The 205,000-nt window shown below is 43.7% G+C and overlaps 7 protein-coding genes across 14 annotated transcripts; 3 read left to right on the top strand and 4 right to left on the bottom strand.

Annotated features, from left to right (window-relative positions):
• Positions 1-9,795: 9,795 nt before the first annotated feature.
• LOC140346853 (coiled-coil domain-containing protein 112) lies at positions 9,796-20,325 on the top strand. Its single transcript, XM_072433068.1, has 14 exons — positions 9,796-9,840; positions 11,747-11,871; positions 13,177-13,298; positions 13,677-13,766; positions 14,620-14,695; positions 14,755-14,881; positions 14,992-15,096; positions 16,820-16,957; positions 17,155-17,276; positions 17,905-18,031; positions 18,690-18,854; positions 19,789-19,887; positions 19,979-20,097; positions 20,249-20,325. Exons 1-14 carry the CDS (start codon positions 9,796-9,798, stop codon positions 20,277-20,279), a joined length of 1,491 nt encoding a protein of 496 aa, XP_072289169.1. The 3' UTR covers positions 20,280-20,325.
• A 438-nt stretch (positions 20,326-20,763) lies between these two features.
• gkap1 (G kinase anchoring protein 1) lies at positions 20,764-29,637 on the top strand. 2 transcript variants are annotated; one of them, XM_072433572.1, is made up of 12 exons: positions 20,764-20,871; positions 21,794-22,042; positions 24,101-24,256; positions 24,457-24,534; positions 24,896-25,025; positions 25,099-25,121; positions 25,199-25,363; positions 26,375-26,461; positions 27,025-27,088; positions 27,233-27,303; positions 27,377-27,454; positions 29,422-29,637. In XM_072433572.1, the coding sequence occupies exons 2-12, from the start codon at positions 21,800-21,802 to the stop codon at positions 29,458-29,460; spliced, it is 1,134 nt and encodes a 377-aa protein (XP_072289673.1). In that variant the 5' UTR covers positions 20,764-20,871; positions 21,794-21,799; the 3' UTR covers positions 29,461-29,637. The 2 variants fall into 2 exon arrangements, with proteins under 2 accessions (XP_072289673.1, XP_072289674.1); XM_072433573.1 differs by having other exon boundaries at positions 20,765-20,871; positions 25,202-25,363.
• A 3,610-nt stretch (positions 29,638-33,247) lies between these two features.
• LOC140346852 (kinesin-like protein KIF27) lies at positions 33,248-58,386 on the bottom strand. Its single transcript, XM_072433067.1, has 15 exons — positions 58,080-58,386; positions 56,800-56,994; positions 52,759-53,675; positions 52,203-52,346; positions 51,928-52,089; positions 50,082-50,287; positions 49,825-49,904; positions 48,212-48,334; positions 47,173-47,366; positions 47,050-47,100; positions 46,805-46,975; positions 44,175-44,363; positions 43,324-43,530; positions 38,361-38,559; positions 33,248-33,870 (listed from the first exon to the last, which is right to left on the bottom strand). Exons 1-15 carry the CDS (start codon positions 58,384-58,386, stop codon positions 33,248-33,250), a joined length of 3,768 nt encoding a protein of 1,255 aa, XP_072289168.1.
• Positions 54,124-182,138, top strand: rmi1 (RMI1, RecQ mediated genome instability 1, homolog (S. cerevisiae)). 4 transcript variants are annotated; one of them, XM_072433489.1, is made up of 9 exons: positions 54,124-54,146; positions 166,452-166,662; positions 168,538-168,648; positions 170,227-170,376; positions 174,115-174,185; positions 174,612-174,735; positions 175,782-175,866; positions 178,224-178,494; positions 181,246-182,137. In XM_072433489.1, the coding sequence occupies exons 2-9, from the start codon at positions 166,501-166,503 to the stop codon at positions 182,093-182,095; spliced, it is 1,824 nt and encodes a 607-aa protein (XP_072289590.1). In that variant the 5' UTR covers positions 54,124-54,146; positions 166,452-166,500; the 3' UTR covers positions 182,096-182,137. The 4 variants fall into 4 exon arrangements, with proteins under 4 accessions (XP_072289590.1, XP_072289589.1, XP_072289592.1 ...); XM_072433488.1 differs by lacking the exon at positions 54,124-54,146 and adding an exon at positions 165,163-165,235; XM_072433490.1 differs by lacking the exon at positions 54,124-54,146 and adding an exon at positions 165,175-165,235 and having other exon boundaries at positions 166,461-166,662.
• Positions 64,639-79,518, bottom strand: LOC140346851 (IgGFc-binding protein-like). Its single transcript, XM_072433066.1, has 5 exons — positions 79,368-79,518; positions 70,540-70,587; positions 66,044-67,273; positions 64,993-65,453; positions 64,639-64,923 (listed from the first exon to the last, which is right to left on the bottom strand). The coding sequence occupies exons 1-5, from the start codon at positions 79,516-79,518 to the stop codon at positions 64,639-64,641; spliced, it is 2,175 nt and encodes a 724-aa protein (XP_072289167.1).
• On the bottom strand, positions 111,774-145,353 carry qng1 (Q-nucleotide N-glycosylase 1). The gene is made up of 7 exons (XM_072433600.1): positions 145,337-145,353; positions 135,801-136,008; positions 133,617-133,760; positions 121,647-121,759; positions 120,626-120,769; positions 112,243-112,438; positions 111,774-112,027 (listed from the first exon to the last, which is right to left on the bottom strand). Exons 2-7 carry the CDS (start codon positions 135,991-135,993, stop codon positions 111,798-111,800), a joined length of 1,020 nt encoding a protein of 339 aa, XP_072289701.1. The 5' UTR covers positions 135,994-136,008; positions 145,337-145,353; the 3' UTR covers positions 111,774-111,797.
• Positions 145,592-161,439, bottom strand: hnrnpk (heterogeneous nuclear ribonucleoprotein K). 4 transcript variants are annotated; one of them, XM_072432389.1, is made up of 15 exons: positions 161,357-161,439; positions 160,839-160,936; positions 160,652-160,708; positions 159,749-159,792; positions 157,086-157,158; positions 156,430-156,543; positions 156,115-156,243; positions 155,699-156,030; positions 154,865-154,912; positions 153,570-153,609; positions 152,866-152,881; positions 152,571-152,627; positions 152,409-152,476; positions 151,090-151,259; positions 145,592-146,356 (listed from the first exon to the last, which is right to left on the bottom strand). In XM_072432389.1, exons 1-15 carry the CDS (start codon positions 161,412-161,414, stop codon positions 146,326-146,328), a joined length of 1,335 nt encoding a protein of 444 aa, XP_072288490.1. In that variant the 5' UTR covers positions 161,415-161,439; the 3' UTR covers positions 145,592-146,325. The 4 variants fall into 4 exon arrangements, with proteins under 4 accessions (XP_072288490.1, XP_072288487.1, XP_072288488.1 ...); XM_072432386.1 differs by having other exon boundaries at positions 152,571-152,603; XM_072432387.1 differs by having other exon boundaries at positions 152,571-152,603; positions 156,430-156,537.
• Positions 182,139-205,000: the final 22,862 nt, after the last annotated feature.

Here is a 205,000-nt window from a genome sequence, read left to right as displayed (position 1 = left end):
TTAGACTTAATTTGAGATCGGACGGTGTTTGGATTAATTGGGACAAAACGTTACGGTTCTAATGTGGTTGTTCTTTCCCTGTTTAGTTTAGTTTAGATTATGTTATGTTTTACAAATTGAAGAAAATGTGTGATAAACCAGTAAGAATTGGAGCTGCAATGAATTATTAACAATATAAAATAAATCTTGGTCGTATTAGTAATCGTTATCTGGACTATACAGACTCTTAAGAAAACACTTTAACTAAGACTATGGTATTTATTAAATCAAAATGTCAAAGCATTAACAATTTCTGATTTGAATCAACAATACAAGCTTTCAATCACCATATTATTGGTATTTAACTATTTAGTACATTTTTATTTAATTTATTTCACTAGTCCCAAGTTAAACTTAAATCAAGATTAATCTGAATTAAATTAACTTGGATATAAATTTTGCATTGCAGTAATCATAATAATAATGGTAAAAAATAATAATACATATAATAATCATTAAAAAAATATAAAAATAAAAGTAAATAATGAAAGTGGTGTTATAATGACATTTTGGTTTCATCTCTTTCATGTTCAGACTGAATGTTCCTTTCATTATGGAGTCATTTAAAAGCCTGTAATATGTAATGTCTATTTTTAAATGCATTTGGTTCCACGCTCATGAGTGAAATGAAGCTTTGCACTTTGCAGAGCTGAAATAACTTTTCCACTCGTTAGCCCGTGTCACGTCTGCATGTGCTGAAGACTTAAAGTGCAGAAGACTTAAAGTGCAGAAGACTTAAAGTGCAGAAGACTTAAAGTGCAGAAGACTTAAAGTGCAGAAGACTTAAAGTGCAGAAGACTTAAAGTGCAGAAGACTTAAAGTGCAGAAGACTTAAAGTGCAGATAGTCTGTGTGCACTTTCAGTTTATCTGCATTTTTCTGCTGCGCTCGTCTCACGGGCCAAACAAACGTGCATTTCAAGATGGCACTTCACTTGTTGGTGTTGGAGCTGCAACTATTGATTTTGTTTTAGTTGTCGACTTGTCAAAGTTATTTCTATTGTCTTTTCAAATACTAAAAACAAATGTTGAAATAATGTGACTAGCGGCTTTTAGATGGAGGATATTTAAGAATAAAGTTTATTACGGATGAAAATTGGAAGTAGTTCTTTTTTTGACATTCTGTATGTTAAAGTCTGTAAAGATGATCAAAATATGACCAGGATTGTTTTTATAACCCTGTAGTTTAGTAATGACCTGCTCCTGATGTGGTGCGCATGGACTTCAAAAAAAAAATCTTAGAATATTGGCTCAAAGTGTGGCTGAGGTAAAAGGCCAGGGTTCAGGTTAGGAAAGGAAAGGAAAGGAATATGAAGCATGGAAACCTACTGTGTGTCTGAGTGTGATTGGCTGGAGAGGCCGTTGGTGCAGAGTGGCAGCCACATTTTCATCAGTCGACTCCAGGACAGCTGTGGCAGCAGTAACAGCACCACTGTGGGAAAGGCATGAATAATGTAAAGTGGACTGAGGGCGCTGCTCTTGTTTACTCTGAACGGTGGATGAGCCGTGCACCTGCTCAATGTAAAATGATAAGGTGGTGACGGGGAAAGTGGCGCTGCCCTTGCATAAGAGGCCTGCAGCCAAAATAGACCAGAGTATTAGCATGGGCCCGCTATGGTTTAGTCCAGAAGAGGCGCGGCCCAAGGCCTCTCCAGAGGTGGAAGTGTTCCAGTTACTCTTCCCTCTGTGGCAGAGCTTAATGTTGTTCCTTACATTTGTTTAGTTTTTTTAATGTCTGATTGCATTCATTCTAAATCATCATCAGCTCAGATGTTGAACATGTACATCAGAACTTCTTGTGTGAGTAATTCATCAAATCCCTATTGTAGCTGGCTGACATAATTATCATGTGCTTTTCGGTTTCTGCCTCTTTCCTCACAGACCGGTGCGTTCTGATTGGACAAGAGTCCAGTGTGTGAAACACATGAAGCGGTGCTCTTCAGACTCCACGGCCTCTTGACTTTCAGCTGAGAGTCAGCTGTGCAAACAGCAGGTAAATATAGAGCGGAATTAGAAGCAGCACAGCCATGATTAGGACTGAATCTACTGCGGCACAGTGGACACTTGCACTGCAAAAGCAGTTTGATTTAGTGGCTGAGAAGCTCCTGCAGCAATGATGTCCCAGCTTTGACCGACTGTGACCTTTGACCTTTGTGTGGAGAAAGAGCACTTCTCCAGGGTCTGCATGAAGTTCACATTTCAAAGGGTGCTTTTGGTAACTCCATCAAATCAAAACCTAAAATAGACTAATCCTCCTGCTCGGGTCGTCCCGCGCCGCTCTTCCTCCTTTTCCTCTCTAAATAAAGCTTTACGTTGGTCCTTTGCCTTGGCCCGTGGTTTGGTTCTATAAGGAATGTAATACGATCCTGCAATTCACTTAACACATGATTAACAGTTTTATTTCCATTAACAGCCGGGCTATGACTATGACACACAACTGCAAATGTACAAGGTCAGAGAGTCTGTGGTGACCCTATGGCCAGTTCTATTGTCCATCAATATGTATGTCCAGGAAATGGGAAAGGATTAAAACGGGTAAGATAATGACGCTCATCGCTTCTCAGAAATGCTGAAAGGAGAAAGCATCACATCCTGAACTCGTCTCGAAATGAATTTGTCTGTATTGAAAACGGGACATTTTGTCGTCTTTGAAATAGACGGAACACGAGCAACACTTTCGCTCTCTTTTCGCTCTGTGCAAAGTTACTGCCGGTGTTCGACCATCTGCCACAAAGAGACGCTGAGTCACGCTGTGCTCCGCGTTGCCCACACAACCCGCCAAATACAGCCACTTTATGTACTTTTCCCAACCGCACAGGAGCCAAATGATACATGCACTGCAGTAAAAGTACTTTGGAATAACGTGACTCGAGTAGAAGTGTTAAAGGAGATGGTAGGGTAGAGTCGACCGAGGGGAAACGCGCGTCGACCGAGGGGAAACGCGAGGGGAACGGCGCGTGGACTGAAGTCTGCTCTATAGTTTGTTACGCTACATTTTGGACATTTTAAATTGCAATATTGCTGCAGTTCACGATGGAGAGACGCTGATTATTATTATTTTTTTTCATTTATGTCAAAAATATTGACGTAACGCTGTAGAATTTTACATGTCAATAAAATGACAGAAGGGAGTAGATAAAAAGCCAGTGGGCGTGTCTCTGGGGAGCGGTGAAACTGGTACAGAATAACTTTAAACGCAAAAAAGTGGTTGAATGAGAAGATGGAAAAACATGGTTAAAAAACTTGCAAAATTGACTCTTATTTTGAAATTGCAGTTCTTAGATTATAACCCATTATAAACCGACCGCTTCACAAAATGGTGCCATTATTTACATTATTTAACCCCAAAGCCGCGACCGCTGTCAGTCAAAAGGACTTCCCAAACAAACCATGAGACGTTTCAACATTTGTGGATCATAAGTTTGGGGGGTCACATAGGCCCCTCCCCTCCGTCCGAAACTACGGCAACGTAACACATTCTACAACGTGACCTATGAGGACGAGTGCGGTCAGTCCGTCTGGTCCAGATCCAGTGTCCGTCTTCAGGAGGACGCGCGGGCGGGGCAGGTGTCCGGTCACTGGACATGTGCCTCCGTTTAGCCTCGTTCTCCTCCTCTTTTTCCATCCGCACAAACGCAACAATAACCCCGCCTCAGGGAACAGTTTGTGAATGGAGCTGTTTTTATTGCTCAAAAAGACCAACACATGATCTTACCAGGCTCGCCTCGCCACGGATCTGACCTGTAACTCGGCCCGGCGGTGTAACATAAATGTAATATTCCAGACAGTAGTATTTTGTCGTCTTTATTTTGATCCCCATAAGCTTCCATTAAGTGCTTAGTCTTCAGGATTTGATTAAATGAAATTGGCAGTTTAAATTAAATACATTACGTACAATTTAAAGTGTAATTGTGTCGATTTTACAGTTCTAATTAACAAAGATAATAGGCTTATGTGCGTACAGCAAAAATAATGTAATCAACATGACATATTCAGCACTATTTGTTCTGTGAAAACGGTTTAATTTCATTTTTAAAAGAGGATTATTTGATATTATGTTTGTTGTAAACCGTAATATAAAGTGAATTACAGCTGTTTCTGACTTTTTCAGTTGTAAGTTTGTACATTTTCTGTTTTCCACCAAAGAGCAGCACGTTGTAACAACTTCTGCATTTTAGAGCGCTCTGATTGGCTGTGCTTGAGCGGCCGCCACAGCTTCACTTTACAGTCTAAAAAGGCTGATTTTTGTTGCGCACGTGTCTGAAAATGTATTAATGTGAAGATTAGCGAGATGATAAAGGAACTAGTTACATTTAAAGACGTACTTCCAGTTTCACTTTGACTTCCGCAGACGCAGCCGATGTAAGAGGACGATACGTAATCCATCATTCACATTTCACTGTAACAAACGGCAAACTTTCATTTAAAAAAAACTTGTATGTTGAAATACTATTTCTTCTTTTGTATTTTTTGTTTTTTTATATTCTGAAGTAAGTGGAGAAGTGGGTGGGGATAGGGGGTAGGTGAAAACTCAAGCCTCAAATGTAGGACAATACAGGATTACTCCAACACAAATAAATATAAATACAACTGTGTAAGTAACTGATGATGAAACACCAGTACAAGGTTAACACCATAATCTGTCCTTTTAATCTTATTTTGTTTATACAAAGACTGTTTACACAGAGGTTTGCTGAGCCTTGATATTTCAGACTGACATGATGACTCTTCCCCATGACTCTGGGTGCTCGGTGTGCTCTCGGGTGCTCGGTGTGCTCTCGGGTGCTCTCGGGGTGCTCTGGGTGCTCTGGGGACACGCTCGTCTCACACTAGCTCATGTTCTTTCTGCTGACGAGACAAACAGTGAAGAATGTGAATCTGAAGTCTGGATTCCCGTGGAGAACACTCTGAAGTGTATTTGAAACTCTAAACCACGTTCCAGACTGAGTTTAATGTCACATGACACACGCTTATGTGACGGGGGAAGTGTTTATTTAGAGGGAGAAGAAAGTTACTTAAATTAACTGGTAAAAATAGGATATTTTCTTGAATCCCTGGAGCGGGCGACGCCCGGTGCATTCTGATGCTCCTCAGGTACTCTATGAGGAGGGAGCCAAAGTCAGGTTACAATAGGAGGCTGATGGTCCATTACAGAGCTGATGGGCCCAGTGGGCGGGGCTTACTCAGCGTAGGATAAATGTCTGAGTTCCCAGACTCGATTCACAGATTGAGAATGACTCTTGGACAAAGAGTTGCAACATGTTTCTCTAAAAACAGTCCAGATGATGCAACTGAATCTTTTCTACAGCGGACCCCTCCTGGACAAATGAGGAATTACACCGACCTTATTATTAATGCTTTTATTTATATCTTGTGTTTATTTTGTATTTGTATTTTAATGTTTTTACTGTTGTAAAGCACTTTGAGTTACTTTTCTTTGAATCGTGCTCTACAAATACATTTTGATTGATCTTTGTCCTGGTCAACGCTACAATGCAGCAAAGACGTTTTAAGAGTGAAGATGCTTCACGCTCGTCCGACAGAAATGGTGAGTTAGTTTGTGCCAGTGTCAGTGCAGTTAGCTCCTCCCTTCAGGCGTAAGACCTGCCCACTTTCTCTGTCAGATGAAATGAAGCTTCGTGGATGAGTCGAAACATCATCTCCCTAAAACCATGACATTTTCTTTTACTCTGGAGCCTTCACAGACGGACATCTTTAACACATCAGATGCAACAGTTTACCACATTTTCAATAATCCGACAACTCCAGAAATCAGATAATGATGATTTTTGGGAACGTGTGAGTGCAGGGGGACATGGGCCTGTCTCGTCCCGTGTGAGTGCAGGGGGACATGGGCCTGTCTCGTCCCGTGTGAGTGCAGGGGGATGCTGGCCTGTCACGTCCCGTGTGAGTGCAGGGGGACGCTGGCCTGTCTCGTCCCGTGTGAGTGCAGGGGGACATGGGCCTGTCTCGTCCCGTGTGAGTGCAGGGGGACGCGGGCCTGTCTCGTCCCGTGTGAGTGCAGGGGGGCGCGGGCCTGTCTCGTCCCGTGTGAGTGCAGGGGGACGTGGGCCTGTCTCGTCCCGTGTGAGTGCAGGGGGACATGGGCCTGTCTCGTCCCGTGTGAGTGCAGGGGGACATGGGCCTGTCTCGTCCCGTGTGAGTGCAGGGGGACATGGGCCTGTCTCGTCCCGTGTGAGTGCAGGGGGGCGCGGGCCTGTCTCGTCCCGTGTGAGTGCAGGGGGACATGGGCCTGTCTCGTCCCGTGTGAGTGCAGGGGGACATGGGCCTGTCTCGTCCCGTGTGAGTGCAGGGGGGCGCGGGCCTGTCTCGTCCCGTGTGAGTGCAGGGGGACATGGGCCTGTCTCGTCCCGTGTGAGTGCAGGGGGACATGGGCCTGTCTCGTCCCGTGTGAGTGCAGGGGGGCGCGGGCCTGTCTCGTCCCGTGTGAGTGCAGGGGGATGCTGGCCTGTCTCGTCCCGTGTGAGTGCAGGGGGACGTGGGCCTGTCTCGTCCTGTGTGAGTGCAGGGGGACGTGGGCCTGTCTCGTCCCGTGTGAGTGCAGGGGGATGCTGGCCTGTCACGTCCCGTGTGAGTGCAGGGGGACGCTGGCCTGTCTCGTCCCGTGTGAGTGCAGGGGGACGCGGGCCTGTCTCGTCCCGTGTGAGTGCAGGGGGACGCTGGCCTGTCTCGTCCCGTGTGAGTGCAGGGGGACGCGGGCCTGTCTCGTCCCGTGTGAGTGCAGGGGGACGCTGGCCTGTCTCGTCCCGTGTGAGTGCAGGGGGACATGGGCCTGTCTCGTCCCGTGTGAGTGCAGGGGGACGCGGGCCTGTCTCGTCCCGTGTGAGTGCAGGGGGGCGCGGGCCTGTCTCGTCCCGTGTGAGTGCAGGGGGACATGGGCCTGTCTCGTCCCGTGTGAGTGCAGGGGGACATGGGCCTGTCTCGTCCCGTGTGAGTGCAGGGGGGCGCGGGCCTGTCTCGTCCCGTGTGAGTGCAGGGGGATGCTGGCCTGTCTCGTCCCGTGTGAGTGCAGGGGGACGTGGGCCTGTCTCGTCCTGTGTGAGTGCAGGGGGACGTGGGCCTGTCTCGTCCCGTGTGAGTGCAGGGGGACATGGGCCTGTCTCGTCCTGTGTGAGTGCAGGGGGACATGGGCCTGTCTCGTCCTGTGTGAGTGCAGGGGGACGTGGGCCTGTCTCGTCCCGTGTGAGTGCAGGGGGACATGGGCCTGTCTCGTCCCGTGTGAGTGCAGGGGGATGCTGGCCTGTCACGTCCCGTGTGAGTGCAGGGGGACGCTGGCCTGTCTCGTCCCGTGTGAGTGCAGGGGGGCGCGGGCCTGTCTCGTCCCGTGTGAGTGCAGGGGGATGCTGGCCTGTCTCGTCCCGTGTGAGTGCAGGGGGACGTGGGCCTGTCTCGTCCTGTGTGAGTGCAGGGGGACGTGGGCCTGTCTCGTCCCGTGTGAGTGCAGGGGGATGCTGGCCTGTCACGTCCCGTGTGAGTGCAGGGGGACGCTGGCCTGTCTCGTCCCGTGTGAGTGCAGGGGGACGCGGGCCTGTCTCGTCCCGTGTGAGTGCAGGGGGACGCTGGCCTGTCACGTCCCGTGTGAGTGCAGGGGGACGCTGGCCTGTCACGTCCCGTGTGAGTGCAGGGGGGCGCGGGCCTGTCTCGTCCCGTGTGAGTGCAGGGGGATGCTGGCCTGTCTCGTCCCATGTGAGTGCAGGGGGACGTGGGCCTGTCTCGTCCCGTGTGAGTGCAGGGGGACGCTGGCCTGTCACGTCCCGTGTGAGTGCAGGGGGACGCTGGCCTGTCTCGTCCCGTGTGAGTGCAGGGGGACGCTGGCCTGTCACGTCCCGTGTGAGTGCAGGGGGACGCTGGCCTGTCACGTCCCGTGTGAGTGCAGGGGGACGCGGGCCTGTCTCGTCCCGTGTGAGTGCAGGGGGACGCGGGCCAGTCACGTCGCATTTCAGCCTCGTCTTCGGTTACCGCCGTGACCCGTCTGCGTTCGTTTACAAGAGTTCACCTGCAATGAAACGCCGCCTTCTGAGAAAATCTGTTTAGCGCTGAACCCCATAAACACTCTGACCCCAGCGAGAGGACCCACCCCCGACCACCAGCGAGACGCTTTCCGTTATTACACAAAACGGCTTCAACGCAGGCGGAAGTGCGCATGCCACTCCCCCGTGCACATGCCACTCCCCCGTGCGCATGCCACTCCCCCGTGCACATGCCACTCCCCCGTGCACATGCCACTCCCCCGTGCACATGCCACTCCCCCGTGCACATGCCACTCCCCCGTGTGGACTGATACAACACACACGCGCATCTCTCGTCTCCCGTAGATTTCAGTCTCCTATGAGTCAGCTCAAACTGTCTTTCTCCGTCTTCATTTTGTCCCGTACACTGAGGGAACTATATTATGATAGATCAATGCGCTTAGACTAGGGGAAACGTGCTGCTCATGGGGACGAGCCGCACGAGCAGGTGAGTGGTAGGTGCATTTTATGATTGATAAGTGGCAGGACTAATCGGCAGTCCACGCCACGAGGAAATAAGACTCAGATTTGTGCCCAAAAAATCGTCGACGATTTTTTTCAGCAAATTTTTTATCATATTTCCTTGTGGCGTGGATAAATCATTTGTCCTGCCACGTAGCTATCATAAAACGCACCTATCGCTCACCTGCAGCCGCGTGCGGTTCGTCCCCACGTTTCCGCGTGCCTAAGCGCATGGATCTATCATAATATAGTTCCCTCAGTGTACGGGGCAAAATGAAGAAACACAGTTCGAGCTGACTCAGAAGTGGACAGAAATCTACGGGAGACGAGAGATGTGATGCGCTCCGTTGCGCTAATAAACAAACGCACGTGTGTGTTGTATCAGTCCACACGGGGGAGTGCGCATACGCACTTCCGCCTGCGTTCTCAAATCGCCAAAAAATCGTCCATTGCGCCTTTAAGTTAAATAAAATACACATTTAACCCTTTAAATGCCAGTGGGATTTTCACACGTGCCGTAAAAATAAGCACGAAAAGTGGAATATTTTCTATAAAACAGAAGCCGGGGCAAAATGGGGAACATTTTTATCAAAATGTTCAAGTTTGTCTAAAGTTTGACAATTGTGATTTTTAGTGTTTGTTTATCATCATGTTTACAATAAAGACTCACACTAAAGACTCTATGGACATAAATGTCAGCTGTGACAACGGTATGGATTCATTTTTTATTCAATTTTATCCAAATCCATCATCCATGCCCTAACGGTGCCAAATAAAATAAGTCACGTTTAACTCTGGTGTTGTGTTGGATTGAAATACATTTTAAATTGTTACACGTTCTCTTATTTTAAAACATGAATCACAAATCATACACTTCTTGTTAATTAACTGCAAGTGAATTTCAATGGAACAAGTGGACTTTATTTCATTTATTTTCAGTAAGTGAGCATTTTTTGTCTTTATTTTAGAACAAACACAAATAACATCTTGGTACACATGAGTTCTGCCATTGCCCAGTACGGTAAATATACATATTCATCATCCAGAGAAACGTTTAAATCTGTTTATAAATGATGTTCTATTAGAATTTAGCCGCTCCTACAAATACAAGATGGCCGCCGCAATTGCCATGGCAACAGAATGCCTCGTCCTTCTAGCGTTATTTTGAGGGAACTTGTGTTTCCTTTATGTAACATCGCCCCCTGCTGGCCCGGTTTATCATCACATCTCACGTCACACTTTCGTTTGTTTGTAGTTACGGTAAAAATGGCCGCCATAGCAACCGCGCGAGCCGCAGAAGAAAAGAGCCCGGTACTTTTTTACTTTACTTTTCACATTTAAACCTGTTTCCATTGTGTGCGTGGCTGAAGTTGTGTGTTTTAGTGCGTGTGTTATTGATATAAACACATAAAACGAAACGTGTTATAATATTCAACACAAAGTTCTGCTGGAGCCACGAGCCTCGCGCGCCTGAAGCGTTCATCACTGTAACGAAACATAACTAATACAAGTAAAGTATTAGTTATGTATTAGTAAAGTATAAGCAAAGTATAACACAGTCAAATTAAGTCTTTTTGCTTGGATCTGGTTATGTTTATTTATTACAGCGCTGAAATAAAACCAATACAAGGTAGAAAAGGCTACAACATATTTCTGACAAAGGCAGGAATGAAACACAGATAAATAGTAAATAAATAAATAAATAAAATCACATTTGGCCTGAAAGAAACTGAACTAAATTTTTGACTTTTATTTGTACTTTTGTGCATTAAATGTATTTTTCTTTAGATTACTCACTTTCCTAAATTCTTATTTTCAATTTAGCTCAATTTGTTGCTTCTGTCTGGTCTTGTTTGTTTTTTAATTTTCATTAGTTATTAACAATATAACCAATAATAATCATAAATTGACACTGTGTAATGACGTTGTTGCTTTTAATGGGAAATTCTCCAGAGCTCGTCCTGGATGTTGTTTTAATGGCGGCGACTGTGAAGGTGCATTTACCGCCATCGACTTTATTCTTTAGACTTTATTTAGACTTTATTCTTTAGACTTGAATCCTTTAGACTTTATTTGAGCTTTATTCTTTAGACTTTAATCCTTTAGACTTTATTTAGACTTTATTCTTTAGACTTTAATCCTTTAGACTTTTCATCTCCTCAGAGTTTAGTTTTCACTTACAACTATTCTTCTTCTTTGGTGTTTTATGGCGGTTTGTATCCAAGTGTTGTTGTTGTTGTTGTTGTTGTTGTTGTTGTTGTTGTTGTGGCGTTGCTTTTAATGGCAGCCGACTGAAAAGGTGCATTTACCATCGACTTTATTCTTTAGACTTTATTCTTTAAGGACTTTATTTTTCAGACTTTATTCTTTAGACTTTATTCTTTAGACTTTATTCTTTAGACCTTCTTCACCTTCTTCATTTCTTCTTCTTGGCCTTTGACGATGATGTCACCAACATTCCGACGACAGATTAAAAAAATCGAGAATCAGACTTCGATCGTCTCCAAAACGACCTTTGAATGAGGAAAATCAGACAAAAGGTGCGACTTGTGAAACGTGCTGAGAAACAGGTCAGTGTGATACAAGATCAAATATAAAAATAAAGATCCACAGTAAGTCATCAATAATAAACAACAGCAGAACGTGCAAGTGTTGAGAATATGTTGATTAGGGTTGACAGAGATATCAAGAATCTAAGAATACTAATCAATAAAACACAAACTGGGATTGAAACTAATTTGATTCATAAATTATATTATTTTATATCATTGTGGCATCGAAATCTGTATTGGATTTAAGCTTATTTCTTCCTGGAGTTTCAGACTGTGATATTGTGACAACAGATGCAACAAGTTAATCATTTAATCGCAGGTAATCGATTATTGAAATAATAATCAACTTATTTAATAATTTAATAATGGTTAACTGGGCTTTTCACGGGTTCTAAACACATGAGAAAATACGTGTTGTGATTCAAATTGAGCCACAAATGCATGAAAAGGATGTGGAAAATGTGTAAATTTAGTGTATTTGATGAAAACGCTCTGTAACGACTTCAGCTTCATCTGCGTCAAATTGAGTGAAAATCTTTCCACCACTCGACGTTTGCGTTTTAAACTGAAGAGCTGCAGTGTAAAAGTTTTGGTATTATTACATTAGTACATTAGTACATTAGTACATGAATACATTTCCTCTGCGTCTCGTCTGTACTGAGCAGGCTGGTGAACGTGTGAAGTCGCACGCCTCTCGACGCCATGACGACGGAGACGACGGAGACGACGACAAACGGGCCAGAGTGAAAAGTGCGGCGTTTCTCCGAGAGGCCGAGATCAGCAGAAGGATGTGAGTGTGGAGGAAAAGAGCCTCACAAACACGTATCGTTCGGCTAGAAGGAGACCCCTGATGACCCCTGACGACCCCTAATGACCCCTGACGACCCCTAACGACCCCTAACGACCCCTGACGACCCCTGATGACCCCTGACGACCCCTGACGACCCCTAATGACCCCTAATGACCCTTGACGACCCCTGATGACCCCTGACGATCCCTGACGACCCCTAACAACCCCTGATGACCCCTAATGACCCCTGATGACCCTTAATGACCCCTGAGACCCTCATGGTGTCAGATTAACTCTGATTATAAGCGTCTGCCCGGAGCAACATCTAGATTTCCTTTAGTAAATAAGAGAAAGCTGCTGCTGTTGGAGATCTGGGCGTTTGTCCTTTTTCAGAGCTAAATCTAATGAACCAAACATTACTGGTCGTTAATGTAACAACTTGTAATAAAGTGTAAAAAAAAAGTCTAGGCAGAATCATTAGTATAAAAGTCTTATTAATTTGAATTTTAGCGTACCAGTTTGAGTGGATCGCAGCTTTCTTTTGTAGATATTTTTTTATCAGATGGAGCAAAATGTAATAAATTTTGAAAAAAAACCTCTGGAATTAGTAAAAAAAAGTCATGAGTAATTTTCTTTTAATCCGTTTTCCCTCCTAAAGCCATTGTATGTCCCACTTAAACATTTTAAACAAGAGAAAACGTGTCACTTGTTTTTTGACCATAAGCCACATGTGAAAAATGTACCATAAAAACAATAACATGCCGTATTTACATGTGACAGATGCAAAGTGATCAGTTTGTGCAGGTTTAACAGCCTCAAACCGCCCCAAAAATCACCTTTTATCGTAAAGAATGTGCACAAACTCACAACTCTAACGATAAAAGTGACAAAAGCGTCAACGCGATTCCACACGCGCCGAAAACATGTCTTTAAAGGAAGTCGATGGGACGTAGAATGGCTTTAAGAGGACGTTTTGTGCTCGGGCGGTCCACGTCTGACTGAAATGTTAATTAAGGAACAGAAATAACGACCCTCGCACCGGGAATCCCAAAACGTACAGGCGGGAAATGTCATCGTTAGCTTTGTCGCTAGCTTTGTCGTTAGCCGCTCCTGCGCGTTTGAACCGTCTTTCGCGCCCGTTCCGACAGCCATGCACTTAATCATGGCCGTCGTCATGGAAAATTCAGACTCGTCCATTTCGAGCGGCGTTATTAAGTCGCTTTAGATCAATATCGCGGTTTAACGATGGAAAAAGGGCGGACGAACGTGTCGAATAACGATGCGTTTTCTCTCGTACGTCGGCAGGATCGAGAAGCTTCAGAAAGAGCGTCCTCTCAGCGTCCAGTGCAGGAGAAACGGCTGGACGGACATCTGCGCCGAGCTCGAGGAGTGCGAGAACGTCCTGGAGGCAGAAAGACGGGCAGAGGGTCGGTCAATGCATCAATTTGAGCTTGTATTCTTGATTTAAGCCACTAGGGGTCAGTGTTTGGTAGGTGTAAATGTCTCTGGAGCAGCAGCTTGTTGCCATCTTCTCTTATAGAATCAGAATCAGAAGTTTTTTTATTGCCGTTGTAATACACAAACTAGGAATCGGCTTCGACGCCAACATAAAACATATAATAAGTATGAAAAGTGTAGAAAAAACAACAGGATCAGAAGTGCAAAACAGTAAATAAGAGGTATTCGTGAATAGTAAAGGTGTGATTAAGGTGTTCATGAGGAATATATTTACAGAGGGATATCACATTTACAGCAGGAACACCACAATAGTCTGTTACTTTTTGTGTGTTTGTGTGTTTCTCTAGATGCCAACTTTAAAAAGCAGTTGTCCAAGATCCAAAATGGCGTCCGTAAATTCCAGTGGCAGTTGACGGACGTGAAGCCGACAGCGGAGTGTGAGTAGATGATCAAACGGCGAGCGGAAAAGTCGTACTTGTAACTCGTGTCAGCTCGTGTTTTACGGTTCATGCGAGAATCTACCTTATTTTCTGGAGTATAAGTCGCATTTTTGGGGGAAATTTATTTGTTAAAATCCAAGACCAAGAACAGACATTTCATCTGTAAATGCAGTTTAAAATAAATAACAGATGAGAGAACATGGTGAATAGGTGTACGTATGCTAACGCTAACACCTTCAGCTACATGACGTATGCTAACGCTAACACCTTCAGCTACATGACGTATGCTAACGCTAACACCTTCAGCTACATGACGTATGCTAACGCTAACACCTTCAGCTACATGACGTATGCTAACGCTAACACCTTCAGCTACATGAGGCACAGACAGAACTGTGGTAAGTGTCTGGTATGTTAACGTAACATATGAACAGTTATTCAGATAACTATAGCATAAAGAACATGCTAACAAGTTTACCAAAGCATCAGTTTCACCCCAAATCACTAAATCCATTGAATTCTTCTTCCTCTGTGTCACTTCTAAACAACTCCACAAACTCCAGAGGAAGTGCAGATTCTTCTTCTGCGTCGCTCAGAGCCTAGAGCGCCCTCTTGTGGTCGTCAGTGTGAAAATAACGAATAATATCACATATAAGTTGCACCCCGGCCAAAACTATGAAAAAAGCGACTTATAGTCCGAAAAATACGGAAATCCAGTCTGTTTACACTTATCACACATCTAAACTGGGACTAAACTGGGACTAAACTGGGACTAAACCAAGACCGAGTGTGAACATGCCTTAGAATCGTGCACCGTGAGCTGAACCACGATGTCGTTTCTGGTTTTCAGTGGTGGAAAAGCTGAAAGAAATCATGTCGGAAGTGGAGACGTCCATCAACGGGCTGAAAGAGGAGCAGCGCTGCAGGTAAGGGACGCCCGACGAGACGAAACTAAAACACGTACTACAGTCGATCGCTCCTTTAGGTTTGAAGAACTCTTAAAGGAGGAGAAGGTCTACGGGCAAGAAATCGCTGCGTACGAGAAGAAGATCGAGAGCTGGAGGATTGGAGCGACTACGGAATGCAGGCTCCACACGGCGACCATTTCAAAAGTACGGATTTGTTCTGAAATAAGTGCCCGGCGTTCAGGGGTCGGCCGTCGGCTTCTCGTGGTTTTGTCATCCGCTGAAACACGTTTGTAAATGTCTCCGAACCTCTGCAGGAGCGAGATCTTCCGGCTGAAGTGCGAGCGCTTGAGGTGTATCTGAGCAAGACCGGAGGCTCCACTGGAGGCTGGGATCAGTTTGACCATCAGGCCTTTGTCAAGGTCAGATCCAGAGCAACTCATGTCACCCAAATGCAGTCGTCATAGTATCGTTCTACGTCAGATTCGGCTGATTATTTCGCCGAGTGTTTTGCCTCGTGTCAGAAAAACTCTTGCGTTTTGCATGGACTGTTTTGGCCGACGTAGACGGGGGTGCGCTTTAGTTTAGAGCACAACTTCCTGTCATTTTAAACTTTTTCCTCTCAACTTTCTTCATTCTATTTAAGATTTTGCTCATTATCTCGCCTAGTGTTTTGCCTCGTGACAGAAAAATCGTCTCCTCGTGCATGAACTGCCCTTGCGTTTTGCATGGACTATTTTGGGCGACGTAGACGGCCCATTATCTCGCTCAGTGTTTTGTTTTTCTGAGGTTTCCTGGGTGTGATGTATACTTCAATGTAATTCTATAATCTACTGTATATATAACTGTGTGTATAACTGTGACAAAGGCCTGAACTTGTCTAATGTTTATCCTAGTTATGACTGAACAAATATATGACAATGCATGTGTTGTCTTAACTGAATGTTTAAACTGTCAGAAAAACTGGCTCCTCGTGCATGAACTGTCCTTGCGTTTTGCATGGACCTTTTTTGGGCGACGTAGACGGGGGTGCACTTTTGTTTAGACCCCTACTTCCTGTCATTTAAATTTTTTTCCCTCACCTTTCTTCATTCTATTTCAGATTTGGCTCATTATCTTGCCTTGTGTTTTGTTTTTGGTGACTGTTTTGGGCGACGTAGACGAGGGTGCGCTTTAATTTAAAGCACTACTTCCTGTCATTTTAAACGTTTTCCTCTAAATTTTTTCCGTTCAAACAACCCCTTGACAGGAACTATGCCACCAAACTAAGTAATAATGAGTTAAACATGAACGATGGTCATAATACCCAATTTTTTCCTTCTTTTTTCTACTACAAAGTTCAAATCTAAACTAAAAACAGGTCTGTTCAGCTGTGCATTTGACTGATCGTCCTTGCCCCAAGTGGAGGAGTTCAAGTATCTCGGGGTCTTGTTCACGAGTGAGGGAAGGATGGAGCGTGAGATCGACAGGCGGATCGGTGCAGCGGCTGCAGTGATGCAGTCGCTGCATCGGACCGTTGCGGTAAAGGGGGAGCTGAGCCGAAAGGCAAAGCTCTCTATTTACCGGTCGGTCTACGTTCCTACCCTCACCTATGGTCATGAGCTTTGGGTAGTGACCGAAAGAACAAGATCGCGGATACAAGCGGTCGAAATGAGTTTCCTCCGCCGTGTGGCTGGGCGCTCCCTTAGAGATAAGGTGAGGAGCTCGGCCACACGGGGGGAGCTCGGAGTAGAGCCGCTGCTCCTCCACGTTGAGAGGAGCCAGCCTCCTGGGCGCCTCCCTTGGGAGGTGTTTCAGGCATGTCCCACCGGGAAGAGGCCCCGGGGAAGACCCAGGACACGCTGGAGAGACTATGTCTCTCGGCTGGCCTGGGAACGCCACGGGATCCCCCCGGAGGAGTTAGAGGAAGTGTCTGGGGAGAAGGAAGTCTGGGAGTCCCTGCTCAGACTGCTGCCCCCGCGACCCGGCCCCGGATAAAGCGGCAGAAGATGGATGGATGGATGGATGGATGGGTTTCATCTGCACTTTTCTTAGTTTGTATCGGGACTTCGATGCATCTTTTCCCGTTCTGTAAAGCGCTTTGACTAAACCGTGTGCCTATTGTGCTCTCCGTTTAAACTTGCCTCACCGTTCTTTCCCTCGCAGACGTGGATCAAGTTCCGCGGTCAGCCGGCGTACAGGAAGGAGGCCAGGTTGTACTTGCCCGGGAAAACGGAAGAAGAGCTCGAGCGACACGAAGGATGGTACCGAGAGCTGATCCGCCTGCAGGACAAGAAAAAAGAGGTTTCCGCCGCTTCATGTTGTCATGGGGCCACAAACGGGGTGTAACGGGGTTTAACGGGGTGGAACGGGGGTGTAACGGGTGTGTAACGGGTGTGTAACGGGGGTGTAACGGGCGTGGAACGGGGGTGTAACGGGCGTGGAACGGGGTGGAACGGGTTGGCGAGGCCGCTCAGTAACGTTGTACGCCGCGTCCCCAGGCAATCGGACGGTGGAAGGCCGGTCGGCAGAGGGAGCGCGAGGGCAGAAAGCAGAGCCAGGAGGAGGCGGAGGAGGCCAAACGACAGGAGAACGCCCCCGTCGTCCAGGCCCGGAGGCAAAAGTGAGAGCAGAACGCCTCTTTTCAGACAAATAAATAGGTTATAAATAGGTTTAACAGTAGATGAAGTAAGCAAGTCTCCATTATGCACGTCTGAACTTTTCCAAACAGTCAACGCGCGACTGTAGATGGCGCCAAAAACACTTTTTTTTAACGTGACGCGCTTCAACGTTAAAAGGCAAAAGTGCACGTTTTCTGGTGATGGAGCTTGTGACGTGTTTTTGTCTGGAATGTTCCCCGTTATGGCAATAAACCGACCTATTTACGATTCTCTATAAAGAAGTGCGCCGCCAGGTTACGGGTCACATCTGTGGAGAGGCGAACCTGAACTTACAATAAGATCTCATGGGGTTTTTTCCCGTTTTTTTTTTGTCCCATGTTTTTCAAGGTACTTTTGAGGAGTAAATGGACCTGTAGCTAAATACACATATAGATATGTTTAATGCCCTACTGTGCAACATTCCAGGCTAAGCAATAACATCTCCATAGCGACAAGCAGGCAGCGGACAGACCAGCAGAAAAATGACATTGTGCACTTTTAAATGATACATTTTCTCAACGGCGTTATTGTTCTGTCGTAATTGTGACGTAACTTTGATTGATCTATTCACCCTGTGTTCGTGTTATTAAGAGCTGAGGAGGAGAAAAGGGAGAAAGCGCTGCAGCTGGAGAAGTGGAAGAAAGAACAACAGATGAGAGAGGAAGAGGAGGAGCAGCAGAGACTGGTCCAGGAAATAAGAAAACAGAAACGAGAAAAGGTGAAGCGAACCGGGCGCGCTTTATTATCCACCCGGCGTTTGTTTTGTCAATCGTCCTCGAGTCGCTTCTTTAATGCCACGCTGCAGAACATTCCCAGCCAGAAAACGTTACATATTGCACCTTTAATACGACTCCAAATCAGTACGATAGTCTAGTTCTGTTGATCAGTTTGGATTGATTTTGTTGGGGGAAATTGTGTAAGGATTTTCAGCCGGTTTCAATTAGAATGATAATAATATATATCAGGTATCAGTGAATTCCGTAAAAACATTTAAATTACACTTCTATTATAACTTCAGAAACAATACATGGTGTTACAACGGATGAGATGGAACATTTATGAGCTCATTTCCTTGATAATATCGGCCCAATGTCTAAATACAAACTAATGATACAAAAAACTGGACCGCCTTTGATATTTAGAAAGACCAAACTATTTAAATGGCAACACGGTTCTCCATAAAGACAATAAAGTCAATGTTTTTAGACCTTTAGACGTTGAAAAATAATGATTTTCTCATCGTGTCTTGCAAAGCGCTATATAGATCAAATGTAATGTTATTATCATCGAGATTAATATTTGCAATTCTATATATTTCCACAGTAATTCCACTTTATTCTATGTTGTTTCTTTCTTCTTTTTCCCCCGTCCCACAGGAAGAGCGTCGCCGTCAGCTGGAGGTCAAACTGATCCTAGAGGAGCAGCAACGACTGAAGAGCGAGGAAGAGGAGGAGGTGCAGAGGAGGAAGAGACAAGTCATGAGAGAGATGGAGGAGCGAAGGAGGGAGGCCACCAGAGGGATCAAGAAGTTCAATGAAAGGGTACAAGGATTTATAAAGGATTTTAGTACAAGTATAAGTCGCACCAGCCAAAAAATGCATAATAGAGAAGAAAAAATCATATATAAGTCGCACTGGAGTATAAGTCGCATTTTTGAGAATTTTATTTGATAAAATCCAAGACCAAGAACAGACATTAAATCTTGAAACACAATTTAAAATAATAACAGGTTAGAGAACATGGTGAATAGGTGTACGTATGCTAACGCTAACACCTTCAGCTACATGACGTATGCTAACGCTAACACCTTCAGCTACATGACGTATGCTAACGCTAACACCTTCAGCTACATGACGTATGCTAACGCTAACACCTTCAGCTACATGACGTATGCTAACACTAACACCTTCAGCTACATGACGTATGCTAACGCTAACACCTTCAGCTACATGACGTATGCTAACGCTAACACCTTCAGCTACATGACGTATGCTAACGCTAACACCTTCAGCTACATGACGTATGCTAACGCTAACACCTTCAGCTACATGAGGCACAGACAGAACTGTGGTAAGTGTCTGGTATGTTAACGTAACATATGAACAGTTATTCAGAGAACTATAGCATAAAGAACATGCTAACAAGTTTAGCAAAGCATCAGTTTTACCCCAAATCACTAAATCCACTGAATTCTTCTTCCTCTGTGTCACTTCTGAACAACTCCACAAACTCCAGAGGAAGAGGAAGTGCAGATTCTTCTTCTGCGTCGCTTAGAGCCTAGAGCGCCCTCTTGTGGTTGCCTGTGTGAAAATAATAATAATATCACATATAAGTCGCACCCGGCCAAAACTATGAAAAAATTTGCAACTTATAGTCCGGAAAATACGGTAGTTGTAGGTTAGAATGTGTTATATTTCCTCTCCATTTCTCTTCCGGTTGGTCAAATATGTCATGTTAACGTTGTTTTTTCTGCAGGACCTACACAAGGTGGAGGCAAAGGTTCAAGAAAAGCAAATGCAGAAGCAACAAGAGGAAGCCAGACAGAGAAGAATCCTTTTAAGTCTCCGGGAAAAGGTCTGAGGTCATAAAAGAACACGAGCTCCATCAAAAAGTGTGTCATTGACAATATTTACAAGTTATGTGTATATTTCTGTACGTCAAACAGGTGGAGGGTCACGTGAGCAGAGACCCCTCTAGACTGACCCGTCCCACTAAAGGGTGGGAGGAACGGATGAAAAACATTGGCCCTTCAGGGGGAGGGCCGGTCCTACACTTGTATCACAGGTAACCACTTTATTCAGACTGTTTTTGTTCAAATGGAAGGAAACGAAAGGTGATGTCCTTAAATTTGACACGATAGTTTAATAATATTTACAACATTACAACTATTATTCCTTGTCTGATTCTCTATTTGTGTAAATCTACTTTGTTGCAGAGCTGTGCCCACGTGGAGACAAGGACTATGAAATCTACCCCAGATTCACTGCAACCAATTATCTTCAGAACTATTCAATTAAGCAGGAATTACACAGTATGGAAACATGTTTGATGAGTTATTGTTTGTAGATAATTAATTCAATAAATGCAAATGTATTTATAAATACATATGTTTGTGTGTGTAAGATAAGATGACCTTTATTTGTCCATAATGGGGAAATAATAATAAAAACACAGAAAAATCTTCTTAACCTCTTAATAACACTCTTATGAACAACTGTATGTGTATGATATATATTTATGTATTATTATTTTGCACATCTATCGTATCAAATCAAACAAACAAACATATACGTGTGACATAAATGTATTTATTATTATAATCGTATCAAATGAACTAAATATATACGTTTTGATTCATTCATTCGTTCGTTTTACGCTTCGCGCTCGTCGCCGCTCCTTTTTGCCTCCTTCGGGCTTCCGTGCTCAGACTCGCCTTAAACACTAGCATTAGCATTGGTGCTAACCTTAAACACTGAAGCTTTTGCTTGAACTCATCGCACTTTTTTCTCCAGAATTAAACTTCTTCTCATTCAAATCGCCTCCACTTCAACACGAAAGGTCAGCACGCGTCTTTACACACGATTTTACACTTTTCTGGCCATTAAAGCGCAAATCTAGCAGCATATTGTAGTTGGCTAACTTAATGCTATTTGTAGCAAACTAACCCTAGCCATTTAAATCAGTGCGAACAAAGCTAATGTGTCTCTTCAATATGAGCTTTGGATCGTTTTGCTTTGGGATTTTTAATTTAGTCTTTAGCGTTGTGCTTAACTTAGGTCAGTCCAGGTTTTGGTTAATCATATTGTTAGTCCCTTTAATTAAAATGCTTTGTCACAAGAGTCAGTCATAAGGTCAAAGGAGATAATAAAGTGAACACGGAACACATTTTCAATGATTAACTCGTATCTCATATAAAAGCTGATCCGTCTTTATAAATGTAAAATAAGCAACAATTTCCAGAGTTATTGTTAGTTAGCTTGCTGTTATATTGGGAAGGTTTGGCAATAAATACTAGTTTCTGACCACAATATTGTATTTCAGTTTCACAAAAAGCCTAATTTGTGCTAAAGAATGGGATGTATCGTAGATAAAATGATCATTTCTGTAAGTATTTCCACTGAAACCCATTAAAAAGAAAACAGGGTCTTGCTTTAGAGCTGCAACCAACCATTATTCAACAGATGGATAGATTAATTGAGTGATTATTATTTAATTATTTGCGAGATTAATTGATTAACTTGTTTTAACCCTATTTTATATAACCTTTTATTAATTTATTTGATCTTGAAGTAAGTCCTGGCCTAGACTTAAGCATAATCTCCAATGACATAAATAATGACATAATAATACAATAGTAAATGTGTTCAAACCGAGCTCTGATATCACATGTATCGGAATCGTTTTTTTATGTTTTCAAATTGTATTAAATGTAATTATTATTAAAAAACAGCAACAACATGTGTTTTGGTGTCTCCTCCAGTCCACTATGGCGTCTTCTGCGTTGATCACGGTGCCCACCACGGCCTCCCGCTTCGCCCTGCTCCAGGTCGACTCCGACTCCGACTCGGATTGCTCCGACGGGGGGAAGACGGCGACAAAACCGGGCCGGGACCCGAGCGGTAAAAGCCGGCAGGGGAAAGGAGCGGCGGCGGGTAAAGCGCAGGGCAACGACAAAAAGAAAGACAAGAAAAAGAAGAGGAAAGAACAGCAACAAAGTGAAGCCAACGAGGTTTGTTAGGTTTCTGTTTCCCATCGGCCTTCACCCGAAATGAAAGTGATGAATGGAAAGCACGAGTCTCACACTCGGCTCACGTAGTGCACATTTTAAACACGTCCGGGAGCTTTAACGCTAGAGAGAACATGCAAATGATCTTCCGACTACCGCCAGATCCAAACCAGGACTATGACAGGACTATGACAGGACTATGACAGGACTATGACAGGACTATAACAGGTCTACAGCAGGACTACAACACAACAGGTCTACAACAGGACTACAACACAACAGGACTACAACACAACAGGTCTACAACACAACAGGTCTACAACACAACAGGTCTACAACAGGTCTACAACACAACAGGTCTACAACAGGACTACAACACAACAGGACTACAACACAACAGGACTACAACACAACAGGACTACAACACAACAGGACTACAACACAACAGGACTACAACACAACAGGACTACAACACAACAGAACTACAACACAACAGAACTACAACACAACAGAACTACAACAGGACTACAACACAACAGGTCTACAACAGGGCTACAACACAACAGGGCTACAACACAACAGGGCTACAACACAACAGGGCTACAACACAACAGGTCTACAACACAACAGGTCTACAACAGGTCTATAACACAACAGGTCTACAACAGGACAACAACACAACAGGACTACAACACAACAGGACTACAACACAACAGGACTACAACACAACAGGACTACAACAGAACAGAACTACAACACAACAGAACTTCAACACAACAGGACTACAACACAACAGGACTACAACACAACAGGACTACAACACAACAGAACTACAACACAACAGAACTTCAACACAACAGAACTACAACAGGACTACAACACAACAGGGCTACAACACAACAGGTCTACAACAGGTCTACAACACAACAGGTCTACAACAGGACTACAACACAACAGGGCTACAACACAACAGGGCTACAACACAACAGGGCTACAACACAACAGGGCTACAACACAACAGGGCTACAACACAACAGGGCTACAACACAACAGGGCTACAACACAACAGGGCTACAACACAACAGGGCTACAACACAACAGGTCTACAACAGGACTACAAGACAACAGGACTACAAGACAACAGGACTACAAGACAACAGGACTACAAGACAACAGGACTACAAGACAACAGGACTACAAGACAACAGGACTACAAGACAACAGGACTACAAGACAACAGGACTACAAGACAACAGGACTACAAGACAACAGGACTACAAGACAACAGGACTACAACACAACAGGACTACAACACAACAGGACTACAACACAACAGAACTACAACACAACAGAACTACAACACAACAGGTCTACAACACAACAGGTCTACAACACAACAGGTCTACAACACAACAGGTCTACAACAGGACTACAACACAACAGGACTACAACACAACAGGACTACAACACAACAGGACTACAACACAACAGGACTACAACACAACAGGACTACAACACAACAGGACTACAACACAACAGGACTACAACACAACAGGACTACAATACAACAGGACTACAACACAACAGGACTACAACACAACAGGACTACAACACAACAGGACTACAACACAACAGGACTACAACACAACAGGACTACAACACAACAGGACTACAACACAACAGGACTACAACACAACAGAACTACAACAGGACTACAACACAACAGAACTACAACACAACAGAACTACAACAGGACTACAACACAACAGGGCTACAACAGGGCTACAACACAACAGGGCTACAACACAACAGGGCTACAACACAACAGGGCTACAACACAACAGGGCTACAACACAACAGGGCTACAACACAACAGGGCTACAACACAGCAGGGCTACAACACAACAGGACTACAACACAACAGACGACAGGTCTACGACAGGCCTACGACAGGCCTACCCACGGTAACACGGGGAGGACATACAGACAGAGGTCCGGGAATCGTACCCACCCATGATTAAATTAAAATAAAAGTTCTTTGAATTGTCTTGTGTTTTCCAGTTGAGGAACCTGGCCTTCAGGAAGCTCCCTCAGAAGTGCTGCGCTCCAAACCTGTCCCTGTCTGGAATCGCCAACGACCTCCTGAACCCTGCAGCGGGACAGAACGCTCCCGGGGGCACAGAGGGCTGGCAGCAGTGGAAACAGAAGGACGAGCAGGTTATTGCAGCGCTTTCATTCACGCAGATTAAAGACCGACGGTCCAAATGTCTAAAGTGTGAGAGAATGAGAGTTTGTCGTGTTTGCTATTGACCATTTTTAGTCGGGACGGGGGAGTCTGGCAGCTGTAGGTGACTATTCAGCTCCGTGTACAGGCTTTACGGTAGAAGCTTGTCGTTTATGGCTTTTCTCCTGCGCAGATGACCTCAGAGTTGTACCAGGCGGACTTGGAAAAGGCATTGCTCATGAGTAAATTGGAGTACGAACAACATAAAGAGGTAAGCGCATACATCGCACCAAGGACATGCGCGTGAGGTCAGTGCCAGTGTTCGGAAGCTCCCTTTGTTCACATCTGCTGGAACATTGCAGATTCTGGTTGTCTCCTAACTGGGAACGCTACAACCGTTTAGCGCTGCTACGACTCGAGTACAATAAATCCTTCTGGAAGTGTTGTGCTTTAGAAATCAAACGTTCTGAATGGAAAAGGGCACGTTAATGTCTCAAAACAGTCTCTTAAAGCACGTCGACTTTTAGATTATTCTGTTGTAGTCGAAATTATAGCGACGTGGACTTGTATTTGCTTCTAAAGTTCTTGTGTATTGAGTAATGGATGGATCTTGTCGTTGGCGCTTCCGACAGAACAACCCAAATGCACCGTCGCCCAAAGCAACGGCGGGAAAAGAGGGCGGAGGAAAGAAGGACAAGAAGAAGAACAACCAGCAGACGAAAGACAAAAAGACGGTTTCCCTGCAAGACTTTCAGGCAGAAGGTCAGACGCACTCACATCCGCACTGCCCCGTGTTTCACAACCGCTGACCCGTGTGTCTCTCTCTCTGTTTTAGAACTGTTAAAGAAAAAGCAAGAGGTAAACAAGCGCGTACGGTTCACTCTGCGCGTCTCTTATTGCGTGGAAACCAACTCTGGTTCTTTTATTTTGAAAAGCAGGAATCCAGAACGGCAAATAACGTGGCGGTGCCTCCACCGGAAGAGCGGTTTTTCAATAAACTGGAAGACGACGTCACGCGGATCGTTCAGCAGGAGAGGAGGCGGGAACAGTTCAGCTCCGGCCAGGAACAGGAAGTCAGCACGTCCACAGAGCACGAGCCGGTGAGCGCAGAGCGAGCGGGACGAGTAAATCCATTATTCACACCCGGTTTAACAATATTCATCTCGTTTTCTTAATTTGAATATTTGGTGCGTTTCATTTATGTCAGACAATAGATAAGATATGATATAATTAGGCATGGTCAACCTGACGGACATCATTTTGACCGCGCCCCCCTCGCTGGCCGCTGACAGTTGTTATTGTTTTAGTGTAATGTTTTAGTGTAAATGTATTAGAGAACATGGTGAATAGGTGTACGTATGCTAACGCTAACACCTTCAGCTACATGACGTATGCTAACGCTAACACCTTCAGCTACATGACGTATGCTAACGCTAACACCTTCAGCTACATGAGGCACAGACAGAACTGTGGTAAGTGTCTGGTATGTTAACGTAACATATGAACAGTTATTCAGATAACTATAGCATAAAGAACATGCTAACAAGTTTACCAAAGCATCAGTTTTACCCCAAATCACTAAATCCACTGAATTCTTCTTCCTCTGTGTCACTTCTAAACAACTCCACAAACTCCAGAGGAAGAGGAAGTGCAGATTCTTCTTCTGTGTCGCTTAGAGCCTAGCGCGCCCTCTTGTGGCTGTCAGTGTGAAAATAACAAACAAATTGATATAATAATGTGTTAATAATATCACATATAAGTCGCTCTGGAGTATAAGTCTCACCCCGGCCAAACTATGAAAAAAGTTGCAATTTATAATCCGGAAAATGCAGTACAAGTGAAGTTCCATTTTAAATATTGTTGATAGGAAAAATAGTCAGAAGCAGAGGATAGTAATCAAGGTCGTTTCCTGGTCTCTGTTGCTTCTTTGATCCAGCGTTTGGACTTCTTGTTCTGATCATCGTGTTCGCAGCGACCTGATTCCACCGATTTTTAAGGCGCCAACTTAAAATCGAGGGCGAGGGACAGCGGCTCTCATCTATCGTCTGAAATGGAAGAAACAAACTGTGTAGGCCTTTGCTCACTGTTGTGGTTTGGTGTGTCCCACTCAGGACCCCAGAGCGGAGCAGCTGAAGTACGAGCTGGAGAAGAAAGGGCAGGAAATCCAGAAGCTAAAGAAAACCATCTCGCAGTGGGAGGTGAGGACTCTGAGCTCTCCTTTTATGCTTTAGTACCTTTTTTTTAGTAAGATCTGGTGAGAATACAGTGGATAAGGGACGTTTAAGTCATTTAGCGCTGTAACTGGATAACATTTTTTATTAATATTTGACACATATCACCCAACAATTGAACATTAAACGGTTAAATTTGACTATTACAATGAAACTTCAAAGTAGATATTTGTACAAATGCCGTAGAACAGCAACAAAATAAAAATAAAGTTGTGATAATAAAAGAATATCATTGAATGTTAGTTTCAGCTCAGAGGTTTCACATTTGTTATAGAAATCATTAAATTGTTTCCATGTAGAATGAAAGATCTCTTTGAGAAGTTAGATTTTTAGCTATTAAATGTGACAGTTTAGCGACAAAAACGACCAAATTGCATCTGAAAATGCTCCTGACACTGAATATCCCGTCTCTGTAGCTTCGTTTCACGAACACGCTTCACGAACACGCCTCACGAACACGCCTCACGAACACGCCCCACGAGCACGCCCTACGAACACGCTTCAATGACCCTTTTCTTCCCGTGTCGCAGGTGAAGTACAAAGAAGTCAAAGCCAGAAATTCCCAGCTGCTCAAAATGCTTCAGCAGGGTGAAAGTGAGTGATACGTGCTGCGTGTACTATGACGCAAAGTACTATTTTGAGTAACTCATGGGGCGCGGGGCATCGGCAGCCGCGATCATTCTCGCGATTGCCGTGGCGACGGATAAACAAGATAAACATCGTCGTGTTGTTTTCCAGTGAAGGACAAAGCAGAGATCCTTCTACAAGTGGAAGAGCTGCTGCACATAAAGGAGGAGCTTTCGTCACAGGTACAAACGTCAGCGGGGAAATGTAAACGTGTGAAACGACGCTCTGTTTTCATGATTCAACGTGTTTTTCCAGGTCTCGTTACTTCACGCGGCGCTTGAACAAGAACGCTCCAAAGTGAAAGGTCTCCAGACGGACCAGCCCAAACACCAGGTGAAAGAACTGTCTCTCCTGACCACCGCGCTGACCTCCCCAGGGTCTCGACCACGTTCAGGACCGAACACCTGCTCCGCCTGTTCAAATCGCACGGTCATTTGGTTTAAACACGTGTGATGTAAATGTAAAGGTTATTCAGATTCTAAGGCCAATCGCGGGTGGTTTTGTGACATTTTAGTGCAATCGCGGGTGGTTTTGTGACATTATAGTGCAATCGCGGGTGGTTTTGTGACATTATAGTGCAATCGCGGGTGGTTTTGTGACATTATAGTGCAATCGCGGGCGGTTTTGTGACATTTTAGTGCAATCGCAGATCGTTTTGTGACATTTTAGTGCAATCGCAGATCGTTTTGTGACATTATAGTGCAATCGCAGATCGTTTTGTGACATTTTAGTGCAATCGCGGGTGGTTTTGTGACATTTTAGTGCAATCGCGGGTGGTTTTGTGACATTATAGTGCAATCGCGGGCGGTTTTGTGACATTTTAGTGCAATCGCGGGTCGTTTTGTGACATTTTAGTGCAATCGCAGATCGTTTTGTGACATTTTAGTGCAATCGCAGATCGTTTTGTGACATTATAGTGCAATCGCAGATCGTTTTGTGACATTTTAGTGCAATCGCGGGTGGTTTTGTGACATTATAGTGCAATCGCGGGTGGTTTTGTGACATTTTAGTGCAATCGCGGGCGGTTTTGTGACATTTTAGTGCAATCGCGGGTGGTTTTGTGACATTTTAGTGCAATCGCAGATCGTTTTGTGACATTATAGTGCAATCGCGGGTCGTTTTGTGACATTTTAGTGCAATCGCAGATCGTTTTGTGACATTTTAGTGCAATCGCGGGTGGTTTTGTGACATTTTAGTGCAATCACGGGTGGTTTTGTGACATTATAGTGCAATCGCGGGCGGTTTTGTGACATTTTAGTGCAATCGCGGGTGGTTTTGTGACATTTTAGTGCAATCGCGGGTGGTTTTGTGACATTTTAGTGCAATCGCGGGTGGTTTTGTGACATTATAGTGCAATCGCGGGCGGTTTTGTGACATTTTAGTGCAATCGCAGATCGTTTTGTGACATTGTAGTGCAATCGCGGGTGGTTTTGTGACATTTTAGTGCAATCGCAGATCGTTTTGTGACATTATAGTGCAATCGCGGGTCGTTTTGTGGCATTTTAGTGGCCCAATTTTGAGAAAAGTGGCCCAGGCATGTCAAGGCACGTAAGAAAAGAAAAGAAAGTAAACATGTTCATGAACATGTTTTAGTTACATTGAATACGTTCTTGACATATTCTGTTACGCCGCCCAATCAGAGTTCTCTGTTCTGAATAAAGACTGACATCACTATACACGACACATGACACACGGTACGATAATATTACAATACACGCGATTGATGTATCTATGTTCTACGATACATCAATATTTTTTTAAAGAACCCAATACTTTTTAATTTTTCTTTGTAAAACCACAAACTCAAAATGAAACACGCCTGTTTGAATCATCCAAACAGTTAAAATGTCATATGTTTTGTGTAAAAAAAAAAAGTTCCTTTCTTTAAAACGAGCGACACAATTGTAGCGCGGTCACAAAAAAATGACCCGTGGCGATATATCGATACAGCAGCTCAGATATCGATACTGTATCACCAAATATAGTATCACGATATTTCAATTTATCACTGATTTAGAGCTGGAAAATGTGTTTTCTGTTTCTCATTAATACTGCAGTTTGAAGCCTAAATATTGTGATACCCCAAAATATTCAGAATACCACCAAACGAACACACTAACATACACTACATACTAAATAAATACATTACTTTCGGTACATGTATTAAGTTACTTCTCAACACTGTGTACCAATGACACGTGTACTATGCATACGGCTCATTTTAATTATGATTTTATTTGAAAATATTTATGTATTGCTAATGTCTTGACCTTTTTTTCTGTCTTTTCCACATTTTCCAGGCGAACAAAAAGGGCAAGAAAGCCTCCGAGACGGACTAGTGACGGCCGCGCCCCTCACACAAGTCTTCTCTCTCTCCGCCTGCTTTGCTCTCCACGCCAGAAGCATGTTTCTGTCCAACAAATCAGACTCTCATCTCAAATCAGTCCAGGGCGTGTCCCAGAGAGACGCCGCCGCCGCCGCCTCGTTCAGCGTTTCCCGTCGGGACGTTGGCGCGTTCCCGAGTTCTTTCGTTTAGGGGGTTTTTCGGCGCTGTGAAGTGAATAAAGGACTTTAAACAGTGACACGACTCTGCCACACGTGATTACCACGACGACGCACGGCAGTAAGTCTCACGGGTTCAGTGTGTTCATATGTTCTCACGCGTCTTACACTTTCTCCAGAGTGGGACAAAGTAACGGCCCGTAATGGTAACGAGTGCAAGGCGCGAGTCGCTCCACTGAAGGGTAACTTGGAGGAAGTAATGGTACTCGACTCAAGTAAAAGTACAGAGTAGTTCAAGAAAGGACTCGAGCAAGTATTTTGAGGGATCTAGCCGGGTAAGACTTCCTGGACCAAACATCTGATTTAGAATGTGAAGGAGAAAACATGAAATAATGCTTAAAGTTTTGGTGTCTTGAGTCCTCTCACCTTCCATTCTCACCTCCTTCCTTGCCTCCTTCCTCTCCTCAGCCTCCAGATCTCCTCCCGTGCCTCTTTTCCTCCTCCCTTGCCTCCTTCCTCTCCTCCTTACCTCCTCAGCCTCCATATCTCCTCCTGTGCATCCTTTCCTCCTCACGTGCCTCCTTATCTCCTCCCGTGCCTCCTCCCGTGCCTCCTCCCGTGCATCCTTTCCTCCTCCCGTGCATCCTTTCCTCCTCCCGTGCATCCTTTCCTCCTCCCGTGCCTCCTTATCTCTTCCCGTGCCTCCTTATCTCTTCCCGTGCCTCCTTTCCTCCTCCCGTGCCTCCTTACCTCCTCTCCTCAGCCTCCATATCTCCTCCTGTGCATTCTTTCCTCCTCACGTGCCTCCTTATCTCCTCCCGTGCCTCCTCCCTTGCCTCCTTACCTCCTCCCGTGCCTCCTTACCTCCTCTCCTCAGCCTCCATATCTCCTCACCTCCTCTCCTCAGCCTCCATATCTCCTGTGCATCCTTTCCTCCTCCCGTGCCTCCTTATCTCCTCCCGTACATACTTTCCTCCTCCCGTGCCTCCTTATCTCCTCCCGTGCCTCCTCCCGTGCCTCCTTATCTCCTCCCGTGCCTCCTTACCTCCTCCTGTGCCTCCGTCCTCTCCCCTCCCTCTCTTTTTCTCCATGGTCTTTTCTTTCTCTCTTTCCTTTCCTCCTCTCTCCCTCATTCGTGGTTGTAGTAATCTGGACTCAAGGATTAAAGTTTGGTATTTTCAAAGGATCGACACAAAAATACAAAATAAAACGGATGAAAGAGTGTTCGAAAAATGTTCAACTCATTTAATATAGTCAACATAAAGCTTTTGTCACTTATAGACCGATCCATTACTGCTACTGTACGATCGTAGTAGTAAAAGTACGGGCTGAAAACTACTCGAGAAAAACTATTTTATTAAAAAGTGACGTCAGATCAGGTTTTGGGGAAGTCAGAACGTGATTACTGTAGTTTATGGCTGGTGAACAGATAAGTGACAATATAAAAAAGTAATTCTGTCCTTAATCTCAATGTGTTGCCGTCTTTCAGTATTTTAAAATGACCAAACGTAGCATTAAATTAGAGAAAGTTTATGTGCAGCTATGTTTGCTCTGTTAGCATTGTAATATATATAGTTAAAAATGGGCGTTTATATTGAAATTGATCAACACTTTTGGTCACAACAGTTATTTAGAGGATCCAGCAACATAAAGTAAAGGAAAACAAAAGAGATGAAGCGGGTTTCTTCTAATAAAATAATGGTACTTAGAGAAAGCAAAGTTGCATTCACATAATCAATGACTACGGTACACGTGTGTTCATGTTTCTTTAATAAAAAACAATATAAATACATGCAAAACATTACAAATAAAAGGTTTAAGCACTGATTATCCAGCGTGTGTAAGTGCAATTTACATAAGTTACAAAAACACTCAAACTAAAAAAACAACACAAAATACGACGAGAGTAGACCAAATATTCCAAGTTACAGTCTGGCACATTTGTCCCGTTTTGTCCTAAAAATGTGTCCATTTTCCAATTTAGTCCAAATGTAATCTCCATTTTTCAAACGTCCATGATATGTCGGTCCAGTCCTAAATCCTTGGTTGGGTTTGTGTCATCCATTTCTTGGTGATGGCTTTTTTCTTTGCAGCCAAAAGAATGTTCCAGAGGTATTCATTAATTTTGTCCATTGTGGGAGTTCTGAAGCCCATAGTTCTGAAAGTGAGATGATCATGTCAAAAATACTCTGCAATGCCTTGTTAATCTCAGTCCAGTATATTAGCAATTAGGAGCAATAAAACCTTTGTCTAAAGCTAACCAGTTTAAGATCTTAACATATTTGTTTAGTTTGTATGTTTTGATCAGCTCCTTCCATGTTGTAAGAACAGATTTCACCCAAGGATTCTTAACTTCCTCCAAGTGACTCAGCCGCCTGTCATCTGCAGTAAGGCCTGCACAGGAACCCCCGGCACAACATTAGTCTCAATATTTTACCATTGCTTTTAATACTCTGGATCACACCAGTACAGCAAAGGTCTGATCTTAGCGGAAATAAAGTCATTTTTCAGACATGGTAAGTCCCAGCCTCCTTGTTCTTTTGATAATTCAAAAGTTTTAAATCAGATAGTTTTTTTTCCTTGCCATAAAAAATCTTGAGATAGTTTTATTCCACTCATCAAACAGCCAGTTGGGAATGGAATTGGGGAAAGTCTGGAATAGATAGAGAAATCTGGGCAAAACATTTTTTTTTGTAGTTTCAATCCTTTGTTCAAATATAGTAAAACATCATCTGCATAGCAGGAAATGTCATGTTCTCTCCCACCTATTGAAACACCATAAATTGTTTCCAATTGTCTGATATTTTGGGGCAATCGTCCCAAGTACAAAGCAAACAAAAGGGGGGACCAAGCACACCCCTGCCTTACCCCTCTCTCCAAAGTCAGTCTGTCACCGTTCATTTTAATTCTTGCTGTTGGGTAAAGAAACTCAATATTTTTAATGATTAAATTCTCTTTTAAATTTGGTTAGAAATACATAAGGCCAGCAAACAAAATTGAAAGCTTTTTCAGCGTCCAGATTTATTATTACAGCTTTGTTTTGTTGTCTTTGTAAATGGTACTTTACGTGTAAAGGTCTTTTTTCCCCGTTTATTAATTAATCTTGTCTGATTATTGCAAATTAAATCTGGGAGTATTTGTTCCATTCTTTTGGACATAATCGACGTGTATACACAATAGTCCACATTCAGAATTGAGAATAGTTTGTATGAGGCACAGTCAAGTCGATCCTTCCCCTCTTTAGGTATTAGAGCTATAATTGCTTCCTTCCAACTCGGAGGGATCAGAGCTTTTTTCAGGGCCCAGTTAAAAGTTGATAAAAGCAATGGAATAAGTGTCTTTTAGAGCTTTTTACCATATGTAATTTATTATCTGGGACGTTTTACTTCTGTTTTTTCTTTGACATAGTTGCAACGTTGAAATATCCGCTCTCCCCGTGTAAAAATAAAAATGTATTGTTTCCTCGGACACGACCGCAGCCAGACAGACGCGTCCGAACTGAGCGGCCATCATCCCGGAAGTTCAGTTTAACAAAAATAATGACTAAAGAGCTTGCATATTTTAGCATCTGTGATCATAAAGCACACTCTACTTAGTTATTACACTTTTTGAAATCTTATTAAGTCAGTTTTTTCTTGCCACCTCAATCGAATCGTCGAGCATTGTCGTTTCTGAGCTGCAGTGCACCGTAGCCCGCCCCCTGCTGGCCGAGCGGCTGGCCGAGCGGCTGGCCGAGCGGCTGGCATGCAGGCGCGACAGGGAGATCTGCCTGAGATCCCGGCGATGGACTCGGACCGGGGTCAGCTCGTCCTCGGACCCGTGAGATGCGGCGCCGTCACCGACCTGTCCGGGAGACGCGGGACTGTCCCAACGTGAACTGTCGTCGTTTCCTTGGAGACGAAAAGACGCAGAAGCGGTGGAGTCCCGCAGCGAAAGGCAGCGGGTTTGGGAGCGCGTCGTCGTGGCGGAGCTGACGATGGCGTGCGTGGTCGGGACGTGCGTGGTCGGGGCGTGCGTGGTCAGGACGTGCGTGGTCGGGACGTGCGTTTTGGCCGGCGCATCTGGTCCGTCGGCGCGCGTCTCTTTGTTTTGTTGCAGGTTTGCCACGTGGTCACCGGAGGCGCCGAGCTCTCGAAGTTGCTTTTTCAGATTGCGACTGGAGCTTTTGTAGAAGAACAGCTCCTTCTCCAGCTGCCGAAGCCTGTCCTGCATCTCCCGCTGGTCACCGCCTCCGTTACCAGCCAGATCTGCGAATAAAGAGCTTTTCAGAATCGAGCAATGGGACAAACATGTATTGTATTTGTTTTCTATTGTATTTTGACTCATTAACATCTGATAAAACTGTCTTTCTGTATTAATTACCTGAACATAAAGAACACAGGCGAGTTTTTTTAAATTATTGCCATTTAATAACATGATTAGTTTGATTATTATTAGAAATGTCTTAAATGTGATTAATGGCAATGACAAAAAACAACTCAACAAAACACAAAAGACACTCGAAATACAAATGATGATCGTATAGTAGTAAATATTGTATTAGACCATGATATTTGAGGGTGCCAGAATTCATAGTATTTACATTATAGCACTTCTAAATAGTTAAATAGACAGTAGAAGTTAGTTTGAGGGTTATTTAGGAATCTAAGGTCACGTCATTACTTTGTAAACCTCGACACAAATCTAGATTATACGGAGAAATACATGATGTAAAATTCTAACGCTAATTAGGCCCGAGCCCCAGCAGGGCGGAGGGCCTATTGGGCAGCGTTGCAACTGCCTGACCAAACATGCGGGCGCAGCCCGCATGTTTGGTACCCCGTCGCCCCTGGCAAGTACAGTGAACTAGCCCATGCCGAAGGCATGGATCATGCATACTTACTCCTGCTATGACAGAAAAAGTCAACAATGAGTGAATGGGCGTAGTCCATTCACTCATTGTTGACAACAGCAGCGCGAAGCGCTGCATTCCTCCAAAAACCCTCCTGGCATCGTCCCGTACGCGAGAGTCCATGCCGCAGGCATGGGCCATGCTTGTATCTGCTCAAATCAATGGAAGTCTATGGGGAGTGGGCGGGGCATCCCGACGGAATAGGGAGTGACGAGCGCGTAAGCGCTCGTAATGATGATTCCACCCCATGAAGGCATCGGGAAGGCTTAGAGCTTTCAAACGATGTATAATTTGTTGTTATAGTGGAAACGGCTATATTGTTTTTGCTAAAAATATTATTATTATTTTTCTTGTTCTTCATCGCTTTGAACTCTAATTTGACCCCCTGAACATGCTCAAAAACTCACCAAACTTTGCCCAAAATTCAGAATCGGCGAAAAATTTGATTTTTTCTGGGCCATTTTTTTTTTCGTTAAAAAATGGCGCGACAGCGCCACCGACAAAAGTCAAAATACATTGCGCCTATGGGAGACGCCCCGAGGTCAACTTTGTCGTAGAGCTACGAAATTCGGGACACGCATTCCTCTCTTGAGGACAAAAAAAAAATATTACTGTGGCCACGCCTCCAGACTTACCCTATGCCCGCCATCTTCCTTTGAAAATGAAAACACGCTGTGTTAGCCATTTTGTTCACGTCAAACTTTGACGAACTCCTCCTAGGGCGTTTTGCCCACCGACTTCAAAATCGGCGTACGTCCTCTGGACAAGTGAGGCATCTAAAGTTATTCAATTTTTTGAGATACCTTTTACGGTCTGTGTGCGGCGCGGCCGCAAAGTTGGACAACTTATTTTGGAATATTGCAGATCTAAAAATTGCTCCCATTTGATCAAAACCAGTCCGATTAGGACCAAATTTGAATCAGTTGTTAAACTTTCTAGTTTGGACCAGTTTAGGCTGACAAAATTGAAATGGCCGCGATAGCGCCCCCTACAGAGTGACCTTTAAATTAACATTGAAGGTCAAAAATTAGTTTTACCAAAATTGTCTAAACTTTACCCAAAATTCTATTTTGGCGTCCCGATCAAAAAAGCCAATCAGACAAATGCCTTATTTTTTACGGCGTAGTCGTAGCGATGACAGAAACCTCCAATGTTATCCCTATGGGAAAACCGCTAAATCTCTCAAATATCCACATTTTTATGTTTCACACTTTAACGAAGTCCTCCTAGTGCGTTTTGCCCACCGACCTCAAAATCGGTGTACGTCCTTTAGACAAGTGGGGCATCTAAAGTTATCCAAATTTTAAGGATAACTTTTATGGTCTCTGTGCGACGGAGCCGCAAACGTTTCCCAGAATTCTGACTATTTGGCCTTCAGAGTGGCCTATAAACAATAGAGTTTTTCCAAATGACATGATATTTTGAACAAAATTCTAATTTGCCATCCAAATCATAAAAGTATGAGAGCCAAAGTCATATTTTGTACGGCGTAACCGTAGCGATGACAGAAACATCCCATGTTATCCTTATGGGAAAATCGTAGAATCGCTCAAATCACCACATTTTTACGCTTCACACTTTAACGAACTCCTCCTAGGGCGATTGTCCGATCAAGTTCATATTTGGAGAAAATCATCTACACAAGCGGGGCATCAAAAGTTATCCATATTTTTATTCCAAGTGCTACGGTCTCTGTGCGGCGGTGCAGCAAATTTGACTGACACTTGTGTTCATTTGCACTGGATTGGCCATATCCAATGTGTCGCCGTCTGTCAAGTTCTTTTTTTATTCAACACACAATAAGGGCGCCATCTTTATCAAGTCGAAAGCGCAGAGTCGGAAGGCCGGCGGCCCGCGAGGGCCGTTGGATGCCGCTTGCGGCTTTAATATTCTTTCTTCTTCTTCTTCTTCTTCTTCTTCTCGGGACCAACCCCCCTATTTTTCACCCAGTGAACATTGACGAAAAGTCACAAAAATTTGCACACCTCTAAAAATCGTGCCTCTCTACATTCTGGCTATTTCCCTTTTCTAAAATAAAAAAAATTGGCGCGTCAGCGCCCCCAAATGTACCAAAAATGCATTGAGAGATGGGAAATGACCCAAAAAAAATCTGATCGTAGAATCATGAAATTTGGCGCAGAGGTAGATGGTGACAAGAGAAGTAAAAAATATTACTACGGCAACGCCGTCCGCCCAACCAAATGTCGGCCATATTGCTTCAAAAATGGCTAAACATGACTTCGGAGTTTTTCCAAACGTCATACTTTTACGAACTCCTCCCAGGGCGTTGGCCCTAAAAAGCTGAAATTTGGTGAAAATGCTACTGAGGAGTGGGACATCAAAAGTTATTCAAATTACATTGACCCTGTCACGGTCTCTGTGCGGCAAAGCCGCAAACTGTAGCAAGAATTTCAGAAATCTCCCAAATTTTACATTTCTGCCGTTTGCGCAGATAAAGTCCGAATTGCGTCAAATTAGAATCAGTTGTTAAACTCTTTGCCCTAAACCTACTTGAAGTGAAATAAATTAATTTGGAGCCACAGCGCCCCCTATAGATTTTAAATGGAGGTTAAATGTTTAGTTTTGCGAAATTATATGAAATTTGACACACAACTCAATTTTAGCATCCCCATCAAAAAAGTCAATGAGACCCATGTCATAATTGTTATGGCGTTGCCGTAACGATGACCGAAACCTTCACGGTCACGGTGTCTGTGCGGCACATTTTGCCAAGAATTCAAAATAAAATTGCTTTTTGATGGTAAAACAAAGGGGAGAAGATGTGACAGCGTCACAGATTCAGCAGTAGGCGTACTAAAAGGACAATTGGAGCGCGTTAGCGCCCCCTCCTCTTGCGGCGTGGCGAGGGCCGATCATTGCCGCTTGCGGCTATATTTGTAAATTGTATTGGTTAAAATACTATGCTTCATTTTTGTATTTTAATTGAACCTTTATTGTACCAGGCAAAACATTAACAACAGATTCTTGTTTACAGTGTTGGCCTGGGCCTGTTTCCTGAGAGTGTTGTGCCCACTCACGATGTTCTTATGTCCCAAAGACCAAAGAGCAACAAAAAGTGTAACAAACAATTACTTAAGTCGTCAACTAGTTAAACCATGACTTCTATTGTACATCGAGACTTTTGAAATACATTATTAAAGGTGGAATGGACGATTTTTTTCAGCAAATCTTTTATCATATTTCCTCGTGGCGTGGATAAATCATTTGTCCTGCCACGTATCAATCATAAAACGCACCTATCGCTCACCTGCAGCCGCGTCAGGCTCGTCCCCACGTTTCCGCGTGCCTAAGCGCATGGATCTATCATAATATAGTTCCCTCAGTGTACGGGGCAAAATGAAGACGGAGAAAGACAGTTCGAGCTGACGCAGAAGTGGACTGAAATCTACGGGAGACGAGCGATGCGATGCGCTCCGTTGCGCTAATAAACAAACGCATGTGTGTGTTGTATCAGTCCACACGGGGGAGTGCACATGCGCACTTCCGCCTGAGTTCTCAAATCGACGAAAAATCGTCCATACCGCCTTTAAGTAAATAAACATTAAAAATTGCCACTGAAGGTTTCTAGACGAAGAATATTTACGAATACAGCGTTTAATAATGCCACGGTCTCTGTTATAAAAGCTATTCTCGTATGTGTTTAGAGTCTGTACTATATTTAAATGATCTTTTATAGTCGACTAGTCACACTTAGTCGATCGATCGTAGCGGGGCTTCGTGAGGAGGGGCATTCAGCACATTGTCATATTGTCTAATGCCTGGGCAGAACGTGGAGGTCAAACTCTTTCACCGCAGTGCAGGACAGAGAAACCCCGGCGGCCTCACCGCGGAGCTGGCTGAGCAGGAGCTGGACGTTGCTCTGGTTGTCACGGTGCTGCTGCATCATTCGTCGGTCCGTGTCCAGGGCCAAACGCTGCACGTTCCCCTCCATCGCCCTCAGAGCCGCGTCCTGCTCTGAAGTCTGGAGCTCCAGCTCTTCACAGCGCCATAGCAACGCCTGCTCCGCCTCACGAAGACGCACCACCTGCAGAGGGCCACGCCCAACAGGAGACATACTGTTTACGCCAAAGAGTCACTTTATGTTACCATTACCATGTGGTCTTTATCTTACTTTATGTTACCATTACCATGTGGTCTTTATCTTACTTTATGTTACCATTACCATGTGGTCTTTATCTTACTTTATGTTATCATTACCATGTGGTCTTTATACTTTATGTTATCATTACCATGTGGTCTTTATACTTTATGTTACCATTACCATGTGGTCTTTATACTTTATGGTACCATTACCATGTGGTCTTTATCTTACTTTATGTTACCATTACCATGTGGTCTTTATACTTTATGTCACCATTACCGTATGGTCTTTATACTTTATGTTACCATTACCATGTGGTCTTTATCTTACTTTAACATGTGGTCTTTAACTTACTTTATGTTACCATTACCATGTGGTCTTTATACTTTATGTTACCATTACCATGTGGTCTTTATACTTTATGTTACCATTACCATGTGGTCTTTATACTTTATGTTACCATTACCGTGTGGTCTTTATCTTACTTTATGTTACCATTACCATGTGGTCTTTATACTTTATGTTACCATTACCATGTGGTCTTTATCTTACTTTATGTTACCATTACCATGTGGTCTTTATCTTACTTTATGTTACCATTACCATGTGGTCTTTATACTTTGTTACCATTACCATGTGGTCTTTATCTTACTTTATGTTACCATTGCCATGTGGTCTTTATCTTACTTTATGTTACCATTACCATGTGGTCTTTATACTTTACGTTACGATTACCATGTGGTCTTTATCTTACTTTATTTCACCATTACCTTGTGGTCTTTATACTTTATGTTACCATTACCATGTGGTCTTTATCTTACTTTATGTTACCAATACCATGTGGTCTTTATCTTACTTTATGCCACCATTACCATGTGGTCTTGATCTCACTTTACGTTACCATTACCATGTGGTCTTTATCTTACTTTATGTTACCATTACCATGTGGTCTTTATCTTACTTTATCATGTGGTCTTTAACTTACTTTATGTTACATTACCATGTGGTCTTTATCTTACTTTATGTTACCATTACCATGTGGTCTTTATCTTACTTTAACATGTGGTCTTTAACTTACTTTATGTTACCATTACCATGTGGTCTTTATACTTTATGTTACCATTACCATGTGGTCTTTATACTTTATGTTACCATTACCATGTGGTCTTTATACTTTATGTTACCATTACCGTGTGGTCTTTATCTTACTTTATTTCACCATTACCATGTGGTCTTTATACTTTATGTTACCATTACCATGTGGTCTTTATCTTACTTTATGTTACCAATACCATGTGGTCTTTATCTTACTTTATGCCACCATTACCATGTGGTCTTGATCTTACTTTACGTTACCATTACCATGTGGTCTTTATCTTACTTTATGTTACCATTACCATGTGGTCTTTATCTTACTTTACCATATGGTCTTTAACTTACTTTATGTTACATTACCATGTGGTCTTTATCTTACTTTATGTTACCATTACCATGTGGTCTTTATCTTACTTTATGTTACCATTACCATCTGGTCTCTATCTTACTTTATGTTACATTACCATGTGGTCTTTATCTTACTTTATGTTACATTACCATGTGGTCTTTATCTTACTTTATGTTACCATTACCATCTGGTCTCTATCTTACTTTATGTTACATTACCATGTGGTCTTTATCTTACTTTATGTTACCATTGCCATGTGGTCTTTATACTTTTATGTTACCATTACTGTGTGGTCTTTATACTTTATGTTACCATTACCGTGTGGTCTTTATACTTTATGTTACCATTACCATGTGGTCTTTATCTTACTTTATGTTACCATTAGCATGTGGTCTTTATCTTACTTTATGTTACCATTACTGTGTGGTCTTTATACTTTATGTTAACATTACCGTGTGGTCTTTATACTTACGTTACAATCACCATGTGGTCTTTATCTTACTTTACGTTACCATTACCATGTGGTATTTATCTAACTTTATGTTACCATTACCATGTGGTCTTTATCTTACTTTATGTTACCATTACCGTGTGGTCTTTATCTTACTTTATGTTACCATTACCGTGTGGTCTTTATACTTTATGTTAACATTACCGTGTGGTCTTTATACTTACGTTACAATCACCATGTGGTCTTTATCTTACTTTACGTTACCATTACCATGTGGTCTTTATCTAACTTTATGTTACCATTACCATGTGGTCTTTATACTTTATGTTACCATTACCATGTGGTCTTTATACTTTATGTTACCATTACCATGTGGTCTTTATACTTTATGTTACCATTACCGTGTGGTCTTTATCTTACTTTATGTTACCATTACCATGTGGTCTTTATACTTTATGTTACCATTACCATGTGGTCTTTATCTTACTTTATGTTACCATTACCATGTGGTCTTTATCTTACTTTATGTTACCATTACCATGTGGTCTTTATACTTTGTTACCATTACCATGTGGTCTTTATCTTACTTTATGTTACCATTGCCATGTGGTCTTTATCTTACTTTATGTTACCATTACCATGTGGTCTTTATACTTTACGTTACCATTACCATGTGGTCTTTATCTTACTTTATTTCACCATTACCTTGTGGTCTTTATACTTTATGTTACCATTACCATGTGGTCTTTATCTTACTTTATGTTACCAATACCATGTGGTCTTTATCTTACTTTATGCCACCATTACCATGTGGTCTTGATCTTACTTTACGTTACCATTACCATGTGGTCTTTATCTTACTTTATGTTACCATTACCATGTGGTCTTTATCTTACTTTATCATGTGGTCTTTAACTTACTTTATGTTACATTACCATGTGGTCTTTATCTTACTTTATGTTACCATTACCATGTGGTCTTTATCTTACTTTAACATGTGGTCTTTAACTTACTTTATGTTACCATTACCATGTGGTCTTTATACTTTATGTTACCATTACCATGTGATCTTTATACTTTATGTTACCATTACCATGTGGTCTTTATACTTTATGTTACCATTACCGTGTGGTCTTTATCTTACTTTATTTCACCATTACCATGTGGTCTTTATACTTTATGTTACCATTACCATGTGGTCTTTATCTTACTTTATGTTACCAATACCATGTGGTCTTTATCTTACTTTATGCCACCATTACCATGTGGTCTTGATCTTACTTTACGTTACCATTACCATGTGGTCTTTATCTTACTTTATGTTACCATTACCATGTGGTCTTTATCTTACTTTACCATGTGGTCTTTAACTTACTTTATGTTACATTACCATGTGGTCTTTATCTTACTTTATGTTACCATTACCATGTGGTCTTTATCTTACTTTATGTTACCATTACCATCTGGTCTCTATCTTACTTTATGTTACATTACCATGTGGTCTTTATCTTACTTTATGTTACATTACCATGTGGTCTTTATCTTACTTTATGTTACCATTACCATCTGGTCTCTATCTTACTTTATGTTACATTACCATGTGGTCTTTATCTTACTTTATGTTACCATTGCCATGTGGTCTTTATACTTTTATGTTACCATTACTGTGTGGTCTTTATACTTTATGTTACCATTACCGTGTGGTCTTTATACTTTATGTTACCATTACCATGTGGTCTTTATCTTACTTTATGTTACCATTAGCATGTGGTCTTTATCTTACTTTATGTTACCATTACTGTGTGGTCTTTATACTTTATGTTAACATTACCGTGTGGTCTTTATACTTACGTTACAATCACCATGTGGTCTTTATCTTACTTTACGTTACCATTACCATGTGGTGTTTATCTAACTTTATGTTACCATTACCATGTGGTCTTTATCTTACTTTATGTTACCATTACCGTGTGGTCTTTATCTTACTTTATGTTACCATTACCGTATGGTCTTTATACTTTATGTTAACATTACCGTGTGGTCTTTATACTTACGTTACAATCACCATGTGGTCTTTATCTTACTTTACGTTACCATTACCATGTGGTCTTTATCTAACTTTATGTTACCATTACCATGTGGTCTTTATCTTACTTTATGTTACCATTACCATGTGGTCTTTATCTTACTTTATGTTACCATTACCATGTGGTCTTTATCTTCCTTTATGTTACCATTACTGTGTGGTCTTTATACTTTATGTTAACATTACCGTGTGGTCTTTATACTTACGTTACAATCACCATGTGGTCTTTATCTTACTTTACGTTACCATTACCGTGTGGTCTTTATACTTACGTTACAATCACCATGTGGTCTTTATCTAACTTTATGTTACCATTACCATGTGGTCTTTATACTTTGTTACCATTACCATGTGGTCTTTATCTAACTTTATGTTAACATTACCATGTGGTCTTTATACTTTGTTACCATTACTGTGTGGTCTTTATACTTTATGTTACCATTACCGTATGGTCTTTATCTTACTTTATCTTACTTTATGTTACTATGTTACTGTCTATTTACGTTACTTTTGACATCCACTACTTCTAATAATTAACCTCTACTTCCTTAAGTTCTAACTACTACAACTTCAAACAACTTCCTTAAGTACTAATCATTACTACTACAACAACTACAACTTCTCAATTAATAGATATTTGCCTAAAAATACGCTTAATCATTCTGAATTCAAGTGGTTTCAGTAGAAGAGACACAAACGTGTACTTTCAGGTGTACTTAGTCCGACCTTGTTGAAGTACTTGAGGAGGAGCTCAGTGATTTGGGGCGGGGTCAGCTCCTGCAGGCGTCTGTGGACAGTCCTCAGGTGGGTCTCCTCTCTGCGGCTCCAGCTGTGGGACGACCACTGTTTCCTCTGGACGCACTGGGTTTTGAACTCCAGAGCTGTGTCCAGTGTCTCCAGAGCCTCCTCCAGCTCCAGCAGCCGGCGCTCCTCCTGGACACATAAGACATAAGACAGAGGGAGTGGACGCGCGGGAGGAGTGGGACGCGCGAGGGGAGTGGACGCGCGGGAGGAGTGGACGCGCGGGAGGAGTGGACGCGCGGGAGGAGTGGGACGCGCGAGGGGAGTGGGAAGCGCGAGGGGAGTGGACGCGCGGGAGGAGTGGACGCGCGGGAGGAGTGGACGCACGGGAGGAGTGGACGCGCGGGAGGAGTGGGACGCGCGGGAGGAGTGGACGCGCGGGGGGAGTGGGACGCGCGAGGGGTGTGGGACGCGCGAGGGGAGTGGAAGCACTGGAGGAGTGGGACGCGCAAGGGGAGTGGGACGCGCGAGGGGAGTGGGACGCGCGAGGGGAGTGGAAGCACTGGAGGAGTGGGACGCGCAAGGGGAGTGGGACACGCGAGGGGAGTGGGACGCGCGAGGGGAGTGGAAGCACTGGAGGAGTGGGACGCGCAAGGGGAGTGGGACGCGCGAGGGGAGTGGGACGCGCGAGGGGACGCGTAGGAGGAGTGGGACACGCAGGAGGAGTGGGACGCGCGAGGGGAGTGGGACGCGCGAGGCGAGTGGGACGCGCGAGGCGAGTGGGACGCGCGAGGCGAGTGGGACGTGCGAGGGGAGCACTTGGTTGTGTCATGTACCTCCGGGGGGAGCACTTGGTTGTCCTGTAGCTGTTGCTCCAGAGCGTCCCGTCTCCGCTGGAGTCCGTCCCGCTCCTGTCTCAGTTCCTCCACAGAAACGCCCTCAGCTCGTCCCACGTCGGTCTCCTCAATCTTCTCCTCCAGATGTTCTAACTGCACCGACATGCGCAGCAGGTCCCGGCTCAGCACCTGCGATCACGACGCGGCTTTAGCTTTATCAACGTTCAAAGCCGGTGCCAAATACTGACCCACATCATTTACACATCAACTGTAACTAAGAAGGATTTTGTTGCCACAGGAGATTAAGTCATTGGGAACGTTTACAGAGCCGCGAAACTGACATGTTATTATGTGCCGCGGCTCCTGAAACTGCTGGGCTATTTGACCGCGCCGGGTTAGGGTCAGGGTCAGGGTCAGGGTTAAGGTCAGGGTTAGGGTCAGGGTCAGGGTTAGGGTTAGGGTTAAGGTTAGGGTTAGGGTCAGGGTCAGGGTTAGGGTTAGGGTTAAGGTTAGGGTTAGGGTCAGGGTCAGGGTTAGGGTTAGGGTTAAGGTTAGGGTCAGGGTCAGGGTTAAGGTCAGGGTTAGGGTCAGGGTCAGGGTTAGGGTTAGGGTTAAGGTTAGGGTCAGGGTCAGGGTTAAGGTCAGGGTTAGGGTCAGGGTTAGGGTCAGGGTTAAGGTCAGGGTCAGGGTTAAGGTCAGGGTCAGGGTTAGGGTCAGGGTTAGGGTTAAGGTCAGGGTTAAGGTCAGGGTTAGGGTTAAGGTTAAGGTCAGGGTTAAGGTCAGGGTCAGGGTTAGGGTTAGGGTTAGGGTTAAGGTTACAGTTAGGATTAAGGTTAGGGTCAGGGTTAGGGTTAAGGTCAGGGTCAGGGTTAAGGTCAGGGTCAGGGTTAAGGTCAGGGTTAGGGTCAGGGTTAGGGTCAGGGTTAAGGTCAGGGTCAGGGTTAAGGTCAGGGTCAGGGTTAGGGTTAGGGTCAGGGTTAGGGTTAAGGTCAGGGTTAAGGTCAGGGTCAGGGTTAGGGTTAGGGTTAGGGTTAAGGTTACAGTTAGGATTAAGGTTAGGGTCAGGGTTAGGGTTAAGGTCAGGGTTAGGGTCAGGGTCAGGGTTAGGGTTAGGGTTAAGGTTAGGGTCAGGGTCAGGGTTAAGGTCAGGGTTAGGGTCAGGGTCAGGGTTAGGGTTAGGGTTAAGGTTAGGGTCAGGGTCAGGGTTAAGGTCAGGGTTAGGGTCAGGGTTAGGGTCAGGGTTAAGGTCAGGGTCAGGGTTAAGGTCAGGGTCAGGGTTAGGGTCAGGGTTAGGGTTAAGGTCAGGGTTAAGGTCAGGGTTAGGGTTAAGGTTAAGGTCAGGGTTAAGGTCAGGGTCAGGGTTAGGGTTAGGGTTAGGGTTAAGGTTACAGTTAGGATTAAGGTTAGGGTCAGGGTTAGGGTTAAGGTCAGGGTCAGGGTTAAGGTCAGGGTCAGGGTTAAGGTCAGGGTTAGGGTCAGGGTTAGGGTCAGGGTTAAGGTCAGGGTCAGGGTCAGGGTTAAGGTCAGGGTCAGGGTTAGGGTTAGGGTCAGGGTTAGGGTTAAGGTCAGGGTTAAGGTCAGGGTCAGGGTTAGGGTTAGGGTTAGGGTTAAGGTTACAGTTAGGATTAAGGTTAGGGTCAGGGTTAGGGTTAAGGTCAGGGTCAGGGTTAAGGTCAGGGTCAGGGTTAGGGTTAAGGTCAGGGTCAGGGTTAAGGTCAGGGTTAGGGTTAAGGTTACGGTTAGGATTAAGGTTAGGGTCAGGGTTAAGGTCAGGGTCAGGGTTAATGTTAGGGTCAGGGTTAAGGTTAGGGTTAGGGTCAGGGTTAAGGTCAGGGTCAGGGTCAGGGTTAGGGTTAGGGTTAGCCATGAGGCTATATGGCCGTGCCGCGGCTCCCGAAACTGCTGGGCCATTTGATCTGCAGCCACGGCCTAAATCATGAGAAGAGGATTCACCGTGAGAACCGTTTTTACTCTGTTTATGACACAAAGAGAAACTATATTGTCTGATAGAAATTTGACGTGGCCTGAGACACTTCTATTAAGATTATTAAGGTCAGACAGAGACACATTTAAGTGTTTCTCCTCCTCAGTTTGTGTTCGGGCCATGGCTCATGTTCAGCTTTAGGCTCACACACAGGACTTAGGCCTAGCACCACGTTAAAACATACTGTGTAACGTTTGTGCGATTAAGAATAAGACAACATTACACGGTAAAAACAATATTTCAATTGAATGTGTCCACCTCATATCTGGGGACACAAAATTATATAAAAATACAAATTCTACACACTCCCCTTTAAAAACCTCTAACGATGTGGAGGCCTCTGAATTTGTCCTCTTTTATTCCCTTTTCTCAACAACTGATCAAAACAAACTCTTAAACGCTTGGGCACTTTAAATATATGAAAGGAAGCAAAAACATACTTAATTTTAAGGGTTAGACGTGCACTTCTGTAAATATTTAACTCTACAGGTGTCTAAAACTCATATATTCACTTTACAAAGAGCTCAGGCATTTTTTTTTTTTACCTCCAACATGTTCAAAAACAGCTTCAGTTTGAGGTGGAGCTCATTTTATTTTGAAAGTTTTATTTTAAATCAGTCTCTCTCCTGGTCTTATGCGAGCGGACCTGACTGGAGCGCAGCCTCTTGTCCTGCAGCCGGTCCCTCTGCTGCAGACACGCCTCTCGTCTCTCCTGGACCTCGGCTCTCCCCCTCTGCTCCTCCTCCAGCTCCTTCTGCTCGGCCCGCCACTGAAGAACCTGCTCCTCCGCCTCCTCCAGCCAGTCCCCGACCGCCCGCTGCGCCACATTCAACAAAAAACATAATCAACAAGAAAGAGAAAGAAAGGTCGGGTTACGCAGCTCTGACGTACCTGTCCTTTTGGGCCGTCCTCCTCGTTTCGTTTGCTCGCCGAGGCTCGGACCTGTGAAACGTAGACCGCCAAACCCGTATTTAGGCGTGTGACTGAGCGAAGGGAAGGAAACAGGGTCCTTACCGGGCGCGTTTCGGCCTCTGGACTCTCTTGCGCGGCGCGGGCCTGCAGCGCTGCCCTCTGCTGGCGCACGTGCTGCAGACTGTGGAAGGTCTGCGCTCGGATCTGCCGGTTCTGCAGCGAGATCTTGGCCAGCGCTCCCCCTCTGTCGTCCGAACTGCGACCGCCGTCTCCGTCCACCGTCTGGGACAATCTATCTGTCCGACCAAACACAACGGAGTTCATGTTTATCGGAGTTTACGCACGGTGAATGAATCCCGACTTGATCAACGTTCTAGATCGAACGAGAACGGTGGCTCGAGTTCTGGAGTGACCTCTATAAAGGTCAAAAGAGTCACAGGATCTTTTCTTCTGGAGAGTTCCATAGTAAAGCATTAAACAAATCTTCCTTGCTTTTATTGTTATTATTATCAAAAAATTGCTTGGCGGCATCACCGTGGATACGTTTAATGCCATGAAGTGGAACATTTCCACCAGAAGGTACTCCACAAATCATCTCTAAGTTCTGTCTCGATCACCATCAGAACGACTGTGAGCCGTGACCAGGACGTGAGAAGCTAAACTGTCATTCCCTCTGCAGCCAGTAGATGGAGCCTTACTGTGCCTTTAGAGAGTTAAAAAAACTGCTAACGAGGTATGCAACGATTAATTGTGACTGTAAATAGAAATCATGGTTGTATTTTGATGATTATACTCGTTATCTGGACTGTACGTAGTAAAATACATACAAGAAAGAGCTTTTAACGACAAAGACAGTGGCATTATTCAATCAAAACGAGGTAGAAAGCCTTCAGTCACCTAATTTCAACTTTTTAAACATTTCGATTTAATATTTCTTAACTGAACAACAGACAGTCCATGTAACTTTACAGTAGAAATAACAGTTTGACTTCTAAAACACGTGTTCGTCGCAGTAGTTCACACCTCTGCGTCTGGCATGCCTGTGATTCTTGTATTAGTGGTTCACGTTTCAGTCCGAGCGTGTTTAAAAAGCGCGCGAGGGATTGAACCGCGAACCGTATCACGATCTGATCCGACTCACCGGTTTTGTCCATCTCTCGAATCAGCTCCTCCTTCATTCTGATGATGACGGAGAGGGCGCGAATCCTCCCCTTCAAACTGGACCTGGCTTTGTGGAGCGGCTTTGGCTGTTCATCTTCAAATTCTACGGATAAATAAAGGCGTGTGAGTTAATTGTCATTACCGTGTATTATTCAGGCGTTCTAAGCCTCTTTGAACACCCCAGCGTTGGTGTTTAACGTTGAATAACACAGCTTTAATCTTGTAAATGTTCTTTCCCCCCACATATTGTAGATTACCGTATTTTCCGCACTATAAGGCGCACTTAAAAGCCTTTAATTTTCTCAAAAAAACGTCAGTGCGCCTTATAATCCAGTGCTGCTTATATATGGATGAATTCTGGTTGTGTTTACTGACCTCGAAGCCTTAATACCTCCTCAACCTTAATGCGCCTTATAGTCCGTGCGCCTTATATATGAAAAATGATTAAAATAGACCATTCACGGACAGTGGGCCTTATAATCCAGTGTGCCAGTGTAAAAGCAGCATTTCTGTGGAAGACCAAACCAGAGTGTTTCGACCGTTTAAATATATGGCCCCTTTAAAAATGTATGAGCAAAAGTATTGTAAATTAAAGGTTGAATGGACGATTTTTTGGGCACAAATCTGAGTCTTATTTCCTCGTGGCGTGGACTGCCCATTTGTCCTGCCACGTATCAATCATAAAACGCACCTACCGCTCACCTGCAGCCGCATGCGGTTCGTCCCCACGTTTCCGCGTGCCTAAGCGCATGGATCTATCATAATATAGTTCCCTCAGTGTACGGGGCAAAATGAAGACGGAGAAAGACAGTTCGAGCTGACGCAGAAGAAGACAGAAATCTACGGGAGACGAGAGATGCGATGCGCTCTGTTGCGCTAATAAACAAACGCATTGTTGTATCAGTCCGCACGGGCACTTCTCAAATCGCCGAAAAATCGTCCATTGCGCCTTTAATGAATGGCAGAAAGGAAGTGGAGCACAAGGTGATTTCAATCGAGAAACTGGGAAAAACTCAACTCTATGGACGTGTTATCAGAGCCCAGTTTAAGACGTTTACTATTGATTTAATATGCATTTTTTATGAAGGTAAAATCAAACTTTGGAGGTTTTAATGGACAAATACCCACAGGAATGTTGACCTCACAATCATTTTCCATTTTATACACCGATATAGAACATACTTTACCACAAATTACACTTTTTGTGAGACTTATTTACCCATTTTTAGGCTCGATAATGCAATTAGTTTTTCACTGGAAAATCTAAATTGTTAATTATTGAAAATCTGTTATTGTCTAGTTAATTTGGCCTTCAGTCCAGAATTTAGAACATTCTGATGACGTGATATTTTAAACCTGTTACAGTTTAAAATCCTGATCAGTGTTGAGTCCCGTGAAGGTGTATGGACTTTAAAAACACAGAGGAGCACCGGAGGGGACGACAAAAACACGACTCCAAGCACGTTTCGGACTCTTAAAAACTCAAAATCTGTTTAATAATAATAATAATAATAATAATAATAATAATACATGCCCACATACAACAAATAATGACTTCCTGAATCCTGAATAAAAGTTTAAAATAAAACTTACCATTTGCAGCTTCGTCCGAGTCTTTCTTTGGTCCCATCACTTTCTTCTGTCGACTTGTCCATGTGCGGTTTAGCGAGCGCCTTTTCAACACAAATTCACAGCAGTTTTGCTTATCAACTTTCTCTGTTGCAGCGCCTAGATTATGATTTCCTGATATCGCTTATTATAAACCCACTGAGCCGACACCAAAAGTATAATGCACATATCAGATCAATAACGGATGAAATAATTACAGAAAAAGGATGAAATTGCTTTACCTGAACCCCATTTTACTCTGAAACCCCTCCTCCTCCTCTTCCTCTTCTTCCTCTTCCTTATATGGACTCGATTCGTGGTTCCTCGGTTCTATAAAAGGGCTGTACACTTCCTGCTTCCTGTCCAGCGCGTCCAATAGGAGCAGTCCTCTCATTTTAAAGGCGGCCATGACCCGCTCCAGTGAGAAGTGCGGCGGGCTGGAGTGGATCTGGACACACCCGACAGGAAGGGGATTATTACATGTTGACATAAAAACAAAACAAAAAAACACTTGAATATGGCGTCTGTCTCCCTCTGCTGGCCACAGTGAGGATCTATGGGCAAGGCAAGTTTATTTGTAGAGCACATTTCATTCACAAGGCAATTCACACGCTTCACACGACAGGAAAAAATGCATTAAAATCACAAAGAAATGACAGACCAGATACATAGCATTCCAGACACTCTTTCCCATATTTATTTGACATTGCAGCGTGACAGGCGTCTCCGGGATGGACACATCACTTTTAGTTTGATTCTTTCCCATATCAGCGCACTATCTATGCATTTTGAACAGATTCATTTGCGCTGCCTCTCATCCCGATTCCACACGAAACTGTCCTGTCTATTAAAGCCTTCAGGACAGAAAATCCTTTAGATAAAAAGAAAAGAGAAATTGGCAGCTTCCTCTTGTGATAGCGTCTGCTTCACGCTGAAGACATATTAATACTGTCAAGCTGTTAAAAGAGGGTGTGGCTATTTCAATCTGTCACAACATTCCTGGCTCTCGCAAACCCTTTGGCACTCGGTGATGTTCACATGGATGAATGTTTGGACATGTGCACGGCGTTAGAACACTTTATTCAGATGGTGAAGCAGGGTGGGCCGCCAAGGCGCAGGGTGTGCCACCAACGCGCAGGGTCCAACGCACAGGGTGGGCCGCCAACGCGCAGGGTCCAACGCGCAGGGTGGGCCGCCAACGCGCAGGGTCCAACGCGCAGGGTGGGCCGCCAACGCGCATTCACTCTCAATCTCAGTATCAGGCTCTTTCCTCATGGTTTTCAAGAGATAGAATGTTTTACACTTAGATGCAGAAAGCGAGCCGTGTGTGTGCGAAACGTCTCATGACTTGTACTGTAGCGAGCCGTGTGTGTGCGAAACGTCTCATGGCTTGTCCTGTAGCGAGCAGTGTGTGTGTGAAACGTCTCATGGCTTGTACTGTAGCGAGTCGTGTGTGTGTGAAACGTCTCATGGCTTGTACTGTAGCGAGCAGTGTGTGTGAAACGTCTCATGGCTTGTACTGGTGCGAGCCATGTGTGTGTGAAACGTCTCATGACTTGTACTGTAGCGAGCCGTGTGTGTGAAACGTCTCATGGCTTGTACTGTAGCGAGCCGTGTGTGTGTGAAACGTCTCATGACTTGTACTGTAGCGAGCCGTGTGTGTGTGAAACGTCTCATGGCTTGTACTGTAGCGAGCCGTGTGTGTGTGAAACGTCTCATGGCTTGTACTGTCAAGTTGTGTGTCTGAATTTGTGTTTTCTTTTTACCTCGGCCTTAGCACAAGGAACGAAATGTAGCTATTGTGCTAACTGCCCATATTTACACTGACGCTGCTGCTGACACATTGTTTCATATGCACAGTCCTAATTATAAAAATAATAAAAATATCAAGGCCTTTGTCTGGAAGCAAAATGAAGGAAGCGTTTGATGATAAACTAAAAACTATGTTAAACTCTGGCAACCTGAGTACTCACATTATTAGAAGACGATGCATGAGCAGGTTTTTGATGACATATAAACCGAACTGTATAATCCATAATTATGACGCCGCCACACTGTGTGTGTGTCATAATTATGACAGGACAGTACCTTCCTGAGCGGCCGCGGAGCACTGCTCTGTCGGGGCAAAGAGACACTCTGAGCTCTCCTCTCTGAGCTCGCACTCGAGCTGCTTTCTCTGGTCCCCAAAGCAGTGGACTTGACTCCCCGAAGGCGGTCGATCGCGATCTGCTGGTTCACCAACTGCTCAGTCTGGAACGAATGAACAGACGAGGGAGGAGGAAGTCAAACGTGAAGTGGCCCACTTCCCACCTCTCCATGTAAATAATGACGGAAAGTCTTGTTATTTTTTTGGGGACGTTCACCTTGATGTGATTCTGCTCGCGCTGCTCCTCCAGTTCCTCCAGGTGAGCTTTGCATTCCTGGTTCATTTGTTCGATCTTCTGGTGTAACAGTCTGACCTCCGCCTCGTTCTTCTGCATCATCTCTTCCGCCGTCTCCAGAGCTCCCTGAAACATCAAACACGTTCAAAACAGCAGCAGAGGACTCGGTTTCCCTTCATTCAAAAGCTAAAACACGATGGGTGCTGGTGCTGAGTGTGTTGAGCAGGATCAGAACGAGTTGGGAAAAAATATAGGAACTTGACAATCCATCTGAATAATAGATCTGCTTTTGACACTAATGTAAATAAGTACAATTACATAGCTAGAACTATTCAAATTACAAGTACAAGTGCAAGAGCATGTTTAAAAATCCCCAAAATGACCGAAACAAATCCCCTCAATCACAGCAAGCTTTTTGGAATATCGTTTCCACCGCGGCTGTTCTTAAGTTGCTTTAGATCAATATTGTGTAAAGATCCTCACATGTGATTTATTGTTAAGTACCAGAAAAAACAACATGATAACGATCCGCTGTTACCTTCAACACGTCCTCGCTGCGTGTCTGCTTCTCATCTTCGCCCTCGTCTCTAGTTCGACACACGTCCCTCTTCGTCCTGAGCCTTTCCTGCCACTTCTCCAGCCTCCGCGTGAAACAAGTGTCGGCAATAGAGGGCGCCGCCTCCGCCAGCAGTGCCCCCGCCTCCTCAGCCAAGTCCAAGTACCTCGGCGTTATACTTTCACCTTCAGCAGCGGCTGGTTCGCAACCCTCTTCTCCATCGCCAGCTTTATTCTTGCCTCGCTCGTTTTGCAGTTCCCTCTGTTTCTCTTCCAGAAGTCCCCTCAGGGTTTGAACTTGGAACTCCAGCTCGCCCACTTTGGCCTCCATGGGGTCCCACCGTGTTCCTTTCCCATCTGCCTCGGCGGACGGCACCGGGTGATTTCTAATGTGCTGCACTCTCGAAGCGAACTGCAGCACGCTCAGGGTTTCTGTCACGCTCCGGTCGGACGGGCTCACACACGCCATCATCAGCGTGTGAGCCCGGCCCCCCAGAGAGTCCCGGAGCAAACGGGTGAGCTTGGCGTCTCTGTACGGGACGTGCTTGGCGTTGCGGATCTGCTTGGGGTCGGTGAGCGCCCGGATGACGTTGCCGAGCGCCAGTAAGCCCGTGTTGATGTGCACGGACTCTTTGAGGTGTGGCCCGGTGTTGCCAGTTTTGCCGGCGCGCTCGGACCCCGCCAGGTCGACCAGGTGGAGTTTGGAGCTGCGCACGGACCCGCCGGACGTTTCGGGGCGATGGACGAGCTGGTGCAGGTTGAGGGTGAGGATGGCGTGCGAGCGACTGGACTGGTTGTTCATGGCGGTGGGGCTAGTGTGGCGGAGGGCGTTTCCCGTCTCCAGAACGCTGAGGAGTTCTTCGGCCGACGCCACCGGGGTCTCTGTGGCTCCGACTACCACTGTGGGCACAAAGCAGGGGAAACGGGCGGCTTAATGACACGTTTTGCCATCGTGCTTTACCTGAACCTCAACCAAGACTTTTAAAGGCTTGTTCAGCCACAGTGTCGCCCAGTGGCTTTCTAAAAGAGACTATTTTTTACGATAGTCCATCATCAAGAACAAAATGAATGGCCATTTGACGGATCCACTAACTTTGGAGAGAGGGATGAGTCAGGGCTGTGTCTGGTCCCCCCTTCTGAAACAATCGATGGTGTTACAATTCACAGGACGGAACATAAAACTGCTTGCTACGACTTGGACAGCCAATCTACTAAATATATCAAATGGGAAAACGAAATAATATTCAATGGGAAAAGGAAGGTCATTCTGTTTTGACTGATGAGGAGTGACTTTTGGAAGAATCTGACCTGTCTTTTCATAACACATGGCTCATTATTCATAGGGAGGGGCTGAATGCTGAAGAAACTGTGGTTGCTGGGAGACAAATCATTGCCATGTGTTTTGGGACTGTCGGGCACAAATTAACAAGGCAATGCAAACTATTTTTGATACCGCCGTCCCACTCGATTTTGGAACAATGATCTGTGTTTAGGCCTCAAACTCCCGCCATAGATAGATATGTTTGGAGTGAACTTCTGGCGGGAAGAAGGCATTCACAAAAAAGGATGACACAAACTGCTCAGATGATTAAGGACTGGACAGACATCATACCTGACCCTATGGAAGAAATAACCGAAACAAAATAATTAACAATGGAATAAATCGTGGGGCTCGCCTTTCTTTGCATTGGCCAGTTTGTTTTATGTTATGATGTATTTTTGTTGTTTTATATATATTTTTTGAATAAATTGTAGCCTGTTGATGGCGCTGAATCCCATTTTTCCTCTGTGGTCAAATCCAAACTGTAGCGAGTCAGCAGTGACGCTTTAGAGACAAAGTCCTGATTCAAGCATTTAACTGTGGAAAGTCTGTGAAAAGTATGTTCTCCGTGGCAGGAGCAAAAAGTTGAGTGTGAAATGGTGATCGTCTTTCAGGCTTGCAGTGCGCTCAGGTGGTGTCTCCAGAGTGTCTCCAGAGTGTCTCCAGAGTGTCTCCAGAGTGTGTCTCCAGAGTGTCTCCAAAGTGTGTCTCCAGAGTGTCTCCAGAGTGTGTCTCCAGAGTGTGTCTCCAGAGTGTCTCCAGAGTGTCTCCAGAGTGTCTCCAGAGTGTCTCCAGAGTGTGTCTCCAGAGTGTCTCCAAAGTGTGTCTCCAGAGTGTCTCCAGAGTGTGTCTCCAGAGTGTGTCTCCAGAGTGTGTCTCCAGAGTGTCTCCAGAGTGTGCCTCCAGAGTGTTTCCAGAGTGTCTCCAGAGTGACTCCAGAGTGTCTCCAGAGTGTTTCCAGAGTGTGTCTCCAGAGTGTGTCTCCAGAGTGTGTCTCCAGAGTGTCTCCAGAGTGTGCCTCCAGAGTGTCTCCAGAGTGACTCCAGAGTGTCTCCAGAGTGTGTCTCCAGAGTGTGTCTCCAGAGTGTGTCTCCAGAGTGTCTCCAGAGTGTTTCCAGAGTGTCTCCAGAGTGTCTCCAGAGTGTGTCTCCAGAGTGTCTCCAGAGTGTGACTCCAGAGTGTGTCTCCAGAGTGTGTCTCCAGAGTGTCTCCAAAGTGTGTCTCCAGAGTGTGTCTCCAGAGTGTCTCCAGAGTGTGTCTCCAGAGTGTTTCCAGAGTGTCTCCAGAGTGTCTCCAGAGTGTGTCTCCAGAGTGTCTCCAGAGTGTGACTCCAGAGTGTGTCTCCAGAGTGTGCCTCCAGAGTGTTTCCAGAGTGTCTCCAGAGTGTGTTTCCAGAGTGTCTCCAGAGTGTCTCCAGAGTGTGTCTCCAGAGTGTCTCCAGAGTGACTCCAGAGTGTGTCTCCAGAGTGTCTCCAGAGTGTGTCTCCAGAGTGTCTCCAGAGTGTGCCTCCGGAGTGTCTCCAGAGTGTCTCCAGAGTGTCTCCAGAGTGTCTCCAGAGTGTTTCCAGAGTGCCTCCAGAGTGTCTCCAGAGTGTCTCCAGAGTGTCTCCAGAGTGACTCCAGAGTGACTCCAGATTGACTCCAGAGTGTCTCCAGAGTGTGTCTCCAGAGTGTGTCTCCAGAGTGTGTCTCCAGAGTGTGTCTCCAGAGTGTCTCCAGAGTGTGTCTCCAGAGTGTGTCTCCAGAGTGTTTCCAGAGTGTGTCTCCAGAGTGTGTCTCCAGAGTGTCTCCAGAGTGTCTCCAGAGTGTGTCTCCAGAGTGACTCCAGAGTGTGTCTCCAGAGTGTTTCCAGAGTGTCTCCAGAGTGTCTCCAGAGTGTGTCTCCAGAGTGTCTCCAGAGTGTGTCTCCAGAGTGTCTCCAGAGTGTGTCTCCAGAGTGTTTCCAGAGTGTCTCCAGAGAGTCTCCAGAGAGTCTCCAGAGTGTCTCCAGAGTGTGTCTCCAGAATGTGTCTCCAGAGTGTCTCCAGAGTGTTTCCAGAGTGTCTCCAGAGTGTCTCCAGAGTGTGTCTCCAAAGTGACTCCAGAGTGTGTCTCCAGAGTGTCTCCAGAGTGTCTCCAGAGTGTGTCTCCAGAGTGTGCCTCCAGAGTGTTTCCAGAGTGTCTCCAGAGTGTGTCTCCAGAGTGTGTCTCCAGAGTGTGCCTCCAGAGTGTTTCCAGAGTGTCTCCAGAGTGTGTCTCCAGAGTGTGTCTCCAGAGTGTGTCTCCAGAGTGTCTCCATGGAAATAATGATTTTATAGTTGACAAGCCGGAGATTATTTTTTAGATTAATCCAACAATTTTTTCTATTGTAAATTCAGATTTTTTTTTTATTTATTTTTTTCCCAAATAAAGGTTGAAATGTAAAAGGTGAAATGACTGAAGGTCTGAAGAGTCTGTACTGTCCAGACAACAATTTGTATTATTTTAATAGTCGACTAGTCACGATTATTCCGATTAATAGTCTATCATAATAATAGGATGGTATTGCTTTGGCTGGAATGTCCCACTGACACATAAAACACATCCATCACTGTCGGAGAGGAGCGGCTGATGATTCCAGGTCAAATCTGCGAGTCACATTAACGCCACTCACTGTGTCAATATTCATAAATAATCGTGAGGCTAAAACGTGACATTATAATTCAAAGGGACGGCTGTGTTCACCGGTGTTTCCTTTGTCGTCCTCTCTGATGTGCAGGGCCTTGTGCTCCGTGGGCAGGTCCAGCAGGTCCCTCAGCTCCTCCAGGTACAGCTCCAGGTACGACAGGGTCACCGTGTGGGCCGCCGCCGCCTCGCCGCCCTCGTCCAGCAAGCAGAAGAGGTCATGGGCCACGCGGTCGATCAGCCCCCCCTCCGCGGCTGACGGCAGAACACATTCACATCTACAACGTGGTATTCTCGGGCTGCACGCTCATTTGACATCACACTATTCTCATTTAATCAGAATCAGGTTTATTGCCGTCAATGAACAAAATCACAAACATAGTAACTTGTCTTGGTGATTCGGTGCAACACAAAACAATAAAACAATGAACGATGAATTAGTCTTAACAATAAGCTATCAGAATAACAATAACAATAAAAAATAGGCTTAATATGTACACAAATCAACAGTTGTACAGATATACAAATGTAGTGCAGAATATATCTTATTTAATTTTTTTCTGTCTATTCCTTATTAAGAATATAAGTATTAATGATTTGTTCTTTTACTTCTGTACCTACTTGAGTTGCAACATTGTGTGGACAAATAAAGTCTTATCTTAGCTTATAATCTGGACATTAACCAAAACAAGACACTGGTCACGTCTCACTGGACAATGACGAGGACAATCTAAGACCAACACAGTGCGAACATCTCGAAACTGAAGTTTGAACTGAAGTAAAAAATGACTGACGTTAACCTTTGTACGAGTTCAACTTCATGCCAAGGTCTGTTATTACATGAGTGTCGTCCCACCTGCCCCTCTGCCACCTGCCCCTCTGCCACCTGTCCCGTGCCACCTGCCCCTCTGCCACCTGCCCCTCTGCAACCTGCCCCGCGCCACCTGCCCCGCGCCACTTGCCCCGCGCCACCTGCCCCGCACCACCTGCCCCTCTGCCACCTGCCCCGTGCCACCTGCCCCTCTGCCACCTGCCCCGTGCCACCTGCCCCGTGCCACCTGCCCCGTGCCACCTGCCCTTCTGCCACCTGCCCCTCTGCAACCTGCCCCGTGCCACCTGCCCCGTGCCACCTGCCCCGCGCCACTTGCCCCGCGCCACCTGCCCCGCGCCACCTGCCCCGCGCCACTTGCCCCGCGCCACCTGCCCCGCGCCACCTGCCCCGTGCCACCTGCTCTGTGTCCCCCCCACCCCACCCCACACCACTCCACTCCACACCGTTACACCTGCGTTACACTTGCGTTACACCCATAAAAAGCAGACTGTATCTCCCTCCTTCTCACCCGGGCCGCCTCCCTCCAGCGTGTACGTCTTCCCGGAGCCCGTCTGGCCGTAGCAGAACACCGTGGCGTTGTATCCCCGCAGCAGCGCGTCCAGCAGCGGCCGGACGCACTCGGCGTACACCGCGTCCTGGCCGCACTCCGGCCCGAACGCGCGGTGGAAGGCGAAGGTCCTGTCGTCGCGGTCCGAGCCGAGCGTCACGCGCGCGGACCCGGGCGCCGCTCTCACGCACGCCCGGTGCCCGTGGAGCGTCTCCTTGGGCAGCAGCGGCCGGACGCGCACCGCCACCTTCACGCACACGTCGGCCATGGTCACACCGGCGTCGCGCGTGGGAAAAACGACGCGCTCCTGCTAATAATTCGGAGCTATTTGACGTCCATTCAAATAGTTCAAACCACACGCCATCTACGTGTGGTTTTGTTTACACTCGAGCGTCGTAATCGGCCCTAAATTACCGTAATGCAGTGTTTTTTTCCCCTCCCGTGCGCTGTTGTCGGTGTCACTCACGGGAAAACGGTGTGTCCCATTTGTCCCACGTTTGGTTTGTTGTGTGTGGTCGGTTGTCATGGTAACGGCGCCGCGGTACCGTTGGAGAGAAGATCGGCGGCGGAAGTTTGGAAATGCGTGAGTTACATATGGAAACGGGCCACAGCGCCCCCTGTCGACGAGCCTTCAGCCATTGTAAATACACTATGGAAGTGGTAATATAAAGTGTCTAAATAAATAAGAGTGTCACAATTGTTATTATTATATAGTATAAGAGGTTTTATAAGAGTGTTTTTTTAAATAATGTATCTGTTTTTTATTATTACTTCTGTACCTACTTTGTGTTGCAACACTGGAATTTCCCCATTGTGGGACAAATAAAGGCTTATCTTATTTTATCTTAAAAACGGCTGGATTGTGAGCTAAATCTTATGGCATTGAACAGTCGGATTTCTTGGTCCGTTTCAGAAAATGTCAACATCTGAATTTTCACACACATTTCCTCAAATACTAAATAAGATGCTCTCTGTAAATGTTTTATATCTTCTATGTCTACAGAATGAAGCAAGACATAAAACCTGGCTCAATAATTTTCCCCAAATATATAAGTCTATGTCCTAAATATGTGACGTTTGGGCCATTTCTACATATAAAATGTCCCATTAGCAGTGTTTTACTTTAAATGTTTGACTGAAGGCTTAATACTGCAGTAGTACATTTAAAGAAATATACAATGTGTCAAAGTGAGACACTACAGGTAAAACAACATATACATTTTTACCTAGAAATAACATTGTTCAATCAGCCCCTAATTATCTTTTATTATTGCAATTGATCAACTTGCATGCTCAAATTTATCTAGGACATTATAACGTTCTTAAAATGCATTTTTAGAGACATAAAGTTCAGCCCTTAAGTAGAACCTACACACACCAAACTTTATATTATTAATATTTTAATGGATCACACTAAAGGATTTGCTGACATCTAATACTTACCCTGATTTATTATTTATTTATTATTTTAACTCCAAGAAATTGGGCAACATTTTCAGTAATATTTAGTACTTTACTCAAATAGATATCCCAAACTCCCACTGTAATTGTCTTATATCTAATACAACAACAAATTAAGCAAGATGTTTAAATGTGTAATTTTTCCGATTTATGTCCCAAATATGTTCAATTTGGGCAATTCTTACATTTATGCAAGTAAATGGTAGAATCTTCAAATTGATAGCTTTAAACTTTATTTACTTTTACTTTTCCCCTGCAGTGTCTTGCCTTGAGTATGTATATTTTTTTTGTGGTTCGCTGGGGGCCCCTGGGCGCCTCGGCCTATGAACCAGTGCTGTAGGTCATTCATACTTCATTTGACACCTGTCAAAAGTAAAAGGATTAAACCATAAAATTAATCTTTTGACCAGATTTCTCCATCTGTTCCAGAGTCTCCCAATCTTGAATCCCAACCAGCTGATTGATGAGTGGAATAAAAAGATATCAAGATTTGTATGTGAAGACAAAAGCCACGTATCTGGTTCAAAACTCTAACACTATCAAAAGGAAAAGGAGGCTGGTGTTTGACTTGACTGAAAAATTAAAACATGGAAAGATACTGAGAGTAATGTTGTGCCGGGGATTCCTGTGCAGGCTTTACTGGCAGATCAAAGAAGGTTGAGCCATTTGGAGGAAGTTAAGGGTAAAATCTGTGCTTACAACATGGAAATAACTAATCAAAACACATAACCTAAACAAAGATGCTAAAATTATAAATTGGATGGCTTATAACTGCAGGGTAATTATATTTGTTTCTTGCTCACACATTTGTTCCAAGATGTAATGTATATCTGGGACTAGCCATTACATTGGACAAGACGTGTAGCATTTTTGGTAGTTAATGTTCATATTTATATTTAAAAGGGCACCATCTGAATCTTGTTCAGCAAAACATTAACATCTACTCAGTCTCATTCTCTGAAGGGGAGTACACAATTCATTGACCGACAATCATAATTCTATAAAAATCAATACAAAGGCTCTATAAAAATTTTATAGAGCCTTTTAAAGCCTTAATGATTTTGTGTGGTTTGATAAACAAAGATATAAAATCAATTAATTGACACGTTCGGTTACACAGGCTGTGCCTGGGCTCAACTTAGTTAAAAGAAATGCTGGTATTAAGAATTAGGTTTTGGGGAATAATTCAAGGGAACCTGTCTTTAAATGCCACTCTGTAAATATCAGCCACTCTCAGGTCTCACGTGTCCAAGGAGGATGTGGAGCGAGGCCTCCCACGTCTTTGCGTTCTCAGAGTCCTTTGCGTCCTTGGAGCTGTCGGGCGCTGATGCTTGAGCAGGTTTAGCATTCGTAGAGTTTGATGAGTCCCGGGTTCGTTGAATTGTGCATTTCTCGATGAAGATGTTCGGGTTGTTTGGTGAAAGCCAGGTTTGGAAGACAATGCAGCCTCCCTGGTGGGGGAGGGGCCCCTGCGGGGGTCCCCGACCCGGTGTGTCGTCCTGGCAGGTCACGATGGAAGAAGAGAGAGGGAGCAGAGCTGAGTCTGCTCTTTTATTGACCTGGGAGGAGTGGCCTAGTGGGAGTGGCTTTAACTCTTGGTCAAACTTATTCTCAGTTTGGGCAAATTTAACTCAAACCAGCAAAAATGACATGTGACCATAATAAAATACACAACATTGTCAACAAACACACATCAATAGCAGGTAATGAGAAAGTACATTAAGTATGACATGAACACACTTCAAACCAGTTCTTATGGCAAACTAAACTAAAACATGATTTAGTCACAAGTTTAGATCACACAGTCAGCATCAAGTTGGTTTAGATGTGAAATATAGTCATTAAGAAACGTAGTCCTGAGGAATGTCTCTTATCAGATTCAGTGGGAAGGGCTCCGGTGAGGACAGTGTCCTCTCCGTGGAGGGTCATTCCTTTACACCCAACACTATGCTTTGATTTCTGCAACAGTGTGTTGAGCTGTGAAAAGATGTTGTCTTTCAATCGTCTTTTTGGGACATATGGGTCCCCTACATAACCAAGGTTTTGCACCTAATAACACAGATTTGAGATTTAAAGTCTGGACAACAAAAGGTATAAACGTTTTCACCAGATTATAAACATAAAGTGAGTTAGTACCAGCCATCAGAATGCAACAGCACCGATAAATGTGTTAGGCCTACTTAACATCTAAATATTTAAACATTTTTCCCATCAATCAAAGCAAAAGGCCCAATGAAGGAATCTTTTTTCCTTCTTTTCTGACTTTGTTCTCAAGGGACAAAAGCTTCTCTCTTGCATCTCAGAAAAACTTGCACCCTTTTATTTCCAAACAGCATCTCTTATGCGACAAAGAGCAAAGAGGAGGATAATAACCCGATCAGATCCATCGTGCTTTTGATCCAAGACGTGCAATGTCCCCGCCTTCTTCAGAATATGTCAGTGTAGTCCCTCTTTCGTCCAGGAATGTTCCATTGTAGAAAAAGATTCAGTTGTAGTCATCTAGTCTTTTTTTTTTTTTTTAATGATATGTTTCGACACTCATCTGAGTCATTCTCAATCTGCAAATCAAGATCGGGAACACAGATATTTATCCTACTCTGGGTAGGCCCTGCCCACCGGACGGGACTCCCTGATAAAAGGTGTTGTTGCTTTCACCAGAAACTAAACCTCTTTGTTTTCTATCAAACTAGCCTCTTTGTTTACTATCAGTCCTTTAATGGACCATCAGCCTCCTATTGTATCTGGCTCACTCTCTCTCCTCCCTGTGTAACTGATTAGCATCTGAATGCCCTGGGTGTCTACCTCTCCAGGGATTCAAAATTCCATTATAAACTGGGCCGCTAAAAAATGCTATAAAGTCGGCAGCTCTATTTTAACTAAAGGCCGTGGCTGCAGAGCCGCGGCGCAGTCAAATGGCCCAGCAGTTTCAGGAACCGCGGCACTGCAATATAACCTCATGGCTAACCCTAACCCTAACCTTAACCCTAACCTTAACCTTAACCTTAAAGGTGCCATAACGTGCTTTTTTTCACGTTTCGTAGTCTATCCTAAGTGTATAATTGATAATAATAAGGGTTGTGCAACACCCTTAACATAATAGTTAAGAAATATCACCCAGACCTTGGACCCCCTCACCAACCCGGAAATGCAAACGGCTTGGTTTGATATTCGCCCCCACCCTTGCGAAGAGCGATCTGGCTCCCCCGCCCAACCCGTGACGTAATCTCAGAGCGCGTGTGTGCCCCGCCCACCCGTGACGTAGTCTCAGAGCGCGTGTGTGCCCCGCCCACCTGTGACGTAGTGTGTGCCCCTCCGCGATGCGCCGCTCTGCGCGACTGAGTGAGAAAGAGTCTAATTTGAGACTGAATAAAAACTGGTGTTGATTCTACAGCGTGCGCAGAACAGATATATCTATAGATCTATATATATATAAAAGTCTTATGTCCATCGCGCTCTTATTTCCTGTTTTTTCGGTATCGGATAGAACTTTTCTCCGTTTATTTTCCCGGTTGCTGCATCAACTGCCACATAAAACTTCACCATTGTGATAATAGTAAAGAGTGTGATATCATTAATGAAGTTTTGGGCCTCTTTGAGCCGTGTTTGGTCGTAAATCGAAGCAGAAAAACTCCGGGGCTTGTAGGGAGACACGAGCCTGCAGCAGCACGGAGCCGGGGGAAGGGGGCGACAGGCGGGAGGCGGGAGGGGAGGGGGGGTGGAGAGGGGGGATGGTGACACGTGCTTGCCCTTATGACGCGGTCTTGCCCCACTGCCCGTCAGTTTGGAGATTCGAGGAAAGGAGATAGTCTGTAGTATAGCTAAAAACTGCGGGAATCAATCAAAAAAAACACTCTGGGTACATATATGAAGCACAAATAGCAATGTAAGAAGGTTAAAAGCTCTGAAAAGTCGATTTTGCATGTTATGGGACCTTTGAGATAGGATAATCCTTTATTGTCCCACATGGGGAAATTTCATTGGTGCAACGCAGGAAGATCCAGAGGAAAAAAACAGATCACTTATAGGAAGTCTGAAAAACACTTTCAGTAGAAGATCTCCTATAAACAAAAACTCCCATAGACAAATAAATAAATACACAAATACATAAATACCATTGCATGTGATCACGACAGTAATTGCACATGAATATGTGTCACGACAGCACATAGATTGCACATGAATTTCACAGTAATTGCACATGAATCACAACAGTAATTGCACATATGACGGAATTGCGTGTCAGTATTAGGTTAGGTTAGTATTGCGAGTGTTCAGGACTAACAGTGTTTGTTATAAAGTCTGACAGCAGCAGGAAGGAAAGACCTACGAAACCTCTCCCTCACACAGCGAGGGTGGATCAGTCTCTCACTGGAGCTGCTCTCCAGAGCGGACAGAGTGTCGGCGCGGTCAAATAGCGCAGCAGTTTCAGGAGCTGCGGCACAAAATAACATGGCAGTTTTGGCCACGCGCCGCGGCTCTGTAGACACTCCCTTAACTAAAACAGTAGGATTATGTCATATGGTGGCGCCCAGACAGGCTTCTGGAATAAGGTGAATATATCTTTATGCTAATTCCACAAAAGTAGGTATTGCAAAATGGTCAGACGATGCCACTTAAAACTATTCCTATTGGCCAATCGTGATGGCTGTTAACCAATAAAAAGCGCTTCTGTGTTGTCAGTCATTCTCTGATCAGCACACTTTCTGGGTCCCTGGGTGTTATTCCACATCCTCCACATCCAGGTAAAATCCCGGTGGCGTTATTGGTTATTTTGTTTTATTTAATTTACTCTAAAGTCAATATTGAAAATCATATTACAACACCCAAACCGTCTCTGCTACATAGGCATGCATATTGAGTTACAAGTAAAGAGGACATCCTTCAAAGAAGTATAAGATCAGAAAACATCTTGTGTAAAGGGGCCTCTAAAGTGTAAAGACATGATAGGTAAGATATACAGAGCAAGACTAATGAAAACACAGATGTGGGTCCTGTCTATATGACCTGAGAAGCTTTGCCTTAAAGGGAGACAAACGCTCTCATAGGTAAAAATATACTTTCAATCCACGACCACGACCCATGCCTCTCCAAACGTATCGGCGTTATCGTTCTGTGTGCCATCTGGGAGCTTGAACTCATCTTTGGGGTTCTTGTTGTAGTTGCCACAAAGGCCACACATCTTTCCCTCGTAAGTGGATGGCACATTGACTTCAACATGAAAGACCGTGTCATACAGCACTGTCAAACCAAAGTCGGTTGCAACAATAATGTTGCGGCCTTCTTGAGTGACGTTTATGCGACCATCATGAAGGGACAGGGGAAGGTTGAAACCTGTGTCATTCACCTGCACAAAATAACCACAAACATTATGTATTAAGTATATATGTTTTAAACAGAAAAAAGTTGAACTTACAATGACTTTCTTGGATCCTTGTTGAATAAAGATATTAAAACCGTAGACAGCCACTCCAACAGACCTTGTCACAGCAAGATTTCCATTTCGAAACCTCCCATTCCCCTGTCTTACAGTGAATGGCGTCAGCTGGTCTTCGACATCATCACAAACCTTGGTCAGAACATAAACGTGGATCCCCTGGAACTCAAATTTGTGTCCATCAAAGGAGGTATAATGTGGGTCACCAGAAGCCACACACTTGGCCCCGGGGTGGCAGCCTTTCACACCGTTCACGAACGTACACGTTTCACCAGAAGGGCACTTGGCTTTTTGACATGAAACTTCTCCCTTCTCTCCACAGGTGCACTTCTCCACACACTTTGGATAGAAGATCTCTCCTCTTCTGTAAACATGTCCATTGTGGGAGCAGCCACAGGCTTCACTAGGCAGGCACACATTCCCATTCCCATTCAGAGGGCCTAGAAATGTGCAAAGAATGAAATAAAAATATCAACTTAGGTTTTTTGCAAACCACAATTAAGTTATTTTCAAATTGTGTATAATTTGTGATACAATTATATTTTCTTGAAAGTTAGTTCATGGTATCAATAAAACAATATTGATTCTAAAACAATAGTGATTACATACCACATTTTTATTTTTTAAATGTTTTGAAACTTTAGGGTGCATTCACAATACACTTTTGATTCAAATCAGGATTTGTTAGTCTGGCTGATTCGGTTCGTCTGGGTAATTGTGAACGCGCAATCGAACTCTGGTGCAGATGGAAAGGTCGGTCTCAGTTCGACTAAATTGAACTCTGGTGCGATTGGTCTGAATTGTAAATGTGAACCGGACCAGCTCAGAGGAAGATACAATGTTCTCAATCAAACTGAATCTGCTCCAATCTGTTTAGTAAATGCAGTCTTAAATTTGGTGTTCATAAATGAGTCTATGTGTGAGTGAGTTACATGTAAACTTCAACTGTCAAGACACAATGGTGGGACTGAATGTGTGAGTCAAAATAGTCACCTTGGATAAAATAAACTCCATTCAGGGAATAATTTACCTGGTTTAATGCATTGTCCTTGTGAACCATATCCGTCCTTTTCGAAAAACCCGATGTCGTACAGACCAAACGAGGGGCCGCTGCTTGAAACTGTGGGGCCGGAACCGTCTCCAGTTACGTTATAGGATATCTGCGCCCATGAATAATCTGTTCCTTCAACTCCTTTCCACTGAACATTTCTGGGCCCCTTTCCATCAAGTTTGATGTCTAACATTTCATTTGTTTTTGCCACAATCAAAGCCTGGTTATCAAACCCGTTTAGACCCTGGAGTCCATATACAGAACAGAAGAGATTTGTGGGTAAAATGTTGATCAAAAATGAGTCAAACATTTGGTGATTGCTGGTAAAAACACCATTGAACATCAGGAGGACTTGGATGGCATGGTCAGCTTCAATGGCCAGTGTTGTGGGGAATTTGTATGTGATTTCCTTTGAATCTCCTTTATTCATTCTAAAAATATTTTTCCCTTTGTCATTTTGGACAGTGACACGAGTACTCTGTGATGCCTGGATATAGACACTGTCAAACTGAGTCTGGATGCTCAGGGGGGGTACAATGTAGTGTGCACCCCATTTGCTAACTGGCAGCAGCTGCTCATAGAGGTGGTTACATCTGCTGAAGCGAGAGATACAAGTGTGACCTGAGAAAACGGCGACTGGTTTTGTGGAGGTAATTTGTGTGCCAGAGAGATCGACCTCACCCTGAAGCTGTACACTTTCAAAAGGCTGAAGATCTATCTGTATTTTGCTGCCTGTTTGGTACTCAACCTCCTGGAATTTAACAGGGGCAATCGGACTGATTTCTACTCTGTTGGGCTCCTTCCCGTTCGTCACTGCAAACTCTGTATACTTGGCATTAGGAGGAGTAAAAATGAAATATTCACTTCCCCATTGAGTAGAAGGCAAAATTACAGAGCTATCAGTAGTATAGTCCTTGTGGTTGAAGGAAGATACAGTGACTGGTGCAGAAGCTTCAATACGGACTGTGTTGGAGGACTTTTTAGTGCCGGACAGCTCTACTGCACTGGGCAGGACGATGGTGACCCCCTTTCCAACCTTTATGTCCCTCACTTCCCGGAACTTTAAAGAGGGCACTTCCACGTTGACTTTGGTGTCAGTGTCAACAGCAATGATGCGCAGTTGGAAGCTCGGGGTGTCATAGTTCGGTCTGTAATTCTGCAAAAACGTGAGGGCAAACTCCTTCCCTGCCCAGGTAAACTGACATGGGCCTAAAAGAAACAAAAAGCAAATATAATCCCATTATAATGAAGAGTTGTTTATGGGGGGAAAAAAACATTACATTGTTCATCTTACATTCTTCATTGGCATTGGAACGAGATCCCTCTCCAATAGAAGAAGAACCTAAAAGAAAAAAAAACATTCAACTCAAACTTTTAAACTTTTGTTAGGCATTATAACAGTGTAATACATTTTGCACATAAATATTTGCACATTTAATTTGATTTAATTTAAATTAATTATTATAATAATTTATTTGTAATATTTGTATCTGCTGCAGTATCCACTGAGCTGAAAGTTGGGGGAGTAACCGGAGCACGCATGGATGAAGTCGAGCAGCGTGTTTCAGACAATATGGACTATCTGCAGACAGGAAGGGCCGAGATGGAGATGCTACGGGCCAGGGTGACGACACTGGAGTCAAAGAACAACTATAGGAAAAATTTGCAGTCCACATCACGTCGTCCTAATCTGAGGTTGTGGACGTAGAAGAAGGAGACAAAGGAAAGGATACAGAAAGCTTTTTGGAGAAGATTATTCCTAAGCTCCATGAAGGCTCAGGAGTTGAAGTCCCTCCCATCACAATCGAAAGAGCACATCACCTGGGCAAACCAAGACCAGTAGCTGATAAACCACAAGGCCTGATAATGAGGTTTCTAAACGATCGTGTAAAGAACGTGTCTTGAAGGCTGCAAGTGTTAAAGGAGACCTCCAGTACAAAAGCAAGTGTGTCCTTCTTTGCTCCAGATATTCCATACGAGGTCTGACAACAAAGGCAAAGGTTCAAGGAAGAGAAAACTGAGACATGGGTTCTCTTTCCCTGCGACTCTGACTTTTGAAGGTAAGAAACACGTGCTCAGAAAACCAGGAGAAGCAGAGGTGCTTTTAAGGATTATGCAAAACACAGAGAACTGAGCAGTACGAAAGATGGTGCCACCAACATGGGATATGTGAATTAGAGTTGTGATCACATGGTGATACATTTCTGCTAATTTGAATCAGAATCAGAATAAGATTTATTGACATTTGTCAATTGGGGTGCAGGTTGGGGTGCACGGTGGCAAAGATGGTTAGTGTTCATTTGTCAATGAACAAAATAGCATAGGAACTTGTCCTGGTGATTCGGTGCAACACAAACAAGAAAACATTGAACAATGAATACAAAACGGCATGATATGTTCTTATCTTATCTTATCTTAATAAAATATAGAGTATAAAGTTATGTAGTGCAATAGGAAGTGGTGATATGTACATAATAAAATATAAAGTTATGTAGTGCAGTGAGTGCAAGGTGCGTAGTGTTCACGTGTTCAACGGCAGAGGGAAAGAAACTGTTCTTGTGACGGGAGGTTCTGGTCCGGATGGACCATAGCCTCCTGCCTGAGGGGAGTGGCCTCCTGCCTGAGGGGAGTGGCCTCCTGCCTGAGGGGAGTGGCCTCCTGCCTGAGGGGAGTGGCCTCCTGCCTGAGGGGAGTTGCTCAAATAGTCCGTGTCCAGGGTGAGATGAGGGTGATCCGACCTGCTCGTCCGATCACCTTCTCAGCAGAGCGCATAATGCACTGTAGTCTCCGTTTGTCCCTGGCTGTGGCTCCGGCGTACAACTCGGTGATGGAGGAGGTGAGGATGGACTCAGTGATGGCCGTGTAGAACTGCACCATCATCTTTGCTGTCAGCTTTGCTTTCCTCAGCTGTTAGTTAGAGTTATGGTGTACATTAACCTGGAGCGCCCTCTTGTGGCTCTATTGATTTGTTGTCACACTGTCACTACTTGACACAGAATCACATTCACTCATTTAAACTTAATTTATCACCAAGAAGTGACAAGACAGAAAGCAGAGACCACCTTACATTTACTTACACTATTTTAAGATAGAGACAATTATATTTTAAGATGCTTTTTGAGGCTAAAGTGGAATGGGAAAAATCTCTTTGCCTTTACTGTGGTTTTTTCCTTCTCCGTTTGGCACAGCTCGTGGCATAGACCCTTTGCACACAAGCACTTATATGGATATAAGTGCAACTTTACTCAATTTATGGACAAATAGACTTTTGTAGGTCGTGCATAACGGTGCCTGGAGCCACACCCACCACATATATCGCACTCATTCACAAAGTTCAACTTCAGTCAAAACTGGAACATATGATTAAGTCACGTGGAGGTACATGATGTGAAGGTTTAAAATTCATGAGAACAGTGGTGTTATCTGTTTATCTTTTGTCCTACATTTTTCGATTAATGAACACAAACCACGACAAGAATGTTTTTGATCAGTGTCCATTCCACGAGCTGTGCCATCAGAGCAGTGGAAAGGCACGGCAAGCCAAGCAGAGCGCAGTCGGTCTAGTTGTGTTCGGTTTCTACAAACCCACACCCAGAGCCTCTCTCCTGTCAGTGGGGTTGGCTCCACGCAGTACCGGGGGCTCTGCCTGGAGAAGTGGACACGACTTTCTGCAGCACCGTGCAGTGACACCTTCATACTTAGCTGACAAGACACAAACCCATAGTTTGATTAGTCTATGTAGAAGATAATTAGATTATCGCCGTTCCACTTTAGCCTCCAAAACCATCTTCTTGCAGGTCATTCTGCTGCGGCCATTATCCTAAAATAGTGTAAGTAAATGTAGTGTCTATGCTTTCTGTCTCGTCGCTTCTTGATGATAAGTGAAGTTTAAATGTGAGACTGAGATGGTTCTATGTCACGCTCCAGGATAAAATACACCATAACTATTTCAGCCAAGTTTTGAACCAAACGTTCATAAATATATTAGTATCTATACAGATATAAACCACATACTCAAACATGTTGCACCAAATTAAAAAAAAAAACAGCAACTGTATTTTAACAAAGTGAATTTTAAAATATTGTATTTTCATACACTGGAATTTAAACACTGTATTTGAACAAAGTTAATATAAAAACATATTTTTTTACACTGAATTTTAAGACATTGTATTTTTATAAACTGAAATTCACAGTTCAAACTGAATATTAAAGCATTGCATTATTTCCCACTGATTTTTAAATATTGTATTTTTTATATACTGATTTTGTTTTACATCATATTCATATTCAAGTAATAATTTTGCTTGATTGGATGATAAAAAAAATATGTTCACATAATTCAATTTCAAAAATTCAATTGCATAAAGTCAGTGTAAAATAAAGGTTTTGGTAATAAAAACACAAAATAACCATATTCAAATTACCAAATTATTATTAATAAAGATCAACATTTTTTAACACAATTAACTTACAGCTGAGGAAAAGCAGTGCAGCAGACAGCAGCAACAGAGAACCCATGGCTGAAAGACAATACATATATAAGGAGTTAGTATTATTGAATTTAAATGATCAAATGGCATTTATTGAGCTCTTCTTACCTGTTAAGATGCACACGATTGAGAAAATGAATATACATCGGTATATGTAAGATACTGCCACAAAAGGTGTGACCAATCACAGTATGAGTTAGGTTGGACACACCCATTTCCTCCATCACAAATGAGGGCTGAACTTGAGAACGAAAAGCAGCTTTTTCTGTGCGTTTACAAAGGAATAAAGACCATACCGTTAATAACACACCCAGTCACTCTCACGACACCATGTTGGGATTCAGAGCTCAAAGTTTATTTGTAATGGACACAATATATATGCAGTTATATTTAACATATGTATATTCCCATAAGACTTGGTTTGAGATAAATAAATACACAAGAAAAAAATTCCAATTTTAACATATTTATATTTTAGAGAATATCTTATCGTGTTATGCCAGGTCACACAAAATGTTGGAATTTAGCTTATATTGGTTGAGGCAAAACTGTACTGGCAAAAAAATAAACTGTTCAAAGTTGCACAATACTGAGATGTTGGAATATTTGAAAAATAAAAAGGGCTTAAGCGCTCGGGTAAATTAGGGATTTTTCTGCATTTTCCTAAATCCCTCAAGTGCCTGAGTCGTTTTTAGCTTTTCAATGATTCTGATCCCAAATCTGAAGAGTACCTGGGCACAACATGTTTGAAAACACTCGTTTTCCAGTAGCTTTTAGCTTTTGTGAACATGTTGAATTATTATATATAATTCTCATTCTTATCGTGCGTTGCACATGTGCCAATCCTAATTCAAATAAAATGTTTTGTACGCTTGTTCAATGGGACGGTTAGAGCAGAGATGATCAAAGTAAAACTTAAGATGTCTGTCACATAGGAATAACAAATGTGTCAGCACAAGGTATGAAATTATCTTGACTAGAATAAAGTAAATACTGCTCACCCTGTTTAAGTTTGCATTAGCTTTTGTGTCCTTTAATTAATGTGTTTGTTTTAATATCAAGTCTGTGTGTTCAATTGGGCAGAAACTTTTGGGTGGTGCATTTGCAAGTCAAGATACTGAATTGCTGATTTAGCTTAGGTGTGTCCATGGAATTTATAATTAAACATCAAACGCATCAACATCATCATATCAATTAAAAAGGCGGATTTTTGTCCAACTGTCTCTAAAGACAACTCTCCAAATTAAAACCATACTTGTTTTTTAAGTATGTGGATTAAACAGTATACAAAAACTGGGTCTCTGTGTAAAGGTAACATTCTCTATTTTTACCCTCAACAGTCAGAACTACTCTAAGTCTGACTGAACAAAAGTTATACATCTTGGAACATCCACAAAAAAGGGTTTTCTTTATCCTCGCCTACGTTTTTTGTTAACAATGAGGGTGTTTATGGCGGCTGTTTGCATGTGAGGCCTGAAATACACTATATATCATTACAAAAATCAGTTGGTCACTTAAGTTTCAAATGTGAGATTATTATCTGTAGAAACAAGTATTTCACCACACTTTTTGTAATACTTTATCCAGGGGTTGGATAAAAAGACCATTCCCTTGTCCAAATCAATCCAAATTCGACACATTTAGAAAACATTTGATCACTTTTGACTTCTTCAACCTACATACATCAATGAGGGCTCTATTGAAAGTTTACAACTAGGGGAATCTATTTCTTCATACAGAAACACTATATTATGTTATTGAAATTCATATTCCATAAATAAAAACAATTTTTCACAATAGAAACGGATAAAAACAAGTGTTATGTGAGCACGTTTTGCGCACAGAACCATCTCTTTATGACGCATGGCTCTAAAATGGAACTTTTTGGAGAAACCCCATACATATGACACATTCCTGTGCTTGTCTACCCATTGGCTGTTTGTCTGTAGCGTCAAACACAGTCTGTAATCTAACTGGTTGGTTTAGCAAGGGTGGGACTTGTGCGTAATTTGCATCTCTATGTGACACTTCATTGGTTTTACTGGACCGTAGAACTGCCAAAAACCGTCCTGATCTGCAATTTTGGTCTCAATCAAAAGCTAACACTTCCTGTTAGCCTTTGTAGCAAGGACGTTGCGGTGAAAATTCTATTGTCTTTGATATGGGCAAAAGAAAAAGAAAAAAACAGTTGACGGAAACTTTTTTTCTGCAACATGGAGGCCTTCATGGATCTAACATATGTATTGGACCTAATTGTTTTACTGGATTTCATTTGTTGGACCATTACGAACGGATAGAGACCAATCTTGTGGGGAAATATTGAAGTTTGACGTGTACAGAGCCTTCAAGGTAAGGAAAGTCGAAACTTTTACTTTGCTTTTCTGTACAAAGACCGTGTGTGTTCGGGCTGTGATTGTTGCACGTGAAAATGGATTACATATTCAAAAAGGCGAGACTTCTGTATCTTGTCTTTCCGTTCCAGGGTCTTGGGAAATAGAATCTCTTAACATATTCTGAAAATGTAGCACACCAGCATGCTTACCTGAAGTTTCCTCAAACAGAGATCCTATATTTATTTTGCATTTCGACTTTGAATGTCGGAATTTTACACTACGAGTGTGAAGCGTCAGACCCAGTTCCGACCAATCAGCGGTAAGGATAATGATTTTATTTCCGGTCTTTTTGTAAACAAAGATGGCGGCGCCCTGTCGAACGCGGCAGCACGCATCGCCGAATCCAGAGGAACATCCTGCGTGCTGTTTGCATATTGTAGATAATTGTGACGAAAATACCCGCGTTATGACTCAAACACGATGGGACACATTCAGGACGATCGCAAAAGAGTGGATCTCGCTGAAAAGGAGAGAAAACAACGCCGTGTTGCACATCGTACACATGTTGGACAGTGAGTGTCCTCTGCTCTCATCCCTCCTGCTACAAAAGTTTTACTGACAAAAGACAGCTGTTCTATGCCAAGCAGAGACTGAAGAAACAGATCATACTGGTGAGTAAACCTCAATTTATATATGCTACACTACTCGTTTTATTTAAAAGAACAGACGTTCGTTTTTTAAAAATAATAGACGTGTGTAGTCGTAGTGGCATTCTTGTCTAACAAAATGTATAGGAAATAATAAGTTAAAATGCATTTATATGACTAACGGTAGCTATGTTATCTTATAGGCCGAGGGAAAATATTGGGGACATGTCATCATGTTCATTTTCAATAATGATGATGATACGATATCAAAATAAAAATGCAAACTTGCATGCAAAAAGTGCATGAATAGTAAGCTATATCAATATTGTTTCCAGAGAGTGCTGCTGCAGGACCGTCCCCTGAGAGATTGCGTTCGAAATTCAGGCATAATCAGCAATTCTTCCTGAAGTCTGTCTGAAAAAGGAAGGCTTTACAATGGTCAAGCGGACGAGAGTGAAGGAGAAATTGTCCAAAGCAGAGACAGAAAATTGTGGTAAGTCTGTATTTTTGTGTAATTAAATCTTGGAATATCTCGAATGTTTCAGTCTCATATTCCAATGTTTGTAGATATGTTTATTTTCCTCCCTTGTCACTCAAAATAATTATAAATTCTAGCAAAAGTAGATCAAAACTTGTGATGTTTTTGTAAGTGAGGCAGTCACATTAAGGCCTACAGCATACTTAAAAACATTTCGATTGATCTGACTAGTAGTGGTAGTCCAGACCCCTATGTCTCTACTAGCCCTACATGGGATTATTTATACATTGTACTTGTGTTAAACATGGGATTATTTATACATTGTACTTGTATTAATAGTGGGCCTATATATGTGGGTCCTTATAGAATTTGAATGCCTTTTTTCCGGACGACTAGGGGAGGCAGCAGAGCTGAAGCACAATGAGACAATTTGGATGCAGATACGGGGGAAAGATTGTGTAGCAGTGGAGGCCAGATATCACTACAGCTGCTACAAAGCATTTACTAGATTCCTTTCTAAGAATCAGTCTGAAACAGGAAGGCATGTATTCATGAGACATGTATATCCCCCAAATATTTTGTTCACAGAATGTGAACACCTGATAGAATTACTTTGCTGAGGGAATTGTTCAGGAATATTCAAATTTAATCAAGCCACTGAATCTTGATGTTTTTATCCAAGGCTCTCATTTTCCTTAGATATTGCTTTAATTATTGACTAATGTTATTTACTTGTAAAGTAATCGTCATTCTATGATGCATTTTACAGAGTCAGAAAGCCATTTGACGTCTCATACAAGATATTCTGTGATACTGTCATTATCAAGAGGATTTTGGACAACCAAGAAGTTCTTCTAAAGTCTTCTAAAGACCTTCCAGAAAATTGTGCAGAAGCTCGAGTCATTGGATGCCTCCAATTACAGGTACACATCATTTTGTTTAGAGAATTATTGAATATAACTAGTAGTAAAGAAATATTTTTGCTATTGAATTGATTTAGATTTTCGGCTCAGGAAAAAGTCTTTTTCAAAGAGCCTCAATTTTAAGATTTTATTTTGGACTGAATAATGAACTTGTAGCTCCATGAAAAATGTTCCTAATCCAAAACACATTGGAGCATCATCAATGCAGTTCTGTAGGAATGGGCCTGGACCTGGGAATTATCTGAAGTCAAAATGTTTTTTTCTTTGAAATCTCATTCACCAGCATTCCACAGAATTATTGTACATCACACTTACCGTTACTTTTTAATGACAGGAATGACCAGCTCAAGTCAAAGATTCAAGCGGCTTATCCTCAGATCACCTTTCATCGGCCAACTATGAGGAATAAGAGTGAACTTGTGTATGTTGAAACACTTTCAACTGGGACTGTTTTTAGATGATTTAGACTCTGCATCAGAAAGTGACTTAGGATCTTCAGGAACAGACAATGTCACTTCAGGACTAGACAAGGAGATACCTCCTCCACACACTGTCCTCTGCTGTTAAACAAAAGCCAGGTGTTCAGTGGGCGTGGCCTCCTACTTCTGAGGAGTTTAATGTCACCAATATGTGCCTCAAGAACTTATTAACCTCCTTGCCTGGATAGTGGGTGCATCAGAAGATCCTACTTTGGGCGAATTACAAGAAGTGTCAGGCCAGATTGAACTCAAGCTTCTGTCCATCTGCAGAGATATAGTCTATCTTGCTTCTGATGGTTATAAACAAACACCAAAATCACTGGCCCTTGGACTAACAGTTCGACATCTCACAGGTGCATCTCATGTACTGAAGATACTGAATAATCTTGGTCACATTGCATCATTTGACACTATCATGAACTTTGAAAGTAGTCTGGCCCAACTGCAGGTACAACAGGAAAATGTCATTCCTAAGGGCTTCAGTCCTGAAGTTCCCACTGTCTTCATCTCGGATAACATTGATTTTGCAGAGAAAACCATCTCCTAGATCACAATTTGTCCAGATACAGTTTTTATTTGATAGTATGATGGTTATGCATAGTTAAACTATTTTCTGCTAGTAGCCTATTGTGGCGCTCGTGATATTAACTGTTTGATTATTGAATTTGTGTACATTGGGATATTTTTTACTATTAAAGAATTTGGAACTTATTATAAACAATTTATTAGTATCAGTCAAGGGGCCTAATGAAGTCGAATCTGAAATGTAGTATGTGAAAAATTGGTGAGTCAAAAAGCCCATGGTGAGTAGGGCTGGGTATTGCCAAGACCCTTGCGATACGATACATATCCCGATACAATATGTATCCCGATACTTGTATATTCTGATACAATTCGCTCATTACGATATGTAGCTTGATACATTTTTGAAAAAAGGGTCTTAAAAATGTACCAAATGGGTAATGGTTTTACTCTGGATACAAAAATTTATGAAATTTCATGTTTATCCACAAAGCACTTATTTATAAATCCATTCTGCTCTAATAACTTCATACATCCAACCAACTGATCCAAATAGAAATATAAGGAACACATTCTAGTAAAGTATTGCATGTTTCTTGCCAAACAATTATCATGGTCTGAACCTGCTGCAGCAGCATCTTCTGCACAGATCAGCTTCTGATCAGGTCCACAGCTCCTCACCTCGACCGAGAGGAACACAGCACAAACAACATATTAAAATAACTATTCCACCTGGTTTGAAGCCTACGGGCCACAAAACTTCAAAAAAATAAATATATATATATTTAAAAAAACATTTTTTTATCGATACTGTGATTCTGTATTGATATGGAGTCCGTGACGACATCGCTGTATCAATATTTTGAACACAAACCTAATGATGAGCTTGTTTCAATATGAGATCATTTTGAAACTATGGCTTTTTTAACATATGACTAATTCAAGACTTCCACTCCCATCTACCTGATATTTCACATATCAAATATGAATTGTATTGTATTGTCTGTCTATGTGCCAAAAATGAAGAGTGTGACCCTTTAACTTTCTGAGATAAATTGAGTGAAAGATGCTATGAGAGGCTAATATTTGCATATTTTCGTACATTTCCCAACTTCAACAGACAATTTACTCACCAACTGCAAAGTTCCCACTTGAGGAACTTTTGGTGGAAGAAGTTTAACAATTTTACTTGATAGAAACCATAACAAAAAGTATTTCCCAGGACCCAGCGTACCACACGGTGATGGAGGAGGTGAGGATGGACTCTATGATGGCCGTGTAGAACTGCACCATCTTCTGCTGGGCCTTCTTGATGAGGGTGCTGATGGTGAGCTCCCACTAGAGGTCCTGGGTGATGGTAATGAAGAGAAAGCGGAGGGAGCCCACAGAGGTGATGGGGGAGTCTGTGATGGTGAGTCGTAGAAGGTCTTCAGGAGTGGCCCTGTCACTCCAAAGGACCTGAGTCTCCTCAGGAGGTAGAGCCGACTCTGGCTCTTCCTGTACAGTGCGTCTGTGTTATGAGTCCAGTCCAGTTTGCGGTTCAGATGAACACCCAGGCATCTGCGTAAGTCCACCACCATCTCCTTGGTCTTCCCCGCGTTGATGAGAAGGTGGTTCCGCTGACACCAGTCCACAAAGTCCTGCTCCAGTCCCCTGTACTGAGCATCATCGTCGTCCGTGATGAGTCCGATGATGGCAGAGTCGTCAGAGAACTTCTGCAGGACACAGCTGTCCATGTCGTGTCTGAAGTCTGCAGTGTAGAGGGTGAAGAGAAAGGGCGTGAGGACAGTGCCCTGGGGCGCCCCCACACTGCAGGTCCCCCACACTGCAGGTCCGAATGTCAGACACACAGTCCCAGGCTCTCACAAACTCATGTCGGTCTGTGAGGTAGTCCAGGATCCACTCTGCCAGGACGTACTCCACACCAGACGTCTCCAGTTTGTCCCTCAGGAGCAGCGGCTGGATGGTGTTGAAGGTGCTGGAGAGAAAACAGAATCCTCAAAGCACTGCCAGGCTTCTCCAGGTGAGAGAGAGAGAGCGGTGCAGCAGGGAGATGACGGCGTCCTCCACTCCGATGCCAGGCCGGTATGCAAACTACAGCGGATCCATGGCTGAGCTCACGGTGGAGCGGAGGTGGTCCAGGACCAGTCGCGACATCAGATGTGACTGAGAGCCACTGGCCTGAAGCTGTTCAGGTCTTTGGCGCGCAGTGTCTTGGGCACAGGTACCAGACAGGTCTTCCAGACCTGTGGTACTATCCTCAGCTTTAGGCTCATGTTGAAGACATGCTCCATAACTCCACACAGTTCATCTGCGCAGGACTTAAAGAGCCTGGGGCTGATGCCTTCCTTATTTTAATCCTCTTCAGCTCTCTCCTCACCTGTGCTGCTGTGACAGTCAGTGTTTGGCAGGGGGACTCTGTGCTGGGGGGATGGGTGAGTCCAGGTGGAGTTGTGAGCTGATCGGCCAAAGCAGAGGAGTGAAGAGGAACGGGTCATTCTCCACCTGAGGAAGTGAGAGCATGCATCTGTGCAGGGGGAGGGGGATTGATCAAATCTCAATAAAGCATGACGCTGCTGTCCCTGTACTTTCACTGAGTCTCACCAGTTCAGCTGTCTTGTTCTGGAGAGATCTCACGTTTCCCGTGACGATGGCGGAGAGAACAGAAGCATTTCTTCTTTTCCCGGATTTTGTGTCCTTCATGCCGTTCTCTGTGTGTCTTTGAAAGCACCTCCTTTAGAATCTCGTGGTGGGGAAAACCACCGCGCTCCGAAGCTGGGGGGGCTGGGGGCCAACGTACATTGAAGTAAAAAAAAAGCAATAATCCAATAAAATAAAGTTATTAAAATGGAGCCAACGCGGGTCATGATGGCCTTATAAAGGAATGTATAAAAGTTCCAGAGAGTATTTACACAAGTACAAATAATAGAGTAAAAATTAAGTTTATAAAAGAGGAAGAGCGTTGCAATGAGCAGCCACGTTGCCACAAAGGTAATTTAGGGACTTCTCCTGGCTTCCACCTTGGCACACAAGTGGGCCGCTTCAAAGCAGAGTTCAAATCCGTGTTTCTTGCCATTTCAAACACTGAAAGTTGCTGTTCAAATTTGCCTAAGGGATCATCTCAAAAATGGGTTGAAGCTGAAAAGATGAAATATTTTACCTTTTGAAGCTTCAATACATCGTTGTGGCAGTAATTGTTTTGAAATGCTCATGACTTTGCTTGTTGGGCGGGGAGAGCGGTGGGTGCGGGCATGTGCGGGCATGTGCGGGCATGTGCGGCATGTGCGGGCATGTGTGGCATGTGCGGGGAGCACGGCATGTGCGGGCATGTGCGGGCATGTGCGGGCATGTGCGGGGAGCACGGCATGTGCGGGCATGTGCGGGCATGTGCGGGGAGCACGGCGTGTGCGGGCATGTGCGGGGAGCACGGCGTGTGCGGGCATGTGCGGGGAGCACGGCGTGTGCGGGCATGTGCGGGGAGCACGGCGTGTGCGGGGAGCACGGCATGTGCGGGGAGCACGGCATGTGCGGGGAGCACGGCATGTGCGGGGAGCACGGCATGTGCGGGGAGCACGGCATGTGCGGGCATGTGCGGGGAGCACGGCATGTGCGGGCATGTGCGGGGAGCACGGCATGTGCGGGCATGTGCGGGGAGCACGGCATGTGCGGGCATGTGCGGCATGTGCGGGCATGTGCGGGGAGCACGGCATGTGCGGGGAGCACGGCATGTGCGGGGAGCACGGCATGTGCGGGGAGCACGGCATGTGCGGCATGTGCGGGCATGTGCGGGGAGCACGGCATGTGCGGGGAGCACGGCATGTGCGGCATGTGCGGGCATGTGCGGGGAGCACGGCATGTGCGGGGAGCACGGCATGTGCGGGCATAATGTATTGCGCAACCGCGTAATATGTCCCTACTGCAATCCGTACCGGTACTTCCGGAGTTCCCGCACGTGTTGAATAAAAACAAGTCTGAAGACACTCTCGCCTCGTATCTGGCTCGGCTAAACTTAAAACATACTATACAAGTATATTACATGGTGTCAGAAAACTGTCAAGTTCAGAAAGTACCTGCGTAGCCATGACGATGCAGTTTGACCATCCGAAAATAGACTGGGACGCAGCGGATCTATATCAAGAGTTCCAGAGGTTTCGGAGCCACGTTAGCTTCGTGTTCGACGGTCCTCTGTCTGCGCTGGAAGCCAAGCAGAAGGCAGGCTGGATCGGTACGTGGATTGGCGAACAAGGGAGAGAAGTCTACAAAACGCTCGAGTGGGCTGACGGCGAAAAAGATGACCCCGTCAAAGTCCTCGACAAGTTTTCCGGATATATCAGACCTCGAAAAAACAAGCGGATCGCCAGGCATCGTTTCAAACAGAGGAAACAAGGTGCAACCGAAACATTTGACCATTTTGTGAAGGATTTAAGACTTAAGTTATTATTGGACTGTGAATATGCTGACTCAGACGACATGTTAATTGACGCTATTATCGCTGGCGTGAAAGAAAAACGTGTCCAAGAGCGGCTGCTTGACAAAGGTGAGGAGCTAACACTTGCTAAAGCCATAGAAATCCCCCAACAGTTCGAAATGTCACAAACGCAAATGAGAATTGTGAGAGAGGAGGAAACACACGTCTCTGCAGTGTCAAGCAAACCAAAGTTTAATGCACAGAACAGAAAAGCATATAGTCACGTTCAGCAAAAACACACGCAACCAAGACAAAATGTGCAAAGCAAAACAAAGAATTGTCCAAAATGTGGAAAAGACCCTACACACAAATGGAACCAAGGTAAATGCCCAGCAAAAGGCTCCACGTGCTCATGCTGTCACAAACTAAACCACTGGGCTTCAGTCTGTCGCAGTCGCTCAGTGAGTGCAGTAAATGTTGAGTCAACAAATGACGTGTATGAAGAAGAAATACTGGACATTAACTTGACAACAGATTTAGTTCCAGTAGCAACATTGGCAAATGACAAGTGGTTGGTGTACATTGACATTTTGGCTCAGGAAGTGCAGTTTAGAATAGACACAGGTGCAAAATGTAACACGCTGACTCTGAACTGTTACCAATTCCTGGAGCACAAAGGTGAGCTGAAACCTTCCAAAAGAGTGCTCAGAACGTACTCAAACCACAAAATAAAGCCTGTTGCAGCAGTGGACCTCCCATTAAAATACAAAGACCGCAAGACAAAAGCAGAGTTTGAAATAGTGGACATTGCACAAGAGAATGTGTTAAGTGGCACAACAGCTGAGGCACTAGACCTTATTTTGAGAATTGACTCTCTACAAGACAGTAGTGTTGTGAACAAAGTGGACTCAATTAATAACACTGTCTCAACTTCAAGCACACCTGCTGGTCTTGAGAACTTTCCAGAGCTGACGCGCACTACAGGAACACTTCCAGGTAAATACACAATCAAAATTGACCCAGATGCAAAACCTGTTGTACATCCTGTGCGTAGACAACCAGTAGCACTCAAACCAAAAATAGTCAAAAAACTAAATGAGATGGTGCAAGACGGCCACATTGCAAAAGTTGACCAACCAACAGAATGGGTTAGTTCCATGGTTGTTGTCACAAATAAAGACAAACTCAGAATCTGTATAGATCCTAATGACTTGAATAAAGCAATGAAACGAGAGCACTACCCAATGCGCACAATAGAAGAAGTTGTGTCCACAATGCCCAATGCAAAAGTGTTTTCTGTTCTCGATGCAAAGTCAGGCTTCCTGCAGATTGAGTTGGACGAGGCGTCATCGTTCCTGACAACGTTCAACACTCCAATAGGAAGATACAGATGGCTGAGGCTCCCGTTTGGCATCAAATGTGCGCCCGAGATATTCCAACGCATCATGGACCAGATGCTGGAGGGAATTGATGGAGCTACTGGCATAATGGATGATATCCTTGTCGCAGCATCAACACTGAAAGAACATGACTGTATACTGAAGAAGGTTGTGGAGAGAGCCACAAGCTACAATTTGAGACTGAACTTTAATAAGTGCCACATTCGAAAGTCAGCTGTGCCTTATGTGGGACATTTGATAACAGCTGATGGACTGAAACCTGACCCAGCTAAAACTAAGGCTGTTAGGTGCATGCCGCCTCCTACAGACAAGGAAGGTGTCCGACGTTTCCTGGGATTTGTGACATATCTGTCAAAGTTTATTCCAAACCTCAGCGAAATCGACGCGCCACTGAGGCAACTCACGAAGAGTGATGTGGAGTTTGCATGGCAGCCAGCGCAACAGCAAGCGTTTGATAAGCTCAAGGATGTTTGTACACATCACCCTGTACTTAAGTTCTATGATGTGTCAAAACCTGTGGAGATTTACTGTGACACAAGCAGCACTGGACTGGGAGCTGTGCTGGTTCAGGACGACCAGCCGGTGGCCTTCTCATCAAGATCAATGACTGATGCAGAGACGCGCTACGCGCAGATTGAGAAGGAAATGCTCTCCATCGTTCATGCCTGCACTAAGTTCCACCACTACATCTTTGGGAAACATGTCAGAGTATTCAACGACCACAAACCACTTGAAGACATTTATAAAAAAAACGCTGCTGTCGACCCCAATGCGCTTACAAAGAATGAGATTGCGGCTCCAGTGGTATGACATCACAGTTAAATACAGGAGAGGCAAAGACATGGAGCTACCAGACACGCTGTCACGAGCACAACTGTCCGACAAAACGCCAGAGGCAGGCTCCTTAGAGTGTGTCTCCATGATCAGCTTTCTGTCTGTGAGCAACGAGAAATATGCTGAGCTGCAAACACTTACTAAAAATGAATTGAGTCTTCTCCAACAGATCATTCAACAAGGCTGGCCGGACAACAGAAGAGATGTGCCCATCCCTGTGCAGCCCTACTGGGACTCAAGAAGTCAACTGGCTGTTACAGATAGCATCGTGTACAAAGGTATGCGTATTGTTGTTCCCCCCTCCATGCAGAAACACATGTTAGGCCTGATACAACAGTCCCATTTGGGGATGGTGAAATGCAAACAGCGCGCACGTGAAGTGTTATATTGGCCAGGAATGAGTGCAGAGATTGAGAGAATGATCAGAAACTGCTCCAAATGTGCTGAAGTTCAAAACAAACTCCCAAAGCAACCGCTAATGCCAACTGAAACGCCCGAGTTACCATTTGAAGTTGTAGCTTCGGATTTGTTTGAGTTTGAGGAAAAGCAGTACGTGGTACTAGTGGACTATTATTCAAAATATATTGAAGCTGACCAGCTGAAAGATCAGCGCAGCCGCACTACCATCGAAGCGCTGAAAGCTCAGTTCAGCAGGCATGGCATTCCTACCATTTTGAGAACGGACAATGGCCCACAGTACGCATCAGAGGAGTTCAAGGAGTTCTGTGAAAGTTATGGTATTCAGCACAAGACATCTTCACCATACACACCGCACTCCAATGGTGAGGCAGAGCGAGCAGTTCAAACAGTAAAGAGGCTGTGGAGCAAAGCGCCAGATAAACATCTTGCTCTGTTAGACTACAGAACAACTCCGCTCGAATCAGTTGGACTGTCACCTGCTCAGCTGCTCATGGGCAGGAGACCTCGCAACAAATTACCAACCATGCGTGCACTACTCAAACCCATGAACTATGATTCCTGCAAAACAAAACATCTACTGGACAAGACAAAGTGCACCCAGAAACTCTACCACGACAGGAGAGCAGCACGTCCCCGTCCAGATCTACGACCTGGAGATGAGGTCAGGATGGCTCCACATCCTGGCAGCCAGAAATGGTCCCCGGCAGTCGTCGTTCAGCCACACAGTGCTCCACGCTCCTACATCGTAGACCGTGGAGGCAAGTTGTTTCGTCGTACCAGCCAACATCTCCGTACCAGCACCGCAACTGCCAACCGGTCACGTCACATCACACCTGATGAAGAGCCCTGGTGTGAACCACCGGAGAGAACACCAGCAGCGAAGGAGCAGCAGTGTGCTTCCCTTCCAGAGCTGCCTTCTACACCCTCCGTGTGTAGCCCCCAGTGCTCACAAACTGAAACAGGTGAACAATATCGAACCAGACGGGGCAGAGTGGTGAAACCGCCGGATAAACTGAACTTATAAATCAGGGTGTACACAAACGCCAAAGTGGAAGTGATGTGCTGGCAACCTCTCCTTCCTAGTTAGTTTGTATTATTGTTATTATTGTTAGTATTGATCTAAAGATTTAAAAAAAAAAAAAAAAAAAAAAAAAAGGAATTTGTGAAATGCCATATTTTTGCTGTTAATATGTGTATATGGAAATAAAAGAAAAGAACAATTTGATATATATGTATATATATTGAAAGAAAAGTTTATTTCAATGTCCTATGTAAAATGTTACACGGATGACTGTTCTTTTAAACTGTTTATTTTATTCTGAGAAAGGGGGATGTAATGTATTGCGCAACCGCGTAATATGTCCCTACTGCAATCCGTACCGGTACTTCCGGAGTTCCCGCACGTGTTGAATAAAAACAAGTCTGAAGACTGTAATGGCAGAAATGGGTCATGTCATGTCATTCTAATGTTGTTTTAGGCCATGACATGTCACGGAATTAATATCTTTGTTGTTCTCCTGTGTGCAGATGGGATAAGAATATGAGGTCCTGATTATACTGAATATCTACTGTCCGGCGCCTCTTAATCATCAATTAATGCGTCAGGACCGGATTCAGTGTGGAAATGGTCTTTGATTAAACCTCTGAAGAGAGAGCTGGAACCGTCACAAATGTGATAGTCTGGTCTATCTCTTTTTGAGCTGATTTGGGTTGTGATTATGTCATGTTTGTTACCACCTATAAAAGCTGTACTTTGTAACTTGTAAAGTTAGGTAGGGACAGAACGAACTTGTCTTAGGGAAAGTGAGGGTGTTTATCCACTGTGCACGTGAATAAACTTCCACCTTTTGAGAGAGACCGAGAGACTCTGTTTCTGCTTCAAGTTATTGCCTGGTTACTCTTTACTTGATCATTGTTTACAGGAAACTGCCGTAACAAGACACTCTCGCCTCGTATCTGGCTCGGCTAAACTTAAAACACACTATACAAGTATATTACAGCGGGCATGTGCGGGCATGTGCGGGCATGTGCGGGCATGTGCGGGCATGTGCGGGCATGTGCGGGCATGTGCGGGCATGTGCGGGCATGTGCGGGCATGTGCGGGGAGCACGGCGTGTGCGGGCATGTGCGGGCATGTGCGGGCATGTGCGGGCATGTGCGGGGAGCACGGCATGTGCGGGCATGTGCGGGGAGCACGGCATGTGCGGCAAGACGCGGCGCAGCAAACAATCAAGAGATTACGCTCTAGTCACGTGCCTACGCACTGCCCGGAAGAAGGACCAAAACAAACCCCGCATGAGGTTTTGGCCAATCACAGAAGACGTGAGATTCTCACTGAGACGAAAGCGCGTGTACTGCTTCTGTCATTCTGACTGCAGGTCTAAACGCAGGCAATGGACAATTACAGGTTTTGTCAAGAAACATTAATTTCTCACTAGAGCATCCTCTTGAGACTCTCAATGTGGTTATCTCACAATTTCAGATTGTGAGAGGGAGTTCTCCACTTTATGGAGAATAAAGACCAACTAAAGGAATTCCCTAGACTATAGGCAAGTTGAATCTTAATCCCCCATTTCTGTTTAAAGAAGGTCTTTAGGTGAGTGAGCCAGGGACACACAAAAACAAAGGGGAGACTAATAGCCCATTAAAGGGCTGATAGTAAACAAGGCTAGCTTGTTAGAAAACAAAGAGGTGTAAGTTTCTGTTGAAACAAACAACTTTTCTACTTCAGGAGGGCCCACCCGATGGGCTGGACTTACCACAGAATAGAATAAATATCTGAGTTCCCGGCCTAAATTTGCTTATTGACAATGACTCTGAATATTAAAGTGCTGAGTGTCCTTAAGTTGCTGTTTAATTCTGAAGTAGTAGATTCAAAGGTCCTATATCATGCAAAATCGACTTCTCAGAGGGTTTTACCTTCTTACAGTGCTTACCCCATACATGTGCCCAAAGTAGTTTTTGGATTGATTCCTGCGGTCTTTAGCTAAAGAAATGTCTCCATCCTTCTCCTCGGATGAGAAGACGAACGGGGGCTACCCAGCATGCAGCAGGCAGTTTCATCCTCCAGGAAGCACTCTAGACCTGCAACACGTATCTTTAGAGACTTAAAGATCAGCCCTTAAGTAGAACCTAAACACACCCAACTGTATAATCTTGTAAAGATTTTCATGGATCGTAGTAAATAGATATCCAAAAACCCCTCCAAAAATATTCTTATATCTAATATGACAACAAAATATTCTAATACATTTTTAATTTTTAAGATTTATGTCCCAAATATGTACAATTTGTGCCATTCTAACATTTATGCAAGTAAACGGTAGAATCTTTAAATTGAAAGCTCTAAACTTTATTTATTTTTACTTTTCCCCTGCAGTGTCTTGCCTTTAGTTGATTTCTTTTTTTGTGGTTCTCTGGGGGCCCCTGCAGTGCTGGGACAGGGGGCCTCGGCCTATGAACCAGTGCTGTAGGTCATTCATACTTCTCTTGACACATTTACACAGCTTTACTACTATAACTGAAACCATCTGGTCTGGCTCTGTCCCAGGACTCGTCTCTCCTCTGCCAAAGCTGCACTGACTCAGAAGTGGAGCTTGGTCTCTTCCTGATCTGCTGCATAAACTCTGTTAATAGTAAATACAGCGCGTGTGATGAATGGGCATGTGCGCCATCTGCTGGTGGTGTTGCTCCGCATAGGGCCACAGGTAGAAGTCGATGATGAGTTTATGGGGCAGTTCTGCTTGTCCCGCTCCTGAACCAATCGCAACAGGTGCACTCTGATATGAGATGTCTTATTTTTCAGCCTTAATATACGCTTTGTGCAAAATGATGAGCTGAACGCAATAATGTATAATATATATATCTAGCTATATTTTACAAAGGCTCTACAGCGCCCCCTTGAACAGTTGAATTAAGTCAAAAAATGTACTTTGACATAGATAAATACAATTTGAAATTCTTCTCACCATTCTGATCAAAAAGCCATGGATGGCATGTCTCCATCTGCAAGCATGTTACCGTAGTAACGTGACAAATATTGTGATTGATTTAAATGCATTTGGTTTTACAAACATTTTGAAAGGGATGAAAAACTTGACTTTGCCGTAGACATATTAAAGTTGACATCCTTCACTTGCAAGGACCACAACCCCAGCTAAGATGTAAAGTGTTTATTGTCATACGAGAAACATGAACAACACTAATGCACAGAAATGGATGTGATTTTGGTTTACAGGCATTTTGAATGGGATGAAAACATTTACTTTGTCATTAACAGTTAGGATTATGCACGCTTATTCTCCACATCGCACTGAACATGAAAGCCAATGGGAACATAACTCTATCTCGAACGAGCGGTCGTAAAATATTGAATAAGTATAAAGTTGGTACTTCGTTTGTGAGGGAGGGGTGATGTAGGTGGGGGGATAAGAGGTGTGTTCTTAGTGGTTGCATGGCGTTGACTTGTGCCCTGTGGTCACAAGGGGGCGAGGGCCTTTATCGCCGCTCGCGGTTTTAAGTTGGTGAATATTTTATAATTCCATCCCAATATTCGATTGATTTAGTATTAGTTTAGCTTACCAGAATCGTTTTGGCAAAAGAACCCCACACAGTGGCCGAAGGTGTCATCTACAACTCTCTAATTCAATCTCCAGGTAATTAGTTTGACTTCTATACATTTGTCGTTCATTCTCTGATCTGCACACTTTCTTGGTCCCTGGGCTCCAGGAAGTTATTGTTGTGCCCTTTTAATAAGGTTTATGATGTAGTTTTAGTCCTATTGTAGTTTTAGTGGTTCAGTGCTGTGGCGCCTGACGCCGCTTGGCTTGATGCTCCGATGTGGTCTCGGCTGACTCTGGGATTGTTGTGGTCTCGCCGTCGTAGTCCTACTATGCGTGGTCCCGTGCAGCTAACGTAGGATGCCCTGAGCTGGAGACATTAGAAGCCTAGTGTTCGGGTTAGATATAACAAAATCTGTATTTCCAGATGTAATGAAGTAAATGAAATTAGGAGCTGCGGTGTGCACTGGAGCCATTGCCTTTTCCTCCCCGTTATTTATTATTGACCCCTTTGTGCCATTTTTGTCTCGGTCCATGGAACTTTTAAAAGACTCATTTATGCATAAACTGTGACGACATCACTTGTTTGATATGCTTAAACTCTTTATTAATATTAGTAGACTATTACAACACCCAAACCGTCTCTGCTACATAGGCATGCATATTGAGTTACAAGTAAAGAGGACATCCTTCAAAGAAGTATAAGATCAGAAAACATCTTGTGTAAAGGGGCCTCTAAAGTGTAAAGACATGATAGGTAAGATATACAGAGCAAGACTAATGAAAACACAGATGTGGGTCCTGTCTATATGACCTGAGAAGCTTTGCCTTAAAGGGAGACAAACGCTCTCATAGGTAAAAATATACTTTCAATCCACGACCACGACCCATGCCTCTCCAAACGTATCGGCGTTATCGTTCTGTGTGCCATCTGGGAGCTTGAACTCATCTTTGGGGTTCTTGTTGTAGTTGCCACAAAGGCCACACATCTTTCCCTCGTAAGTGGATGGCACATTGACTTCAACATGAAAGACCGTGTCATACAGCACTGTCAAACCAAAGTCGGTTGCAACAATAATGTTGCGGCCTTCTTGAGTGACGTTTATGCAACCATCATGAAGGGACAGGGGAAGGTTGAAACCTGTGTCATTCACCTGCACAAAATAACCACAAACATTATGTATTAAGTATATATGTTTTAAACAGAAAAAAGTTGAACTTACAATGACTTTCTTGGATCCTTGTTGAATAAAGATATTAAAACCGTAGACAGCCACTCCAACAGACCTTGTCACAGCAAGATTTCCATTTCGAAACCTCCCATTCCCCTGTCTTACAGTGAATGGCGTCAGCTGGTCTTCGACATCATCACAAACCTTGGTCAGAACATAAACGTGGATCCCCTGGAACTCAAATTTGTGTCCATCAAAGGAGGTATAATGTGGGTCACCAGAAGCCACACACTTGGCCCCGGGGTGGCAGCCTTTCACACCGTTCACGAACGTACACGTTTCACCAGAAGGGCACTTGGCTTTTTGACATGAAACTTCTCCCTTCTCTCCACAGGTGCACTTCTCCACACACTTTGGATAGAAGATCTCTCCTCTTCTGTAAACATGTCCATTGTGGGAGCAGCCACAGGCTTCACTAGGCAGGCACACATTCCCATTCCCATTCAGAGGGCCTAGAAATGTGCAAAGAATGAAATAAAAATATCAACTTAGGTTTTTTGCAAACCACAATTAAGTTATTTTCAAATTGTGTATAATTTGTGATACAATTATATTTTCTTGAAAGTTAGTTCATGGTATCAATAAAACAATATTGATTCTAAAACAATAGTGATTACATACCACATTTTTATTTTTTAAATGTTTTGAAACTTTAGGGTGCATTCACAATACACTTTTGATTCAAATCAGGATTTGTTAGTCTGGCTGATTCGGTTCGTCTGGGTAATTGTGAACGCGCAATCGAACTCTGGTGCAGATGGAAAGGTCGGTCTCAGTTCGACTAAATTGAACTCTGGTGCGATTGGTCTGAATTGTAAATGTGAACCGGACCAGCTCAGAGGAAGATACAATGTTCTCAATCAAACTGAATCTGCTCCAATCTGTTTAGTAAATGCAGTCTTAAATTTGGTGTTCATAAATGAGTCTATGTGTGAGTGAGTTACATGTAAACTTCAACTGTCAAGACACAATGGTGGGACTGAATGTGTGAGTCAAAATAGTCACCTTGGATAAAATAAGCTCCATTCAGGGAATAATTTACCTGGTTTAATGCATTGTCCTGGTGAACCATATCCGTTTCGGTGGGTTAACCCGAAGCTGTACAGACCAAACGAGGGGCCGCTGCTTGAAACTGTGGGGCCGGAACCGTCTCCAGTTACGTTATAGGATATCTGCGCCCATGAATAATCTGATCCTGCAACTCCTTTCCACTGAACATTACTGGGCCCCTTTCCATCAAGTTTGATGTCTAACATTTCATTTGTTTTTGCCACAATCAAAACCTCGTTTTCAAACAAGTTTAGACCCTGGAGTCCATATACAGAACAGAAGAGATTTGTGGGTAATATGTTCATCAAAAAGGGATGAAATGAGTAATACTTTTGATTTCGCTGAATAACAGCACCATTGAACAGCAGGAGGACTTGGATGGCATGGTCAGCTTCAATGGCCAGTGTTGTGGGGTATTTGTATCTGATTTCCTTTGAATCTCCTTTATTCATACTAAAAACATCTTGCACTGTGTCATTTTGGATTTTGACACTAGTACTCTGAGATGCCTGGATATAGACACTGTCATACGTATTCTGGACTCTCAGCGGGGGTACAAGGTAGTGTGAACCCCATTTGCTAACTGGCAGCAGCTGCGTATATAGGTGGCTACCCATGGTGAAGCGCGTATACAACATGTGGCCTGTGAAAACGGCGATTGGTTTTGTGGAGGTAATTTGTGTGCCAGAGAGATCGACCTCACCCTGAAGCTGTACACTTTCAAAAGGCTGAAGATCTATCTGTATTTTGCTGCCTGTTTGGTACTCAACATCCTGGAATTTAACAGGAGCAACCGGAATTACTTCTACTCTGTTGGGCTCCTTCCCATTCGTCACTGCAAACTCTGAATAGTGTAACCCATAAATGAAATATTCAGTGCCCCATTGAGTAGAAGGCAAAATAAAAGAGCTATCAGATGTATGGGTCTTGTGGTTGAAGGCGGATACAGTGACTGGTGCAGAAGCTTCAATAAGGACTGTGTTGGAGGACTTTTTAGTGCTGTACAGCTCTACTGCACTGGGCACGATGATGGTGACCGACGTTCCAAAATTTATCTCCTTCTCTTCCCGGAAATTTGAAGAGGGCACTTTCACAGTAACTTTAGTGTAGATGTCAACAGCAATGATGCGCAGTTGGAGGCTTGGAGTGTCATAGTTTGGTCTATAATTCTGCAAAAACGAGAGGGCAAACTCCTTCCCTTTCCACGTAAACTGACATGGGCCTGAAAGAAAGAAAAAGCAAATATAATCACATTATAATTAAGAGTTTTTTATGGGAAAGAATAAAAACATCACATAACATTGTTCATCTTACATTCTTCAGATCCCTCTCCAGAAGAAGAGCCTAAAGGGAAGAAAATACAATTAACTCTAAACGTGGCAAGTCTTTTTCAAAACTGCAAAACTTTTTTCCCTAAGGAATTGTCTATTGTCACTTTGTTTCCTGCCTCAGAATGTGCAAATAATGAAATGTCCATCTCGTGTATGTTTGTTGTTTTTGACCAGAGAGATTAAAAACATTCAACATTTGTCAACGGTCCGATCAATGCTATCAACCCAATGGCATCAGAAGTGCTACAAGTTCATCCTTCAATGTGAATGGCACACTGAACCCAATCAGATGAATACACAATTGAACAAAAATATAAACAAAAGAATAGACATATTGTATATTTTACAAGAGACACACGTAAATGACACTGAACATCAAAAACTAACAACATTTTGATTTCAAACCGAATCGTTTTGAACGATTGAAGGATAAAAAAGGCAGATATTTACTGGCAAAGAGGAATATTAATGGAAAGGAAAGGTTTTCACTCTTTTAATTCTGTATGCTCCACCAGGGAGCACTTTCTCTGCTGTTGTCATGGACCTGATTGTGAACCACTCTGAGGGAACCCTCTTCTGTGGCGGCGATTGGAATCTTCGCATTCAGCCTACATTAGATACAAGAGGCACGGAACAATAAATAAGAAGTTCTGTATCTTATTGAAGAATTTAGGATTGATTGACATAAGGAGGGAAATAAACCCTAGGGCACGCCAGTATACTCATTTTTGTAATCCACATACAATCCATTCCAGAATAGATTACATTTTTGCTCTCAATAAAGACAAATCTAAAATCACTGAGGCACAATAGACCAATAGATCATGCTCCTATCTACATTTCTGTAAATTTGGAGGAAAGATAAAAGAAACACACTGTGGAGGTTCAATGCCAGCCTGCTTAATGACCCTTTGTTTAAGGAGAACATTATGAAAATTATACTGTGGAAATGTCTCCACCTATTCTTTGGGATGCTTCCAAAGAAGTCTTGAGAGGACAAATTATGGCCATAGCCTCCAAAAAACTTCAATTATGTCCAAGAGAATGGAACAAATACTCCCAAACTTAATCTGAAATGATCAAACAGGATTCATTAACAAACGACAAACACAAGAGAATATAAGACGATCCTTACACATAATGAGCCAAAAAAACAAAAATAAACAAAGCCGTAATGATTAATTTAGATGCTAAGAAGTCTTTTGATTCTGTTAGCTGGCCATATTTACATAGGCAAGGCAAGTTTATTTGTAGAGCACAATTCATACACAAGGCAATTCTAAGTTCTTCGGACGGGAATTAAAAAAAAAAAAACATGACATGACAGAAATCACTAAACCTTCATTTCTATTCATTAAATTTAACAGTTTTCTGACATGAATCATACATTTTGTCCTTGCCCAGTGATGGAAAACCAGATGTATTGGCCCACACTGGCAGACACTCTTTCCCATATGTATTTGACATTGCCTGCGTGACATGTGTCTCCGGGACGGGCACATCGCTTTTAGATTGATTCTTTCCCATGTTTGACCGTCCCTAGACGTCAGCGTGCTATCTGCCTCTGCACCGCCTCCACCTCATGTGTGGAGGTTTTTTATCTTCATTGATGGACCCAGTCGCATCTGCCCCGCCCTAGATTTAGCTTTAGCTAAACTAATGTCCCAGACAAAACTCGACCAATGTTCAATTGTAATTGTGTCCAAATTGTAGTTTTAGGATTGTAAAGAGTTTCTCTAAAGAAAGACCTTTTAGTTTAAAGAAATTTAAAGGTGCTATTTTCAGGTACCCATCAAATAGTATTTTGAACCACTGACCCAATATATTAGACAAGATAAAAAATTCATGATGTTACAATTGATGGGACGGAACACAAAATTATTTTATCTGACAAAACCAGAAATTTCCATACCCAATGTTTTCTTCAATAAATTGGTCCAATGTCGGGATACAAAATGAATGTAATGAAACTGAAATCATCTCATTCTGGTAACCTGCTCTGACCTTTAAAAAGATCTACCCATTTAAATGGCAAACGGAATCGCTTAGATATTTAGGTGTGGTACTCCATAGAGACCGATCAACAATTCTGGAGAAAAAATACACCACTCTTTTTATGGTCATTATCCTAAATAGTGTAAGTAAATGTAAGATGGTCTATGCTTTCTGTCTTGTCGCTTCTTGGTGAAGTTTAAATGTGAGACTGAGATGGTTCTATGTCATATTGACAGACTGACAACATCTCAATAAAGCCAGAAGAGGGTGCTCCAGGATAAAATACGCCATAACTATTTCTATCAGCCAAGTTTTGAACCAAACATTCAAATATATGAATATCAAGTCATATATAGACCTATGTGGTTTATATATGAATTGAGATTCATATATTTATGAACTAAACATTTTGCACCGACTTAAAAAACAGCAATTGTATTTTAACAAGTGAATTTTTAAATATTGTTTTTTCATACACTGTAATTTAAACACTGTATGTGAACAAAGTTAATATAAAGACGTGTTTTTATAAACTGAAATTCACAGTTCAAACTGAATATTAAAGCATTGTATTATTTCCCACAGATCTTTTAAATATTGGATTTTTTTTAACACTGATTTCGTTTTACATCATAATATTCGATTAATAATTTTACTTGATTGGATGTTAAAAAAATATATGTTCACATAATTCAACTTCAAAAATTCAATTACATAAAGTCAGTGTAAAATAAAGGTTTTGGTAATAAAAACACAAAATAAACAAATTATTATTAATAAAGATCAACATTTTTTAACACAATTAACTTACAGCTGAGGAAAAGCAGTGCAGCAGACAGCAGCAACAGAGAACCCATGGCTGAAAGACAATACATATATAAGGAGTTAGTATTATTGAATTTAAATGATCAAATGGCATTTATTGAGCTCTTCTTACCTGTTAAGATGCACACGATTGAGAAAATGAATATACATCGGTATATGTAAGATACTGCCACAAAAGGTGTGACCAATCACAGTATGAGTTAGGTTGGACACACCCATTTCCTCCATCACAAATGAGGGCTGAACGTGAGAACGAAAAGCAGCTTTTTCTGTGCGTTTACAAAGGAATAAAGACCATACCGTTAATAACACACCCAGTCACTCTCACGACACCATGTTGGGATTCAGAGCTCAAAGTTTATTTGTAATGGACACAATATATATGCAGGACACAATATATATGCAGTTATATTTAACTCGCAATTTTAATATACTGTATTTATATTTTAGAGAATATCTTATCGTGTTATGCCAGGTCACACAAAATGTTGGAATTTAGCTTATATTGGTTGAGGCAAAACTGTACTGGCAAAAAAATAAACTGTTCAAAGTTGTACAATACTGAGATGTTGGAATATTTGAAAAATAAAAAGGGCTTAAGCGCTCGGGTAATTAGGGATTTTTCTGCATTTTCCTAAATCCCTCAAGTGCCTGAGTCGTTTTTAGCTTTTCAATGATTCTGATCCCAAATCTGAAGAGTACCTGGGCACAACATGTTTGAAAACACTCGTTTTCCAGTAGCTTTTAGCTTTTGTGAACATGTTGAATTATTATATATAATTCTCATTCTTATCGTGCGTTGCACATGTGCCAATCCTAATTCAAATAAAATGTTTTGTACGCTTGTTCAATGGGACGGTTAGAGCAGAGATGATCGAAGTAAAACTTAAGATGTCTGTCACATAGGAATAACAAATGTGTCAGCACAAGGTATGAAATTATCTTAACAAGAATAAAGTAAATACTGCTCACCCTGTTTAAGTTTGCATTAGCTTTTGTGTCCTTTAATTAATGTTTTTTTTTTTAAATATCAAGTCTGTGTGTTCAATTGGGCAGAAACTTTCTGGCGGTGCATTGGCAAGTCTAGATACTGAATTGCTGATTTAGCTTAGGTGTGTCCATGGAATTTATAATTAAACATCAAACACATCAACATCGTCATATCAACTAATGAGGTGAGTGTGGGAAAATATAATGTAACAATAGTAAAGAGGTCTGGCTCGCCACTGCTGTTGCATGTGTTAAGTCTGTGAGCTTCAAAGGTACTTTTTAACATATCAAGGTGTGAAGATAGTTCCTTATCCTTCCCGTCTCCATCAGTGTGTGTGATCGTTACATCTATAGGTGGTACAGTTTTCCCTATTTCTGTCTCATTTTTGCTCTGTAGGTCTCCCTTATCTGTGTTGGATGTCTTAGTACAGTAGGGCCAACGTCCTTCTTTCAGCATGTTCGTCTTTGCCCACTCAAACAACATAAAATTAAAATTGAAAGCCTCAGATCCTCATTCACAGTGTTGGTCTGTTTATCTCCTTAACGTGTCGCTGCGTCTCTAAGAGTTTTACAGTCTTCAACTCTAACTCTTAATCCTTCTCTCAGTGCATTCCATTGTTTCACATCTGGTATTGGCTCATTGTCAGGTTCTCCCTTCTTTTGTCTCTCCTTAATCCATTTTTTCATAGTTTGTTTTTTCTGTTTTTCTGCTCTTTGAGAGCAAATTTATTCTGTATTTCAACCTCCATTTCTTGAACGAGGGCTCCCAATGTGCCTTCAGTTGGCTCATCTTTCACTTTAAATTTCTTAAACATTGTTATTCTGCTTGTTCTAATCTTCAAATCCCAAATGTTCCCTTTAGTCAGCGTTTTTGACTCACCGCAATACAAAAGTGCGTCTTCTTAATGTACTACAGTCACGTATAGTGTGTACTCCGGGGCTTTGTGAATGATTAGTAGCTCATGCAGTCAGAAAAAAAAAAATTACAGTTTCCCAAAACTATATTGCATACGTTCAATATTTCATAAAAATTCAAAAAATCACAAACGCATTCAATATCTCCTTTAACATCAACTCAATATATCACAAACTTCTTTAACATCAACTCAATATATCACAAACTTCTTTAAAATTAACTCAATATATCACAAACTTCTTTAACATCAACTCAATAGTTTTCGGCGGGAATATCACAAACAAAAATTTTAACGCACAAGACAATTTTACACATACTCAAGGTTATTCGTAAGAACGTACAGTACACACACTTTGTATCTCCTGGGAACTACTAAAACACATTCAACACTCATACACTTGACTTACACCAAGTTACCACCTGGACTTATAAAAGGTTTTCTACTTACCTCCGTATTTCCCCTTTCAGTCTTTCAGCCACGAGGAATCCGGGTCACGGCACCAAATTGTTGGGAGATTCTCCTTTGTCTCCAAAGGAGTCTTCGCTTGACCTTTTATCACCCAGTCTCTTGCTCTCCTCTCTTCCCGATTCTTTGGTTCCTGTGGTGGCTGTTCTCAAATGATGACTGAACTCAGATCTTTTTCTGTATCTAATAAAGTGTAATAATCTAGGTAGTTTACAAGATGCAATTAAGGGAGAGATGCAATTAAGGGAGAGATGCAATTGCGTCTGTCCTTCACCTCCGCAATCTCACCTCTGCCCTTTTACAGTTCAAAAGTCACATCCTTGGCCGAGCCCCCCAAGGGGCAGGGCCCCCCCTATGTGGATCAATCAGTCTATGTGTCTGTAATCCGACACTTGCCGGACCTATCTGTTTTATAACCATTGTTTCAAGCCCTGTCTGTCTGTCTGTCTGTCTGTGTCTGTAAGTAAGTAATACAAATTCATCAAACAATATAATTATCTCAACACCGTCAATGACCTCAGGAGACCTACAAGCCAGAGTGGCCTGATAGGCCTCCTTCTTCAGTCTGACGGCATCCCTTACTTCCGGTGTCCACCACCGGGTTCGGGGGTTGCTGCCACGACAGGCACCGGAGACCTTGCGACCACAGCTCCGATCAGCCGCATCAACAATGGAGGCGGAGAACATGGTCCACTCGGACTCAATGTCCCCAGCCTCTCTCCCGGAAGTGCGAGATGAAGACCCTACTGACAGAGGGCGCCGCAAGACGTTCCCAACAGACCCTCACAATGCGCCTGGGTCTGCCAAGTCTGTCTGGCTTCCTCCTCCGCCAGCGGATCCAACTCACCACCAGGTGGTGATCGGTTGACAGCTCTGCCCCTCTCTTCACTCGAGTGTCCAGGACACGCGGCCGGAGGTCTGATGACACGACAACAAAGTCGATCATTGACCTCCGGCCTAGGGTGTCCTGGTGCCATGTGCACTGATGAACACCCTTGTGCTTGAACATGGTGTTCGTTATGGACAATCCGTGGCTAGCACAGAAGTCCATTAACTGAACACCGCTCGGATTCAGATTGGCGAAGCCGTTCTTCCCGATCACCCCTCTCCAGGTGTCACTGTCATTGCCCACATGGGCGTTGAAGTCCCCCAGTAGAACGCACTCCTCCACTCATGCACGCTCCGTGCATACTAATTAGTAGTAGGAAAATGGAACATTACCGTTGTAAACGGGCGAAGCCCGTGCAAAAGTGTGCACTAAACGAGCACTTTACATTGAGATGACGACCGCGAAGCGGTCGTCATCCCCATATAAAGCACTCATTTGCGCTAAGTAGCTCACGAATACGTTCCCCATCTCTTGCATGTTCCGTGCATATAAACATGTAATGCAAAAATTTAACATAACTGTATAGAGGGCCAAAAACACAAAGTGGGCAGAGCCCACTCAAAATTAACGAAAGTACCCTTCAGTGACCAGGGACCCACACCATGAGGTAGGAAAGCCGAAAATGTATAGTTTATGATATTTGAAAAATGGGAAACATTGTTTTCGCGTCGGAATATTTTTCTTTCTTTCTTTCTTCTTTCTTCTAGGGACCAACCCCCCTATTTTTCACCCAGTGAACATTGACGAAAAGTCAAAAAAAATTGCACACCTCTAAAAATTGTGCCTCTCTACCTTCTGGCTACATTCTGGCTACATTCGCAGCGCGCTGCGCGCGCCTCGGGCCGCGTCCGCGCTGAGCCTCGGGCCGCGGTCCGCGCTGAGCCTCGGGCCGCGGTCCGCGCTGAGCCTCGGGCCGCGGTCCGCGCTGAGCCTCGGGCCGCGGTCCGCTCTGCGCTGCGGGACTAATAAGGCTAATTTCTCAGTGAATATGATTCTGATTGTAATAAAACACACAGTGTTTTGAAACTAAAAATGTTGAGAACACAACGTGTCCCCTGGACAGTGCTTCTACTGTCCACAAGAGTCTTCTACAGTGTGTCAAACACTTGCGCTTCCTGCTTGATTGGCCCCGGTGGCCGTTTGTGGTAAATTTTATTTTCTTCGCGCCATAGATCTCATGTGCGAGCATTGCGCAGCTTAGACGGAACAGTGACATCTCTTGGGGAAATGTGGGCATTACAGGTGAAAGGTAAAGTGAACGGCAGCCACAGAGTTTGACTCCGACATTTGCTAAAAAAAAAGGGTTATTTTTTTATTTTATTTTTTTCAAATTATTTTTTAATATAACTTGGACAAGCTTGGTGGGCCGGATTGAAAGGCCCAGCGGGCCGGATGCGGCCCGTGGGCCGTAGTTTGGAGACCACTGATGTAGAAGAAAGCTGTCAGAGGACGCTCTGAAGGAATGAATTAGGCTAACTAAACCCAGCTGGTTTAAATTTTATTATTGCGAACTATGTAGAACAAATATTAAGAGTTTTTTGTTTTGATTGACAACAATCAATTATGAAGATTGTACTAAACTTGCTAAGAGATAAAGATTTATTCAGATTTTTAAATATGGCCAATATTTTGGGGAATGTGATCACAGACAGGACACTTCCTGTCCCCGACATGTTTTTTTGTGTGCACAGAACAAAGCTACGTTTTTATTTTTGTTTTGTTTTATTTTTGGACTTGACAAAATTATCTTTTTGGACTTATTATGTCACTAACTAATGCATGACTAGATAGAGAATGAAAGTGCAGGACGAAAAAGAGGGTGACTCAGAAAAAGAAACAAACAGAGAAAAAGGGGGACGAAGAGACAGAAATATTTTTACATTTAGAACATGTAAATTACAAACACAGGCCTAGACATAGGAGTAGAACGAACAGTAAGTAAAGTGGTAGTAAAAATGATATCAGCTAATGGGCAAACTAAGAAAAATCCACTGAATGTACCTACAAAATTTTGGTGGGCGGAAACAGGGGAAGAAATAGCGGGGTCATTAACTAATGCAAACGACGCAGAGAGTGGGGGGACATGGGACAGTCAGAGATAAGGGGCTATTGACTGGGAAAACACAGGAGAAGTGTGGTGCAGGGCAAGAGCACATTTTACGAGACCTGCAGATTACAGAAGATAGAGCAAACTTAACAGGGGGATGGGGAATCAATACATGGGTTTAGAAGCAGAATGACAGAGTTATTTTAAAGATAACAGTGGAATCCCAGGTAGGGTTAGGGTTAGGGTTAGGGTTACAAGCGAGGGTAAAGAGTAAGGGAAAAGAGGGACAGAAAGAGCAGGATTAGAAATTTGGAGGGTGTTTCCTCCGTTACGAGAAAGGACATTTGGAGGCAAAATGCCCCAAAAGGAAGAACAGGAAAAGAAACAGAAAAGGGACAGAGAGGTAGACAGCAGGAAGAGGAAGATGCACGACGAGACAAAGAAAAGCACAAGAAAGTAGGGAGCAAGGGGAAAAACAGGTTGATTAAAAAAAAGAAGACGTGCCTTATGAACAAGGGGAAGGTTTTGGATCATTTTGATGTTTATTACACTTATAGACTTGCTAGAAAAAACTAATACACAATGTTTGTAAAGCACCACATGAGCGGGTGTGGGAGATTGGGTTTGGAACTCACTTGCAAGCACATATAGAAGATTAGTACATATTACATTAGATGGTGTGATCTTATTCAGGCCACACCAACCGGAGAAGATGTGAAATTTGATGCTTAATTATGTGAAGGATCCTAAGTTGTGAGCTGACCCTTATGGCCAGCTCAACAGGGGGAATTGTTGAGATAATTATATTGTTTGATGCATTTGTATTACACACGCACGCACGTGGACACCAGAGATTTAGAGTTTGAAACAAATGGTTGTAAAACAGCTAGGTCTGGCAAGTGTCGGATTACACTCACATAGACTGATTGATCCACATAGGGGGGGCTGCCCCTTTGGGGGGCTCAGCCAAAAGGAAGGATGTGACTTTTGAACTGTGAAAGGACTGAGGTGAGATTGCGGAGTTGAAGGACAGACGCAATTCCATTTCTCCCTTGTTTACATCTTGAAAACTACCTGGATTATTGAACTTTATTAAATGCAGAAAAGCCATGGTTACCAAAATCATGGTTTAAATGGGTTGCAGAGTTGAGTCATGGGCTATGCCATGTCTCAAATGGAGGGATGAATGGACTTGTAAACAAACATAACCATACATATGGATTCATTATTACTAAAAAAATAAAAAAATAAATGATATGCATAATGGACCCAGCAGTGATAAACCTACAGACTTATCATGGCATTTATAAGACTGACAATGCTCACGAGAGAACTGTTTGAAATGCATGAACAGCCAAAAGACTTTGTTTTATCACCGCAGCAAGAACGTGTGGAGATCTGGTGTTTACAGAAACGAGCCAAGTGGAAAAGCCCAAGGTGGGAGGGGCCACACCGTGCCCTCCTCACCACTCCAACTGAAGTGGAGGGACGATAACATGGGCGCATCTCTCTCATTGGAAAGTGAGAGAACTGTGACCTAGCGGCACCAGAGGCAGACAACACAGCAGACGCAGTATGAGTTTTGTACAGGGTCAACGGTGCGCAAAGTACCACACTCTGCTACGATGAATGGGAGCCAGAGGCCGCAAAATAAATCAACAGTTATCATCATCACAGCGACGACAATAATATGGACAAAATGTAAAATGTATAATGTATAATGTATAATGTATAATGGACATGACAGTAGCAGGGAAACACAATGGCATATTATACAGCCACAGTTGTTTACACTACCTAAGAGCGCCTTTTTTATCTGCTACAACATAACTACATGCAAGATTAATGAGATATACTTTGAGATGGGAAGTGTACCAGTTCATATGTGTCATAGGTGTGACCGAAGCGAGCAGCGGGAGGAGGTCTCTCAGTAACCAAGCGCCAGGACGTATGGTGGTGTGGGCACACAGTGCTGAGGGGGCGTGGAAGCCAAGAGTGTAGGACTTTGTGCCTATGTATCCCTTTTATTGCCAGCCATGGTCATAACAAAGACCAGCATCACCCAGAACCATACCGCAAGGTCAAGGTGAGAGGTTAGTGGACAGTCTGGTCCCAGTAGCACCTGATACTACGTATATAGATTCTATTGGGGTGCCCAGAGGTCCCAACAAGTACAAACTGACTGACCAGAGAGCAGCGGGTTAAAGGGCCTTCCGCTTGTACTGCTATATTTCCCATCACATCGCACAAAAATATAGACAGAATAAATTATCTGTCTTTGCAATTACAGAGGTTGACCAATCTGACTCACAATTTAGGACTTGCTCAAGGGTCAGAGTTGCAGCACACCACTTAAATGGCGTTGCAGACCCTGTATGGCAGTAGACATGTTGTTGGCCGAGGGAAAAGGAGTGTGTTCAATGTTTGAGTGTAAAATGTGTTACGTTCACACCAATATGAGGACATGTTGAAAACGGAAAAGAGTAATGTGTTTGGGATATGAGACAGTAGACTAATGCTTTGATAAACAGGAGGGAAATGTAAATATATGATTATATCTGTGTAATGTATATTATCTGCATAATGATGATATGACGATATTTCTGTGATATATTATCTGCATCATTAGTCTAAGAGAAAAATGGCATGTGTGGAAGTGTTGTAAAAGAGGAGGGTGTGAGGAATGGTCCCCAGGGAGGAGAGTTAGGTTAACATTCCCCAAGCTCTTATCTCTAAGGAAGAAAGACAGTTGTAAAAACAAGTGATGTCGAGTTAACCAATGAGAAAGTGACCCGCCTATTATGTGTGAAATCCATAATGGGAAATAAAAGGAGATGCAAGAGGAGAAAACGAGACTTCAAGGGTCGCCAGGTTGCTTACAACAGCCTGGTGACCCGGCAGTTTCTCCCTTGCATGCTGCACAAAGAGTCTGACGGTATCTGTGTCGTTTTATATTTTCTAAGTTGAATTGTGTTCTCTGTGTGTTAAGGAATAGCATTGATTTATGTGTAATTTCTTGACACAGGGTTGTCAGGCACAGACTCGGTTCATTGAGTCTGTGCTGTGTCTGTTCTCGCTCCTCCCTCGTTCCAGAGGTGAATGGCAGGTAGTGGGTCAAACAGGGGTCCAGAGGGTGTCTCCAACCTGATGGTGATGGAATCTGTCACGCTCTTATCTGTAAGGTGGGTCCTGTAGATGGCCTAGAAATTCTGTCCATAAAAGCTATGAACAGAACCGGTGACAAAGGGCAGCCCTGGCGGAGTGCAACATGCACTGGGAACAGGTCTGACTTTAAAGCAGCTCTGCTTGTGTACAAGTCTCTCCATGGCCTAGCACCAAAGTACATCCTGGACATGTTAGTGCCATATGAACCATCTCGTACTATGAGGACCTCAGGGACCGGCCTCCTGCTGGTGCCAGAGTCAAGACTAAACATGGGGAATCTGCGTTTCAGTTTTATGCAGCTAAAATCTGGAACAGTCTTCCTGAAGATGTGAGACAGGCTTCAACTCTGACAATGTTCAAATCTAAGTTAAAAACTGTTTTGTTTAGCTGCGTATATGACTGAAAGGATTTTTATTTGCACTCTTCTCTTTTATGTGATTTCATTTGTTTAGACAATCAGTTGGACTGATTTAATAAGGAGTTGGACTCCGAAAACACGTTACCCTTTGTGGCTAGGTGTTTTTTTTTTTTTTTTTTTTTTATTTAGTTAATTTTATTGTATTTCTGTTTCTGTAATTTCTTTGTGATTTTAATGCATTTTTCCTGCTGTGTGAAGTACTTTGAATTGCCTTGTGTATGAAATGTGCTCTACAAATAAACTTGCCTTGCCCTGACTTACTGCTGTATATGTATGTGTATGTAATGAAGTTTGTAAAATCTTAACCAAAGATAACACTGCGCAATCAAAAGATGAAAGAACAATAAATCTCTAGGAGCAATGGGTTCACCTCAAAGTGGTATAAAGCCTTTGAACAACACTCTTACTCCTTTGCTTTTTTACTTTAAACTGGGCACTTAAGAAAACTCAGACCCCTCCTAGTTGGAAAGAAGCCATCATATCCTTGATACCAAAAGAAGGGAAAGACCGATTGGATTGTGCCTCATATAGACCCATTTCTATTCTGAATGTGGACTATCTATCTAGACCTCAATTTTGTCCAAGAGAATGGAACAAATACTGTCAATCTACATGGACCAAACAGGATTCATTAACAAACAACAAACACAAGAGAATATAAGACGATCCTTACACATAATGAGCCAAAAAAACAAACAAAGCCGTAATTATTAATTTAGATGCTAAGAAGGCTTTTGATTCTGTTAGCTGGCCATATTTACATAGGCAAGGCAAGTTTATTTGTAGAGCACAATTCATACACAAGGCAATTCTAAGTTCTTCGGACGGGAATTAAAAAAAAAAAAACATGACATGACAGAAATCACTAAACCTTCATTTATATTCATTAAATTTAACAGTTTTCTGACATGAATCATACATTTTGTCCTTGCCCAGTGATGGAAAACCAGATGTATTGGCCCACACTGGCAGACACTCTTTCCCATATGTATTTGACATTGCCTGCGTGACATGTGTCTCCGGGACGGGCACATCGCTTTTAGATTGATTCTTTCCCATGTTTGAACGTCCCTAGACGTCAGCGTGCTATCTGCCAAAATGAGGACGGAGAAAGACAGTTCGAGCTGACTCGAGAAGAAGACGGAAAATCTACGGGAGACGAGAGATGCGATGCGTCGCGCTAATAAACAAACGCACGTGTGTGTTGTAACAGTCCGCACGGGGGATTGCGCATGTGCACTTCAGCCTGCGTTCTCAAATAGCCGAAATATCGTCCATTGCGCCTTTAATATCATGTGTTATGCCAGGTCACATAAAATGTTGGAATTTAGCTTATATTGTTTGAGGAAAAACTGATAAAAATAAACTGTTCAAAGTTGTTGTTGATGTTGGAATTTTTGAAAAACAAAAAGGGCTGAAGCACTCGGGTAAATTAGGGATTTTCCTGCATTTTCCCTAAATCCCTCAAGTGCCTCAGTCGTTTTTAGCTTTTAAATTATTCTGATCCCAAATCTGAAGAGTACCTGGGCACAACATGTTTGAAAACACTAGTTTTCCAGTAGCTTTTAGCTTTGGCCGTGGCTGCAGAGCGGTCAAATGGCCAAGCAGTTTCAGGAACCGCGGCACTGCCATATAGCCTCATGGCTAACCCTAACTTTAACCCTAACCCTGACCCTAACCCTGACCCTGACCTTAACCCGGCGTGGTCTAAAATGGCGCGGTCAAATAGCGCAGCAGTTTCAGGAGCCGCAGCACAAAATAGCATGGCAGTTTTGGCCGCGCGCCGCGGCTCTGTAGACACCTGCGTGCGCGCGCACGCGTGTGTGCGCGCACGCGTGTTTGTCTGTGTGCGGGTGAGTGCGCGTGTGTGCGCATGTGTGCGCGCGTGTGTGCGTGTGTGTGTGTGTGTGTGTGTGTGCGCGTGTAGCAAGATTGTAAGTATTGGTCTTCCCTGTCCAGTGATTGGCTCGTGCACATGTTTCAAATTGATAAGTATATGGCTATGCCAATACTTATCAACTCTTCGCACAAGCCGACTACACCAACAAAAGCCCCACCACCCATCCCCCCCTCGCCTTTCACATAAATAGGATGCACTGGGTCTCAGCGTTGCCCGGACTTATTGTCATATTAAAAATCAAACCAACCCGGGGCCCTATGTAAATAGCCTCCCCTAGTGCTATTTCTGTAGTCACATCACACAGATGGGAAAACAAAATGCGAGTCAGGCGGCCCAATCTGAGAAATGTGATTCATATTCCCTGTGAAAAGATAAGGCCCAGTTCCAATGAAACTCTCTGAAACTTGCTGTGCTAAATGTCAGATCCTTATGTAACAAATCACTCTAAATCAATAATTTGATTTCTTGATATCTTGATTTTATGTTTTTAACTGAAACATGGCTTGACAAAAACATAGGAAATGTAGTTCTGATATAATCTGCTCCACCCAACATTAAGTTTGAATCTGAAACACGAGTAAACAAAAAAGGGCAGGTTGTCTTTTGGGGTGTTTTCATCATTTGAGTATGTATCCTTTAAAATTGAGCTAAAACAGTCTCCATCTATTCTCTTCATTGTTTTATACAAGCCTCCCCAACGTCAGGACCAAACATGGACCGGCCTCCTGCTGGTGCCAACGTCAGGACTAAACATGGAGCGGCCTCCTGCTGGTGCCAGAGTCAGGACTAAACATGGACCGGCCTCCTGCTGGTGCCCAGAGTCAGGACTAAACATGGACCGGCCTCCTGCTGGTGCCAACGTCAGGACTAAACATGGAGCGGCTTCCTGCTGGTGCCAGAGTCAGGACTAAACATGGACCGGCCTCCTGCTGGTGCCAGAGTCAGGACTAAACATGGACCGGCCTCCTGCTGGTGCCAGAGTCAGGACTAAACATGGACCGGCCTCCTGCTGGTGCCAGAGTCAGGACTAAACATGGACCGGCCTCCTGCTGGTGCCAGAGTCAGGACTAAACATGGACCGGCCTCCTGCTGGTGCCCAGAGTCAGGACTAAACATGGACCGGCCTCCTGCTGGTGCCAGAGTCAGGACTAAACATGGACCGGCCTCCTGCTGGTGCCAGAGTCAGGACTAAACATGGACCGGCCTCCTGCTGGTGCCAGAGTCAGGACTAAACATGGACCGGCCTCCTGCTGGTGCCAACGTCAGGACTAAACATGGAGCGGCCTCCTGCTGGTGCCAGAGTCAAGACTAAACATGGACCGGCCTCCTGCTGGTGCTAGAGTCAGGACTAAACATGGACCGGCCTCCTGCTGGTGCCAGAGTCAGGACTAAACATGGACCGGCCTCCTGCTGGTGCCCAGAGTCAGGACTAAACATGGATCGGCCTCCTGCTGGTGCCAGAGTCAGGACTAAACATGGAGCGGCCTCCTGCTGGTGCCAGAGTCAGGACTAAACATAGACCGGCCTCCTGCTGGTGCCAGAGTCAGGACTAAACATGGACCGGCCTCCTGCTGGTGCCAGAGTCAGGACTAAACATGGACCGGCCTCCTGCTGGTGCCAGAGTCAGGACTAAACATGGACCGGCCTCCTGCTGGTGCCCAGAGTCAGGACTAAACATGGACCGGCCTCCTGCTGGTGCCAACGTCAGGACTAAACATGGAGCGGCTTCCTGCTGGTGCCAGAGTCAGGACTAAACATGGACCGGCCTCCTGCTGGTGCCAGAGTCAGGACTAAACATGGACCGGCCTCCTGCTGGTGCCAGAGTCAGGACTAAACATGGACCGGCCTCCTGCTGGTGCCAGAGTCAGGACTAAACATGGACCGGCCTCCTGCTGGTGCCCAGAGTCAGGACTAAACATGGACCGGCCTCCTGCTGGTGCCAGAGTCAGGACTAAACATGGACCGGCCTCCTGCTGGTGCCAGAGTCAGGACTAAACATGGACCGGCCTCCTGCTGGTGCCAGAGTCAGGACTAAACATGGACCGGCCTCCTGCTGGTGCCAACGTCAGGACTAAACATGGAGCGGCCTCCTGCTGGTGCCAGAGTCAGGACTAAACATGGACCGGCCTCCTGCTGGTGCTAGAGTCAGGACTAAACATGGACCGGCCTCCTGCTGGTGCCAGAGTCAGGACTAAACATGGACCGGCCTCCTGCTGGTGCCCAGAGTCAGGACTAAACATGGAGCGGCCTCCTGCTGGTGCCAGAGTCAGGACTAAACATAGACCGGCCTCCTGCTGGTGCCAGAGTCAGGACTAAACATGGAGCGGCCTCCTGCTGGTGCCAGAGTCAGGACTAAACATAGACCGGCCTCCTGCTGGTGCCAGAGTCAGGACTAAACATGGACCGGCCTCCTGCTGGTGCCAGAGTCAGGACTAAACATGGACCGGCCTCCTGCTGGTGCCAGAGTCAGGACTAAACATGGACCGGCCTCCTGCTGGTGCCAGAGTCAGGACTAAACATGGACCGGCCTCCTGCTGGTGCCAGAGTCAGGACAAAACATGGGGAATCTGCGTTTCAGTTTTATGCAGCTAAAATCTGGAACAGTCTTCCTGAAGATGTGAGACAGGTTCTACTCTGACAATGTTCAAATCTAAGCTAAAAACTGTTTTGTTTAGCTGCGCATATGACTGAAAGGATTTTTTGTGCACTCTTCTCTTTTATTTCTTAAACTGTTTTGTGATTTCTGTAATTTGTTTGTGATTTTAATGCATTTTTGTCCTGTTGAGTGAAGCACTTTAAATTGCCTTGTGTATGAAATGTGCTCTACAAATAAACTTCCCTTGCTATTAACAAATTGGTACGTATTAGATAAATAGAATTTAAACCAGCTGAGGGCTGTTCCTCCGACACCTACATCACATTCTAACCTCTGCAGTAGAATGTTGTGGTCGATGGTGTCAAACGCTGAGTTGAGGTCCAAGAGAACCAGGATTGAGACCAGTCCATCGTCAGCAGCTAAGGCTGAGCAAATTAATATGTCTGTTTGCCGTAACCCGACCGACCCGGTGTGAAACTAGCCGACTGAAATTTGTTTCATCAGCATTTTGTTGAAAAAACGTCAAATTCTTTTATTTTTCAATTATTTTGCCGACTCACCGACCGGACTTCCCTAAACCACTGTGTCGAATACATTTATCAATCTTTCATCCTTAAGATAACGCACTGCGTAGTCACTCCCCCTCATGATACAGACCGTGGGTTATTAACGTGATTGTCTTTGTTGTTGTTGTTGTTGTTGTTTTATGGCGGTTGGTATCCAAGTGTCGCATTACCGCCAGACTTTATTCCTTAGACTTTATTCCACGCCAGACGGTTGTTTTATCTCCTAACATTAGTTGTTGTTGTTGTTTATGGTGGTTGGCATCCAATTGTTGCATTACCGCCAGACTTTATTCCTCAGACTTTTCGTAGTCCTCACTTTTGTTGTTGTTGTTGTTGTTTTATGGCGGTTGGCATCCGAGTGTTGCATTACCGCCAGACTTTATTCCTCAAACGTTTCGTAGTCCTTGTTGTTGTTGTTGTTGTTTTATGGCGGTTGGCATCCAAGTGTTGCATTACCGCCAGACTTTATTCCTCAGACTTTGTCGTAGTTGTTGTTGTTGTTGTTGTTTTATGGCGGTTGACATCCGAGTGTTGCATTACCGCCAGACTTTATTCCTTAGACTTTGTCGTAGTCCTAAAAGTTGTTCTTCCAGTGCCTTGACTTCCAGTGCTTTGTCCTCAGACTCTGTCGTAGTCCGTAAAAGTACTCCTTCCATTCGTAGGTTGCCCTTTAGTGTGCATAGAACATGCCAGGCTCTGTCAGGGTGTTTTACGCAATGCATTCTGGGATTGACACACGCCCAGTAGCGTCATCACAACAAACATGGCGGCGCCCGTGTCCCCCGCATGTTCCCCCGCTCGCCTTCGCTACCAAAATAAAGGATAGCGGCGTACAAAAGGTCGATTGAAATATCTTAAAATCGTGAGATTTAGTCTCCCGATCGGGTTGATCAAGACGTTTTCCCTCATTGACTGTTGAAGCCTGACCCCTGGTGGTCACTCCGACTCACAAAATGGCAAAATTTGGATCTTTTTTTTTGCCTTCAAAGTAAAAAAAAATAAGAATTTGCCTACCATCCGAGCCACTTGAAAAAAATTGACTTGGGTTACAGCAAACAGACAATTTATTTGGGGTAGCCTGGTAATAAATCGTTTGTGACTTTAACTAGTGCAGTTTCAGTGCTGTGGTGGGCTCTGAACCCTGACTGGAAAACTTCAAATAAGTTATTGTCCTGCAGGTGGCGACAAAGCTGTTTTACTACAACTTTTTCAAGGATTTTAGAGACGAAGGGAAGATTTGAAATAGGCTTCTTCAAAAGCGGTTTAATGACTGCATGTTTGAAGGACTGTGGAACATAGCCACTTTCAAGTGAAGTATTTATTATATTAAGAATAGTCTATAATCAGGGGGAGAATGTCTTTGAGGAGTCTGCTTGGAATGGGGTCTAGGACACAAGTTGAGCTTTTAGAGGACATAATGGCTGAAGTTATCTCTGCTTGTTATCCCTTGTTGGGAAATGGGAGGTTTTTGTTTATAAGGGTTCTTCTAATAAGAGTGTTTTTTAAACTTCCTATAATCTGTTATCTGTCTTTTTCCTCTGTATCTACCTGCGTTGTATCAATGAAATTTCCCCAAGTGTGGACAATAAAAGAATATCTTATCTTATCTTGATCAACAGCTGTGAACCTTTCTAAGTTTACAGGTGGATTTATATGGGACAGCTTGGGCTAGTTCAGGGCTAATAGCGGGAGTCATTTAATCTAATTTATCTCTGATTTTTTTTATTTTATTGTTATTGCTGAGATAAGCTGGGATTGAGGGCTCTACTGCACTGTGACAGTTTGTTACCATGGCCACAGTGCTGAAAAGAAGTTACTTTTGTTGACTTCTATTAGATTTGAATAATATCTGGTTTGGGCCTTACGCAGAGCCTGCTTATAGGACAGCAGGCAACTTTTCCATGCTTTTAGGGATTCTTCGGTGTGAGAGCGACGAAATAATCCCTCTAACTTTTGTGGTGCCTCTCCAGAGGTGGTGTTTCGAAGGTGCGTTGGGTAGACAAAAGACAACGCGCTTGACACTGCTTCGTGATTTAGAAAATGGTTTTAATCATGAATAAGCAGCAGTCAAATACAGATGTCGACAAATCTGGGTCCCCTCTTAGCCGAATTGAGGAAGAACCCCGTTCCTCCGAATCGAGGCGCTTTTATACCTTTCAAAGACAAAGAAAACTCCCTGGTGATCCTGGGCCCCACCTGGGTCCAGCTGTATACAATTTTAAGGCTATCGTCTTACACTCAGAAGAGGTCAGAAAATTAACCTACACATTCTTCATCGCCCCGTCACTCAACCAAATTTCCTGTTTTTCGACCAGGAAGCCTCTCCTGTTTATCCTACACATTCCTATGCAGTTTTCAGATACTTCACTTTCTAACTCTTAGTTTATGTGAACACAGTTCTTGGTTGTACCATGGGGAGGCGCGCTTTGGCCTAATGACCTTCTGTTTTAACGGCGCGACAACGTCAAGAGCAGACTTCAGAGAATTCATGGTCAAGTCGACACATTGATCACTTAAACTGGGACTAAAACTGTTCTCAGCAGGATCACATGACATGTCACTGAATATTGGCTCTATTATTTCTTTGAATTTTGAGATAGATTTTTCAGATATTGTCCTTTTCATTATAACTTTATTTTGTGGGACTGGATGATCTTTAAGAATAAACTGAAAGGTAATTAGGAAATGATCTGACAATATAGGGTTTTGAGGGAGGACAATGAGGTCACTAATCTCTGTTCCATATGTTAGGACAAGATCCAGAGTGTTCTTGTGAGTGTGAGTCGGTTTATTTACATTCTGAGTGAAACCAATGCTGTCTAACAAGGCGCTGAAGGCATTACTGAGAGCGTCATCACTCATGTTCACGTGGATATTAAAGTCTCCAACTATAACTATTTTATCCCAGGCTAACACTAAGTTTGATATAAAGTCAGAAAACTCTGTTAAAAACTCTGAATAGGGACCAGGGGGTCGGTAGATAACTATGAACAAAACTGCTTTTTGGTTTCTCATATTTGGACACGTAATTGACACATGTTAATGTTAATTTTAGGACTCGTGAGTCAGCTTGAGTGTGAGATCACTGCTACACCACCACCTCGGCCTGTGCTCCTGGCGGTCTGACAGTTAACATGGGTGGGGTTAACATGGGTGGGTGGGGTGGAGGAGATTGACCGAATGTTTAGCAGTCCACATTTATATGCTCATGTATCATTTGTGAGTGTAATTTTTATTAATGAATAAATGATAATAATTATTATTATTTGATTCAGTGACACTCAATTATGTTACCGTCCCCAATAATGATTCCAACTATTTATATATACATATATTTTTAATTAAAAAGGAGATGCAGTAATACAAGTAATGACTGAAGGCTTAATACTGCAGTAGTACATTTAAAGAAATATACAATGTGTCAAAGTGAGACACTACAGGTAAAACAACATATACATTTTTTACCTAGAAACAACATTGTTCAATCAGCCCCTAATCATCTTTTATTATTGTATTTAATCAACTTGCATGCTCAGATTTATCTAGGACATTATGACGTTCTTAAAATGCATTTTTAGAGACATAAAGATCAGCCCTTAAGTAGAACCTACACACACCAAACTGTATATCCAAAACCCCCTCTGAAATATTCTTATATTTAATATGACAACAAAATAAACTAATACATTTTTAATTTTTCAGATTTATGTCCCAAATATGTACAATTTGTGACATTCTAACATTTACGCAAGTAAACGGTAGAATCTTCAAATTGATAGCTCTAAACTTTATTTACTTTTACTCTTCCCCTGCAGTGTGGGTTTCTCCTGATCTGCTGCATAAACTCTGTGTTAATAGTAAATACAGCGCGTGTGATGAATGGGCACGTGCGCCATCTGCTGGTGGTGTCGCTTCGCATAGGGCCACAGGTAGAAGTCGATGATGACAGAGTTTATGGGGCAGTTCTGCTTGTCCCGCTCCTGGACCAATCGCAACAGGTGCACTTTTATCCGCTCCACCGCCCAGATCGAGCAGCCGCGGATTTCCACCTCTCTCCTGTCTCCGGACGGCAGTCGCTCACCTGAAACACGGAGTGGGAAAAGGTCCAACAAAAACAAACAAAATATCAACATTACAGGCATGCGCCAAAAAGAAGACTAAATAATTGTCTAAATAAATAAGTTCAGCTCAAGTAAAAACATAATAAACGGACAGAATTATCTAATGTTAAAGGCCTTTGTCTCTAATCAAAAAACACTTTGAGAAGCTCCAGGCCTGAGTGATTGTCCCTCTCACCTTTCTTCAGCGCCTCCATGAGTCCGTCCGAGTACCTCAAAGCCCCCAGATGGACCAGAGCCTGTGGGACCCTGTAGTCTGCGAACATGGTGAGCCAGTCCATGTTGGAGATGTCTCCCTCTCCCCGAGCCGCCATCACACCCCACAAATCTGCCACCAAGATCTGGGCTCGCTTATGGAACGACAGCGCCCTCCCCTGGAACAAGAGGAGAAGTGTGAACATGGAAATACATTTATTGCCATTGTCAATGAACAGAATTCACAAACATAGGAACTTGTCTTGGTGATTCGGTGCAACATAAAGTCAAAAGAGAAACAAATTAAAGCTGCTATGGGATAAAATAACAATAAGCTATCAGATAAAAAATAAGAATACAAATTTTAAAAGGCTTAATATGTACAGAAAATGTACAGTTGAATCCTGTCTCCTCCTGTTTTCTAACATAGTCAACTATGATTACGTTCCATCATGTTGATGATCAGAGTTTGCTGGCAAAACTAGACCAAATAAAAAGTACTTAATGAGGGCAACATTAATGCTACAAATGAAACTGCTTTTATATATTTTAATTTGCTTGACTGTCAAGTTTATAACAGAGTTCTGATATTCAGCTTTTGCTTACAATGTTCACAAGTAAAAATACAAAAGGATTAAACACAGTGAGGAAAATACATATTTGAACACCCATCTCTCACTTAGAAATGATTCTGAAATTCAGAATGACAATCAGAAAAGGTTTGCCAATGAACCAATGACACTTTCATCGTAGGAGCATTTCCACTGTGAGAGACAGAATCTAAAAAAGAAAAAAACTGAAATCACATTGTAGAATTTCTTTTAAAAATGTATTTGTATGTTATTGCTGCAAATAAGTATTTGAAGAATTCTTGCTCTCAAAGTTAGTCTGCCTTTATAAAGTCCACCTCTGCTCCACTTCATCTAAATCAGTAGCACCAGTTTGAGCTTGTTAGCTGCATAACAACACCTGACCTGCCCCCATATAGTCAGAGTCCATCTACTGCCATGGGCAAGACCAAAGAGCTGTCAGAAGAGATGGAACTGTAGACCTCCACTACAGCTGGAAAGAGCTAAGGGGCTTTGACAAGCAGCTTTGTGAAGAAAGATCAACTGTTGGAGCAACTGTTATAAAATGGAAGAGGCTAAAGATGATGTCAGTCTCCCTCAGACTGCAGCTCCATGAAGATCTCACCTCGTGGGGTTCAATGATGAGAAGAAAGGTGAGGAATCAGCCCAGAACTACAGGAGCTGGTCAATGACCTGAAGAGAGCTGGGACCACAGTTTCAAAGGTTACTATGGTAATACACTACAGCGTCATGGTTTAAAATCATGCATCGCACAGAAGGTTCCCCTGCTTAAGTCAGCACATGTCCAGGTCCGTCTGAAGTTTGCCAACATCATGCTTTGGGGGAGGAAACATCATGCTTTGGGGGTGGAAACATCATGCTTTGGGGGAGGAAACATCACGCTTTGGGGGAGGAAACATCACGCTTTGGGGGAGGAAACATCATGCTTTGGGGGAGGAAACATCACGCTTTGGGGGAGGAAACATCACGCTTTGGGGGTGGTAACATCACGCTTGCTTTGGGGAGGAAACATCACGCTTTGGGGGTCTTTTCTGCACAGGGGACAGGACGACTGCACTATATTAAGGAGAAAATAAACGGGGCCAGGCCTCCTTTGTGAGATTTGGGGCAACAACCTCCTTCTCTCAGTCAGAGCATAAAAGATCGGGCGTGGCTGGGTCATCTAACAATGACAATGACCTGAATCACAGCCAGGAGAACCAAGGACCAGTGGCTCTGTAAGAATCATGTCAAGGTTCTGGACTGGCCAAGCCAGTCTCCAGACCTAAATCTAGTAGAATATCTTCTGTGTGCAGGAGGAGTCCTGCTGCAGTGTGCGCAAAACTGCCCAAGAGCTACAGGAAATGTTTGACCTCTGTAACTGGAAACAAATATACCAAAATATTGTACCAAATATGAATTAAAATACAATAATACCTCGAGGAACATGCATCGATTCTATGAGTGGGCTTGCCTTTCCACCGAAACTAACCTGTAAATTGCCACTAGTCACAGGAGGCAAACCCTCCACCAAAAAGCATTAGTTATTATAGGATGCAGTGCATTATGCATAAATAAAACATTATCGTCTTCAGCTGGACTAAAACTTAAGTATTGACTTATTTGACTAATATTAGCCAATGGTTCCTTCATATTCATCTAAAGAGGGTGGTCTCTACTGCAGTGCCACATCAGTCCAGCAGGTGGACCCCTCAGCCTGGTGTGTCTTTTATGCTGGAGTCCATTTACTCTGGCCAAATGTGATTTCAAAATAACAAACATATTTCTGAACATAAAAAATCATCATGAAGTAAATGTTTATGGGAAGATTTTTTGTCTCTTTGTAGACTTTATTTTCTACTTTAGAAACACGTGTATTATTGAAAATCAGAATCTCAGAGGGACATATTTTTATGGCCATACAATGTCTGTCAAAGTGACTACAATATCATCTGACATTTGGCAATAAAATGAAAAGTAACAAACAAAAATGTTTAGTAGAGCTGTCAATAATGATTTTATTTTATATTACAGACGTTCATTGATAGACACTGGCCTTATCAAATAAATTCATTTTTATATGAAACCAAAATAATGGGAAAATGTAAACTGAAATTTTCACACACATAAAAATAAATTATATATATATATATTAGGGCTGGGCAAGTTAATGCGTTATTATCGCATTAACTCATCACTTATTTAACGCGATCAATTCATTTAACGCGCGTTAACGCAGGTCGGATTCCTCTGGTCCGCACCAGTTCTAAAGCCATTAGAAAGACAAACGCACCGGACGCGCGTTCTCCACGCGCCGGACTCATGTCCGTAGACAATGTTGTACCATCATTTTGGTGAACGTGAACTGAACGAACGGGATTACTGCTGACGTACGATAATATGAACGCGTTCATTCTGGTGTCTGTGAACGGCACCTTCGTTCTTTTTATTTTCGTTCAATAAGGTGTCAGATTTCTAGAGACTTCCAGGCGAAAAACATTGTTAAGTTGCCTAAAAAGAGCCTGTGTCTGGCAAGTGTGAGAGCTCCAGTTGTAGAGGCGATAGAGCGCGGAGACAGAGATTTTGCGTGTCGCACTGCACTGCGCATCAAAACAAACAGCAGCACGGACGCGACCGCAACGTGTGTCAACAGAGCAGCAGGAGTCGCCCTTCTACGACCAGTTACGTGAGTTTTATGATGAGGTCGTGAGGATGGGAACAATCAAACATTTATATTCAAACTTTGCCCAGCAACTTTTCCCTCATGTTTTTGAGAATAAACTGTGGGGCTGAAAGCTGCATCTGCTGCTAGTACTACTACTAGTACTACTACTAGTACTACTACTACTACTGCTGCTAGTGTGGACTGAATGGACAGCGACACATGGGGGAAGTCTGTCCCTTCAGTGTGAATGTAAATCCTGGGTAAGGATTCAAAATTGGATATGAAGATGAAATCTGACACATATTTTCAGCAATAAACTAATAAAATAATTGCTGCCTGTGGTTGTATTTGGGCTGTGGAAATAATTTAGAACAATTATTGCATAATATTGAAAAAAATAACTGAACTAGTTCATTTTTTGGAGCTGTGAACTTAGTTCAAAATTTTGAATTATGAACTATGAACTGAACTAGTTCATTTTAAAATGTATGAACTATGAACTGAACTAGTTCATTTTAAAATGTATGAACTATGAACTGAACTAGTTCATTTTAAAATGTATGAACTATGAACTGAACTAGTTCATGTAGAAAGTGAACTTTCCCAACACTGTCCGTAGAATACACTCAGCAGCAGATGTGCGTCCGAGTCGTCCTGCACATGCTCAGTGGAGGAGTTGTGCTGTGTTGCTTTTCTCGTGGTGTAAATGGACCATGGCTTTGGTTTATTAACTTTACAAAGTCAGCTGCTATAGGCGCCAGTCGAGGCAACCCGCCGGGGGCCCGCGTGAGCAGGTCCCGCCGGGGGCCCGCGTGAGGGCCCGCGTGAGCAGGTCCCGCCGGGGGCCCGCGTGAGCAGGTCCCGACGGGCGCTGTAGCTGGGGAGATCCGCGAGAAGGGCCCAGCGCGCGTCTTTATCATCTGAAAATGTGAATAATCTGGTGCCTTAGCAACTGGCTTAGTGCAGAGGAGTAAAAAAACACCCAGTTTTAGGAATCTACAAACTTTTCTGGTTCTTTTCAATGCCCTGGCAGTGGCAATATGCTTTAGTTTTGTGTTTGATAACATTGTTTAAGTTAAAATACACACAATGTATTTATTTGTATTGAACTGGTTAAGTGTTTGTTTGCACAACTAATGTTATGGTGCTTTAGTGTCAAGTTCTAAGAATTTACAAACTGTACTGAAGTGTTTTCTGGTTTAGGGACATTTGGTACTAGACTGGTTCTGCTGCTCCTAAAATGTGTTTTGAGTGTCTAATGTTTAATGAGATTACAATGTTTCTGACGTCCTAAGTGGCCTGTTCATCTTTAATGATTGTGGCTCAGGATTTTGTGAATACCCGTCACCTGACCGTGGCCTGACCGTGGCGACAGCCCGACCGTGGCCTGACCATGGCGACGGCCCGACCGTGGCCTGACCGTGGCGACGGCCCGACCGTGGCCTGACCGTGGCGACGGCCCGACCGTGGCCTGACCGTGGCCTGACCGTAGAGACGGCCTGAACGTGGCGACGGCCTGACCGTGGCGACGGCCTGACCGCGGCGACGGCCTGACCGTGGCCTGACAGTAGAGACGGCCTGACCGTGGCGACGGCCTGACCGCGGCGACGGCCTGACCGTGGCCTGACCGTGGCCTGACAGTAGAGACGGCCTGACCGTGGCGACGGCCTGACCGTGGCGACGGCCCGACCGTGGCCTGACCGTGGCCTGACAGTAGAGACGGCCTGAACGTGGCGACGGCCTGACCGTGGCGACGGCCCGACCGTGGCCTGACCGTGGCGACGGCCTGACCGCGGCGACGGCCTGACCGTGGCGACGGCCTGACCGTGGCGACGGCCTGACCGTGGCCTGACCGTGGCCTGACCGTGGCCTGACCGTGGCCTGACCGTGGCGACGGCCCGACCGTGGCCTGACCGTAGAGACGGCCTGAACGTGGCGACGGCCTGAACGTGGCGACGGCCTGAACGTGGCGACGGCCTGAACGTGGCGACGGCCCGACCGTGGCCTGACCGTGGCGACGGCCTGACCGCGGCGACGGCCTGACCGTGGCGACGGCCTGACCGTGGCGACGGCCTGACCGTGGCCTGACCGTGGCCTGACCGTGGCCTGACCGTGGCGACGGCCCGACCGTGGCCTGACCGTAGAGACGGCCTGAACGTGGCGACGGCCTGAACGTGGCGACGGCCTGAACGTGGCGACGGCCTGAACGTGGCGACGGCCCGACCGTGGCCTGACCGTGGCGACGGCCCGACCGTGGCCTGACCGTGGCGACGGCCCGACCGTGGCCTGACCGTGGCCTGACCGTAGAGACGGCCTGAACGTGGCGACGGCCTGACCGTGGCGACGGCCTGACCGCGGCGACGGCCTGACCGTGGCCTGACAGTAGAGACGGCCTGACCGTGGCGACGGCCTGACCGCGGCGACGGCCTGACCGTGGCCTGACCGTGGCCTGACAGTAGAGACGGCCTGACCGTGGCGACGGCCTGACCGTGGCGACGGCCCGACCGTGGCCTGACCGTGGCCTGACAGTAGAGACGGCCTGAACGTGGCGACGGCCTGACCGTGGCGACGGCCCGACCGTGGCCTGACCGTGGCGACGGCCTGACCGCGGCGACGGCCTGACCGTGGCGACGGCCTGACCGTGGCGACGGCCTGACCGTGGCCTGACCGTGGCCTGACCGTGGCCTGACCGTGGCCTGACCGTGGCGACGGCCCGACCGTGGCCTGACCGTAGAGACGGCCTGAACGTGGCGACGGCCTGAACGTGGCGACGGCCTGAACGTGGCGACGGCCTGAACGTGGCGACGGCCCGACCGTGGCCTGACCGTGGCGACGGCCTGACCGCGGCGACGGCCTGACCGTGGCGACGGCCTGACCGCGGCGACGGCCTGACCGTGGCGACGGCCTGACCGTGGCGACGGCCTGACCGTGGCCTGACCGTGGCCTGACCGTGGCCTGACCGTGGCGACGGCCCGACCGTGGCCTGACCGTAGAGACGGCCTGAACGTGGCGACGGCCTGAACGTGGCGACGGCCTGAACGTGGCGACGGCCTGAACGTGGCGACGGCCCGACCGTGGCCTGACCGTAGAGACGGCCTGAACGTGGCGACGGCCTGACCGTGGCGACGGCCTGACCGCGGCGACGGCCTGACCGTGGCCTGACCGTGGCCTGACAGTAGAGACGGCCTGACCGTGGCGACGGCCTGACCGTGGCGACGGCCCGACCGTGGCCTGACCGTGGCCTGACAGTAGAGACGGCCTGAACGTGGCGACGGCCTGACCGTGGCGACGGCCTGACCGTGGCGACGGCCTGACCGCGGCGACGGCCTGACCGTGGCCTGACCGTGGCCTGACAGTAGAGACGGCCTGACCGTGGCGACGGCCTGACCGTGGCGACGGCCCGACCGTGGCCTGACCGTGGCCTGACAGTAGAGACGGCCTGAACGTGGCGACGGCCTGACCGTGGCGACGGCCTGACCGCGGCGACGGCCTGACCGCGGCGACGGCCTGACCGTGGCGACGGCCTGACCGTGGCGACGGCCTGACCGTGGCCTGACCGTGGCCTGACCGTGGCCTGACCGTGGCGACGGCCCGACCGTGGCCTGACCGTAGAGACGGCCTGAACGTGGCGACGGCCTGAACGTGGCGACGGCCTGAACGTGGCGACGGCCCGACCGTGGCCTGACCGTGGCGACGGCCTGACCGCGGCGACGGCCTGACCGTGGCGACGGCCTGACCGTGGCGACGGCCTGACCGTGGCCTGACCGTGGCCTGACCGTGGCGACGGCCCGACCGTGGCCTGACCGTAGAGACGGCCTGAACGTGGCGACGGCCTGAACGTGGCGACGGCCTGAACGTGGCGACGGCCTGAACGTGGCGACGGCCCGACCGTGGCCTGACCGTGGCGACGGCCCGACCGTGGCCTGACCGTAGAGACGGCCTGAACGTGGCGACGGCCTGACCGTGGCCTGACCGTGGCGACGGCCTGACCGTGGCCTGACCGTGGCGACGGCCCGACCGTAGCCTGACCATAGAGACGGCCTGAACGTGGCGACGGCCTGAACGTGGCGACGGCCTGACCGTGGCCTGACCGTGGCGACGGCCTGACCGTGGCCTGATCGTGGCGACGGCCCGACCGTGGCCTGACCGTAGAGACGGCCTGAACGTGGCGACGGCCTGAACGTGGCGACGGCCTGAACGTGGCGACGGCCCGACCGTGGCCTGACCGTGGCGACGGCCCGACCGTGGCCTGACCGTAGAGACGGCCTGAACGTGGCGACGGCCTGACCGTGGCGACGGCCCGACCGTGGCCTGACCGTAGAGACGGCCTGAACGTGGCGACGGCCTGACCGTGGCCTGACCGTGGCGACGGCCTGACCGTGGCCTGACCGTGGCGACGGCCCGACCGTAGCCTGACCATAGAGACGGCCTGAACGTGGCGACGGCCTGAACGTGGCGACGGCCTGACCGCGGCGACGGCCTGACCGTGGCCTGACCGTGGCGACGGCCTGACCGTGGCCTGATCGTGGCGACGGCCCGACCGTGGCCTGACCGTAGAGACGGCCTGAACGTGGCGACGGCCTGAACGTGGCGACGGCCTGAACGTGGCGACGGCCTGAACGTGGCGACGGCCTGAACGTGGCGACGGCCTGATGACCGTGGAGAGCAAAGAACCCAAGAGAAATTGCTGCTGTATCATACGGTTATGACAAATGGAGAATAAACATTGTACAATGAAGTAAATACAGTGCAGTCAGTGCGTCTGCTGGCTGCCAACCCAGATCTGCCACACAGGGGGCTATAGGGGGCTATGCCACACAGGGAGCTATGCCACACAGGGGGCTATGCCACACAGGGGGCTATAGGGGGCTATGCCACACAGGGAGCTATGCCACACAGGGAGCTATGCCACACAGGGGGCTATGCCACACAGGGAGCTATGCCACACAGGGGGCTATGCCACACAGGGGGCTATAGGGGGCTATGCCACACAGGGGGCTATGCTAGCAAATATGACACTTTTAGAATGTTTTTCACATCTATGGTCAGGCTAGGAGTAGGGTTAGGAACAGTTCTTCTGGTTATGGATGAGGCTTTGGGAGAGGTTAACCAGGTCTCTCCCTCTCTCATACCTGGTACGTGGCTTGGTCTCTGTAGGAGGGGATGTGTTCTGTGACGAGTTGCACCATCTTGCGGGCGTCGTTCCCGGCTCGGTTGATAAAGCTCCGGAAGCTTCCCCCGTGTTCCATCAGGACACGCCCGCCTTCCGTCAGCACCTTGTTAGACACATTCAATATGTGACATCACGTGAAACGGGTGAGAAATTCACTTGGCAGATGAGATTGGCTTTCACTTAACACGTACTATCGAGAGCAGAGGTGGGAGATGAATGGAAAATATGGAAATGTATACGTGATGATAATGTTGTTTTGGTGAAATATCAACATTCAACAATTTAAAAAAATGACATCAAAATGAAAGATAAATGAGTCAACTAGTCTCCTATTTACTGATGGGTTTGGGGTTAGGGTAATTCCGCCCTTTTACGGTTCATTTTCAGCACATAAACAGGACAAATGGAACTTTTCCTGAACAGTTTTAGAATGATCTTGAGCTGTATCATAACTGAGACCACACATTAACATAAAGAAAGGACTATTTGCGTTGAGAATCACAGTCTATTGTTATTTTAATGCAATAAATGGGGAAGTGCTTGATAAAACAGATGACCTCCCTTTCATTTAAACAGCTTATCTAGTCTAGGCTGTCTTCATGATATACTATTGACATTTAAAATGAGGCTTAGGGTCATTTATATATCACTTTTAAAGAATCATAATACAATAATAGATTTTTACAGTTATAGTTTATTTAATGTAAAATCATAGTGGTTAAATGACTCGAACAGGAGTTTGTCATGAGTTTTGGGTAACGACTGAAAGGACAAGATCGCGGGTACAAGCGCTCGAAAAGGTGAGGAGCTGAGGAGCTCGGAGTAGAGCCGCTGCTCGTAAGGCTTAAAAAGACCAATGCACTGACAAATTACTTATTTTTTTTTGGTTTTGTTTTGCCACATGGCCCAACCCTCCCATGGCCCACGATGAGCGGCGTACGAAGAATATAGAAGGATTCTCGTGCGGTTCTTGTTCAGACCTGGTGGCGTTCCCGGATCATGGGCATCGGCGTGTCGGTGTCGGACCTCAGCACGTGTTCGAGCTGCTCCAGGCTCATGCGGGAGAAGAACTGCGGGTCGGTGATGGGGACGCCTGTGGACACGTGTGCAAAGTGTGAGGGAGGATCTGGGACAAGGCCCTGGGATACACAGAGCCGAATCTAATCAAGTCTTGAATCCTCCGCGATCAGCTGGGTCACGTTTCATCCGCAGGTCTGCAGCCAATCCTCATGTGTTTTTTTTTGTAGTAAGGCCTTAGTTACTTTATTATTTGGTTTACGGATCCGCCGCACTTAGATTATTGATCTTTACAATATAAATGAAATAAATTGTTAGAATTTTTTTTTTTTATAAAGTAACGCTGACAAAGCAAAATAGCATTAAATTAAATGTAAAACGCGTTATTAAGTCAAAAAACAAGAGCGCGTGAAGCAATTTCTCGCCAAACTCCCGCGGAAGTCTGTGACGGAGCGGGTCTGTCCCTGTCGCCCGTCTCTCTGTCTGCTGAGCGCCTTCATATCGCAAGTACACATTTTAAACCCGTTTACCACATTTTCTTCAGCGCGTTTTGCCGTGACTAGGTGGGTGGGGGAGGGTCATAAGGCGCTGGTACAGCTGGCAGCCCGGTGTAAACGCTCTCTCTTCTTTCTCACACTTATTGTGCTTTATCTCCTATATTTTGTAAATATAGTTAGTATATTTTTTCTATTTTACTGCACGATAGGGACACGTGCTGGAATAGTTTTTTATTCAACTGTTTTTGACTTTTTTCGGCTGGATTTGAGCGTTTTTCGTTGTGTTGTTGTGACGTGAGCTAGCTCCGAGCGAGCCCACCGCCCCCCCCCCCCCGCGCCCTCCGGCCGCCGCTAAAGTACGGCGTGTCGTCGGTACACGTTTATATACACGTTTATATGAAAGAGGAACTTCACGAACGATCGGGACACGCACTGGAATCGCTTTAAATTAACTTGTTTTGACTTTATTCGGCTGGATTGAGTGTTTTCGTCGTGTCAAATCAAATCAAATCAAATCAATTTATTTTTGTAAGGCCCAAAATCACAACAACAGTTGCCTCTGAGGGCCACAGGGAGAAATGAATCAACAATGTCTGTGGTGGCGATGAAGTCAGACAATGTCTGTGGTGGCGAGGGACGATGTCCCAGGGTCCTCTGTCCTTAGACTCTCCTTCTCGGCCAGGAAAAACTACAAAAAAAACCTCTTTGGGAAAAAAGCGTAGAAACCTGGAGGAGTTCCAGTGAAGGAGAGATCCGACTCTCACAGACGGACAGACGGACACGAGGAGACTGGAGCTGGACCCACTCTTCAGGCAGATGAGGGACCGTCGGAGTCGAGCAGGACCCACTCTTCAGGCAGATGAGGGACCGTCGGAGGCGAACTGGACCCACTCCTCAGGCAGATGAGGGACCGTGGGAGGCGAGCTGGACCCACTCTTCAGGCAGATGAGGGACCGACTGAGGCGAACTGGAGCCACTCTTCAGGCAGATGAGGGACCGTCCACATGGGGTAGGGACCACTTCACCAGGAGAGGGACATCTGGGTCCACAGGTCCTCAGGAGTGAGAGAAAGAAAAAGAAGGCGGTGAACAGTTTGCAAGTGGAATTAAAAAATAAATATTGTTTGATAGCATAAGTAGTCAGAAGAAGAGGATAGTGCTCAAGCTGTCATACTTCCCCCAGCACAGTTACTCCTAGGGCAGCGTAGCTGAAGCTGTGGGTTTATCTTTCTGTTCCTAACTACTCTGACCATAAGCGATTTCGAAGAGGAACGTTTTAAGCCTGGACTTAAATGAAGAGACTGTGTCAGCATATTTAACATTGGTCGGGAGCTGATTCCATAACACAAGGGCTTGGTAGCTAAACGCTCTACCTCCTACAGTACTTTTAGAGACTCTTGGCACCACCAGAAGGCCGGCATTCTGAGAGCGAAGAGCTCTGTTTGGATGATATGGTTCTATAGCATCTTTGAGGTAGGATGGGGCCATGTCATTTATGGCTTTGTAGGTCAAGAGTAGAATTTTGAATTTGATTCTGGACTCGACGGGGAGCCAGTGAAGAGACTTCAGCACTGGCGTAATGTGCTCTCTTCTTTTTGTTCCTGTTAGTAATCTTGCTGCTGCATTTTGAACCAGTTGAAAGCTTTTTATGGAGCTTTTAGGACACGCTGCAAGCAGGGAGTTACAGTAGTCTAATCTAGTCGTTACAAATGCATGGATAAGTTTTTCGGCATCACTTTTAGGCAGGATTCTTCTGATTTTGGCGATGTTGCGCAAATGGAAATAGGCTGTTTTACAAGCTTGATTTATATGAGCTTTAAATGAGAGCTCCTGGTCAAATAAGACTCCAAGGTTTCTTACAGTAGAACTGGAGGCTACACTGACATTGTCCAGTGTGACTATCTGCTCAGATAGAGCGTCTCGTAGATGCTTAGGGCCAAGCACAATGACCTCGGTTTTTTCAGGGTTAAGAAGCAGGTAGTTTAGTGTCATCCAGGTTTTTATCTCCTTCACACAAGTACTAAGTCTGTCTACTTGATCGCTCTGATCAGGTTTCATTGATAAATACAGCTGAGTGTCGTCTGCATAGCAGTGGAAGTTAATGTCATGCTTTCTGATAATGTTGCCTAATGGTAGCATATAAAGAGTAAACAGAATTGGACCGAGTACCGAACCCTGTGGCACACCGTAAATTACTTTAGAGCTTGGTGAGGAGCTCTGGTTTACATTAACAAATTGGAACCTATCAGATAGATAGGATTTAAACCAGCTGAGGGCTGTTCCTCCAACACCTACATCACATTCTAACCTCTGCAGTAGAATGTTGTGGTCGATGGTGTCAAACGCTGCGCTGAGGTCCAACAGAACCAGGATTGAGACCAGTCCATCGTCAGCGGCTAATAACAAATCATTTGTGACTTTAACTAGTGCAGTTTCAGTGCTGTGGTGGGCTCTGAACCCTGACTGGAAAACTTCAAATAAGTTATTGTCCTGCAGGTGGCGACAAAGCTGTTTTACTACAACTTTTTCAAGGATTTTAGAGACGAAGGGAAGATTTGAAATAGGTCTGTAGTTTACCAATAGGTCGGGATCTAGATTAGGCTTTTTCAGAAGAGGTTTAATGACTGCATGTTTGAAGGACTGTGGAACATAGCCACTTTCTAGTGAAGTATTTATTATATTAAGAATAGGGTCTATAATTAGGGGAAGAATGTCTTTGAGGAGTCTGCTTGGAATGGGGTCTAGGACACAAGTTGAGCTTTTAGAGGACATAATGGCTGAAGTTATCTCTGCTTGATCAACAGCTGTGAACCTTTCTAAGTTTACAGGTGGATTTATATGGGACGTTAGATTTACAGCTTGGGCTAGTTCAGGGCTAATAGCGGGGGTAATTTCATCTAATTTATCTCTGATTGTTTTTATTTTATTATTAAAAAATAGGAGGAAATCATCAGAGCTAAGTGTAGCTGGGATTGAGGGCTCTACTGCACTGTGACAGTTTGTTAGCCTAGCTACAGTGCTGAAAAGGAATTTAGTGTTACTTTTGTTGACTTCTATTAGATTTGAATAATATCTGGTTTGGGCCTTACGCAGAGCCTGCTTATAGGACAGCAGGCAACTTTTCCATGCTTTTAGGGATTCTTCGGTGTGAGAGCGACGAAATAATCCCTCTAACTTTCTAACTCTTTGTTTATGTGAACGCAGTTCTTGGTTGTACCATGGGGAGGCGCGCTTTGGCCTAATGACCTTCTGTTTTAACGGCGCGACAACGTCAAGAGCAAACTTCAGAGAATTCATGGTCAAGTCGACACATTGATCACTTAAACTGGGACTAAAGCTGTTCTCAGCAGGATCACATGACATGTCACTGAATATTGGCTCTATTATTTCTTTGAATTTTGAGATAGATTTTTCAGATATTGTCCTTTTCATTATAACTTTATTTTGTGGGACTGGATGATCTTTAAGAATAAACTGAAAGGTAATTAGGAAATGATCTGACAATATAGGGTTTTGAGGGAGGACAATGAGGTCACTAATCTCTGTTCCATACGTTAGGACAAGATCCAGAGTGTTCTTGTGAGTGTGAGTCGGTTTATTTACATTCTGAGTGAAACCAATGCTGTCTAACAAGGCGCTGAAGGCATTACTGAGAGCGTCATCACTCATGTTCACGTGGATATTAAAGTCTCCAACTATAACTATTTTATCCCAGGCTAACACTAAGTTTGATATAAAGTCAGAAAACTCCGTTAAAAACTCTGAGTAGGGACCAGGAGGTCGGTAGATAACTATGAACAAAACTCCTTTTTGGTTTTTCATATTTGGACATGTGATTGACAGCATAAGGCTTTCAAATGAGTGAAATGCATTGTTAGTTTTAGGGCTCATGAGTAGGCTTGAGTGGGAGATCACTGCCACACCACCACCTCGGCCTGTGCTCCTGGCAGTCTGAAAGTTAACATGGGTGGGTGGGGTGGACTCATTTAGTCTGACGTAGTCGTCTTGTTGAAGCCACGTTTCAGTTAGAGCTAGAAGATCTATGTTATAGTCACTAATTAATTCATTAACTAAGAGCGATTTGGAGGAAATTGCTCTAATGTTTAGCAGTCCACATTTTACGTGTTTATTCATTTGTGTATTTGTGATTGTTATTTTCCTTAAGTTATTTGGTCTGACGCCTGAAATATTTTTTCTGAGATGTGACTTTTTGGCATTATTTGTACGAGGGACACGAGGGACACGAGGGACACACACAGTCTCTATCTGTCTTGAATCTGAACACTTCACAGGTAACAGAACGGGCGAGAGTTCAGCGACAGAGGAGCGTCTTGAACTGCTGCTCTGCACCTGGGGCTCATCCCTAGATGGTCACTTAACACGACTAAGACTATCGGTCAAATTCCGAACTAATAGGGATGTACCCTCCGAAGTCGGATGGATGCCATCCCTGCGTATGAGCCCGGGCTTTCCCCAAAACGCACTCCAGTTATCAATAAAGACAACGTTGTTTTGAGGGCACCATCTGGATAACCAGTTGTTGAATGCTGAGAGACGGCTGTACAATTCAGCATTGATCCGATTGGGCAGGGGACCAGAAAATATTACAGTGTCTGACATCGACTTCGCTAGGTCACACACCGCGGCTACTTGAACTTTGAGCACCTCTGATTGTCTCCGCCGGGCGTCGTTACCGCCTGCGTGAATCACGACTCGCCGGAAACGGGTCCTGCTCCGCTTTAAGATCCTAAGGTTTCCTTCGATGTCACCCATTCTGGCCCCCGGGTAACACCTAACGCTAGCAGCTGGCAGCTTCACGTCTCTAACAATAGAACTCCCGATTACAAGAGTTTCTCTAGTGTGTTCAGCGGGCGTGTGATCGCTGAGGGGAGAAAACCTATTATAGACGTGAAGCTCACGGCGCTCTGAGGTTCGGCGTTTAGCGCCTTGTCCCCTCCGAACTGTCACAAAGTGGTCCCTATTCTGTTCCTGGTCTAGTCCCGGCTGCACGGGAGACGCTGAGGGGCTGAGCTCGGTCTTACTGCTACTGCTAATGCTAATGCTACGCCCTGCAGCGCGGTCCGGTAGCCCTCGCGCTAAAACCGAACTATAACTGGACTTAAGCTCCTCTAAACAGCAGATCCGCGCTTCTAACTCCGTAACCCTGGCCTCCAAAACTACCACTACACTGCACTTCACGCACCTATCATCAGAGAAGGAGCCAGGGTTCTGACTCGACATATGACAGCTCAAACAGGTAAAGGTAGATCCAGCCATGATGCTAGCGGCTAGGCTACGCTAGGCTAGTTCAGGCTGGAGCTAGAGAGTGAGGAGGGCTTTTAATCCACAAAATACTGAAAAGCGAGCGGCTTGAGGCTCCGGATTGTTTGCGGAGAAATCAAACGTTCACTTTCGTGTATATGATGCGTAAATAGTGTGTATAATTCGTGGATTAATCGGTAAAAGGCTCTAAGAACGAACAGCTCTGAAAACGCGACACACTCACCGGAAATGACGTCGCCGAACTCCACTGTCGTTGCGATGTGTCTTGGCTCTGAGTCCCCCGGCTCCGGCCCCGCCCCCCGGCCGGCGCCGTACCGCGTTTACACAAAGGAGGAACTCATGAAACTGCGGAGAACAGTCGTCATACCCGGAGATCGTCACGTTATCCCGGCGGACATCCTAAGGAAAACGCAACGAAGCAGACGGGCTGGACGTAAACTCCGAGAGAAGAGAGGAGAAAACAGGAAGTCGGTTCCCGCCGTAGTCATGGGTAACGTGAGGTCCCTTCAAAATAAAATGACGGAAATAGCGAGCCTCATGCGGTCCCAGAGGATTTATAGGGACAGCAGCGTCTTGATTTTCACAGAGACCTGGTTAACAGCAGAAATGCCAGACTCTATTGTAGGTTTGGACAATTTTCATCTGCTGCGGGCGGACAGAACGAGAGAATGCGGGAAGAAAAGAGGTGGAGGTCTGGCGGTGTATGTGAACACGAGCTGGTCCAAACCCGAACACTGCACAGTGAGGGAGCAGCTATGTAACAAGGATATTGAACTATTGGCTATTGGCATGAGGCCATATTATCTGCCCCGGGAGTTCTCACATGTGATTTTGATCGCAGTCTATGTGGCCCCGTCTGCCAATGCTGAAAATGCTTGTGAAGCACTGCTCTCCTGCACTTGTAGGCTGCAAACACAGCATCCACAGGCTCTCTTCCTCATCTCTGGTGACTTTAACCACGCTTCTCCCTGTTCTGTTCTACCAACATACACCCAGTATGTTACCTGCCCCACCAGAGAGAATAGAACATTGGACTTGTTTTTTGCCAACACCAAGGAGGCTTATTCCTCTTCCCCCCTCCCTCCCCTGGGCAGCTCGGACCACAACCTTGTACATCTGAGGCCTGTGTATGAACCCATCGTGCGCAGGCAGCCTGTGGTGTCCCGTGAGGTGAGGATGTGGTCTGCTGAGAGCGAGGAGGCTCTGAGGGACTGCTTCAGCACCACTGTCTGGACTGAGCTTTATGACCCACATGGGGAGGACATCAACACCATCACAGAGTGCATCACGGACTACATCAACTTCTGTTTTGAAAACATTGTTCCCTCCCGGACGGTGCGGTGTTTTCCAAACAACAAGCCATGGATTAACCATGAACTGAAGGCTCTGCTGAAGGAGAAGAAGAGAGCCTTCAGGTCAGGGAACAAGGAGGAGCTGAGGACTGTGCAGAAGGAGCTGAGGAGGAAGATCAGGCAGGCTGAGGCCGGCTACAAGAGGAGGATGGAGGAGCAGCTGCAGCAAAAGAACATTCAGGGAGTGTGGAGGAGCCTGAAAACCATCTCGGGCTTCAAAATCCCCCCTGCCCAGACAGAGGGGGATCTACAGTGGGTGAATGATTTAAATGCTCACTTCTTGAGGTTTGATCGGTCACCCGCCCCTCCCCCTGCACAGCTGCATGCTCCCTCTTCCACAGCTGGACAATGCCCTGCATCTGTTCCTCTTTGCTTATCTGCCCCGGACCATCAGCTCCCCACTTCGCCTGGACTCACCCATCCCCCCATCTGTTCTTTTCTTCTGTATCTACCTGCGTTGCACCAATGAAATTTCCCCATGTGGGACAATAAAGGAATATCTTATCTTATCTTATCTTAAGCGTCAGTTCTGTCTGTCTAAAACACGCTACATCTACTGTTACACGCTCCCGCCGCGTCTCCCCCCCCAGTGCAATATATTTCATTTAGAAATCCGTAAACCAAGTAATAAAATAGCTGCGGCCTAATTTGAGCTGTTTTTTGTGTCAAACGCAAATTATTAAAAGTCTGAGTAGTTACCACAAAGCCGAGGAATCTGTCAAAATTTCAAACTTACATTTCTTACTTTCAGAACTGTTGAGCTCCATTGACATCGGAAAATGGACAAAGACAAGGAGCGGGATCATGTCTTGGCTCAGACGATGGCTCTCTCTGTGTATCGTGTGCGAGAGGGCTTTGGCGTCTCCTTATCCCGCTTTACTAGATGTGTGAAATGATCGAAAATGACCTTGTTTATGTATTTTAGGACATTTACTGAATTTAATTGAGACTGCTGCATCAAACGAATGCACGCATATGGAAACAGTTGCAGTCTATAGTATGCAGTTTGAGTTTTATACGCATCTACAAAGAATCATTTCATCCTTCAATAATCTCCGGGCGCATAGAGCGAAAGGCGAGTGCTCTGATTGGCCGAGCGTGCCAAGTAGACCCCGCCTTTTAGATCGGCATATTTGCACTCCTTATGTCTAGAATTAGTGCGTGTATTTTGTGCAAGATCAGGACCACTATCTAAAACAGAATCTAAAATGCAATAAATAATAATAATAATAATAAATATAGCTGCAAGCGGCAATGATCGGCCCTCGCCATGCCGCCGCCACGCCGCAAGAGGAGGGGGCGCTAACGCGCCCCAATTGTCCTTTTATTACATCTACTGCTGAATCTGTGACGCTGTCACATCTTCTCCCCTTTGTTTTACCATCAAAAAGCAATTTTATTTTGAATTCTTGGCAAAATGTGCAGCTTTGCCGCACAGACACCGTGACTCTTAGAATAAAAATGTGGATAACTTTTGAAGATGAGTCTCACCAAATTTCAGGTTAATATGTCTAACGCCCTAAGAGGAGTTTGTGAAAGTCTAAAGTGTAAACATGTTCTGGCGATTTCCCCATTGGAATAACATGGGAGGTTTTGGTCATCGCTACGGCAAAGCCATAACAATTATGACATCAAATTTCATATAATTTCGCAAAAGTAAATATTTAACCTCCATATAAAATCTGTAGGGGGCGCTGTGGCTCCAAATTAATTTATTTCACTTCAAGTAGGTTTAGGGCAAAGAGTTTAACAACTGATTCTAATTTGACGCAATTCAGACTTTATCTGCGCAAACGGCAGAAATGTTACATTTGGGAGATTTCTGAAATTCTTGCTACAGTTTGCGGCTTTGCCGCACAGAGACCGTGACAGGTATCAATGTAATTTGGATAACTTTTGATGTCCCACTCCTCAGTAGCATTTTCACCAAATTTCAGCTTTTTAGGGCCAACGCCCTGGGAGGAGTTCGTAAAAGTACGACGTTTGGAAAAACTCCGAAGTCATGTTTAGCCATTTTTGAAGCAATATGGCCGACATTTGGTTGGGCGGACGGCGTTGCCGTAATAATATTTTTTACTTCTCTTGTCACCATCTACCTCGCCAAATTTCATGATTCTACGATCCGATTTTTTTTGGGTCATTTCTCTATGCATTTTTGGTACATTTGGGGGCGCTGACGCGCCATTTTTTTAATTTTAGAAAAAGGAAATAGCCAGAATGTAGAGAGGCACGATTTTTAGAGGTGTGCTAATTTTTGTGACTTTTCGTCAATGTTCACTGGGTGAAAAATAGGGGGGTTGGTCCCGAGAAGAAGAAGAAGAAAGAAAGAATAATATTCCGCTGCGAAAACAATGTTCCCATTTTTCAAATATCATAAACTATACATTTTCGATGGTGTGGGTCCCTGGTCACTGACGGGTACTTTCGTTAATTTTGAGTGGGCTCCGCCCACTTTGTGTTTTTGGCCCTCTATACAGTAATAATGTTCAATTTTTGCATTACATGCTTATATGCACGGAACATGCAAGAGATGGGGAACGTATTCGTGAGCTACTTAGTGCAAATGAGTGCTTTATATGGGGATGACGACCGTGAAGCGGTCGTCATCCCAATGTAAAGTGCTCGTTTAGTGCGCACTTTTGCACGGGCTTTGCCCGTTTACAACGGTAATGTTCCATTTTCCTACTACTAATTAGTATGCACGGGGCGTGCGTGAGTGAAGGAGTGCGTTAGTGAGTGTTTGGAAGTGCGCACTTTCGCACGGCCTTCGAGATTAATAGGCCTCTCGCCAGCTTGTGGCGCTCGGGCCTAATAATGCATTTAACAAATTACAAAGACGGCAACTAATTAAAAGTCCTTCACAAACATCCAAATCTCACAAAAGAAATGTACAAAAGAAAATAAATCTGCTATTCCTGTAGTTTAGTTGCCTGACCCGCCAGCCCCGCCCACATTCTGTTCGAATGCGTAAGGGTCTGGAATCGGAGTCAGAGCCAATGAAATCGTCGGTCATCCATTTACCGATCCAATCCCAGTCGGAGGTTTTAACGCGTCACATTGAGATACGGAAGTAGCTCTTCACCCCCGTTCCAAAACATTCAAGATGGCGGACCCTGCTCGTGACCCGGCTCGTGACCCGGCTCGTGACCCGGCCCGTGACCCGGCTCGTGACCGAGTGTTTACTTCTGCTCTCGTTTGAACGATCAGGAAAGTCCGTTCTACTCGCCGTGATGAACGTAAGTTAGATGCGGTTATACGAAGGGCGTCATCGCGATTCAGGAGAGATTTTCTGCGTTCGGGGACGGATAACGTGGAACACGCCTTGTTGACACGGGCTACGTAATATCCGGTTCAGCGTGTCGCGTTTTTTGCGTCACTTCTGGGTTTATGTGATTGGCTCTGTCTCTGCTCTAAACTCCGCCCTAGAAATTGAACCTCAGCGGTCGAGCCCCAGAACCACACCCAGTTTTGATAAGTAATTTGCCAAAACGTGTTGGGAGTGTCTGGTCAGGCAAGTAGTTTAGAGCTCTACAAACATGACATACATGGGATATTTCAGTCTTTACTTAAATGTGTGCGTGTCCAGGACGTTCTAAAATAAAATATGTTCTTTGAGTAAGAATCCAATCATTAAAACATAAATTGCGAAATCGAATCGCAAATGTTTGTGAGAAGAACCGAAATGGGATCTTCTGCCATAAACCTGTCGAATCCGGCTCCTAAGTGAAGCCTCTGAAAACACGGAGCTGTTGAGAGCGCCCTCCACAGGCCGCCTCGTTATAGCGTTATCCTTTCCATAATAACGTATAACTCAGCGGCGGTCTTTTCTCGAGCGCGGCGACGCATCGTGGCCGCGGCGCTAACAAACGAGATTCGCTCCGCAGCAGCTTCCGCCGTTTTTCCGGGAGAATCTCTGGTAATTACCGAGACGGCGGCGTCCACAAAGAGAAAGCACTATTCCATACGAGCGATAATTGATACATATCCGGAGTCATTCAAACTAATTATGAATGATTCGCGGATGCACGCCGCGCCGCCAGCAATTTCGGCCGCGCTGGATGTTCAAGCAAAAGGGCACACGCGCCATAATTGGCAATGCACAATAAAAGCGTACGAAACAGAGGCCGATGTGTACAGCGACGGGAGGAAAGCATTTCAAAATAATAGGTTCAATTTGACATGCTCCTGTTTTCCAGATGAAGGGCAGGGGGCGATATTTACTAATGGAAGATTAAGCATTTTAAAAACAGAATTACGCAGAGAGTTTGTTTTGGGAAGGTTCTAGGGTAATACATGATTCATCTTACAACTTTAAGTGATTGCATAATAACTGTAATGAAAATCACCATAAGTTAAAGTGCATTGATGGAGGTTTTCGACGCGTGTGTATCAGGAAAACAAACTATGGTGGACACTAGGACGTCCCAGATGGATCAACAACACGTGGTAAGACTTTAAATTAGAGCTGGCCGATACACAGCTCACAATAGTACTACCGTATTCTTCGGAGTGTAAGTCGCATTTTCGTAGTTTTTTAGGGTGCAACTTATACTCCAGTGCGACTTGTATATGTTTTTTTACTGGGCTGGTGCGACTTATACTCCGGAAAATATGGTACTACTAATAATAATCACCATTTTGCCATTTCATGAGATATATGACATATTTCATTTTTTTCTTCCTCTAAACAAGCAACAAAACGCAGCGTTGTCACAAAATACTGTTGTAAAATACTGTCGGTGATATTTGTGCACATCCCTGCCTTAAAGGTACATGATGTAGTACAGCGTGCGTAGCGGTACCTTCATCCATGGCCCTGGTGATGGCGGCACACAGCGTCATGTAGCCGGTGTAGGTGCACCCCCTGTGGGTGACCTCGCACTGTTGCGAGTCAGAGTCCGGCCAAAAGGAGAAGTTCATGGTGTCCACCACAAACACCCAGTTTACTGCCTGGAGACAAAAGAACACGCATTCAACAATTACACGCACGGCACGAGGACTTTAGAGCCGTGATTCTGCCAGGATACAGGGACCATTAAGGGAACCAGACATGTAAAGAGGGATGAAACGGGGAGAGAGAGTGCATTCACCTTATTCCAGAAGTACTACAAACGGTAATCCAGCTTTTGTTCAAATCTGTTGGTCTAAACGGGGCAAGAGTTCCCTTAACAACGGGCATTTTGAAGGTTTTAGAAAGAAGATGGTGAAGAGGCCATATTTCGACATGGTATTTTTATGAAGAAGGCCCCGAAGCAGAAGCCACAAATGTTGAACCGGATCATTCACACTAAAAAAGGGAAATATTATGCTTTTTTTTTGTATTTGTGAAAATCTGTCACACACTGTAGTTTGGCGGCGCTTTTCAGATTCGAGAATGTGACGACGCGATGCTCTCAGAGGCAGGAAAAAGCGCCAAATGTTACAAATGTACAGAATCCGAAAAAAATGACTAGATGTCTTGATACGGCAATAACAGGGTGGGATTTTTGGGCACGGGACAGGAGAGCGATGGGACAGTGGGACGGGAGTGACTTGAAGGTGTGATCATTTCAACTCTGCGGCCGTTTATAGGTCCAGTAGATCCAGAGCTCTTAACGGCGAACGGCGGGGTCAAAAGCGCAGGATTCCCGCCCGTTCTCCACCTCCATTTCAAATCGCGGGCTCTTAAAGGAGTTTTGGAACGTGAACTCGACCCATCGGAGGAGCTACATTTCCCCCCGCGTGTGCAAAAGCATTTCAGACAGTTACGTCAGAAAGCACAAAGCTGCCGGTGCGGGATGGTCAAACTGGTGCCCGGGTTTTGATGTCAGGAGGCTTTTGGGCCGACTTTACTTTTATTTTTTGGGACATTTTCAAATCGACTAATGAAAGAACGATGATGATTTAAACTGAGGGAAATTCCCACCAAATAATCCGTCATTCATCCAGAAACGTTCAAAGTTTAGTCTTCTGGACAGTGTTTTAGAATTCAAGACTCCATTTGCAATGTTCAAATGACCATCTTTAGGCCCTTTAACTACGGTGGCATTATAGTTACAATAGTACGTTTTGGCGTGTCCACACAGAGGGGTCCCCGGGGCCTTTCCTGTTGGCACTCGGACTTAGTGCGTTATAAAGAAATATACTTTTGAAAACACAAACGCAGAGCAAGTGTAAGAGTAATAGTCAGCATTTTATTTTTTATCTACTTGTACAGAGATGTATTGTATTATTTTAAAGACTTTTTGTATCTCAACTCTATTTAAAGTATATCTAATATTCTAGTTACGTTTATTTAATTCTTTATTTTTCTTTTTTAGTACTGTGCGACACTGAGAGACGAGTACATAAAGGTTCTTTTAGCTTCTGGACACTTGCCCGGTCAGAGGTGGGCGTGGACACTTGCCCGGTCAGAGGTGGGCGTGGACACTTGCCCGGTCAGAAGTGAGCATGGACTCTTGCCCGGTCAGAGGCGGGCGTGGACTCTTGCCCGGTGAGAGGCGGGCGTGGACTCTTGCCCGGTCAGAGGTGGGGGGCGTGGACTCTTGCCCGGTCAGAGGCGGGGAGTGGACACTTGCCCGGTCAGAGGTGGGCGTGGACACTTGCCCGGTCAGAGGCGGGCATGGACACTTGCCCGGGGCGTGGACACTTGCCCGGTCAGAGGTGGGCGTGGACACTTGCCCGGTCAGAGGCGGGCATGGACACTTGCCCGGTCAGAGGCGGGCATGGACACTTGCCCGGGGCGTGGACACTTGCCCGGTCAGAGGTGGGCGTGGACACTTGCCCGGTCAGAGGTGGGCGTGGACACTTGCCCGGTCAGAGGCGGGCATGGACACTTGCCCGGGGCGTGGACACTTGCCCGGTCAGAGGCGGGGCGTGGACACTTGCCCGGTCAGAGGTGGGCGTGGACACTTGCCCGGTCAGAGGCGGGCATGGACACTTGCCCGGGGCGTGGACACTTGCCCGGTCAGGCGCCTTGCATGGACACTTGCCTGGGGCGTGGACACTTGCCTGGTCAGAGGTGGGCTCCGGGGCCAGTGGATTGGCCTTCTTCCAGCCGTCTGCGCTCAGCTCTTCAGAGTTCCTCAGTCCGTAGAGCATCTCCGCCACCTTCTCCGCCCCCTCCTCCTCCACCCGCACATCCACACTCCGCTCTGCCACGTACTGCCCGGACTCACGCGGGCTCAGCGGGGGCTCCATCTCCGACGCCACAATCTGCAGAGAGTGGATTTCAGTTTGGGGCTATTTAGAGGGACGGAGCAGAGCAAACGAAGACAAAACGCATGTGCTGAAATGTGATGAAGAACAACAGTGATGAAGAACAACAGTGATGAAGAACAACAACTGTGATGAAGAACAACAACTGTGATGAAGAAGAACAACAACAGTGATGAAGAAGAACAACAACTGTGATGAAGAACAACAACTGTGATGAAGAACAACTGTGATGAAGAACAACTGTGATGAAGAACAACAACTGTGATGAAGAAGAACAACAACTGTGATGAAGAACAACAACTGTGATGAAGAACAACAACCGTGATGAAGAACAACTGTGATGAAGAAGAACAACTGTGATGAAGAAGAACAACAACTGTGATGAAGAAGAACTGTGATGAAGAAGAACAACTGTGATGAAGAACAACAACAACAACAACTGTGATGAAGAACAACAACTGTGATGAAGAAGAACTGTGATGAAGAACAACTGTGATGAAGAAGAACAACTGTGATGAAAAACAACAACTGTGATGAAAAACAACTGTGATGAAGAAGAACAACAACAGTGATGAAAAACAACAACTGTGATGAAGAAGAACAACTGTGATGAAAAACAACAACTGTGATGAAAAACAACTGTGATGAAGAAGAACAACAACAGTGATGAAGAAGAACAACAACTGTGATGAAGAACAACAACTGTGATGAAAAACAACAACTGTGATGAAAATCAACAACTGTGATGAAAAACAACAACTGTGATGAAGAACAACTGTGATGAAGAACAACAACTGTGATGAAGAACAACAACAACTGTGATGAAGAAGAACAACTGTGATGAAGAACAACAACTGTGATGAAGAACAACTGTGATGAAGAACAACAACAACTGTGATGAAGAACAACAACTGTGATGAAGAACAACAACAACAACAACTGTGATGAAGAACAACAACTGTGATGAAGAAGAACTGTGATGAAGAACAACAACTGTGATGAAGAACAACAACAACTGTGATGAAGAAGAACTGTGATGAAGAACAAAAACTGTGATGAAGAACAACAACAACTGTGATGAAGAAGAACAACTGTGATGAAGAACAACAACAACTGTGATGAAGAAGAACAACTGTGATGAAGAACAACAACAACTGTGATGAAGAAGAACAACTGTGATGAAGAACAACAACAACTGTGATGAAGAAGAACTGTGATGAAGAACAACAACTGTGATGAAGAACAACAACAACTGTGATGAAGAAGAACAACTGTGATGAAGAACAACAACAACTGTAATGAAGAAGAACAACTGTGATGAAGAACAACAACAACAACTGTGATGAAGAACAACAACTGTGATGAAGAACAACTGTGATGAAAAACAACAACTGTGATGAAAAACAACTGTGATGAAGAACAACAACTGTGATGAAGAAGAACAACAACTGTGATGAAGAAGAACAACAACTGTGATGAAGAAGAACTGTGATGAAAAACAACTGTGATGAAGAAGAACAACAACAGTGATGAAGAAGAACAACAACAGTGATGAAGAAGAACAACAACTGTGATGAAGAACAACAACTGTGATGAAGAACAACAACTGTGATGAAAAACAACAACTGTGATGAAGAACAACTGTGACGAAGAAGAACAACAACAGTGATGAAGAAGAACAACAACAGTGATGAAGACGAACAACAACTGTGATGAAGAACAACAACTGTGATGATGAAGAACAACAACAGTGATGAAGAAGAACAACAACTGTGATGAAGAACAACAACAGTGATGAAGAAGAACAACAACTGTGATGAAAAACAACAACTGTGATGAAGAAGAAGAAGAAGAAGAAGAAGAAGAAGAACAACAACAACAACCGTGATGAAGAACAACTGTGACGAAGAACAACAACTGTGATGAAGAAGAACAACAACAGTGATGAAGAAGAACAACAACTGTGATGAAGAAGAACAACAACAGTGATGAAGAACAACAAATGTGATGAAGAACAACTGTGATGAAGAACAACAACAACAACTGTGATGAAGAACAACAACAACAACTGTGATGAAGAACAACAACAACAACAACTGTGATGAAGAAGAACAACAACTGTGATGAAGAAGAACAACTGTGATAAAAAGAACAACTGTGATGAAGAACAACCGATGTGATGAAGAACAACAACAACAACTGTGATGAAGAACAACAACTGTGATGAAAAACAACAACTGTGATGATGAAGAAGAACAACAACTGTGATGAAGAACAACTGTGATGAAAAACAACAACTGTGATGAAGAAGAACAACTGTGATGAAAAACAACAACTGTGATGAAAAACAACTGTGATGAAGAAGAACAACACCTGTGATGAAGAAGAACAACACCTGTGATGAAGAACAACAACTGTGATGAAAAACAACAACTGTGATGAAAAACAACAACTGTGATGAAAAACAACAACTGTGATGAAAAACAACAACTGTGATGAAGAAGAAGAAGAAGAAGAAGAACAACAACAACAACCGTGATGAAGAACAACTGTGATGAAGAACAACAACTGTGATGAAGAACAACAACAGTGATGAAGAAGAACAACAACTGTGATGAAGAACAACTGTGATGAAGAACAACTGTGATGAAGAACAACAACTGTGATGAAGAACAACAACAACTGTGATGAAGAACAACAACTGTGATGAAGAACAACTGTGATGAAGAAGAACAACTGTGATGAAGAACAACAACAACAACAACAACTGTGATGAAGAACAACAACTGTAATGAAGAAGAACTGTGATGAAGAAGAACTGTGATGAAGAACAACAACAACTGTGATGAAGAAGAACTGTGATGAAGAACAACAACTGTGATGAAGAACAACAACAACTGTGATGAAGAAGAACAACTGTGATGAAGAACAACAACTGTGATGAAAAACAACAACTGTGATGAAGAACAACTGTGATGAAGAACAACAACTGTGACGAAGAAGAACAACAACAGTGATGAAGAAGAACAACAACAGTGATGAAGAAGAACAACAACTGTGATGAAGAACAACAACTGTGATGATGAAGAACAACAACAGTGATGAAGAAGAACAACAACTGTGATGAAGAACAACAACTGTGATGAAAAACAACAACTGTGATGAAGAAGAAGAAGAAGAACAACAACAAAAACAACCGTGATGAAGAAGAACAACTGTGATGAAGAAGAACAACTGTGATGAAGAACAACAACAACAACTGTGATGAAGAACAACTGTGATGAAAAACAACAACTGTGATGAAGAAGAACAACAACTGTGATGAAGAACAACAACTGTGATGAAAAACAACTGTGATGAAGAACAACAACTGTGATGAAGAAGAACAACAACTGTGATGAAGAACAACAACTGTGATGAAGAACAACAACTGTGATGAAAAACAACTGTGATGAAGAACAACAACTGTGACGAAGAAGAACAACAACTGTGATGAAGAACAACAACTGTGATGAAGAACAACAACTGTGATGAAAAACAACTGTGATGAAGAACAACAACTGTGATGAAGAAGAACAACAACAGTGATGAAGAAGAACAACAACAGTGATGAAGAAGAACAACAACTGTGATGAAGAACAACAACTGTGATGATGAAGAACAACAACAGTGATGAAGAAGAACAACAACAGTGATGAAGAAGAACAACAACTGTGATGAAGAACAACAACTGTGATGAAGAAGAACAACAACAGTGATGAAGAAGAACAACAACTGTGATGAAGAACAACAACTGTGATGATGAAGAACAACAACAGTGATGAAGAAGAACAACAACTGTGATGAAGAACAACAACTGTGATGGAAAACAACAACTGTGATGAAGAAGAAGAAGAAGAAGAAGAAGAAGAAGAAGAAGAAGAAGAAGAAGAAGAAGAAGAAGAAGAAGAAGAAGAAGAAGAAGAAGAAGAACAACAACGACAACCGTGATGAAGAACAACTGTGATGAAGAACAACAACTGTGATGAAGAAAAACAACTGTGATGAAGAAGAACAACAACAGTGATGAAGAAGAACAACAACTGTGATGAAGAACAACAAATGTGATGAAGAACAACTGTGATGAAGAACAACAACAACAACTGTGATGAAGAACAACAACAACAACTGTGATGAAGAACAACAACAACAACAACAACTGTGATGAAGAAGAACAACTGTGATAAAAAAAAACAACTGTGATGAAGAACAAATGTGATGAAGAACAACAACAACAACTGTGATGAAGAACAACAACTGTGATGAAAAACAACAACTGTGATGATGAAGAAGAACAACTGTGATGAAGAACAACTGTGATGAAAAACAACAATGTGATGAAGAAGAACAACTGTGATGAAAAACAACAACTGTGATGAAGAAGAACAACTGTGATGAAAAACAACAACTGTGATGAAAAACAACTGTGATGAAGAAGAACAACAACTGTGATGAAGAACAACAACTGTGATGAAAAACAACAACTGTGATGAAAAACAACAACTGTGATGAAAAACAACAACTGTGATGAAGAAGAAGAAGAAGAAGAAGAAGAAGAAGAAGAAGAACAACAACAACAACAACAACAACAACAACAACAGCAACCGTGATGAAGAACAACTGTGATGAAGAACAACAACTGTGATGAAGAACAACAACAGTGATGAAGAAGAACAACAACTGTGATGAAGAACAACTGTGATGAAGAACAACTGTGATGAAGAACAACTGTGATGAAGAACAACAACTGTGATGAAGAACAACTGTGATGAAGAAGAACAACTGTGATGAAGAACAACAACAACAACAACTGTGATGAAGAACAACAACTGTGATGAAGAAGAACTGTGATGAAGAAGAACTGTGATGAAGAACAACAACTGTGATGAAGAACAACAACAACTGTGATGAAGAAGAACTGTGATGAAGAACAACAACTGTGATGAAGAACAACAACAACTGTGATGAAGAAGAACAACTGTGATGAAGAACAACAACTGTGATGAAGAAGAACAACAACTGTGATGAAGAACAACAACTGTGATGAAAAACAACTGTGATGAAAAACAACTGTGATGAAGAAGAACAACAACTGTGATGAAGAAGAACTGTGATGAAAAACAACTGTGATGAAGAAGAACAACAACAGTGATGAAGAAGAACAACAACTGTGATGAAAAACAACAACTGTGATGAAAAACAACAACTGTGACGAAGAAGAACAACAACAACAGTGATGAAGAAGAACAACAACAGTGATGAAGAAGAACAACAACTGTGATGAAGAACAACAACTGTGATGAAGAAGAACAACAACAGTGATGAAGAAGAACAACAACTGTGATGAAGAACAACAACTGTGATGATGAAGAACAACAACAGTGATGAAGAACAACTGTGATGAAGAACAACAACTGTGATGAAAAACAACAACTGTGATGAAGAACAACAACTGTGACGAAGAAGAACAACAACAGTGATGAAGAAGAACAACAACTGTGATGAAGAACAACAACTGTGATGAAGAAGAACAACAACAGTGATGAAGAAGAACAACAACTGTGATGAAGAACAACAACTGTGATGATGAAGAACAACAACAGTGATGAAGAACAACAACTGTGATGAAGAACAACAACCGTGATGAAGAACAACTGTGATGAAGAACAACAACTGTGATGAAGAACAACAACTGTGATGAAGAACAACAACTGTGATGAAGAAGAACAACAACTGTGATGAAGAACAACAAATGTGATGAAGAACAACTGTGATGAAGAACAACAACAACAACTGTGATGAAGAACAACAACAACAACTGTGATGAAGAAAAACAACAACAACAACTGTGATGAAGAAGAACAACTGTGATAAAAAAACAACAACTGTGATGAAGAACAAATGTGATGATGAAGAACAACAACAACAACTGTGATGAAGAACAACAACTGTGATGAAAAACAACAACTGTGATGATGAAGAAGAACAACAACTGTGATGAAGAAGAACAACTGTGATGAAGAAGAACAACTGTGATGAAGAACAACTGTGACGAAGAACAACTGTGATGAAGAACAACAACTGTGATGAAGAACAACAACTGTGATGAAGAACAACAAATGTGATGAAGAACAACAACTGTGATGAAGAACAACAAATGTGATGAAGAACAACAACTGTGATGATGAAGAACAACAACAACAACAACTGTGATGAAGAACAACAACTGTGATGAAGAACAACAAATGTGATGAAGAACAACTGTGATGATGAAGAACAACTGTGATGAAGAACAACTGTGACGAAGAACAACTGTGATGAAGAACAACAACTGTGATGAAGAACAACAACTGTGATGAAGAACAACAAATGTGATGAAGAACAACAACTGTGATGAAGAACAACAACTGTGATGATGAAGAACAACAACAACAACAACTGTGATGAAGAACAACAACTGTGATGAAGAACAACAAATGTGATGAAGAACAACAACTGTGATGATGAAGAACAACAACAACAACAACTGTGATGAAGAAGAACAACAACTGTGATGAAGAGCAACTGTGATGAAGAACAACAACAACTGTGATGAAGAACAACAAATGTGATGAAGAACAACAACTGTGACGAAGAACAGCAACTGTGATGAGGAACAACAACTGTGATGAAGAAAAACAACAACAACTGTGATATGATGTGCCTTCAGTATATGACTGCTAAAGCCATCTAAACCATTATTTACAGTATTTATGATGTATAATTGATTATTGCTGCAGGAATAAATGTGTTATTACCGTATTTTCCAAACTATAAGTCGCACTTTTTTTTCATAGTTTTGGCCAGGGTGCGACTTAAGACTTATATTTATACTTATATACTTATACTCCGGAGCGACTTATATGTGATATTATTTGTTATTTTCACACTTACAACCGTATTTCATACTCCAGTGCGACTTATATATGTTTTTTTTCTTCTCTATTATGCATTTTTTGGCTGGTGCGACTTATACTCCGGAAAATACGGTAATAGGAATCTTATCCATGCATGTATGTATCTATGCATCTATATATCTATACAAAAATAAATTGATTTGATTTGATTTGATATTTCTACAATACCAGTCAAAAGTCTGAACACACTTTTTTATTTTATAGTTTTTCTTATTTTTTGTTACTTTTACATTGTGGATTGTCACTAAATATGTCCAAACTATGAATAAAAACCATATGGAATAAGTGGAACGTACACACTAAAGCTGTGAACTAACTCTAAATATGATTCTTCACAATAACCACTCTTTGATCACTCTTGGTTACACAATGAACCAGACGAGGCTCATCTGTGAAGTGAAGAGACAACTGAATCTAAAATATGATGAAAACACATGATTTTACCTTTTACTTTGATGCACATATCCATCATATATTTCACGCAGTAAGTAGTAAACATAGTGACTGATAATCGATATTACATTTTGATATTTTCTCATCGTTCTCGTTCTTCATACGGTCCGGCCACAGCAGCAGTCACTGGGGGAAAACGTTAGTAAAACCTGGCACAAAATGCAACTTGTGTGATCATTTAAATACACCTGGTTACCATAGAAATACATCATAGACTTCCATAGGTTCTGACAGTCCTATAATCATGCATGGTGGGGTGCAGCCGCGTGCGAGTCCAAGTGCCCTTTTCAGAGCGCACCAATATAACACATGCTCGCCACATGGGAAGTGCCATTTTAGAAGTGATCAACCTTTATTAGCTCACTGCCGAGCTACAATCACCTTTTTATGCATGTTATTATGAAGAGACAATCTGCCAAGCCGGAGTAATGTTTAGTGTTAAATGAACATGAGAATTTAAATACATAAAAATATATGATAATGATAAAATAATATACAAAGTTGCTATTTTAGATTGGACTAACATGGGTGATTTCTCCCATTTTTCAACCTACAATAATCTCTTAGAAGGGACGTTAATAATCAATAATCGTGATAGTCTTCATGATTATATTGTGACCTAAAACATGATCATTGTGACAATTTTAAAAGAAAAATGAAGAGACCATTTCCAAACTAATTTATGTCTTTTTTAGTTCAATTAAAAGAAATGTGACGATTTTAGGTTGCTGTTTATGTCTAATTAATCATTCATAAAGTTCGATTTCATAAAGCGGGAGACATATTGAGCAGTAATGCCTTAGAAAACAAGAAGATTTAGGATTTCGTCGTCGTTTTGGTCGTTAATAATCGTGCATAATTGTTAAATCGCCATTTTCATTCCCACAATAATCATTACATTAAAATCGTGACATCACTCTCTCAGACAACAGTCATTTAAGTATTACTAGTAAAACCAGCTTGAACTGATCTAAACATGACATACATGTGCGTCTTTGTGCAAATAAGCTTAAACGTAGACGACGTATTTCTAAAATTCTAAAAAAAGTATCATGGGAATTAATACTTCTCGATACCCCGCTGAGTATTCTATCAGTATTTGAGTATTTGAGTATTCATCCGCCCTACACCATTAGACAGTACTTTTATCGAATCAAAAGCGCCATTTGTAATTATCAATTTATGTATTTATTTACTTACTGTTCAACTGAGAGTGACAGATACAGCAAACACAGATCTTATTCTGATGAAGTATCACTGTGAGTACAATTACACGGTCAGAAATAATCAGACAACTACAATAGTGAGTAGTTGTTTGTTTACAGCATAAAATAAATCTGATCATCACAAACACTTGGTCACGTGTCTGCTAAGAAATGGGTTTTTAGTGTTGTATTTGGAAGTGTAATTATAGTGCTATAAAATAAAGTTTTTTTCAATCGCATTTTCCCTTTATTGTCTACTCCTTTAATCAATTTTGTTTTTTAACATAATTTCCCTAGTAAAAAGCTCCACAGGTGTAACACTAAAAGAAAAATTATGTCAATCTGCCAAGCCCAGACATGTCCTTACTTCCAGCCAAACTAAACACACCTGAACAAATATTTTGCTTTTCAAATAAAATAGTCTTTAGACAGCCCATCCACACAAACCCAACTTAGAAACAACATTTAACACACTAAAAAACTAAATGTGACACGCCACTTCAGAGAGCAAAGTACAAAAACATTGCTACTACAAAGCTAATGAAGCTTAACCTGCTGCTAGCACTAACCATTTGCTACATATCTCTTTTTACAAACGCCTGACTGAAGCAATTTATGGTAATTTAAGGGTTTTATTCAGCATTTTGCATACGTTCGGTTGTGTTTACTTACCAAAACTTGTCACGTAAATATTATCCGCGTGCTTTTCCTTCCACTACCGGGTTTCCAAAACGGCGACCAATCAGATCGCGTCGTCTGCGATATCCACGGACCAATAGGATCACGCCCATAGGAGAACCCGGAAATGAGCTCCTCCGTTAGCTATTTAGTGTTTTTTTGCTCGTTTTTATGCAATTGCACGAGCGTTTTATTAACTATAACGATAAAGTAAATAAATGTGATAATAAATACAGCAGAGGCAACAGATATGTAAAAAGTGGCATCTTTATTTGTTAACAATCTGACAATGTGAAGTCTACTGCATGGAGAGCGATTAACCGTAGATCACAATAAACCTACGACAAAATAAGGGTTTGGCTTATTTTAAATCTCAACAGTCGCCGTTTTTAAGGAAGCATCATCACCCTTGGGAAACACAATGAGCATGGTTTTGTCAAAAAATAATAATAAACAATTCAGGGTCATAACTGGGACCTTGAGGAAATCAAACATGCCAACAAAAAACCAAAAAAAGAAAAGTTTAATTTATAATAAATCTTTTTCTTTAAAACACCAATTTGTCATTTATAAACAAAAAAGCAAGGTACATTCTGATGTGTATGAGAAGCAAAGGAGCACAGCAACACGTCATGCGCGCACACACAACTCAAAACGGAAGAGCAACACAAACGTATGATGGATTTAACGCGACAAAAAAAACGTAAAATAAAAATGTCCGTCGAGAAAGGGTTTGAGTCGTCGTCACGGATGTGGGCGTTAGAAAACAGGAGGCGCAACATCAGGTGAACTCATGGACGACGACGCGCCAGCTGGGTTTTATTTTTTTTTATTTTTACGCTTTAGGAATGTTGGACAATTATTTTTTTTTATTAAAATTACAAAAATAAAACTCAAAAAAGAAGAAGACGCCCACAATACAGAAGAAGTGTAGTCTGGCGAAGGGGTAAAACGGCTCCACGTCCGGCGTCACTCTCCGGGCTCTACATCATGTGACCGGAGTACTGCTTCACACTACGAAAGAACAGAGAGAGGATTACACGACAGTTATTAAAACGAGATCAGTTACATCGCACCGGGGCGTTAAGCAGGCTAAAATATGATAATAGAGTAAAATATGATTCAAAAGAGAGCAGACGTCTGTCACGATAATGACTAAACCTACAATTATCCAGTTAACAAGGTTTTTCCAGCTCAAAATTTATTGTGCGTACCGTATTTTCCAGACTATAAGTGGCACCCTGTTTTCATTGTTTTGGCCGGGGTGAAACTTATACTTTTATACTTGTACTCCGGAGCGACTTGTGTGATATTTGTCATTTTCACACTTGCAACTGCATTTCATACTCAAGTGCGACTTAAACATGTTTTTTTCTTCTCTGTTATGCATTTTTTGGCTGGTGCGACTTACACTCCGGTGCCACTTATAGTCTGGAAAATACGGTACTTTTTATTTGCACTTGTTGGGTGATTTCTTTTTGTAGAACATCAATAAACGCTCTTATTTTATTTAACACAAAATAGTACTTTAGCAGAACTACTACCATTTTTAAACTGAAAGGCCAAATTTGGTTTTGTCCACGATTCTCTCTTTTGCATTGTGCATTGTTTTAGTTTTTAGTCCTTTAGTTTTTGATGCTTTTAGATATTTACACATATATTGGGGTCAAAAAGAGACCGCTGTGTGCCGTCTGCATCTAATAAAATCAGGGGAAGAGTGCTTGTTGTTCCTTTTTACTGAAGACTATTGTAAAGATTCATTCATAAATGTGACTTTTCTGACGACATTTGAGCAGTGTCTGGAATGTTCCGCGGTATGACATCAACCCAAACTATAAAGCATTTTAATCAATGTTTTTACAGCTCATAAATGACTTTGATAAACGCTCTTGAACTGGTGGAGTCAACCTGCTTTTGGAGGCTCAATATTTCCCGTTCAACAAGTTTGTGAACGTTTTTGTTGATTTTGAAGCACATTAACATTTGAGTTGAAGAGGACCAACTACTTTCATTCTACCATTTGTATATTTAAAAGGTTTACCTGTTGTTATCCTGCTTTAGTTACTGTGTCAGTGGCATAAAGTCAGTTGAATATTAGTGTGATATTTTCTGAAGCAATAACATCAAAATGTGTCATCGTGACCGGCCTAAAAATATGACTTAGATGAGGTTTTAAATATCAAATCTGGACGTTTCTGATGGAGTGCAGGGAAAAGGGGATGCAGTGGTTAGTCCTCGTCCAAGCAGGTGGGGCTGCGACTATCGTATTTTCCGCACTATAAAGCGCACCGGACTAAATGTCCACCACATAAAATCGCTTCGAGGTCAGTGAGCATAACCAGAAATAATCCATATATAAGACACACTGAATTATAAGGCATGAGAAAACTAAAAGGATTTGAAGTGCGCCTTATAGTGCGGAAAATACGGTGAGCAGATTAATCGCCATTTGATCATTGACATAGTTGACAGCCAATGAAATACTAACAATATTGTTTTCTGGAATATAGACTAGTCCAACACAAAAACAGACTTGTTGGTAAATCAAAAACGGCAGAAGAAAGAGTAAATTTCATAACATCAACTCAAATATTTCCTTGTAATTACCGTTAATGCCATATTTTTACTGACTACAACCAAATACACATTTTATTGACTAAAACTATGACTACAAGTTGATATTTTGTTGACCGAAAATATTCATATTTGCGCAAAATGATCAAAACTATGGTATACTATAGTTCCTTTCATTAATTTGTGTAGTTTTGTTTTGCTTTATATTTTTGACTAAAACTATTAAGGATTTAGACTGAAACTAGACCAAAAACTAAAACGATTAGACTAAAAATAATAACTTAAAATAATATTAACGAAAAGACTAAAGAACAATACCAAATGAGCAAATAAAAACACTGCTCTGACCTCAGCGTTTTAAACAGAAAAGCCCTAAAAGTCCTAAAATGTGCAGCTTTTGCCAATTGCAAAGATTCAAACGGCGATTTCGGTTCAATTGCGATTAAATCTCGCAGCCCCAGATGAAGCGGTCCAGGTGCAGAAGAAACTGGAGGAAGAGGAAGCGGAGGAGGGGACGGAAGCAGGAGGAAGGGTTATTCACCATGGCAACATAACACCACATATGAAAACATTGTCCAGACTCCAAACACACCTGAATTAGACCTGTCACCATAACAATATATTCAACCTAAAGAAACCAGCGATTCAGAGCTGTTGCTTGATAGGTTTTGTAAAGGCATTTGTTTTTTTAGTTTGGTTTTATGTAAATATTTGAGCTGTATATAAGCACATTCTTTAAACTAAGTCTGAACGTGTTAATTGGCGTTTAAATGACTGAAATAGACACAAATAAACGTCTTGATAATATTCAGGCAGTTTCCCCCCCCCCCCGCACTGCTTCCGGAATGTGCCAAATCTGTCTGTAAATGTCTTTGTCGAGGTTCAAATGTGGCACAAAACGTGAATTACCACATTAACCACCAAAAAAAAGCAGAAATATCACTTTACCGGCTCATTCTTTTCAAAAAATTGGTCATATTCCGTTTGCAAAAGTTGCTCTTCGATATATAGGGTGTGAATAGCTTGGACAAAAAGGTAGTAGATATACGTTTTTCCTTTTAACAGCTCAGTGCAATATTTTTCGCAGCAATTATTAAACACTGCACTTCAATATTTGCGATCGTGACAGGCCTAAATCCATAACACCACTTGTCATTAATTATTTTTCATTTTATTGTCAGATAGCGTTGAAAGAGGAAGAAGAGGAGGAGGTGGTGGAGGAGGAGAGGCGGTGTGTACCATACGTGCCTACTGGTTGCCAAGGGAGACAGAAGAGGAGGGGCTCGTGCTATTTGGCAGACTGTGATTTGTTGTCGCTTGATCTAACTAAAAACAACAAAATCACTAGTCTTCCACACAGCAGCAGCCGAGGGAAGAGTCAATCCACTCCCCGCGTCTCACCAAAATGGCCGGAGCGCTTTTTCCCCCCCGCGTCTAACCGCCGCGTTTACCTGGATGGGCGCGGCCTTTCTCTCCGCGCCGCCCGTTTGCAAACGAGAGGAGGGCGACGGGCGAGACGAGAGATCTACGGTTTTGTCGGGATTTTTTGCGATCTTAAAAATGGCTGGAAATGTCTTGATTCAGGTTCAAAAATAGCATAAAATAAGCGATATAAGAGCAGAAATATGAAATCACTATGGCTGCGACTGAAATGTTAGCAGTCGGCGATTATTTTGTTCATTTGTGACTTCTTAGACACATTTTTAACAAAGTAACATGTTGAAATATTAGAGAATACCTATGAATAAAGTGTATAATTGATGAAAATGCCATCAGTAACATAACAGTTTAACTATCTGGTCACAACGATCCAGATTAATCGTTGCAGCCCTGCTTGAATAGTTTGGAAAATTGCGCTACAAATTTAAATTATCCATAGGTTCGATATCCTAATGAGATCTCCGAGTCGATATGTCGCCCACCTCCGGTTTGCGAAACCGGTGCGATTTTTGTCTGTTTGCTCGAGGCCATTTTGTGCAAGAGGGAGGTTAGAGAACATAGTTGCAGATTGCGTGGGAAAGAAAGGAAGGGGTTAGTGAAAGTAAACAGCAGGCAAAAAAGGTTATGCAACATCCCCGTCGTCAAAAAGATCAGATGTAAAACCGACGTCGAAAGGGTTCAGGCTCAAATTGACCATAGAAATGCCAAGATAGAAGCCAACATGAAATTCTATGGTCAAAGAGCGGCCCTTGAGTGTCACCACACGTCTCAACATTTCACACTCAAATTGGAAAGAAATTGATAATACGGAGATGTTCATTTGTTAATGTGGTTCTCTATTACAATTGATTAAGTGTCATGGATCCAAAATGGGCCCCAATTTTTTCAATATCGATACGTGCATAAATATCCGATTCACACAGCCCCAGCTTGAATTTCAAAACTAAACTGCCCAGGTGCGTCTTAGGCAGGTCTGCCACAAAAAGAAAAGATTTCAAAAGGATTTCCTCGTAAAATAAAGGTTAAATAAACAAATGAACGTAAAAATCGAATCGAGAGCCAATCGTTTATCGTCAAAAGGTCAAATCGTGGCGAGCTCTACAGCCAATCCTCTATTTGAGTGTATAAAAGGGTTTTTAAGGTTTTTATTTATTTGGATCCTCTTTTCATCTTCCTGTGGTCCATAAAAAAAGAATCACAAAAGATATTTTACAGCACAAACGTCAAATCAGCGGCTGTGAAAAGTATCGATACTGGAAAAAAAAAAAAAAAAAAACATTCTATTGTCGAAAATAAGCGCGTTGGTGTTGAAATTAGAGTTTGAAATGCGAGTACTGGGATGACACTACGTCAAAGAGAGAAACGCAGGGAAACAATCGGCTTCATGTCATTCAGTTTGACGAGCCATGTCGTTTTGTGAAGCCTTTCGATAAACCCTTGAATTTGATGGTTTCTTACGATTGTTAGGAGGCAGATTCCATTCAAACGCTCACTCACACCCAGTTATATTTGTTTTAATGCGGAAAAGGTGTCATTACGGAGATTCAAGACCTTTCCAAAACAGAAAAGGTCCCAAACCTCTTCCCCCAAAGTCTGATCGGCGACGATTCGAAACGACTGTCTCGATTCGATTATCGTGCGACGCGACCGACTAGCACCGCCCCACGAGCTGAAACAATCCCGGTCGAGCCACGTTCTGGCCAAACTCCCGGCCGTCGTCGTCGGGGACTTGCCTGTTCTGTAGCAGGTACTGGGCGTTCTGGATCTGGTCCTGGGTCCCGGTGATGGTGATGATGCGGTCTTCGGAACCTTCCAAAGGCTCGTCGATCTTGATGGACGCTCCGGACTCGTGGCGGATCTGCTTTATGCGCTGGCCGCCTTTGCCGATGATGGAGCCGGCGAGCTGCGAGAGAAATCGAACGGAAAACAGAGCACGATTATGGCGGCTCTGGGAACACGCGTCGATCGTAAAAGTGGCTCGAATTCAACAAGTTTTTTTCCTTCTTGTTTTCGCGTGAAATAAAGGATTAGAAAATCGGAGAAAAGTGGAAGCAGCAGGAGAAAACCAACAGCGACTTCAAGTGCTCTGCAAGAATCCATTGGAAAAGTGGATTGAAAAACGAAGAGCGGTGGTTTGAGACACTCTGACATTAATTAAAATGCTAAGAAAAGATAAGCGTTTGCTACCCTTTCTCCCATTGAATATTTTTAATTTCACAACCAGATCGACAATTCAATCCTCTTTCCAACTAAAGTCAAACACAACACGATTCGGGCGGTTTGAGCGTGTACGCCGTTGGCCTTCGACACGTTCTAAGCGCTGGATTGGCGAGTTTCAGATTTCTATGACATCACGCTCCCAGATGGGTTTGCTGGAGGCGGTTTTCCCCACAGATTCCATGGCATTTCCCCCAATATCCAAGAGGAAACGGCATAAACGTCGAACCCGATCCTTTCTACCAGGGTTAGGGGGTGACTATCTCCAGATTTTTGGACTACCTCTACGTCGACATTCGCACTGTGTGTCAGTGAACATCTTGGTTGAGCTTCGAGTATCGCACACGTCGTGAATGGAGCACGAGTATGGGAGATTGCGTGTGGGAGATTGCGCCAGACGTTTCTGCCTCTTTACAGACAATGTGCTGGATTAGAATATCGAGTGCATCTCCAAACCGTCCATATGTCGCCTTCTAAAGCCTGTTGTGATGCTATCTGAAACCCAGTATTACGTGGAATTTGAATCAAACGGGTTTTTGTATTCTACCTAAAATGACAAACTGTAATTTTTGTCGTTCATGTTTTGGAGTCTGTATAGTCCAGATTACAATTGAGAGTTGTGAATAATTTCAATAATCGATTATCGCTCATGATATCCAAGACGAAAGCTGTCAGAAGAAAAAAAGGCTCATTAAGTAAAAAAAGACCTGGAGCAAAAACTCTTGTTCAACCTACAAAACATGACTAATAGTAAGTCAAAAGTTTCAACATTGGCCACTACATAAATAATGCCTTCATAGAATCTGATGCTGTACGTTTTGCCCTTTGTACTCACGTCTTTGGGGATAGTCACTTGTGTGGTAATCACTGGACCTCCCATGTCACTGTAGGAGCCTCTTCCACCTGACAAAACACGAGGAAGAGCGTTACTCTGTGAAGACACAATACATGCGCAGGACATATGTGGAATCTGGAGGCAGCAATTACAAATGTTCACCTGACTGGTAGCTATCCCAGGAAGAGCTGTTGTCTGAGGAGAGGACAGAGGCACTTCCTTAGCGTTAGAGACATGTGTGGACAGTTAGGGTCTGCGGTGTGTGCTCGGCTCTTGGAAATACTACAGTTCTATCACTCGTCGTGTACTGGCAGCTCCACAGTGCGGTGGCTTCACGCGTTCAGAGCCTGGTGGTCTGGAGGTCGGCTGCTAAAGCTGCTCTCATCACTCACAGCACTGTGGCCTACACTACACTGCAAAATAACATCAAGACAATGTGTTGCTGAAGGTCACTTACCATAGCCTCCGCTGCTCTGTAAAAAACACAAAGAGAGAGAACAGCGTTAGTCTTCATCTCGCTCCAGCAGCAGCAGCAGAACTCCGTGTAGAGCCACAGCCTCTTCCACCAAGTCCAACTACGAGACACCCAGTTTTCATAAAGCAGACTCCGCCTCCCGCCCTCCCCCTTCTCATCTCTCCATCAGCCCCCATTTTCACCTGCTATTCAGCTGCTGCTGTCGCCAGGGCAACAGGCAATTCAGAAAGCTGTTGCTGAGCAACGGCAGGCAGTATCCTGCCAGCAAGCAGTCTGTCAACAAAGCGTTATTATCGCCTAGCAACCATACACGGCCACCCCCACCTCCAGCACCGTCCTCTGAGCAGGAAAACAGGCGGGCCGTGAAAAGTACACAGTAAGAGGGCAATTACAGCTCATTATTATGGGCTGTCTCCGGCTGGGCCGATTATGGTCATTTAGGGGACGACTCGCACCCGACCGAAAACTAGAAGAGGCCCGACCCGGCCTCTAGCGAGCGCTGTTCACGTGCACAGGTACATGCACCTGTGACTGCATGTGAGTACACAGTATCATTAAAACACAATGGACAATCACAGCGTATTGTCCGGCGCCGAGCCCCGGCTGTGCTCATTTCACACTGAAGTCCGATTAAACGGCCCCAACGCGAACGCCAGCGCCACACGCGTTTAGCAGAGGGTACTAACCATGTTATCACTGTAGCGATCCGGCCGGCCTCTTCTGTCACTGTGGAGGAGAGTGCCATAAGAGTGAGCGCAATGTGGGTTTGGGCCAAAATGACGAGAGAGAGAGAGAAGGAGAAAGAAAGAGAGCGAGAGCGAGAGTGGGTGGGGGGTGGATAGAAATGCACAAAAAAGGAGGGAAAAAAAAGGCTTGACAACGTCCCAAGGAAAATTTGTGGTCTAGGTCAAACTGCACACACGCTGCGCAGGATTACAGTATAAACACGTTTCCTCTCCGCCATCTTCCCACACAGTCACAGGAACAGCGCTGACAGTGTTATGGTGCGAGGAATGACAGGTGGCGCTGGCCGCGATCGCAGCTCCGCCACCACAACTCAGCCTCAGCCTAAGAATGGAAAAACCACTACAGCAAGACACGCCGGCCTTCAAACGCCCTTCTATAGGCGCCGGGTGGAAATGGATTAGCAAAAAATTAGAACTATCGCAGCACTGGGATTGTATCTGCAATTCAAGACGTGAAATGAGTCAAATTCAATTCAATCTAAAAAGAACTAAAAAAAAAAAAAAAAAAAAAATTGTGTTCTATATTCATTTCTAGGGCTGCAATATCGAATTACTGCACTATTTGACGCAATCCTTTCAATTGTATTAAAGTAAATGATACTTCTTTAGAATACAAGTCCAACTCACAAAACAAAGACTCAATCAAGGCCAAGCTAGACTGAATAATCATGTATAAAACCTGCTTTTTTTCAATGTTCTAATTTGAAAAACTCCCAGACGAAGGACCTTGGTGTTCACATACACATTCAGTTTGTTGGCATATTAATAATTTACTCGACACAAACTAGTCAGACTTTTAAATTATTGCCATTTAACAGACAAAAATGGTGAAATCTGGCTGTGGACGTCTGGGGTTTAAAAGCTGATCATATAACGAGGCTTCATCTCACGTTGGACACATACAAGAGCGCCAACGGCTGAGAACAGAGCGAAATATGAACTGAAACTAAAACAAGAAGCCAACGCACTTCAGAGCGTGTTTGTCAAGGCCTTCGCTCCAGGTTTAACCCTTTTCGAAGCGCGGTGCAGGGCTGGGTTCAAACAGTTAGGGGCGCGTGTTGTCATTTTCAGAGGCAAAACTCGCACGTGCCATTTGATTGGCTGAGAATAAACCAAGCGGTGACACAAAAAAAGGAAATTAAAGTGGGTGAAAGACATTAACGTGGCAGAGTAATTAAGCTGTGAGTCGGTGCAGAGGGAGCAAAGAGGAGAGCAGAGGTGTGGGACGGACTTACTTTGACCTTTCGTCTGAGCCTCGGTAAGAGTCATAGTAACGATCATCTCTGTGGGGCAGATGGAGATGAGAGAGAGAGAGACACGCCCAGGCAGACACCATGAGCACATACACTTGTGACACGGCCCCGCTACAAATGCATTTATCTAGCTTTAGTGTAGCGGTTACGGTGAGAAGATGTCGCCATTCAACAATTAGTCACAATTATTGACATCGCGGCCAAACGGTGAAATCCTTCATTTTCATTCATTCTCACACGCTACTGTGAAGTGTGGGACCAGGTTTATGAAACTGAGCTTTGAGAGACAGAAAAATAATGTTAATGTGGTTTGAAAAAAGTAGTTTACAATTACGTGTGTTTGAGGAAAAAAAAAATTGATAGAAATGTCATCATTTGCTTCCAAAAATCACGCTTATGTATTCAATTAGGCGTCATACAAACTGTACAGCTAATGGTACACACAGTAACTTAAACGTCCTTTATCTGAAGAGCATTACTCTAGACTTCGGTGTAGCGTCCGTGCGCTGTTCTGTGTAGCGTCCGTGTGCTGTTCTGTGTAGCGTCCGTGTACTGTTCCGTGTGCTGTTCCGTGTGCTGTTCCGTGTAGCGTCCGTGTGCTGTTCCGTGTAGCGTCCGTGTGCTGTTGTGTGTAGCGTCCGTGTGCTCTTGTGTGTAGCGTCCGTGTAGCGTCCGTGTGCTGTTCCGTGTAGCGTCCGTGTGCTGTTCCGTGTAGCGTCCGTGTGCTGTTCCGTGTAGCGTCCGTGTAGCGTCCGTGTGCTGTTCCGTGCAGCGTCCGTGTGCTGTTCCGTGCAGCGTCTGTGTGCCCGGCCTTACCCGCCCCTGTGGTGGCTCATGGGCATGCTGCGGCTGCGGTTACTGCCCCGGCTGATGCGGCTGGGGTGAGGGGGCGGGGGTCCACGCCGAGGGCTCAGCTCTTCGTAGTCGCGGCGTGAGGGGGGCATGGGGCCCCGCCCACCTCGGCTCGAGGACATTCTGTCGAAGCCTCGGTCTGATCCTCCTCCGGACCTTCCACCCCGCATTGGGAACCCCCCCATGAGGCGCCGACCACCGCCCCTCTCATCAAACATCATGGTAAAGCCGCCGTAGTCATAAGTCTCATCGTAGAAGTTTGGGTCGTACGGCTGCGCACGCCCTTTTATGGGAGCCTGAAGCCGCACAGGAAGCACAGGGGTCATCACTTATTCCACACGGGTGCAGTTAAGAGTAAAGTAACTGCCCAGAGTGCTCACCTCCGCGATCAGGTCCAGAATGGTCTTGATACAGTCCACCACCCGCTCGGTCTTTCCTCCAACCAGGACCACACGGTCTGTGGACTGAGGACAGCACTCCTGGAACAGCTTGATGCTCGTCTTTGTGTTCTGAGGGTTGAACAGGAAAAACATGTCTTTACAAAGCCAATTTTTGTACGCTTGCATGGTCAGTGTTCAGTTTGGGCTCATGAAAACACAAATATGGATTGGACTCTAGTCACAGTATGTCGTTACAGTTTCATTTGCTGCTAAGCCGTTTGACAGGTTCACACGCCGTCTGCTCAGATGTCGTACCTCTCGGAGCTCCTTGATCTTGGCGCCCTTCACCCCGATGATGGAGCCCGCCAGGCTCTGGTGGATCAGCAGACGCAACTCACAGTCGAAGTCCATGCCGTTGTACTGCTGGTACTGAGGCAAAGACCGCAGTTTACTTAGACACGCTGAGCATTCAACATGGCAGAGCAGAGTCAAACTGAAACTGCATTTAGGTGGTTGTCCTTAAATGAAATGACTCTGATTCTTGTTACCAGCTCACATTTCTGTCTTTGCTGAATTGTTAATGCTCCTGGGCGTTAAAAAATGTGTTATGTGAAGTAAATTTTCATTTTTAAAATCATACATTTCTAATATAATTGCAAAACCAGTGAAAATAAGATGATTCACTTATTGCATTAGCAGATTTTTATTTATTTCTCAAAATCAGTGGTTCTCAATTTCGTTTTACACTGGGAAGCCTTCTGAAAAAGTCAGTTTGACAACCTCATGATCTAAACCAGGACCATTCCACATCTAAGTTAGGAGTAGAGTATAATTAACAAGAAAAAAATAAATAAAATAAGTAAGCACCAGCTCTAGAAAACCTAGTGTGGCGTTTGAGAAACACGGATCTTTATTTGACTTTCTCCAGTGACTACAACGTGCCATTCTGTCGCTCGTGTGTGAAATCTGACCTCTTCCAGTGTGGGGATGGTCTTGAGGAGGATTTCTCCCACAGTCTCGATGTCCGCACTGATACTCAAGATGCTTCATGTATTAGCGACCAAATGCCACGGCGCAGCAGAGCCAGCAGAGGGCAGGAGGGGCGCCAGACAGGCAGCCCCGGGGGAGGGAGGAGGAACACGCTTTTAGATACCAGAATTCTCAACATTTCTCATACATCACAAAAGTTCACGCCTGACGACTAATAAACGGCTAGGTTTAAGTCCAGTTTTCCAATGTTATTCTTTAAAAAAAAAAGGTCTAAATAGCCAGCGTTGTAAGGTTGCATTTTTGGTATAGTCCAGAGAAAAGAAGGAAAGAACAAACAAAAGAGAACCCAAAGTAAGGTGACTGCGTTTTGTGACCACTGGAAGGGCGAGACGAGGGGGGGGGCTGCGAGAGGACGCACTCAGGGGCCAGACACAGCTCTACTTCCCTACGCGCTCTCGAGCATTTACACCAAAAAAATGAACTCTTTAGGCGTTTCCCACATTTACGCTCCACTGGCAACTCTGAATCATGTTTAAAATATGGAAAATAATAAATGTACATGCGGTTTAATCTTTCATAAATGATAGAGATAGTACTAATCCATAAAATGTATGTTTAATATACATTTTGACCATTCCTGGGACTATAAAAAATGTTTTGTCATTGACAGTGGCATTATTAAATCAAAATGTCATTTGAAGAGGATTTTAATCAAACTTATTATTCAACTTCATCTGGTTAAAAATGTATTTTAAAAATATCAATGTACAATAGATGACTAAAATGTTAGTTGCATCCATAATCTATAAACTGTTAAAGAATGATTAACTTTGCCTCTATAAAAGCATAACAATATGGGAAACGCAATCATTTGATAAGAAATCGTTAAAGGACTTTGTGCGGTTCATTTTTGTCGTGTACACCCAGCGAGAACTGAAAATAACACAAAAAAATAATGAATTGACAGATCTAGAAAAGTCACTACACATGAAAGCAGAATGGCAGACTGCTGAGAAGGTGCAACAGAGCAGACTGCACCGGGAAATTAAATGTGCCTCCACTGGAGTCAATGGATCTTAAGTCAAATGAAAAGCAGGACATAAAAAAAAAAAAAAAAAAGTATATTTCAAAAGGCAGTACAGATGGGGAGGAACACAGCGAGAGTGCTTTGATTGATCAGTGGGAAAAAACCAGGCTAAAAATGGGAGGGGCCAAGCTGAGGGGAGCGAGACACAAACACACACATGATCTGGAAGCTAGCTTGATCTGGGATTGATTGTTTTTTGTTTTTTTTAAAGAATGATCAGTTGAAATGAGGAAACCATTGATGGACCTATAACAAAAACCTCCAAACACCACATATATGCATTCTACAGAAGGGCAGGAGGGTGAAGAGCAGGGCTGCAAGATTAAAGCACACACTGATGCGATGGACAAATTCACTATTGAAAATGTATGGATAACATTGTATATAAAATATATATCTATAGTGAATATTTTAATTAAAAATATATAATAATAATAAAAGAAATGAAAAATAAATAAAATAATTTTGGAAAGAAATGTATGGCTTACTAAAATACATTGAAATACATGTTTTTTTTTTAATGTATGATGTATCACTGGTAGTTTTTTTTTTTTTTTTTAAGTTGTCTTTTTTGTGTGTAAATATGGGGTGAAGGTGGAATATTTGACGATTTGTACAGTTCAGCAATTTATATAATAGTCTTCTCCTGGACAGGTTTAAAATTGTGTCATGTGAGAAGAGAATTTTTACACTTAAATCTCACTTCGAAAAAAGTATCGTAATATTGTAGTAAGAAGACATAACGATAATATTGAACTAACTTTAGGGCAAAAACCCAAATCCAGGATAATCTCATTCAACTCGGAAATTAAAATGATTAAAAATAAATAAATACTATAGACGGTATTATTAATTGTGTGGTCCTTTGGCTGTCTTTTATTATTTTTAAATTTATATATATATATATATATATATATATATTTTTTTTTATGCATTTATTTTTTTACATATTTTACTTGTGCTTGTTTTGTACTCTATGCAGCACTTTGGCAACTTTGTGTTGGTAAATTGTGATTGAATGAGTCATAGATGTTAATTATGACCCTATTAATTTCAATCCATTACACAAAAGGGTTAATAAAAAGAAAGGGGTAAAAAAAAAAAAAAAAAAGCACTTTTACTAGATTTCAGTTACGGCAAGTCGTTATAGTCACGACATGCTTAAGAGTTATCATCTTTTATTATATTTTTTATTTTTAAATCGTGCAGCCCTAAAAAGGCAGGAGATTAAAACAAAACATATGGCAAACACTTTAAAAGACCAAAAGCAGAGGTTTGAAAAGAGCGACAGAGAGAGAGTTCAAATACCGGTCTAACTGGAATGATGTAAAAAAAAAAATGCACAGAATTAAAAAAAAAAAAAAAAAAAAAGGCTGCTGATGTGGCAAAGTTGGACATTAAATGCTTAAAATGTACAGAAAAGTAGGTTAATAACACAGCGTCTGGACAGAGGCAGGATGACTACGCAGTATTAAAAGTATATTTCATTTCATTGCTGCTGCTTGGTTCGTTTTGACCTGTAGTCAGGCAGTGAGAGGGAGGAGCTTAGGGACATACCGCTCGGGCCCACTGCTGTCTGGGACTGACACACTGGCATTGAACTGGGCGTGGCATGGGCGTGGGCGTGGCATGGGCAGGGGGGCCGGTTCGAGCGCAGATGTCAATCAAGTAAGGTCGCCCGTTTAGGGAACAGGGCGCGGTTATGGATGGGCGGGCGGGGCCAACCGGGCGGGCACGGGCGGGTGTGTTCAGGTGGGCGGGCACGGGCGCAGGAGGGGCCGTCCAGAACATGGGCAACAGAGGAGGAAGTGGGCAAAAGTCAACAGCAAAATAATAAACAAGGGGGAGAGGGAAGAGGGGGAGAGGAATACATTTTTAATATACAAGGCTCTACACTGTGCGGCGGCGGCAAATATCATTCTCTCGAGATCACTGTTGTCAAAAAGAGAGACAGAACAGGTGACAAAATGGGGCGTGGCAGAAGTGTGAAGATGACGGGAATATAGACGAGAGAAAGCGAGAGAGAGAGAGAGGGAGAGAAAGACGGGACGGCGAGAGAAATGATTCACAAATTCGACGGGGCCAGGCTCTTCGTCGTTATCGCAGTTTAGGCTTACGGGAAGATTCGGCGTACAAAAAAAACTGAATTGTTATATCGCCGATGCTTTTAGACAATCGGAACGGTGTAATTATATCTCGGGGGGGAGGGCGTCGACGGGAAAAAAACGGAGCGAATTGACGAGACGACGGGAATGTCGCCGGAGCGGAGGGAATTTGCTGTCGTGGATTCTTCTGGAGACTTAAAAATTAAACAAAATCGAGTAAAAAACAACAAATAAAAAAAAAATGCTGGCCGTTTTGGGAAAGTTCGGTCGATTCGAGAGACAAGGAGAAAAAAAAAAAAATAAGGAACATAAAAAGTGTAAACAGGCCGAGGGCGTGTTGGGCGTGTGAACTCACGTCTGAGCGGAGCGCTTTGATGTTTTTGCCTCCTTTCCCGATCACGGCGCCGGCGTTCTGTCAAAACACGGGGAGGGAACGTTACGCCGCGGAAACTGTAATTAACGCCGGGGCTGGAATATGGGAAACGCACGGCGGACGGTATCAATTATGATCGGACGGCGGATAGAAAACGGCGGCGATTTACCTTGCTCTGCAGGAGAACGCGGAGCTCCACCATCTCATCAGAGTTCCTGGAGCGCTTGAACGATTTCTGCTCATCCGGATCCTCAGCAGGGCGCTTACCTGTCATAAAGAGATTAAAAACAAATTAAAAAAAAAAAAAAAAAACACATTCAGCTTCAGTGCACAGGGAAAATTATTATTTACAAAAAAAACAAACAAAAAAAACAGGACAGACTGCAATGTGTCAAAAGCTTAAAGGAAGTGGCACAGACGAACGCCCAAATATGGCGCTAATATGGAGGAAACGTGTACTTTTGTGTGTAAAAGTGAATAATGCGGTTCATATTCGGAGAGAAAACTGAAGTATGACGCGCTAAAGTAACAGAAGAATCACGAGAAAGACAAAAAGAAAAGGGGAAACCAAAAGAGGACTCAAAAAAACAAGTGCCCTTTTGATTTCCGTCTGGTAAATCTCGCCGCTGAAGTGTGCGATGACGCTGCACTTCTCGGCGAGGTAAACGCGGCGTGAACTTGACGTACCGTTGCTCTCGTTGTTGCTGAACGTGGAGTCTTCCTGCTGCTCGATCTCTGTATCCATTTTCTTCCGGAGTTAAATCGACCGCCTGGGAAACGAGAGGCAGAGCGTCAAGAAGCGCCGTTCTGTTGACTCGATTAGGGGGGGAGGCGTCGTCCTCTGCGTTTGACCCGTCTTTCAGCGCGGCGGCAGAGGGGGCGGGGGCTACGGCGGCGCCCGGGGGAGGGGAGCGCTCGGGAAGGCTGCCGACGGGTGAGGCGAAACTGAAAGAGAACGCGCCACTCACCGATATTTATCTTGGGAGCAAGGGGGAGTTGAAAGGCGGTGCCGAGCGAGCGAGGACCACACGGCTGCTGCAACCTGCGCCAACACAAGACAAGAGTAAATACTGCAGTTTGGGGGCTTTTGTTTGGACATTTTGTGACGTTTCTCAGACAAATGACTCAACTATCTACCACTTATATTCATGGAGTTTCACTATTGGTACAGATTACGGCGCCCACCTTCAAGAGAGATTACAGTGACCACCTTTAGCCGAGATTACGGCGCCCACCTCTAGCAGAGATTACGGCGCCCACCTCTAGCAGAGATTACGGCGCCCACCTCTAGCAGAGATTACGGCGCCCACCTCTAGCAGAGATCACGGCGCCCACCTCTAGCAGAGATCACGGCGCCCACCTCTAGCAGAGATCACGGCGCCCACCTCTAGCAGAGATCACGGCGCCCACCTCTAGCAGAGATCACGGCGCCCACCTCTAGCAGAGATCACGGCGCCCACCTCTAGCAGAGATCACGGCGCCCACCTCTAGCAGAGATCACGGCGCCCACCTCTAGCAGAGATCACGGCGCCCACCTCTAGCAGAGATCACGGCGCCCACCTCTAGCAGAGATCACGGCGCCCACCTCTAGCAGAGATCACGGCGCCCACCTCTAGCAGAGATCACGGCGCCCACCTCTAGCAGAGATCACGGCGCCCACCTCTAGCAGAGATCACGCGCCCACCTCTAGCAGAGATTACGGCGCCCACCTCTAGCAGAGATTACGGCGCCCACCTCTAGCAGAGATCACGGCGCCCACCTCTAGCAGAGATTAGTGCGCCCACTTTTAGCAGAGATTACGGCGCCCTCCTCTAGCAGAGATTATGGTGCCCACCTGCCCCAGTAGAGCTCCTGAACATGTCGTCCCGCTATCCCAGCATGCAGCACTAAACTGCACACTGGTAGTGATGGCGGCAGGTAATTTGCATTGAAATCAATGGAATTAACAAATTTGATCAGCGTTTCACAGATTGGGGATTATTTTAGTCACTGACGATGTACAAACGATCGAGGGCAGAAGAAAGACGGAGCCTTTTATAGGATTTACAAAGCTCCAGACTGACAAGAGGATTTCTGCAACAAACGGACTGTAGTGAGTCACGCCTCAATAATTAAGCTACAGATGTATTTATGCATCGGTTTGGGTTTTCATTTGGGGAATGATTTAACAAATGGCTCATAATGATTCGAACTCTTCATTAAGATTGTGTATTGGCGAGTAATGATTATGAATCTGTTGAGAAGTTTGAGAAACAATCACAAATGCTTTTCAAAAACACTGTTTACACACAAACTATAGTCAAACCAAAGATTTTTGGGTGTTTATTACATTGACGTGAGTGAATTAGCCTGCTGTCGTGTACAACATTAGCTTTAAGTAAGGGTTTTAGAATAGTAAAATCTTATTCCTAATCAACATCTCCAGAGACACTTTGATGATTAGAAGGTGGAAAGTAAATCGGTCCCACCGTCCCCGTTTACCTCGCAGTGTGAATAAGCCCCCAAAAAGCTGACTCTGTAGCTAACGCGCTCATTAGCTTTGGCCCTTTTAGGCACGTTTTTTTTTCGTATAACTGACACCCAAAGTGTTATTATTTCATATCAAACTGAACTAATCATACCGTGCTGGCTCTTAGCTTCACTCCCAGGTAAAGCCTACAGGGGGCGCAGGGGAAGCTGTGCACAACAGGGCCGCTAATCGACTCATTTACACGTTAGCACCCGGAGGGGAAATGAGATAAAAAATGTGTCAAGTCACCAAATCCCATTTCATATTTTTAGGCAGATTTAGTTGAAACTTTTGCACTTCATTTGGCACTTTTGGGTACATTTGTGCAACATTTCATTATACGTGGACCCAGAGCTCTGAATTTTCACACTGTTGATGTTCAGTCGGGCAATAAATGTAGTGAATTTGCTTGTGCGCCACTTGTATCGCTTCCATTTATATCACCAGAAACTAGACCTTCTCCTTTAGAAGACACAAGGCGAGGATTGGAATAAACAGGTGGGTCATGCCAGGTTAAGACGCGACGCCAGGCTCTGCCGCAGTCAGGCGCCGAGTAGAGAGTTTGCTGCGTGCCCGCCCTCCTCTCTCATCCCCATTTCATGATAACACTGTCCTGTCTAATAAAGCCTACGGACTAAAAAATCAGATCAGATTTAGCAGATTTGGGATGCAATTTGTGTGCTTTATTCCTGTCAAAATGAACACTCGGGCCTGGTGATGGTCCCTATCATTTCATCTGAGTCTATTTTTTTAATGCATTTTTATTTACAGTTTAGTCATCAACATTTGGAAGTAACAAAGGCTTTTTAATTAGGTTTTTAAATGAGCAACAATGTGAAAAATAGCTAAATTGGGATTTCCTAAACAAATTTTCCCAGAAAAAGGCTGCAGACAATTATTTTAGTAGTCAACGATTAGTCAAACTACTATTTTAAATTCATACGATGAGACACACATACATTAACTAAATGCATGTTGAAATATTGTGACTGAAGAAGTCAAGATTAAAACAATTTACAAATATAGTATATTATCGCTAAAAAAAAATCCAATGTATATTTTTACGACACATTGGTTTAGTATGCTTAATTAATATTACTTTGTTATTAAAAAAGGGTATTTACGTGTGTGTTTAAAAATCTCTAAAGCCCAGATGACGGTAATCAAAACACGACTACGATCATGTTTTAACTTTTATTTTCGACTAGTCACGATTACATGAGTATTCGCTGCAGCCCCAAAGAAAACTCATTAGCATCAAAAGCAGACGCGGCTCAAAACGTCTCGACGAATTTAGCAAAAACAGATTATGCACCTGTTTTACGAGTCCAAACCGGTCTGCTCGTGCGGTTAAACTGCGTGGAGCGATCGGTTATGGCGTAGGAGAAAAAGGTGGAACTCGGTCGAAGCTAAAATGGCTAATGCTAACAGCGAGGAGAAGAAAGCTGTTGCGTTTAGCCGCTTTGCTTTTGCGGCGATCTTTTTACATCCACACACGCCTTTCCATCTGTAGCAGGGGTTTAATGAAAGGTATTTAACGATACTTCCGTTTTGAACACAGCAATCAAACCATTCGGCACGCAACTGTTTTCAAAAAAGGACACCGTAAACCACGACTGAATGAGGGAAAGCCAAACAAGCTAACGCGGCTAGCTAACTTCGCCATGTTGCCATTTTGGTTGAACAATACGAGCTGGCGTGATATAAATGAGCTCGTTTGACACAGCGCGCGTGCTAAAGGGAGTGTTAGGCATCGTTTTTTAAAATCCAACAGTTTCTAGTTATACAAGTATGTCGTTTATCGGGTAAAATGTGTACGTGAATGCAATATACTGACCTGCGTGAGCGATCGTCCCCGTTCTATCTCTACCAAACCCGAATCGCGCTGTGCCCGCGCTGAGGAGCCTTGTGATTGGTGGATTGGAAATAACGTCACAAAAAGCCTTTATTTCATTGGTTGAAGTCGACGCCAATCAAGTCGGTATCGCGTACTATTTCCGGATACATTTGAGTAGCGGGAATGGCGGCTGAATGCAGAAGTAAATTGGTTCAATAAGGTAGAATCACCATACAAACGTTGTATTTAACGAGTAATGAGGATTGTTTGTATATTTCAGTTCACATAGAGTGATTAATATGCTACTGTACAGTGGACAGGCTTGCTATTAACTCTAGTAGTAGTAGTAGTAGTAGTAGTAGTAGTAGTAGTAGTAGTAGTGTGTTTTATTAGGGTTGCCACAATAAACCTGACTAGTCGACTATTAAAATGTTCATAATCGTAATTAGAGCTGCAAGATTCTTTGCAGTCGAATCGAAATAGCCAGTTTATTTATTCTGTAAACAACTAAATATCTAGTTGTTGTTGTTTTTTTTTAAATAAGTTGCTAAGGTTGTAGTTTAGACCTCTACAAATGTGTTAATGAAATATATGTGATTTTTGGGCTATCTGGGCTAAAATATATTGTATCACAAACATGGTGAAATTATTAAATCAAAATTGCAAAATATAATTAAATTATTTAAGTTTTCATTGATAATACACGTTATTTGTAAATGTCCTTTGTTTAGAAAACTTCAGGCACCTTTTTTTTTTGGCAAAAAAATATCTTTTAAAATTCAGCGTACAATAGAAATAATTTAATCACCGACTAGTCTGACAGCACTTGAATCCTTTTCTATGATGGAACACTCCTGGATGCATGAGGACAGCGACTGACTATTCAGCTTGTAAAATATAATTAGTTGCAGCATGCGCTAAATGGAAATCGGCCTGTAGACCCACTTTGAAGTACATTTCTCATTTATTTTTTCCAAAAGACTTAGAAAAACTTAAAATATTGAGAGTTCAAGGGCGCGGCGGAGGCTACGCAGCTCTGTGGTAAATAATATCCATAATGTGGTTCAAAAACACTTTCAACTTAAAAATCTGCAAAATGGTTAATGAAGGTTTATGAAGTTTCAGAAACAGATTTTAAATGAAATTGTAGGTATTATGCTCATTACTTATCACAGAACTGATTCGCCCAGAGAAAGCATTTCATATAATTTTTTTTCAGAATCTTTATGGAAAAATTTATGGAAAATTCACTTTTGAGCGGTCTCTGTTGTGCTCCATTTGTGTTGTTCTCATCATCGAACTTAGGTTTGTTCTTTTCTTTTCAGTCTCTTAACTGTGGTATGTTTGTTTCCTCATTTTCAATTAGATGTTATTTTGCTGTGGCCTGCAATAAACAACATTTACAAAGCTGGTTTTCTCTTATCTACATTCTCAAGAGGACGCAGGAGAAATTGTGTGCTAGGTCAAGAAGGTCCCGAGCGCCGGATGGCACCTGAGGCCCAGATGGTGGTCCGATCTGCCCAGGGCTGGCTCCAGTCGTCCTGCCAGGTGCGGGTGCCCTTCGCCTGGCTTGAGGCCTGTGTCCAGTGGCTGCAGGAGGAGGCCGGAGGGGCGGGGCGACTCACGCAGCAGCAAATCAACAAACAGGTCGGAACAATCTCGTGATGTTTGGTTTTAAAATGTATCGACGAAACATTAGACAAACTGTTACGAGACAAATGACTAATGGTGTTTTAAAAATCTTCCTGTGTGGCCATAAGTGTATACCGTATTTTCCAGGCTATAAGTCGCACCAGCCACAAAATGCATAATAGAGAAGAAAAACACATATATAAGTCGCACTTTTGGGGAAATGTATTTGATAAAATACAAGATCAAGAACAGACATTTCATCTTGAAATGCAGTTTAAAATAATAACAGATGAGAGAACATGGTGAATAGGTGTACGTATGCTAACGCTAACACCTTCAGCTACATGACGTATGCTAACGCTAACACCTTCAGCTACATGACGTATGCTAACACTAACACCTTCAGCTACATGACGTATGCTAACGCTAACACCTTCAGCTACATGAGGCACAGACAGAACTGTGGTAAGTGTCTGGTATGTTAACGTAACATATGAACAGTTATTCAGATAACTATAGCATAAAGAACATGCTAACAAGTTTACCAAAGCATCAGTTTTACCCCAAATCACTCAATCCATTGAATTCTTCTTCCTCTGTGTCACTTCTAAACAACTCCACAAACTCCAGAGGAAGAGGAAGTGCAGATTCTTCTTCTGCGTCGCTTAGAGCCTAGAGCGCCCTCTTGTGGTTATAGTCTGGTATTTTTACTTTATTTTTATTTTAATTTTCATTTTATTCTATTATCGTTATTTTGTTATTATTATTATCTGATTTTTATCTTTATTTTGTATTTTTATTATCTATTTTATTTTATTTCCCCCGCTCCATTCCCTATTAAGATAGGAGAGGAGTTTTGTTAATAAGAGTTTTTTTGTTTTGTTCATAAGAGTTCTATTAAGAGTGTGTTTTGAAACTTCCTATAATCTGTCCTTTCCTCCTGTTTCTACTGCGTTGTAACAACAAAATTTCCCCTTGTGTGGATATTAAAGGATTATCTTATCTTATCTTATCTTATCTTATCTTAAATACGGTAGCTGAAAATATATGTGCAAATGTATGTCAACATCCAGGAACTCTGAACTGTACCCCTATCCTTCCCCACCCGTTTTACCCCTACCCCCTTTTTGTTTTTAGTATTATTTCTTTATTCTTTATTAATTATATAGATTATTAGTATGTATTTTTTTTTTTTTTTTTTTGTCTTTTCTGTATATTTTTTTAGATCGCTATTGTCATTGTTTGCTTGTCTCACTAAAAAACTAAAATATAAAAAGGAAAAAAATAAAATAATTATTATGTTATTATATTCATACATTCACTTTCTCAGATACGTCCGTCCTCATCATGGAAACATCAGAAATATAGCGATCGAACTGGCAATCGCTCTACCGGCTGAACTGAGCTACTTCTCTGACAATAGATTTTAATTTGATGTTTTTCAGTTCGACATCACAGCATAAGAAAGCGCTCGACTTTCCCCGCTCTTATCGCCCCGAGCGCTTTCGGGTCGAGCTCGGCGATCGCGCTGCATCTGATTACACAGCCGCTTGTGGCGCGCCGGGCTACGTCGTGATCGTAGCGTCGCTTTTTAACGTGTAGGAGTTTAATTGTGCTTAAACGCTATGTGCTGAGCGGCTCCCCGACCTGTGGGGTGCCGGCGATTGCGAGGGGACCCGTGGTCAGAGGGATGAAACCGTCTGGTACGGGTGGGGGGAACCGCCGCAGCAGATTAAGGTTCTGCTCAGACCGCCGCAGATACAATCCGTGTCATGTTGAGATTTCGTTGCCTGCGGAGGAAAACGACTCTCTCAAACCTGCGGCGGACATTGATTCCTCGATGGGGAACCTCTCAGACGGGGAAAATATGACTTCAAAATCCTCTTGTAGGTGTACGACCAGTGGCTGCTGACAGACCTGAGGGATCTGGACCACCCCGTTCTCCCAGAAGGCCTCGCTCAAAGCCAGAAGACCGTTCTTAGCGGCGTCTTTTGTGTCCAGGTATAAAAATGGGTGATTTATTCTGACATTTAGGTGTTTTTTTTTTTTTAAGTATTCACTGGGAACATTTGCTCATTAATGAACATTTCTCCAAATAAGCTCGAGTTAGTGCCACAGGGTTATTCTTCAGCCGCAGAGTCCCCAGACAGAAAGTCCGCTCTGCCGGGAAACAAAACAAAATTCAAATTACAATATTATACAACTAATTTTTAGCATAAACAGTTTGTGGAGAGGACAAAGGTGTTCCACGGGCATTTAGCCTTAAACAAACCGGCAGACAGCGTGCATCAGAGCTCATTTAAGAGAAAATAACCATTTCCAATTCAGGACAGACGCGTCGATGCTATGTCTTCCAGCTCCTCCAAGGCATGCAAACGAGATGAAAATTAAAGTAAAAGCAAATGCATTAGCCAAATAGAGCTGAATGAGTTTTAAAGAGATTCAGTTCGCACAGTGCACCTTTCAAACAAGTCTAGACCATTGACATTTGAGAAAAGACGGAAATACAAACGGCTAAACTCATCCCAGATGTTTTTCAGAAGCTAAATCTGCCAGAAATCTGAGAAAATCTACAGAAATTGAACATAATTGGACCTTTTCCAATCAAGATTATTGTCTTGATCTGTAGCAGAACTAGTATAAGAGTACGTGGTAATAGTAAATAAATTATAACATGCTTTTGTGAACTAAACTCTGACTTTAAGCATCCCGTTGTTTGCTATATTTCCCTTTCATAGTCTACCTTAAGGGCATTTATGATCATATGTTGCGTTGTGCAACATGCATGACATAATAAAACACATCTCTTGTAGCGAGGTCTCTTACTTGGAAACTAAAACTGTTCAGCTTTATTAATATTGTTAATGGCATACATATTGTAGAAAACTATGGGAGACACAAGTGCATTTCTGATGTAAATCTTGCTTCAAAAGACTGGGCAGAGACGAGAACACTTCCTGGTGCAGGCGGAGTGTCAGACTGACTCGTTGCAGTCATTGGCTCTCAAAAAAACCTCCCAGTTTTAAAAAAAATGAAAATCTACTACATAAAACACACAACGAAAAAACGTCTTTGGGAGAGGTACAATTAACAGTAATAATAGAAGGTTAAATGTCCCATATTATGCAAAATTGGCTTTTTGTTTAATATTTAACGATAAATCTGATCAAAATCTAATTGCAAAACTCAAAAACAACATTTAGATATTAATTTCCTCTCACTTGATCCTAGAGCCGGGAAATATGACACAAAATGTCAGATTCTATTTTGTTTAGTCTCATTATAAACATAAAAGCGGCTCTCCTATATTAATTCCCTGGACATGACCAGAATAACCAGTACAGACACGTCATATTGGCATTTAACACACACAAAAACAGTCATATTTCTATTTGCATGTGTTTACTGTCAAGAGGACTGGCTGTGCAGCTCTCTCTCACTTAAAAAGACTCAATCTGATCAGTGACAATTAGAAATGACAGATTAATACTTTTGCGCGGCCGCTCTTCATCTTGTTGTTGTCATGGGTGTATGTATTTGTGGCCTGTCCGTGAGTAACTTTGTCTGTGACGTGTCCAGATCGACTCGGCGCTGGACGTCAGTCAGCCGGCGTACGGGCAGCTGCAGAAGTGGAAGGGCACAGACTGCGCCAATGACGAGGTGTCGGCGGTAACGCAGTTCACGCAGCGGCCCTGGGAGTCTCGGCCCACGCGCGTGCTCCTGCTGCAGGTCCGACTCCGCACCACAGTCCACACGCCGCGGTCACTGTGCGGTCCTCGTACGCTGCGCGGTCACCGTACACTGCGCGGTCACCGGTCACCGTACACTGCATGTCGTGTCAAACATCATTTAACGTGGTGAAAATAAGCACTGTAAGGCAAGGCAAGTTTCTTAGTCGAGCACAATTCATCCAAAGTGCTTTGCTAAACGAGAACCGATGCATGAAAATCACATCACAAACAAAAACATAAATAAACATTGCATTTGTTCTTTAAATTATGAAGTTTACGTTTTAATTGTACTTTTTATGTTCTGCTATTCGATTATTATTTTTTTAGATACAGTATAATGCAATGAAATTATTTATTGTGCAGCCCAAATGAGGTTGTTGCTTGGTTTAAGAACGTTCTGCTTTTTGGGCATGAATGTTTTTATTTATTTCATTTGGTCTGTTTTTATTCAAATATACCCTGAAAGCCTCCTGCTTTTCTCTGTATACCGTATTTTCTGGACTATAAGTCGCACCTTTTTTCATAGTTTTGGCCGTAGTGCGACTTATACTTATGTTTGTACTTATATACATATACTTACTACTTATTTATACTCACACTCGACTTATGTGTGATATTATTTGTTATTTTCATACTTGCAATCGCATTTCATACTCCAGTGTGACTTATATATGTTTTTTCTTCTTTATTATGCATTTTTTGGCTGGTGTGACTTATAGTCACCCACTCACTCACTTCACTCACTCACTCACTCCTTCACTTCACTCACTCACTTTCTCACTCACTTCACTCACTCACTCACTCCTTCACTCACTTTCTCACTCACTTTCTCACTCACTCACTCACTTCACTCACTTCACTTCCTCATTCACTCACTCCCTCATTTCCTCACTTCACTCACTCACTCACTTCACTCACTTCCTCACTCACTCACTCACTCACTCACTTCCTCACTCACTTCACTCACTCACTCACTCACTTCCTCACTCACTCACTTCCTCACTCACTCACTCACTTCCTCACTCACTCACTCACTTCCTCACTCACTCACTCACTTACTTCACTCACTCACTTCACTCACTCACTTCACTTCACTCACTTCACTCACTTCACTCACTCACTCACTTCACTCACTTCACTCACTCACTCACTTCCTCACTCACTCACTCACTTACTCACTCACTCACTCACTTCACTCACTCACTCACTCCCTCATTTCCTCACTTCACTCACTCACTCACTCACTTCCTCACTCACTCACTCACTCACTACTCCCTCCCTCACTAGCTTTAGATATGGGTGTGGCCCCGTTGCATTGGTGCAGTATTTCAGTATTTCACTTGCTTTAACTTCACTTGAAGCTCTATGAAATGGTCTGTGTTGAACATATTTAATGCTGGTAAAGTATGGTATGTTTTGTTCTTAAAAGCTGTAGGTTGAAAAAGACAAGTATTCTCTAACTCAAGGTAATCCCCACACAGATGAAACATTAAACATTTAGAGTGTTTCTGATGCTAAAGAAATACCACAAAAAACACACAAGCGGGTGGCGGACCCAAACGTTACACGGAGCAGCTTTTTAAACCGAGGAAAAAGATCTTTATGGAAGTATAAAATCTGCAACTGTTTGTATCAAAATACTTACATTATTCCACATTTTTCAAGTATTTGTTGAAAGATTTCTGCTCGCTCTGAATCACACCGTATTGTACGCCGCAATGGGAGCATTATAAAAAAGGAAGAAAAAAAAATTGCCGGAATATAAGGCACAGACTGTAATTTTCACCTTAAGTAATGTGCTTGTCAGTGGTCGGTGGTTGCTTAAGAATAGAGCCGTGTTGCTTAGAAACATACCAATGACTTGTTCCCCGTTTTTCACTCATTCTTTGACAATTGGAGAGTGGTCCGCGCGGCACAAACCCACGGGAAGCAAAGGTTTGAGAGGACACAAAGCCGAAACGCTGCGCTTTGTATAAGCCCGGTCTTCTGCATTGAAAACTGAAATCTTTATAAACGTCCCGCTTCTGTGTCTCTGGGTGAAGATGCGGTCTCGAGTGAGCGACCGATTCCACTAATGCCGTGCTGAATTACAACTGAGACTGGGAAACATTCATTTATTTGAAGTTGCAAGTATTCATGCTAAATCTTTCAAAGTATGCATGAAAAATACCACTCCGTCTCGTATACAAACGCTTTATTAATGAAACAGTTTACGGCTGTCGCTCCGGAGTATAAGTCGCACCAGCCCAAAAAAATGCATAATAGAGAAGAAAAAAAACATATATAAGTCGCACTGGAGTATAAGTCGCGTTTTTGGGGGAAAGTTATTTGATAAAATCCAAGACCAGAACAGACATTTCATCTTGAAATGCAGTTTAAAATAATAACAGATCAGAAAACATGGTGAATAGGTGTACGTATGCTAACGCTAACACCTTCAGCTACATGACGTATGCTAATGCTAACACCTTCAGCTACATGACGTATGCTAACTCTAACACCTTCAGCTACATGACGTATGCTAACTCTAACACCTTCAGCTACATGACGTACGCTAACGCTAACACCTTCAGCTACATGATGTATGCTAACGCTAACACCTTCAGCTACATGACATATGCTAACGCTAACACCTTCAGCTACATGACGTATGCTAACTCTAACACCTTCAGCTACATGACGTATGCTAACGCTAACACCTTCAGCTACATGATGTATGCTAACGCTAACACCTTCAGCTACATGACGTATGCTAACGCTAACACCTTCAGCTACATGACATATGCTAACGCTAACACCTTCAGCTACATGAGGCACAGACAGAACTGTGGTAAGTGTCTGGTATGTTAACGTAACATATGAACAGTTATTCAGATAACTATAGCATAAAGAACATGCTAACAAGTTTACCAAAGCATCAGTTTTACCCCAAATCACTAACTCCACTGAATTCTTCTTCCTCTGTGTCACTTCTAAACAACTCCACAAACTCCAGAGGAAGAGGAAGTGCAGATTCTTCTTCTGCGTCGCTTAGAGCCTAGAGCGCCCTCTTGTGGTTGCCTGTGTGAAAATAATCAACATGTGAAATGCGGTTGACAGTGTGAAAATAACGAATAATATCACACATAAGTCGCACCCCGGCCAAAACTATGAAAAAAGTCCAGAAAATACATAAGTTGTAAGTTGTTTTTAAACTGCAATCTACATATTCGTGTTTCGTGGAGAACAGAAAGGAGCAGAGACTGTAATGATTTAGCTCATTACAATTACATGGACAACATTTTACTCAGTTCAAGTAAAAAATACATTTACACAAAGACTCTACTCATTACAGTAACATGAGTTCGGTCACCGCTTCCTCTGCCAAACTCAAACAGAACCGTGCAATCCATGTGGGTGCGGTTACTTCTGTGACACGTGTGAAGCGGACGAGCTCATTGGTCATTCAGATCAGAACAAAATCAAACTTCTCTCACCTCAGATTGACGGTTTTGTGCTTCGCTCACGGATTTGTTTTGAGACGGATGGGCCGTGTACGTCCCTGATTGGCTAATCCACCCGTCAGACACGCCCATTCGAGGATTACGCAGGGAGATCAGACTGATATTAATCCGTATAAAAATAACATTCCACCACCTTATTATCAAAATGCCATTTCCTGTTTCGTTGGCAAATGTGAAAACACTGTGCGGAGGCTTTTCTCCATAACAAGTGTTTTTGTCGCCTTGTTGCCCAGGTGACTGATGGAGTCCAGAACATGGAGGCCATGGAGTACCAGCCCATCTCCGCCCTCAGCGCCTCGCTCAGGTTTGGACACAAAACCTGTTACTTACAACTGAGTGGTTTTGGAAATGTGTGTTTTTTCTGCAGACACAGTGCGTTATTAGTTTTGAAATAAAAAATAAATATATATATCATGGTTCACTACATAAGTACACAAAATATTATTATTCAACAAATTACTCAAGAGTAAACAAGTATTTTGTGAAGCTACTACAGTCTGTTAATGCACAAAATCTGGTATTTTTTACAGATAGATCACAAAATAATAATAATATTAAAAGAGCAATAAACACTGCTTTTGTCACTTGAAAGACTTACTCAGAGCGGGAAAAGTGACCAACACGTTTACTCAAGAGCACTAACTTAATCTCAGTGCAGTGGGGTCAAAGTATGCGGTCCACCCTGCTGCTGGTAGTACTTAGTCCTTCTGTGGCCCACACTCTGTCCCAGGCCTGGAGTGAAGCTGCGGTTACAGGGAGACATCCCCTGCAGACTGGGCATGATGCTGTTGGCACCCACCAACGTCAAACTGCTGGGAGGAGAGGTGGACGACCTGGTGGACAGAAACAATCAGGTTTGTGAGGTCAAAGTATCGATACAGACATGCTTATTGTTATACTCCTCGACATCATAAAGTCATTGTCATTTGCAGACTTGTAACGCAATCTGCTGAGCTGGGAAGGTGACGTAATCAGAGGACAATTGTATTCTGATATTACCGTATTTTCCGGACTATAAGTCGCACCAGCCAAAGAATGCATAATAGAGAAGAAAAAAACATATATAAGTCGCACTGGAGTATGAAATGCGGTTGCAAGTGTGAAAATAACAAATAATATCACATATAAATCGCTCCGGAGTATAAGTATATAAGTATAAATATAAGTATAAGTCGTACCCCGGGCAAAACTATGGAATAGGAAAATACGGTAATGTTTGATTTACTTTTTATTTAATCATTTTGTTACTCTACATCAGTCATGGCCCCCTTATCAACCCTGAAGATCCCACAGGCCCCCACAATAATCATTTGCAATCTATTTGAAAGAATATATAACGTTTTTTTTTTTTTCTTTAAATTTGCATTAAAAAAGTGACTTTGCACTGATTTACAGATTTTAAACTCAATATTATTATATGGCTTGTTTAGTGGATAGTCTTTGCCCCCTGCAGTGCCTCTGAGGACCTCCATCTGTAAGGAGACGGGGGGTGATAATGATCAAATAATTTGGATTGAGGTCGGTGCTAAGTTTAAATTAATTTGCTTACGCCTCAATTGTCGCTATAAAGAATACCAATCCTCAAATGAATGATCTAAACAAATTAATCATCTGAAGGTTTATGAGATTGTAACCATGGTGCCTCCCTTTAGCCCAACGGTGAAACATTTCCTGCTTCTGTTACCGTGGCAACAGTGAAGGGGGTTTTTCTCGAGTTTAGAGGTCGGCGCGGGGACAAAACGGGGACAAAACGCATTAAACGGAGCCAAACAAAACAAAATTAATATTCTGAATACAAGTTATTTTAATCTTTAATATGTGTAGCCTAAGTACACGTTATTGTTAATTATGAGTGTTTGTCAAGGGCGTTTCAGAATGTGTGTGTATTTGTGGTTGACAGGCGAGGTTGTTGTGTCGAACCCTGGGTCTGCCTGAAGAGGAGGAGCCACAGCGGGGGGGGGAGGAGCCGCCTCCTGCGCGACAAGGTGACAGGCTCCTCCTTCTGTTACGCCAAATGATTCACGCACGTTAATATTATTTCCGTCCTGATGTTGATTTTTGTGAAGTTGGTCCCTGTTTTAGACCCCGGTTAGTCCTGATCTAGTCCAGGTTTAGGTTCAGGTTTATCATAGTCTGGGTTTTGTCCCAGTTTAGGTGAACGTGGGAGTGTGACTGACCTTAACTGTTGATGAAGATATTTATAGGGCTCTAGACCTTTAGTTCATAGTGGTGACTCACTCGACCAAACGTTTGATTACAATTAGTCCGCGGAAAGGAGGAGGCGTGCAAATAGCAGTTTAATCTCCCTTTTTTACAAATAAATACACTGTTTTTTAAATTGCATCTTGTGTGCTCCATTGGGTTTATATGTTCTAGAAATACTGAATACTTTCACAAGTCGCCATTTGAAAACTGAGTAGAATGAGGCACCGGTGAAAAAAAATAAATGCCACGTCGTCTAATTAAATGAGTCGGAAGAACTTTATTGCAAATGCATTTTCTCAGCACAGAATAGTTTAAAGTTAGAAACTATCGTCCCAAGCGCTGTCTTATAACCGCTGTTCTAAAAATAACGCGATATATTCATTATTTAGGGTAAAACATGAATACAAATGTTTTGCCTTCTATTCTTTCCTATTCATAATCTTTTATATTATTCTATCACATTTCAAATTGTATTATTTGATGAATTCCAGATGGATCCAACTGCATTTGCTGACCCTTTTCATTATTTGTTAGGGATCGTTAAGGATTTATCTTAATTTTAAGCTGAATTGAACATTGTATACCTGGAAAAAATAAGGAAATTGTCCTTTTTTTTCCGTTTGCACATCTGCATTGTCGACATTTAATAGACAAATTCCTTGGCTTGGAATCGAACGTCAAAATACAAATTATATTGTGCAAAATAGGCCATGAATGTCTTCAAAACCTCTACAGAGAAGCATTACCCAAATAATGTCATACTCCCAGATTGGGGCAAGATATAGATTACATTGTCCTTGTCATGAAATATCTCGAATGTAAATTCACAAATGTTTAATCTGATCTTCTTGTATTACAGCAAAAAAACTGCATTTTAACAATAATTATATTAGTCATTAGTTGCCCCGCCATCTGTATTCAATATAAATTAATGGCCTGTAGAATGTCACTATTTAGATGCACAATCTCATTACGAACGACCATGTAATAAACATTTCTTAAGGTAGAACTAAGTAACTCTGGTGATAGGGCTCCCCCTGCTGCTCTCTTGTGAAACTACATTGTCAGAACAGACGCTCGTTTCGTTTTCTTTCTTTATCATAATAAGACCGTATAATCACAATCAAAACCATTCCATGTGGCCAAATATGAAAAAAAGAGCCAGGGTTTCTCAGGAGAGTTGTCTTCAAGTCGATGTCAGCAAATGTTGCAAGGCTGGTTTTCCGCTCAAAGACAGCAGGGGGCGACGGACACTTCAATCGCCCCAAAAACGCATTTTTAGCCATGACGGAGACTTACGGCGACGTTTACATTATGTTAGCCCGGACCTAGCTAGCCTTAGCATTAGCATCTGTGGTACGAAATGTTTAAATATTTAATTATGTAGGGTTAGGAAAACAAAACACAGAACACACATAAACCTGATGCGTAAAAAGCTCAAACAGTGAAATTTAAAATAAAAAAGGGTTACCAATGTAACTACGGTGCTATGAATCCTGGATGACTTCAAGAGGAATTCCTCATCTAACTGGAACGTACCTGCCCCTGAGCAGCAGCAAAAACTTGTCCCTCGAGGTTGTGGCCCTAGTCCCTAGTTCCTGCTATGTGTGAATGTGCAGTGAATGGGGACAGGGACCAAAAAAAAGTCAGAAAAAACAATGTGAAAACCCCTGATAATGCAAACGGACACCAAAAATTTACCGCAATTGAATTTTAGTTTCATTTCATCAGGCACCACAAATCCTTCAGACATTTGTGAACTTTAGAAAATGGACGTTAGACACTGACACTTGTTGCCAAATGTAAAAAAAAAACCTTAAATAACAACATTTCTCTGTGCAGCCCAAAAACCACAAAGATAATGTTTTTATTTTGCTGCTTCATTCAAATGAATGTGAAAGAACATGTATATAAATATTCAGATATTCCAAACGCGTCACTCCTGTTGGAGTTTACAGAAAGTAAACAACAGAACAACCCGACAAGTTGCTGTGTCACTTCTGGTTAATACACTCATCACACCATTTTGTCAGAATAGTTTTGAATAAATGTTCAGTATTTAGCATTTTAAATTCTCTAATGGTTATTTACTGTGCTAACGTACCAAAAAATGTGACCTTTTTCCTTCCCATTTTAGACACCTTGGATTTGGAGGACTTGGATCTGGACGACCAGGAGTTGTTGGCCGGCCTGGAGGCGCAGGAGCAGGGGGGGCAGGGGGAGCAGAGGGGGCAGGGGGTGCAGAGGGGGCAGAGGGGGCAGGGGGGGCAGAGGGGGCAGAGGGGCCAGGGGGAACAGCTCTTTGGAGTGGGCTCTGCTCCTGACGGCGGCTATGCTTCTCTGTTTGAAAGCACTCACTCCTCTGGAAGCGCCGCAGCCCGGATCCACAGCGCCGCAGCCTCCTCCAGGTGGGTGGCTCGTAAAGTGACGCCTTGACATTTTAATGCTGCAACTCCACATGGAAAATAATATACTGTGACATTTTGAATTGAAGAATAATGTTTATTGCCGGCAAAAATAACGCGAGAAAAGAACGAGCTTTAAATGCTTTTGAATGCTAGTCGGGCTTTTTAGTCGGGAGTGCAGCGATGTACATATGTGACAAGAAGTTCAGCGTTTAAATCAAAGCTGTGTGCAAGAAAGTGCAGCAAAAACTATGGATTTATGGAGCTGATTCTGTGCAATATGTGGCTTGCTGCTCTGGCAGATGAGTCACATTTGCCAATACTCAAATATCCAATAGATATTTAGAATTCAAAATCCAAATCAAGGTCCACAAATGTGTTTTATATGAACCTTCTACATATAAAGACATAATAACATTGTATGTGTGTAATCAGGCTTTTAGATAGGACTTGAAAACACCCCGGACAAAATTGTACCGGGGCCGACTAGGCGAAAAAACGAGTAGCTTCGGCATTCTCCGGACCACGGCTCGGCAGCCAATCAGAGCCAAGCACACAAATTTCGTCGACCAATCAGCGCGCAGCATGCAAATTTTCACTTGGAAACAGTAAACTGTAAAAAATGGATGGACAGTAAACTGTAATGGCGGACTATTGTCAAGTGCTTCCCGCCCGATTTAATGATAATATTCCCTTTTTTTCTAAGAGGTATTAATAAAATGGCCGTCCCTGCACTCGAAAATGCCCGTCCACATTTTAAAACTTTAAACTAAATACGGGAAGACTGGTCTCTATCTAAAAGCCTGTGTGTAATAAAAGAACTGCTAATCGCTTCCCCATTTCAAATTTCACTCATTAGTTTGGCTCTTTGTTGGTCAAAGTTTCAGGTGATAATATATTTGTATACTGAGGATTAGGTTGTGCCATGAGTATTTTCCTGATTATAAGTCGCACCCTGGGCCAAAACTGGCGACTTCTATGTGATATTATCAGTTATTTTCACCCTGGCAACCGCGTTTCACAAGAGGGCGCTCTAGGCTCTAAGCGACGCAGAAGAAGAATGGGCACTTCCTCTACCTCCGGAGTTTGTGGAGTTGTTTAGAAGTGATCAAATGTAACGTGCTGTACTTGTAATGAAATGTAACGTGTACTTTTCTTACTGTTGTTGTGTATTCACCTGCCCAGGGACTGCAGATTGAAAGTAGCAGTAGTTAAATCGTAGTGCAGATCATCTTTTTTCTTGAAGATTCCTTATTTTGCACAAGCGTCCTGATCAGTCTTGGCCCTCGTCAGCCCTGGGCCTTTCAAATCCTTCTAGAACCTTCCCTGGCACAGAGTAATGAGTGTAGTCTTGTCTTGTATGGTGAATTAGCCAAGCCTTTATTCATTTTCTCGCTCTTGTTCGGGGTCGCGGCTGACTGGAGCCTCTCCCGGTGACTTTGGGCCTTAGGCGGAGTACAGGTCTTTTTTAATGATTCTAGTTAACCATTTGTCACGTTGCTTCATTGACACTGATCTTTTGAATTGGATGCGCACGGACGTCCAAGAATATGTCCACGGCAATCTAATCATGCAACAAATTTGTCATCGCCTTATCAACGACGGTAATATCTATGCGACGTAAATAGCTTGGCAATCATACAACAGTTAAACACGATTTCGATGCTTATTACTTACATTTTCCATAGTCTGATTCGATACATGTGCTCGGCAGCACTGTGGTTAGCTCACTTTAGCTTCTAGAGGCAATCGATACGGTTTAGAGGATCCAGAGAGAGCATACGTATCTAGAGTTTATAGTTCTAGTACGTTGGTTTAGTCCCGTCTTTAGTCCCTCCTTGTCCAGATGTAGGGGTTTAGGGTTAAGGCGTTCTGCGGTGCAGATTCTCGCGCCCGGACACTCGTCTAATGACCCGGGAACTGCTCCGGAACGCCGCGATCTTCGAGAAAAGTAGCCGTAGACAGGACGCTTTTGTTCGAATCGCTCTGTAATTCTTGTGACGTACTGAACCGCAGCCGCCTCACATTTTCACATTTGGTGTACACCCAGGAAGTGGCTGAAGGTTGAGTCAAACTGGCATCTGTACATTTTAATTTAGCACTTCTGTAAGTAATCTTAAATGACAATCTAAGCTCTTTACCTTTTCTGGATGTTTAAATTTGGGATGAACAATTTGGTTTGTTCAGAGCCATTTTTCTAATAGGTATTTTGATTAGCTTTTTTTTTAAATAATGATTGATTTCACTGAGTACACATTTAAATCAGATCCAGGGCAGGAGTTGGCAATGTTGGCTCCTTAATGGTATTTAGACAATATTTTAACAATGTTGAAGCTCTGTTCTAGAATGCGCCTCTAAATGCCTCGGTTTAGGTTCAAGTGTTGCACAAAACAGGAATGCGCCAAACAATGAACCCCAAAAAGGGCAGAAATATCACTTGTTTTGGAAGATCATGCTAGACATTTTGGTCTCTTTTGCATGTCATTTGTAATCATTTCAATCAGACGATATCCTTGATATTCAGATTTTGCCAGAACAACAAAAGCAGTATTTTCAATTTTCTATATATGTCTGCCACCTTTAATCCAGGAGCATCGTAACAAACTGAGACTAGTACAAACGTCACAAGTGTTTCAGTTTGTTTGTTGATGTCTAAACTACAAGGTTATGTTCTACACTACATGGCCTATTTCTGCTGTACTCTAAAATGTAACTGTACTTGCTCAGTGTATTTTTCTGTATTTGTTTGGACAGAAATGAAGGGTCCGCCTCCACTCTCCGAGACGGCGTTCTTCAAAACAGCCGGGCAGGAAGTTCAGTCTGGGCTCACGACCAAAGTGACCAACGGGAAGAGCCGCTCGACCAGAACTACAGCACGGCGGATGCTGACTTCCCAGACGAAGACTTCGACGACCTCCCATTGGACGAACTGGACAGTGTCATTCTACAGGGTCCCGGGAGTGACCCACCCCAAACTCGACCCCAAAATCAACCCAAAACTGCGCCACCTCGAGCCCAAAATCCAATCAAAACTGAGCCAGGTTACCACAATGACTTTATGGACGAAGACCTCGAGTTTATTGAGGAAATGGAAGCGACTAGCTCCAACAATCCACCGAACACGAGCACTACGGGGCCAACAACCGCCAGCTCCGTCTCGCTGACCTCTCCTCCGTTCTCGTACATTCGCCTTTTGGACGACATGCCAAACAAACCCTCATCCGGCAGCGTGGAAATCGTCGTCAAAGCGTTCATCGTGACGTTAATCGGAAAGCTGACAAGCGGCGACGGGCTCTGGAAAGTGGGCGCCACGATATCGGACGGCACGGGCTACCTGGACGTGGAGCTGTCCGACGGGGTTTTGAGAGGCCTGCTCGGGTTCTCTGTGGCGGAGAAGGCGGCCCTGAAGAGGGACCCGGCGCGTAAGGGGGAGCTGGAGGCGGGGATGCGGCGGTGTCAGGAGGGGCTGGTGGACATGTGCTGCGTTATGACCTTGCGTGTGGATCTGGGCGGGGGCAAAGCTCTAGTGACCAAAGCTGAACCGGTGAACGAGCAGGACCTTCAGGCGCTGGACGAGAGGGTCAAGGCCAGCGAGGGGAAGTAGATACGCTTTTACATATTATTATTATTAGGGCTGTCATAATAATTAAATCATTACTATAAAAATGTATCCTTCAATACATGAGAGATGGAGCGTTAATATTTTGTCATATTGTTGTTCATACTTGTTATAGATGGTAACTTACTCATAAGCATTTTATTCTGCTATTTATTTATAGCAGTTCATGTTTTTTAACTATATTGTACATTTTAAAAGGGTTATTCTGCGTTAAAGGGGCGGTACCACATCATTTTCTCATGGAATAAAGTAGAATTTGTTTTGGCCCAGGACAAATATATTGTAAGAGCATCTAATTGGGTCAAAATGATCCGAAACCGGAAGCGCGCTGTTAGCATGCTAATGTTTGTTAGCATGCTAATGTTTGTTAGCTTTACTGTGACAGCGTCTTTTAAGGTTATTGTTTCGTTTACATTGAATGGTTCCAGTATCATAATTAAATGTAATATTTTTCTGTATTAATCACATTTCAAACTGTGTTGCTATTGTTGTTATTGTTGTTGTTGTTGTTGTTGTTGTTGTGACCGGCTTGAATAAAAATGTAATCGCAATTAGTTATTTCTCATATTGATAAAAAAAATAAAATAATTAAATGTCCAAATAAAAATGGGTTTACATTGAACATAAACGTGAAAAGACTTTTAGCCGTTGACATTTAAACCCACAAAATGTCTCCTACGTCCAGATGCTTTTTCTGGCACAGGATTGGCTATTTAGCTTTCCATTCGAAAATGCAAATATGTCATTGACGATTTCAGTCAAGACTAAAAATATGATATTATTATTATGATGATGTAGAGGTGAAGAGAAGTGACATAAATGCAGAAAAAGCTGACAATAAATCTGAAGTTTACTTTAGCCACGTCTGGCAGCTTCACAAACTGATGTGCAGATCAACCTCAGGATTTAAAAGAAATGCAGGTACATTTTTTACATTTGATTTATTAAGAATATAATAGTTTATGTGAGCCAGAACCTGAGCATGGAAACACGTGGAGCACCGGGGCCAGTATGTGTGGTTACTGTACAGTGTAAAGTTACTGCTGCATCCGGGGCCAGTATGTGTGGTTACTGTACAGTGTAAAGTTACTGCTGCATCCGGGGCCAGTATGTGTGGTTACTGTACAGTGTAAAGTTTCTGCTGTATCCGGGGCCAGTATGTGTGGTTACTGTACAGTGTAAAGTTACTGCTGCATCCGGGGCCAGTATGTGTGGTTACTGTACAGTGTAAAGTTACTGCTGTATCCGGGGCCAGTATGTGTGGTTACTGTACAGTGTAAAGTTACTGCTGCATCCGGGGCCAGTATGTGTGGTTACTGTACAGTGTAAAGTTACTGCTGCATCCGGGGCCAGTATGTGTGGTTACTGTACGAGTGTAAAGTTACTGCTGCATCCGGGGCCAGTATGTGTGGTTACTGTACAGTGTAAAGTTACTGCTGTATCCGGGGCCAGTATGTGTGGTTACTGTACAGTGTAAAGTTACTGCTGTATCCGGGGCCAGTATGTGTGGTTACTGTACAGTGTAAAGTTACTGCTGCATCCGGGGCCAGTATGTGTGGTTACTGTACAGTGTAAAGTTACTGCTGTATCCGGGGCCAGTATGTGTGGTTACTGTACAGTGTAAAGTTACTGCTGCATCCGGGGCCAGTATGTGTGGTTACTGTACAGTGTAAAGTTACTGCTGCATCCGGGGCCAGTATGTGTGGTTACTGTACAGTGTAAAGTTACTGCTGCATCCGGGGCCAGTATGTGTGGTTACTGTACAGTGTAAAGTTACTGCTGCATCCGGGGCCAGTATGTGTGGTTACTGTACAGTGTAAAGTTACTGCTGCATCCGGGGCCAGTATGTGTGGTTACTGTACAGTGTAAAGTTACTGCTGCATCCGGGGCCAGTATGTGTGGTTACTGTACAGTGTAAAGTTACTGCTGCATCCGGGGCCAGTATGTGTGGTTACTGTACAGTGTAAAGTTACTGCTGCATCCGGGGCCAGTATGTGTGGTTACTGTACAGTGTAAAGTTACTGCTGCATCCGGGGCCAGTATGTGTGGTTACTGTACAGTGTAAAGTTACTGCTGCATCCGGGGCCAGTATGTGTGGTTACTGTACAGTGTAAAGTTACTGCTGCATCCGGGGCCAGTATGTGTGGTTACTGTACAGTGTAAAGTTACTGCTGCATCCGGGGCCAGTATGTGTGGTTACTGTACAGTGTAAAGTTACTGCTGCATCCGGGGCCAGTATGTGTGGTTACTGTACAGTGTAAAGTTACTGCTGCATCCGGGGCCAGTATGTGTGGTTACTGTACAGTGTAAAGTTACTGCTGCATCCGGGGCCAGTAATGTGTGGTTACTGTACAGTGTAAAGTTACTGCTGCATCCGGGGCCAGTATGTGTGGTTACTGTACAGTGTAAAGTTACTGCTGCATCCGGGGCCAGTATGTGTGGTTACTGTACAGTGTAAAGTTACTGCTGTATCCGGGGCCAGTATGTGTGGTTACTGTACAGTGTAAAGTTACTGCTGCATCCGGGGCCAGTATGTGTGGTTACTGTACAGTGTAAAGTTACTGCTGCATCCGGGGCCAGTATGTGTGGTTACTGTACAGTGTAAAGTTACTGCTGCATCCGGGGCCAGTATGTGTGGTTACTGTACAGTGTAAAGTTACTGCTGCATCCGGGGCCAGTATGTGTGGTTACTGTACAGTGTAAAGTTACTGCTGCATCCGGGGCCAGTATGTGTGGTTACTGTACAGTGTAAAGTTACTGCTGCATCCGGGGCCAGTATGTGTGGTTACTGTACAGTGTAAAGTTACTGCTGCATCCGGGGCCAGTATGTGTGGTTACTGTACAGTGTAAAGTTACTGCTGCATCCGGGGCCAGTATGTGTGGTTACTGTACAGTGTAAAGTTACTGCTGCATCCGGGGCCAGTATGTGTGGTTACTGTACAGTGTAAAGTTACTGCTGCATCCGGGGCCAGTATGTGTGGTTACTGTACAGTGTAAAGTTACTGCTGCATCCGGGGCCAGTATGTGTGGTTACTGTACAGTGTAAAGTTACTGCTGCATCCGGGGCCAGTATGTGTGGTTACTGTACAGTGTAAAGTTACTGCTGCATCCGGGGCCAGTATGTGTGGTTACTGTACAGTGTAAAGTTACTGCTGCATCCGGGGCCAGTATGTGTGGTTACTGTACAGTGTAAAGTTACTGCTGCATCGGACCTGCTCAAACACATGAGACGCTTCTGATTCACTTCTACTGATTATTCATGACAATATTACAGTTATGTCAAAAAGAGATGGAATGATATTTATTGCACTAAAGTAGATTTGGCTTTCGTAAATACTGCTAGAAAAAGTGTAAAAAAGCCTTTGGGATTTTTTTTTGCAAATGAACTATATTTTTTATTTTATTTAACATTTATTTAACCAGGAGAGTCCCATTGAGATTAAAACGCTCTTTTCCAAAGGTGTCATGGCCAAGAGGCAGCAACGTCCAACATGGAGACAACCTCCAACATGGAGACGACGTCCAACATGGAGACGACGTCCAACATGGAGACGACATAGAGACGACATAGAGACGACGTCCAACATGGAGACGACGTCCAACATGGAGACGACGTCCAACATAGAGACGACGTCCAACATGGAGACGACGTCCAACATGGAGACGACGTCCAACATAGAGACGACGTCCAACATGGAGACGACGTCCAACATAGAGACGACGTCCAACATAGAGACGACGTCCAACATGGAGACGACGTCCAACATAGAGACGATGTCCAACATAGAGACGACGTCCAACATAGAGACGACGTCCAACATGGAGACAACGTCCAACATGGAGACGACGTCCAACATAGAGACGACGTCCAACATGGAGACGACGTCCAACATAGAGACGACGTCCAACATGGAGACGACGTCCAACATAGAGACAACGTCCAACATAGAGACGACGTCCAACATGGAGACGACGTCCAACATGGAGACGACGTCCAACATAGAGACGACGTCCAACATAGAGACGACGTCCAACATGAAGACAACATCCAACATGGAGACGGCGTCCAACATAGAGACGACGTCCAACATAGAGACGACGTCCAACATAGAGACGACGTCCAACATGGAGACGACGTCCAACATAGAGACGACGTCCAACATAGAGACGACGTCCAACATGGAGACGGCGTCCAACATAGAGACGACGTCCAACATAGAGACGACGTCCAACATAGAGACGACGTCCAACATAGAGACGACGTCCAACATGGAGACGGCGTCCAACATAGAGACAACGTCCAACATAGAGACGACGTCCAACATGAAGACAACATCCAACATGGAGACGGCGTCCAACATAGAGACAACGTCCAACATAGAGACGACGTCCAACATGGAGACGACGTCCAACATGGAGACGGCGTCCAACATAGAGACGACGTCCAACATAGAGACGACGTGCAACATAGAGACGACGTCCAACATGGAGACGACGTCCAACATAGAGACGACGTCCAACATGGAGACGACGTCCAACATAGAGACAACATCCAACATGGAGACGACGTCCAACATAGAGACGACGTCCAACATAGAGACGACGTCCAACATGGAGACGACGTCCAACATGGAGACGACGTCCAACATAGAGACGACGTCCAACATGGAGACGACGTCCAACATAGAGACGACGTCCAACATGGAGACGACGTCCAACATAGAGACAACGTCCAACATAGAGACGACGTCCAACATGGAGACAACATCCAACATGGAGACGGCGTCCAACATAGAGACAACGTCCAACATAGAGACGACGTCCAACATGGAGACGACGTCCAACATGGAGACGGCGTCCAACATAGAGACGACGTCCAACATAGAGACGACGTGCAACATAGAGACGACGTCCAACATGGAGACGACGTCCAACATAGAGACGACGTCCAACATGGAGACGACGTCCAACATAGAGACGACGTCCAACATAGAGACGACGTGCAACATAGAGACGACGTCCAACATGGAGACGACGTCCAACATAGAGACGACGTCCAACATGGAGACGACGTCCAACATAGAGACGACGTCCAACATAGAGACGACGTCCAACATGGAGACGGCGTCCAACATAGAGACAACGTCCAACATAGAGACAACGTCCAACATAGAGACGACGTCCAACATAGAGACGACGTCCAACATGGAGACGGCGTCCAACATAGAGACGACTTCCAACATGAAGACAACATCCAACATGGAGACGGCGTCCAACATAGAGACAACGTCCAACATAGAGACGACGTCCAACATGGAGACGGCGTCCAACATAGAGACGACGTCCAACATGGAGACGGCGTCCAACATAGAGACGACGTCCAACATGGAGACGGCGTCCAACATAGAGACGACGTCCAACATGGAGACGGCGTCCAACATAGAGACGACGTCCAACATGGAGACGACGTCCAACATAGAGACGGCGTCCAACATAGAGACGACGTCCAACATGGAGACGACGTCCAACATAGAGACGACGTCCAACATAGAGACGACGTCTAACGTCCAACATGGAGACGACGTCCAACATGGAGACGACGTCCAACATGGAGACGACGTCCAACATAGAGACGACGTCCAACATGGAGACGACGTCCAACATAGAGACGACGTCCAACATGGAGACAACATCCAACATAGAGACGACGTCCAACACAGAGACGACGTCCAACATGGAGACGACGTCCAACATAGAGACGACGTCCAACATGGAGACAACATCCAACATAGAGACGACGTCCAACATAGAGACGACGTCCAACATGGAGACGACGTCCAACATGGAGAGACGACGTCCAACATAGAGACGACGTCCAACATAGAGACGACGTCCAACATGGAGACGACGTCCAACATAGAGACGCCGTCCAACATGGAGACGCCGTCCAACATAGAGACGACGTCCAACATGGAGACGACGTCCAACATAGAGACGACGTCCAACATAGAGACGACGTCCAACATAGAGACGACGTCCAACATAGAGACGACGTCCAACATAGAGACGTCCAACATAGAGACGACGTCCAACATAGAGACGACGTCCAACATAGAGACATCCAACATAGAGACGTCCAACATAGAGACGACGTCCAACATAGAGACATCCAACATAGAGACGTCCAACATAGAGACGACGTCCAACATGGAGACGTCCAACATAGAGACGACGTCCAACACAGAGACGACATCCAACACAGAGACGACGTCCAACATAGAGACGACGTCCAACATAGAGACAACATCCAACATAGAGACAACGTCCAACATAGAGACAACGTCCAACATAGAGACAACGTCCAACATAGAGACGACGTCCAACATAGAGACGACGTCCAACATAGAGAAGTCCAACATAGAGACAACGTCCAACATAGAGACGACGTCCAACATAGAGACGACGTCCAACATAGAGACGACTTCCAACATAGAGACGTCCAACATAGAGACGTCCAACATAGAGACGACGTCCAACATGGAGACGTCCAACATAGAGACAACGTCCAACATAGAGACGTCCAACATAGAGACGACGTCCAACATGGAGACGTCCAACATAGAGACAACGTCCAACATAGAGACAACATAAAAACAGAACATATAGACATTTGTAATATTATAATAAACATGCACACACAAACACGCACGCACACTCACACACACACACATACAGACGCACATACACACACACACACACACACACACATATTCACACAGACACACACACATGCACACAGACACACAAACACGCACACACACACACACACACACACACATATTCACACAGACACACACATGCACACAGACACACAAACACACACACTCACACACAAACACACACACACACACATATTCACACAGACACACACATGCACACAGACACACAAACACACACACTCACACACAAACACACACACACACACATATGCACACAGACACACACTCACACACACAGACGCACACACAAAAACAAAAACACACACACTTCCAATGTCCCTAAATTGGATCTGTTCCACTTTGAGGACATGTGTGTGAACCTGAGCTGATGTGATGGTTGCAGACTCTGTGTTTTCCTGTTGCTTGAAGCGTTCTAACGTTACATAAACTTCTCTCTGGCCTAAACCGTTCTATTGATTTTGCTCCTCGGCGTTTCTTCGTGGCCACAGTAAACATGAACTCACCACAGATTGTAAGCGACTTTTAGAAACTGGTTCCTTTTTCTGTAATTGTTCCTTTGCCGAGAGCTCTGAACTCCTGTGGAGGCCTAAAAGCATTCGCCTGCGTCGCAACACTCGCTCTTTTATTTTAAGGAAAAGACACATTGTTGTTTTTTTCTTCACAGATGTATAAGTAAACACTTTCAGGATTTAATAGACATTTCTTGGCATTAGGTTCTCATTATTCGACAGGTTTCAAAAAGCTTTTGTTCGACTGTACAACTCAGAAGTGAGTCCTACACAGTTACACTTAGTAAATAACTTTGTGAAAATGGTGTACTTCCTGGCTGTGTACAAAGTATGGACATTGAATATTTGACATTGACTGTATAAATGCATATTTTAAATACACATTTACAACTGAATTAATTAAGTAAACACTTTATTTCCACTTTTGGTCCTGATAATACAATGACTTAGAGGCAGATACTGTTTGTGAGAAAATACATTTGACATAAAATGACATTTGACACTTTATAAATTATCAGATTGTAAAGAGTAAAACAAACATGTCAGTGACGCTGTCACTTATAGTGCAGAGTAACATTACTACATGAAGAGGAAATAAACACAAACAATTGTTGGTGTTTGATAAAACAGCTTCTAAGTGGCATTAGTTTCCCTGAACTACATGTGTAACATTTACATTTTTATATTTAATCTTCACAGACATTATTGTTGTATGGAAAGTTAAAGACATGTCATTTATAACATTCTCTCATGGGTTTTATAACCAAAATATATTTTTATGAATAGAAGTTAAGCGATGCTTAATTCTTAGCGTTAGCCTTATCCAGGTAATGAACTGAACACTCCTCTTTAGTGTGTTTGTTGTCATGGTAACGGAGTTTGACACACCACATGGCTTGGATTGATATGAAATATAGTTTCATATTCACAGCAGCCACAGTCGAGCAGCTCATTCTGAGTCGTTTTGGACGTACCTTTTGTCACAGACGTCTGTCGTTTGAAGACGTAAACACAGGAAACACGGCGTGTGGAACTTCCACGGGTCTGTGTTACGCACGTGTCTGTGTCGCAGAGTAAACTGCTTCATGGCCCTATGGCTTTTCCATAGTGACGTCGTCACTTTTTATTGGGATTTGATTGGCTAAAAATCCCCATTGCTTTTCTATGAGGCTCAGGGTTTTCAAACCACGGGAATGAAGAAAAGTATCACATATAGATGTATATATTATTCTTTTACACATATAAACTAATAAGAATATAACACAATTCTGAACAAATCATATTGTTTTTAGACACAACAAAAGGGGGGGGGGGGCGTCGCCCTTAATGGACCAGCCGCTCCTTGTACTATAATGTATAATGTATAATGTATAATGTATAATGTATAATGTATAATGTATAATGTATAATGTATATTATAGAGTCTCTTACTTGAACAGATGCTTTGGTTCCTCTTCCCACTGTGAGCTTTACAAGTGACAATATTAAATGATTTGAACATTTGTGTTTCTTGCGCTGCTTCTTCAGATATGATTTCATTTTTTTTCTAATTTTTGTGTAAATATTTTGATGCAACAAAAGTCTAATTTTCCTTAGACTTAGACACTTGACTGTTCGATTGCGACAGCAGTGATTTCATCTCTCCTTCCTGTGTGTGTGTGTGTGTGTTGTGTGTGTGTGTGTGTGTGTTTGTGTGTGTGTTGTGTGTGTGTGTGTGTGTGTTTGTGTGTGTGTTGTGTGTGTGTGTGTTGTGTGTGTGTGTGTGTGTGTGTTTGTGTGTGTGTTGTGTGTGTGTGTGTGTTTGTGTGTGTGTCTGTGTGTGTGTGTGTGTGTGTGTTTGTGTGTGTGTGTGTGTTTGTGTGTGTGTCTGTGTGTGTGTGTGTGTGTCTCTGTGTGTGTGTGTGTTGTGTGTGTGTGTGTGTGTGTGTTTGTGTGTGTGTGTGTGTGTGTCTGTGTGTGTGTGTGTGTGTGTCTCTGTGTGTGTGTGTGTGTGTGTCTGTGTGTGTGTGTGTGTGTCTGTTTGTGTGTCTCTGTGTGTATGTGTGTGTGTGTGTCTGTGTGTGTGTGTGTTGTGTTGTGTGTGTGTGTGTGTTTGTGTGTGTGTCTCTGTGTGTATGTGTTTCTGTGTGTGTGCGTGTGTGTGTGTGTTTCTGTGTGTGTGTGTGTGTTTCTGTGTGTGTGCGTGTGTGTGTGTGTTTCTGTGTGTGTTTCTGTGTGTGTGTGTGTGTCTGTGTGTCTCTGTGTGTGTGTGTGTGTGTGTGTGTGTGGATGTGTGTGTCTGTGTGTGTGTGTGTGTGTGTGTGTGGATGTGTGTGTCTGTGTGTGTGTGTGTGTTGTGTTGTGTGTGTGTGTGTACATGTGTTGTGTGTACATGTGTGTGTTGTGTGTACATGTGTGTGTTGTGTTGTGTGTACATGTGTGTGTTGTGTTGTGTTGTGTTGTGTGTGTGTGTGTGTGTGTGTATGTATGTGTGTGTGTGTGTACATGTGTGTGTTGTGTTGAGTGTACATGTGTGTGTCGTGTGTGTGTGTGTGTGTGTAAATGTGTGTGTTCTGTTGTGTGTGTGTTGTGTTGTGTGTACATGTGTGTGTTGTGTGTACATGTGTGTGTTGTGTTGTGTGTGTACATGTGTGTGTTGTGTGTGTGTGTGTGTACATGTGTGTGTTGGGTTGTGTTGTGTGTGTGTGTGTGTGTGTACATGTGTGTTTTGTGTTGTGTGTACATGTGTGTGTTGTGTTGTGTGTGTGTGTGTGTGTGTACATGTGTGTGTTGTGTTGTGTGTATTGTGTGTGTGTTGTTTTGTGTTGTGTGTACATGTGTGTGTTGTGTTGTGTGTGTGTTGTGTTGTGTGTGTGTATTGTGTTGTGTGTATTGTGTGTGTGTTGTGTTGTGTGTACATGTGTGTGTTGTGTGTACGTGTGTTGTGTTGTGTGTGTGTGTTGTGTGTACATGTTTGTGTTGTGTGTTGTGTGTACATGTGTGTGTTGTGTGTACGTGTGTTGTGTTGTGTGTGTGTTGTGTGTACATGTGTTGTGTTGTGTGTACGTGTGTTGTGTTGTGTGTGTGTTGTGTGTACGTGTGTTGTGTTGTGTGTGTGTTGTGTGTACATGTGTGTGTTGTGTGTACGTGTGTTGTGTGTGTGTTGTGTGTACGTGTGTTGTGTGTGTGTTGTGTGTACATGTGTGTGTTGTGTGTACGTGTGTTGTGTTGTGTGTGTGTTGTGTGTACATGTGTGTGTTGTGTGTACATGTGTGTGTGTTGTGTGTGTGTTGTGTGTACGTGTGTTGTGTTGTGTGTGTGTTGTGTGTACGTGTGTTGTGTTGTGTGTGTGTTGTGTGTACATGTGTGTGTTGTGTTGTGTGTGTGTTGTGTGTACATGTGTGTGTTGTGTGTGTGTTGTGTGTTGTGTTGTGTGTACGTGTGTTGTGTGTGTGTTGTGTGTACGTGTGTTGTGTTGTGTGTGTGTTGTGTGTACATGTGTGTGTTGTGTTGTGTGTGTGTTGTGTGTACATGTGTGTGTTGTGTGTGTGTTGTGTGTTGTGTTGTGTGCACATGTGTGTGTACATGTGTGTGTTGTGTGTTGTGTGTTGTGTTGTGTTGTGTGTGATTGCTCCTCATAAGATCTAAACAGATCTGATCTGTGCATCGCAGGAGTAAAAGTGGCGTAGCCTCGTAAACAGCCTTTTCAAACTATTGAAGAGTGAAATAATCCTCTCGGTGGAAACCAGAGGAGGAAATGTCCCGTGGCTGGTGTCCTCAGCTCCCTCCAGGTGTCACACCTACTTTCACCTCAAACAGAACGTGATGTTAGCGTGTTAAAGCACACGTCTGCTTCATGCTAACAAGACGACCTGTTTCATGGATCCATTTAAGGCACATTTAACCCCTCTCGCTTTAGGGGCCTATTTTTCCCACAACGCCTGAAAAAATGACGTCCATTTAAAAGTGGAGCTGTTCCTGACCCTCCGGAGCACAACGCTGAGACTCTGATGTCAGTTTGACTCGAATCATCAGTAGAAACCTGCATTTTTCACAGATTGAGTAAAGCTGGTGTCTGGGGCTGACTGACGCTAAAATTAGCTTTTGTCGGGTTTTGACAATTCTCTTTTAAAAGCTGGAGGTAAATTCACGAGAAATGAGTTTTAGCGACTAAAAAAATGTGTGAAAATGAGAAAATGTCCGGGTGAAATCCAGATAAAAGTCCTATACATTTTTCCTTTTACTTTAGGGTATTTTGTGTGGATTTGGAGAACAAACTGATGCTTCCCAGAATGATTGATTTGAAATAAGTGAGTTACAGCTTTACTTTAATGTTCAGCACATCAAGCCGCATGAGACTTTCCCTTTATAAGATGGTGGACAAAATGGAACAAATAAAGAAAACGCCTTAAGGAAACGCCTGCATGTGTGGACGACAGAGGCGCGATCGCTCTGAATGAATGACGAGACGGAGATGCAGAGAGTCTCTCACCTTTCCGTGCACGAGAGGAGGCGTCTCTCTAGAACGCTCACGCATGAACGCCTTTTACGCTCTCGTGAACCCGGCGCCTCCGCTGTGTTACCATGGCAGCGCCGAGCTCGGGTTTAAAGCTTAGTTTAAACCTGCGGCGCCCTGTGTTACCTCATGGAGACTTCCTTTTCATGACAGCGGGCACCTCCTCTCCTGCGTGGAATTGAGGCAAAGACCCGATAGCAAACAGCTCTGAGGGAACTCTAATCTGTGGCAGTGATCGGAATCCTCGTGTTCAACCGATACTGGACATATCAGACTCTGGATCAAGGAATAAATGGCTAATTCTGCAAATGAATGAAGAATATAGGACCGACTGATTTCTGGAGGGAGATGAACCCCAGTGCACGCTAATACACCCATGGTTCTAATCCACACACAATCTACTCCAGAATAAACTACTTTCTTTTTTTTTTACTATTTATTGTTTCTGAAACACGTAGCAACAAAAATTACATAACACAAAATGACCTATTTAAAGATTTAGGCAAGAAAATTAAATAATGAGAGGAAAAAAAATATTTATACACACATGGATGTACAAATTTAAGTTCACACACACACATTCATTTTCTCTTATGCTTATATTAGAATAATAAATAATACAAATAAATAAAATAAATAATAAGAATAAGAAGGAAAAAAAAGAAAAGAAAAAAGAAAGAAAAAAGGGGGGTATAATCTACTTTCTTATTTTCAAAAAAGAGGCAGTTCAATAGACCGTGCTTCTTTCTACGTCACAGTGAACTTGGAGACAAATGAACTATAGCCTTCCCTGACCCCCCCTTGTCACATGACGCCCCTACCCCCCAGGTTGGGAAACACTAGTCTAAACAACAGCACATATGCACTCATTGTCTGGAGATTGATTCCTGACCAACAAATTTGTGAATGTCCCCCCCTGCTCTCACCCCCATTTAGCACCGCACTGTCCTGTTTGGTAAAGCCAATGGGCCAAAAACCAAATAATAAACGCAAGATAGATGTATATTTTTACTATTTATTATTTTTTAGACACAGCAACAAACACAAACTAACGCATATAAAGAAATAAAGAATAAAAAAAATCAGATATACAGTACAGACCAAAAGTTTGTCAATCAAAGAGTTTCCTTTATTTTCATGACTATGAAAATTGCAGATTCACACTGAAGACATCAAAACTATGAATTAACACATGTGGAATTATATACTTAAAAAAAGTGTGAAACAACTGAAAATATGTCTTATATTCTAGGTTCTTCACAGTCGCCACCTTTAGCTTTGATACTGCTTCACACTCTTGGCGTTCTCTTGATGAGCTTCAGGAGGTCGTGACCTGAGATGCTCTTCATCAGTCTTAAAGGAGTTCCAGAGATGTTTAGCACTTGTTGGTCCTTTTGCCTTCACTCTGCGGCGGGTGTCCAAACTTTTGGTCTGTGCTGTATATTTCTTTTTTGAATTTTAAAATATTTTTTTTTTTCAGACAACACGAAATTCCTATTTATTTTAAACCAGGCAACACTTAAGACAAAAACTGGTTCACCCTAAGGAAAAGATGTTGAAAAGAAAACAATGTAATGCAAAGAGCAATGTAGTGTAATTTATCCAATGCAGTGAAGAAAGTTTTAAGGAGCAGTGCATAGGAGAGACTAAACAGCAACTTCACAAGAGGCTTTATCAATGTATATTTCTGTACAATTTATTATTTTTAACACAAGGCAACAACATTTACATAACACAAACTAACCTATATAAAGAAATAGAGAAGAAAAAATAATATATATATACACATTCACATAATACACATAATTCATAAATACATATTACCTCAGATATATGTATATTTATATGTATATATGTATGCACAGATTTATATTCGCATAGATACACACACACACACACACACACACACTCATTCTCTCTTGCTTGTATGCTTGTATAATAATAATAATGAAATAAGATACCAATAAATAAATAATAAATTAAAGAATTTAAAAACATAAATTAAAGGGTAGGGCGTGGTAGGACCGTTGGGAATATGTGTAGCGTGAGCGTTAGCAGATCATGAGGGAGCGTCTAATGGAAAAGGGGTTTAATGCATCTTATGGAAGTACGAGTCCCATTTTGTCCATTGTAAATTGAATTTGTCAATTTTCAAGTTAAGCCCGGCGGTTATTCTCTCCATGGTCCAAGATCGATATTTAATGCCACATTGCGGATTATGGACGTTCCGGACGAGGCCATAACATCTCCATGGCGACCGTTGGCGGCGGACCTCCCGACAGGAAAAAGTTGTTGGCGCGCTGCCCCTTTAACACTCGAGCTGGTAAGGATGGAGGAGGCTGTGCAGAGCGGAGAACATTACGCTCAGGCGAGGAGAGCGGCCGGGCGCGGGACTCATATTCTGATTGTTGTAATGAATTGACGGCCTCTGCATTCATTCAGTTCATCTATTATGTCTGATAGAATATCCAAGGGCAGCGTGGGCCTAACGAGCTCCCCCAGAGAGGAGCAGGAAGGAGGACGCCGGAGGAGACTAAGTACCCGCTATTACTGCCATTATTCGGTGGAAATATCCCTCACATCACACTGCTTTTTTTAATATATACAATAATTGCTTATCATTTCGTTCAAACATTTATTGTCTCGCTGCTAATTTTACCTTTCCATTTCAAGGTGAAACAATAATAAATATACGCTCAAGGTTAAGCAAACAAGTCTTGTGTGATGAAGACGATCGTTTTTTTTCTGATTTTAATTACAGTGGAATACAGTTGATATTAGGAGAAAGGAATACAAGTGTTACTGCAGTGCAATAAGAAAGTAACAACGCGTGTAACTTTACTTTACCTCTGTTACTTTCCCCTCATGTGGCCGAATGTTGTAAAGGTTTTTTTTGTGTAGAAATGTATGAAAGGGTGGGGAAAAAAGCCACCTCCAACTATTTGTAGCGTGTACTTCCCTCGTCCCCGTTCCACGCTACACTATCCTGTAAATGTCCTTAAAAACAGCTTTACAAACGTGTACTTTATGCTATATGTGCTATAGATCAAATGAAAAACGATTGTAGGGTCGACATTTGTGTAAGTATTTGTCCAGTAAAAGCTAACAATTTGTATTTTGCCATCATCAAACATGATAATTACCTGTCATAATCTATTAAAAGAACAGATAATGTAAATACTATAGTAAATATATTTAAACCAAGCTTATATCACTCACATATGGTGTTGGAAAAATGTGTTTGGTTACAGAATACTGAATACCTGCATTAAAATGTATGTTGTAATGTATTTTATTCCGAATACTTTCACTTTGAGCTACATTTTATCGTAGTGTGAAGCAGTTTAACACAACATTAAATCATCTTTTTCTTCATGTTTCAGTTTATTTCAAAATAGCCACTTCCGATCACGTTTCCTCTGATTTGAACTGCATTTGGCGCATGCATTTTTTTTGCGCACAATCGTGAAGCGCTTCCATAGCTGTGATTATAGAGCGAGTTAATTGGAGGTGATCCGGTGCAGTTACATATCTGCTGATGAGAGTGACTGATGGTCCCGCCTGATGCGCGCCTGTGCCTCGCCGCTCCGACCACTGCCCCGCACTCGTTAGGCTTTAATCGGGCCCGGCGTCTAAACGAGAAGCCCGCTATGAATCTGGACGAGCTGTTATGTGCTAATGACACGGAGAGGGGGGGAGGAACGGGGGGAGGAGGAGGTAAATATTAGACCGTAGAGACAGAGAGAAAGAAAGTGAGTGAGATAAGAAGTGAGAGGGAAGGGAAGAGAGAGAGGAATGCATGTTAGAGAGAGAGAGGGTTTGTTGGAAGAAAGAGACAAGAAAGAGAGGTGGAGAAAAAGAGGGGTGAGTGGGAGAATGGGGAGAGAAAGGAGAGGCAGGGAGGGAGGAAGTGGAGAAAGATGAGGAGAAAGAGAGAAACAGGGAAGGAAAGAGAGAAGAGACTAAAACTATAAGAGACAGTGAAGGGAAGGGAGGATAAAGAGAGAGAGAGGGAGAGGAAAAAGAGAGGGAAGTGAAAAGGAGAAAGAAATAAAGAGACTAGGGAGTGCATGAGAGAGGAAGTAGAGAAGGAGAGTGTGGAATAGAGAGAGAGGAAGAGAAGGATGAGAAAGGGGTGAGGGATAGAGAGGGTTCGTTAGAAGAACAAGAAAGAGAGGTGGAGAAAAAGAGGGGTCAGTAGGAGAATGGGGAGATGGAGGAAGAGATAAGAGGAGTGAAGAAGAGAAAGGAGAGGCAGAGAGGGAGGAAGTGGATAAAGATGAGGAAAAAGGGACGGAAAGAGAGAAGAGACTAAAACTATAAGAGACAGTGAAGGGAAGGGAGGACAAAGAGGGAGAGAGGAAGAAGAGAGGGAAGGGAAAAGGAGAGAGAAATAAAGAGAGAGGGGGGCATGAGAGAGAAAGAAGAGAAGGAGAGAGTGGAATAGAGAGAGAGGAAGAGAAGGATGAGAAAGGGGTGAGGGATAGAGAGGATTTGTTAGAAGAACAAGAAAGAGAGGTGGAGAAAAAGAGGGGTGAGTAGGAGAATGGGGAGATGGGGGAAGAGAAAAGAGGAGTGAGGAAGAGCGAGAGAAAGGAGAGGCAGAGAGGGAGGAAGTGGAGAAAGATGAGGAGAAAGAGAGAAACAGGGAAGGAAAGAGAGAAGAGACTAAACCTATAAGAGACAGTGAAGGGAAGGGAGGATAAAGAGAGAAGAGAGAGAGAGGAAAAAGAGAGGGAAGGGAAAAGGAGAGAGGAATAAAGAGAGCGGGGGGCACAAGAGAGGATGAAGAGAAGAAGAGTGTGGAATAGAGAGGAAGAGAGAAGAGGAGTGAGGAAGAGCGAGAGAAAGGAGAGGAAAAAGAGAGAAACAGGGAAGGAAAGAGAGAAGACTAAAACTATAAAAGGCAGTAAAGTGGAGGGAGGACAAAGAGAGAGAGAGAGAGAGAGGGAAAGAAGAGAGACTAGAAGTGCTTGCGTCCCGAGCGCTGAGCAGCCCACACACCGACAGGGCTAATTAGCGCGTTAGCGGAGCATTTAACGAGCTTGATGGGCGGCTTTGAAAACGTACTTAAGAAAATGCACGGCCGCTTCTGTGAGCGCGACTTACACGTTCAGACCTCGCGGTGCCAGAAGTGACCTGATTAGCCATTGGCGCTAACGTGTGCATGGGCGGGGCTTAAAGGGGCTGTACCCGATATTTTCACGTAATAAAGTCAAATATGTTTCACCGCGGCACAAACGTACCGCAGACGTATCGCAGACGTACAGCAGACGTATCGTAGACGTATCGCAGACGTACAACAGACGTATCGCAGACGTATCGCAGACGTATCGCAGACGTACCGCAGACGTATCGCAGACGTACAACAGACGTATCGCAGACGTACAACAGACGTATCGCAGACGTACAGCAGACGTATCGCAGACGTACAACAGACGTATCGCAGACGTACAGCAGACGTACAGCAGACGTATCGCAGACGTACAACAGACGTATCGCAGACGTACAGCAGACGTACAGCAGACGTACCGCAGACGTACAGCAGACGTATCGCAGACGTACAGCAGACGTACAGCAGACGTATCGCAGACGTACAGCAGACGTACAGCAGACGTACCGCAGACGTACAGCAGACGTATCGCAGACGTACAGCAGACGTACAGCAGACGTATCACAGACGTACAGCAGACGTACAGCAGACGTATCGCAGACGTACAGCAGACGTACAGCAGACGTACCGCAGACGTACCGCAGACGTATCGCAGACGTATCGCAGACGTACAACAGACGTACAACAGACGTATCGCAGACGTACAACAGACGTATCGCAGACGTACAGCAGACGTACAGCAGACGTATCGCAGACGTACAACAGACGTACAGCAGACGTATCGCAGACGTATCGCAGACGTACAGCAGACGTATCGCAGACGTACAGCAGACGTACAGCAGACGTATCGCAGACGTATCGCAGACGTATCGCAGACGTACAACAGACGTACCGCAGACGTATCGCAGACGTATCGCAGACGTATCGCAGACGTATCGCAGACGTATCGCAGACGTACAACAGACGTACAACAGACGTACCGCAGACGTATCGCAGACGTATCGCAGACGTACAGCAGACGTATCGCAGACGTATCGCAGACGTACAGCAGACGTATCGCAGACGTATCGCAGACGTACAGCAGACGTATCGCAGACGTATCGCAGACGTATTGCAGACGTATCGCAGACGTACAACAGACGTACAACAGACGTATCGCAGACGTATCGCAGACGTACAACAGACGTACAGCAGACGTATCGCAGACGTACAGCAGACGTATCGCAGACGTACCGCAGACGTATCGCAGACGTATCGCAGACGTATCGCAGACGTACCGCAGACGTATCGCAGACGTATCGCAGACGTATCGCAGACGTACCGCAGACGTATCGCAGACGTATCGCAGACGTATCGCAGACGTACCGCAGACGTATCGCAGACGTATCGCAGACGTATCGCAGACGTATCGACTAGCTTATCCGACTGCAGCGCGTTTTGGTCTCAGTGAGGCAGGAAGTGCGCTTTTAGCATGCTAACTGTTGTTAGCTTAGCTCGCTCTGGCTTAAAGAGAGTTGCGGAAAGCGCGAATAAACTCGTTGTAGTGAATAAGTTAGGACGCTCGGAATGCGTTAAGTGAGGATCACGTGTGGAGCGCCGAAAAGAGGGGGAAGAGGAGGAGGTGAAGGAGACAAGAAGGAGAGAGAGGGAGAAAAAGGAAGAGGAGAAAGTGGAGGAAGATAGAGTGAAAGAGTGGAGAAGTAGAGAAGAGAGTGAAAGAGAGAGGGGACATAGTGATAAGAGGGATGAGATGAAGTGAGAGAGGGGGAAAAGAGAAAGAAAGGAGCATTATAGAGATAAGAGAGAGCAGTGGCAGAAACAGAAAGGAAGTAAAGAAAGGAGAGAATGATAGGAAAAAGAGAAGATGAGTGAGAGAGAAAGGTAGGGGAACAAACGAATGGGGAGAGAGAGGTGAGAAACAAGAAGGAGAGAGGGAAGAGGAGAGAAAAAGGAAGAAGAGAAAGTGGAGGAAGATAGAGTGAAAGAGAGGAGAAATGGAGAAGAGAGTGAAAGGGAGAGGAGACGTAGAGATAAGAGGGATGAGATGAAGTGAAAGAGGCGGGAAAGAGAAAGAAAGGAGCATTAGATAAGAAGTCATGAATCAAATCAGGTACTGCACCTTTAACTGGATTTAGCCGGGGACTGGTGGTTTTCGTCAGATGCCCGTTCTGTCATCGCTTAAGTTGTAACTGAGGGAGGAGGACGCACGGAGAAGAGCCTGTGGAGGGTTTGCTTGTTCTGCCTGTGTCGGGGTGGCACTAAACCCCATACGTGTTTACGAGAGGAATCAGATCATCGAAAACGTGTCGGTTAATCAGTGAATTTTCATGAATGACATTTGTATTTGGAAGACAAAGTACAAAGGATTTTAACAGAACAATTTCAATGTTTTTTCTTCATTTTTTTGCATTTTATTTTGTATTTTTTTGCATTATTTTTCAAAACCTGCACAGATGGGAACAATCAGAAATAAATCAGATTCCTCACATTAGACGGGACTGTTGATTTCTGCAGTGTGTGAACAAAGCCATAAATGATTTAAAGGAGAAGAGAGATTTTAACTAGATAATTAAAATATACTTTGCAGAGAGTTAGCACATAAAACGCATTAAAATATAAAATACAGCGCATGAGTAACACTCTTATAAGATGAAGGATGGACGGAAGCTGCGCCATCAGACAAAATGTACATATGTACCACAAACGTTTCTTTGAATTAAAACTATATCATTAGGTTTGATGGATTAAAGTGGATCCATCTAGAGAAAGCAATTACCGGTGTACATGAAGATAAGTTTGTTATCTTAAGTTCTGGAGCAGGACCACACCCCTTTCACGCCCCTTCCCGCGGCTGCACTATTTAGGCCTCCAGGTCACACACATCGGTGTCGTGACTTCGTGCCCCTCCCTCCCACCCTCTTTTAATCATTCTAATTCTTCTATTTTATGTCCTAGGCGGGCGTATCGAGGCCCCTACAGCCCTCATCGCCAGAGGCCCCTAAACGGCATCCAGTTCTGTACATTTGTGTTCATGTTTCTCGTATGTCATAAACACTTTGCATCGTAGCCGGGGGCGTGGTCTTTACCAGTGAATTAGGAGACAAGCGTGTGATGATTTGACTCATGAAAGGTGTTGACTATACTGCAGTAGACGTGTGTAATATGTAGTTGTTTGTGTCACTGTCAACAAATAAATGAGTCGCCATTCATTTTAATGAGCAGAAGAAAGTGTAATTCACCTAATTGGATTTTAGGGTAGAATGTAATTTTCAGCCCAGAATAATCCGTGGATCCAGTATCAGTGTTGGAGGCTCCTGTACCTGACGACATGGCCAACGCTCTTCTGCTGCTGAACTGCCCCATCCAGGTCAGGAACAATAATCTTCTTGTCATTATACTGGATATCTGTTTGACCTTTGCAGCCCGTAGAACCTTCTCCTGTTTTCTCTCTCTCTCTCTCTCTTTCCATCATTCCATCCTTTTTTATGCTATAGCGTAAAACACATACTTTCAAAAACAACTACAGTAGGTGGCCGTAAATGCACTTTTTCAGTTACCAACCGCCATTAAAAGCAACACAACAACAAGAACAGAACCTTCTCCTGGTCTTTGTGGTTTAAATGGAGACATATATGAATGCTCACATTTATATAGCACTTTTCTACCCTCAAGGCACTCAAAGAGCTTTACATCAAGGAACCACTCACCCATTCACACACCAGCGAACGCAGACACTGAAGGTGAGGTATTTATCCTGCTCAACAATAGTATTCACCTGAGGGCGCTGGAATTGCACCGCTAACCTCTTTTTCTGCCGAGCCTGTGGTTGAAGGGATTAAATATCTAGCTTCATTTGAGTCCTGGACGTTGGGGATCAATCTGTTCAGAAAGATGCATGTGTCCTCTCCTTCCTGGTCCTCCGGGACGCCCATGAGTCTCAGATTGTCTCGATGGGATCTCGACTCCAGTTTATCCTCCATGTCTTTGTTCTCTGGCCGCTAAGTCTTAACTGTCGCTCTTGCATCTCGTTTGTGTCGTCTCAATATGTGCTACCACACCTCTCCAACGCACCACTCACAGTTTCTCCGATTCTTCCTCAAGATCCATGACTAATCTTACAATGAATTCCGTCTTAATCTCACTTGTCTTGAGTCAATCTTAAACCACTCCCCTCACTGAAATCAGTATAAACGTAGCGTCCCGTGTCCTCTCTCGGGCCCTGTGCTGTCGGGGCCCGTCTGCGTGCTCCGTGTTTGGGGTGGTAGTCCTGCTAACGCTAGCTCGAGAAGCTAGCCTACTTCGGAGGTTGTAATCGGTCAACTTTGAGTGTCGGGGTTTCAAGTCCCTTTTTCCTTGAATGTTGTTCCTTGTTTCCTTGTCGTCCCCCACTGTGTCCCGTCTCTCCAGTTTGAGCGCGTGCAGAACATTTGAGGACATGGGAGTGTCAAGTGGGACATTGCAAGTCCAAATGTCCAGAGTTCTATTGGCACAGGCCGCAAGAAGTGTTAAACGCCAAAATGACATTATAAAGAACAGGGCTGCACACGGGTGAAAAACACAACTATTTCATCAATAAAATGCAAGAAAACAAGTCTAATGCAAACATTTCTCTTTTTTTTCTTGACTGGAAATGGTCGTCCGGTCGCCATTGTGCTCGACCGACTGCCTGTAAAAGATTGTGAGATAGACAAATAAATAAATAAAACCTAAGGCTATAATAAACTCTTGAAGGATTACTCAAGAAAGCCATTACTGCCACATTAAGAGCGGGAAGAGCCGAAAACGCCGCGTCCACATTAATGAACATTGGAACATGGTCAAGTAGAGCTCTTTGAGGGCAGCGCAGCATTTATAGTGCACATTCTTCCACGAGAGCCTACACGAAGGTCCCTTATTTCCTCTGCTTATTTCCAGCACTTCGTCCTTGGACACGATTTCTCATACCCCGGCGCGGAAATTAAAATTTAGACGGAGTTTTCTCAAAAGTTTGTCTCCAGCCTCACGGTAAATGACATATTACCGAAATGGCATGATGGAGTGTAGCTTGTTATTTCTGATTTATTATGTTCGCCCTTCACCTCTGCAATCTCAGGGCCAACTACTGCTCCCCCCCCCCCCCCCCCCCCCCCCCCCCTCTTCTCCCTTATGTACCTTTTCCAAATAGCAAAGACAGAGAGAGGAGGAGAAAAAAAAAAGAGCGGGAGTGCAGGGTAGAGCTGGAAAACAGGATGCACGGGGTGGAGGGGGAGGATGAGGGGTAGAAAAACCACTGCGCTAATTTGTCTAATGCTGTTCTAGCCGCATTGTGCTTCTCCGCTCATTTCAAATATCAATGGACAAAGTACCTGAACAATCCCGCAGCCCCGCGCAGTCGCAGCTGTAATTTTCTTTGCCCTATTACATTTAGTAATGAAAAATATGAGAAATCCACTCAACCTCCCTCGCTGGCCTCCATCCAAATAAGCAAATGGTTTCTGTTCGGGGAAAAACACGCGGCCGTTTTGAGGACGTGAATCATTAAAGGGATGGAAGAATTGTCTAAATTGGAATTACGAAATGGAAAAAGGACCGTCTTACATTGTTTTGTGCGTCTCACAAAAAAAGGCTCGAGACGTGTTTTAGGCTTATGAAAAAGTTTCGAGATTTATGAAATTTTTTTGTCATTTTTTAAAAAGTTTTTAAGACAATGTTGATAGTTTTCTCACAAAAAAAAAGCTCTAGATGTGTTTTAGGCTTATGAAAAAGTTTGGAGATTTATTTAAATTTTTTGTCAATTTTAAAAAAGTTTTTCAGATAATGTTGAATTTTTTTTTACTTTTTTGGTAAAAGGTCCAGAAATATGTTATCGCTTTTCAGTATGACATTAAACTAATGTATCTTGTATTTATTCAATTACACGTATTTATATATAGATATTTTTGCTCGATAAGAAAAATGTGCATCCTGACAAATCTAATATGTAACTTTGGTGATAAGATACGTTTAGGTACTGTACATGAACCAAGGTGACGGTAATTTCAACGACAAAACGTG

This window comes from Eucyclogobius newberryi, unplaced genomic scaffold (assembly GCF_026437365.1).
Source record: "Eucyclogobius newberryi isolate DKJ021-1_F unplaced genomic scaffold, fEucNew1.0.hap1 SCAF_6, whole genome shotgun sequence".
Lineage (NCBI taxonomy): Eukaryota > Metazoa > Chordata > Actinopteri > Gobiiformes > Gobiidae > Eucyclogobius > Eucyclogobius newberryi.
The sequence above is the reverse complement of the archived record's forward strand: the minus strand, read 5'-3'. Positions and strand labels throughout refer to the sequence as shown.

What these genes read in the sequence shown, in the direction of transcription:
- LOC140346853 (XM_072433068.1), top strand. Translation starts at nt 9,796, where the DNA reads ATGGCCGCCATAGCAACCGCGCGAGCCGCAGAAGAAAAGAGCCCG. An exon ending in CCGCAGAAGAAAAGAGCCCG is followed by an intron (nt 9,841 to 11,746) that starts GTACTTTTTTAC and finishes TGTACTGAGCAG; the next exon opens with GCTGGTGAACGTGTGAAGTC. An exon ending in TCAAGAAGTTCAATGAAAGG is followed by an intron (nt 18,855 to 19,788) that starts GTACAAGGATTT and finishes TTTTTTCTGCAG; the next exon opens with GACCTACACAAGGTGGAGGC.
- gkap1 (XM_072433572.1), top strand. Translation starts at nt 21,800, where the DNA reads ATGGCGTCTTCTGCGTTGATCACGGTGCCCACCACGGCCTCCCGCTTC. An exon ending in AGTACGAACAACATAAAGAG is followed by an intron (nt 24,535 to 24,895) that starts GTAAGCGCATAC and finishes CGCTTCCGACAG; the next exon opens with AACAACCCAAATGCACCGTC. An exon ending in AATGCTTCAGCAGGGTGAAA is followed by an intron (nt 27,089 to 27,232) that starts GTGAGTGATACG and finishes GTTGTTTTCCAG; the next exon opens with TGAAGGACAAAGCAGAGATC.
- LOC140346852 (XM_072433067.1), bottom strand. Translation starts at nt 58,386, where the DNA reads ATGGCCGACGTGTGCGTGAAGGTGGCGGTGCGCGTCCGGCCGCTGCTG. An exon ending in GCGAGCAGAATCACATCAAG is followed by an intron (nt 52,090 to 52,202) that starts GTGAACGTCCCC and finishes CATTCGTTCCAG; the next exon opens with ACTGAGCAGTTGGTGAACCA. An exon ending in TCCTCAAGTACTTCAACAAG is followed by an intron (nt 38,560 to 43,323) that starts GTCGGACTAAGT and finishes GGCCCTCTGCAG; the next exon opens with GTGGTGCGTCTTCGTGAGGC.
- LOC140346851 (XM_072433066.1), bottom strand. Translation starts at nt 79,518, where the DNA reads ATGCCGTGCTCCCCGCACATGCCGTGCTCCCCGCACATGCCGTGCTCC. An exon ending in TGCACTGCTTTTCCTCAGCT is followed by an intron (nt 67,274 to 70,539) that starts GTAAGTTAATTG and finishes TGTTTCTTTTAG; the next exon opens with GCCCATGTCAGTTTACCTGG. An exon ending in AGGACAATGCATTAAACCAG is followed by an intron (nt 65,454 to 66,043) that starts GTAAATTATTCC and finishes GCACATTTCTAG; the next exon opens with GCCCTCTGAATGGGAATGGG.
- qng1 (XM_072433600.1), bottom strand. Translation starts at nt 135,993, where the DNA reads ATGGAGCCCCCGCTGAGCCCGCGTGAGTCCGGGCAGTACGTGGCAGAG. An exon ending in TGATCCGGGAACGCCACCAG is followed by an intron (nt 120,770 to 121,646) that starts GTCTGAACAAGA and finishes GTGTCTAACAAG; the next exon opens with GTGCTGACGGAAGGCGGGCG. An exon ending in GAGACCAAGCCACGTACCAG is followed by an intron (nt 112,439 to 120,625) that starts GTATGAGAGAGG and finishes CTCTTGTTCCAG; the next exon opens with GGGAGGGCGCTGTCGTTCCA.
- hnrnpk (XM_072432389.1), bottom strand. Translation starts at nt 161,414, where the DNA reads ATGGATACAGAGATCGAGCAGCAGGAAGACTCCACGTTCAGCAACAAC. An exon ending in TCAAAGCGCTCCGCTCAGAC is followed by an intron (nt 159,793 to 160,651) that starts GTGAGTTCACAC and finishes TGCCACGCCCAG; the next exon opens with TTCAATGCCAGTGTGTCAGT. An exon ending in TTCTGGACCTGATCGCGGAG is followed by an intron (nt 156,031 to 156,114) that starts GTGAGCACTCTG and finishes GTGCGGCTTCAG; the next exon opens with GCTCCCATAAAAGGGCGTGC.
- rmi1 (XM_072433489.1), top strand. Translation starts at nt 166,501, where the DNA reads ATGGCACCTGAGGCCCAGATGGTGGTCCGATCTGCCCAGGGCTGGCTC. An exon ending in AGCAGCAAATCAACAAACAG is followed by an intron (nt 166,663 to 168,537) that starts GTCGGAACAATC and finishes ATCCTCTTGTAG; the next exon opens with GTGTACGACCAGTGGCTGCT. An exon ending in GCGGCGTCTTTTGTGTCCAG is followed by an intron (nt 168,649 to 170,226) that starts GTATAAAAATGG and finishes TGACGTGTCCAG; the next exon opens with ATCGACTCGGCGCTGGACGT.